The 226,073-nt window shown below is 41.8% G+C and overlaps 2 protein-coding genes, 1 long non-coding RNA gene and 1 other non-coding gene across 10 annotated transcripts; 2 read left to right on the top strand and 2 right to left on the bottom strand.

The window, feature by feature from the left end:
- The first annotated feature begins 17,515 nt into the window (after positions 1-17,515).
- On the top strand, positions 17,516-20,864 carry LOC131481100 (uncharacterized). 2 transcript variants are annotated; one of them, XR_009246038.1, is made up of 5 exons: positions 17,551-17,655; positions 19,035-19,062; positions 19,573-19,706; positions 19,951-20,023; positions 20,673-20,864. It is a non-coding gene; the product is annotated as an uncharacterized LOC131481100 (long non-coding RNA). The 2 variants fall into 2 exon arrangements; XR_009246037.1 differs by lacking the exon at positions 19,035-19,062 and having other exon boundaries at positions 17,516-17,655.
- Positions 19,791-19,875, top strand: LOC118757562 (small nucleolar RNA SNORD87). Its single transcript, XR_004995267.1, has one exon. It is a non-coding gene; the product is annotated as a small nucleolar RNA SNORD87 (small nucleolar RNA).
- Positions 20,865-22,791: 1,927 nt separating the features above from the next.
- Positions 22,792-51,040, bottom strand: MCMDC2 (minichromosome maintenance domain containing 2). Of its 3 annotated transcripts, XM_058668700.1 has the most exons (15): positions 50,929-51,040; positions 50,380-50,570; positions 50,156-50,286; positions 49,722-49,781; positions 48,023-48,218; positions 47,358-47,480; positions 46,478-46,582; positions 45,054-45,179; positions 40,195-40,432; positions 37,543-37,748; positions 32,271-32,437; positions 31,631-31,810; positions 29,727-29,869; positions 25,819-25,928; positions 22,792-23,359 (listed from the first exon to the last, which is right to left on the bottom strand). In XM_058668700.1, the coding sequence occupies exons 2-15, from the start codon at positions 50,471-50,473 to the stop codon at positions 23,193-23,195; spliced, it is 2,046 nt and encodes a 681-aa protein (XP_058524683.1). In that variant the 5' UTR covers positions 50,474-50,570; positions 50,929-51,040; the 3' UTR covers positions 22,792-23,192. The 3 variants fall into 3 exon arrangements, with proteins under 3 accessions (XP_058524683.1, XP_004588085.2, XP_058524684.1); XM_004588028.2 differs by lacking the exon at positions 50,929-51,040 and having other exon boundaries at positions 50,380-50,573; XM_058668701.1 differs by lacking the exons at positions 50,380-50,570; positions 50,929-51,040 and having other exon boundaries at positions 48,023-48,174; positions 50,156-50,178.
- Positions 51,041-57,187: 6,147 nt separating this feature from the next.
- SGK3 (serum/glucocorticoid regulated kinase family member 3) lies at positions 57,188-182,995 on the bottom strand. Of its 4 annotated transcripts, XM_058668697.1 has the most exons (18): positions 182,810-182,995; positions 150,157-150,237; positions 100,305-100,497; positions 96,536-96,619; positions 89,794-89,866; positions 88,078-88,153; positions 80,876-80,963; positions 77,462-77,511; positions 75,398-75,455; positions 72,268-72,351; positions 72,036-72,167; positions 70,864-70,976; positions 70,732-70,768; positions 70,155-70,241; positions 66,752-66,847; positions 65,953-66,108; positions 63,962-64,051; positions 57,188-58,989 (listed from the first exon to the last, which is right to left on the bottom strand). In XM_058668697.1, exons 3-18 carry the CDS (start codon positions 100,398-100,400, stop codon positions 58,819-58,821), a joined length of 1,491 nt encoding a protein of 496 aa, XP_058524680.1. In that variant the 5' UTR covers positions 100,401-100,497; positions 150,157-150,237; positions 182,810-182,995; the 3' UTR covers positions 57,188-58,818. The 4 variants fall into 4 exon arrangements, with proteins under 4 accessions (XP_058524680.1, XP_004588083.1, XP_004588082.1 ...); XM_004588026.3 differs by lacking the exon at positions 150,157-150,237; XM_004588025.2 differs by lacking the exons at positions 150,157-150,237; positions 182,810-182,995 and adding an exon at positions 121,739-121,841.
- Positions 182,996-226,073: the final 43,078 nt, after the last annotated feature.

Here is a 226,073-nt window from a genome sequence, read left to right as displayed (position 1 = left end):
TGGGAAGTAGAGCAGCAGCAACATGAATCAGCAACCACAAGGGATCCTGGCATTTGCAAGGAGAGGATGTAGCCATTGAGCCATTGTGTCAGGTCCAATTTAAATGTTTTTGCTAACATGTCCACTACTATAATGTTACCATTTATTTTACTTCAAAATCTGTGAATTCTGATTCTTTCAGCATTGGCATATTTCATCATAATGTAGTGATAAATGCATGGGTTTTAAAAAGTCATTGGTGGGGGCCCAGCACACTAACGTAGCGGTTAAAGTCCTCGCCTTGAATACACTGGGATCCCATATGGGTGGCGGTTCTAATCCCGGCAGCCCCGCTTCCCATCCAGCTCCCTGCTTGTGGCCTGGGAAAGCAGTCGAGGACAGCCCAAAGACTTGGGACCCTGCACCCACGTGGGAGACCTGGAAGAAGCTCCTGGCTTCGGATTGGCTCAGCTCCGGCTGTTGCAACCACTTGGGGAGTGAACCATTGGATGGAAGATCTTCCTCTCTCTCTTTCTCTCTGTATATCCACCTTTCCAATTAAAATAAATAAATCAATTTTTTAAAAAATTCATTGGTGAAGGATATGTTGTTCCTCTGATGACTTGCTCCTAGTAGCACACTATTGCTCTTTGCAAGGCACATACTTGATTTTTGAGTTGTTTTTGTTACTCTAACTACTATTCAGCTAAGATTCCAGATTTTTAAAAATAAACATATGATTTTTAGTGCAACAGACACATAACACCATATCGTCATTTTTATGTGTCTGTTGTACTGAAAATCAAATGCCCTTCAATTCTGTCGATTTGCTTTCAAAGTGTAGCCTGCAGGTGGCACAGATGGCCCTGCAGCACAGTGGGGAGTGAGGGACATGAATACTCTTAATCAACTCCATAAAACTGGGGAGGATTTCCCTTCTTCTGTTTACACAAGTCTTAGTTTCAAGGCGTAAGAGAAGCCAGCTCAGTGAGAGATACCTCAGTCACTCAAATGTTTTCATTATAAATTATACCATAGCATTTAGCTGTCAGAAGCTTTTAAATTATAAACTAGAGAATAGTCCTAACTAGTAAGCTTAAAGATTATGTCAGTTCTCATTTCCTGGGCATGTGCTTGTGAGTGGGGGAACCCACACATTCCCACCCCACAGGAGCGAGCAGCAAGTCCGCAGGATGAACTTTAGCCTCCCACTTCCATTTTCACGGCTGTCAGAAGCTGAGCAACACTTCAAATGATGTGAGGTTTAATAAAAAATCAATTTTAAACATTTTTTAAAACAAATTCTGAAATCAATTAAAAATGTTTTAAGTGTACTGTTCAAGGTATGTTAGAAATTCTTCATGTGGGTGGTTCTATCATGTTGAACACATTTTTTTCAAAATTAACTTTTGTTGGCTGGAGTGTGGCATAGCAGAAAAAGTTGCTGCCTATTATGCCAGCATCCCATATAGGCACCAGTATGGGTCCTAGATGCTCCACCTCTCATCCAACTCCCTGCTAGTAGCCTAGAAAACACTGGGGCATCTTTCAGTTCAAATGGGAAATCTGGATAAAACTCTTGGCTGCTGGCAACAGCCGGGCCCAGTGCTGGACACTGCAGCCATTGGGGAGTGAACCAGAAAATGAAAGAACTCTCCTTTTGTCCCTCTCTCTCTGTAACTCTTTCAAATAAATATTTTGAAACATTTCAAATTGAATAACATCTTTTTAAAAGCAGGGGACAGTCGGGAAACACTTCAATAGTGGTATGATGGACTTATGACTGACTGTTCATGTGGGACCACCCATTGTAATATTAGAGGGGAAATAAATGGGGGGAGAAAAAAGTTGTGGAGGGGGATGGGAAATCCCAGAACCTATTCAACGGTATCATACAACAATAATAATTTTAAAAAGTAGGGCACAAGGGTATTGTACAGTGGGTTAAACTGATGCCTGTGACGCTGGAATAGCTTGTGAGCACTGGTTCAAGTCCCAGCTGCTCCACCTCTGATTTAGCTCCCTACTAATGCACCTGTGAAGGCAACAGAAGGTGAACTTATTGTCCTTGGCCCCTGTTGCCTACATAGGAGACCTGGATGGAGTTCTAGGCTCCTGACTTTGGCCTGGCCTAGCCTGGCTGTGGTATTTGTTTGGGGAGTGAATCAGTAGATGAAAAATCTCTCCAAAACTCTATGTAACTCTGCCTATAAATAAATCTTTTTTAAGAAACAAAGTTAGGGGCAGACATTTGGGTTAGTGCTTGAAACACTGAGGTTCCATACTGGAGTGACTCTGAGTTGGATTCCTGGCTCTGCCTCCTTGCTAGCTTGTCAGTGCAGAACTCGGAAGGCAGTGGTTGCAACTCAAATAAATGAGTTGCTGACATCCTACACAGAAGACACAAATTGGGTTCCTGCTCCTGGCTTCAGTCCCTACCCAGTCCTGGCCACTGTGAGCATTTAGGGAGTGAAATAGCAGATGGGAGCAAGTTTTCTCTCTGCCTCTCAGTGTTTCAAAGTGGTATGCAATGGTGTAAACAAACAAACAAAAAAAATCAAGAAAAAGAGAAAAAGGTAGGATGTGGGAAGCTGTTTGGGGATTTTTCTTCCAAGAGAGAAAATCAATTCCAACTACTGATGTGATTCTATCATAAGAGATCACAGTCATGGGGATGACTTCAGAACCAGAAGAGAGCACAGATCTAAAGCTGTTAATGCTGGGCTACACCCCGCCTGAGAGATACAGAGGGTAGTGACCCCTGAGATCATGCAGACGACACCCCGGTGGCCCTATCATCCTCTCCTGCCAACAGTCAATGTCTCGGGTGATGGTGGTAGCAGGAATAGCTTAACCCAAGACGGAAAACTTGGAGCTCACTTAGGCAGTGACTGGTCTTCTCTTCCTCTCTCCCAAACAATGTAAACCAGGTTTAGGAAGGGGGAAAAGCAGAAAAAGGGGTGCAACAACAAATCGATGCTAGAAAGAGACCTAGATCCTGCTTCCTCACAGGGGTTGAGCTGGAGAATACCTTTGGGAGTTAATATCCTTAGTACATAAGTAGTAACTTACTAAGCAAGGAGAAGAATCATATGGGTCTTCAAAAAGTGGAAATGTGTATTAACAAAAACTGTGTGAGTCTCACAATTGCTTTTTACTAAAATAAACATATCTTTTAATTTCATTTTTCCATAAATGTACCTTTGTGTGTTTTATGTAATAAGGATTCACTTATTTATTTGGAAGCAGAATTGCAGAGAGAGGCACACACGTGCGTGCCTGCTGTTAGACTGTGTAGACCCCCGACACAGCTGCAATGGCCAGGGCTGAGACAGGCTGGTGGCAGGAGCCAGAAGCTGCATAGAGGTTTCCCACACGCTGGCAGAAGACCAAGCACTTGGGCCATCTTCTGCTGCTTTCCTGTGCACATTAGTACGGAGCTGTGTCTGAAGTAGAGCACCGGAAGCTCAAACTGTGTTTGTATGGGATGTTGGCGTCACCAACGGGAGGCTGCTATGCGATAACACCAATCTTTGTCTGTTCTTATAGCTAAGCCACATGATTTTTCCTCATAACTGAGTCACAGAATGGACAGTTTTATCCCATTTATGTGGTGGAAATAGACTATGTGCATCGACAGTTTGCAACCCAATGGCTCAGGATGGCATTTTGTTAAACTCTATGGCTGAGAGCACACCTAGAGTAGAGATTATACTGAGGACCTCAGAGCCCTTTGCAAATAGATTCCACAACGTCAGTCTGTGAGACCAGCCTGACCAGCCAGTGCATTCAGATCCAATCCTAGACTGGCTGCTTCAAGCCCTTGAGTTTATACCTTCCAGTTTAATTAGAAAGAGTTATGTTTTGTTGCTTTTATTCATCAATCATTAATTGCTCCACAGTGTTTTTAAAATATTATGGTAGGCAGTGTTCACTGCTTACTATATTATCTTAGGAATTGCTTTCAGCTGCTAAGAAAGACCTGGCTATAGTGGTTTGAATAAATTAAGACTATTTGCTCATGTGAAAGAAATCCCTAAGTAAGGCAGCCAAGAGTGGTCAAGTAGCTTCATAGAGTTATTGGGGTCAAAGACTTCCATTCAGTTCACACTGGCCAGAGCTGGATCATCAGTCATTCCCAGATTATCTGATGAGGCAGGCTTATCAGTCTGGATTTAGCTGAGTATCTACATTAGCTTAGCTCAAAAAGAAAAAAAAAAGGCTTATAGGTTATTACTGACTTACAGAATCATGAAATAAATAAAACTACTTTGGGTTGGATTTTTCTAAAAGAAAATTATTTATTCACTTGAAAGGCAGAGTTACAGAGAAAGAGCGAGAGAGGGAAAGACAAAGAAAGATACCTTCCATCCACTGGTTCACTCCCCAAATAGTCACAATGGCCAGGGCGGGGCTGGTCCAAACCCAAAGCCAGGAGCCTCTTCCTGGTCTCCCATACAGGTGTAGGGGCCCAAGTACTTTGGGCTGCTTTCACTGACTTCCCAGGTGCATTAGGAGGGAGCTGGGTCAGAAGTAGTACAGCCAGGACTCCAATGGGCTCCTATATCGGATACTAGTGCCACAGATGGCGGCTTTACATGCTATGCCAGAGTGCAACCTTCTGGATTGGATTTAAAGGAGCACTTGTCAAGGTCATTCCTTGACACTGGGCTGTCAAGACAGCTGATACTTCAACATAATCTGGACTCTGTTGATCAAAGGGTGAACTGCCCCTTTGTGGCTTACTCACGAGGCATACCTCCTTTGCTATAATAGTGATAGTTTATTTTTTGTGTTACAGTAATTGGGCCAAAATATGTCCAGACAGCTGGCTAGCAATTATTTCTGCATTCTATGGACTAAATATTCCCTACCAAATCCACTTGTTGAAATCCTGCAATACTATCATCACCCCCAGAGTGATGGTATTAGGAGGTGGAGGCTGTTACAGGTAATTAGGTATTGAAGCTGAGGCCTTGAAGGGATTAATGTCCTTATAAAAATAACACAGGAGGGCTTGTGCTCAAACATATTCCCCTCCTCCCACTTCCCTTCCTCTTTTCCCTATCTCTTCCACGTGAAGGTATAATGAAAAAAATGTGTAAATCGCAAATCAGGCTCTCATCAGATACCATATCTGCTGGCACCTTGACTTTTCAGGCCTCATGAACTTGAGAAATAAATTTATGTAGTGTATGCCATACAATCTGTTTTTTTGATATAGCAGCCCAAACATGAAGACTAGGTATGGCTGATGGTATTTCCATAACAGATCAGCATTTAAATTAGCGGACCGACTAAGGTTTATGACTCTCCTCAGTGGGAAGACACAATCAATCTATTGTGGACCTAAATAGTGCAAGACAAGGAAGGTTAAATTGACCCTCTGCCTGACCACTTGGAAATCATTCATTTTGTTCTGCCCTTAACACTCAGGTTCTCAGACCTCCAGACCCAGAGAGAGCCTGCCTCATCAGACCTCTGGCAACACCACCAACTTTCCTGGGTCTCTACCTTGCACACACAAGACCATGGGATTTCTTTTTTTATTATTATTATTTTGCATTATGTTACAGTTTCATAGGCTCTGGGAATCCCCCCCACGCCCCTCCCCCCTGGTGGCTTCCTCCACCTTGATGCAGTGACCATGGGATTTCTAAGCCTCTATGATCATTGTGAATTAAAGCCTTACCATAAATGTCCTCTTTTTTATTTATTGGATTTTGTTTCCTGTTGGCTCTGCTTCTCGGGGGAATTTTGACTCATATAATTGGCAAAATGGATGTCTTTAATCAGCTTCTATACCTGCATAACTTGATTTATGATTCAGGTCTTGCATAAGTGCATTTGATAGGCAGGGCCTAATCTGTATCCAGTAGCCTAGCTACAAGAGTCTGGAAATACATAGACTACTTAGCTTCCCAGCTGTGAGGTACACAAAAACCGACTGCAGTTGGCTAGAATACCTGTTGATTTTTTAAAAATTATTTTACTTTTATTAGAAAGATATACAGAAAGGAGGAGAAACAAAGAAGAAGATCTTCTGTCTAATGATTCACTCTCCAAGTGGCTGTAAAAGGCCAGAGCCAAGGCAATCCAAAGCCAGGAACCCGGAGCCTCTTCTGGGTCTCTAGTACCTGTGTAACGTCCCAAAACAGTCCTCAACTGCTTTCCAGGCCACAAGCAGGGAGCTGACTAGGAAGCAGGACTGCCAGGACATGAATCAGCGCCCATATGGGATCCCGGCACTTGCAAGGCAAGGACTTTAACCACTAGGCTACCGTGCTGGGCACTAATACCTATTGATATTAAGTGAGTTCCCAGCATCTGCCAAAGGAGACTTGGGAAGCAGGCAAAGAAACTGAAAAGATGCTTTGGCCGCAGGAGCAGGCACATAGCACAAAGACAGGGTTTGCTTATCATGAAAGCAGGCTGGGGAGGGCTACTGGGTCAGTGTTATGATCTGTATTTTATTTAGCTCCTAAGCACATGCAGATTTATTTAAACATCAAAGTTATAGGTTGATTGAAATAAGAGAGGGGAAACATAATCCAATTATGGTGTCTAGGAGGTGGGACCCAGTGGGAGATCCTTAGGTCACTGGCAGCCTAAGTTGAAAGGTGCTTCTCATGGGAGGATTGTTACAAAAACCTAACTTGGGAACAATTTAGTCTCTTGATTCACTGCATGTGCCATTCCTCTCCACCTTGCTATTCATTGCTGTCACAGAGGCCAAGCAAAGAAGGCTGCCTTATCTTCAACCTGGCCTCTAAAACTGAGAGAAAAGTGAACCTTTTCTCTTGATTTAGTTAGTTGTCTCTGGTATTTCATTATAGTAGCAGAAGGCTATTTAATACAGATAGCAACAGGAATGTCTGCAGAAATGAACTCCAGGAACCCACTCTATCTGTGATGAAGTATGAAACAGATGGACACATAAGAACGCAATTCTAGTGCCTGATGTGATAGCCTAGTAGCTAAAGCCTTCTCCTTGCACGCGCTGGGATCCCATATGGGCAACGGTTCATGTCCCAGGGGCCCCATTTCCCATCTAGCTTCCTGTTTGTGGCCTGGAACAGCTGTTGAGGATGGCCCAAAGCCTTGGGACCCTACACCCACGTGGGAGACCCAGAAGAAGCTCCTGGCTCCTGACTTTGGATTGGCTCGGTTCGAGCAGTTGCAGCCACTTGGGGAGGGAATCAGCGGATGGAAGATCTTTGTCTCTCCTCCTCTCTGTATATCTGACTTTGCAATAAAAATAAGTAAATCTTCTAAAAAAGTGAATGCAATTCTAGAAATAAAAAAGGAAAAATACGGTTTATCAGAAAGGAAAGATGAGGAGCTGGCACAAAGGCTCAATTGGTTAATCCTCCAAATATAAGCACCAGCATCCCATAGGTACTGGTTTTGTGTTCTGGATGCTCCACTTCCCCTCCAGCTCTCTGCTTGTGGCCTGGGAAAGCAGTCAAGGATGCCACAAAGACTGGAGACCCTGCATTCACTTGGGAGACCTGAAAGAGGTTCCTGGCTTCACAGGACAAAGAGAAAGTTCTATTTCGGGACTTACTAGGGAAACTGCTTACCTTCCCCACTCTCTGGAGACTGGCCATACACTCCAGCCACCTGACTTGTACCTGGCCCTGAATCCAGAGCCTGCTTTGATCCCAAGCACCCAGCGGAATTCTTTCCAGTCTCCTTCATTATTAAACTGGCTTTCTTGCTCAGGCTGGTTTCCTAGTGAGGTGAAGAAAAATTTTTCTACAACTACAGGGCAGAGGAGCCCTTGGTCCTTCTATCTTCTCACTGTTCCATGTTAGGAGCCCCAGACTTCTGGGCCTTAGAGTTGGCATGCCTGACAACCTGTTGCATTGCAAAGCCTGCCTTGGGCAAGCAGGGCCACAGCAAGCAGGATATTAGGCCAGAACATCCTGTGTAAAACAAGCGGAATAGAACCTCCACTCTGTTCCTGTTCAGATGATTAGTTCCTTCCCTATTTCAATATAGATGATTAGTTCCTTCCCTGCTTCAATGAAGATAATTACTCCCAGGACACCCCTCCTCTTCCCGTCCTCCCCTAGAGAAGAAGGTACATATATGAGGAGTAAAATAAAGAGCGAGAGGCGCTCTTTTCCACCAAGTACGTGTGTCCGTGTGTTTCTTGGGCCAGCAGCCCGGGGGCTAGCAGCCCGGCATTCCCAGTCCACCCTCAGGGTTTGAGCATCGTGTCCTGCAAGTCGGGACAGTCCAGTTCTGTTTTCCTTGGTACCTGTCCCTGTCAAGAGACCCAGGAAGGCAAAGACGGAGAAGAAACACATATTGGGTATAGGAAAAGGTGCAAGGAAAAAAATGCTGCTTTGGGAGAAAGTTCATCAGGGAGAGCAGGGATACTTCAATTACACTATTTGAATCCTCTCAAAAATTCCAGGGATAAGCATGATGCTATTCTCAACTTTCACATTCAAGGAGGGGGTGCAAGGCACATTAAAGGATTTAGGTTTAAGGGTTGCCAGAAATCCTACAAAACAATGCAGAGGTTGGGCCTGATAGCCCAGTGGCTAAATCCTAGCCTTGCATCCACTGGGATCCCTTATGGGTGCTGGTTCATGTCCCTACTCCACTTCCCATCCAGCTTGCTGTTTATGGCCTGGGAAAGCAGCAGAGGACAGTCCAAAGCCTTGGGACCCTGCACCTAGGTGGGAGATCCAAAAGAAATTTCTGGCTCCTGTTTCCTGGCTTTGGATCAGCTGTTTCTGGTCATTGCGGCCACTTGGGGAGCGAACCAGTGGACAGATTTTTCTCTGTGTATTTCCTTCTCTCTGTATATCTGCCTTCCCAATAAAAAATAAATTTTAAAAATATAGAGCTATTTAGTGTTGGACAGCCACTAGGAAACAAAGGCAGAACACAGATTTCCAAATACATTAAGCTGCATAAATAAATTAGAGCAGGGGAAAGTCATTTGTAATGTCTATAACTATTAACTGGCCAAAGATTTTTGTGTGGTATAAAGAAATTTTATAAATAAAAGGTTTAAAGTTGATTCTTATTTATTTGAAAGGGAGAAAGAGATCTTTCATTCACTGGTTTTCCCAAATGATCTCAACAGGTGGAGCTGGGTCAGGCTGAAGCTAGCAGCCAGGAAATCGAACTGACCCTCCCAGGTGGGTGCCAGGGCCCAACTCTGAAAAATCCTCTGCTGCCTCCCAGGGCACACATACGCAAGAAGCTGGATGGGAAGTGCAAACAGGACTCGAGACGGGATGTGATTGTCCTTGGGTGCTTTAACCCGTTGCACTGCAAAGCCCACTATTTCATTACTTATTTTTTTAAAAAGCTTTATTTATTTTAATGGAAAGTCAAATTTACAGAGAGGAGAGACAGAGAAAGATGGCTCACTTCCCAACTGGCTTCAATGGCCAGAGCTGAGCCCATCTGCAACCAGGAGCCCCCTTTGGATCTTCCACATGGTACAGGGTCCCAAGGCTTTGGGCCATTCTCAACTGCTTTCCCAGGTCACAAGCAGAAAGCTGGATGGGAAGTGGAGCAGCCAGGACATGAACTGGCACCCATTTGGGATCCTGGCACATGCAACGTGAAGGTTTAGCCACTAGGCTACTATGCCGCATCCCCATTAATTATTTTTTTTTAAAATACAGGGTCAGTGCTGTGGTGTAGTAAGGGTAACCTATTACAACACAAGCATGATTATGGGCACCAGTTCAAGCCCTGGCTGCTACACTTACTATCCAGTGCCATGATAATATGCTTGGGAAAGCATTGGAACATGGCACAAGTGTGCTTGGGCCCTGGGAACCAAAATAGGAGATCCAGAGGAAGCTCCTATCTCCTGTCTTCCATTTGGCCATGTGGCCTGTGGCTCAGCCCTGGTCACAGGGGTGATTCTGGGGAGTAAACCAGCAGATGGAAGATTCTCCTTGCCAGTCTCTTCCACTTTCTTGTAACTCTGCCTTTCAAATAACTAAATAAATCTGTAGGAAAAAACAGACATGGCTGGTGCTATGGCATAGCAAGTTAAGTTTCTGTCTGTGGTGCTGGTATTCTATACTGGGTCCTGGTTCCTATCTTGGCTGCTCCACTTCCAATCCAGCTCCTTGCTAATGGCCTGGGAAAGCTGCAGGAGATGGCCTGAGTACTGGGCTACTGCATCCACGTGCAATACCACAAGAAGCTCCTGGCTCCTGGCTTTGACCTGGCCAGCATCCAGCTATTGTGGCCATTTGGGAAGTGAATTCATAGATGAAAGATCTCTCTTCCCCCTCTCTGTAGCTCTGCCTTTATATATATATATATATTTGTAAATAAAATCATTGTACTCAATGCTCTCGTCTCCCTATGTAGTCATTCTTGGATAGACATACTTCTTCAACAGTAAGACAAATACATTATTTACTAACAGGAAGCCCGAGGAGGAGCACTGCCCTGGAGTCAGGTTGCTTGGTTCCCTCTCCTTTCCACTCTGGCATCTCAAGTGAGCTCCCCACATCAGGCCTCCCGGCCGGGCCAGTGCCAGGTGTTCGTTCACAGATGTGACTGGGGAAGGGAAGGCCTCTTCGTCAGAGAAGGGAACTTCCCCCGGAGGCCCATGGGCCAGCCTGAGTCATTGGGAAACATCCCCTCACATGCAGAATTTGCCAGAACAGGACTTAAGTGGTTTGTCTAAAGTTTATTTTTCACAGGAAAAGTTGAAAATTCAAATAGAAACGGAAAGCCCTCATGTCTCCCGTCGACAATTAAAGCCATCACGGCTAACTCATTATTTCAGATCCAGGCAGAAATCGTAATTTAGGTAATTTTCACCAAAATTATAACAGCAGAGTTCATGTACCTTGAGTGTTTCAGAATCAACTTTCATTCAGCTCAGCAGCCTATTTTCTGACAATTTAATGCATTTTTCCACAGATTGGGAACTTTAACCTTGACGAGCTGCATAAATGCTGCGATTATCTCAATGTCAATATTATGTTTAAAAATAATCTTGCCTATCATAAAAGGATCTTACATAGGACAGCCATGCACGTATGACTGGGTCATTTACATTTTTCTGGCATTCACTCTGTTTTGACATACTCACTGCAGAGCAAGTGTGGGGCTGTTATTACAGGCAGCTTCCTACCAGCTCCAACCACATTCTCTGCTACCCACAGCCAGGGGACCTGAGAGGTTCTCCAAACCTGTCACTAATGTGGAAAAGGACACTGGTCCAAAAGTATTGATTTACTAATGAGATTCCCATCTGTTAGTGCAGACTACAGATTCAGACCATGGACAAGAACATGGCATCCTATCTGCCACAGACCGCACACGTGTGTCCATCTAGAACACGAAGCTTTCTGAGGTGACCCTGACTATACTGTCAGAGAATGACCATTTATTTTTACTGGAAAGTCAGATATACAGAGAGGAGAAGAGACAGAGAGGAAGATTTTCTGTCCACTGATTACTCCCTAAGTGACCTCAATGGCAGGAGCTGTGCTGATCCAAAGCCAGGAGCCAGGAGCTTCTTTCAAGTCTCCCACGTGGGTGCAGGGTCCCAAGGCTCTGGGCCGTCCTCGACTGCTTTCCCAGTCCACAAACAGGGAGCTGGACGGGAAGCAGGGCCACCGGGATTAGAACCAGTGTCCATATGGGACCCTGGCACTTTCAAGGCGAGGACTTTAACTGGTAGGCTATCGCACCAGGCCCAAGAATGACTATTTTTTTAAATTCACTTTTTGAGAAGCTGCTATGTCAAGGTTTAAATCCTAAAACTTTTCATTTGAGGCAGTTTGGTTTGGTAGTATAACTCAGTTCAGTGGCATGGAGACCAGTGCATGCCAGGGACTTGTACTTTGCTGGAGAAGGTTGAATCCCTTCCACAGAGCATGTCAGGGTTTGAGGAGTGATAGACTGAAGAGGCAAACTGTAGCAAGATTCTATGCTTGCAGCCCACAGACAAAATTCACTACTTTACTCATTCTTTTCAACTTTTGTGGACCTTGAGGCATGGTAGGTTAAGCTGCCACTTGGGATGCCCACATCTTGCACCAAACATCTAGAATTTTGACTCTCACCTCCACTGCCAAGTAGCTTCCTAATAATAGGCCTGGGAGGCTGCATGGCGGGTTCCTGGGTCCCTGCCATCCACACGGGGATGCCCTGAGGGAGATCCAGGGTCCTACTTTTGGTCTGAGCCAACATCAGTTGCTGCAGACATTTGGAAAGAAATCGGTGGATAGAAGATATTTCTCTCTTTCTCTGTGTCATTAAACTTTTCAAATTAATAAATTAAAACTAAATTTTAGTGCTGGCATTTTGCACAGCAACTTGAGCTGTCTCCTGCATCCATGTGGGTTGCTCTACTTCTAACCCAGCTCCTTGCTAATGTGCCTGGAAAGGCAGTAGAACATGGTCCGAATATTTGTGTTCCTGTACTCACACAGGAGACCTGAAGGAAGCTCCTGGCTCCTAGCTTTAGTCTGGCCCAGCCCAGGCTGTTGCTGTCATTTGGGGAGTGAACCAACAAATACAATACCTCTTTCTGTCTCTCCTTTCTGTAACTCTACCTTTCAAGTTTGTATTTAAAAAAAATCGCAATGAAAAAATCAATGTGACACACAGGAAAACAGAAATGACAAACAGTGATATAAATGAAAAATTATTCTCCTACCTACCCAGTGGTATGCATTATAAAGTCTCATTATAAACTGTTTTATAACATCTCATCTTTTTTTTTAAAGATTTATTTTATTTTAATACAAAGTCAGATATACAGAGAGGAGGAGAGACAGAGAGGAAGATCTTCCATCCGATGATTCACACCCCAAGTGAGCCGCAATGGCCGCTGCGCGCCGATCCGATGCTGGGAACCTGGAACTTCTTCCAGGTCTCCCACATGGGTGCAGGGTCCCAATGCATTGGGCCGTCCTCTCCTGCTTTCCCAGGCCACAAGCAGGGAGCTGGATGGGAAGTGGAGCTGCCGGGATTAGAACCGGCGCCCATATGGGATCCCGGGGCATTCAAGGTGAGGACTTTAGCCACTAGGCCACGCCGCTGGGCCCATAACATCTCATCTTATGTGTATGCTTTTTATTCAGCCAAATGGCATTTTCCCCAGATACCTTCTGCTTCCAGCTTTTAAACTATAAAATGCCTTGACTTTTTCAAGTCAGCACATACATATCTATGAATCATCTACCTGTTCATTCAACAAACACTAAATACTATGATATGGTCTCCACTCTCACGGACTTGCATTGTGAGAGCACACCCAGGACACCCACACCCCACATCAGAGTGCTGCGTTCAATCCTGACCCTGCTGCCAGCCCAGCTTCCTGCTAATGCCTGTCCTGGAAGGCAGCAGTGAGAGCTCCAGCACATGGGTCCCTACGTCCATATGGGAGAACCAGACTGAGTTTGGAGTTCCTTGCTTCATTGCTTCAACCTGACCCAGCCCTGGTTGTTGTGGCCATTTGGGGAGTGAACCACTGGATGGAAGATCTCTCTCTGACTATCTCATTCTCTGAGTATCTCTCAAAAAGTAAATGAATAAACAAACAAAAACAAGAGAATTGCAGGCCAGAGGCCCTGGGATATGAGTATTGCTTGGCATCTTCTAAAAACTAGGAGAAGGCTGCGGTGACTGAAGTATACCAACAGCATGAAAGAGGGTGAAGCAAGCCACATGATGGTATGTGTGGTTTTGCTTTTTAAGTACCTTTTAAAAGTTTGTGGTAAAATACACAACAAAATGTATCATATTAGCCACTTTTAAATGTACAGTTCAATGTGACCACTGTCCCTCTCTCAAGCTCCGAACAACGAGCATCCTACTTTCTGTTTATAAATTTGTCTATTCCAGATACCTCATTCAGATAGTATGTGTCCCTTTCTTTGTAATTTGAATTATTTTAATGTCTTCACTTATCAGAATTTCCTTCATTTTTGAGACTTACAAATAGTGTATTACACCCATACCTCACATCTTTTTTTTTTATTCTTTCTTCCATCTATGGACATTGGGTCATCTACCAAGAACAGTACTGTTACGAACACTGATATACAAGTACTATTTAAGGCCCTGCTATCAATTCCATTGCATCTGTAGTATTCTCAGAAGTAGCATTTCTGGGTCATATGGAAATGACTCATTTTACTTTGTGATGACTCACCATACCGCTTTCCCTGTGGTCATATCAATTTGCATTCTCCTAGCAACTGCACAAGCAATCCAGTTTCTTTTAAACCTATTTGAGAGCCAGAGAGAGTGAGCGACACAGCCTCCCCATTCATCCATTCTTCAAATGCCCACTACAGCTGAGCCAAACTCAGGAGCCAGAAACTGAATCGACGTCTCTCATACAGGTGACAGAGGTCAACTACATGAGCCATCACCTGATACCTCCCATGTAAGCAGAGCAGGACTTGAATCCAGGTATTCTGATAGGCAGCATGGGCATCCTGTCTGCAAGATTAACTAGACCAAATGCTTGTCCCACAAGTGGCTATATTTTAAAAAAATATACTTATTTATTTTTATTTGACAGGGCAGAACAACAGGACAAGAAGGAGACACAAAGATCTTCCATCCATTGATTCACTCCCCAGATAGGTACAATGGCTGGAGCTGCGCCCGTTAAAAACCAGAAACCAGGAGTCAGGAGCTTCTTCCAAGTCTCCCACGCAAGTGCAGAGTCCCAAGGTTTTAGGCTATCTTATTTAAAATGAGTATTTCAATGTTAGGTACACTGAGCTAGGCAAAATGCATTCCAGAGGACGAGTGAGGTAGGCCTGAGGCACACAGGCTCAACCCTCTCAGTGAGTCTCGGCAAGTGTTCTTACATGCACAAATTGTAACCAGAACTCCTGCATTAAGGTGGGTATTGTGGTGCAACAGGACCCTGCTCTTCAGTTTCCCTCCAGTTTTCTGCTCATGCATTCTGGGAGGCAGTGGAAGATGGCTCAGGTACTTGGGCCCCTGTCACCCACATGGAAGGTGTGGATGCAATTCTAGGCTCCTCACCTCAGCATGGCTGGTCCTACTGGCATTTGGGGAGTGAATCAGTACATGGAAAAAAGTCTCCCTCTGCTGATCTGCCGTTCAAATAAATAAGCATATCTTAAAACAAACCAAACCAAACAACCCACTCAAATCCAAAGACAGAAACTTTCAGTTTTCACTGCACAGCGAACATGCATCAGTGAGGCCTAGGAAGGCAGCCCGTCAGGCGATGGGGCAGACGTCTCCCAGCGAGACTGCTGTCTCAAAAGAGACTGCTGAAAAGACTTCACCCCATTTCCAGAAGGACATTTCTGGGAACAGATAAGCAATGGGGACAAATACAACAAAGGATTACACCAGACTGCTCCAGATGGCTAAGTGTGTGTATCACTCAAGTCAAGACCGAGTGGGTAAGATGAACAGCTCTGTTCAGACACCTCTCAGACAGGATCAGGAGCTGTCTCACCTGAATGCTTGGCAGGCTTTGGGGGGCAGTTTGTTCCCAGTGGTATTCAACAAGAGGGACTCTATGGTGGTTTGGTCTGTTGGGGCTTTGTACATAAGCTCAATCCACAACACCATGATCTCCCACCGTTTTAATATAACAGGACACTTTCTTGAAGCTATGAGGAGACAACCAGAAATCTCAGAGAATCCCACCAGATCCTGACAACGCTGCATTGCTGAATTAACCAATCCTAGTACCATTTATCTCCAGATTTCTCGTAATGTGGAACAATGTGAGTACACGCCTCCCTTTCAAGAACCCACTTCAGTTTTACCCTCCGCTGCATTAAGTTGAAAGCAGACATTTACTTAATGAATGGCATTATCCTGTCATAGCTCATTAAAGTCAGTGACCTAAAATGACCATCTTAAACATGACAGTTTCAGACACACCTGAGCTTCAGTCTTGGAACTTAACTGGATCCATTCTGAAGAAAGAACACAGGAAGTCCTTCAGGTGGTAGCTTCCTCTGTATCTATTCACCCAGCCCAGCTGTCTCTGGCAGCAGTTGAGGGGTGTCCTGGTTGCACCCCCAGGTAGCACCTGTGGCAGAGGAAATGGCCAGGCTTATCTCCAGTTCTTCCCGCTTGCCCTGAAGCAGCACCAGCTTGCCTAGGTCCCTACTTGTCACCTGTGGGTCCAACGTCCAAGTTACCCTCCATGCCTTTGGGAAAGCTGCGGGGAAACATTTGTGGGAGGTGCTTGTCTTGGGTGCTAAAAGAGGCTTGTAGAAGCAATGGGAAGGTAGGGATGGGTGTAGAAGGCTGGAACCCATACTACTTCTTGATGGGAATTTCTTGTATGCTGCATACTGAAAGTTTCCAAACCCTTGCACTGAGCAAAAACTTAATCAGAGAGGAATCCTTCAGCAAACATGTATAATCTCAACTTGTTTGCTAGATTTAGATTTCCACATTGTAAGCTGCTTTGAAGCAAATTGGTATTTTGGTACTTGGCCTCAATGTCCTGATTTCTGACTTTGCAAAGGAGAGATGGCCTCTTGCTAGCTCAGTTACTTAGAGATTAGCTTTTGTGGTGTTGTTTCTGGAAACAGGACCACTAATCTCTCTTCTCTAGCCAGTACCGCAAACCAGTTTAGTGCTCGCAGCCTGGACTCCATAGGCACAAGAGAGCTATCAAACACCAACATCCATAGCATACGGCAGGCAACGATTTCACCTTATCAAGGCTTTTGAGTTCTCTCATCAATAAAAGCAGTAATAGTAGGTATGGTGACACTGATTTTCCTCTGAAGGAGCCCTTTCCAGCACCCTTTACTCTTCAACCAGGTTGTCCTGCTTTTTAAAACACTGAAATACGGGAGGGAACAGAAGCAACCGGGTTGCATTAGCAACAGCAGTCCCTTCTTTGAAGCCTTTATGCTGGTTTGAGTGCGTCACGAGAACTTGTCGAGTAAGCGTTTGTGTGGTTAGTAAAACAGCTCACTAGCACACACGGGCCTGACACACCACCACACTCGTACATACACACGGGCCTGACACACCAGCACACCCGTACACACACACTCGGGCCTGACACACCACCACACCCGCACACACACACTCGGGCCTGACACCCAGCACACCCGTACACACACACTTGGGCCTGACACACCACCACACCCGCACACACACACTCGGGCCTGACACCCAGCACACCCGTACACACACACTCGGGCCTGACACCCAGCACACCTGTACACACTCGGGCCTGACACACTCACACACCCGTACACACACTCGGGCCTGACACACCACCACACCCGCACACACACACTCGGGCCTGACACCCAGCACCTGTACACACTCGGGCCTGACACACTCAAACACCCGTACACACACTCGGGCCTGACACACCACCACACCCAGGCCTGACATACCCGCACACCCGTAAACACACTCGGGCCCGACACACCACCTGCGAAAGCCTCCCACGCGGCTTGCCGCCCTGCACAGCCCGCACACGTAGCGCTCCGCGGCCGCGGCAGCCGCAGGGGGCGGGGCCTCGGGCCGGAAGGGGCGGGCCTCGGGGAGCCTGGGTGTTTACGCGGGGCTCGGGGCATCCCCGCTTCCTTTCGTGCGGGGGCGCAGAGGGCAGCGGCCGGTAGCAGCGGGCAGCCATGCGGTCTCCGCGGCGGAGTTGGCAGGCCCTTGGCCGGGCTGTTGGAGGTGAGAACTCTGGCAGTCTCAGTCCCGGCCGCTCTTCGTGCTGGCCTTTCTGTCCCGGGCGCGCCAGCGCGTCGCTTGCACTCGGACGGGCTTGGCCCGGGGGGCGGCCGCGAGGTGTCCCGGCCGGCCAGCTGCGCTCTCCGCCGTGATGGGTGACTGTCTTCGCCTCTTACCGGGTTCTGTGTCGCTGCAGGCGCCAGTTTGGAGAGTTAATAGGAAGCCTGGCTTGAGGCCCCGACCGCGGCTCGGCCTTTTGTGGCCCTGGCGTAGTGAGGCGTGCGGCTTTGGCGGTTTCGCCTCCCTGCGTGGGCTGCTTAGTTTTCTTTAACCACGAGGCGGTTCTGTAAAAGGAATAGGGACCAGCTCTTAGGTGCCAGGACGACTCTTAGCGGTGCTTTGCTGTCAACTTGTCAAGTACTGGAGACCCGCAGACTTAAGTTTCTGAACATCACAGACTCAACCAGGGGACAGCAAAACAAAACAAAACCCTTCAATCAAAACGAAATTATGAGATGAGTAACCCGTCGGTAAAAGGTGACATATTTATTCTCCAAATTTAAAATATATAGCTGGGATAGTGCAGTGGTTAAACAGGACGAATGTGATAGCTTAAAATTCGCTATTTGATATTAACATCATGTCTTGGTTTTGAAGTGTTCAACCTACATCCATTGCTAAGACTTGGGTTTTTTTTTAAAATAGAAAACAATTGTTTTAATTTCAGAAGCTGACAGAAATAGTCATCCACTGGTTTTGTGCGCAAAGGATCGCAGCAGCCATGTGGCGGGGCTGGGACCCTGGCGCCTGAGCCAGGGTGGGTGCCCACTGGGAAGCAGATCCTGAAACATGCAGGACTGGACCCCAGTCACTCCCATGCAGGCTGCGGGTTTCCCAGGCTGTGTGAACTGCTAGGCTAAGTACCTGTCCCATTAATTGGTACCAAAGAACCAAACAAAAGTGTTTTAGTACTAATACTGTAAGATTTTAGTGTGTGTTCTCCCGTTCAAAGACAACATCTGAAATTTGTATCTGTTAGTCTCTTGATTTTTAAATTTCTGCAACTGTGTAAAAATACAATTGTAAATATAGCTACCTTGAGTTAGCTAAGCTGAAAAAAAATCCCCAAGTAATTTGTAATACACAGTTTGTGTTCTGTAGTGCTAATAATACCAAATGAAACATCAAAATAATGATAAATTGTTTTCAGGGTGCAGTGTGATATGTCTTAATAAATCATTTCTGTTAGCTGTCGTGAATTCAAAGATTTATCGGCTTGCAGTTGTGTGAGACAACGGCCATGCCCTTGGCAGTGTCAGCGTGTCGGTGTATGACCTGGTGCTGTGTGCAGTATTGCTAATGTATGATGTCTTTCTCTACAGATTTCCCATTGTGATGCTTTAATTGCAGGTTTGTGTGTTTGTCTTTGTATACCTGGTCTTTCACCTGGCTGGCTCATTGATCATCCTTGTCATGCTCTGAGATAGAAAAGCAATGGTTGTTTACCCATTAGGACCCATAGTACCTTAATGTCAATGCTGTCACTTAACAGAGAAATGATAAATGCTATTCCACCGGCTTGGAAAGAAGCTCATCTAAGACATGATTAGTGCCTAATCAAACTGACCAGCACATATCAGATCACCACAGGGATTTTAAAAGGATTGTTCAGTGCAGTTATTCTGAAGTGGTGCTTTAAAGAAGCAAGTTGGGAGTTGGTTCGCAGGTACACTTGATAAGGAAATTATCAGGGAGGGAAGTGGAAGTGAATATCAGAATGTTCTTAGAATTGTGTATAAATCATATCGGATCTTAAATAGTAATTGAAATTTTTAAGAAATGAGATTCTTACTGGACCATGGCTTCATATCCCTAACAAATGGCAATGCAAATGAGAACTTACAAATATTTATCTTTTAGGTACTGCAAAACTTGTGGGTTTTGAAGATGCGTGAAGGTTCTGACAGAGAGATTCCCAAGTCCATCAAAAATGCCTAGGACTAAACCTGCAGAAGCCACCGGAGTGTGCTGAGGCACCTCAAGTTCATGTCAAGGTGTGTGACTTTGTGCTTCTGGTGTTGCTGCTGAAGGGCAGTACCAGGGTGCTACATAAAATTGCGACTTAGGTCGGTGTATTTGCTGGCACAATGATGACTTGAATTTTTGCCGTTTACCCAGCTGAGGGTTTCTTTGATGAAATTACATCAAAACTGAGATGCCAGTGATCTTTATATTGACTATGTCAATTACTGCATTGTAATGAAAGGTGTTTTTAATGGGTAAAATATTTCTTTTCAGCACACGTGTAGCTGCAGGTGACTGACCGTTCACTCCTTTGGCTGCTGTGTTTGAAAACACTTCAGTGCCTCAAGTAAGTATGAGTTGTCAAGCAGCCACTTCTGTGGATAGTCCACAAGTGTCTGATAAGCTACTGAAGGCACAGAGGGTTTTTTTTTTTTTTAAGATGTATTTATTTAAAAAATGGAGTGGCATGGAAAGATCACCCATTCCCTGGTTTACTCCCCAAATAGCCAGAACAGTGGGAGCTAGGTCAGGCTGAAACTTTAGGGACTGGAACTCTGTCTACGTCTTCCATGTGGTGTAGCAGGATAAGGAAGTTGGATCAGGAGTGGCCAAGACTTGAACCAGAGCTCATATGAGATACCAGTTTCACAAACAGTAGCGTAACCTGCTGCACCACAGTGCCAGCCTTGGCTAGTTCCTTTTGAAGTTGCCTTTGAGTGTCAAGTTCTATTTCCTTTTTACAACATTTGTTTTTGAGGGGTACTTACAAATGTGAACGTTTCCCCCCCCCACACACACCAGAGACAAGAGAACACCCATCTTCACTCCCCTGTTGCTGACATGGGGGTTGCTGTACATGCTCAAGTTGCGAACCAGAAGCTCAGTCCATGTGTCCCATGTTATGTTGGAGGGCGGGACACAAGATTGTCGGTTTGGGTATGGAATAGTTTTCACTACTGCTTTCTGATTGTTGTGTTTTTTTTTCTTTTTGGAAGGTGTGGCATACAGCAGGTTGGAAGCAAAGTGAAGAATTAGACAAAAAAGATGAACGAATGATGAAAATTCACACTTTCATATGATAATTAAATAATTTCATAGTAAATTATTGGAAAATAAATGCCTCTGATTGCTGGGTAATAAAATCCTTGAATGATTGCATTCTAGTCACTCAAGATATTTTAACTTTAGATTTTATTATTAATTTGACATCTATTTTTGTGAACAAAAATCTGAGTCACAGTACAGATAATACAGAATTGTAATATTAGTAAAAATATTTTTGATGAGCAGTGCTTTTCAGTAATGAATAACCTCTCAAGGTCCTGTGGAGAGAAAAGCTGTGTGGTTTAAAAAGCTCCATGGGGCTCGGCGTGGTGGCCTAGTGGCTAAAGTCCTCGCCTTAAATGTGCCGAGATTCCAAGTGGGTGCCAGTTCTAATCCTGGCAGGCCCACTTCCCATCCAGCTCTCTGCTTGTGGCCTGGGAAAGCAGTCAAGGATGGCCCAGAGCCTTGGGAGCCAGCATCCATGTGGGAGACCTGGAGGAAGTTCCTGGATCCTGGCACCGGCCGTTGCGCTCACTTGGGGAGTGAATCATCGGACAGAAGATCTTCCTTTCTGTCTCTCCTCCTTTCTGTATATCTGACTTTGCAATAAAAATAAATAAATCTTTAAAAAAAAAATTCCATGATGTCATGCATTGGAACACTTAGACCATAAAATTTTTGTTTTATAAACTTAAAAAGTAAGAATTAAAAAGCTTGCCAATTTTAAAACCAGTATATGGTACTATCCCAGCTAACAAACTAGCAAGTTTGTGATGGTTTTGTGTAAATAGGATTCATTAGCATTGAAAATTGAGGAATCAACAGGATTTATAATTTTTAAGAGGTAGATATGTTTTGATGGCCCTTTGGAAACTGCTTGTTAAAGCACCAGTTTCCAAATTCACATGGAATCTATAGATTATTGATTGGCTCCTTGAGTCCATGTAGATTATTTTCATTTAACCTGGTTATTGTATAGGGGAAGTTTCCAAGGGCTTTTCTGGCTTCTGTAACCTGTGTACCATATCAGTGCTGGCTAAAGACCTAGCTGGTTTCGGATCCAGCTCCCGGAGAATGTGAAGGCAGCAGATGAAGATGGGGAGAGGACATGGGCCGCTACAATCTGGCTGGGACACCTGCATAGGGTTCTGGGCTGCTGGTTTGGCCTGGCCCACCCTGCATATTGAGGCCATTAGGGGAGTGAACCAGCAGATGGAATGTCTTTGTCTCTCCTCTGTCACTGTCTTATAAATTTTTTTTTTTTTAAGATTTATTTTATTTTTTATTGCAAAGTCAGATATACGGAGAGGAAGATCTTTGTCCGATGATTCACTCCCCAAGCGACTGCAATGGCCAGTGCAGCACCAATCAGGAGCTTCTTGTGTCTCCCACATGGGTGCAGGGTCCCAAGGCTTTGGGTGGTCCTTGACTGCTTTCCCAGGTCACAAGCAGGGAGCTGGATGGGAAGTGGAGCTGCCAGGACTAGAACCGGCACCCATATGGGATCCCAGCGTGTTCAAGGCGAGGACTTTAGCTGCTAGGCGATTGCGCAGGGCCCTTGTTATAAAGTCTTAAAAATTACTTATCAGTTTGGTAAGTTCACAGGTTTAGGAAAAAAAATAGCTTCAAATTTGTAGAAAATGTTATTGCCACCTTGTGACAAGTAGGGTGAACTACATAAGTTATTTTTCACATTGGAACATTTTTGGTTTCACCACTGGTGTATTGAAGTGTCTTAATTTGGGAGGATAGTACGGGGGTGCAGACAGTGCTTCCATGTGCTTGTTTACTCCACAGTTGTCCACACTGTTCAGCAGTGTTCTTTCTTAGGGGTGGAAACTGGTCCTGATCTCATGCAAGGTGGCTGGCCTCCAGTCACTTGAACCTGATTCCTACTGCCAAGTGGTATTATCAGAAGCCAGAGCTTAGTATTAAACCCAGCTACCTTGGATCTGAGATGCAGAGGTGTTAATTCAACTAAGTGCCCCTAGAAACTTTAATGGGCGTCTCTGGCACCTTTGTTACTGAATTGTTCTTCTAACATTTCATGAATTTTGGAGGTTTTCTATTAGCATTTATTTAGCAGTCTGTCTTGAGGGAACTATATATATTTTAAAAGATTTATTTATTTGAAAGGCGAGATTAGAGAAGGAGAAACAAAAGATTTTTCCACTTATTTATTTCCCAAATGGCTGCAATGGCCAGAGCTGAGCTGATCCGAAGCCAGGATCTTCTGGGTCTCCCATGTGAGCAGAGGGGCCGGAAGACCGGTTTGCTATGCCATAAACAGCTGAATTGGAAGTGAAGCAGTTGGGATGCCTGTGCTAGCAGGCAGAACATTAGTGTGCTGTTCCACTGTGCTGGGCCCCATATATTTGGGAATTCTAACGTAAAAGTTAGCTGAAGTGTTACTTAAATGTCAAACAGTGCTTCTTGGGAATGGAAAAATCAAATACATGTCCCCAGATCGCTCATTCATCACTGGATAAAATGGTTGTCCCAGGTCCACATGCGACGATAAACTGCTGGAGCTGTTGCTGGCACTGAGTCAGGTAGCGATCTCTTTGCTCTAAATATTCTTCGTTATACAGATCAAATGGAAATAGTGCATTTGGAGCAACACAAAACATGCTAGCCCCTAAATGAGAAATTAGTGTAAATGAAAATATAATACAAAATATGAAACTATTTTCAACCAAAATACTTGACACTGAGTAGTGTAGGACCACACTGTAACCTTGGAAACAGCTTTCTCAAGCAGTTAACACACCTTTGCTTTCCACCTGTGTTGCTGCTTCCCTTTGTTCCTCCTGTTTAACTTACTCCATTTCTAAATACTGGAGTTAATTTAAAAATTTTCATTTTATTTGAAAGGCAGATGTTTTATATCCATTGGCTCACTCCACAAGTGCCCATGATAGCCAGGGCTTGATCAGGCTTAAGCTAGGAGTTGGGAACTCATTTGGGTCTTCTATAGTGGTAGGGACTGATGTTTTCCTGCATGTTAGGAAATTGAGTCAGAAGCAAAATAGCAGGGACTTACCTGGCACTCTGCTGTGAGCTGCAGGTGTCTAGATCAGCAACTTCACTGCTGTGCCAAAGGCCTGGCTCTGCAGACTGGAATTATTTGGGACCTTCTTGGAAATGAATCTTCTCTCCTTCATCCCTTCCTCTCCCAGCTCCTCCTGCTTTATTTTTTAAGTTTCAATTATTAATTTAAGCCAGGAACTTCTTAGTCTCTCATGTCAGTGCAGGGGTCCAGGGACCTGAGCCATCCTCTGCTGTTTTTCCAAGCCATAAGCAGGGAGCTGGGTCAGGAAGTGGAGCAGCTGGAACTCAAACTGGTGCCCATATGGGATGCTGGTGCTACAGGTGAAGGATTATCATGCTAAGCCACTGCGCTGCCCCGGAGCTCTTTGTAAAGTCAGTGATTCCATTCAGTGCTTGGCTTTGCATGACCTCTCTATGCTGCTGATTCCTAAATTACAATCCTAGGTTAGAACTCTATAGAGTGTTTCATCTATTGATATGGCAGGAGGCCTTCTCAGTTAATCTGAATTTTCTCCCAAACCCTTTCACTCTTCCTAGTCTTAGCAAGTGGCTTCATTACTTGGCTGGGAGTTTTTCCTAACTCCTCCTTGTCCTCTCAATCCCTGCCACTCTTCATGAGCCCAATCTTTAGAGTTTTTGCATCTAAAAGCTTATTTTTTATTCATTCTAATATTTAAGGAGCTGCTAACATTGTTTTGCTTAAAACTTGAAAGTTAGCTTACCTAACATTTATTTTAAAAACCAAAGGTGGAAGAGAACTCACTATTTTATCTCCTTCAAATGCTTTTTTTTTTAATTATTTATTATTTAACTTCATTAATTACATTGTATTATGTGACACAGTTACATAGATACTTGGGTTCTCCCCCCCCCTTCAAATGCTTTTTGAATGCTTCAAGAAAGTCTGACAGAAAGTCAACAAGTAACAATATTCCATCATATTCTACTGTAAGAGTCTTTAATATTGTGATAACCATAGTTTTTCAACTCAAAGACATTTTGTCTTACTGAAATTGGTTTGTGTCTTAGTAATTGATGGCAAATTAATAAGCTTGGCAGCATTTATCCTTTATGATACATTCAATAACGCATGTTAGATTTGATAAAATATGGTTTTAGAGGAGAATGTAAAGAGCAAAATATTGGGAACCAGTGTTTTCCTCTTGGTGTATAAAGCTACTTCAGGAAAATTAACCTTTTCTGAATGTAATCAATCTCTAAGACATAGTTTATAAAGCTTATAATTCATCTCTCTAGGGGAAAAAAAAGATTTAAGGCATGAACGTGTAAGCTCGTGTATCAAGTCATGAGTTCACAACGCAAGGGACTCTGCAGATTCTGGTTTAAGAGTGGTTGGTTGTATTTTTAAAAATTTGAGAGACAGAAAGAGACAGCTTTCATCTATTGTTTGACTCCCAGATACCTGCAAAAGCCAGGGTTGGGCCACACCAAAGCTGGGTACAGAGGACCGAATAGGGGTCTCACGTGAGCGGCAGGGACCCAACTACTTGAGTCATTACATTACTGCACGTTTAAGAAGGAAGATAAAATCATTTCGTATTAAGTACTTTCATCTCTCCTGAGAATTCTTTAAGCAATGCAAACTTTAAATAAACGATACATAATGAGGAAGTATCCAATGGTGACATCATCTAGAAACAGTAAATATTTAAATTCAAATAAGTCTTTATGAATAGAGATTTATTATTCTTTGAAATAATATTTAGGGGCTGGCGTTTGTTCTAGTGGTTTAAGATCCCCATATCGCATAGCGAAGTGACTGGGTTCAGTATTAAGTTTCACTCCTGACTCCAGTTTCTTAGCAATGCCTGACGTGATTGAATTCCTGCTCCCCAAATGGGAGACCTTGCTTGAGGTTCTGGCTCCCTTTACACTGGGTCATTGTGGGCATTTGAAGAATAAACTAGAGGATACCTTCTCTATTTCTTGACTACTCAAAAAAATGTTTAATTATATCTAATATTTTAATTCCATGGATAAAGAATAATTAAACCAGTTAGGACCATTAATAACTGAATACATTACCATATTTCAGGGTGAGAGATGTTTCAAATAATAAGGCTGCAATTAGCACATCTTCTTTGAGCACTTTATTCCTTAAGTTCAGTCGAGCATGGGCTTCAGATAGGGAAACTCTAAAAAGTAAAATTGATGCCAATCAAAATATGTTGATATTACAAATAAATATTCTAGGGGCAAGCTGTGCTATACCAGGTAAAGCTGCTCTGTGCGATAGTGGCATTTCACATGGGGGCCAGTTCAAGTCCCAGCTGTTCAGCTTCAGATCCAGCTACCTGCTGATGGCCTGGGAAAGCAGCAGAAAATGTCCCAAGTCCTTTGGCCCCTGCTCCCACATGGGAGACTCTGAAGAAGCTCCTGGGTTTGGCTGTTGCAGCCATGTGAACCAGTGGATGGAAGACATGTCTCTCTCACTCCCTCTCTCTCTGTAACGTTTTTCAAGTAAATAATAAATACATCTAAAAAGAAAAAAAGTCAAACTTTGGAAAAAAATAAAACCAGAAAGCCAATTATATAATTTGGCAGGAACAATCAATACATAAGTGATCATTACCCACACCTTAAAGATTAGCATTTTCTTGCTTGGAAAAAAAGGTTAGGTTTCAAAGTATGCTTCCTGCCCACTTAAAATTGACCGTTTCAGAACAAGAAAGGACTTGTGATTAATATCAAACAATGGATCTCTGTGGTGGCTTCTCTTATTCATTCCACACCCCAATTGCAAATTCTGTTCCAACTAACTACACAGTCGGTGAAGCTATCCCTTACAGATACAACTTCAATGTTCTGTCCGTCTCCTCAAGTATTTTGAAGTCTTCATAGAATCCTGTGATTTCAGTGTTGGAAAGGATCCTAGAGTTCAAAGTTTAATCTCTCAGAAGAGTTTTAACTGAATTTCCCCAGAATATTTGTTACCCACTCTTCTCTGAACAACTTCTAGTACTCTCTGCTTCATGGAGCATTCTGTTTTGTTTTTTTAATTTTAAACTTTTAAAATAATAATTACCATATTTAATTTGTAGAAAACAACTTCACAAACACCATCTATGTGCACAGCAGGAAGCTCTTTCTTTTTTTTAGAATTTTAAGCATGCCTTTTTCCTCTGCTTGCTTGCTCTCCTTCCTTCCTTCTTCTTCTTCTTCTTTTTTTAATTGGAAAGTAAGATATACAGAGAGGAGAGACAGAAAGATCTTCCATCTGCTGGTTCACTCCTCAACTGGCTTAAATGGCCAGAGCTGAGCAGATTTGAAGCCAGGCGCCAGGAGCTTCCTGGGTCTCCCATGAGAGTGCAGGATCACAACACTTTGGGCCATCCTCAACTGCTTTCCCAGGCCACAAGCAGGGAGCTGGATGGGAAGTGGAGCAGCTGGGACATGAACTGGTGCCAATATAGGATCCTGGCACGTTCAAGGTGAGGCCCTTAACCACTACGCCAGCACTCTGGGCCTACACCTATTTTTTAAAGTTTTAAACGAACTCTGATTACCTTAGGTCTCCCTTCAGCTTTCATTAAACAGATGATGTGATATAGTTAATTGATTGGTAGACATGAGAATCAGGAAACCTAGGTGAGGTATCTAGAATTTACCAGCTGTGCAACTTTGAATAAATCATTTAATATTTGAGATTTTACTGCAACTCAATTATTAAATAGGGTTAATAAGTAAAAGATTTTTTTAAAAAATTTACATCTACTTTACAAAATTTCCATAAATCTAAACCAAAATTAGCTCACTGTAGTTTCCACCCACTGATCTCACGTTCTGTCTTCTGGGACTGCAGAAGAAGCCTACTACCTCCTAGATGTTGACAGCTCTTCACATACCCCAACATAGCTGTTTATCAGTTCCCTATTTTCTGTCCCAGCTAAGTGTTAATTTCTTAATGTCACAAGACATAATTTTTGGTCCCCACTTTCCAGGCTATTCTTGTGGCCACATTTGGTTAATCTTCCCTTTCAGACGGTACTACAGGGTGACTTGATCGTCAGAGTAGAGAGAGATGAGGTGAAATGTTAAGGTGCTCTCAATACTCTGTTAACACTGTGAAAATCTCAGCATTACGAACAGGCCTGCTGAACCCTCACGTATCTGCTCACATAATGCTGCATCTGCATTTCTCTGTCACAATTGGGCTAGGGATTTTGGTGACCTGGCTCAGAGCTTCACCTTTATCTTAGGAACTTTCTTCTTCGATTAAGATCATAATTTTAAGCCTATGAAGTTCTCTACTATGTTACTTAATTACAAATTTTATTATAAAGTCCTTATTAATGACATCTTCCAAGCTCCTTCTAAAAATGCTGGCCAGGACAGAATATGTATAATCTTTCAGGAAGTAAGGAACAATTTATTGTTCAGATTTACTTCCAGAAAGGCAAAGTCAGTGCTATTAGATATCTGTGTGGTGGTTCACATGGAAGATTTTTCTCTCTCTCTTCCTTCAACTGTGCCTTTCAAATAAATAAACAAATCTTTAAAACAATACAAAGATGCCACTTGGGACACCAACATTCTGTCCTAGCTCTGCTTGTGACTCGACCTTCCTGCTAACTCAGGAAGGCAGCACATGATAACTCAAGTAGTGGATTCCTGCCACACATTTAGGAAATCCAAATTGAGATCCTGCCTCCTGACTTTGGTGCAGCCCCAGTTATTGAAGGCATTGTGGAATGAATCAGTGGGTCTCTTAGTTGCTCAACATTTCTGTGTCTCTACACCTTTCAACTAAGAACATATTAAAAAAATTAAAATGTCATAGACATATCTCACATTAATGTTTTAGATATTTGAATTACATATGTGTATATGCTAATATTTGAATGAATAATTATGGAAGAATATATTAAAAATTGTAATTTTTTGAAAAGATTTATTTTTATTGCAAAGTCAGATATACGGAAAGGAGGAGAGACAGAAGAAGATCTTCCATCCAATGATTCACTCCCCAAGTGACTGCTGTGACTGGTGCTGCACCAATCCAGAGCGAGGATCCAGGAACTTCCTTCAGGTCTCCCACACGGGTGCAGGGACCCAAGACCTTGGGCCGTCCTCAACTGCTTTCCCAGGCCACAAGCAGGGAGCTGGATGGGAAGTGGAGCTGCCGGGATTAGAACTGGTGCCCATATGGGATCCTGGCACATTCAAGGCAAGGACTTTAGCCACTAGGCCACGCCGCCAGGCCCAAAATTTAGTAATTGTTAAGAGTGAATATCTCTGAAAGTTGAAGTAGGGAGGAATGACTAGGGTTTAGCAGGATGTTATAATCATCATTTTAGAGTTTTTATAATGTCCATACTTTTATTATAATAATTAGTTATTTTTTAAAATATGTTTTATTTTTTATTTGAAAGGCAGAGTTACATGAAGAGGTCTTCCATCTACTCATTCACTCCCTAAAGGCCACAATGGCCAGGGCTGCCAGGAACCAGGAGCTTCTTCCTAGTCTCCTATGTGGATGCAGGGGCCCAAGCAGTTGAGCTTTCCTCCACTGACTCCACAGGCCAAGAACAGGGAGCTGGATTGGAAGTGGAGCAGCTTAGACACGAACTGGCTCCCATTTGAGATTTGGAGCTAAAGGAACAGTATGCTTAAGAATGTTTTCTAGATTCAATTATAAAATATCTAGAACATAAACAACTACAGTTTTAAAATCAATTCTTTGCATTTGAGATCAGTGCACTTTTTTCAGATGCAACTTGTATGGGAATCCAACAAAAATTTAGTGGAAATTATTGGAAGTGTACATGAAGTAACAATATAGCAATCAGAATTGTTAAGCCACCTTAAATTCCTTTGGAACATGGTAAATTATAAACCAACCAACCAGCAATCAAAGAAAACAGCAATTAAAATTGTTATAAATGAAACTTAAGAATCAATACAGGGTTTACACTTTTGAAATGAATACCTACAGATATCTTAATGCAGATGCTGACAGTTCTGATCCGTGTATAGAATCTGTTCTGATTCTGCGACTTGCTAGATAATAGCCATGAATCATTCTTTCCGCCTCCGAGCTGAATTCTACTTTCATATTCTTTGCAAAAGCCAGTAGCTAAATTAAAAGTGTGAAAAATTTAAGAGATTCAAGATTTATTATAGAGTCTATGTAACAAAAATCCAGTGTATATTGAAATTTTATTTTTAAGAGTCTGTGTATTATACTTACATTAAAATTAAGTGAATATCTGGGGGTCATCCCAAAGGCATGGAACATTTTAAATCATGGTCTCATAGTTGTAAGAAAAATTAATTTTTTAAAAAAATGTATAATCTTGGGGCTTGGTGTCGTGGCCTAGTGGCTAAGGTCCTCCCCTTGATCCCATATGGCTGCTGGTTCTAATCCCAGCAGCTCCACTTCCTCTCTGTCTCTCCTCCTCTCAGTATATCTGACTTTGTAATGAAAATAAAATAAATCTTTAAAAAAAAAATGTATAATCTTCCACTTGGTACACAGATGTTCTTGCAGGCCCACCTCCTTCAGAAGCTCATTTCCTGGTGAATGCCTTTAAGCCTTCATTTCTTTATAACTTTCTATCATGGCCTTCCCTCCCTATTTCCCCTTTGTTCAATGAATGAAACAATCTAAGGGACCCCCTTCCTGCATCTGTCAGCATCGCACAGAGCAGCGGGGCTGTTCTACTCACCTCCTAGTTACATCTGAGGCATGGAAGAGGTATCCATTGAGGATAGTTACTACTCCTAGTCAAAGACTTGTTACTATGAAGGGGGCCGCGGATTCAGTGAGATTTTGGTGCAGAATAATTCTTCAACACAATGATTATCAATTTTCTGAGTTTCGTGCTTTTTCTTTGTCAATTAGTGCTGCCCAGTTCTGAAAAACTTTATTCTATGACATCATTTCAAGATGTTTTAATATTTTAGTTATTTTCTACTTTTTCAACTCTGAACTAAAAGAAAAAATGAACTATATGTTGATATTAGCTATAATATTTATATTTTAGGTATAATTTTTGAGAAGTATGGATTGGATATGTCCTGGCTTCTTTTCACTCCTACACCCCACACTTTCTCCAGGCCCCCAGAACCAGCTATTAATCCTATGTTTCACATTAGTAGTCTTCACTACGTCTTTCTATAGTGACATGATGATGTGGGTATCTTCTCTAGGAAAGGACGTACTGCCTGTGCTGCTGGGAGTGCTGTCAGCAGTGGCTTCTAGCCGCCAGCCCCTTCAGGGAGTGCCTCAGTCGGGCCTGCAGAACCTCTGTTTTTCACTTCTCCTACCCACATGATTTAATGTGAGTCAACTCCTGTTAGTGAATAGGATTTCAGTTGTAAGTACTTGAGTACCTCTGACAGCCTTGAAAAGCACTACATCATCTACTCTTGGGTTCTCTGCACAGACAGACATGATTTCCAAAGGTCAGGACACTGCAATGGGTTAGTAAGGCAGCTAGATAATCCCTAAAGTCACAACTCTGAAGGCATTCTTCAAGGAGAAGACTCTTTGAATGTGTAAATAACTATGTTGCTGCACAGCCTATCATAATATTCTATAAAGATATTCTACTTCTGTTCTCTTTTCATTGAGAGATTCATTAAAGAATAAGCTATGGTTTTCAGAACAGTTGCACAAAGGAAAAAGATCAATATTTTACTGCAACTTTGCTTAGTTTACTTAATTATAATTCCAAAGTATTTCTATTTAGTTGTACCTAAAAGGATTAAAAGCTAGAAGCTAGCTAGAATAAAAGAATTCTCAAGAAAAAAAGTGTGTATTCAAAAGAACTTCTTTTCCAATTGAGAAACACTAGCACAGGCATTCCAGGCAATCATTTTATCTACCTCTTACCTTTTCAAAGTCTTCAGTTGAGAACTGTTTAGAAGCTACATAAAGCAACCCTTCAGGATCAATGGCTTTCTTTAAAGTATGTTGCACAATCGGGAGAAGTGGATGGCAAGAAGATGATTCATTGCAGTTAATTAATAATCCAAACGCCTCCATCAGGTTAGTTGGAATCAAACTGCAATCCTACATCAAACAAAGAGTAGTAGGCACATTGTAAATTTTTACATTTTATTAACTCAGAAATAATTAATTATACATTAATTATTAACTGCATAAATTCATTTACAATTACAGATTAATCACATGTAAATGATCATTGGTAATCATTATTTAAGACAATTTCTGAGCAATCTGGGAACTTTGTGGTGACTGATTTTTTAAAAGCCTCTTTATTGTGTATTTTTGTACTTTATTCATTGAAAATTCTATTACTACCTTTTAAAGTCATTTCTACTGAGTGAGAAACTAATTTGATCACTGAAAATATTAACATTTTTAAACAATTGGGTCATAGTTTATTTGTGGTACCTGATAAAGTATGAAGATGAAGTGATAATAAAAACATAAAGAAGATATATTAAGAACTGTGACAAATTCCTTGGTCAACACTTTCACAATAAATGAATATATATATATTACTTACCATTTGACCAATTAAAGTGTTGGTTTTCTGTGTATTTCTCCTTGAAGATGAATCCGTATTAACAAAAGACCAAAAACTGCACAGAACTGGAAAGGCCATTTGTTGATCATTTTCATCTCCAAACTTCTTTCCCGGGATGTACACTTTAATGCTTCTGCTCTCCAGAACTAAGAGAGAAGACAGTATTCATATATATTTTTTTTCAGTTAATTTTGTTCTTTATATCTGTGCAGTAATTATAAATATTACTGTGTATAATTTTACTGTCTAAATTTTAGATAGTAGAGACACAACTAAATTTGATTATTTTAAGATGCCAAAAAAGAGCAAGGCAAGAAAATTACATAAATATTTACACATATGTCCCATGACTTGATGAAAACCAGCAGCCCGAAGCACACAGCTGGGCTTGTTTTCAGGCATCTGAGTGGAACAGGCAGAGGCCTGGGACATTGGTCATGTAGTGCGTGCTTACAAGGGAGACTGAAATTAAGTAATGTTCTTTTATGCAGAAGAAACTGATAGAAAGTTGGCCATATGTGGGGAAATGAAAAGAGAAGAAGATGAACTGGGCAGGTTGAAATGTATCTCAAATTCAACATGTTCAAAACCAATTCGTGATTCAACTCTTTTCCAATCCATGTCCCTGTATACATTATTCACAATTGGTAGCATCAGAATCCATCCTTAAAACTCAAATGAAAATCTGGAAACATCCTATTCTTTATTCTACCCCTTTCTCATGGGTCATAGGATTAATATATATATTTCATTGGGGGCCCATGTTGTGACAACAGGTGGAGTCACTGCTTACAATGCTGGCCTGCCACGTGGAACGCTATTTCAAGTCCCAGTTACTCTGCTTCTGATACAACATTCTTATGCACCTGGAAAGGCAGAAGATGATGGCTCAAGTACTTGAGCCCCTGTCCCCATGTAGGAGACCACAATGGAGTTACAGGCTCCTGGCTTCAACCTGGCTCAGATCTCTTGCTGAGATCCTCTTTTTCTCTCCTCCCTTGCTTCCTCCCTTAAACAAGGCAATTTTTTTAAAGATAAATGTATATTTAACATTATAATAAAGAAACTTCCAGAGAAGTCTGCAAAATGGCTGTACTATTTTATACTTCCATAAACAATATATAAGTCCTAAATGTTCATCAACACTTCCTTTGTTGTCAGTCTTTAATTTTTGCCATTCTAGTAGCCAGCTACCATTATCTAATTTATGGGGCCTTGTGTACAAGGAAAATATAGACTTTTTGTTTAGAAAGCAAGAAAAATTCCTCTGTCAAAGGAATAATACACAAAGCTTTTTTTTTTTTTTTTACAAATACTATGTATAAAATGCAGTTTTATTTGCAAAATGTAATAGAAGTGATATGGTAAAAATCAGATTCCTCTTGCATTATTGGTGAAAATGTATAACGATGTGGTCACTGTGGAAAACTGGTGATTTCTCAACAAGTTAAACACAGAGTTACCACAAGGCCCAGCAGTTGCACTTGCAGGTATATACCCCCAAAATTGATTGCAGGGTTCAAATGGACACTTTGAAAGTTATATTTATTTATTTATATATTTTTAAAAGGCAATATGATAGAAGAAGAAACAAAGAGAATTTCATCCTCTGTCCATTGGTTCACTCCTGAAATAGCCACAATAGCCAGAAAGCACTCCAATATGAGATACTGGTATTGCAGGTGGCAGCTTACCCCATGCACTACAACGCTGGGGTTTGCTCCAAAATGCAAACATTCTAAGCAGTATGTATCATAATAGAATATTATCCAGCCACAAAAATCAGTTAAATGAATTAACAGAAAAACTACAGAGATAGAAAAATGGAACAGGTTATCAGGAGCTTGAGGAAGAAGCAAAGTAGGGAGTTTCTGTTCTTTGGTACCAAGTTCCTTTTCTGTATGATAAGATAGTTCTAGAGACGGACAGTGTGATGGTTACACAATATTGTGAGGTTTTTAATACCACTGGATTGTAAAATTAAAAATGGTTCAAGTGGCAAACTTTATGTGCATTTTATCTCCCCCTGAAAAAAAAATTAAATACTTGTACATTCTACAACATGGACGAATTTAAAAGCATTATGCTAAGGGAAAGAACCCAATCATGGAAGACCACATATTTCTTTATATGAGATTTATGATTCTATTTATATAAAATAGATTTTATTTATTCATTTGAAATGTCCAGAATGGATAAATCCATACAGACAAAATCAACTAGTGGCTTCCAGGGACTGTAGGTGAGGGTGTGTGCGGAGGGGCCAGGAATGGGAAGTGACTGCTAACGGGATTTCCCATTGGTATGGTAAAGAATGTTATAAAATTATCTAGTAATCTAAGGTTGCACAACTCTGAATATTCTTGAAAGCACTAAACTGCACACTTTAAATAGGTGAACTATGTGATGTATGAATATCAATACAGTTGTTATAAAAAGTTCTAATGGAAATAATTGCCATTCTAGGGGCCAATGTTGTGCAATGGCACGTAAAGCTGCTACTAGCAATGCTGGCATTCCAAAACAGCATCAGTTCAAGTTATGGCTTCTCTGCATTGTATCCAGCTCCCTGCTAATGCACTTGGGAAAGATGCAGAAGACGGCTCAAGCACCCCGGCCCCACCACCGCCAGGGAAGGCAAGGGTGAAGCTCCGACCTCTTAGCTTCAGCCTGGCCCAGCCATGGCTATCTCAGCCATTTGTGAATGGGGGAAGGGAACCAGGAGATGGTGACTGTCAACTACCAATCATCATAATCTCTGTGTCATATTGCTTTTTGAAGAATAAGTCTTAAAAAATAATTGCCACTTTAATGAAAAATTAAAATTTTAAATTATTGGCATGCATACCGTCTTTTATCTTTATATTATGTGGTAGCAGTCTTTAAGGGAATATGTGAATATCTACCCTATTTGTGGAATCACTAGTACTCTGTAGATACACACACAGACACAAGTATATATGTTATTTCCAGACCAGAAGAATTGCTTGCCAAATTTTAATTTTTAAATTAATTTATTTTTTTTATTGGGAAGTCAGATATACAGAGAGGAGAGACAGAGAAGACGATCTTCTGTCTGATGATTCACTCCACAAGTGACTGAAACAGCCAGAGCTGAGCCAATCCGAAGCCAGGAGCCAGGAGTTTCTTCCATATCTCCCACGAGGTTGCAGTGTCCCAAGGCTTTGGTCCATCCTTGATTGCTTTCCTAGGCCATAAGCAGGGAACTGGATGGGAAGCAGGGCTGTTGGGACATGAACTGGTGCCCATACGGGGTCCCAGTACGTACAATGTGAGGACTTTCGCAACCAGGCTACTGTACAGGGCCCACTTTACAAAATCTATTCATGGGTTGATGCACACATATTTCACCAACAGGTTCTACCTGCAGTTTATGGATTAAGAAGAAAGACCTTGCCTGTGAGCTGCCCTATCTTTCCCTGTGCTTTTGTATCATCATTTTCAATGTAAGTGGTTGACTAATAAAGGGATACGACCTAAGTAATAAAGGATGTAACAAGCTCCTGGTTCCTGGCTTCAGACCAGTCCAGCTCTGGCCATTGCAGCCATTTGGGGAGTGAACTAGTGGATGGAAGATCTTTTTCTCCATCTCTCCTTCTCTCTGTAAATCTGACTTTCCAATAAAAATAAATAAATCTTTAAAAAAGAAGAAACAAATACGGCAGCAGGCTATGTAGAAACATGCCTGCACATGCCTCTTCTGATTTATTTTAGTCTCCATTTTTTACTGCACTTTTCTTAAATTAGAAAAATTCAAGGACAAAATTATGGAGTAGGTGTTTGACCTAGTGGTTAAGACAGATTGGGATGTCTGTTTTCAATATCAGGGTCTGGCTCTGCTTCCCATTCCAGCTTTCTGTTAATACAGCCTGGGAAAAAGCAGATGTTGGCTCAATTACTTGGGTCCCTGCCATTCACATGGGAGATCAGAACTGAGTTCCTGGATGCTAGCTTCAGCCTGGCCTGACTCCAGCCATTGCAGTGATGGGCATCTGGAGAGTAACCAGGCAGGTGGGTATGCTATCTGTCTCTCCGCATCTCAAAGATAGAGTGAAACAATATACTATGTGCTACGAGCATTCTTGTACATCTGTACTAGTACATCAAGGAGGCACTGCCTCGGGACTGTGGGGTTCAAGGGCAAATAGGTCCCCAGGTCACAAGATGGCAGCTCCTGGCCTATGGGAGGTGGTTTCCCCAGTCGTGCTGATGACAATTGGCTCCTAGTTCTCTTCCTCTCCTGGAATTCCTGGAGTTTCTGGCCTGAAGCTGTTTGCTGTTCCATTTAAGAGTATGCGTTGCCCAAATAAACCGGAACTGCTCGGACAGGAACTCTTTCCCCGTCTGTTTGTCTCTGGTGTGCACACTGGGAAACTGGATGGCGGGCAGTTGTTCTAGAGGATCGAATCTTTGGGAAGGGAGCCCCACATGGGACCAGCATTGTGGTTACACCACTGCTTGCAACATTAGCATCCCATATAGGAGCCAGTTCATGTTCTGGCTGCTCCACTTGATACTGCTCCCTGGTATTGTGCCTGGGAAAACAATACCAGGGAGCTCCTGCACTCAGGTAGAAGACCTGGAAGAAGTTTCTGGCTCCTGGTTTTAGCCTGGTCCAACTCTAGCTGTTGCAGCCTCTAAAGGAATTAACTACCAGATGGAAGATTCTCCATCTTTCACTCTCTCTGTAACTATGCCTTTCAAATAAATAATCCTTTTTTTGTTTCTTAAAGATTGATTGCTTGTTTCCTAGCCCATAGCTGTCCATATTCTTGTTAGCTACAAATCTGGCCAGCCAGTATTTCAATAATATGCAAATTGCACACAAACACATTACAAGAAAAAAAAAAGCAACTATAAATCAGTATCTTACATAAACATAGAAGCAAAAATCCCCAACAAAATAATAACAAACCAAACCTAACTATATAAAAATGAGCTGTACAGGATTTAGCCCAGGTATTAAAGGCTACTCAAAGACTTAAAAAAATCAATATAATCTACCAGATCAACAGGCTAAAGAAAAGTAACGTGTAAAAACATGTATGATAGCACAATTGAGAACAAGACTGAAATAGTTCATTTGTACTTTAAAGTTCTTGTTTTTATTAATAAAACTGAAATAATAAATAGCAGCCAAATGTATTTTTAATTAAATGTGGACTCCTTGGCATAGACGAGACCATAGTTTAAACAAGTGAAAATTAAGTTGAAAAGCAATGTTGTTTACCTGATTGAAGCTGTTCAAGTTTATCCTTTTTGTGGGAAGCCAAGTCTCCTATAAAGCAAATACCTCCTTTAGCGAGCAAAGCACTGCCAGCTTGGATGCTAACTGCTCCGGTTCCATACTTATTCCTGGACACAGTAGGAAAAATTTCAGCAGAATCCAAATGGCGTATACCACGGGGAACAAGGTTTATGCTAAAATTCAAAAGTCTAGAGACAAATAATGTTGTTTATGGTTATTATGATTTTTTTCAGGAGTGATAATATGTTAGTAACTACATAATAAATAAAACTTTATAAGAAGCAATGATTCCATTTATTCATTATTTATAAATTTATTTAATAGACAAAGAGAGCTACCATTCAAGGGTTTACTCCCATAATGCACTCAAGAGAAGGCCGAGGCCTGGTTGAACCTGTGAGACCTTAGTTCTGGTTTCCTACACATGTGGTGAACCCAGTTGCTTAACTGGTTATTGCTGCCTCCAGGATTTGTGGTAGGAAGCTGGAATCAGGAGCTAGAAGTAACCATGGAACGCATGTACTCTGATGTGGGATGGAGGTGCCCTAATTGGCATCCTTATTGTTATACCAAATGCCCACCCCGAATTACACTGAATTTGAATCAATGTTTATTGAGCACTTGTAATATGCCAGCTACGTGTTAAGGACAAAAACATACTTAGTGACTTCAAAAAGTTTGTGAAAGTGGAATTAAAAGATAACTCTTTTGGTTAAAAAAAAAAAAAAACCCTGAAATCCATGCATGGCTTTATCATGTGCTTTCCATGAACTTTCTGAAGACCTCTCCTAAGTGAAACAGCCTTGAACTTAGAAACCTCACAGACTAGAAAAGGAGACAGAAAAACTCAACCACAATGTGTTAAGTACCACACAATGTCTTCAAAACATCCATGACAGAATATTAATTTTCCTGGGAGTAGGAGAAAATTTCAGAAAGATAACATTTGAACTGGGTCTTTCTCTTTCCATGATTGCTTTCTTTTGCTTTTTCAGAATTTTGGCATTGTGTTTGCTGAAGTCCCATCCTGATCATGCCTGCTGCCTTTGCATCATGGCAACTTTCGATGCATCCTTCTCGTTTCTAACTGCTAACTGTATCTTCATTTCTCAAATTTGAATTCTAAGAAAGGAGTATAAATTTTAGCTTAGCTTTCAATCCTTGGCACAGAAATCGTAGCTTGTTAGTGCAATCAACTATAGTTAGCAGACAGACACATAATGCAAAGAGGGATGAGGTACATTATCTCTGAGCTGTAGTTAGATGCTACAAAATGCATGTAGTGTATGTATCATTCTGAGGAATTTGTTGGTTTGAAGAAAAATGAGACTATAATATATGTAAAAAGAAAATTTTTGCAAGCCTACACAGCAATGGTTCTCAAGCCCAGCCTGCATTAAAATCATCTGGGGATTTTTTAACACATTCCAAGACCAATCCCCACTATCGACCATTTGGTGGAATCTCTAGGGAAATAATCACAAACACAGTTAAAACTTCTGCCAGAGGTTCTGATATGTTGTCTGGCTGAGAATCTAATGATACAGAACAATGGTCCGTAGTAGACTTGGCCATATATTTGAATTAGCTGAGGAATTTTTTTTAACTATGGGTCAATGTCACAGAATACAAAATACAAAAAACAATTGTATTTTGTTACACCCGCAGTAAATTAATGAAAACTAAATTAAGAAAACATGGGGTCAGCATTGTGATACAGCACGTTAAGTTGTTCCTGGTAATGCCAGCATCTCATATCAAAATCTTTAGAAGGATTTTTTTAAAATATGCGTTTAAAGAGAGAAATCTTCTACTTGTTAGTTCATTCCCCTTATGGTTGCCACAGATACAGCTGGGCCAGGGCGAAGAAAGGAGCCTGGAATTCCATCTTAGCTTCCCACATGGCAGGCAGGGGCCCAAGCACTAGACATCTTCCACTGCTTTCACAGGCACATTGGCAGGGAGTTGGATCAGAAGCTAAGCCTTCGGGACTTGAACCAGCACTCCCATACAGGATGCCAGCATTAGCAGTCTAACTTGCTGCACCACAATACTTATCTGAGAAAGAAAACTTATAAACAATCTTCATGCCTTCACATTCCTGCACTGAGTTCTCAGGTACAATCTCAGTGCAAGTCGGCAGCTGCTCCAGGTCTGCACTGTAAGAATAATTTTTTCTTGTTTTCATCATCATAAAGAACAACTATTTGGAGTGCACAACCTATTGAACTACCTCATTTTGCCAAATAGGATTGACTATTTTGCCGTAGTATTCTCTTCAACCCCTTCCTTTAAAATGTTTCATGGGAGACAAAGTGTTAATGTATCTGCCCCATGACTTGACCTCTTCCTCCTGAAAGACTGAAAATTAGTCTATGGTGCCACAAGCTAGAGTCTATAATTCTCACTGTTTAGACAGTGTTAATGGCCTCCTGTGTATGCATAATAGCCACATGTACAATAACCCTTAACATTAAACTAATGGAATTGCTGTAAAGATTTTAAAGTACTAGAGGTGCCTTTAATGTATTTATTAGATTTTGAAAAGGCTAAAATTATTTCATGAGCAAATGTTTAAATTTCATTTAGCATAAAATTAAATCAGAATCTTTTAGGAAAGTAAAACTGACTTACCTGTCTACAAGTACTGTATCACTTGTTACAATTAAAATATCCAGGCAATCTTCCTGTTCTTTGTCATGGTCACTTGTCTGTACTAGGCTCATCAACAAACAGAACTTGAGTAAATTGTAAGTCCCAGGAGGAACAATTTGTGATGCAAAGATATTTGCTAGTATTGCTGTAAACTTCCAGCAAGAGTTAGAAGTCAAGGAGAGGAGACACTTGAAGTTGTCACTAATGCCCAAGGGAACTGAAATTAAATAACACTTGTATTAGAAAGGGTTTTTAAAACAAACAGAAAAAGGGTAAGTTAAATTTTTACTTTAATATTAATTGATTAACTTATTTGAAGAGGCAGAGTGACACAGACAGAGGAAGAGAGAGACAGAGATCTTCCATCCCCAGGTCACTCTCCCAATGGAGGCAACAGTCATGGCCGGACCAGGCTGAATCCAGGAGCCCGGAACTCCATTCGGGTGTCCCACAAGAGTGACATGGATGTAGGGACTTGAGACACCTTCTGAGGCTTTCCCTTGTGCATAAGCAGGAAGCTGGATCAGAAGCTGGGACTCCAAAAGGCACTTTGATCAGGGTGCTGGCCCAACATTGAGCCCAGGGGATTTGTTTCTGTTTTTTAATAAAAAAAATGTTTTTGTAGAAACTGTTTGGGGGCAGTGGTTAAGTTGCTGCTTTGAGAGCCTTCATCCCAAATTAGCGTCCCTGGGTTCAAGTCCTGGTTCTGCTTCCAACCCAACCTTCTGCTATGAAGTACCCCCTGTAGGCAGCACAAGTAGTTTGGGTTCTTATCATGTGGGAGACCCGGAATGGTTCCAGGTTCCTGGTTTTGGCCTGTTCTATCGCCAGTTTTTGTGGTTTCTTTTGAGATTTATTTATTTTTATTGGAAAGTCAGATATACAGAGAAGAGGAGAGACAGAGAGGAAGATTTTCCATACAATGATTCACTCCCCAGGTGGCTACAACGGCCAGAGCTGAGCCAATCCGAAGCCAGGAACTAGGAGCCAGGAGCGTCTTCCATGTCTCCCATGTGGGTGTAGGGTTCCAAGGTTTTGGGCCATCCTTGACTGCTTTCCCAGGCTACAAGCAGGGAGCTGGATGGGAAGCGGGGTCACCAGGGTTAGAGCCGGTGCCCATATGGGATCCTAGTGCATGCAAGGTGAGTAGTAGGCTACCGCACTGGGCCCTATCGCCAGTTCTTATGGGCATTTGTGAAGTGAACAAGTAGATGAAAAGTTCTCTGTCTCTAGATTTTAAATAAATAAATCTTAACATGATTAATTTATAGCTCACCTAATGATACCATACTCAAATCCTTAAAATTATACTAAATTATGATTGCAGACTATGTTGTCACTTCTATCTTTGCGATTATAATAAAAAGAAGCAAGTCATTCAATCAGAATGTCCACACAGCTTGCTAAAAATTGCAGGTATATCTCTTTCATTCTCACAGGTTTTTATTTATTTATTTGTTTTTGTTTTTTAAGATTTATTTGAAAGGCAGAGTTACAGAGAGAGAGGAGAGACAGAGATCTTCCATCTGTCGGTTCACTGTCCAAATGGTTGTAACAGCCAAATCTGAGCTAGAGGGAAGCCAGGAGAAAGGTGTTTAATCTGGGTCTCCCACATGGGTGGTAGAGGCCCATGCCCTTGGGGCCTCTTCCACTATTCTCTCCCCGGTGCATTAGCAGACAACTGGGTGGGAGGTGGAGCAACCAGGTCTCAAACTGGTCCCCATAAGAGATACCAGCCCTGTAGGCGGCCATCCCACCCACTGTACCAAAGGGCCAGTCCCCTCATTCTCTTCTTTTTAAATCCTGTATGAGTAGGTCCTGTGCAATAGCTAGCAGCTTGCCTTGAATGTGCCAGGACTCTATATGGGCACCAGTTCATGTCTCGGCTGCCCCACTTCTCATCCAGCTCCCTGCCTGTGGCCTGGGAAAGCAGCCGAGGATGGCCCAGAGCCTTGGGACCCTGCACCCGCGTGGAAGACCCTGGAAGAGGCTCCTAGCTTCGGATTGTTCAGCTCCGGCTGTTGCGGCCTCCTGGGGAGTGAACCATTGGATGGAAGGTCTTCCTCTGTCTCTCCTTCTCTTTGTATATCCTACTTTCCAATAAAAATAAACAAATCTTTAAAAAAAATCTCATATGAGCAAAGCCAGTTCACAGAGCTTGTATATTGCTGTATTGCTTTGTTTGCTCCTGCACTTCTGTTTGTTACCTTCGATGGGGGTTAATAAGCTCAGTGCACTAGTATTGCACTAGTTCAGAAACACTGTCCTTGGAACCGGCACTGTGGCCCATTAGGCTAATCCCCACCTTCAAGTACCCCCATCCTAGCTGTTATACTTCTCATCCAGCTCCCTGCTTATGGACTGGGAAAGCAACAGAGGATGGCCTAAGTCCTTGGGACCCTGCACCCCTGTGGGAGACCATGGCGAAGCTCCTGGTTCCTGGGCATCCAGATTGGCTCAGCTCTGGCTTTTGCAGCTATTTGGGGAGTGAACCAGCTGATGGAATATACTACTCTCTCTATCTCTCTGTAAATATGCATTTCAAATAAAAATAAAATAAATCTTAAAAAAACACTGTACTTTATTATACTCTGATACCCTAAATCTTCTCCACCCCCTCACTGAAAGGGATGTGATTTTGTCCATTAGGTAGTCAGTCTGGGAGGAACAGCTGGGCTTGTATATTTGGGGAATGAATTAATGAATGGAAGACCTCTCTGTCTTTCCTTCTCTTTCTGTAAAATTTGCCATTCAAACAAAAATAAATAAATCATTTAAAAATATCTGAAAGATCACTAAATTGTGTATGGTTTCAGTATTTTCTTTCACTAGTTGTGGTTTTATATGAAGCTTTTCTGTTCATAAGCAGAAATAACTAGAAAGTATTTGCATTTCAATCCTTTATTATTGCAGATTTCACCTATCAGTTCTAAGATATTCAATCCTATTCATCATTTAAGTTGCCTTTCCTAACCGTTATCTGTGAGCTAAGGTAAAAGAGTAGGTGTGCAATCCACTTTGTTTACTTAGTGCTACATTATGTTGGCATTGTTAAAGTAAGTATGATTATTTCGAAGCTGGCATTGTGGCACAATGGCACAATGGGCTAAGCCACTGCTTGTGATGCTGGCATATCATAGTAGGATGCTTCGCTTTGAGCCAGATTCCTATTAACTTGCCTGGGAAGGCAGTGGATGATGGCCCAAGTGCCTGCACCTTGATACTCAACTAGAAGACCCAGATAGAGTACTTGGCTTCTGGTTTCTGCTTGACCAAGCCCCAGCTTTTGTAGACATTCGGAGACTGAACAAGCTGATGGAAGATTATGTGTGTGTTTCTCTGCTGCTCTGCTTTTGAAAAGTGGTATTTTGGTTCCTAGATGTCTGAATTTATTGTCATATTTCTTTTTTTAAAAAAAAAGATTTATTTTATTCTTATTGGGAAGTCATATATACAAAGAGGAAGCTCTTCTGTCTAATGATTCACTCCCCAAGTGATCACAATGGCCAGAGCTGCATCCATCAAAAGCCAGGAGCCAGGAGTGTCTGCTGTGTCTCCCACACAGGTGCAAGGATCCCAAGCCTTTGGACCATCCTTGACTGCTTTCCTAAGCCACAAGCAGGGAGCTGGATGGGAAGTGGGCAGCTGGGACACAAACAGGTGCCCATATAGGATCCCAGTGCATGCAAAGTGAGGACTTTAGCCACTAGGCTATGGCGCCAGGCCCTGTCATATTTCTTTTAAAAAATATTTCTTTGTTCGTTTGCTTGGAAGGCAGAGAGAGAAAAGGTGAGAGGAAAAGTGAGATCTTCCACTTGCTGATTCACTCTCCAAATGGCTGAAATGGACAGAACTGGGCCAGGCTGATGGAAGGAGCTTCATCTGGGTTTCCCATACAGATGGCAGGAACCTAAGAAGTCGGCCATCTCCAGTGGTCTCCCAGGAACATTAACAGTGAGATGGATTGAAAGCAGAGCAGCTGGGATACAAACTGGTGCTCATATGGGTTGCAGGAGTGATTGCCGAAAGCTTAACATGGTATGCCACAAAGCTCCATAATTCTTCTTGATTGGATCAGAACTGAGATGAGGAAGAGATTTTTAGTTTATGGAGCTTCCTTTTTCAGATCACAAATGTTATTTAGAATTATCTTAGCTAGAAAATAATGGCTTGTTTAGGAAAAAAACCTTTGACTAATCTCTAGTGCTTGGCATCCTGAGCCATTTTGCTCATTATTAATTGTAAAACAGCTAAAACCAAAGTTTGGCATGAGTGTTTGATGAAGTGGTTCAGAGGGGCCTTGACATGCCTGCATCCCACATCAGAATCCTTAGGTTCAAGTTCTAGCTCTGCACTGAATTCCAACTTTCTGCCATCAGCGGAAAGGGAGGCAGCAGATGATGACTCAAGTGCTTGCTACCCGGCCACTGGTCTAGTAGACCTGGACCTGAGTTCCCAGCTCCTGGCTGTGGCCTGGCCCTGCCCTGGCCCTGTCCTGGAGGTTGTGAGCATTTGGACAGTGAACAAGCACATAGAAGATCTCTCTGTTTCTCTGCCTTCTAAACCAAAGAAATAAATACATGTTTTTGTAAAGTTTAGCTCAAAGTTGGCAAGCTCCTACAACATCATCTTGCTTAATTTCTTTCATGGGCACCACTTATCTATACTTGTTTTATTGGCTGGCATAGAAGTTTGCTGACTGTCTGGCAGAGAAGGACCTTTGTCCTGTCCACAAGCATATTCCTTACACTTACAGAGCACCTAGAATTTATGCAAACACTATTTATTTACTGAACAAATATTTAAATATTTGCCTGCAACACTAACATTTTCCTTACCGTTTGGATTGCAAAAAATGATGCTATTTGCTTCTATACAGACAGAAGTTTGTGAGGTTTTTACACAGGTTGGGATTCCAATAATTTTATACTCGGTTCCTATTTTAATTTTGTTCACTAACTCATCTAAAATGATTAAACACAGGAGAAAACATGTATTTATTAAATGAAACTTGTACATGATTACATCATTCAAAGATACAAAGCCAGTAACAATTCAGTAGTTGAGTTAGTAATGAAATACTTGTCTTTGATTAGTATAATGTCCATATATAACAGCACTGTCAATATAAGTTGAGTAGCTTTTACTGCCGATGAATTTTGATACTTACATGAAATAGGAATTAATTTAAAGAAACTTGTGACATATCATGTAGATATCCTACCATAATATTGATTTTTTTACTAGAGTTAAAACAAAAAAACCCTTCCATATATAATAAAACACATTTTCATTAAGTGACAGTGACTTAATAAAAATGACTTACTAAGCAATAGTATTTAGGAAGAAAATAAATCAAAAAGGTACCATTCTCTGTCAACAGTATTTGTCTGGCAAACACACACACACACACACACACACACACACACCCCTCTACAATGCAGTTTTAAAGCGTAAAGCAGATACTCTTATCCACAATTATACATGAAGAAGCCAAGAGGCTAAGTGATTTGCACAGGGCTAAGTAACTGCAAGTGGCAAAACAAATATTTATAACTAGTTCAGCCTGCCTCTAAACTCCCCCTGTCCCTTACTCTCATATAAGCCCAGATGGTAACAAGCAATTTTAATATAGCAATTACTATATTCCCAATACTTTTATATATAGTAACTCATTTAATTACAGCTACTTTCTAGGGTAGGTTCTGATGTTAGAAAAGCCCTTAACTTTATCTCCATTTTCACAGCTCTGAATTCTCAATGAGAACTCACCTCTTCCCTAAGTGACTGATATTGATAACGACTTCCTCTTTCACAGCAGACTCCATCTACTCATTGGTACTTACCCAGGTAGTTCTCAATAGTTAATCATTCATGATTGCTCATTCGTTTATGTGACAAATATTTACTGAATTTCTAGTACGTACAGTAAAAAAACAAAGTCCTTAACCAGCTTACATTCTAAAACAATAACCCCAATATTTCTGTAAGACATACATAACATAGACAATGGGGGCTCATTATTAGGAATCTGATCCGGTTACTTAGCATTATGCTTGGGACAGAGCAGGTGTTAAAATTGTTTTAAGAGAATGTTGTATGCCTGAATTAATAAGTGACACTTTAGCTAAATGACTTTAAAAAAATACTCAAGGATATGAAGACTTGTGAAGACTAAGTTGTAAATGCACCATTTATAATATTTAAGCACAAACAATACAGGTCCATGTTTTATATTAGTCTGAGTTCAAAGTGAACTTACCTCTTAGGAAAATTGTAAGAGATTGATACCTAAATGACTGGCTGTTAGAATATCCTCGAAAAGCATGCAATGCCTTTGTGGTGATTATTTCAACTATCTGCTTATCTTAAGAGAAGGAGTAAAACAGAATTGGATATTAGAATATATATTTAATTTAATTTCCACATTAAAATGTCAGGCACTGGGTAGCTATGTGGGGCAGTGGCTAAGATGTTACTTGAGATACATTGCAGTATGCATTTCTACTCTTGAACAAAAGAAGACCCCCAGTCAAATTGTCAAATATATCTTGACAATAGGATACTGGACTTTTTACCGTTGTCTATAAACACAATGTCAGTACATACTTAAATAGTAGAAGGATGAAATTGTGACTGCTGTCAAAGGACTATACTATTGCAATAACAGAGGAAATCAGTGTGTGAAGGGGAGGGAAAACAGGGAGGAAGGGAAGGAAAATCCCTGAGCCTACACAACTGTATCAGAAAATAAATAAATAAAATTAAGGAATAATCTCTAACAAAAGGAAAATGAAAAATATGCTACATTCCACATGAGAGCATCTGGATTTGAATCCTGGCTCTGCTTCCAATACCAGCTTCCTGCTGGTGCACACCCTGGGAGGCAGCAGGTGATGGCGCAAGTACTTGGATCCAAGTTACCCGTATGGGGTCCCAGACTGAGTCCTAGGTTTCTGGATTTGTCCTGGCCCAGTGTTGGCAGTTGCAGGGACTGGGGCAGGGAGAAAAGGGGAAGTGTTTATAAAGTAAATCAGATGGAAAATTTATGTATTTCTCTGTCTTTCAAATTAATACAAATAAAATTTTAAAATCTGACATGGCTAAAAACTTTTGATTACAAGATGTAATTGCATTTTTACCACCAAGTACTCTAAATTTTCTGTCTTCTTGAAGTGAAGATGCACAGAGATCACACACAAAGTCATTTCTTACTGTCGCAGATTCTGTAGCACCAGGCACATGTACTCTGATATACTGAAATCCTGAATGAAAAAAAAAACAGTGGTGAGCAACATTTCTTTTCAGATTTCACTATTTTCCATCATTTAATATGAGTTTACTTCAAAGTACAGTTAATTTCATTTTGCTTTTGGGTTCAGAGTGGTTCAATTAACAATTATTGTGTGAATTATTAGTGGTTCAATTAACAATTATTGTGGAGGGCCGTCAAACTCCATGAGAGGTGGGAGTAGGTAAACGGAGAAAATATCTTGGAAAAGAACTGAAATGAAGTCAAGTCAGACGATTTGATTGGAATGCAGAGGAAACAGTGTGAGAAGCCATGGAATAATGTGTGAGGAGAATAAGTATTTGGCAATATAGGAGCACCTATATCGTACGTTGTACATTGAAGGTGAGAACAGGGAGAAAGTCACATTTCAAATTTACGTAAAGTAAGCTTATATTAGCAGGTATATAAAATTTTATCCCACCCTTTCTATTCTGTTTCATAAGTAATTGCACACATAATTTTGCAAGTAATAATAGATTTCTTATGTTCTTTATTTTACATTTTAGTATTTACCTTTAGAAAGAGGACATGCTTCATCTGAACAAAGAAATCTAGCACCTTGTGTGTACTTGGTTACTGTTGTCATCGCAATCACAATTCCTTGCATCATATAATATCTCTGAGATGTATAATCAAGTGGAAACTCACAAAGATCAAGGGTGTAACTTGGTAGAGGAGGTAGATGTGTTAGTTTCAACACTATATTAATCTAATGAGAACATAAAAATGGTATTAATAGCAATTGTAGATCCAATCAAACCTTTACTACAATTTTGTTAGTATATTGTAGAACAACCAACTCATTGATAATGTTGTTAGGACTCACAGTTTTAACTATAATTGAAAATAGACTTAAGGGTAAAATTAAAGAAGTAAAACCTTTGAAAGCTAAAACTTTAATTGGAAATAGCATCATGAATTCACTATTTTTTATTAAAAGCACATGCTCATTTCCTGGTCATCTCCACTAAAAACACTCAAAACCCAATGTTTATAATGTTTAATCTTCCTAGCACCCAGATCATGACTCAAAAATATTAACCACCAAAAAGACCAGGGATCCTTGGGGGAAGTTGCTGATTCCAGCTCAGGTCTGGAAAATGTACCACTTGGACCTGGGCAACTTTCTTGTGTCAGATACCAAGGAAGCTATTAAAAATTAATAGCAAAGGAAAAAAGAAAAAAATTATGATATGTGTCAAAAGGACATGGAAGCAAACTTGAAGTGACACCCAATGACCAAAGGTAGCATAATACAAAAAATAAAAAGGAGTAACAGGATTCATTGAAACATATGAGATATATTAAAAAGCTCACAGGTTTCTCATATTTAAGCAAAAGCAAAATAAATAAAAGAGGTCATTCATTGCAAGCTGCTAGATTTCAATTCATTATATTCTGGAAATTTATAGCGAGAATAATTTTCAGAGTTACCAAATAATTGGCGAAAATTTATTTCATAGAATATTCAGACAATAAATTCAGAAAGGATGCCAAGGTGAAGGGGAAATCACAATTTTGCAACTATAATGGAATAATGGATTCTAAGCAATGAGTATCAATGACTGCTAATTCCATGGGAAACCATATAATGGAAATACCAGAAAGCTATTACTTCAATCTATTGACCGATTATGACACTGCTGAAAATCAACAACAATTATAACCTTCACATGTAATGCAGTATGGTCTCATAAAAATGAATTGAATCTGAATCTATTAATAAGTCCTTTAGAATATATGATACAGAGAGGAAATCAACAGAACCATGAGAAAGCAACCAAATTCAGATTATGTAATATAGCAAAATTAACTAGATTCTTCAAAAAGCCAATGATATAAAAAAAAGAAGAGAGGGAGTAGTTCTACAGTGAAAGAGATTAATGAGATACAAGAGTTAATTAAAATGTAGAAATTATTTTGATGCTGACTTGAGCAAACGAGTTGTAAGACATTCTTGAGATAACACTGAATTAGGAGCTTCACAGTGTCATTCTCTTTGGGTTGAGTATACTTGAAATGTGTTAATTAAAAAAATTTAATGTTCTAAGGGGTAACATAGGAAACAAAGATGCATATATAATATATTCTATTGAACTTTGTAAAAGTGTGTTATTTTTAATAAATAGAAAACATGAATATAAGAATACTTATATATGTCATTTAGAATACTTAACCTAAGTATTCTTTATTTTGCTTAACTAAAACTTACTTGAGTTTCAGTTTGTAATTGTCCAATTAATGAGAGAGTCTTAATAGCAATAAAACAGACCTGTAATTTCAAAAAAACAAAAACATCAAAAATTTCATGTGGCACAAATTATTCCTATTTTTAAAATACTTTTTATTTGAAAGCTACAGAGAGAGGGAGAATATGAATGTTGTCCATCTGCTGATTCACTCCCAAGTTGCCTGCAACAGTCCATTATGGGGTGGTCAAAACCAGGAACCAGGAATATCATTCAGGTCTCATGTGTGACAGGGACCCAGGTATCTGGGCTGTCAACTGTTGCCTCCTAGGTGCACTAGGAGGAAGCTAGTAGGGAAGAGTAAGTGTTAGGATTCATACTAGAACTCCAATACCGGATGTACCAAGTGGTGGATTACTTACGAGTGACAAAATGCTTGCCCCTTTCTTTAACTTACGGATTGAAAAACTTGAGCAGCTTTCAAAGGCTGGTGTAAAATGTGATTTCCAAGTTCAGTATCTAATTCAACAGCATCTGAGGGATTTATTAAAATATTAAAGCGATACACAGCATAACTCTGTTTTGAATCTGTAAAAATATATAAATGTAAATTCTGAGATAGTTTTAGGTAGGAATTCTATTTGAAAATTTCTAAAACAAAGTCATCTTTGCTAAACATACCATTGTAATACTTGCAATCATTCATAAACTTCTGGAGACCTCCACTTCTATCAAGATAGACAAGGGCTGCCTCCTTCAATTTTAGACTTGACATTTTCTCCTGTTAATGGTTCTTCCTTTTACTAATAAATTAAACAACAATTTTAGGCAAACAGTGCAGATTGTACAACTCACAGAAGGGATGAGAAAGCCTAAAAGTAAAATAATAAACTTGACTTTTAAAGACCCTCAATACAACTTCACAGACTGCTGAGAGTGAAATAAAATTAGGCAAAGTTATCAAGTTTAGGACATTCATATCCAAAGGGAATCAAAACTTTGTTTCTTTTTGTCAAATAACATTTTTTTATTAACACTTCGTATTAAGATCCACCACAAAATCATGAATTATAAGAACAATAACCTTTACAGAGATGATCCCCCAAAAGATGTTTGTGGTAATGAGCAATGTGGGATGATGAGGTTCCCTTGTTGTACAAATATGAAGGTGGTTAAAAGTTATTTCATCAGTCAGTCTAAGTAGGACTACGCAGTCAAGGGAGTACTGACCTGGCAAATCTGAGGGCTTGGCTCTAGTACCAGGCTCCCATGATTGTTACAGAGAAACCACAGAATGTCTCTTGGGTCACTATCTATGTGAAGGAAATGAAGGAGTTGCATTAGATTAAAGCCCGTTATGGTTTTAAATCCTGTGACAGTGACCAACATGAAACAGTAAACCACAGCTATGAACAGACAGTGTAATTAATAAAAAAATCATTTAAAGACAGTAAATACTAATGGAAACAATATATACCAGTAACTGAATAGATGTGAGGAATAAAATTATTAAGATTAAACCTGCGGGCCCGGCGGCGTGACCTAGTGGCTAAAGTCCTCGCCTTGAAAGCCCCGGGATCCCATATGGGTGCCGGTTCTAATCCTGGCTGCTCCACTTCCCCTCCAGCTCCCTGCTTGTGGCCTGGGAAAGCAGTTGAGGACAGCCCAATGCATTGGGACACTGCACCCGCGTGGGAGACCCGGAAGAGGTTCCAGGTTCCCGGCTTCGGATCGGCGCGCAATCAGCCCGTTGTGGCTCACTTGGGGAGTGAATCATCGGACGGAAGATCTTCCTCTCTGTCTCTCCTCCTCTGTGTATATCTGGCTGTAATAAAATGAATGAATCTTTAAAAAAAGAAGATTAAACCTGCTCTTTAATTAGGCGCCAGAAATAATTACATTTTCATTCATTCATTACTAAAAAATTATTTGTACCTACTATTTACTGTATATCACACTGTTGTAAGTCTGTGGGATACAAAAATGAACAATATGTGGTCCCCATCCTTGAGAAAGAGGATAGTGAGGTGAAATAGCTAAGAGGCAATTATACAATGCAAAGGCTTTCATAGAAATAATGCACTAGGACTTGGAACAGTGGCCTGGTGGCTGGAGTCCTCACTTTGCATGCACCGGGATCCCACGGGGGATCCTGTTCGTGTCCTGGCATTTACACTTCCCATCCAGCTCCCTGCTTGTGGCCTGGAGTGGGAGGTATCGTCAAGGATGGTCCGGGGCCTTGGGACCCTGCACCCATGTGGGAGACACAGAGGAGGCTCCCGGCTCCTGGCTTCAGATTAGCTCAGCTCTGGCCATTGAGGCCCTTGGGGAGTAAACCAGAGGATGGAGGATCTTTCTCACTGTTTCTTCTCTTTTTGTAAGTCTGAATTTATAATAAAAGTAAATATAAAAAATAATACTTAGGTAACATGGAAGCAGCTACAATCATGAAATACTTCTACCAAATGTGGAGTTAGCATTGTGAATGAGTCATCATATCTTCTGTTTTATGATATTTTGATTAAAGACAGTAGGATCATAGAGAAAAGTCAATTTTGTTTTAAAAATAACATTTGGTAGATGATGTCCATTTCATCTAGCTGAAGGAGATGTGAAAAGAGGAAAAAGTTTTCCAGAGATGGGATTAGCTCTTCCGCACATTATCAGCCCTACACTATTGGGTCCATACTTCCCCTACCTGGAGTTCAGGCTTCCTTTTCCTTTTTTCTTTTATTCTCTCTCTGTCTCTCTCTTTTCTTTCTCCTTTCTCTCTCCCTCCCTTCCTTTCCTTCTCTTTAATTGGAAAGTCAATTGACAGAAGGAGAGACAGAGAGAAAGATCTTCTGTCTGCTAGTTCACCACCCAAGTGGCCACAACAGTCAGTGCTGAGCAAATCCAAACCCAGGAACCAGGAGTGTCCTCCAGGTCGGGTCTCCCATGCAGGTGCAGGGGCCCAAGGCTTTGGCCCATCCTCTACTGCTTTGCTAGGCCACAAGCAGGGAGCTGGATGGGACTTGAGCCACTAAGCTACTGCACCCCTTCAGGCTACGTTGTAAAGACAATCGAGACTGCAGCCTTGCTGTTATGCAGGAATAATGTTTCAGTTTATTTACTTGAGGCCACAAACAGAATGTTTTTAATATTTTTAAAGTGTGTATTATCTGCAAGATAACTCCTCTCCACTTCATTAGAACATTGGACTTCTGAGGCTTAATGAAGGCTGTTGATAACAAGATAGCTGGATTAAGCGTTTTTTCTTGTGTGTGTGTTTTTTTAAAAGTGTATCTATTTGAAAGGCAGAATGCCAGGTAAAATGATAGAGAGAGAGAGAGAGAGAGAGAGAGAGAGAGAGAGAGAGAGAAAGTCTTCCATCTGCTGGTTGATTCACAACAGTCAAAATTGAAGCAAGGAGCCCTGAACCCCATTCAGGTCTCCTACCCTGCTAGCAAGGACTCAAGCACCAGAGTCATGACTGTCTACCTACCTCCCAGGCTGCGTTTTAGCGGGGAGCTGGATTGGAAGCTGGTCCAACTCCATCCCAGGCACTCTTAGATGGGATGTGAGCGCCTCAACGAACACTACAATAACCACCACCAGCCCTCGCCCAGTGGAAGATTTTGAAGTTGGTCATGATTACATAGGCAATAGGCAACAATCAGCATTTTGGAAAGTTGAGGGAAATACAGCCAGGTTTTCTACTTTCGAAATCAACGTCTGTCTGCCAGTGTGGGAAAAGGGGAAGAACGGACAGCCAGTTTCCACCTAACGCAGTTTAGAAGACAGACGACCCAATCTCGAGCGTTAGGCATGAAATGGAATGGGGAAAATAGATTTTAGAATTTCAAAGGTTTCACACTAAATCTGTACAGCGGGACAAAGATACAGTCCAAGAGCAAGTGGGGTTGGTTTGCAGTGGGAATGTGAGAGGAAACTGCCTCTCTCGAACTCCGAAATAAGTGAAGGGACGTAAGAAAAGTGTGGGCCATCCCAACGGCCAGGTTCTTGGGACTAGCTAGGAGGCCGTGGTAACTCAGGGCCGCGGCATGGGGTCGCGGGTGCGGGCTGTCGACGGCCTCTGAAGCGCTGGAGTGTGGGTAAAGCGAGACATTTCAAAGGAGAAGAGCCTCGGAAGGCTGTGGGAAGCTTTTGAAAATCGATAGAGAGTAAAATTCGAATCCTCTCAGTCTTCCCACAGCGTCAGGAGCGCCAGCCTAGGCTCAGTCAGCACCGGTCAGATCTGGTGAGGCGACCACGGCCTGGGGAAAACCCTCACAGCCTGAGGGCTGGAAAGCGAATCCGGCCTTCCAGGGCAGGGTCCAACACCTGCCAGCCCCAGGGGCAACCTCCCTTAACGGCAGCCTCCGGTTTGTACCCACCCTGGGCACCCACAGAAGGCTGCGACGTCGCGCCTGCTCTCGTCCCCGCGCGCCCCGCCGACCGTTGGCTGCGCGCAAGGGCTGCTGGGACCGCGCCTACAATCCCTGCCGGCCTCCTGAGGCGCTGACGCTCGTCCCCTCACGGCAGAGGGAAGAGAAAGGGATATCCTTCGTTTTTCCATATCACAGCCTAAAGATATGTTTAAAGAAGAGTAAGACGACGCGGGAAACATTAGAGTACGCCTGGAAGGACTGAATGGATAGTTAACTAAAACACTCCAGCTTGTACAGATGTCCACTTAAGAGGAGCAAAAACACGTGCACACCAAAACTTATAAAGGAACAACAATCCCAACGTGGGAATTTAAATATCAGATAGATTTGGTGTAGCCATACAACGGAATACTGGGCCATCCATGCAGCAGCACAGATGAACTTTAAAACGGAAGAGTTCCATCCATTGCCCTGCCTGTTGTGGGCATTTGGGCTGTGAACTAGTCGCTTAATTTTTTCAAATAAAATCTTTAAAAATTGCTAAGCATTTAAGTTCAAGGACAAATGCAGTTAAAATATTCCCCCACAAAAAAACATGCCAATTGCTGATTTAAAAGAACACAAACAACAAGAAGGCCACATGTATTGTATGATTGTTTATCTGAAACGTCCAAACAGGTAAATCTCTATATTTTCCCAGAGAATTTCCTACAGCTTGGAGAGAAACAGATTGACTGTTAAGGATAAAATATATATTTTACTTTTAAATTGTTGTAAAACACATACACGACATAACTTACCATTTTAACCATTTCTCAGTGGACATTTCAGTGGCATTAAACTACGTGCAAATTGCTATACAACTATCCCCACCTTTTGTGTACCAAACTATCTTCACAAACTCCACCCCCATTACATTTCAACTCCTATTTCTTCCCTCCCTCAGTCCCTGCTCTAGATAATTCATATAAATGTAATCATACGTTATTTGTCCATCTGTGACTTACTTCAGTTTTGCAAAATGTCTTCAAGGTTCATTTGCGTAGGAGGTTGGAAATTCCTTCCTTCTTTTTAAAAGCTGAATAAAATTTCATTGCATGAATATACCATATTTACTCTTAACTTTTTGAGTGATGGGGAAGTGCTTGAAAAATGACTTGAGCGAAAGTTATACAATTGTGAACACACTGAATGCCAGTGAGCTGAACATTCTAAATGATTCAATTGTATAGTATGTGAATTCAGTTTTAATAAAACTTACCAAAAATGCATCTAAATATTGACAATTCACTGTTGACTATCCCACAAAGGTTAGCTAAAATTGAAATGGCTACTAAAGTGAATTGCTGAATATTTACCAGAAAAACTATGAACTGATTAGGTATCTTTGTGCAAAAGAGAACTACAGCATAATGTAAATCACATTTGAATGCAGGATTTGCAAAATCACTAACTGTGCTGGTTTTTCCAACAAAGTTTGCAGAGACATACCTCTTGTTCTAACCTATTCCCTTAATGTTCATGAGGATTCATTGCTTTCTAAGCATGTAAAAATACTTTACACTTGCAGGACCGGATGGCCACTCCACTATTAGATTACTCTTTTTCTTTGTGTGATAGTTTGTTTGTTTGTTTGTTTTAATATTTCTCTACTGTCTTTGCTTTGACTAAATCACAGAGAAACAACCACATTTTCAGGCAACCAATAACTGACTTAACTCTGGAAAATGGGCATGCTATCAAACAGTGAAATGAAAAATATTTCAGTGTAGGGATTCTGTTAGGAATTAAGGAATATGTTTCAAGGGTTACAGACATACAATTATACAATGTTGGTAAAAATGGCAAAACTGTTGTATGAGCTAAATTTCCAGTTAGAATGTTATTAAGCAAGTTAGAAGGCAACTCTTCCTCCATCCAGCCCCCCTCAACTGCTTTTAATGTTAGACGAGTAAAAAAGAAAAGCCCTTATATATACACATACATATATATGTATCTTTTTTTTTCTTTAAAGATTATCTTAAAGGTAGAGTTAGGGAGGAGGGAAAGGAAAATAAGATGTTCATATACTGGTTAAGTAACTACTTCCCTGAGTTTCCCTTGTGAGTTGCAGAGTTCCAAGTATTTGGGCCACCTTCTACTGTTTCTCTCAGAAAGATTAGCAGGAAGCTGGACTGGAGATGGAGCAGTCAGGACTCTAACCAGAATTCGTGTCAGATGCTGGCACTGCAGGTGGTAGCTCCACAGCCGTGACTCCAAGCTGCAACATTTTATCTGTGAATTCTTTTGATGTAGCTATATAGAACTCCCTGCTCCCTCCCCCCACCCAACCATATTTACACAAAAAGCTTGGCATACCATTTTAAGGTATTGAAGCCACCTAAAACTCAGTTGTGTACCCTTCAAATTTTGCATTACTATAGTCTGAATTAATGTGTTCCCCACAGAATTCCTAGGTTGTAACCTACTCCCCAGCTTGACATTTCTGAGACAGAACACTTGGGAGGTGAAGGCAACTAGGGATTTTGGAGGAGACCCCGCACAGAGCTACTTACCTCTTCCACCAGGCAAGGCCAGAGTGGCTAACTCTATACTAGCTGCACATAGCAAATTTTTATAGTCACTAATGCAATGATACAAATGTAGCTCTCACTGCTAATTTTTTTTAATTCAAAAAGTGGTTTGGCATATTAAAATTTGTAGATAGGGGTACCTACTGCCAGCCTCTACATAATTTGACACTTACCTACAAAGTCAGTGAAGCAAATCTAAGTGAGTACCATGATGTACTAAAGGTTGGGATGTCCACACTGTATTATATACAATAAGGGCACATTAAAGACTATCAGAAAGCCTTCCTTTAGACCCTTCTGTATGTTTTACTAATAGCTGTGAAATGTTCAACTCTTCAAATGGTCTACATTTTACTAAAAGACTTGAGAAGAAAATATAAACTTGAAATTTAGAAGAATTTTTGTTTCCTAAATTATACATATCATGATAATCTGGTAATTCACATGTAAATCATACTTTATTTCCTCACACACGTAAATAGCTCATTTTGTAATGATTATGTCAATACCAGCAAGTTTTAACTTCAAATAATGGCAGGCATTAAATGATCATTCATCTTTTCTAATTTTATTATACTGCATATGAATTTATTCTTTTGATCCTAAAACATCAAAATCCTGTTTAATTCTTAAAAAATATACAATATTGCACTTTAATTTTTGGCAGTTCAATAATGGCTAAGTAAAAAAAAACAATAGAAGTTTTATTTTTGAGTTATAACCAAAGAATTTTATGTAAAAGCAAAACTTACAGTAGTGTCAAACAAACCAAATATTTACAGTGTAGATATTAAAGTCTTACCTCTTAAGGAAGATTCAGTGTACTGAATGTAAATATGATCAACCTCCCCTCCCCTCAATTCTGCTGAGCATTTTAGAGCCAAAGGGCATTGGTGAGAAATGCTCTGGTGATTTCTCGGGAGAAGGCTTGGAATGATTGATTGCTGAAACATTTAAACTGGGTCCCTCAACTCTTTCTTAACAATGCTTCCTATTAGGACTTCAAAATCCTTTCCTCTATGACTTGGAATTCCAAGTTGAGCATTTTTAGTTTTTCTGTAGTTATTTTCTCTTAGTTTTTCTTTAGTTAATCTTTACAATTATAAGTGTATAATTTAGCTGGCACATTATGATTTTAAGGTCAGTTTCCTACACTCTAAAATACATAAGATGTTGAATATGCATTGGAATTATTTTTAACCTTTGTTACATTATAGTCAAACCTTATTTATTTACACTGACCCAGACTAAGTAAATATTCTAGAAAGCTCAGTATCATTTTTTTGTTTTTACTTAACTCATTAGGAAGACAGCTTTGAAACAGCTATTTGCAAAAGCAAATACCAAGATTTAGTTACTTAACAGCATATTAAACATTTAAAAGATCAAACAGAACATAAATAGAATATATTTTGTAATATAAATACATGACACAGAGACATTCATTTTTGGCACCACCTAAAAAAAAACCAGTTTTTTATTATCTTTTAGATCTTTGGAAATACCTAAAACTTCTAACCATTAAACTGTTCTTTTCTTCTAAAGGATAAAGAATTCATAAATTTGAGTTGTTATTTCCAAAGCAAATGATTGATTTCATTTTGTTGCATGTTAAATGATCTGTGGAATGAACAGTTATTCAGTGTTAACTAGCAGCCAATGTGATAACTATGCTTTTACATCTTAATCCTGGCAATAGTCAGTTATTTCAAACCATGATTTAGCATGGAAAGATATGGTTTCTTTTGGATAACCATGTACCATTGCATAGTTCTCATAGCATAGCATTATAAAGGTATTAATATATGTTAACTGAACTGAAATAGACTGTTAAAAAGCAGTCCACCTTGGGTAGATGTTAGTGTAAACTCAGGGAGAAAACAGTCAATAGCAAAAAAGTTTTCTTTAAAAATAGGTTAATGCTAAGAATAAAACTTTTTAAAATTTCTGTTCAAAAATAAGCTTAATAAACAAGAATACAAATTTTAATTCTAAATGTAGCTCTTTGAAATGCCCTATTTTCTTGCATACAGCAGAAAATACACTTTTCATAGTTATCAACATTACAGATAAAAATTAGGCACTCGTTATACATATTTGAATATATGCACACAAAAGGAGTTTCAGTCTCATCTGTGGATGTGTAACTGCTCGATGGTTTCTGAATGGCAAGTTGTTCACAAAAACAAGTCTTCTGAAGGAGGTGCATAAGAGAAACCAACAAACGCGTCATCAGCCTCCAACACACTGGCGTTCACTATAGAATAGTCTGAAGACACACACACGGAATATGGGACTGTTTCTTCTGTAAATGCTGTGTCAAAGTTCCTGATATCATCTGGTCCGGCCTAAAACACCAAGAGCACAGTATTATTCATCTTGGCTTTTCTAAATCCTTTAGTAAAATTCCTTTGTGAATAAGTCTTTTTTCCAGTGGGTTTGGAGATGTTCCTGCTTTATTATTTTTTTTTGGAAACATTTTTTGTTTTTCTTCTCCTTTTATTATTTGCGCTTCTCACAGTTAAGGTTCTTGTTGGGTCAGGGAGGGGAGGATTTAGAAGAAGGCCCTCACCTGTGCTAAGTTGAATAAGATGCGCAGGAAACCTAGTCTCTTCCCTTTCTACCCATCACTACCTCTATGGTCAGAAAATGGGTCTAGGTGTCAGCGCTTTCATTTGGGGTTTCTCAAATCTGAGTGAAGCATTTTGGAGAAGCAATGAAGGGTTATAGACAAAATTGTGACAGATAACTCTGCTATGGAGAGGGACATGAAGCATACATCTAGGAAAACATTCGAGCTCTGAAGACTCCAAGGGAACAGATATATGGGAACTCAAGCACAGAAGTCATTTAGGTTTGAAAGAAATGTTTCTACTTTTTTATAAATCTGATGCAAGCTAACAGGACCTTCCTTTCCAATATAGTCACAGATAAAAACTACCATCTAAAATTAGGATTAGGATTACTTTGGGTTAGGATTAGTTTCCACCTAGGAATACCTGGGATTAGGTCTCAGCTCCAGCTCCTGACTGCAGCTTCCGCTAACATAGACCTTGAGAAGCAACAGTCATGGCTCCAAACACCAGGTTCCACGTGTGGATGGCAGCTGAGGTTCCTGGACTATATCCTACGTTCTTGGCTACGATCCTACCATGGCCCTGGTCCCGTGTTGGTTGGTGCAGGTATTTGAAAGGTCAATCAGCACATGGGAGCTTTCTGCTTCCTAAATACTAAAAAGCTAACAAATCTGGGTTATTTGTTCCTTAAATTTTTTTTTTTCATCTACTTGAAAGTTAGGGGTGAGGAGGCGGTGGTTGGGGAAGGTAGAAACTGAGAGACAGACAGATAGCTCCTCTATCTGCTGGGTTCACTCCCCAACTGCCTATAAGTCATGGCTGAGCCAGGCCAACCACAGGAGCCTGGAACTGCTTAGCTCCATCTCCACAGGAGTGGCAAGAATCCAAGTGGATTCACTGGCAGGACATTAGACTGACCTGATACAGAGGCATCCCAAATGTTGGCTTAACTTGCTTTATCACAGCATTGCCCCTTAAAAGTCTATCCTTGATCCTCTATTTATGTATTTCTGCTACACAGGGAAGGGAATTCTTAAAATATCCAAGTTACCAAGTCTTTAACTAAGGTGAACAGATGTGAATTCAGAAGAAGTCAAGGATATTAACCTGTTTACAAATCAGGCAGGAAAACCCAGGTTGCTAGATCTTTCTATGCAAGAAAATCCTCCCACAAAGGACAAAGGATGCTAGCAATTAACTACCTTGTCTTCTCTTCTGTAAAGTAAAAATACAGATTGAGCACTTCTTATCCAAGAATCTCAAATTATCCAAAACATGAAACTCGTTGAGCATGAACCATGCACCACAAATGGAGAATTCCACACCTGCCTTTGCATGATGGGTTGCAGTCAAAATGCAGGTGAACAAAAAATATTGTACATTATTATCATCAGAATGAGTGCATAAGGGATGTGTGAACCAAATGAAATCAGATTTGGGTTCCAGTCTTATATATATAATGTTTTGACATTTTAAAAGCTGAAAGTTTTGGTTCCAAGCATTTAAGATACAGCTAAAACTATCTACCTAGTAAGGTTGCTGTGAGGCTCTAATGAATGAATACATTAAATTGCCAGAATTTCGGGCCCGGTGGCGTGGCCTAGTGGCTAAAGTCCTCGCCTTGAAAGCCCCGGGATCCCATATGGGCTCCGGTTCTAATCCCGGCAGTCCCACTTCCCATCCAGCTCCCTGCCTGTGGCCTGGGAAAGCAGTCGAGGACGGCCCAATGCACTGGGACCCTGCGCCCGCGTGGGAGACCCAGAAGAGGTTCCAGGTTCCTGGCTTCGGATCGGCGCGCATTGGCCCGTTGTGGCTCACTTGGGGAGTGAATCATCGGATGGAAGATCTCTCCTCCTCTGTGTATATCTGGCTGTAATAAAATGAATAAATCTTTTTAAAAAATTGCCAGAATTTCACATGTGAAAAGTGGAAGCTTAGTACAAACAGAAACCCAATTCTGGGCCCGGCATGATGGCTCAATGATTAAATCCTAGCCTTGCATGCACTGGGATCCCATATGGGTGCCTGCTTGTGTCCTGGCTGCTCTACTTCCCATCTTGTTCTCTGTTTATGGTCTGGGAAAGCAGTAGAGCATGGCCCAAGTCCTTTGGCCTCTATACCTACGTGAAAGACCTGGAAGAAGTTCCTGGCTCCTGAATTCGGATCAGTTCATCTCTAGCCATTGCAGCCACTTGGGGAATGAACCAGTGGATGGAAGATCTTTCTGTCTCCTTTCTCTGTAAATCTGCTTTTCCAATAAAAATATATCTTAAAAAAAAACTGTTTCTTTATTTTTCCAGTAACTAGTCCTAATTAGAATATAAAACACCAAGAAGAGGTTTTAGCCTAATGGTTAAGACATATTGGAGAGACCAAACTCGGCTCACTCCGACTTCTGCCTCCAGCTTCTCCTCGGTGCAGACCCTTGGCAGCGGTGGGAATGACTTCAATGAATGAGAGGGCAGAGCTGGATAGCATTTCTAACTCCTGACAGGCCTTGGACATCTGCAGAACTTAGTGGATGGGAGCTCTCTGTCTCCCAAATACAACAACAAATACCAACCAGACTGGAAATCAACTAATTCATTTTCTTCACAGGGAGAGTAAGCATCAAAAGCAATTTCTGTCTGCCACTTTGATGCCACATTTCAATCAGAAATTATTATGAGACTTGTCTTTTCAAACTTCATCTTACATGTTTAATTCAATCATAACAGTGCATGGTTATATAACCCTTTACCTCTTTCTGCATCTGTCTTTAATTAACTATTTTCTTGAAGACAGAGTGCATGTACTACCTGTATTTTCCAGCTGAGTAACTAATAAATATTTAACTCACAAATTTACTGAGATGAAAAGAAATGGAATTAGGTTCTTACTACAGGCTAAACATCTGAAAATCTGAAATGTTCCAATGTTTAAAACTATTTAAGTCCTGACACAACACCACAAGTGTAAAATTCAACACTTGACCTTATGCTACAGGTTGCAGCTAAAACATAGGTACAATGAATCAACTGTGCAAAATGACCTTCAGGTTTTGTGTATAAGGTGGTATGTAAAGTGTATATGAAACATAAAATTGATGTCATATTTAGATGTTAGTCCCATCCTCAAGGTATCTCAACATATGTATTTGAAAATATTCCAAATCCAGAAAAATAATCCAACATTTTGGATAACAGATATTCAACCTGTAGAAATTTGAGCTATTTGGAAAAGATATTGTCCCTAATGGAGGTAAATTCTGAATCTATCACTTCAGGATATATATGGATAAAATCAGTCTATAAATATTAGTACGTCTGACAGGAATAACTGACTTTGGAGTCATGTACATATTTAATCCTGGTTCTGTTACCTTTCATCCAACTATGTGACATTTCTTTTTTTTTTTTTTAAAGATTTATTTTCTTTTTATTACAAAGTCAGATATACTGAGAGGAGGAGAGACAGAGAGGAAGTGGAGCTGCCGGGACTAGAACCAGTGGCCATATGGGATCAAGGCAAGGACCTTAGCCACTAGGCCACGCTGCCGAGCCCACTATGTGACATTTCTGAGTATCCATTTTTTTCATTTGCGAAACATAGATAATAAAAGTAAGTTGGCAGCTTATTTAATGAATAAATTAAACATTGTCAGGCGTAAAAAACATGTCCTAACCTGTCAAAGTAACTAGCACAATATTATTTTTCCAAGATTTATGTATTTACTTATTTGGAAGGTAGAATGACAGACACCTTCCTTCTGCTGGTACACTCATCAAATGGCTGCAACAGCCAGGGTTAGATGAGGCTGAAGTCAAGAACCAAAAATGCCGTTTGGGTTTCCCACGGGTGGTAGATGCCCAAGTACTTGGACCATCATCTACTGCCTTCCCAGGCCCCACAGCAGGAAGCTGGTACAAAGCAGAGCAGGTGGGACTTGAACTGGCACTGTGATATGGGATGCCAGTACCCCAGAGCAGCTTATTAACTTGCTGTACCAGCTCCTCTAGGACAATCACTGGCCTCCTGTCTTTACTGTTGTATATTTATTTCCCAACTTTTTCAACACTGTTAATACCATAAATTATGTCTCTGGAGTACCTTTTGCTTAAAAAGAAAAAAAGCAACTGCATTTAAAATGAACTCTTTGGCCCGGCACCGTGGCCTAGCGGCTAAAAATTCTGGCCTTGAACCCGCCGGGATCCCATATGAGCACTGGTTCTAGTCCCGGCAGCTCCATCCAGCTCCCTGCTTGTGTCCTGGGAAAGCAGTCGAGGATGGCCCAAGGCTTTGGGACTCGGCACTGTGTGGGAGAGCCGGAGGAGGTTCCAGGTTCCCGGCTTGGCGCAGCACCGGCCATTGGGGGTTGAATCACTGGACTGAGGATCTTCCTCTCTGTCTCTCTTCTCTGCATATCTGACTTTGTAATAAAATAAATAAATCTTAAAAAAAAATGAACTCCTAATTGTTTTGCACACTTTTAATTCACTAGGCTCATTCCTTTCTCATGCATATTCCAAAGAAGCACTTCAAAATGACTTTGCTAGATGGTATTTTCATCAACTTCAGCTATCTAATTAGTCATTCTAAACTTACTAATTGGGATCAGACAACCCTGAGTCATGGATGTATTTCACAAATATATAGGCACTGACTCTGTTTCACTCAAATTAGAGTTAAGATTTTCACAATCATGTAAAATAAATTAATTCCATATTTTACTATTTTAATCAAAAAGATTTTAATACATGCTTACCACATTAGGATTGAATGGTGGTGGAATTTTCTTTTGTACCAGGTCAGTCCAGCTGAGTGATTCAAAGAAAGGATGGTTCTGAATTTCAAGCTAGAATATATAAAAATGATTTTTCTTTTACTAATGCTGAAGAATATGTTAAGTAGTCACTAAGAAATTTTATGAAGCCCAAACCATTTGCCATTTAGTACTTCTTTCTAGACATATTTGTGTCATTTACGCGGCAGAATACTGGAAACATTACTAGGACAGTCCTCAGTCACAGCTGCTTAAAACAACTTACTTCAATTTATGTCTTCTCCACAGAGCTTTCTGATAGGTAAAATGGGATTAACATTTCTGCCCTAAGGCTGTTTTAAGAATCAGCATAAAATATAGAAATAAAAATGCTATAAAAAGAACAAGGCACCTCATAAGTACAAAGAACTATTCTTACCTGAGTTGGGGAAGTAAAGAAGTCAGAGAGTTTTAGAAGTGAGGTAGACAAAAAATCAAGGTGCTGAGCTCTACTACCAAGGATAAAACAAAAACAATAAAATCATTCCACACTGGGTTGGTACTATCCAAAGCTGGCACAATACTGATTATAGTGTCCCCCCCAGCAGGGTGTCACTGTAGTGTATACACTGGAATCCATCCTAGTGTTGTAGATTTAAACATCCCTTAAAAAAAGTTATGTCCAACAAATTAGCCTGGAAAAAAATGAGACAATGTTCTAGGCAAATCAAAAAAGGTGCCAAGAGAACCAGGGTCAAAGTGGACAAAAGAACCACAGTCCAACGTGGCTGCAGTGTAGTGAAGGAAGACGTCAGGAAAGGGAATGCTGAGAGGTGAGGAGCCACATGACACTGAAACTGCACTAAGAATCAGATTTTAATCTAGGCTTATAAGACATCATCAAGGAGTTTTAAGCACAGGAACGTCACGACTGGGCTGTCTTGTTTTCTTTAAGATTACCTTTGCTATAGAGTAAAGACCTAATAAAGGAAAAACAGCTATCAGTTTGGCCAAACTACAGATAACAAATGAGGCCAAGGAAAGGTGTGTGGTAACGGGCAAGATTGAGGCCTTTGAATAAGGAAGAGTAAGGAAGAAAAAATGTCAAGAAGGCCGCTCTGCTACGTTCTGACCTGAATAGCCAAATGGAAGTGATGGTCTTCATATGATAGGGAACACAGCAGAAGACAGCAGGATTACATTCCTATGTTAGAGGTACTCTCTAGATAGCCAAGCCCAACAGATGTGTAAATCTAGAGGTCAGGAGGGAGACCCTGAAGTGAAGACAGAGAAGCCAAATCATGGGACCAACCTAGATTGTCCAGGAAGAGGGTTTTGAGAATCACAAGCACGGCTACACTTAACAGGCTGGAGAAGAAGGACTTACAGAGGGGATTATGAAGGAGCAGAAATACAGAAAATAAAATATGACAACAATCTGGGCTCTTACAGAAGCCCAGGAAACAGCAGAGTACTGCAAGTTTCATCCCTGCTCAGCAAGTAAGCTGAGGAATAGAAGGATCCAGTGATCCTAGCGACGCCTTTATGGCTGACTCAGAACTGAAGAGACTGGGAAAAGGGAAGTGAATACAGAAAACTTTGAACCAAGCTGAGTTTTGAAAGGAAGACAGAGGAATACTCTGCCAGAGGGTAGGAGTAAAGATTTTTTGGTTTAGCAATAAAAATTTAAACTTAAAACATTTAGACAGTTTAAAACATATATTACACATTTTTATGAAGGGAGGGGAACAGAAATTAAACAAAATTCAAGTAACTGAATGTGAAAGTTTGATATAAGGAATGAAGGAGATCAAAGTACTACAAAATTTTTAAAAATGCAAGTAAAAGTGTTTTGAACAATGTATGACTCTCTGTAAACACAAGTGACCATAGTGTGGACACATAGGGTACTTTTCAATGCCACAAAAAATGGGGATTTATTTATAAATCTTTAAGTTCAAATAAAGCTGTTACTGGGAAAACATGCTACATACAAAGTCTTCTTTGGCACCAAGTCGATTTTGCCTGTTTTTCTCGAGGAGTTCTTCCAGAATGGACCAGGCTGTGAGGCTCACTCCTGGCCTCAAACTTAGGGGCTTGTGAAGAATATTATCATACATTTCAGCAACATCTCGGCAATAAAAAGGAGGCTGAAAAAAAAAAAAAAAACAGCAGCAAAATGAAGAAACCTGGTAAAATTGAGTTACACCAAAATGGAGTTTAAAACAGTTGAATTTGGCCTTGATTTGCAAAGAAGAGCTGGGTCCAGACAGCAAAGAAGCAACACTGGTCTCTGGTGAGTGGATATTTGTGGTCCAGCCTTCCAACAGGGTTTCTAAAACCCAGAATACTAGACAGTTCAATAAAAGTTTGCTGAACGAATTAGAGTCAGTTTGTTCAAAAGCACCTCACACTGTGTGCAATCTGGGAGGCTGATATTGTGATGCAGTGGGTACTGGAGTGGCAGCGTGGAGTTCTGGCTGAATGGTGATGGACATTTGGTATAGTGGCGCAGATGCCATGGAAATGTCCAAATCCCATATTGATATGACTGAGTCCCAAGTCTTGCCCTGCTCCCAGCTGCAGCTTTCTGAAGATACATATTCTGGGAGGCAGCATTTAGTTTGGGCCAAGCCTTTGCTGTTGCAGGAGCTCGGGAAGTGAACTAGCAAGAGATTTCTCTCTGCTCCTGAGAAAATTGAAATCTAAGTGTCCATAAAATTTTTAGAAGATCAAGAGAACCGAGTCAATGGTAACATATGGAGACAACAATGGAAGAGCTGGAACACGTACCAATCCATACAGCATTTCATAGAGGACGGCACCAAGACACCACCAATCCACGGTGTTGTCGTATGGCTGTTTCCTGATTACTTCAGGTGCAAGGTACTAGGAAGAGAATGAAATATTAGAACAAGTCAAGAAATAACTAAAACTGAGGAGTAATTGAGAAAGTTCACTCACTTTACACATTTCTACCCAGATTATCAATGGATAGGAGTTGTCATTTTATGATAGTAGCTCCCAAGCTGTGTCAAATGGAACACTTTTCAAGGGAGCCATTTACAAGTACTTCCCTTAGAAACTCATGCAGTTTAGATGACAGAGGAAAATGAAAAATGAGACTTCACCGTGAGTATATAATGTATACATCTGGAGAGATCTTCCAAAAGATTATTTTAGAAGCTTCATCTGGTCTTTATTCATAACATTTTTCTCAATGAAAGAACTATTTTTTAAAGTTAATTAATTAATCACTATTTTTAAAATAAAATAAATTAATTAATTAATCTTAAAGGTAGAAAGAAATGTAATTTCCTCCTGCTGGTTCACTCCCCAAGCTCCCACAATTGCTGGGGCTAGCCATGGTAAAGCCAGGAGCCCACAACCTAATCTGGGTCTGCCACCTGGGTATCAGGAACACAAGTACTCAAGGCAATGACCTGGCCCATCACTGCTGCCTCCCCAGGGCACACTAGCAGGCAGCTGGAAGTGAAGTGGAGCTGTGATTGAAACCCAGCTTCTCTGATAGGAAGTCTAGGCATCCCAACAGTATCACAATCACCACACCAAAAATCTGTCCTGACAAAAGAATTCTTGATGTTGCAATTGAAACTTTTCCCCTCTTCTCAATAAAGGAAAAAAAGACTAAATTACATTCATATTTAGAATTAGAACATCAATTCTCTAATATATTCTTTTGAAAACTTGCCAAAAGTTGTTAGATGGTTATTTAATTTTAATTTGTAAAAACGTCAAACTCATTGCAATTTCACACATAAGAATGAATTTGAATTTTAGATTAAACAATATATAACTTCTTCCCACATAAAATAAATAAATGAAAATAATTTTCTAAGCCTTAAAAATGTGATTTGAAGAGAGGGCAATATAAATTAAAAAGGACTTGATGACTTCTAGTCATATGTAGGTTAAGATGATTAAAAATAGTTTCCTCTTAAAACTACAGGGTTTTAGACATTTTATAAACTATGACTCAGATACGCATTCACACACACACACACACACACACACACACACACACACGTTTCTTACAGAGAAACCTAAGAGCTAGTATTTTAGAGAGAAAAAGAAAAAAAATATGAATTTCAAGGAGCTGCTTATGACACTAGTATCCCGTAAGAACTGCAATTTGACTCCCAGCTACTCCACTTTTAATCCTGCTTCCTGCTAATATATGCGGGAGGGCAGGAGAAGATGGCTGAACTACATGGGCCCCTGCTACTCATGTTGGAAAACAGGAGAGAATTCTGGTTTCTGGCTTCAACTTAGCCCAGATCTGGTAGTTGCAGCCGTTTGGGGAAGAAGTCAATAAATAGAAGATAAATAAATCTTTGAAAATATATGGATTTCAAGGTATTTAATTTTGTATTTGTATTTATTATATATTATGTATTTGCATTATACATACTGTTTATGTGTTTCACGGTATCCACAGATTCAATAGATAAAAATATGTGAAAAAACCCTGCATTTACATTAAATATGTACAGACTTTTTTTTTCTTGTTCTTTTTTTCTTGTTCTTCATCCTAAACAATTCATTTCAGTGACTTTGCGAAGTACTGACTAGGCACATGAGAGCATGTGTACCTCAAACATAACATTTCATATAAGGGACTTTGATATTAGGGCTCCTGCAATCAATTCTCACAAATACCACGAGATGACTGCAACTACTTATATTTTTTAATTAATTTCTGATCTTAATTAGAAGGCTCATGTGAACCATTTTATCATATATTTCTAGCACTGTACAAAAGGGCTTCAAAAATCTAATGGAAAAATGGCAATAATGAAATTTTCATGAGTTGATTCAAACTCCCTTATATTTGGAACTACCACAGGATAATGCTGGAATATTACATGGCATATAAGATCATTATAAAAACACTGAAAATGAGGAAAACTTGGAACAATTAAACGCATGTGTGAAGTGAGAAAAGTAAAGCTTTTACATAAATTTTAATGAGTTCCGTCACTGGAAGAAAGATCCCTTCCTAGCTAACTAGATTACAGAGATGGGATGTTCCAGCAATAAATTCTGCTTTGTGATTTCCCCCTCCCACATCCACTGCTATATTTTCTTCTGTTACTCACTGATTTTTTTAATTACTAACTTTTTCAACCCTATCAAAAATATGATAAAAACCAACAAGCTACCATTCAAATGTAGACAATTTTTACATTTGTGCTGAATACTGAGAGCAGAACTTTTACTATGTCTCCTCAGTGCAGCTTCCTGCTAAGGCAAACCCAAAGAGGCAGTGATGACTTAGCTAAGTGTATCCATCCCTTCCACCTGTATGGAAGACCTGGACCCAGGGTACCGCAGGTCAGTGCAAGCATTCAGAGAATGAACCGGCAGATGGTAGCTCTCCCCTGTCTCTCAAATCATAAAATAATGAAAAAATGAAGTACATAGTTGTATAACCACCATTAATAATCAAATTCAACCTTCAATGATTTCGTGATTTCTTAAGGGACTATGTAACTATAACCAAATGCTTAAATTGGAATTATTTTATTGGTAATTATTATTACCCTAAAATTGGGACTTCTAGTAAAAAAATAAAAAAGATCAGTATAATTTATCTTTGTCAGACACTCAAGAGGGTCTTGTAAGTATCTTGTGATCAGTTAAAAGTACTAATTAGGGCCTGGTGTGGTAGCCTAGCTACTAAAGTTCTCACCTTGCACATGCCAGTATCTCACATGGGCACAGGTTCATGCCCCAGCAGCCCTGCTTCCCATCCAGCTCCCTGCTTGTGGCCTGGAAAAGCAGAGGAGGACAGCCTAAAACTTTGGGATCTTGCAGCCACATGGGAGACATGGAAGAAGTTCCTTGCCTCTGGCTTCAGATTAGCTCAGTTCTGGCCATTGCTGCAACTTGGGGAGTGAACCAGTGGATGGAAATCTTTCTCTCTGTCTCTCCTTCTTTCTGTAAATCTGACTTAGCCAGAAAAAAAAAACTTGAAAAAAAAGAGAAAAAAACTAGTTATCCATAAACTCTGAATGTTTAGGATGGTTGCTCCCCAGATATTTCCTTTTGGCAGAAAGCAGAAGTGACAATCTTTATACTACTTTTCTTATTTCAAATTTATATATGTAATTTGTAATTCAAGTTTGTATTTTATAAATGACCATATGAATGGGAAATAAGACACATTTCTTACCTCTGGTGTCCCACAAAATGTTGTGGTGGTATCAGAAATAGCAATTCCTTCTTTACAAAGCCCAAAATCTGTTAAGACAACATGTCCCTGGACAAATACAGGGGCAGCCAAATTAAAATAATGCATGAATAGGAACGGACAATTTTTAATGCTTTTTTTGTTTGTAAATAATTTTAGATCTACAAAAAACTGCAAAAATAGTAGTCTCATCTGTCCATGAACCAACTTTTCTCAATGCTGACAATCCAATATTACCATACTACAGTATGAAACAGAAAACTAACAGTGCTATCACAGTGGGCTGCCAACCTCATATAGCTAAATCACTTTTAAGTTTCCACTATTTCTAAGCATGTATACCACTAAGCAACACAGGTATGTGGATTCACATAAGACAATCAAGACAACTGTGTCACTCCAATTCTCGCCTGTTACTCCTACACCTTTGCACTCTGTCTCCCTGTAACCACTACTTAGCTCTTCCTCCTCTCTGATGTTATATGAATGGAATCTTGCAGTGTGGAACCACAGCAACAACAAAAACAGAAATGGTTGATTTGTGAAAGACAATACTTACTACTGAATCCAAAAGAATATTTTCTGGTTTCAAGTCTCTACCAAATCAAAAGGAGAGAAAAGTGCAAATCAGTATTAACTTAAATAAAATACCAACTTTTTTTTTTTAACAAGTAATATCTAAAAATGTTACCTATATACTATCTTAATGGAGTGCAAGTAACCCAATGCACTGGCAATTTCAGCAGCATAAAACCTTGCTCTGTGTTCTGGAAAGGATCGTTCTCTTTGTAAGTGAAAAAACAGCTGTAAAATAGGGAGAAATAGAAAACACATTACAATCATTCAAACACAGGTTCAAACAAATATAACCTGAAAACACAGGAGCAGGAATAGTTTTTGTGACTTTGAACTTCAGGTACAAATGCAGTACCAACACATAACTGTGATTTCTTGTTCATGTCCTCCACCCAGCAATCATCCTCTCTAACCATGTCTTTACTAATTGCTGCTAACCTCCCAGACTCCTGATTGATCACTATTGCAGGATCCTCATCATTTCAGGCAAATGCTCTGCAAAAAATTTACAATGCTCAGTTTTCTTGATATTATCATGTAATTACTTTACTGAGCCTTTCTTTTTTTAATCAAAAAATATTATTCAAAGATTGAAACTGGCAGCTAGCCAAAGCAATATAATCCATGTACATAATCTGTTTGAGCCAAAAATTTTTTGGAGAAGTCTGAATAAGGGTCTGAAGAATGGGCTTGGTCAGGCTGTCTAGGTGAAACCCAGGGCTTGACACAAGGGATCAAGAAAATCACGTAATCCCTCCAAATTTCAATTTCCCTGCCTAATAATTGGGTATAAGAGTGTTTAATCACAAAGTTATCATGACTAACAGAAACAATACATGTAAAACAATCAGAAAGTATCAGCCCCTCAAATAGCCTCTCACCATATGTTACCTGCATTCCCACTAAACTAAGGTTTTTCTGCTTAAAAAGGGGGGGGCAAGAAAGGAAATGACAGGTTGTAGTAATATTGATGTGCAATTGTTGACACCATTATTATCTACATTACAAATCACATTTTATTCTAATACTTCACATATAGCTTAGTTGACAACTCTATCCATACATTCTATAGCTTTAACCCAAGGATCTTTTATGAATCTTCCAAAGTACTACTTGCTTAAGTTATACTTTTCCACATCTTGCATGGCACTTAGTATCTTGACTAAGGTTCCTACTGAATGCATACAGCAGCTGACAATGCACTGTCCTTCTGAAGCTTATAAGAAATCTCTTACTTCATGCTCTGTCTTCTATTATCAATATTAGAGAATAAATTTTAAAACTTACCTCTCCTCCATTAATAAAATCCAGAACAAAATAAAGCTTTTCAGTTGTTTGGAATGAATAATGTAATCCGACCAAAAATGGATGCTTCACATTTTTTAAGAGCACATTACGTTCAGCCATAATGTGTTTTTGCTAGAGAGAATATAAAAGATTCATTTGTATCATATACTAGAAAACAATTCTGTTAATAGAGAAAATAGGCGAACAAGAAACAGTAAATACTTTGTTTTACCTCTTTCCTGTTGAGAACTATTTTTTTCTGTAATACCTTGACAGCATAAAATTTTCCATCCAGTTTACGTTTTGCAAGAAGAACCTGTTATGGTTAAATTGTGCATATGATTAGAAATGTCAATACTTTAACAAGAGTAATTTCAATAAACCAAATATTCTTAAATTTTTATAAAAAAGAAAAACCAGCAAGTATGTTTTTTTGAAAATTCAGAACCAACGAATTTATTCCTACAATTCTACTTTTCTGCAGGTATTTTAATTTTAGAAAGAATACTATTTCAATAATGTGCTAATTGTTGAGATTTTTGCTTAGTATCTGTTGAAGTCCATGGGGCCTGAGAACTGTGTGTGTACACACATGTGCTCAAGCGCAGACTGCTGAAGAGTGCCCTTAAATACTGAGACTACCACCTTACTGACTGCACAGACATGGTGGACAGATGATCAGACACACTGATGTCTCATACTTTGGTTTCTATCACGGCTTGCAACATCAGGAATGCTCAAAGAAAGAAGCACTGTGTGTTTCTGTAACGGACTTGACTGCAGGAAAATACTCTTTTTTTTAAAATTTCATATTATGACACAGTTTCATAGGCTCTGGGATTCCCCCAACCCCTTCCCTGGCCCTCCCCCTATGTTGGATTCCTCCACATTGTTGCAGTATACAGTTCATATCCAATCATGATTCTTTCTTTGAGAGCATGTACCATGCATAGAGTCCAGCATCTTATTGTCCAGATAAATTAAACAGCTTCCTTGGGAGACCATACCTGGTCTGAAAGTAGAGCTGGCAGAATATCTTCCCGTCCAATGAAAAGCCGCAATATAGCATCAACAACAATTTACAACATCATGGAGTTAACTGACATGGTACTGAGTGACCAATATGTTAGAAAATGCAAGTTCTCAACCTTCTCCTGTGACTACTACATTGACATTTCAATTTTAGCTTATACACAACCGGCTGCTATACACCTTAAAATGGTTATAGGGTACCATTCAGCTGTCTCGTGTCTATTTCCATTTTTATATTTAGCAGCCTATAGTATTGAAGCATGATTTTTTACTGAACTTGGCGAATTTTAGGATAGTCCAAACAGGCTTATAACTCCAACAAGGCATATGGTAACAATTGAGGCACAGAACAGTTTTAGGAGGGGTGTGCAGAGAAATCTTCTATACCTTAGTGAGGAGTAACTAATCTTTGTGTCCTACCTAGTAAGATATATGTGAGCTGACTGTTTGCTCTCTGTTCTAAGCTTTCCTTATTGGTCTCCATCTATCTAATTTTTTTGGAGGGGAGGGCTCCGGAGCGACCCTGATGGTCATTGCAAGAGAGGGTGGGGATCCAAAGTTGGAACTAAGTAAGGACCAGAGAAAGTTCCTCTCCCAACTCCTGAAGGAAGTTTACTGTTCTTCTGTTTCTGAGGACCACTCAGGGTTCCTGGCTGTTGTTCTGATGACATTAGACCCTGTGAGGAAGAATCTGGGCTTCTTCCATTCCGTAAGAACTAGAAGAAACTTACGGGATCTTGCCCCAGAAAAAGGCAGACAAACTCAAAGTTTTGCTAAGTGTTTGCAGTGGATTCAAGACTGCTCACGACGTAAGTTTGCACAACCACTAGATGATGTCTACTAACTCCTTGCCATCTCTGGGTTTAAATAGGGTGTTTGTAAAAGACAATGCTCTTGGGCTCGGCAGCGTGGCCTAGTGGCTAAGGTCCTCGCCTTGATCCCATTTGGCTGCTGGTTCTAATCCCGGCAGCTCCACTTCCTCTCTGTCTCTCCTCCTCTCAGTATATCTGACTTTGTAATAAAAATAAAATAAATCTTTAAAAAAAAAAAAAAAGGCAATGCTCTTGTTCTGATGACAGATACTCCAGCATCCCCACAGCCTGAGCATTTGGATAGCAGGATCCTTTTCCACTTTTCCATTTCTTACAGTAGCACAAAGTCCAGCAAACAGCAGGCAGTCAATAAATATTTGCTGAGTGATATGCTATGGTTACAATTTCTGGTCCCCAAAACTCAGAAAATAGAGAATGCATAATAAAATTTATGAAAGCAGCAAAAATGTAACTGCATACAAGTTCATTTTTATAACAGACTAAAGCACAATAGGAAAAATGCCTAAATTTTTAAAATGATATCATAACTTATTCAATGATGCTTTTCCCTGGTAACCCTGGCCTCAAGTGATTCTCCTTTCTTGGAATGACTCTGTTGTCAGGTTACGTGATTCATGTGACACAGTGACACAGTTGCCAGTCTTCACAGACTTCTTTCATTCTCCAGCTGTTATTCACACTGACATTCATTTTAGTCTTTCCAAGCTCATTGGAAACAGCTCATCTTCACAGAAGATATCTTCCATGAACCCATCTAGAGACTCTTCCTCTCACTATCTGCTGTGCTGTCACATCATCCTATTTTTTCCTTTTCTTCAAAATCACATTACAATTTGTAATTTTTGCTTGGCTATTCACAAAAACATTTTTATTAGCTTATTTTCATTTTTTTTTCTTGAAAAATACAGACAAATGGAAACAAAGACCTCCCATTCCTTCGTTCACCTTCTCAAACACCTTTAAGCATTAGGGTGGGGCCAGAACAAAGCCAGTGGCTTGGAATTCAATCTAGATCTCTCACTTGGGTGGGAGGAACATGAGCACTTGAGCAATGTGTTGTTTCCTAGGTGTGCATTAGCAGGATGGCGGGTAAGAAACAGAGGGTCCAGGACTCAAATGAGGCACTCTGATGCAGAATGTAGGTGTTCTTGAGTAAGCTAACCCTTTAAGCAAACATACATCCTAACTGGACTGTTTTTATGGACTCTTTCCCCAACAAGTATACAAACATCACAAAGGTAATGACCACACCAGCGCTGTTCAACCAGGGTCTGCAAGGGTACCTGGTATACTGTAAATAAATGCTCAACACATATTTGTTAAACAACGAGTTTTGTTTCTGAATTTAAGTAGATACTTAATCTCCTTAATTTTCCTATTCTGATTTTGACAGTGCAGAAAGTATCTTAACTCCATCTCCTGCATATGAAAAAAATACAGTAGTTAACACATACAATAATGCATCCCAGAAGTACTTTTTAATAAAGACATTCTTACCTTGCCAAAGCTGCCTTTCCCAATAACTTTTAAAAAATCAAAGTCAGTTGGTTTAGCACTAAAATAACAAGGACAAGAATCAGTCTCCCAGAAATCAGAAAAATGCTAACTTTTAAACATTACATAGCATTTCATTCTTCAGCAAGTAAAAGTTGGGTACAAAGTATTAAGTATGATGAATCCCAGCTTTCACACTGGTAGAAGTTGACCTTTACTATGTAACAGCAATACCAACAGTCTCAATGAGGTACTTCATAATTATATGCTCCTTAAGATTTTAAGACTTCAGTGATCTCTTTAGACCTAATTCCATAGAGATGTGTCTACATTCTTGTATATACTTTTGATTTTAAAGCAGCATCTAGCTAAACCAATTTTATTAACTGAATTTCATCAGCATTATTATTCAGGAAATTGAGAAATCCGCAATACATCCCTAGAGCTATCTAGCATCTGGTGATTATCCTGGAAGTTACTGGTTGAAACATCAGTAATGATGCTAAGAAAACTTACTGAACAAAGGAAATCATGTCATTAAAGACAGAAGACCGCTTGGCTTATTCTCACTGATGGTGACATAGGTGAGTCAGAAACAGAAAAGCCAGAAGGAAGACCTCTTTTATATTTAGGTAACCTATCAGGTAAAGCAGCTCGGACTGCAAAAGCACCAGAAGGAGGAAGCTGAGCCTACAGAGCTATTACATCCTTCAATACAATCCGAAGTCCTGCACTGCACTAAGCAAAAGGGAAATGACGCCACTTACACTGGAAAGTTCCTTGATTTAATTACAAACAGAACAGTAAATTCAAATGTGACAGCAACATCAGGGTTAGATTAAACAACAAGCTTAATAGATAAACACAATTTAGACATTTTTCTTCTTCAGAAACCTGCTATTTGGACTTTTTTTTTTTTACTTCAAGCTACCATCTCATTTCCCTTGAGTTGTGTAAACTCTGTCTACACCTGTTTACAGTGTTCTCTTGCAAATTGTTTCCTCCACACCTCCAAAACCGCTCATCAAATCCAGTGGTCAATTTTCAATTTTTGTCAACGTGTTACATTTGTGTCAGTAACACTAACAGTTAAACACTCTCAGCTCATCAAGACAGTTTCTTCCTGACACAAGGACATCATATTCTTGGTTTTCTCCTCATCCCCTTGATCATTCTCTCAGCTTCACTAATGGTTCTTTCTTGATCTCCTGACGTTGAAGAGTCTCAAGGCTCAATCCCTGGACCATTATGGCTATCATTTATTCTCCAAATAGAATAAAAGGGCACAGACAGCATGATGTTCTATGATACAACTGCATTTCAGAATTAACCCAACACGCCTGTAAGGGCAAGTAGGATGGCAACACTACGTCCTGTTCCAATCTGTGCCAGCTATTTCTGATCAATCTGAGCACTCCTCAAATTGAGCCACAAAGCAGCCTTTGAACTACCGGTACTACAGGCATTCATTCCCAATGAACTACTGTATTTGACAGTGAGATGAAGCTGACTTTCATCTCCTCACCCCATTATTTTCCAGACTCTCTTCCTCAAAATGTTTCCCTTTTGCCCAAATAAATATGGGAATATGGAAAAAATTTGTATAAATAACGATTCACAACCTTTCATATGTTAATATCCAGCATGACTCCTCTGCAACAAACCAGACAGCAACTAGGGTGCAGCAAAAATTACAAGCAGTGGCAGACTGTGAAGTAACCCTGTGAGGCTGCTTTTGTCTAAGAGTACCTCACAGGACTTATGGTCCCTTGGGAAACACAGCCACCAGATATTCTATATGCATAATTACCAAACCAGAAGAGTCACAGTGCAAAAGAGCACAATCCAATTAACAATATGTGAATTAACAACTGCTCAGGGCTCTACCAAACTAATGAAAAGCCAGCACAGTGAATGAGTCAAAGGATACTATACTCACTCCAACTATGTACGGTTAGATTTCACAGGCCTCCAGCTAGGCTGGTGTAATTATACAAATCTACACATTCTCAAGAGAAATCTTCTGAAAAGTTAGTTTGAGGATTGTGAGAAACAAATTAAACTTACTGAGGATTTCCAGATGGTCCCAAGTTGATGTTTGGTGAGGTAGAGTGTAGCTGTTTGGATGGTGTTAAAAAAAAAAAGACACAACAGAAACATTCTTATCAGAATATCGAAGATTATTGAAGAACATTTTAAAATAAAATATCCATAACTGAACTCAGACATCTGGTGTACTGACACATTACAGAAACCTAAGGTCCTGATTCTTTATAAATGTACAGACTTACGTTAAAAATGTACATAATCAACATAAGCTTAATGACTTACCATATTAACTTTCAAAAGCAATTTTAAGGACAAAGGCAAGCCAGAAATTAAGCTGTCTACTGGCAAATGAATGAAGTAAACGGGACAAAGCTCCTCACAGAAGTGGGTATTAAAACCCTATTTACAAGGAAACTTGGGGTTCTCTCACTTTTGTTTTCCCTTCAAAGCCAGATGTTTTCTGAAACAAAGGCAAGACATTCTTCAAATGGTCTAAAACTGCCAGGCTCTCATGAGAGTAGCAGGCAAAATATGAAAAATTAGTTATATAGATTACATAAGATTCTTAAACTGTTTAACTTCATTTAGTGGTTGCTTATATTTTAAAAACTGACTAATTCACTCTACATATGAGATGTTATATACTGGTTTCATTTCATATATGGCAAAGGTTAAGATTTTCTTTTTAAGGTGTATTCATCCATTTGAAAGTCAGAGTTACAGAGTGGGAAATGCAGAGAGAGAGAGGTCAATCAGTTGATCAATCTTCCATCATTACTCCCCAAACGGCTGTAACAAGCAGGAAGAGGTCAGGAGCATCATTTGGTAAAGTGACCTAAGAACTTAGCTCATCTTCCATTGCTTTTCCCAGGTGCATTAGCAAGGACCTGGACCAGAAGTGGAGCCAGGGTTCATATGGGATGCTGACACTGCAGGTGGCAGGTTAACCCACAGGGCTTGCCCCAAAATTGAAAAAATTATCTTCAGGGACATTCAGTCATTTGGCCTAGTAATTGGGATGCTGGCATCCCATATTGGAACACCTCGGTTTGAATTTTGGTTCTGATCCTGACTCCAGCTTCTCGTTAATACAGACTTTGGAAGGCAGCAGATGGCGATTACATAGCTGGATGTCCATCACTCCCACGGGAGATGTGGACTAGGATAATGGCTTTGGGTTGACCCTGCTCCCGGCTGTTACAGGATTTTGAAAAGTGAACCAGCAGATGGGGTTTTGCGTGTGTACATCTCAAATAGCTTGAAAAACACTTTCAAAAGATAGGAAGTATAGAGAAAAGTATCGAGTAGTAGATAATTAAGTGGATTCTATTTTTTTAAAATTATACACATACCAAGATAATTATTTTTGCTCCTTTAATGTGTAAAGGATTGTTTTGTTTGCCTCCATTCTTAACTAGTGTGGTTTTATTTATTTATTTTTAAAAATTTGTTTTTATTGAAGAGGCAGATTTACAGAGAGAAAGGAGAGACAGCGAGAAAAATCCTCAGTCCCAAGTGGCCGCAGCAGGTGGAGCTGAGCTGAAGCCAGGAGCTTCTTCTGGATCTCCTTCGTAGGTGCAGAGGCCCAAAGCTTTGGGCCATCCTCTACTGTTTTCCCAGGCCACAAGCAGGGAGCTGGATGGGAAGTAGGGCACCTGGGATATGAACTGGTGTTGACATGGGATCCCAGCATGTGTAACGTGAGGATTTAGCCACTGAACCATCATACTGGGCCCCTTATTTTTGATAGTGCTAAACTGCTTCCCAAAAGAGCTGCATACAATTATTACAGCAATGATGCCCAACAGTGCTCACAGTTTTATGGACCTATTATATTTCATTTAAATTTTTATTTATTAATTAGCATTTTCCTGTGAGTTTTTTCACTAGTTTTCTTCATTTCTCTTTTCCTTCTATCTCCAAAAAAACTGTTTTTTAAAAAAATGCATTTCTACAGGTTTTCAGAGACACTATTTTTTCTCATGAATGATTATCAGTGTTTTCCATTTTGCTGTTTTGTTCTAACCAGCAGCAACAAAAGAAGTAAAATAAAAATTTCCGTGTTATGCTGTCCTACAAGCAATGACATTACAGACGTCAAAGTGCAAATTTTTCTCTTATCTGACAATTCTCTAAGGGCACTGAAAAAGGAAGATTACTTTCCAATCATTACAAAATACAAATTGATCTATTTGCCAAATGTACAGTAATGCTGCAACATATTAGCTTTAAAGTCACAAAAACACTACACCAAGTAAAAGATATACAAAGAAAAATGGCCTTCAAACCAGTCTTTTTTCTTGTATATAATAAATAATAGGTCTAATAAATTTTGAATTATAAAGGTATTATATTTACATAATAGTAACAGTAAACTGATCCATTATAATACTCTGAATTAAACTATAATTTGTTTCTGACACAACGTCCTCAGATAAATCCTAGAAATGTCTTCATAATAAGACACAAACTTACTTTCTAGGACAATGAAATTTTAAGATTAAGAATCTCCTAGGGCCCGGCGCTGTGGCCTAGCGGCTAAAGTCCTCGCCTTAAATGCGCCGGGGTCCCACATGAGTGCCAGTTCTGATCCCAGCGGCCCCGCTTCCCATCCAGCTCCCTGCTTGTGGCCTGGGAACGCAGCCTCCCAGAGTCCACAGTAACAGGAATCTGGACTGGAAATAGAGACACGACCCAACCCGAAAAACTCCAAATACAACGCAAGGATCCCAAAGAGCATCTTAACTGTTGTGCCACATATCTGCCTTGCAACTTGTCATTTTTTCTTTAAATATTTATTTATTTTTTTACTAGAAATGCGGATATACAAAGAGGAGGAGAGACAGAGGAAGATCCTTCATTCGATGGTCCACTGGAGCTGAGCCATTCCGAAGCCAAGAGTCAGGAGCTCCTCTGGGTCTCCCATGCAGGTGCAGGGTCCCAAGGCTTCGGGCCATCCTCGACTGCTTTTCCAGGCCACAGGTAGGGAGCTGGATGGGAAGCGGGGCTGCTGGGATCAGAACCGGCACCCATATGGGATCCCAGCGTGTGCAAGGCAAGAACTTTAACTACTACACTATAGCGCTGGGCCCAACTTGTCACTTTTTAATCCCTGAAACATCAGGATTGAAAAGAAAATCCACAAAATATTCAAAATTGCTAGGTCTGAGTGTTGATAATACGGGTAATCTTAACTATGTGCTCTTTTCAAAATTTTAATTTGTATCTTTTTTATTATAAAATATTCTATGAATTCTATATGAAATCATAATTAGTAACAGGTATGCTTATTTTTATTCTATAGGTGAGAAAAAAGCTACTTTGGATGAAATTGTTTCATTTTAAAGAATAACTGTTGTCCTGAATTTGCTACTAACTTAATCTCTGGATAGTAGTATTTTTACTGTTAAAAAAAAATTCCATTCCTTTTACCTTCTGAGTACTTCTTTCGTCCTCATCTTCAGACGGATCCGACTGATGCTTTGGACTGTCCATTAGAAGGAATGCTCTGACATCTGGACTAAAAACAAAATTTAACTTTATTATGACTGAATACATTCCTATAGCATTTCTCCTGTTTGAAATGAAAATCAATGTAGAAATAACCATATTAACACAGTAACAAAGCTAAACAAAATGAGGAAATAAGTTAATTTTTCAGATGTAGGAAACCCAGCAAATAGGCAACACTACTTACAAACAGGCAGTCCCTATCAGGGGAAATTTAAAGAGCAAGCAAATTTGTTAACCTCACTAACAACCAGAAAAATACAACTTACAATGATAAGATTCAACTTTATACCCACTAGCTTAAAAAGTCAGTAAGAATGAAGAGGAAGAGACATGCTTATGTATGGTTGGTAAGAATGTATAATAAGGCAACTTTTCTGAAAAGTAATTTTGCAATACTTGACAAAACTGTTAATGTACAAACACAGACATAACAAATTAAATCTGTGTGTGTATATGTATATACACACATATATACAGAAATTTCAGTTCAAGGGATAACCCATACATGGAAAACAAATCCTGCACAGGTCCGGTAACAGGCATGTTACCAGAATGCCAGTGCAGTATTCTCTACCATAGTAAACTAGAAGCAAAACATGCATCACAAGGGATCTACCACCAGGGAAATGAGGAAATCGCTATAGTAACTGTCCACAGAGTATCAGCTAGCAGCCAGCTAGAAACCAGGAGCTATAGCACAGCATCTTTTATATCTATATACATAAAATATTATAAATCATTAAAAACTCACAGATACTAAGCACAGTCTAAATTCGCAAAAGATAGATATCCAAGGAGACACACATACACACACAGATAGATGATTTACAGTGGGATTCAACAGTGAAGATGAACAAGGAAGTCCAGAGTAGAAAGAGAAAAATGAATAAAAATTAGAGGGGATGTGTATGAACTAATGACAATCCTGAAGAATGATTACATTGCTAAACCTGCCACCTGTACTACCCACTGTTCTTAATAAGTCAATACAAAAGATAAGCATTCATTTTAGGAAATTCAAAAGATGAAAACATATTTTTAGAAAGACAAGGATGAGCCAGCATTGTGGCAACAGTGTGTTAAGTTATTGCCTGCAATGCTGCAGTCTCATAGGGGTACTACTGTCCTGGTTGCTCTGCCTCTGATTGAGCTCCCTGCTAATATGGCCGTAAAAGCACCTGCCACCTCTACTGGGGACCTGAAAAAAGGTCCTGGCTCCTGGCTTTGGACAGGCCCAGTACCAGCCATTGTGGCCAGCTGGAAGGTGAACCAGCATATAGATATCTCTCTGTCTCTTCCTGCTTTGTTTGTAACTCTGCATTTCAAATAAGTATATATTTTTTTATATAATCTATTTTATTGTGTTGTTGTTGACAATCTTTTCATAGTTAATTACAGTTAAAGAAAGAAAAAAAAAAAGGTTCAGGGGGATAGGGAAGTGGGCAATACTATTATGTCCATATTGTTTCCATCTTGTATCTGAGGTAAAGGAGGATATTGAGGGAGAAGCCCCACCCGGTTTCCCGCCCACCCCGAGTCCCGGATGTGGGGCATGCTCTGAGATATGTGCTCGAGTGGTGTTAATAGTTCTCCAGTTATGAATCGCTGCCAGTTTCGCTCGATGAGGTCGTCCACTGATTGATATGGTCCATCATAAAGTCTCCGTTTGCCCCATTTTTCGCTGCTAACATGTAGCTGAGATGAATGATTGATCTGCTCTGTCTTCTGTCTTTTCTTGATTAGAGTTCTGAGTCCAGCAGTTCGATTGGGGAGATCTCCAAAGAAACTTTGAGGTATTCCCAGACTAGTTTCTTGCATGTTCTAGCAAGCACAGGGCCCGGCACAGTCCATCACCCCGATCAGCTGGTGGTTGCATTGCTGGGTTGGTTCTGTTTTCAGTCCCGAGTTGCACTGGAACCAATGGGTGTTGCAGTCCAGTCTGGTTCTGCCCAGCACGTACTCGGCCCTCACACTAACCAGTGGGAGCTGCAGCCTAGTTGGGGCGACCCACGATAACCCTCACCCGGCCCGCCCCTGGTTTGCCAGTATGTGTAGCAGAAGACCAGTCTGTCCCCCATCCCATTAAAAGACAAAGTAAGGGCTGGCAAAAATGTGAAATTGGGCAGGTTGTCTGGAAAACAATCTGGCTATTTCTTGAAAAGATAAAACAAAATTACCATATGACCCAACAATTTTATTCCTAAGTATATACCCAAGATAAATAAGGTGTATGTTCAACTGAATACTCAAGCATGAATATTTATAGCAAAACTATTTTAAGAGGCCCAGAGTAGAGACACTCCAAGTATTTGTCAACTGATAAGTAGATACACAAACTTGAAGCTGTTCTTACCATGGGACATCATTCAGCCATAAAAAGGAATGAAGTACTGACATATGTTACAACTAGATGAACCTAAAAAAAATCTCTTAAATTAACAAAGGCAGGACAAAGGTAACCGAGAGCACTTTATTTAAAATGAAATGTCCAGAACAGATCAATCCAAAAAGAGTTGATTAGTTACCAAGGATTGGAAGAGGAGAAAATTTGGTGATATACTTTCCTTTTCAGGTGGTGATGAAAATATGAGATGAAACAGGGTGATAGAATCAGTGGATAGTGATGACGATTCTACAGCATTTTTAAAGTTCTGTGTTTATGCAAAATATTGAAATCCATCCTTAACTGATTTTATCTCAATAAAAAATTTTAAAGTAGGGGTAGGGAGCTTCAATCTTACCATAAAACCATTATCAACATGTCTTATATTTTATTATATATATGTTTTTTTATTTCAATCTTTTTCTCTGTATAGTTAAGATCATGGTATACTTAGTTTTATCTTCCTGCCTTTTACCTAAAACTTACATCAGAATCATTTTTCCAGTTTGTTACAAACTCTGTAAATGATCACTGTTGACAGAGGTTTAAGTTATATAAATTTTAGTATATTGTACATTGAACAGTTTTCCACTTCAGGACAAATAGATGATTTCCAACTCTATACTACACAATTTCACTACTGTAAGCCATGTTTGTTTTTTATTTCTATTTATTTTTTATATTATTTGTACACCATGTTTCAATCAGCAATCTTTATGCATAAAAATGGAACGTTTATGATACTCTGAACAGATTTTCAAAAACGAAACTATGTGACCTAAAGCATAAATCATTTTAACACTTCAAGTAGTCTGTTAAATTGGTTTCCAGAGCCTCTACCAATGCATTCTCTTAGTGATACACGTACATTTTGAACATTCTCCTAGCTTTTTTTAGTATACAGAAACTGTTGTGTCTTATACTGCCATCTCTGGTGATCTGATATATTATAGACAGTATTATAAAGCAAAAGCAGTTAACTTAATCAGTATTTAGTGGAAGACACACTAAAGCAACACAAGGCATTCCTATCTACCTATCACAATGGAAGTGTCAACTGGTAAAATCACTTTGGAAAACTATTATATACACACATACATACATACATATATGTGTGTGTATATGTATGTATACACACACATATATGTATGTATATACACATATATATTTATCCCTCCTACAACTAAAGAGTTGTACTGAAAGACAAAGAAATCTCTGCATACGAGCACCAAGAGATATAATGAAAACACTCCTCATAATAGCCAAGAAATGGCAACAATTCAAATGTCTGTATTAAGTATAATGGATAAATTGTGGAATATTTATACAATGGAATACTTTACAGGAATGGAAATGAACAAATTGTAGCTAAAACAACAACATATATGTGGCTGAAAACCAGAGAATAAACACTGAGTGATTCCATGAACATATAGTAGAAAAACAAAGCACACTAACCTGGTGGTAAACACTGGAAAAGCAGGAAGGATGGACTGAGAGGAGGTGTACAAGGGGCTTCAGGTTGTTGGTAACACTATTTCTCGGCCTAGGTGTCCTGGTTGGGACAACTCAAGAGTACTCACATTCTCTCAATTCACTGAGCTCTAGTCACAATCTGGGTGCTTTGCTGTACATTATGCTACAATTAAAATCAAGGCGTTTTCCCTTCTATTTCATTTGTTAATCACACAGGAAATGACAACAAGCCATTTGTATCTCCTCTTCTGTACATTATGTGTGTGTTCTGTCCATTTCTCTTCTGATATCTCATTGTGTACTGTTTGCCTGGGACCCAATCCTGCTTCCTATTAATGCACTTGGGAAACAGTAGAGGATGGCTCAAATTCTAGGGTGGGATGGAGTAACTGGCTCTCAGCATCATTCTGGCCCAGGCCCAGCTGTAGGATCTTTCTCTCCAACAAACAAGAAAAGGCACTTAGAGACAGCCACAGTTTCTATGCAACAGTAGACAGGAATTTTGCTTCTGCTTTTTTTTTAAAAAAAAAAAAAGTACTTATTTATTTATTTATTTGAAAGCCATAGTTACAGAGAGAGGAGAATGGAGACAGAGATCCTGCTGGCTTACACCCTAAAAGGCCACAGTGGCCAGGGCAGGACCAGGCCAAAGGCAGGAGCTTCTCATGGGCATCCCATATGGACACAGGAGTCTGAGAATTTGGGCTGTCCTCAGCTGTTTTCCTCTGCTGCTTGCCCAAGCTTATTGGCAGGGAGCTGGACTGGAAGTAGAACAGCCAGAACTCGAACTGGTATCCCCATGGGATGCCTTTTTGTGTTTGTTTTACTCCCCATGGTGAAAGTCAGGGCCAAAGCTAGAGTTGGGCATATAATTCAGGTCCTGGATAAGGGTGGCATGTCATCAATTCTTGAGCCACTACTGCTGCTTTCCAGGGTCTGACTTAGTAGGCAGATGGAGTCAGGAACTGAACCAGGTACTCTGATGTGGGGTGTGGGCATGTTATTTACTAGGTTAAACACATTCCCCTTCAAAGCACAACTATTTTTAAAGTGCATTTCACTCACAATAATGTCAAGGACACTGCAGGTGCTAAAGATACATTTGATGACTGGCACCTTCCTTAAATCCAAACTACTTTTAAAATAGACTGATGATTCACAGAAAGCATGTGAACATTAAGAGAGTTTTAAAAACTAAACAGGTAAGATCCAGAAAATATGAAATGACATATTTTAACTAAGAAAGAAAGTCAATTAAAAATTAAGTATAAGTGTGGATGTTTGGTCTACTGGTTAAAATGCCAGTTAGAATACCCACATTCCAAACATATTGGAATACTTGGGATCCAGTTCTCACTTTTGGCTCTTCACTGCAATTCCCTGTTAACGTAGACCCTGAGTAGTAGCAGTTATGGCTCAAGGGTTTGGGTGGGCGATCTGAATGGAGTTCCCCCTCCTGCCTTCTGTTTCAGTTGTTAATAAGAATTTGGATAGAAATGGTCTCCGCTTCGTTCTTTCTTTGCCTCTCCAATAAATAAAAAATATTTAAAATTTCTGCTTTTAAAAGAAGGGAAGTTTAAAAATCTCTTGGCTATTTATTTTTGAAATGTTGGAATTGTTTCCTATTTTTAATGGAACAGTGATGACACAAATCCACGGAGTTGTATCCCTACAATCATGTACATTACATGTATATATACATTGAAAAAAAACTGAATTGTTTTCATTTGAATTTTAATGTCAAATAGAACATCTTTACATACTAGGTCAAGATCTAGAATGGACAGTTATTAGATAATGTTAGAGTGTTTAACACTTAAAATACCAGGAGAAACATTGGCCACACATTTATTATACACTTGCTTCCATGCCAGGTCCTGTCAAAAGAAGCAATAACACTCAAGCTCTGAATGTATAAATTCTATTTTTACAAAGCCAGTAATGTGTCATTTCAAAAAAAAAATTCTGGTGCTTACAATAAAAATCAGAAATGAGAAAGGAAGCTGAAGTTTTAAAGATAATCACAAAGAGAGCCCACAGCCAGAGCCTCCTAGCTGAGCAATGAACCGGGTGGAGGAGATGAGGTGCCGGGCCCCTTCAGCTTCTCGCCCCGTCACACCTGCTGGACATTCTGAATGGAAACAACACCCTCTTACCACACTGCCTACCCTGCTGTTGCTGCAAGTACAGGAGCGCCCCGAGCTCTGCCTTACCCAAGAGCATCAGCAGAAATCTCTGCCAGGAAGATGCTGTTCCAACAGGCCCAGCGCCAGGACTTCACTCAGTTCAGTAAACTGAATTAAGTAATCAAATGAAAGGCAACTCACAGAATTTGCTCAAAATGATCAAAGCCTTCTCTAGACTTTGTAACAAACTAGACAAATGCTAATTACCACTTCAAAAAAACTACCCAGATACAGTCTTTCAAAATCAGGTGTTTCATGTTCCAAACATTGCCTAGAAGGCAAGCTTCACATTTACAGAGAAACAAGCTGTGGAAAAGTTCCCCAGCTAATTCATGCTATCCTCTGTTTCTTAGACTATTTTATACATACAAAACACTGTAAGTAACATATGCAAAGTACTGATCACAATAAATATAATGAATATGTATGAACCAAACTAGACTGGAAAATGAAAACACAAAACAAGTTTGTGGCTCTACCACACATGCCTACGGAGTTCTGATGGGACCCCCGTTCCTCACTCTCCCGTGCTGCCAGTCTACTAAGGAAGCATGAACTCCCAGGTGCTCCCTGTGCTGCAAATGCTCTCATTTCTTTCTTCAAAGATTCCTTATGACTCAGTTCCCAGGAAGCCATGCCTAATCTCCCTAAGAGTTGGCCATAATTTTTTATATCTGTCGGCATTTCTATCATAAAAATGTTCTAGCCTCAATAATTTGTGCATAAGTCTGCTTTTCCTGCCAGACTAGGAGACCATGCATCTATAGGATAGTTATAATACTTACTTAGCATTATATTCTCAATTCACATAGCAGATACTTTTAAATAGTTTTTTATAAAACACGAATAAATATAATGTCCAATCATTAGAAATTCACTAACTTAATCAAATTGATTTGATAAAGTGAAAAGGAGATGAAGAATACCACGGGAAATGGTATATATATAATACGATATAAAATGAGAAATTTTTAATTTAAAGCACAATTATATTGCACAGGATGGATAAAGCCTGTATGAGGCCTTAGGTCTGTCTGGCTTCTCTGTCCCTGTGGAACATAATGAAAACAACTTACTGATTGTAAAGCTCTGGATGCCTGACTAAGTTCTGAATGAATTCATTCAGTCCTGCTCTTCTTTGTTTAATAAAATCTGTAAAGACAAACAGAGACAATTAGGATTATTTGTATGAAAATAATTAGCATCAAGGCAGTTAATGTAAGAAAATAGTATGTACAAACAGTGAATTCTCATTAAGAAGCTTAGCACATTGCTATTTAGTATGAAATACTTCAGTATATAAAGGAATAAACAATTCAATTATGAGGTCATTTCAAAAAGTTGAGGGAAAATTAAAAAGTAAGTTTATTTTGGTAAATAATCTTGGTAAATAAAACCAAATTTTTGAATGCATGCATTCTCTCTACTCCCTTTCTCTCTCACAAACAGGGGGCTTCAAAATAGTCGTAGAAAATGCATAGTATAAAAAGCTACAAGGAGTTTTAAATTTTTTGTACTAAAATAAATCTGTGCTAACTTGTCATTTCAGATCAAATGAGGAAAAGCCTGCAGCTCAAAGAGAGCTCCTATTAGAGCCAAATAAATCCTGGGGAAACTCCAATGAGCTTAACATCATGGCAACACTGGCATGGTAGAACAGTGCTGTTACAGGTTCAATGAAGATTGGGTTGGGTTTTTTTTTTAAGATTTATTTATTTTTGTTGGAAAGTCAGATATACAGAGAGGAAGATCCTCCATTTGCTGACTGACTCCCCAAGTGACTGCAACGACTGGAGCTGAGTCAATCTGGAGCCAGGAACCAGAAGCCAGGAGCTTCCTCCAGGTCTCCCATGTGGGTGCAGAGTCCCAAGGCTTTGGTCCATCATTTACTGCTTTCTCAGGCCATAAGCAGGGAGTTGATTTGGAAGTGGAGTATCTGGGATAAAAACTGGCGCCCATATGGAATCCTGGTGCGTGCAAGGCGAGGATTTTAGCTGCTAGGCTACCATTCCAGGCCCTGTTGTTTGGTTTTTTAAAATGAGTATGAGAGGCAGAGAAAGCCCAAGAAATGACAGCACCTGAATCTATCTGTTCTGCTCATTCACTCAAAACTGAAACCATAGGCTCGAACTAAACCTCCAAGTCCACGGTTTATACTGATGCATAACACTGGACAAATTCATGTCTAACTGTGCTTCGGTTTTCTTGCTTGTAAACTTGCAATGAAATCAATGTTTTCTGCCTCACAGGATTCTTGCAAAAATCCAATCAATTATAACACATGAAATGTTTAAAATATGCCTCAGACAGCACCTGCTGAAGCATTATTTTCATGGAGCATGAGATAAACTTTTTTAAGGTCCTGTGCCACTATACAATGCAATAAAGACGTGAACTACATTTTCAATTTTTTTTAAGGTTTTTTTTTTTTTTTTAATTGGAAAGTCAGATTTATAAGAAGAAGGAGACAAAAAGATCTTTCATCCACTGGCTTACTCCTCAAGTGGCCGCAATGGCCAGAGCTGAGCTGATCCAAAGCCAGGAGCCAGGAGCTTCTTCCAGGTCTCCCATGTGGGTGCAGGGTCTCAAGGCTTTGGGCAGTCCTCGACTGCATTCCCAGGCCACAAGCGGGGAGCCTGATGGGAGGCAGAGCAGCCGGGATACAAACCAGTACCTATATGTGATCCTGGCGTATGCAAGGCAAGCACTTGAGCCAGTAGGCTACTGCACTGGGCCTACTTTTTCAAATTTTAACCATCATTTAGCAATAAACCTATGAACTTACTACTTACCTGGATCAAAATTATCACCAAATATTCTCTTAGCAGGAATCTTCAGGGCCATAGCAGGAAACTGCTTCTTTAACTAGAATTAAAAAAAGATCATGTATATTAGTAAGTACTGTAAGTCTTCTGGGTATACATGTACCAAGCCCAAATACAATCCTTTTTATAATCTATCACAATTATACTTCTAAATATTTTAAATCAAACAGGATGCTGGACTTTCTACTACTGTCTATACCTACACTATTATGATACATTTAAACAGGAAAATGATAGACTTGTGACTGCTGAAGGACTATATTACTGTAATATAGGGGAAACAGTGTGGGGGAGAGGAACTAGAGAAGGTGGAAGGACAAATCTCTATTTAAATGGAAATGTACCATGAAAAATCATTATTAAAAAAGATATACTTAATTTTTTTTTATTTTTGATGATGTTTACATAGTTGATCAGGGTAAGAAGGATTGAGGGTTAGGGAAAAGTAGGTATGATCACTGTTTCCAAACTATTTCTTCCTATTTCTGGCAGAAGTGGGGAGGTAAGAGGAGAAGCCATTCCCAGCCTCCCAACTGCCCCAGTATCCGGGGATGGGGAATGGCCACATGACACCAACCCAGGGTCCCAACGTGGCTCATGCTCTGAGAGTTCTGCCCAAGTAGTTTCGATAGTTCTGAAATGCTGTTGATCTTGCCAGTCCAAGAATGAGGAAACTCTTCCAATTTCCACTGGCTGACATAGTCCACCTTAGAGTCTCCATTCACCCGGAGTATTGCTGTCATCATTTGGCTGGGGTAGTTGTCCAGTTTGTTCTGTTCTCTTTTCTCTGGCATTGTATCAGATGTCTTCTGCAGGTCCTAATGGGTTGCCACATCCTCCACTTGCATCACGGCCTGCTGTCCACTGCTCCATCTTTTCCACTGAGGAGGACCAGTTCTCACAAGCAGGCCCAAGGACTCGGGCCAAGAAACCTGGGCTCTGCTGGACAACCACCTCCACCCAGCCTGCACCAGGAGCTCATGGAACAAGCACCCACCGTGTCAGTGGGCCCAAGGACCCGAGTCACATGGCACCCTCCCACACAGGACTGGGGCTCATGGAGCAGCACTCAACAAGCAGGCACGTCTAAGGACCCAGGCCTAATGACCCAGGTCCCACTGGATCCCCAATACCCACCCTTTTTTTTTTTTTTAAAGATTTTATTATTTTTGGAAAGCCGGATATACAGAGAGGAGGAGAGACAGAGAGGAAGATCTTCCGTCTGATGATTCACTCCCCAAGTGAGCTGCAACGGGCCGATTGCGCGCCAATCCGATGCCGGGAACCTGGAACCTCTTCCGGGTCTCCCACGCGGGTGCAGGGTCCCAAAGCTTTGGGCCGTCCTCAACTGCTTTCCCAGGCCACAAGCAGGGAGCTGGATGGGAAGTGCGACTGCCGGGATTAGAACCGGCGCCCATATGGGATCCCGGGGCTTTCAAGGCGAGGACTTTAGCCGCTAGGCCACGCCGCTGGGCCCTGGATCCCCAATACTCCTTTTAAAAAAAGTTCTATTTATTTATTTGCTTGTTTTTATTGGAAAGGCAGATATACAGAGAGGAAAGACAGAAAGATTCTCCATCCATTGATCTACTCCTCAAGTGGCTGCAATAACCAGAGCCAGGCTGATCAAAAGCCAGGAGCCAGGAGCCTCCTCTGGGGTCTCCCACATGAATCCAGGGTCCCAAGGGGTGGGGCCATCCTTGACTGCCCTTCCAGGCCATAAGCAGGATGCCAGATGGGAAGTAGAGCAGCTGAGACACAATCAGCACTCATAGGAGGTCCCAACATATACAAGGTGTCAATTTTAGCCACGAGGCTATTGTGCCAGGCAGAAAAAAATATATATTTTTTAAATCAAATGCACATTATTTAATTATACCAATAAAATGCTACAGACTAATCACTCATTTTTGTCCCAATGAAACACTTAGTATCTGAATCTATTACTTAGCATTTCTTTGTTTTGATTCTCTTGTCTATAAAATGTGGATAATTTTAGCAATTATAGTCTAGATTTGGTGGACGGATTAACATAAATCATATATTAAGTGCTAACTAGAATTTGGTGTGTAAGTTCTGAACACACATTATCTATCATTTAATACCATGGAAAAACAAGATGTTTTATCTACATGACACACTGACAATAGTTTAAGATTTATTCATTTTATTGCAATGGCAGGTACACAGAGAGAAGGAGATATAGAGAGAAAGATCTTCCATCCACTGGTTTACTCCCCAAATGGCCACAATGGGCCAAGCTGACCTGAGCTGAGCTGATCTAAAGCCAGGAGCCAAGAGATTCTTCTGAGTCTCCCATGCAGGTGCAGGCCCCAAGGCTTTGGGCCAACTGCTACTGCTTTCCTAGGCCATGAACAGGGAGCTGGATAGGAAGTGGAGTGGCCAGAACTCAATCTGGTGCCCACATGGAATCCCACCATGCATTTGCAAGGTGAGGATTTAGCTCTTGAACTGTTGTGCAGGGACCCCCTCACTTGTTGTTATATAAAGTTCTTTCATCCTTTCCACTCTTCCAAGCCTATAGTATTCAACATTCTAGGTTCATATTATGTATTTTTCTCTGAAATTCCAATACGTTGATAAGATCTGCTTGTCCTTAGAGAAGGTAAAGTTACATAAATTAAAGATAGTAAAGTCAATAAATCTGATATTATCTATGTAAATTTATTTAACTGAAATAGGAGAGAACTATATATTCTTATTAGCAACTATGATGACAAAACTACACATACATTGAAAACTGACAGGAAATACAAAGAACAGAAGAACTGATTCATCACTCTATACCAATAGCACATTGCCTGCAATATCCAGAAAAATGTTTACAGACTGGAAATTTTTACCTTCTGTCTTTTCTTTTGTTCTTAAAGGGCCACAGAGAAAAAATTCACGTTTTAGAACTCAGGGAAATCCAGGTCAAGTTCAACCTGACTTCTATAGTCTTTAAATAACACAATCACTGCCTTTCTCCTGATTTTTTTTCTCTTGCACCATAGAGGCAGAATCAGAAGGAATCATATACAAAGAAATCATATACATTTGAAACAAAGTCTCAAATTTCAATTAAAATTCTTTGTGTAAAATTTTATCTTTTCTAAAAAGTTCATATAAAGTATATGTGCATTTGTGTGTATGTATATGATACAGAAAGAGAAAGGGACTATTATCGTTTTATCTTTACATCATTATAACCTAGGTTATCTGATGGCTATAGTCAGATTCGTACACACCTTCCCACTTGCCAAAAAGCCTGACCATGGAGATAACGGGCATGTAAGACTTACATAGAGCAAGTAGTTCAACCTTTACCTAGCCTCCACTATAAAGCAATTTTCAAAACTCACTAGAAATTCACAGAGTACAGTAGCCAGCGTTACGGTTCAATGGATTAAGGCCCTGCCTGTGGAAAGAGCATCCTATTTGGGCACTTGTTTGAGGTTCAGCTGCTCTACTTCTGACCCAGCTCTCTGCTAATGTGCTTAGGAAAGCAGCGAAGATGGCTCAAGGGCGCCTGCCACCCATCTAGAGAGAACCAGACAGAATTCCAGGCTCCTGGCTTCACCATTTGGGGAGTGAACCAGCAGATGGAAGTTTGTCTCTCCCCCCTCTCTCTCTCTGTACCTCTATTTTCAAACAAATAAACATATAAACCTTTAAAAATTTACCCTTCTTTGTGCTGAGTCCTATAAACACTTTTATTTAGAAAAAAATTACAGAAGACATCCATAGATACTCTAATTGGCTATTATTTAGTTTCAAAAGTAGAGAAAGGACTGCCTCAATGTCCTTTTATGGAGCAACATTTAAAACCATATATCTTGGGTTACCATTCCACCTGGAGAGCATAAAAACCAGGACATGGGCAGAGGTGGCTAGGCAGAAAGACACCCGCCAGTATGTGTGTGGGCTGGACAGTAGGGCTGGTTGGGCTGAACTAGGCTTCAATGCCCATTGACACGTACAAGAGCTAAATGGGATGTGCGACAGACTGAACAACTCTGTAGCACATAGTGGCAAGCATGGGAACCAGAACAGGGGGCAGGTTTGGTCGGGGTTATGGGGAATTGCCCTGACTAGGCTGCAGCTACCCCTGGTTTGTGTGAGGGCCGAGTATGAAGTGGGCAGGATTGGGCTGGGCTCCAACACTCATTGATTCGTGTGGAAGACAAGGCTGGAAACAGAACTGACCCAGCAATTGCAATGACCAGCATGTTCATAAGCTGACTGGGGTGACAGACTACGCCGGACCCTGTACTGGCAAGTACATACAAGAATCAGTTCTGGGATCACCTTAGACGAAGTTTCTTTGGAGATTCCTCCAACTGAACTGCTGATCTCAGAACTCAAACCATGAAGAGACTACGTCAGCCAGTGGATTCTGGATAGATTTCATTGTGCTCGTAACAGCGATATTGGCAGCAATTCAGGAGTGTTGAACTGTCAAAACTGCTTGAGCAGGACCCTCAGAGCATGCCCCACATCGGGGACCCGGGATGGGTGGGAGGCTAGGCGGGGCTTCTCCTTTTATTTCTCCCCTTGCCCCAGATACAGAAAAACAATATTAAAAAAACATACAAAGTTAGTTTGATTGAATATAAAGAGAAGAAAATAATAAAATGGTAATAGTTATCTTTGAATAGAGACATCATTCATTCATTCATTCATTCGTTTAAGAGGCTGAGAGAGACAAACAAGAAAGAGGCTCTTATTCAGTCTCCAAGGTGTCTGGAGCAGCCAGGGCTGGGTCCAGGGCCACAGCTAGGAATGAGGAGCTAAATCCATGTTTCCTGTGTGGGTAACAGGGACTCAGAGACTGATGTCACCACAGGCTGCCTCTCCGTGACTGTGCTGGCAGGAAGCTGGACTCAACCCAGCCACTGTGATACACGATCTGCGTACCACAACTACTAGACTAAATGCCCACATCTGGAAAAATTCTAAATATAGTTTTCCTTGGTTCTATTGTCTAGAAATTTCAGAATAATGAATGCTCTACAAACAAAACTATTAAAAGAGAATAGGCCCATGAAAGATTTTCAGGTGTAGAGTTTACAACTGGATAATTTTTATAGCAATTCATGACTAAGGATAAGTAGAGAGCTGGGCAGAAAATATTTCTAACATTGCATGGCACTAAAACTTATATTAAGCTGTTTGAGGCTAGTGATATGGTGCGGGTGGGTTGAGCTTCTGCTGGTAACACTGGCACCCCATGTGAGCACTGACTCAAGTCCTAGATGTTCCACTTTAGATACAGCTCCCTTTTTTTTTTAAAAAAAAAAATCCATTTATTTTTATAGGAAAGTCAGTTTTATAGAAAGAAGGAGAGACAGATCTTCCTTCTGTTGGTTCACTCCCTAATGGCTGCAACAGCTGGAGATGAGACAATCTGAAGCCAAGAGCCAGGTGCCTCCTTTGGGTCTCCCACACAAGTGCAGGGTCCCAAGGCTTTGGGCCATGCTTTACTGGTTTCCCAGAACGCAAGCATGGAGTTGCAAAGGAAGTGGAGCAGCTGGGATAAGAATTGGTGCCCATGTGGGATCCTAGTATATGCAAAGAAAGGATTTAGCCACTAGGCTACTGCGCCAGGCCCAGATGCAGCTCCCTTTTTATGTGTCTGGGAAAGCAGCAGCAGACAGCCCAAGTGCTGGGGCACTCAGATGGAGTTCAGGTTCCTGGCTCAGCCCTGGTGGTTATGGCCACTGGGGAGTGAAGCAGCAGAATCTCTTTCCCTCTCTTCCTTTCAAGTAAACAAAGAAATCTTAAAAAAACAACCTGTCCTCTTAGTTCTCTCATTTAAACAGTTTCTTTAGAACTGTTAACAGTCTTTTTTCACCTTTTTTGTAAGAATTTCAAAGTTACAATGTTTTAAAGAATCGCCTGCTCTTACCTGCTTGTCTGATCTCTGTCAGCATTAGCTTCATCACTCAAACATGTTTCTTTTTTTTTTAAAGATTTTTTAAAATTTATTTTTGTTTGAAAGATCAAATTTATAGAGACAGAGAAAAAGCTCTGTCACCCACTGGTTCTCTTCCCAAATGGCTGCAACAGTCAGAGCTCAGCTGATCTGAATCCAGGAGCCAGGAGCTTCTGATGAGTCTCCCATATGGATGCAGGGTCCCAAGGCTTTGCTGTCCTTTCATAAGCTCCCTGATCATAAGCAGGGAGCTGGATGGGAAGCAAGGCTGCCAGGACATCAACTGGTGCCCATATGGGATCTTGGGTCTTGCAAGGTGAGGATTTAGCTAGCCATGGAGTTGTCGCCCTGCCCCCCACATTATTTTTTAAGATTCATTTAATTTCTACTATTTGAAAAGGCAGATTTACAGAGAAAATTAGAGAGTGAAAGAGAGCTCTTCCATCTGCCAGTTTACTTCTCAAATGGCTACAATGGCTGAAGCTGAGCTGATTCAAAGTCAAAAGCCAAGAGCTTCAGCCAGGTCTCTAACACAGGTAGAGAGGACCAAGGACCTGGGCCATCCTCCACTGCTTTCCCAGGCATAAACAGAGAGCTGGACGTGAAGTCCAACAGCCAGGACTGGAACAGTGTCCCATACAGGACACTGACAAGTGAAAGAGGAAGATTAGCCTATTAAGCCATGGTCCTCAAATACATTTCTTCATGTAAGAGTTTTTTTCAGGTACTTTGATTTAAATAGAAATTAGAAATTCTGTAACTCTTACTTACAGTGTTGTAAAGTTTATCAAACTCGGCATATCTCCTGAAGACAAACCACTCACTCCTGCCCACGGAGACCAGAACTTTATAAACCTGTGGGACAAAAAAAAAAGAATTAATTATAAAACACTATTAGTTATTTAAATACAGAAAGCCTTCATTTACATTTGTGAACAGGTATTCCTTGTGATTCTAAAAGAACATGAACATACAAACTGAAACACTTCTTTTATCTTCACGAAAGGCTGTACTTTATCTTTAAAATGTTATAAAATGATATTTTTGGAGAATAAGATAGTGAATAACTACCTACTCATTGTTTAGACATACTGAATTCTAACACTGCTATCTTCATATTTTCCCCTAAAACAGATTCTTTTCCCCTAAGAATAGGTTCATTTAATGTCATTTTCCTCTTTTCTTTTTAGCAGTAACTATTACCAGGAAGCCAGGACTTGGACTAGCATGATACAGAATGCCAGTGTCATAAGCAGTGGCTTAAAGTGCAGCACCATAATATGTTGCACAAAACCACCAGGCCCCACAATGCCTGTTTTTGTTCATCAGAATAAAGTAAGCCCTGAGCTGGGGAGGCTGGACAGAGTGTGTTAGGGGGCAGGGAGAGACTATTTGTACTGAATAGAATCAATTAGTGCACACCAACTAACTTGTGAACTTATTATCACTCTTCATTCAACAGAATTCAAACAATAGTTATTGAACATCTGTCATCTCTGCACCAGGGGCTGGTGAAATGCTTGGTTCAAAGCACCCTGCATTCCAGGTAAGGAAGGCAGACATAAATGAACCACAAATACGACAGGTGGTGGGAAATGCTATTAAAAACTTAACTGGGTCCAGCATTGGGTATATCGGGTTAAGCTGCTGCCTACAGTGCTGGCATCTTATACGGGTGCTAGTTTGGGACACAACTGCTCTACTTGGATCTATCTCCATGTTAATGCACCTGGAAGAGCAGTGGTTTGGCCTCTGTATCTGCCTGAGAGACTGACATAGGCTCCTGACTCCTGTCACCTGATGTCAGCTTGGCCCAGCTCTATTTGAGCATTGAGCTAGTGGAAAGAATTAAGTAGGGTAAGCAAAACAAAGACTCAAAAGAAGGGTGTGAAGGTACTATTTTATCTAAGATGGTCATAGAAAGCCTGCCCAATAAGTAATAGTGAAGAATCTGAAGCAGTAAATCAACAAGGTGACTTAGTAGCCCGCTGTTGTAGCATAGTGAGTAAAACTGCCACTTGCAACATTAGCTGCTCTGCTTCTGATGCAGCTTCCTGCTAATGAGTCTGGGAAAGCAGTAGGATACGATGCAAGTGCTTGGACCCCTGCACTCATGGGGGAGACCTTGGTGAAGCTCCTGGCTCCTGACTTTGGCCTGGCCCAACCCTGGCCATTGTGGCCATTTGAGGAGCGAGCCAGCAAAGCATCTCTCTCCGCCTCTTAGTAACCTCAGCTTTTCATATAAAGAAATCTTAACAACAAAACTCAAGATGATTTAGAAAAGGCATTTGAGGACATGACACATCTTGGGGCCAGCTGGATGAGACTGAATTCCAAATCCTTGATCCTTTCATGAAAGATATGGTAACAGTTTTACTCTAAGAAAGTGAAGGACACCTGAGATAACATGCTGTACCTCCATGCGCCATGTATAAATGTTTGTCAAACTTGGCAGGAGATAATGTGCCTGGAGGCCAGAGCAGCTGAAAGGTAAAAATCAGGAGACAAAAAAGAATCCTTCACAAACTCCAGTATGACATCCAAAGTATATTAATCCACCTTTAATGCCATACTGCTAAAAATTTCCTTGTACAAAAATGTTCTACCCGGGGCCCAGTGGTGTGGCCTAGTGGTTAAAGTCCTCACCCTGAATGTGCCAGGATCCCAAGTGGGTGCCGTTTCTAATCCCGGCAGCTCCACTTCCCATCCAGCTTGTGGCCTGGGGAAGCAGTCGAGGATGGCACAAGGCTTTGGGATCCTGTACCCGCATGGGAGACCCAGAAGAGGTTCCAGGTTCCTGGCTCTGGATCGGCACAGCACCGGCCATTGCGCTCACTTGGGGAATGAAACATCGGACGGAAGATCTTCCTCTCTGTCTCTCCTCTCTGTATATCTGACTTTGTAATAAAAAAAATAAATAAATCTTTTAAAAAAATGTTCTACAATTTTACTGTTTAATGCTGTACCATGCACACTGTTTAATGCTATACTTGGGCAGCCAGGGAAGGCCTGAGGGGAGGAAAATGGTCAAACACACCTTGCAATGTCTTGCTGTAGCACATGAAGGGGGGAGGGATGGTGTTTAAGAAGGGAAATCAGAAGGCAGAGGGGCTATTTCCCTGCTCTGCCTGGAACCTGGGGAGAAAGCCACCATTTGGGGGCACCTAGTTCCACTTAGAAGGCAGAGTGGGATATGAAAATCTAGTTCAAGTCATTAGCTTTCCTCAACTCCCACATGTCATGAACCCTAGAGCTGAAGCCACCTGCCATGGGGCTCAAATGGTAAGGGTTAGGTAACTCCCTTATTAGAGGTCAGGATGGACCAATGAGCCTGAACTGTGGGCATATGTGTCAAGACTTCAGAGCTGAGGTACGGAGTCAGCAGTGAGCCACAAGACCATGGCTCAGCCAACAATGACACCAAGTAGGACATCAACTGCAGATGTCAACAATGAATGGATGCCAGCCAAATGCCCAGGGCTGGTGCAGCTCAATCAGTCAGATAACTGCCAGCTAGTTGGAATGGAACCTTCATGACGCTACTATGAGGTCCATCATCAACTCAACCAGTACTGTGAACAGGGATATCCCTCCTCTCAGAAACCGTAGTATGAACCTGCAGGAAAAGACATTAAGACAATCTGGGCAATTTCACCTGAAAGTGTTCAAATCAGTAGACCAAACCATGAGTAAACAGAATTGGTTACATGCGTTTCTCATACTTCTCAGTAGGGAGATATACAGGGCAGACACGATCCATTATAAACAAATGACACATTCACAGACGGAAGAGAGATTCACATGTATTAACTGGACTACTGGAACTAAATGCAGCACCATATTATCTTACTGCACTAATTATAAAAATGATTATTTGCCAGTAATAATCACTGGTAGACCAGTGCAGTAAATATTTATTGTGCTTACTCTTCATAAAACTCTTTAATACTGTAGTGGTAAGTAAAATGAGAAATGGACATTGTCTTCAAGGTGGAAAAAGAAATGAACTACAGAATATTTTTTTTAAATGAGGTACAAACTAATAAATGTTGTAAGACATTTCAGAAATTCTAAGATAGGAACTCTTTTTTACCCCTCCCCGCCAATTCATTTGTATTTGTTACAATATTTTAAAGCAAAATGACTCGGGCACTACATTTCCATCCACACACCTCATCACAAGGGTTCAAGGACTTCAGAAGCCCATTAAACCTCTCAAGGTATACATAAAATTACGAGTGTATACACTGGTCCACACACAGGCATACTGTCTGGAAAGACAATCTTTCACAAGCCTTTACAATATTCTTTGAGGGATAAGGTAAAAAAAGGCAAAAATCTGCACTAAACAAGCAAAAACATCCTCCATTATGTGCAGCCAGGAAGGCTTTGCAGAGGATAGATCATTCAGAAGAAATAAAACCTGAGTATGTGGAGACTGATAGTGTAGAGCTGGTTTTAGGTTACCTAAGGACCAATGCTGAGGCGGGAACAGTACCTAGGTCCATGTTTTCCAAAATGCCTTAAATTACATACTCACAGTGAATCTCTTCTTTTTCTCTCTGTGTTCATCAGAGCTGGGAATGCTTACACTCGGGCAGCTTTCCTTGTAGTCCATGGTATAATCTCTTTGCATTTAATGCCAAAATAGAGTCCGTAGAGTCAGCATGGGACAAACAACTAATCCAAAACATAAAACCTCTTGAGGTAATGTTCAACTTCCATCATGCAACCTTAACCAACAGAAAGAGAAAAAAAAGAGGGGGGAGAGAACTGATTAGCAAAGCCATTTTAAACACTATTACTTGTCATTCCTTATTTATTAAGTTCATTTCATTATTATTCTGGCAGGAATTTCCTTTTGCTCCTAAGTCCTAGTTAGACTAAAGACTCAGTTTCTGTTATTCGTCTATCACTGAGTCACATTCAAACATTAGCATCCTAGTTTCTTCATTCTGGGAGTTGATATCCACAGTTCATTTGGGTTCAGGCGCTCATCATTTAGTTGGATGGACTCAAAGTGTGGTTTTGAAATCCTGTAGTCCGGTTAACTAGTGGAGTTTGCTGAACAATTTCAATTACAATCCTGTACAGTAAGTAACTATCTGTGTTACAAATGAAGCAACTGGGATTTGAATCCAGATTGCCTGGCTCCAGAATCCTGCCTTTTAACCACTACACTGTGTGTGTTGCATTTTAACATCCTAAAGATTCTTACACATTGGACCCTGGTCAGAGATATTACAGATCTTCATACAGAACAAAGGCGGTAGGTTAATATCATTTCACTCACTAAAGGGTTTGAGATGTCATATCAATGTCACCTCTGAAACACTCAAGAGCCCATACTCTCTGCTGACACAAACAGTACTTTGTAAAAGGGCAGACTGCCTGGATATTTTCTTGGATGATTACTTTAAAGAAATCCCTCTGACAAATCTGATCACTGTGAATAAATTATATTCAGGCAGTGATTTCAAATGTAAATCAGCAGAAATCATTATTAAAGTGGAATGAGTTTCGAAGGAGGGTACTTCCTAAGAGATAATTGTTGTATTTGTTCCTGGAAATACAGAAAGGATGTATATGTAGCTGAATCCACTGTTACATGATCTATGGAAGTATAACTGTTTCCTTCTAAATACAGATGGTGACAACTGTATATTATATTATAGAGCCCTGGGGGTCAGGGTAGTGGAGCAGATTAAACTGCTGCTGGCAGTGCAACATCACATATGAGCACCAGTTCAAGTCCTGCTGCTGTACTTCTAATCCAGTTCCCTGTTGATAATGCACCTAGGAAAGCAGCAGCAGATGGCCTGAGGTTTGAGCCCTATGTTGTCATCTAGAGTGAACAAGCAGATGGAAGACTGATCTCTCCCTCTGTAACTCTGCCTTTCAAATAAATAAACTTTTAAAAATAAGTAAGTAAGTTATAGCACCATAAAGGTCTGTAAAAGTCCCCAGTGAATTTAGGGCAACACCTGAGCTGAGTCTGTCCTCCTATCCCAGTGGTCCTCTGCTTAGGGACTAGAGCAAGAAGACCACATGGCCCTTCTAGGGTAGATGAGAATGAGCTCCAGGACCCACTTTAGCCTATCCTTACCCCTGCAGCAGAAATCATGAGAGAGGGAAGATGATCAGCTATAGCTCCCATACTTCGGACTTGAGAATGTGGGACTCAGTATCTGGCAGGTCCTGCTGGCACTTTATTATGCACCACCACGAATTTCTGATCATGTCTGACTGCGCTGTAACCCACAAGAACAGAATTACAGGAAGATATCAGGCCTCAAGTCTTCCCTAAGAGCAGAGGAAAGACAGAGATGGTGGGGAGGACAAGCTCTCTTGTACCCAGTGCATATCTAAGAGTATGGTGACACAACAGGCAGTTACATGTAGAGGCTCTCACTCTAGGTGCACACTTGATCCTGTGCTAGGTAATCTTCCTGTCTTTCTAGATATAATCACTACTCTTTCTGCCCCATGAAGGCTTCTCTCTGTAGACTAAACACGAAAGCTACATATTTTGCCATTAACCGGGCTCAGCTGATGACAGGCAGCAGGTCAGAAGGTAGGGGGAGCAGGATGCTCAAGTGATTTAGGTCCTAATCCCTACTCTCTTTCTGACAGCAGTAGTTTCTCTACAGTTCCTACCAGGCAGCTCTTTTCCCATGGCTGCAATTCCAAGTCTGAGAGTAATACTGTTTCTTAATTTTGTTTGTAAAAAGAGGACTTCACCATGCCTTGCTGGTTCCCTCAGTCCTGCTTTTAGTAAGCACCCATTTTGGTAGACTACCTTCAATTACTTGTGTGTCAAGTGATCGATGTAATTAACTGATATCCAGGCACAAACATGGGATGCACATGTGATAAGTGCCATGATTATCTTCCTGTGCAGGGAGGGGATAGCACACAGTGACATGGCCACTCAAATGATCTCCTGTGATGTTGTTACAGGACTGAACACAGATGGAGGGTAGGATGATGAAGTTGCTGACTTTGGACTTTGGCTGCTTCTACTGTCCTTGAGAACATGCACAGAGCAAGCAATGAGTTTAAAGCTGTGAATTCCCAGAGAGGTTGAAAATCTAAAGCTGTTTTCAAGGAGCCTTTGTCTCTTGTAGCTGCCAAGTTTCCAGCACTAATGACGGGGTCCACAGTTTTAATATAAGGACTATAGTCAGTGAACCATATGATCCTACAAAATTTTTTAAAGATTTATTTATTTTTATTGCAAAGTCAGATATACAGAGAGGAGGAGAGATAGAGAGGATGTTCCCCCATCCTATGGTTCACTCCCCCAAGTGACCACAATGGCCAGTGCTGTGCTGATCTGAAGCCAGGAGCCTGGAGCCAGGAGCCAGGAGCCAGGAGCCAGGAACTTCCTCCAGGTCTCCTACAGGGGTGCAGGAACCCAAGGCCCTGGGCCATCCTTGACTGCCCTCCCAGGCCACAAGCAGGGAGCTGGATGGGAAGTGGGGCTCTTGGGATTAGAACCTGCACCCATATGGGATCCTGGCATGTTCAAGGAGAGGACTTTAGCCACTAGGTCACCACACCGGGCCCTGATCCTACACATTTTCATACACTAACATAAAAGCACTGGTTGGAAACGAGAATGATCCTGACTCATGGATACACGCACTTCGGCAGACACAGATGAGGCTAAGAATGTGGGACTCTGAACTCGCTTGCTCTAAGTGCCAACCTACACCTTTCCCTGAGCAGTCTTCAATGTCCTCAACCCCCAAGCCAGCCCTTTCAAGTTGTTTTACAGAAAGGAGATTCAGATTATCCTATCTACTCCCACCATCCTTCGCTGCCTCATATAACCCAAAGGAGTCAGAAGAGCAAACCCTTAAACCTGTCTTTATTAAAAAAAAAAAAAAAGAAGAATTGCAGCAATTGTTATCAGCAAGTCTAGAAACTGCAAAGGTATAATCAAGGGATGCTGGATCAAGGACCAAATATGACTGTGAGCCTTTCCCTGGCCAAAAGTTGTCTCATCTAGAGCAACTTGCAGCCATTCCCAGGCTGATTTTCCTTTGTGGGAAGTGGAATATATAATTCTTTCAAGGGTTACTGGTTATCAACTCCAAACTACACTAATTCTTAGAGATCAAAAATTGGTCTACCAGTCAGAGTGGGACTTTCAGGGGCAGAGTAAGAGAAAAGTCAGCCTTAGTGTTCCATGGGGAGTCCCATGGGAACACAGGGCTGTCCTATGTTTATGTCTCTATTCCCTGAATTTTACTGGACATGCATACATGCAGCACCTGACCAAATACCTATGTTGGTTCTCTATGCCATGTAATAAGAGATGCTATGGAAAAAGTGCCCAAGAAGACAGCATCAGAACTATCTCCCTCCCTCCAGGAAGAAAGCAACCAAAAACTGTATCACAGAAATCAGTACCCCTGTCAGAGAGTTGACGAATGCAGGGCTGTTGAACCCTACTATCACCCTCATTTTAGCTTGCCCATTTACTTGGACCAAAGTCATAAAACTCTTGAGCCATGACTATGGATTAACACCATTTTAATCAGATAGTGATGCGAGTTTCAGCTTTGATTTTAGATGTGACACTTTGGGAAAGAGAATCAGCCTCACTCCTGATCAGTGATCTGTTGTTTTCTTTTTTCATGACCATCAGGAAGGACAGTGAGGTACAATTAGTCATCAAATGGTAGAAGCACTATCGTTATAACACAGTCTAGAGGAACTGTGATCATGTTGACACAGATGATGACAGCAGTCCACTACATGGATGGCATTTTCTTAACCTAACCTAGTGAGTGGCAAGTATTCCAGATACCTATTAAAAGACACAATCAGAACAGTTTTAGGAGGGGTGTGCAGAGAAATCTTCAATACCTTAGTGAGGAGTAACTAATCTTTGTGTCCTACCTAGTAAGGTATGTGTGAGTCCACGCTGACCGTTTCCTATCTGGTATGTAGCAGCCAGTTCTGTGTAGAAACTAAAATTGAAATGTCAATGAAGTAGTCACAGGATATGGTTAAGAACCTGCATTTTTTAACATATTTGTTACTGAACACCATGTCAATTAATTCCATAATGTTGTAAATTGTGTTGATGTTATGTTGTGGATTTTAATTGATTGGGATGATATTCTGCCAGCTCTGCCTTCAGACCAGAGATGGTCTCCCCAAGAAACCACTGAAATTATCTGGACAATAAGATGCTGGACTCTATGCTTGCAATGAAAGAATCCTGACTGAAATTGAACTGTAATACTGCACCAAGGTGGAGGAATCCACCATAGGGGGAGGGGTTGGGGGAATCCCAGAGCCTATGAAACAGTGTCACATAATGCAATGTAATTAAAAAAATAATAATAAAATTTTAAATCTAATAAAAAAGACACAATGAGAAGATGATAGAAAAGAAGCTATACCAAAAGGGACCTGCTACACTGATGATTTCCAGAGTTCCACTGATCTGAGGCAGAATTATTTTGCACCTTTTTTTATCACTTCCTTGAGTATGACACAGAACACTCGGTGAATGTCATATTTGGAGACGTTTTTATAAATAAAAAGAAAAGTTTTTATTGAAGCCTGTTCCAAGAGGAGGAACACCAATGAAAGCTGTCCTAACCCTTGGGTCTGTCCCGCAGCACACCCAATTGTACCAGAAGGCAGGGATGGGATGGGATACCTCTGATAGGCATCAAGAAAATAAAAGCTGTAGACCCCTAGGGCATGGGTAGGGAACATCCAGCCCATGAAGTCCAATAGTCTGGCCCTGCCAAGGCAAGCACAGGTGGGACTCAAAATTCAATAAACTGACAGCAGGCCAATTTTCAAGTTGGTAACTGCATATGGCCCACAAATGAGGTTACAAATATCAAATAGCCTTACCAGAAAAATTGTTCTGCATTCCTGCCTTGGATTTGCCAACAACTACTGTCCATTTGACATACCGTTTGCTATTAGGCAACGGTAGATTAAAAATATGGCTATGAAAAAACAAGTGACTGTATAACAACAGCTCATTGTGAACACAGTACTTTTTGACTGACTGAATCATACCACTTGGTATGGTTAAAATCAAGATAGGGCCTGAACATGTCTGGAAGGCACAAGTAGGCTGTAGTGACAGGCAGTGTGAGCTCTCCTGAAGCGTGTTCCTTCTTCCCAGTCAGTTCTCTCTCAACCCACACTTGAGACCTCATGAGGAGAAGCCAGTGCCGGTTAGCAGAGGAAGAACGGGCACACATCTGTTTATGTAGGGACATGTCCAGCGTGCTGGCACTAGCTGGACGTGAGAAGGCAGTTCATTCAGGATGGACCTGGAAGAAAACGATGAAAGGCAATCTTGCCAGTGGGCAGAATTCTGAGCACTACACATTCGAGTAGGGTACTAAAAAGACCTATCTTTGATGACTTTTAGACAGTGACTAATGGACAGCTTGCTGTAAGGGGCTTGGAAAAAAAAAGTAGAAAGATTAGTGTCTTTAAAAGGGAGGTCTACAAGAGAAGCATTTGCATGAATCTTTCACTGTCATGTAGAATGTGAACATATCTGAGACCCAGATAAATATCCACTGCAAGTTAACCACAGGAGGGGGGTTCTTAACTGCGTGATCCCCAATGATCTATCTTATAGGTGTCAGTAAGTCTCTTTTCCAGTTTTTCTACTGCTGGCTTGACCCATGACAAAGTGAACAAAGTGGTAGGGTTAGGGATATAGAAGGGCTAAATAACACTCCACAGTGAAACGCAACACAGAGCCCCACCATGAGCCCATCCTACAGGGAAGTAAGCAAAAATCCCATCTTCTCCTGAAAGGCTTCTGCTAGCACCACCACTCCTGGTTACAGCAGGCACTTATCAATGTCACAGAACCCCATTTTAGGGAGCTTCAGGGGCAAAACCAGATAGAGTGCAGCAAGGACACCGCAGTATGAGATCAAATCAAACCACGGAACACACTAATGGCAAGCAAGTGTGGCAACAGGCTCATTGCTGTGTCCAACTTGTCTTGCCTTCCACCTAGGCGCAGCTACCTGACTGAGCAATGAAGCAGCCATGGAAAGATCACCGAGGGCAGCTGCCTGGAAACAACCTCCTATAAAGGGAGCTGTACTCTGAGGACATGCAGCCTACTGGTGTGATTTCTACGTGTTGCTAGTGCGTGTACTGGGGACTGAGAGTGGCACGTCTGAACAGTACTCTGCATGATCCCTGATGGAATTTTTGATTCCCACTGCAATCCTGAGTTTGGTGGAGGAATGTTGCCTCCATGGAACAGTCTTGTTCTACTAAATTACAAAATAAAATTAGTCACTACTCACAGCCAGTCATGTACAAGGTACTTCTAATAGTAAGAAAATAACGACCATCCCAATGAGGCCAGTGATCCTAACTTCCAGAAGGAAAAGTAGGTAGCCACTCTATATCTGGAATCAAAATTCATGGAGTATAGCCAATGAGGAACTGTGGCAACCCAGTGAAGATGAAGCTACAGGAAACTAGATCCTATGGGAATAAATATTTCGGAGATTTCAACAATGAACAAGGTTGACTAGCAGGGAGAGGCCACACACACACACACACACACAGACACACACACCCTTAGAAGGAAAAAAAATGTATATTATGCCAACTTAACCCATAAGACTAAATACAGAAAGACATACAGGACCAGTGTTGTACAGTGGGTTAAGCCACAGCCTGCAATGCTAGCATCCCATGAGTAGGAATTTAAGCCCTGGCTGTTCCACTTCTCATCCAGCTCTTTGCCAACGTACCAGATGGCAGCAGAAGATGGCCCAAGTGCATGGGCCCCTGCCACCTACTTGGGAGACCCAAATGGAGTTCTGCGTTCCTAGCTCCAGCCTAGTCCAATCCAGGACACTGGTACCACTTGGGGGGAGTAAATTAGTAAATAGAAGCTCCCTAACTCCTTCAAATAAATAAATAAATCTTTAAATAAATATAGATACTATAACAGTCTTGTTTTTTTCTGTTACCTTATATGAAGAAACTAACTACTACTGTCTAAATGTTTGTGTCCCTGCCCGTTTTGTGTTGAGACATAATCACCAGCATGTTGTGGGTAGGTGACAGGTCATAAGGAGGAAACCCCCAGAAAAGGACTCGTACCTTTAGAGACCACAGGCCCCAGGAGACTGTTTCACTTCTACCATGTGAATGAAGACATAACTAGAAAGAATCGTCTATGAGTCAGTTAGCAGGCCCTGAGCAGACAATGGTCCTGTCAGCACCTCAATCAGGAGTACCCAGGCTCCAGCTCCCTGCTCTCAGCCTGGGAAAGGCAGCACACAGCTCCGGTGTTTTGGCTGCTGCCATTCACATCAAAGTCCTGGATGAAGGTCCTGATTTCTGACTTCAGCATGGCCCCGTGCTGGTTATTATAGCTATTTAGGGAGTGAACCCACAGAGCAAAGATCTTTGTTTTTCTTCCTTTGTACCATTTTCAAATCAATCTTTAAAATGACAACAAAAAATACGTTGGAGGAGGCACTGTAGTGCAGGGGGTAATCCATCACTAGGGACATCCGCATCCCATACTGGAGTACCTTGGTTAAGTACCAGCTACTACGTATTTCTGAGCTGGCTTCCTGCCGGTGTTTATGATGGTCTAAAGACCGGGGTTCCTGTCACCCACCTACGTGACCCAGACAGAATTCCTGCTTTCTCTGCTTCTGGCTTAGCTTAGTAACCCAGCCATTTGAGGCATTTAGAGAGTGAACCACAGAATGAAATCTCTCCTTCTCTCTCTCACTCTTTCAAACAAACCAACCAATCTCTTGAAAATGTGCTGAGGATGATGTTAGTATATGCATGATATACTAGGAAAGCATAGCCAGTCATGTATAAGGTACGTCAAAAAGTCTGTGAAAAACGTAATTTAATGTTAAGTGTATTTCAGTCTTAGAAAAAAATTGAAATCCCTGTGAAAATTTTTATACTATGTATTTTCCATAAACTTTATGAATACCGCTCATTTACATGAATTTAAAATATTTTTTCCATCAAAATAAACTTCTTTTCTAATTCAATTTCCACAACTCATCCACAGAGCTATGATACAGATTTGAAAAGCTCACATCATCTACTGGCCTAAACTGTGTGCAGAAAAACAAACTCAAAAAATGGGGTGGCAATAAAGACAAGCTCTGAATAAAAACAGAGATTAAATCCTTGTTCAACTTAGTATTCAAAATAATAGGCAACAGAGCTGGGACTCAAAACTCAAATCCGTCCAACTCCAAAAATCTCTACTTACTTATTTGCTTTGCTATATGGACCCTCCCTAACCATATACTTTTTAAAAAAGATTTGTTTATTTTTATTGGAAAGGCAGATTTACAGAGAAAAGGAGGAACAGAGAGATCTCCAGATGGCCACAATGGCCAGAGTAAAGCTGATCCAAAGCCAGGAACATTGAGCTTCTTCTAGGTCTTCCGAGACGGTGCAAGATCCCAAGGTTTTGGGTCATCCTCCACTGCTTTCCCAGGCCACAAGCAGGAAACAGAGAGCACTGAAAGTAGAGCAGCTGGGACACAAACCAGTGCCTATATGAGGTGCTGGCACTTGCAAGCAGAGGATTAACCTGTTGAACCACTGTACCACACCCTCTCCCTAATCATGTTTAGTGGCTAAACTACATATAAACCAGACTGGACTTTACACCTGCTTATTTGGTTGTCCTTACAACAGCCCCAACTAAGAAGAATCTGAGGAGAAACCAAGCATAACAAATAAAGCAGAGGAGAGGTGTGGCAGCTCAGTGGATTAAGCTGCAGCTTGGGATTCCTGGGCTCTAATCCAATCCCTGCTTCTGATCCACATTTCTGCAAACGAGGCAGCCAAGGATGGCAGCTATCACATGGAAGATAAGAATGGTGTTTTCAGTTCTCAGCTTTGGCCCCAGCCCTGCCCTGGCCACTGTGGATGTTTGAAGACTGATTCAGTAGATGGAATCTCTCTCTGTCTGCCTAACTCTGTTTCTAGCAAATACATTTTTAATAAGAAAGTGTCCTTTGCTTGGTCGCTAACTTCAAACACTGATGGGGAAGAGCTGAAACTTAGTAGGATCACAACTTCTAGTATTTAAAGATGCAAAAATTCGCCCAAGGATGGTAGAGTCAGGATTTGAAACAAGGTGGTCTGCCGTCAGGTTCATCCATTATATCCCAACCGCCTCCACAGTGCACACGTGCCCTAGACTTCGCTAGCACCAGGGAAGGAGGTCTATAAATTTATTTGTAAGGGATTAAAAATAAAGTAATAAAGGGCCCGGCGGCGTGGCCTAGCGGCTGAAGTCCTCGCCTTGAACGCCCCGGGATCCCATATGGGCGCCGGTTCTGATCCCAGCAGCTCCACTTCCCATCCAGCTCCCTGCTTGTGGCCTGGGAAAGCAGTCGAGGACGGCCCAATGCATTGGGACACTGCACCCGCGTGGGAGACCCGGAAGAGGTTCCTGGTTCCCGGCTTCGGATCGGCGCACACCGGCCCGTTGCGGCTCACTTGGGGAGTGAATCATCGGACGGAAGATCTTCCTCTCTGTCTCTCCTCCTCTATGTATATCTGACTTTGTAAAAAAATAAGTAAATCTTTAAAAAAAAAATAAATAAAGTAATAAAGAGCAACCCTGCTATTATAATAAATTGTATGCACATTTACTCTGTAAAACCAAAGCAATTAAAATTCTGCAAAATCATTCTCTGGCCAGGCAGCCAAATAAAACAAATGAGAACAGGATTGACATAAAAACGTCACAAGTAAAAAATAAAGAACAGAAAGTGACACTGGTCATGTGGGAATGAAAGCTAGAACTGCTGGGGTGGTGCACAGGTATGTGGGGCTTTTCCAAAGAGGAGTAACAAGTAAGTTTGTCTTCAGTCTCGGGAGGGGCACAAGACACTGCTGAACGGAGGAGGGTTCCCTGGCCCGCTGGCTCGCCTAGGCCAGGGGCACAAGACACTGCTGAACGGAGGAGGGTTCCCTGGCCCGCTGGCTCGCCTAGACCAGGGGCAGGGCAGCAAGGGAGGAAGAGGGCTACAGTGTCATACGACTGCAATGAGATACACCCCAGAACGAAAGAACTAACTGTACTGTCTAGCTCATGAGTCAATTCAGACTCATCCAAAAGATAGAGCAGGCGGGGGGGGGGAAGGTCAGATAAGAGCAGAACTTTCACGGGCCAGCTAGATCTTAAGGAATTTGCAAGAGTACTCTAACAGCAAATACAATATAATGGTTTTCATGTTAGGGCAATTTTTGCTGAGCAGTGTTCTGGAGATATTTTTTGTCATGACTTGGAAGCGAGGAGTTGAGGATGATTCTAAGCATTTACATTGAACAGCATTGCCTTGGTAACAAAAAAATTATCCAGCCCAATATGGCAAGAGTGCCGACACCGAGAAGCTCACATTAACTGAGCAGCTATGCCAACATTCATATCCAATACATCACTGAATCCCCACAGTAACTGCTGAGCCAGCTATCAGCATCCCCATGTTATCTATGAAAACACCTGGACACTCAGGAGTACTTCACACCACAGCTATGGATGCCAGCACTGACAGAACACAGAGCCTGACTCCCACAGCCTGACCTGCAAAGCCTCATGCTGCTGCTGCATGCATCCTCTTCCAAGCATCCATGCAGAGACAGAGCCAAGAGAACAAACCAGCAGGTGCCCACCAAGCAGGCAGGTTACAGGAAGGGTTAGGGTTTGGGCAGCAGTAGGCCATGGGCGGCCCCTGCTGTTCCATTTTCGAAACATGACACGGAAGCATCTAAGCAAGAGCTTGAGACAGAGCAGGCCCAGGGTGCTGGCTGCATCTCAAGGGCAACAGAAGATGAAATTATGAAATACAGAGGACAAAAGAAAAATGCTGTTAAAGATACAGCTTTAGAAAAGGAGGGGGAGCTAATTTTGTGGTTTTGTGGGGGTGGGAAGGAGATTTTCCTCTTCCCAGTTCATAAAAACCACTTATTGATTTAAAATGTTGAGATGATAAAAAGTATCAGTGTGGGTTGCCTGTGAAGCCAGAATCTCATATGAACTCCAGTTCAAGCCCTGGCTGTTCCACTCCTGATGTAGTTTCTGACAATGTGAACCTGGGAAGGCAGCAGAAGATGGCCCAAGCACTTGGGCCTCTGCCGTAGACACAGGAGAGACCTAAGCTCCTAGCTTCAGCCTGCCCCAGTCCTGCCTATTATGGACATTTGGGAGTGAGCCAGCAGATGGAAGATCTCTCTTGTATCTTCTACTCTTTCTTTAACTCTTCCAAATAACTATTTTACAAATTTGAAGAAGAAAACGTTGTTGATACAGATATTGCTTATAACAGATGACTCTAGTTGGGGACCGGGTATGACGGCTCAATGTCTGAACCCTCATCTTGCAAACCCAGGATCCCATATGGGTGCTGGTTCATGTCCTAGCTGCTCCACTTTCCATGCAGCTCCCTGAGAACGTAGTCGAGGACGGCCCAAGGCCTTGGGACCCTACATCCACATGGGAGACCTGGAAGAAGCTCCTGGCTCCTGGCTTTGGGTAGATTCAACTCTGGCCACTGTGAACATTTAAGGAGTGAACCAGCTGGTGGAAGATCTTTCTCTCTGTCGCTCCTTTTCTCCGTAAATCTGATCTACTTTTCCAATAAAAATAAACACTTAAAAAAAAGATGATACTACTTAAGGTTTTTTCCCAAAAAATTTTAAAATTATTTTATTATAACTATTAAAGCCTTTTAAAAAAGATTTATTTTTATTGGAAAGGCAGATTAAAGCCTTTTAAAAGCATAATTTCCCTCCATTGTGCCCATTCTATTGTCTACTGTGTGCTAATTGCTGTCGAAAGCTTGTCCAACTTTGTTTCGGGGTAATCAAAAAGCCTTTTTTTTTTGTAAAAAGGTCAAATTATTTTCCTTTTAACTCTAAAAAATGGAGTATTCCTGAACCCCATTTCCTTTTCACATCAAGCGCACCGACTGACACAGAAGCGTGAGAGACCTGTCAGTATCATTATCCACTCCTGACTAACAGCAAGCAGAGACAGCTCCTGCACACCAGGGCATGCAGGGCAGTATCCACAGGCCTGCCGCAAAAGCAACGAGGGCCAGAAGAGTTACCAGGTTTTTTTTTTTCAACAAGGGCACTGGAGTGTCTGGGAACACCACTACCCACAGGAGAGAGCAGACAGGGCTAGATAAGGAATATCCAAAAGAAAATCCAGGCACGTAAGATGCAAAACCGTAAAACTCCTAAAAGACAACTAGAGAAAAACTCAGATGGCCTGGAGTATGGCAATGGCCTTATAGGTACAAGCAACAGGTCTTTACCAGAGGGAAGAGCCCTGAAAGAATACCAAGCCACAGATGAGAAGAAAATATTTGCAAAACACACAAAACCATAAAAGATTGTTGGCCAAAATATACAAAGAACGTTTCCAGGCCTGGTGCAGTAGCCTAGCAGCTAAAGTCCTTGGTATTGCATGCACTGGGAGCCCATATTGGGTGCCGGTTCTAATCCAAGCAGCCCCACTTCCCATCCTACTTCCTGCTTGTGGCCTGGGAAAGCAGTCGAGGATGGCCCAGGGCCTTGGGGCCCTGTACCCCAAATGAGAGGCCACAGGAAGCTCTTGGCTTCTGGCTTTGGATTGAACTGGCTCAGTTCCGACGGCTGCGACCACCTGGCGAGTGAATCAGCAGATCACTTCTCTGTCTCTTCTCTCTGTATATCTGACTTTGCAATAAAAATAAATAAATCTTCAAAAAAAAAAAAAAGAACCCTTCCAACTAAATGAAAACAACCTGATTTTAAAAATGAGCCAAAGACCTTAACAGACACCCCTCCAAAGAAAGACATAAACAATAAAGCATGTGAAGAGATGCTTCATCGTGGAAATGCAAATTAAAACAACAAAGAGATCCACCACATACCTATCAGAATAGCCCGAATCCAGAACACTGGCAAGACCAAACGCTGGCGAGCAGTGAGCAACAGGAACTCTCACACATTGCAGTTTCTTGCAATACCAAACATACTCTTACCATATGATACAGCAATTATACTCCTTGGTATTTACTCAAGCAATTAAAAACATGTCTCTGCAAAAACCTGCACATGGTTGTTAATAGCAGCTTTACTCATAATTGCTAAAGCCTGGATGCAACTAACATGTATTTTGTAGGTGAAGAGACAATTAAGTTTGGTGCATTCAGATAATGGAATATTTCAGTGCTTAACAGAAATGAGCAATCAAAAAAAAAGACATGGTGGAACTTGAGATGCACTTTATCAAATTCAGCCAATTAGAAAAGGCTACATACTATAATGTAGCTGCAGGACATTGTGGAAAGGCAAAACTACAGAGGCAGTAAAAAGAAAAATCAGGGCCCAGCGGCCTGTCCTAGCGGCTAAAGTCCTCATCTTGAACACCCTGGGATCCCATGTGGGCACCAGTTCTAATCCCGGCAGCTCCACTTCCCATCCAGCTCCCTGCTTGTGGCCTGGGAAAGCAGTCGAGGATGGCCCAAAGATTTGGGACCATGTACCCACGTGGGAGACCCGGAGGAGGTTCCAGGTTCCCGGCATCAGATCGGCGCGCACCGGCCGTTGCACTCACTTGGGGAGTGAATCATCGGATGGAGGATCTTCCTCTCTGTCTCTCCTCTCTGTATATCTGACTTTGTAATAAAAATAAATACATCTTTAAGAAAAAAAGAAAAATCAGTGGCTATTTTACACAGAACTTTGAATTCTTATATCACTTTCTAAAAACCAAGATGTTTCAAATAAGAGACTGAGAAATCTTGTATCTCATGCTTTGTGATTAGAAAGTAAGAGATACGGAAATAGAAAAGATATTAGAAAAATTCATCTGGAAACACAAGAGATCACAAACAGAAAATGAGGGGAAAACCAGAGAAAGGGTGGAGTGGGGACACGGTGAAGGGATGAACGGGCAGAACGCAGCTGACCTTGCAGGCAGTGAAAATATGCTGTAGTGATAAGATAATGGTGGCTAAATGTCATTACACATTTGTTTAAACCCACAGAACACACACCAAGAGAAAGCCCTCAACTACACCACAGACTCTGGACCAGTATCTACTGCAACTAGCGCAGCACTAAAGTCGGGGGGTGGTGTTGATCATGGAGTGGCTGTGTATGGGTGGTGACAGGATATAAATGGGGGAAATTTCTGTGTCTTCCTCTTCACACCTAAAATTATGCTTTAAAATAAAAGGTTTAAAAACAAAGCAACACATGTACATATCCTGGGCATGGTATGGAAACCAAGGGCCCAACCCAGGAGGAAACAGGAAAAGGAGATAGGGATTTATTGTTGAGAAGATGCCAAATGAGTGGATTTCACTTATTTTATATTAAAAAGGCATCTTCCTGAAAAATTCTAACCTCAAACTAACTGGTTAACTTTCCTGGAAGTCCACCGTAACAGTATATAATCTGTATCTGTGTATGCCTCCTCTCAGGATTCCGGCTCCAAATACATCTGAAATGTTTCAGGACAAACACAGCACATCTTTGTCAAATCTGTAAATTGGGTTCACTGCAGATGAGATTAAAGTCTAACAGGATCTGCCAAAGAAGGAAACACAGTAACTGTCCCCTCCCTCATACACATGGCAGGATGAATCAGTTACAAGCTTTCCTGTTTTCCTTCTTTACTAACACATCCTTCCTGATTCCAACTCCACCCTCTTTGGCTTTTCTCCCTCATTTTGTAATCACAAAGCAGTCCCAGGTTTCTCACATCTCTTATTTGAGGCAGCCTGATTTTTCTAAAAAGTGATACAGGAGTTAAAAATTATGTGTAAAACAGCCAATGTTCATCCTAACACAAGAGAATGGACCCAAACATTTTGTGACAAAGGCCCGAGAATCTCAAGCCTATTAATTCCCTGAAACTGTTTCCATTTTACTACATTTAGGAAAGGAGACTGGGTGAGGCAGAAATAAGCACTGACAGCCTCCTGTTTTCCATACTAGAGTTAAAACCACAGGATAAGGAGGAAAGCCTTAAAGTTATCCGAATTGTAAACTGACCTCAGTGGTGTCAGACTTGGTTCAGACTACCTGGGGGTGCAGATGCTAGCAGGTGCTCTGCCCTGCTAGCATCTAACACTCTGCCCCTTCCTTCTCAGCCTCCCAATGTCATTCAAGGTTTAAAATTCCAGGCCCCGGGCCAAGTGGCATGGCCTAGCGGCTGAAGTCCTCGCCTTGAACGTGCCAGGATCCCATATGGGCACCAGTTCTAATCCCGGAAGCTCCACTTCCCATTCAGCTCCCTGCTTGTAGCCTGGGAAAGCAGTTGAGGAAGGCCCAAAGCCTTGGGTTCCTGCACCCAAAGGAAGTTCCTGGCTCCTGGCTTTGGATCGGCACAGCACCCACTGGCCGTGGCAGCTACTTGGGGAGTTAACCATTGGGTGGAAGATCTTCCTGTCTCTCCTCCACTCTGTATATCTGACTTTGCAATAAAAATAAAATCAATCTTTAAAAAAAAAAAATTCCGGGCCCCACACTACCTGCTGTACTTCCAGCTTTCCTGGTTTTCTTATTCAGAGCACACAATCCCAGCACATGGCTGCAGGAGGAATTTGGAGGAGCTGCACACACACACACACACACACACACACTCCAAAACCACAAAGACAACAATCACCAAGGCATCTCACAGACCCTCCCAGGAGAACCTGCTGCTTCTGTTTCTGTTCTACAATATTCTTCCAATTCTTTCTACAGTAGCAAGAGTAATAATTTTTCATCACTGCCAACCTGGTAATTCCACTCTCTGTTTCAACCCTTTCCATGACTTTCCCACTACCTTTTGTATAAAGTCCAAACTGAATTACTGCTGACCACCTACACTCCCCGCAGGACCTACCCTCTGCCTCCCCCCACAAGTACTTTCTTCCATGTCAGTTTCCCAGACTCTTGTACCCCTTCCCTGCCCAGTATCTGGAATGTTCAACTCTTCACATGCAGGTCTTTGCCCAAATATTTTGGTGGTTTTTTCCTTCTTTTTGACACACCATCACAACCACCCTCACTAACGTGCTCCCGCCCCAGTTAATCTTCCATTACTGACTTGTTTTAGTTTAGTATTCTATGTTTTACATTTTGTGTATTTATTGAGAGCTTTTTTCAACAAGGGAATAGGAAATATGACCAATACAATCAGTCATTCTCTCAGTAGACCCTAATGCAATGTTATGTTTTCCCAGTCTCCTAAGTCATCAGTGTTTCCCACTTCCCTGGATCATTCCCACTATTACATATATTCATATACTATAACAGCTTAACAAAGCCAACCCTACAAATAATGACTTAACAGATACTCACACAGTCCTTATCATGTGATGAGGACAGAGCATCAGTCTGTTCCCAGCTCTTATTATCTCTATGAGTGATTCTATCTGATCGCACCCTTGATGAAGGCATTTTTAAGACAAAGAGAACTCATGTTAAACACTGAGGCTTATTCAGTATGATACAGGAAATTCTATTCCAAAGCAAATATTTCCTTTCAAAATTCTTTCGGCCGTAAAACTATACTGGGTAGCATATTAAAACTTCCAAAGCACATGAATTATGACCAATTGTATATTTAAATTATGATACCTACATTCCTGTACTTTCATTTCAAATCTGGACCTGACATGGGCTGTGATTACTAAAGGCAATGGATAGCAATTTATCTTCAAGTTTTTACTATTTCAAAACTTTAGGACCTTTCTGTGTATCTTCCGTAGCAACCTTTCCCATCCACAGACACTGTTGCTTCATCCCAGGAATGGGGGAAAATTTAGATCTGTATTTGTTAAGTACTCAAATCAAGAACAAAGAGAATAAACTAGATTAATCATGCCCTAGAATTGGAAAACTACACTTGCTGTTTGGGAGGCAAAAAGAAAAAAAGTTATTTGAGTCAAGTTTTAATCCAAAAAGCCAAAAAATAAAGCAGAGACTCAATTATAACATATGCAAGGAAATGTCTATACCATAAAGCAAAATGTGTTCAACCAAGCGTTGACAGCAAATTTAATAAAACTGCAAGCTTCAAGAACAGACACGTCCAATCATCAACACTGATCGCCTCTCTCTGAAAAACTAGAAGCTACTGGCACACATCTCCTCTACGCATCAGGGAAATATATTTAAAAGGCTATAGTAATGTATTTTTAGGCTAAATGACGAAAAGATGGTAAATGACCTTGTGCAGACCAGAGAGGAAATCAATGTTCAGTCCTGCCCAACACAGAAAACAAAGCAGAGAAACAGTATGTGTACCCAGATACAAAACAGAGCAGGAATAATATTCCACAAGAAAAACCAAAGCTGCAGATGTTGCTCTGTAAGCTCTGTCTTGTCCTAATGATTTCCTGAGTTTGTGTATTTATTTAAACATCTGCCTGTCAATGTGGGTGCTGGGTACATTGTTCTCATTCCCTTCTGTGAATCCATCTCTCAATGCCTTCATCTGAATCTATTTTTTCAGTACTGAATTTCTCCGACTTATTTGTCTATACTGCAGACATAATTGTTGAAGCGCAATCTTTAATGACTTAGAGGCCCATTAGACAGAACTTTAAGTTCATTCTTATATAAGAAAGCAGGTAAAGGTGTGGTTGAATTAGCAGCTAAGACTTGTCGAGGTATCTGGGTTCCACACCTGCCGCCAGTTTCCCACTAAGTGCTTCCCTGGGAGGGTTTCTGATGGCTCAGGTGGCTGGATCCCTGTCCAATCATGTAGGAGATGTGCTTGGAGTTATCAGCTCCCACTTTAGGCCTTGTGGGAATTTGGGGAGTGATATGAGCTCTTTCTCTGTATCCTGCCTTGCTTTTCAAATAAAATCTTTTAAATTAAAAAGCAGGTAAGTGGGTGCAGGCCTTAGTTTTCCTTTAAAACTGGAACAGCTGAGTGTATGCGTGCTTCTTGCCCTCCAGTAGCTTATACATCGTGAAGAGGAAAGAAAGAAAGGGACCCAACGAAATACAATTCAGAGTAGAATTGAAGAAATTGTCTAAGAAAGTCAAGAGACTTCAGAGGAAAGAAAAATCACTTCCCCAGCCGCTGCCATGTCTCATCAGGTCAAGCTGCCACTTTTGATACCGGCATACCCTCCCAGAGAGCGGCTCTGCTTCTGATTCAACTCCCTACTGATGCGGTTGGAAAAATAATGAAGGATGGTCCCCCCACTTGGCTCCCCATAACTCATGCTGGCACCAAGAAGGAGTACTAGCTCCCTGGCTTCAGCCTGGCCCAGACTCCAGCCATTGTTCAGTCATTTAGGGAATGAACTCAGCAGATGGAAGATCTGTCTCTTCCCTATCTCTATCACTATGCCTTTCAAAATAAACAAATCCTTAAGCAAGCAAGCAAACAGCCATGTCCCATTGAACTTATCTAGGTATTTGGGTGGTGGTATGTTCGGGAAGTTAGAAGGATGAGCATTCAAAACAGGAGGGCAGAAGTCCTCAGTACAAACAAGGAACAGCCATGAGTGCAGCTGGTTTGCTTACACTGGAGGAAAAGGCCACCTCATTAAGCAAAAAGAGAAGCAGTCATGAAGCCAACACTCACCTTGGGACTTATAGGTCATAACCATTTATGTCATACCTGTTTCACACTTACAAACCTAAATTGGAAATCAGTATTTTTTATATAGAGAGTACAGGTGGGCAAGTGCAATTGAGATCACATTGTAGGCAATTCTGAATGTCAGAATTTCCATACATACCCTGCTGATGTGTCTGGAAAAAGCATTTGGCCCAAGTGCTTGGGTCATGCACCCACATGAAGGACCACGATGAAACTCCCAGCTCCTGGCTTTGCCTGGCTCTGCCATGAGGTGTTGTGGTCCTCTGAGGAGCGAACCAGTAGACAGACTGTCTCAGTATCTCCGTCTCTCTGTCAGTCTTTCAAATCAATTAATCAGTCTTAAACAGGGAGAAAGAATGAAATGAACGGCCAGAAACAAAGGCCTTGCAACATAAAGAGGGGCAGGTTTACAAAACTCTGACTGTGAAATACACTGGCAGCTATTCGCACACAAAGTGCAACACAGGATGAGGGATTAACACTGCCCCATTGAATTATTCCCAGGTAACCAGCAGAAAACAGCAAGAAATAAGGGGAGGAGAGAACAGAACAACACACTGTAAGTATGGGGTTGAGTGCAATTCTAAGTAGGAAAGCAGCATCTGAACAAATACCCAGAGGGGAAGCAGTGAGCTATGCCAAGACCCAGGAAAAAGCAACCAGCACATCAGTATCTCAAAATCATTTTACTCCATATCATGCTTGAAGTTAGCAGCAACATTGCAACATACTTCTTCACCATCCAGTGCTGTTTCCCCAGGCCAGCATTCACAGTTCCACTTCCTGACACTATCCCTCTCCATCTAGAAAACTTCCCCAACAACTGAGTGATGACAAGCTGCCAAGTGGGACAATCTGTTTATACTGCCTGTTTACGCGCTCTACGTAGGAGAAAAGGGCTGCACTTTCAAACAACAAAACCAAAGTGCTGTTAGAACATGTTTGTACAACGCTTAGGAAGACAATCAGCTTGTTCTCAAAGCAGTAATTGATGTAGCAACTTTGAGACTTGTGATTTAAATCAAAGGTGCCAGAGAACGATTATGAATCATGCAATTAGGCTAGCGCAAGCAGGATACTGCAGAGAGGAAAAAAAATTCATCGTACCATAAAACTAAAAAATACAAAACGTAACTAGCATCAAAACTAGAAGAAATACCAGCTTTTGATTTTCCAAGCTCTGCCACTTATTGGCTTGGAGTCTCCGACCTCATCCTTCTCTGTAGAGACTAACAGGTCTGACTCTTCAGCTCCCTTTCACGCTGCAATTCCATGTGGCAAGCGGCTGTTCCCGGGTTCTTGTTGACACAGAAGAGAACTTTTAACATGACTGCTTTTAAGCACACCTTAAAATGAGGCTACACTGACTCATCAGCTGTTTGTTACCTTTTTGCATCCTTCCTTCAGCACAGCCTTCAGGATTCTGAGGTTTCTGTAATCATTTGAGTGGAACTGATCTGGAACAAGCCGGTAAAAGGTAACACTATGCCCAGGAGGAGAGAGAAGCAACTACCTCTTCTCTTGCAGCACTCAAGTCTACGAAAACTGTTCCAAAGGAATCCCCAACATTTCCAGCAACAGATACGAGGTGCAGGTTTTCTGAATATGACAACTCTGGCGATTATTACCCACGTGAACAAATAATAAAGCAAGCAGCCAGAGTTGGCTGCAGACTAAATGTCAAGCTCTAGGCAGGAACTCAGTTTTTACATCAACTCTATAAAGTCGCAACCATCACAACCCCTCTGTTCAGCGAGCTGGCCCAGGTTTCACCGTTGGTGAGCACATTAGAATCCAAGCAAAGCCCAGGCGGCTTATCCCCACAGTGGCGTCCTTGTTTAAGTAACCTTCTCGTTCCCAGTCGCGCCCTTCTTGCAAACTCAGTAACGTGAAGTCAAAACAAAGTCGCCTCCCTAGCTCAATACCGACTTTCTCCTCCAGTCCAGACCTACGAACTGGGATTCTTACATTTTTAAAGAATATAAGAACTTCACACTACCTGCGGCATCTCGAGATGTAGAAAAAGGGCAGGTGGAACAACTCAATCGCTTTGGGCCCAGGAGCAGGTGCACCAAAGCGTGCGGCCAAGGAGGAACCCCCGACACCCACCCCACCGCCCTGGCTCCCCACGAGCGAGGGCGCGGGGCTCCCTCCCGCGGTTCCCGCAAGGGGTGCTCCCACCGGCTCCAGCCCGCTCCAGCCCGCTCCTTCCCGCCCCTTCGCCATGCAAGTCGCACCGCGACGCGCCCCCGCAAGCCACTCCTGCCTCGGCCGGTTCCCTCCACTTGGCCGGCGCGACACGGCTCCCCAACCGCGTTCCCCGCGGACCACGCGCTTACCTTCGGAACCCAGCCCCGCCTCGTGGCGGCGGGGAAGCGCGGCCAGCACTGCGCCACACTAGGCCGAGCCCGGCGACTCACCAGCCGCCCCAGCAGCGCCCGCCTAGCTCCCCCGCCCCGAGCCCCGCCCACGGACCCGCCCCACCCACAGGCCACGCCCCCGATGTTCCGCCCACGGGCCAATCCCGAGCCACGCCCCTGACGCCCCGCCCTCGGGTCCGCCCACCACAGACCACGCCCCATGTCTCCACAAGCCACGCCCCGACGCCCACCTGGGGAGGCGGGGTCTCGGCTAGCTGCCTGGAGCTCAGAGCAGTGGAAGCTCTTACAAGGTACCTAGCTAACCCGGGAGGGAAAGAACCGGACACAAGCACGCAGAAGAGGGAAAAGGAAAGCGAGGCTAGGCAGAATGAAAACATTCTTCCCCCCACCCCAGTTTAAAGCTAAGACTCACTCACAGAGATGTTAAAACAACAGTTCATTGATTCAGAGCAATGGCATATTGCCATATGCTGAGGCAGGGTAGGGCTCACCAATCCAATTCACAGGGACAGAAAAAGGGAAGCGATTCCTTTCACACCATACATCTCTGCTTCACGGTACAAAAATATAGAGTATTACTAGGCCATAAAAAGGGTGAAAGCTTTTCGTCTGCAACGTGGATGGAAATGGACGTCACTGTGTTCAGTGAAAGCAGCCAAGCACAGGGAGATGACTAACACATGACCTCAGTGCTACATGGTGTCTACCAAATGGGTGACTTCTAAGCTGAAAGTATCATGGTGGCTGTCACCACGAGCTGGGAGGGGCGTGGGGAAGCAGGGGTGTGCAAGAGGAGGAGACTGTAGTTAGGTTGAAGACGTTCTGGGGTTCTAGAACGTGGGAGGGTGACTGTAGATGATATTGGTGTACTGTACAGTTATCTTTAAAAGAAAAGAAAGAAACTGGACAGGGCTCCTGGGAAACAGCCTCACCCTGGGCTCAAATTACTGTTGATCCTACCCTTTCGCCTCAAACCCACCGACCAGCTCTGGCATTTTTAAATAAAAATGTGTAGGAGGCCATTGTTTTGAACTAAGCTCCTGCACTCTAGCAGACTGGAGTACAAACCAAAAGGTAATCTGTCACCTTTGCTAAAGTTTCCCTTCACCAAACAGAAACTGACCTTCCCAGAAATCAGGAGAATTCGAGGCAGCCCAACTTTCCAAACAGACTAGTCAGCCTGCCCATGACGTTCCCTCTACATCAAATTCTTGTAAAAAGTCATCTGAGACAACCTCTTGTTAACACAGCAAGTGTTTTTATATTGTTCTATCTCCCTGTTCCTACCTTACAAAAAAAGATAATATCTCTGAAATGACCAGTCCACACATTCAATTGTTTGTGCTTCCTTCAGATTTGATCCATAAAACCAGCCAATTTCTCTGCCAGCCTCAGCGGAACGCTAGGTCTACCTGACGTGATGAAAAGTGGCCAATTCTAGAATTGCAAAACAAAGTCAAGACTTAATTTATTTTGACAAACCAAGACTTTCAAGCTATGTTGTCCTGATTTTGCTTTTTAGCGTACTACCACAATGTGTTTGAATGGATGTGTGGATAGAGGAAAATGAGATGACTCAGAAGGGATATTTTATCTATTTTAGTACCTGAAGTTTGAAAAGTAAAAAAACATTTCAGAAATGAAACCCAAAACTGACCTGGCTGATAATATTTGAATTAAGGCAGGAAAGTTCACTTTGCCAACAAGCAGAATGGACACACAATAACCTTTACTACAAGAACTTCAGAAAATATTATCAAGAAGCCAGCCCAGCCAAGTGGCCTTAAATGAGCCTTGAGATCTGAAGCTTATCTGTGAAATGAAGGGATTCCGCCAGGGGAACCTTAAAACTCCTAAATGCTGTCCCACATGTCAGAGCTGCTCCTGCGAGGCCAGCTGCTAGAAAGCAAGCAGCGGAGTGCTGTCCATTTGGAGCCATGTGGAGAATCTGGGGGGTTTTGAAAGAAGCTTCAGGGATCTCTGGTATCAATCACTTCAATCTCTCTTTTTCTCTCTCTTTCTCTCTCTTTCTCCCTCTCTCTCCCTCAGTCTCTTTCAAATAAATACATACCAAAAATAAATAAATAAATAAATAAATAAATAAAGCTCGCCTCGCGTTTCTGACTTTCCTGTTTATAGTGACAGCATCACCTTGCCCTAGACAAGGCCTTCAACTAGACTCTCTGCCCTCTCGATGCTCACATGTGGCCAGCAGGCCTGTGCTTTCTTTAGGAGCTTTTCCCACTTCCCTTGCTATCTCTGTGAAAGCACAAATTCAAAGGTCTCAGGACCTCTGAGCTGACCCTAACCTACTTTTCCTCTGGTGTACACATCTGTCTGAGCTCCCTGTACAGTTCAGATCTTTAGAAAGTGACTCTTCCTTAACTGCAACCTTACCCAAATGGCACAAGTAGAGGCAGAACTAAGCTTGCACAATGACTACCAAATATGAGTGAAAACTGACTTGCAATCTATCAGGGATCCCTTGTGCTTTGAAAATATTTCAAGGAGGCTCCAGGGCTCTGAACTTTGATCCAGACAATCTATAACTCACAACTCAGAGCGAACGATCATAACATTCAGGAGAGTTAAGAAATATGAAATAGGCAGCCTCAGCCAGACTCACATTTCATCTTACACCATGGCTGCTCCAGACCCTAGATTATAGATTCTTGGAACTTTTCTTCTTCCCTAACTGTGAGGTGGCTGTTAGTAGCGCGAAGGGACTTCTAAGCTCAACTAAGGTGCAGTACACAGGGCCTGACTGACCAAAAAAGAGGGGGGAACGGAGCCAGACAAAATATATGAAAAGGCCACTTTCAAAGATGCTTAATATGAGGCACTGAAGGTAAGTGAGTCCCCCAGCCAGGGGCTCATCTCAGCAGGCTGCCTTGAGAGGGCGCAGAAACTGTTGAACTGGGAAGGGAATGCCTGGGAGCCCAGCCCGCCCCCTGGGTCCAGGAGAGGGAGCCTTGGATCATAGCACTGACCAGAGGATGAGAGTTTACCGCACACACAACCTCAGAGTTCACGAGAGAGTCCTCCTGAAGAACTGGACAGTGCTGACCAGTGCATGCCTATGGGGAATCCATAAAAGGTCCAGAAAAGAACAAACCATCTCAAAGCATTAGGTAAAGCACTACTGGACACTCACGGGGGCAGGAATGGTGGCTGGGTCCACAGGCTGTCGAGAAAACCTCTCAGTTCTGTGCTATAGACTAGTCAGAAGGGCCTTCACTGAATTCTATGGAGGAATTAGCCCTAAATGCTGATAGGGTCTTGCCAAAAACATCAGAGAAGGAAAATCTGGGAAAAAAAATCAACGTTTTTCCAAATAATTTAATTCCATCTCAAAGTAACATATTTGTGAAAATACAATCCAGCATCTGTGGCAGGCGTTTGGTGTAGAAGTTAAATCGCCATCAGGGTGAGTGCCTGAGTCCTTAACACGCACATGGAAAAACATGATGGAGCTCTGGACTCAACCTGACCCAACTATGACTGTCACAGGTCCTAGGGGAGTAAACCAACCCATGGACGACCTCTCTATATCTATCTCTTTATTTGTCATTTGAATAAAATGAAATCAGATAAATAAAGAAATTTTTTAAAGGACTAGGCTTAGCCCTTATGGGAAAAAAAATCCAATATCGACCAATGTAAAATTCATACCATCTAGCACTGTGCTATCTGGTGTTCAGGTTTACAAAGCATAGAGAAAAATACAAACATGTCCTATCACAAGAAGAAAAGCCAATCACTAAAACTGACCCACAGTTGACAAATAATTAGTAGATTCGTACATTAAAACAGTGATTGTGGGGCTGGCACTGTGGCATAGTGGGTAAAGCCACCATCTGCAACGCTGGCATCCCATATGGATGCCAGTTTAAGTCTTGCCTGCCCCATTTCTAATCCAGCCCTGCTAATGTACGTAGGAAAGCAGCAGAAGATGGATTAACTGTTTGGACCACCACCCCCATGTGGGAGACCCGGAAAAAGCTCCTGATACATGATTTTGGCCCAACCGAGGCCTGGGTTACTGTGGCCATTTAGGGAGGGAACCAGCAGGTGGAAGACTTCTATCTAGGTTTCTCCTCCTTTCTTTGTAACTGCCTTTAAATAATACAAAAATTTCTTTTTTTCTTCAAAAAATGTTATTCTAATGGTTAATTAGTGATAATGAAGATTGGAAATTTCTAAAGCTGAAAACAATATTACCTAAACTGGAAGAAAAAAAAAAGATGCTATAAACAGAAGAATGACAATCTTCCTAGGTAAACTTCCTAAAATGAACTACAAAGAGCAACAATAACAAACAAACAAAAAGGAAGTCAATGTTGTGGCACAGCATATCAAGCTGCCATATGCAATGCTGGCATCCCACATCAATGTGCTGGTTCAAATCCCAGCTATTTCTATTTTTGATACAGCTTCCTGCTTATGTACTTAGGAAGACAACAGAACATAACTTAAGTATTGAAGTTCCACCATCTATATGGGAGAGCAGGATGGAGTTCCTGGGTCCTGCCTCAGCTAGCCCTAGCTGCTGTCATCACTTGGAGATCAGCCCAGCAGCTGGAAGACACCAATCTACTGTCTGAAATAAATAAATCTTAAGATTAAGAAAAGGAACCAATGGACTACAATTTCTAGCAATGTAAACATTTGTAAGTAAAATCCCTGCAAAAGCATAAGGTGGTGTTGGAGGAGGGGATCAGAAAAGGCCTTTGAAGAATCAATGCCTAGGGCCCGGCGGCGTGGCCTAGTGGCTAAAGTCCTCGCCTTGAAAGCCCCGGGATCCCATATGGGCGCTGGTTCTAATCCCGGCAGCTCCACTTCCCATCCAGCTCCCTGCTTGTGGCCTGGGAAAGCAGTCGAGGACGGCCCAATGCATTGGGACACTGCACCCGTGTGGGAGACCCAGAAGAGGTTCCTGGTTCCCAGCTTCGGATCGGCGCATCGGCCCGTTGCGGCTCACTTGGGGAGTGAATCATTGGACGGAAGATCTTCCTCTCTGTCTCTCCTCCTCTGTGTATATCTGGCTGTAATAAAATGAATTAATCTTTAAAAAAAAAAAAAAGAATCAATGCCTAGCATCTTTCCAGATTTGATGACAACTATAAATTCCCAGGTCCCATAAGTCCAGTGAGTTCACACACCAGGAACACAAAGAGCAATACACCAATCCACATCATAATAAATTTACTAGAAGCCAGTAACAAATAGAAAATCTTCATAGCAGCCAGAAAAAAAAAAGACACAGCTGTGCATGTAAGAACAAAGGTAAAGGTGATATCAGATTTCTCATCAGAGGTAGTACATGCAAGAAGGGAGTAGAGCAGTATCTTCAAAGGACTGAACAAAAACCTGTCAATTTAAATGCTACAACCAAGAACATTATCTTTCAAAATTGAGGGAAATTTGTGATTATTTCACACATGAAAGTTCACCAGTGGTATAGCACACTAATCCTCCACTTTCCATGCCAGCTATCCCATAAGGACACAGTTTGTATTGCAGCTGTTCGACTTTGAATCCAGCTCCCTGCATATGGCCTTGGAAAGCATCAGAGCATGGCCCAAGTCCCTGGGCCCCTGGGCCCCTACACCCCTGGGGGAGACCCAGAAGAAGCTCCTGACTTCTGGCTTTCAATCAGCTCAGCTCCAGCTGTTGTGGCCATTTAGGGAGTGAGACAGCAAACAGAAGACTCTCTCTCTTTCTTTCTCTCTCTCTTTCTCCTTCCTTCTCTCTGTATATCTGCCTGTCAAATAAATAAATCTAAAAAATAAGCACAGTTAAAAAATGTTTGAAAAGCTCAACCAATTAATGACCAGCAGACTTACACCACAAGAAATATTCAAGGAAGTGTTTTAGACAGGAGAAATTTATTCCATATTTCTAGAGGTGTAGATCTACTGAAAATAGTAACAACAGGGGCAAAAGTATGTTGACTTCAATAATTTAAATAAATTAAAGTATTTCTATTTACATACTATTAAATATACTATTTAATATATGCTATTGAAATAGCAATAATTTAGTGTGGATTTTATAGTCCAGTATCTGCGGTAGTATCATAAGGGCTGGCAGCAAATGCATGAAATTAAGGGATTATAAAATGCATCCTGTAATTAAGGAAGAGTAAAAGAGATGGGGTACTAGTCAGTTGATGGTAGGCTGTAGCCAATTAAATAAATATGCAGGGCCCGGCAGCGTGGCCTAGCGGCTAAAGTCCTCACCTTGAACGCCCCGGGATCCCTTATGGGCGCCTGTTCTAATCCCGGCAGCTCCATTTCCCATCCAGCTCCCTGCTTGTGGCCTGGGAAAGCAGTCGAGGACGGCCCAAAGCTTTGGGACACTGCACCCGCGTGGGAGACCCAGAAGAGGTTCCTGGTTCCCGGTTTCAGATCGGCGCGCACCGGCTAGTTGCGGCTCACTTGGGGAGTGAATCATTGGATGGAAGATCTTCCTCTCTGTCTCTCCTCCTCTGTGTATATCTGGCTGTAATAAAATGAATAAATCTTTAAAATAAATAAATAAATAAATAAATATGCATACTTCACAGCTTTAAAACAACAATTAAACTAAACAAGAAAGAGTCATAACTAATAAGCCAACAAAGGAGATAAAAAGGAAGCCTCATTTTCAATCTAAATCAAAGCAGAAAATGAAGAAAAGAAATAGTGCCCAGGACAAAAAGAAAAACCAATAACATGACAGATTACATTTTATCTATAATGTCATGATACACTTAAATAGCAGAACGATGAACTTGAGACTGTAATTTAAGGACTATACTATTGTAACAATATAGGGGAAATCGGTGGGAGAAGGGAGGGAATTGGGGAGGGCGAAAGGGGAAATCTCTAATCCTATGGGAATGCATCATGAGAAACAAAAATTTTAAAAAGTAAAAGAAAACTAAAAAGTAAAAATACATTAAAGTATTTTCTAATAAAAGATCTGCCTTCAAAGAACAAATAAATTTATATCGATGATGACATTAAATTTAATGGTCAAAATACCTGCATATAAAGAATTTGTCACATTGGGGCCCAGCCAATAGCTCAGTGGCTAAATCCTCACTTTGCAAGTGCCAGGATCCCATATGCGAGCCAGTTCTTGTACTGGTTGTTCCATTTCCCACCCAGCTCCCTGCTTGTGGCCTAGGAAAGTAGTAGAGGATGGCCCAAAGTCTTGGGACCCTGCATTTGTATGAAGACCCAGAGGAAGCTCCTGGATCGGCTCAGCTCTGGCCACTGGAGCCACCTGGGGAGTGAACTATCAGATGGAAGATCTTTCTCTCGTCTTTCCTTCTCTCTATAAATCTGCCTTTCCAATAAAAATAAAATAAATTAAAAAATTTGTCACATTGAATTTTTAAAAAGATCCAACTATATACTGCCCTCAAAAAAATTGACCATTATATATGAAGATGAACAAATAGATTAAAATTAAAGGGACAAGAAGGCATACCAAAGCTAATACTAGCCAAAAGAAAACTAAGCTGTTAATATAGTAAGAATATCTCAGGATAGATATATCCAAGGAAAGAGAAGATTATTCTACTAGGTCAAAAAGGCCATTTGTCAAGAGCACATAAAAATTCTAAGCATCTATGTAATGAATAAGAGAACGTCAAAATACCTGAATAGGGAGAATCAAGATGGCAGAATAGGGTAAGGACATGTTTAAACGGACAGAAAAACATTTAATCAGGATGAAGCAGAGAGGACACATTCCAGGAAATAGGAGAGGACAGAACAACAGCAGAGGGGTACCTGGGGACTGACAGACACAGGAAAGCAGCAGACACAATGGTGTGGTGTTGCAGTGACTGATACTCCAGCAGCATTCAGCTAATAGCAATCTGAACTCCACCAGCAGCCGGAACTCCATCAGCAACCAGATGGGAAGGGACTTTCACTGGGAGCTGGGGAGGTGAACCCAGACTAAGAACTGTCTGTCCTGCTGGTATGTTTGATTTGACCAGGAGCAGAGACAGAGCAGCAGGTCCCAGACAGGCTGTGTGGGGACAGGGTAGAGAAACTGGTTTTACAAATACATTTAATGAAATAATAAAGGAAAATTTCCCTAATGTAGAGAAAGAATTGGGAAACAACATCCAGGAGGGGCACAGAACTCCCAACAGGCTCGACCAAAAGAGATCTTCACCAAGACAGATGATCATCAAGCTCTCCTCTATTGAACATAAGGAAAAGATCCTTAAATGTGCACGTGAAAAAAAATCAGTTGACATATAAAGGAATGCCAATTAAACTCACAGGAGATCTCTCACAGGAAACTCTACAGGCAAGAAGAGAATGGAGTGACACATTCCAGATTCTAAAAGAAAAAAATTGTTGGCCTAGGATAACATATCCAGCAAAGCTTTCTTTTGTCTTCGAAAATGAAATAAAATTTTTCCACAGTAAAGAAAAGTTAAAAGAATTTGCCTCTTCCAAATCTGCCCTACAAATGATACTTCAAGATGTTCTCTTGACAGAGAAGAGGAATAGCACCTACCAAAACCAAAGACAAATGCAAAGAACATCCCAGTAAAATGACAACAGAAGACTAAATCAACGAATAACCCGTTCCTAAAGTGACAGGACCAAAGTACCACCCATACATACTAACCCTGAATGTAAATGGCTTAAGTTTAATCAAACGTCACAGATTAGTAGACCAGATGAAAAAACAAAACCCATCTATTTGTTGTCTAGAAGAGACACACTTCACCAACAAAAATCAGTGGAAACTATGTCACATGGATTTTGTTGTTTTCTGTTAGTTTCATCTCTTCAAAACACTTCCTTCTGATTAAATCATGCAATGACTCGTAGATCATGCAGTGGCATCATTTTCTTCAAGAAGTTTCTTGATTTTCATTTCTTCAGCTACACGTTAGTCATTTAGTAGCATGTTATTTAACTTCATGGTGTTGTTAAATTCTTTTTTCTTCCTGATGTTGATTTTGTTTTGTGGCTTTTCATTTAAGGGGATGTACAGTAGTTGTGTAATGGAGACTGTCATATCTAGTAACATGTTATTTAACTTCATGCAGTGTAAATTTCTATTTTTCTTTCTATTGTTGTTTTTGTATTATGACTTTTCATTTGAAGGGATGTGCAGTAGCTGTGAAATGGAGACTAACATCTAGATGTGAGGATACAATGCAGTATGCATTTCTGCTTCCAGACAAAGATGGACTTATAATGAAACTGTTTACTATATCTTGACAATAGGATTCTGGACTCTCTGCCATTGTCCATGCCCGCAATGATGGACATATGACTGTGTATGAAGAACTATACTTTAGTAATGATTATAGAGGAATTAGGTGTGTGTGGGGGGGATTGGGGCTGGGATAAGGGAAATACCAGGAGCCTATGGAACTGTATCATAAAATGATGATAATGATAATAATAGTAACAGTAAATACCTGAATAGAAACTGAAACACTGACAAAGATAAATAGACACATTAACTGTTATAATCAGAGGTTTCAAATGCCCTCTAATAATAATATCACAAGCAAGGGCAGATGTGGCAGGGGGCACATTTAGTTAAGTGGTTGCCTGAGATGCTTGTACCCCATATTGGAGTACCTAGGTTTACATCCAGCATCAGCTTGAAATCCAGCTTCTAGTTAATGTGAACCCTGGGAGGCAGGAGGTGATGGCCCAAGTACTTACCTGAGCCCCTGTCACCCACATAGAAGAACGGGAAGGAGATCCTGAGTGCTGTCTTTGGAAGTCCCCAGTCCCAGCTGTTGAGGGATTTCGGGAGTAAATCTGTAGAAGTAAAATTCTCTCTCTCTTTTACTCTCTCTCTTTTTTCCTCCTCCCTTCCTATTCTTCTCCCTCTCTTTCTGCCTTTGAAACAAATAATTTTTTTTTCAAAAAACAAAGTTTGCTGGGGGGGGGGGGTGTGGAGGCAGCTAACATTACCATACATAAAGTTAAGCTGGCATCTCTTATACTAGTTGGAGTCCTGGCTGCTCTGTTTCTGATCCAACTCCCTGCTAATATGACTAGAGGCTAATCCAAATACTTCCTTGGGCCCCTGCCATCCAGACTGGGAGACCAGATGGAGTTCTGCACTTCAGTCAGTGACCCAAACCGGCTTCAATCATTGCAACCATTTGGAGATCGAAAAAGATGGAAGATTTCTATGTTTCTCTCCCTGTCAAACCTGTACCCATATGGGACACTAGCATTCAGGTAGTAGCCCAATCAGCTATGCCACAATGCTGGCCACAGATCTTTCTAAAACGTAGCATAAATAGAAAGAAAAATATCACACAGAAAACTTGAACTATTACTCCTTTTAACCTAATTGATTTTTACAGAAATCCCTCTAACAGAAAAATATGCACTCTTTTTCAGTTTACACAAGATATTTACCAAGACATACCATATTGTGAACCATATAATAACTTTCAATAGATTTTGAAAAAGATTCAAATTAAACAAGGCATGTTCTTTCAAAACAGTGAAATTAAAGTAGAAATTTTAAAATCTTTGAAATTTCCAAATATTTTAAACCAAATATAAAATCCTAAAACTGCTGGGTCGAAGAAGAAATCAAAAAGAAAATTGGAAAATATTTTGCACCAAACAAAAATGAAAACATAACATATCAAACTTGATGGATGCTATGATGCAATACTTAGAAGGCAATGCCCATACTGGAAAAGAAAAGAAGAGGAAATTGAACCAAAGTGGGAGACAATGTTTGCAAATGATCTGATGAAAGAGCTCTGTATCTAGAATATATAAAGAACCTTTGTAACAACAAAATGCAAACAAGTAAAAGCAACAACCCTAATTTAAAACTGGGCAAAACATTTGAATAGACATTTCTCCCAAAAGATACATAAATTATTTAAAAGTACATGAGAAAGATACTCAACATCATTAGCCATTTGGGAAGCCCAAATCAAAACTACAGATAATATTTTATACCACTAAGATGGCAATCATCAAAAAAAACAAATGTTGTTGAGGAAGTGGTAAAACTGGATCCTTCTACCTAGAAAAAAAATTTTTTAAAAAAAGTTGGATTCTTCTTTACACATTTCTGGTAGGAATGTAAAATGATGTGGCTGCTACTGAAAATCATTTGGAGGGGCCTCAAAAAGTTAAGCATAAAATTACTATATGGGGCCCGGCGGCGTGGTCTAGTGGCTAAAGTCCTCGCCTTGAAAGCCCCGGGATCCCATATGGGCGCCGGTTCTAATCCCGGCAGCTCCACTTCCCATCCAGCTCCCTGCTTGTGGCCTGGGAAAGCAGTTGAGGACGGCCCAATGCTTTGGGACACTGCACCCGCGTGGGAGACCCGGAAGAGGTTCCAGGTTCCCGGCATCGGATCGGCGTGCACCGGCTAGTTGCGGCTCACTTGGGGAGTGAATCATCGGACGGAGGATCTTCCTCTCTGTCTCTCCTCCTCTGTGTATATCTGGCTGTAATAAAATGAATAAATCTTTAAAAAAAAATTACTATATGACTGAGCAGTCTGAAGAAATAAAAACAGGTACAAAGTCACACAAAGGCTCATGCATGTATGATTACAGCAGTACCATGCACAACACCCCAAAGCTGGAAATAACCAAGTGTCCATTAACAGACAACTGGATAAACAAATTCTAGTGTAAACATCCAATAGACTATTACCCAACCATAAAAAAAAATGACATACTGACACATGCTACAACGGGAATGAACCTTGAGAACATCCTGTTAGGCAGGAGAAGCCACACACGAGATGTCACAACTGTATAACTCCATTTACAGGAAAGGAAACTCCTTAGAAACAGAAAGCAGGGACCAGCATAATAGTGTAGTGGTTAAAGTCCTCACTTTGCACACTCCAGGATCCTATATGGGCGCAGGTTCTAATCCCAGCAACCCCCTTCCCATCCAGCTCCCTGTGTGGCCTGGGAAGGCAGTGAAGGATGGCCCAAAGCCTTGGGACCCTGCAACCGCTTGGGAGATCTGGAAGAGCTCCTGCCTCCTGGCTTCGGATCGGCTTGGGGAGTGAACCATCAAATCGAAGATCTTCCTCTCTCACTCCTCCTCTCTGTATATCCACCTCTCCAATAAAAACAAATAAATCTTAAAAAAAAAAAAAAAAAAAGAAAGAAACAGAAAGCAGACTGCTAGTTACCAGCATCTGCGAGAATAGGTAGTGACTGGGTATGAGGTTTTCATTTTTGGATGATGAAATATTTTGGAAATAGAGGTGACAGTTATGAAATATTATGAGTGTACTAAATGTCACCAAATTGTTCACTTTAAAATCACCGCCTGTATGTTACATGAATTTTATCTTAATCCAAAACAAACACCTGTCCACTAAATACTGCAAAAAAAATTTCTGGGCAATTTCTAGGGTTCTCCATATTTTTTTTATCTCTACAAAATCCTACTTCCTTGTACACAGCTCATGCTCTAAACAAAGCAAGCATCTGCCTCTACACTCAACACTATACTTCATTCCTCAGCACATATATGTCCTGCTCATCCTTTGGGTATGCATTTGTGCTCCATCTAGGTTTTTTTGCTTATTCCTTGAGAATTATTCTCCTTTCTGTAAGCTTCGATGAACATTTTATCTGGACCACTTGCTCTCTATCTCATTATTTACTTTACTCACATGTCCTGTTTGCCAACAACTTCCTACAAGACCCATAAGCGATTCATTCTATGATTCCCAGGTCCCCAGCATACGCTTCCACACATAGCACAGGTCTAAATTTACTGATGGAAAAGTATTAATGTAAAGTGAACTCTGCACCTGAATTATCTTAGCTTTCATTGTAAAACTGGAGGTGTTTATCTGGGGAAACATTTGATTGTAACATATTTAGATCTATTTGAAAACTGCATATTGAAAATATTACATTTTCCTGAAGTAGCTATAAAAACATTTCTAGGGCCCGGCGGCGTGGCCTAGCGGCTAAAGTCCTCGCCTTGAAAGCCCCGGGATCCCTTATGGGCGCCGGTTCTAATCCCGGCAGCTCCACTTCCCATCCAGCTCCCTGCTTGTGGCCTGGGAAAGCAGTTGAGGACGGCCCAATGCATTGGGACCCTGCACCCGCGTGGGAGACCCGGAAGAGGTTCCTGGTTCCCGGCATCGGATCGGCGTGCACCGGCTAGTTGCAGCTCACTTGGGGAGTGAATCATTGGATGGAAGATCTTCCTCTCTGTCTCTCCTCCTCTGTGTATATCTGGCTGTAATAAAATGAATAAATCTTTTAAAAAAATGTCTAAATACTAAAACAAAACAACTGGAATTGTATGTTTCCTTGACAAAAATGCTAATCATCTTAACAGTGTTGACCATAACAATAATACTGAATGTTTATGGAGCATTTACGCACCAGCCTCTCCAAGCACTTTATACGTAATGGAATTCACTTGATTCTCATAGAAGCCCTATATACAATATACAATTACCAAAACCAGTACTACAGATGGCTTAGGGAATACCTGAAAAATCAAATAATTTTGATAATAAGTGGGGGCTGGATTTAGAATCCAACTCTAAACTCCATGCTTTCAACCACTATGCCAATTCACCCCACTCTAACAATAACCTAATAAAATGACATTGAAAATGTCAATGATTTCTAACAAAACATTTCCTAACTTCCTAGAACAGTTAATGTGAAACTTTATTGTTCTCTCAGATATCATGTCCTAGAATTATGAGATACCTGACAACTTTCAGAAACAAACTTGATTTTCATGGTGCTGGAGAAATTACACTAAGAAAATGGGCTGAAACCAAAACACAACAAATCCACAATTAAAAATACAGTTAGGAATGAACTAATAATACAATACATCAAAACTTAAATCAATGTTATTGCACTCATTAAAATACAGGCAAAAGAATTTGAAAATTTTCTAAAGACTTATGAAACTTCTCTTCTAATTTTACTTTCATGACCTTTTTGAACTTCCCTTGTGGTCTTCATTATCAGTTAGATTCAGTTAAAAAAAAAAAGGAGGTTCATTTTTGAACAACCTTAATAAAGGCATACAAATTACTAATCTTATTAAATTTTGACTTTGAGTACATTTTATGAAATAGTTTGTAGGGCAAAATGGGAAATCCAGGAGCAGCCATTTGTTACAGTAGTTAAGTTGCTGCTTGTGTTACATGCATGCTGCAATAGAGTGCCTTATTCCAGTCCCAGCTCCTTTACTTCTCATTCAGCTTCCTGCTAAAATGTTCCCTGAGTGGCAGCAGGTGAAGGCTCTAGTACTTGGGTCCCTGTTATCCACAGGCGAAGCTCCACGTTCCGGCTTTGGGAGGACATTTGGTTACAAATCAGTGAATTCAAGATCTCTGTCTCTCTCTCTGCCTTTCAAATAAAATGAAAATAAATACACATTTTTTAAAGGGAGTATAGAGCTCTTCTGCTTTTATGGAAATCTGACCATCATAGGTAAAGCCTTTGTATGACTGAGTTCCAAATGAACCAACTGCTTTTACACAGAACCCCATTTCTCTTGAAAGGCTGAATAAAAAGGTATGGTATTTGCCTAACTTGGGTATTTGGCAGACATTTTCTTAAAAGTGAGCAAAGTAAGCTTGCCACATCAAGAAAAACAACTCACTGTATTTCTTGGCAATGATAAATTCAAAGTTTCAAGAGAAACTTAACATTTTGGAAAAAGTGTTTCTGCTACCATAAACGTGTCTACTGTTGTCTACTAAAAGAATTTTCTGAGTTACTCCTTGATATAAACCAATGTGATGTTTTAAAATGTTAATAAGTGAAATGTGTAAACATTTGGAAAATCAACATAAACCAGTGAATCAATATTTTTCAACTGACTGCTGCATGAAACTACAAAGCAATTTATGCATGAAAAATTCATTCAAAAGGCAGGCATTTGGACCAGCAGTTAAGATACCAGTTAGAACATCAGTATCTCACATTGGAGTGCCTGGGTTCGACTTCTGGCTCCAGCTCCTGCAGGCCTTGGGAGGCAACAGTGACAGCTCAAGTAGAAGGATTCCTGCACTTAGTGGGAGGCATGGATTAAACTTCTAGCTCCTGATTTTTCCCCTCCTCCCCAAGCACTGCAGCCCTTGAGAAGTAAACTGGTAAGTGGGTTCTTCTCTTTCTCCTCTCCAATACGTTTTTAAAGTGTTTTTTTTTTTTTTAAGCCATTGAAACCATTAGTGATTACGCATGGTGGCTCCCTAAAAGGAATTGAAAATAAGATCATCACAGATTATACAGCAAGCCCTAAATCCAACAACTGCCTTTGTAAGGCACAAAACACACAAAAGGCAGACAGAAGAGAAGGCCTGTTGAAAACAGACAACCACCAGAAGCTGGGAGAAGATAAGGAACAGAATGCAGCTCTGGAAACACTTCATTTCAGGCTTGTGATATTCAGACAGTTAAGATAGATAAATTTCTGTTGTTTTAAACCAACCACTTGTGTTTATACATTAAAGCAACTATGGAAACTAATGCAACGATCAATGGATTTTAGTGTAAATGAATACAAAATGTATTGATATGGATTCAGAATCCACATTGTAGCGAATCTCTCAAGAAACATAATTCTTAAAATTTCAGTTGTAAGGGAGACAGACAGAGTGTGAGAGAGAAACAGACTTTCATGCACTGGTTCACTTCCCAAATGCTCACCTACAACAGCTAGGACTGGGGCAGAGCCAAAGCCAAAGGCCAGAAACTCAATGCAGGTGTCCCATATGGGATCCAGTACTTGAGCCATCAATAGTTGTATTACAGACATTACCTAAAGCCAAGACTGATCACAATCTAGACAGAAAATTCTTGACCTGTACCTCAAACATACAACCAACTTTACCCCATTCTGCTGGGATTCTTGTCTGTGGTTGATGGTAGGTTCATCCCAACCCTTAACAGCCAATTCTGCTCAAACTTTGGGAGCCACAACTCGGGCCTCAGATGTTTTCCTCTCATATTGTAACAGATGGCTGTACATCAAACAAAGCTCCAAAGAGTCTCCACAACTCCCTAGGTGCCCAGGGCAATGAGGGCAATTCAGAGCTTATAAGAGCAAATGAAGTCCACAACCACTTTTGATAATCTTGTGGGAGGGTTAGAACTTAAAAAGTGACATTCATGAGATAGCAAATTTGAATTTTAAATACAAGTAAATAGCCAAAATATTTTGTAGGCATAGAGGGGTTTTTTTTCTTTTGCTTTGTTTTTTAATTTTGTAAACTTGGAAAAATATATACATAGCTAAGTCTCAGCAATTTTTGGAGTATCTATTTCTACTTGTTTTCTCCTATGCATCTGCCTAATTGTATCTTGATTACTTATGTGACTTTGCAGGAGATTCTTCCTTGGTTACTGTCTTTTCATCTTGGGCTACTAATACAGTGAGAGGTGACTGAAAGGCACTGAATGTAGAGGTTAAGAGTATGAGTTTCCAATTTTTAGGAAATGTGTAACGTTGGGTAAATTTTAACTTCTTTAAGCTTAGGTTTTCTCACCTCTGAAATGGAAATAATAATGATATTTACCTGTTGTATTGGTTGTAATAACTAAATGTGATAATATTGACAACATACTTAGCACCTAAAACAAGGCAACTTATCAGAAAATGTTGGCTATTTATTCTAATGCTTTGTAATTTTCAGATTTTTTTAACCTAACGTGATCACATTTGATCACCGCAGAAACCTGTGATTTCTCTACTGAAATTCATACCTGCTTTTTCTCCCTCTATCCAAGCCCTAGCCTCCTTAAAAACGGGAACATCATCAGCTTTACTTCCATCATATCCCACTTCCTCAAAGAATTGTGGTATCTGCACCTGGGCTCCCTTCTCCAGGACTCTTTAGCCACTTCCTCTTTCTAGAAAAACAAACACAAAAAACAACTTGGATTTCTCTTAAAAAACAAACAAACAAACAAAAAAACATGCATGGCACGCTTTTCTGCCTGCAATGTTCTGTCCCCCCCATTTCTTTATTCCTTTCTCCGGATTCATTTCAACCTTGTTAGCTTCTCCTTGAAGCCTTCTCTCTGATCATCTGCAATGTAGAGGGTGTTCCAAGACTCACTAAATTTCCTTCTTTCCTAAATCATCATCTTATAATAATTCTCTCTTTGCTTCTCGATTCCCTTACAGCTTCCGAAGCTGCATGAATGCTGGACATGTACTGTAGATGACCCTACAATTGCCCAGTTTGCCCAGGACTGTCTAGTTTGATCAAGAAAAAGCCCTGTGTTCCAGGAAACCCTTGAAGTCCCACACTTCACCTAGGTAAGCTCTAATGAATGAACAGACTATATGTGCTATCTTCTCTTCCTTCTCTACTATTCACGCCTCAATAAAAAATCATCAGCTTCTACTACTGACCTAAACTTACTGGCACACAGCAATAGGTGCTTCTCACAGCCCAATCTAATGCACAGTTGATAGCCTTTGTCATTGACATCTCAGTCAATTATTTAATGGTATACCTGTCCTTTATTTTTTTAAGATTTATTTATTTTTAATGGAAAGTCAGATATACAAAGAGGAGGAGAGACAGAGAGGAAGATCTTTCGTCAGCTGTTTCACTCTCTGAGTGAACACAACAGCCAGAGTTCAGCTGATCTGAAGCTAGGAGCTTCTTCAGGATCTCCCACACAGGTGCAGGGTCCCAAGGCTCTGGGCCATCCTTGACTGCTTTCCCAGGCCACAAGAAGGGAGCTGAGGGGGCCAGGTAGCATGGCCTAGCGGCTAAAGTCCTCGTCTTGAATGCGCCAGGATCCCATATGGGCGCAGGTTCTAATCCCGGCTGCTCCACTTCCCTTCCAGCTCCCTGCTTGTGGCCTGGGAAAGCAGTTGAGGACGGCCCAATGCTATTTGGGACCCTGTGCCCACGTGGGAGACCTGGAACAAGTTCCTGGCTCCTGGCTTTGGATCGGCACAGCACTGGCCGTTGAGCTCACTTGGGGAGTGAATCATCGGATGGAAGATCTTCCTCTCTGTCTCTCCTCCTCTCTGAATATCTCACTTTGTGATAAAAAAAAAATAAATCTTTCGGGCCCGGCGGCGTGGCCTAGCGGCTAAAGTCCTCGCCTTGAAAGCCCCGGGATCCCATATGGGCACCGGTTCTAATTCCGGCAGCTCCACTTCCCATCCAGCTCCCTGCTTGTGGCCTGGGAAAGCAGTCGAGGATGGCCCAATGCATTGGGACACTGCACCTGCGTGGGAGACCCGGAAGAGGTTCCAGGTTCCCAGCTTTGGATCGGCGCGCACCGGCTAGTTGCGGCTCACTTGGGGAGTGAATCATTGGATGGAAGATCTTCCTCTCTGTCTCTCCTCCTCTGTATATCTGACTGTAATAAAATGAATAAATCTTTAAAAAAAAATAAATCTTTAAAAAAAAAATGCTGGGAGCTGGATGGAAGCGAGACTACTGGGATAGAAATCGGTGGCCATGTGGGATCCCAGAGTGTGCAAGGCAAGGACTTTAGCACTAGGCTCCCACGTGGGGCCCATACTTGTTCTTTTTTAAAAAAATATTTATTTTATTTATGTATTTATGTACTTATTGTTTGATAGGCAGAGTGAGAGAGAGAGAGAGAGAAAAAGCGATTTCCCCTGTACTGATTCACTCCTCAAATACCTGCAACAGCCAGGATTGGACCAAGCTAAAGTCAGGATTCAGATTTCCCGCATGGATGGAAGGAGGCCGAGCACTTGGGGCATCTTCCATTGCCTCCCCAGGTGCATCAGCAGGATGCTGCATCAGAAGCAGAGCAGCCAGAATTCCGGGATCTCAGTATGGGAGAGTACGTCAGCATAACAACCTGTGGCTTACCCACTGCACCACAATATCAGCCCCATTTCTATTATAATGAAGTAGGCCAATATTAAATATTCACACTTTTAAAGTGTACATGTCAATTCAAGTCACCATCCATGTGTTGTTTTACATAATTCTAAATGCCATGCCTTAATTTCATTAAAATAATCACAAGATGTGATCAATGATTGCCAAATGTTCTCAGAATAAGAAGTTTCCAAAAGTGATGACATATGAGTATTTCAAAAAATATTCAAAGGACAAAGAAAGCAGTTCTCCTTTCTTGTGAAACTCAAATACAAAAACAGAACAATATTTTAGGAAGATCATAATGAATCATTTTTCCTTTTCTTCTAAATGCTGAAAAAATATGTATAAAAATTACTTATAAAAATGTATATGTAGGGATTTACAATGCCTGAAGTTAAATGACATGTTACTAGATATGACAGTCTCCATTATACAGCTACTATACATCCCCTTAAATGAAAAGCCACAAAACAAAATCAACGTCCGGGAGAAAAAAGAAATTAACAACATTAGGAAGTTAAATAACATGCTACTAAATGACGAATGTGTAGCTGAAGAAATGAAAATCAAGAACCTTCTTGAAGAAAATGATGCCACTGCATGATCTACGAGTCATTGAATGATTTAATCAGAAGGAAGTGTTTTGAAGAGATGAAAACAACAGAAAACAACAAAACCCATGTGACATAGTTTCCGCTGATCTTTGTTGAAGTGTGTCTCCTCCAGCCAATAAGCAGATGGGTTTTGTTTTTTAATCCAGTGTACTAATCTATGATGTTTGATTGAGCTTAAGCCATTTACATTCAGAGTTTAATATACATGGGTGTTACTTTGGTCCTGTCATTTTAGGAATGGGTTGTTCATTGGTTTAGTCTTCTGTTGTCATTTTACTGGGATGTGCTTCCTGTTTGCCTTTGGTTTTGGTAGGTGCTATTCCTCTTTTCTGTCAAGAGAACTTCTTAAAGTATCATTTGTAGGGCAGGTTTGGAAGAAGCAAATTCTTTTAGCTTTTCTTTACTATTTTTCTTTCTATTGTTGATTTTGAATCATGACTTTTCATTTAAGGAGATGTACAGTAGCTGTGAAATGGAGACTAACATCCAGATGTGAGGATGTAGTGTGGTATGCATTTCTACTTCCAGACAAAGATAATTGCCCCCAGTCTTAGTCCTAAAGCTTGGAATTGACTATCTGTAGGTCTCACATCTTCATATTGCTACCTCTCTCTATAAAGATGGTTAAAATATCCAGAAGTCCTGACCTTTCTGAAGAAATCAATTGTCTCCTACTTTCAAAAACAAATTTTCCTAAAAATGCTAAAATTGATACAAACATATCAAATCATTTATTTGAACCTATTATCTTAACCTCAAACCCTCCTTAATAAATAAATTATTTCTTAATTTCAAAACCAAATTAATTTTCCTAGAAATGCTAAAATTGATACCAAAAAAATCACATTTTTATTTCAGGCAATTATCTTACATTGGAAAAAAAAACAAATTTCATTTCATATGAAATTCAGAAATTAGCAATTGGTCTAGTATTCCATTCTCATTCACATTCACCATGGGACATATATCATAAGTTAATATTTATACTAGTAATATCCAAACATCTTTCAGGAGAGAAATGAACAGATCACTGCGTTGTGATAGGAATATAATGGATTACTATACAGAAGTGGAAATAAAAGGGCCACCATGAACACATCAACACATAAAAGCGATTACCATGGAAAAGCGATTACCATGTTAGAATCACTGCCCCTTTCTAAATTTCAGAAAAATTTCACTACTGTACTAGTTAGGGAAAAGTACAAATGTCATAAAAATCAGTTTTACAAAAAACCAAGGAGATAACAAACACAATTTTATTGTATTTTCTCAGAGGATGAAACAAAATGAACTAAACTGGGACAAGTACATGAGAACTATAATATATGGGTTAGACACGGTGTATTTGTTATTATACACATATACTATGAATTTTCTGGCCCTGTTGTGATCATTGGGGAAGTGAACCAGTGGATTGGAGACCTCTCTTACACTCCCTCTTACATTCCCTTTCAGATGAATAACTAACTAACTAAATAAATATTTAAACATTTGTTTATTTTTATTGGAAAGTCAGACGTACAGAGAGGAGGAGACACAGGAAGCTCTTCCATCTGATGATTTCACTCCCCAAGAGACCACAATGGCTGGAGCTGGAGCCGATCTGAAGCCAGGAGCCAGGAGCCTCTTCAGGATCCTAAGGTTTTGGGCCATCCTTGACTATTTTCTCAGACCACAAGCAGGGAACTGGATGGAAGTGGGGCCGCCAGGACAAGAATTGGCACCCACATGGGATCCTGGCGCATTCAAGGCGAGGACTTTAGCCACTAGGCTACTACATTGGGCCCAATAAATACGTATTTTAAAAGTAAGATGTAAGGGCCTGGTACAATGGCTCAATGGCTAATCTTCACCTTACAAGCATCAGGATCCCATATGGAAGCTGTTTCATGCTGTGGCTGCTCCTACTTCCCATCTAGCTCCCTGCTTTCTGGCCTAGAAAAGCACCAGAGAATGGCCCAGAGCCTTGGGACTCTGCACCTGCGTGGAACAGCTGGAAGGAGCTCCTGGCTCCTGGCTTTGGGTTGGCTCAGCTCTAATCATAATGGCTATTTAAGAAGTGCACAAGCAGATGAAAGATCTTTCTTTCTGCCTCTCCTTCTCTCCATAAATCTGATCTGCATTTCCAATAAAAATAAGTAAATATTTTTAAAAAGTAAATAGGTTTCAAAGATACTTTAAATAATTCAAATCTAAATCTATTCTATGTGCCTAGAATATCAGACTTCTTACTTTTAAAAGATGTCTCTATCTATTTGAGCAGCAGAGTGGCAGAGCTCTTCTAACACTGGTTCACTTCCCAAAGCCAGGAACCAGGCTCCAGGAACTCCACCCAAATCGCCCACATTGGCGGCAGGAGCCCAACTCCTTGGGTCATCATTTGTGCCTCCTAGATCCACCTGCAAGAAGCTGCATCCAAAGTGTGGAGTAGCTGGGACTGAAACCAAGTACTCAAATATGAGGTGCACGCAGTACCCCAAGTAGCAGCTTACTGCAGTGTGCCATAAAGCCCACTCCCATTTTACTTTTCCAATAAGAAAAGTTCAAGGTGGCTTTAAACTGAACAAAAAAATTACATAAATAGAGCTACATAGTATTTACCATTAAATTTTATGTCTTCTAAATACAAAAAAGCAGCCAACTTAATTTTCTATCAGAAAAAACAAATCAAATTTTGTCCATTGGATCATAAATTAACCCAAGGCACCTAATTAGTAGAAAAGTATACTAAAGAATGTATAGGATTCACCCCCTTAAACCCTCATATTTTCTTCAATATTCTTTTATGAAAGCATTTATGCCATTTAGAGGAGCTATTGAGAGTTTCATAGGAAGTAATTTAATAGCAAAGTCACAAGTCCCTAATGGCCACCCCTGACATGATGAGTTTCAAATTGATGAGTCTACCATGTTTGTAAAAGTATATCAGACAAATTGATGACAGTAGCATGCAGCCAGCTTTCAAAATTAAAATTGATGAGCCTGTTCCTTCTACTTGTCACAGTTTATTGATCGTAACATCAGTGATGTTAGAGGGGAACACAGGGCCTGAGGGTCCCTCGCCCACAAGTGAGCAGTAAGTCAGGTCTGGGAGAAGGCCAGTAACCGCAGGGTTGACAAGCAGCCTACCCTGTGGGCAGGATAGGCCCAGCACACTGAACAGAGAATTAGCATTAGAAGGAAGAATCCATCAAGGTTTGACATGTGCACAAATTCCCCTGGGAAATACTCTCAGCCTGAGCAGGTTAGCAAACAAATTATTTCAAAAAATGTGGCATTCTTTCCAGCAACTCCTTGCTGTTTTTCATAGACAGGCATCAGTTCTTTAGAAGTTTCTTGGCACAAAAAAATCAAAATGGTATTTCTGTGGTGGCTGTATTTTGTAGGTATGCCAAGATAATCTCCAAATAAATTCCGCTAAGGATTAGAAGAAATGTTTATATTATGCAGCCTCCCCTTGGAAATTTTGACTCAGCGGAGCCTCTTAAATTAGGGAGAAGAAAAGCATTGTGTTCGAGGCTCTGCGTAGCCCACTAGGAAGGAGCTCGCAGGGTGCCAAGAACTCTGTATAACCTGCCGTCATCCTCACAAGGAAAGTCTCATGTGCTCTATTGAACAGAGGTAGAGTGTGAAACACGCAGTTATTTCTTCACGTCCTCTTAGAAAGTGGTGGTGCTGGAAACCACCCTGAGGCCTGCCCAACATTGATCCTGTGTTCTCTCTATTAGCCTGTGCGCAATACACATCTCATTTGCTTTCAGTAGACACAAACCAACAGATTTAAAAATACATGTATAACTAGACTGACAGTATCTAAAAGTTTGAAAAAGTCAGTTTTCAGCATGACCCTAAATGGCACACCAGTCAAGGGATTTTTAAATGCTTTTACATATTATCATTCTTCCAGAACACAGCACCATCTCAGATCTGGTCTCCTCCAGTTTGCCTGAGTCTAGACCCGGGCCTTCTGAAACATCCAATCCAATAGGCTCAAAAAACAATGTGGCTGTTTAAACTATTTGGGCCCAACACAGTAGCCTAGTGGCTAAATCATCATCTAGCATGCTCTGGGATCCCATATGGGTGCCAATTTGTGTCCCAGATGTTCCACTTCCAATCCAGCTCCCTGCTGGTGGCCTGGAAAAGCAGTCAAGGGTAGCACAAAACCTTGGAACCCTGCACCCACGTGAGAGACCTGGAAGAAGCTCCTGGCTCCTGCCTTCAGATCTGCTCAGCTCTGGCCATTGTGGCCACTTGGGGAGTAAAGCAGCAGACAGATCTTCTTCTCTGTCTCCCCTTCTCTCTGTAAACCTGACTTTCCAATAAAAATAAATAAATATATTTTTAAAAAAATAATAAACTACTTGAAGCTATCTTTCATTTCTAAGTAATGACTCCATAAGAAATTTTACATAAGTTCTTAGGTATGGAAAAATAGTGGTCATGTGCAAAAAAAAAGTCAAAATGAGGTTATAGAATAAATAGTTTATTTTGAAAATAAACCTCACACCTACATACCATGAGACCTGAGAATCTTCACAAAGCCACATTTAGCAGGCTCTGAATTATGAATCATGTCCTGAGGTCATCCTCTCAGTATTGCCGTTAGCCATAAGAGACCAATAACCACTGCCTGGCGAAAATCTAAAATTACAAAGGCAAAAACAAACTTTATTATTTTGAAAAGGGAAACCGTAAAAGGTAATCTAAAGTCTATGTAGCAATCTTTCTCTATCTTCTGGCAAACAGAATGCTGCCAAACACTTCCACAAGGGTATAATACCCTTCCTAAGGGTATTAACACAGATTAATTAGGTCCCTACATCCCTCTGTAGAAGAAACATTAGTATATTCCATTTATTTTTCAATAAGGACATAAATGGAACACTTGTCAATTGACAAGTTCAGAAAAAAAATTTTAAATACTATAAATGTTTTAACCTATTACCACAGGGATGTTTTTTACCCTTTCTGTTTCTGATAGATGGCCTCAAAACAAGAGGTGAAATACAGAAGACAGAGGCTACATCATATGAAGACAGCGGATGAAGGAATGAGAACCAGGCAGAGGGGGAAAGTGGTGGAAGTCTACGGGCCTGCAGCACGGATCCCAGACAGGAAATGAGCTGATCTAACCTGTGGAATCAGGAACACGCCCAGGGTTCGCTGCGACAGGCAAGAGGCTGCTTCTCTAGAAAGATGAAGTGGTTCGAGAGAAAACAGCTGATGTTACCTGTGGCCATAATCTGTGACAGCCCCATCAACAAAGCTGCCTCACTTTTTGAAACTTAATAAACCTTTTAACTTTCTTGAGTGTCTAAGGCTACGTTGCACTGGGCATTTTTGTAATTCTTGTTTGACATCAGGCAGATGTCACTGAGCTGATTCTACAGCTGGGTTAGGTGCCCTTGCTGTGGGCTCCTGGGGCAGGCACTTCCTTAGCTAAGAGATTTTCCCCTGGATTGCAAATGCCTGCCTTCACAATTAAATCACATCCCCCATGCTAACAGAAGCTACATGGTTTCTTTCCTTTCTTTTCCTCCTTTCTACCTCCTTCTCTCCCTTCCTTTCTTTCTCCCTTCATCCTTCCTTCCAGAGCCAAAGCAACAGACAGCAAAGAGAGAACAAGTTCCCAAATGTCTACAACAGCAATGGCGGAGCCAGGGCTGCAATGGAGGCTGGGAATTCAAGTCTCCAACATGGGTGGCAGGAACCCAAAGCATTTCAGCCATTAACAACTGTCTCCCAAGGGGTACATTATCTGGAATTAACAGTGGAACATGGGGCGGAAGGGGAAAAGTAAAGGGTGGGGAGGTGAGGTAGCGTATCAAGCAAACCCTCTGCCTGCAGCATCAGTATCCAATACAGATACCAGCGTAGGGATGCTTCATTGCCAATCCACCTCCCTGCTCACAGCCTGGGAAAGCAGCAAAAGATGGCTCAAGTCCCTGGACCCCTGTAACCCACATGGACACCAAGAGGAGGCTCCCAGCTCCTGACTTAGGATCACCTTAACTCTGGCCATTGCTACCATCTGGGGAGTGAACCACTGGATGGAAGTTTTCTCTCCCTGTCTCTCCTTCTCTATAAATCTGCCTTTCAAATAAAAACATTACATCTTTAAAAAAAAAAGTGGAGTTGGGATTCAAATCTAAGTACACCAATAGGAGATACAATGTTTTACCTGCAAGATTAAACTGCTAACTTTGCCCTTAATTTTTAATATTTGCTTATAAACCAAAACACAGTTACAGCATCTATCCTCACTGAACACTCACTAAATATTTGGTGAAATATTAATTGTATGATTTGTTTGTTTGCCTCTGACTTAGGAAAAAAAGATTTGAAACAATAAAGCACAAAAAAAATTCAAGAAAATGAAATTAAATGAGAAACTGACACTGAAGTGAATATGAGTAGGCAGGAAGTCTCAGATATAATGACATCCATGTATTCTTTAGTGGTTTGTTTATTTATAATCAAAGGTACATTTTAAAGGGAGAAAAGGCAAGACATAGAGAGGAAGGATCTTCTATCCACTGATTCACTCCTCAAATGACCACAGCAGCCTGAGCTGAGCTGAGCTGCATCTATGAGTCAGGCGCTTGTCCAGGTCTCCCATGTGTTTTGCAGAGGCCTAAAGACTGGAGGCATCTTTTGCTGTTTTCCCCAGCCATAATCAGGGAGCTGAATCATAAGTCGAACAGCGCCTATACATGATGCTGATGTACGTGGGTGTAGAATTAAGCTGCAGTGCCACAACACTCACCCCAACATTCACTTCAAACATAGGACTTCAGTTGTTCATTTACCCATATATTTATGTTTTACATATTTTAAAATATTTATTTATTTTTATTGAAAAGGCAGATATACAGAGGAGGAGAGACAGAAAGGAAGATCTTCCATCTAATGGTTCGCTCCTCAAGCAGCAGTAATGGTTGGAGCTGAGACAATTCAAAGCCAGGAGCCAGGAGCTTCTTCTAGGTCTCCCTTGTGGGTGCAGGGTCCTAAAACTTTGGGCCATCCCCTACTACTTTCCCAAGCTACAAGCAGGGATCTGGATGGCAAGTGGGGCCACCAGGACTAGAACCAGTGTCCATGTAGTATCCTGGCACTTGTGAGGTGAGGACTTTAGTCACTAGGCTATTGCACTGTACCATACATATTTGGGTTTTTTTTTCTGTAAACTACAGTGTAAATTGTAGTTAAGTAAGGTAAATGACAATAGTTAAATATAAAATAGCTAATTTTTAGTATAAATACTGACATTTTTATGTTTGTAATTAGACATGAAATTTTGACATAATCTAGTAATTGTTCAATATTGATATTTAAGAGTGTGATGCGTGTGGATATTATTTATTGAGATTCCATTAGCATATTTTGTTGCAGAATGTTGCTTTTCAAATAATAAGGTCCTTTACAATATTTCATTTTCAAATGTAAAATAAGTTTTATATATGGAAGCAGTTCTGATGCAATGAACATTTATCAGTGGGAGCCAGGGATATGGTGCTGTAGGTTGATCCAGTCCTAGAGAAGCTTACATCCCGTACTCTGGAGTTGGTTTAAGTTCTAGCTGTAATCTTTCTGTCCCAGCATTCTATTAATGTGGACAAAACAAAGCAGCAGAGAATGTGCTAACTCTTGAGTCCCTGTCAACCACATGGGAGGGGTTGTATATAGTTCCTGGTTTCTGGCTTTAGCTTGGCCAAACACAAGCTTCTGGAGCAATTTGTGGAATGAACCGGGGGTGGAAGTTCTGTCTGTCTCTTTCTCTTTCGCTGTCATTTTGTATGTTCAAATAAACAAATATTTATTTAAAATAAAAAAAATATTTGGTGAATGCAGAGCGACTGCTCAGTGCTCTAATATATGATGTTAAACTCTATATTCTGATACAACAGCCCAGATTTTAAAAAGACAAACATGCTTCCAACAAGAACAACCAAGCCAATTCTCCTGACTTTCAGCCTAAGAAGTAAACTGACCTAATCAGGCAATCTGGTTTTATAGGACTGCCCGAAATTAGGTTGAATAAGTAAGAATTTGAAGGTGAGGAGTCTGGACTTGAACTAATAAAGAGCTATTGTGGGTTAAGAAAGGTAGGCATGTAATTGAAATACAACTTTAAGAAGATTAGTCTCTTCTGGTATGCAAGATACAAACGGGGGAAATATTTTCCTTCTTTTTTTCGCCTGTTCTTTAAGATGTGAGCAGATGACCATACAAACAGAATAAACTATAGATGCTGAATATTAAATTCTGCATGGACAGAATTTAACATTCACTAACTCAGCAATGACTGCTCGAGGTGCACTATATTCTATGAGTTGTACTATACTATAACAAAACTGTGTGAATTATATCCTAAAATGTAAGGATGAATTGTTGAGAGCTACGGCACATGGGTGCATTTGTTTCCTGGTACAGTAAAGGCTATTTTAATCACAAGTGGAGAAGAATCTGTGTGAAATAACAAGTTATATCATTTTCATAGCATCAAACCACACTCTGGTTATTCTTTTGTTACTTTATTAATGTTTCTGTATCAATAAATAATTTTTAAATTTTTTACTTATTTGAGAAGGGGAGGAGAAGAGGGAATGGAAAGGGAGAAGTCTCATTTGCTGGTTCACTCCCCAAATAATCATGACAGCTGGGGCTAGGCTAAGAACAAAGCCTAGAATTCAGTCCAAGACACCCCTGTGAGTGACAGGAACACAATTACTTGAACCATCACCATTGCCTCTTAGGATCTGCTTTAGCAGGAAGCTGGAACAGGATCTGGAGCTAGGGATCAAACCCAGACATTCCAGTCTGAGACACAGGTATCCTAACCTCTAGGCAGATGCCTGTTCAATAAACAATTATGACAGCTATGACTCCTACCTCTGATGATGAGAAGAAGTTCACTGAACATGTCTTAGGGAGCTCAAAAATTCCTTATGCGTTGCAAGAGTATAAAGCCATCTGGAAGAGATAATTCCAATATGATGTGTGTTAGGACTGAAGTACTCAGAAGAAACCCAAGCAGAGGGGCAGTGTTTCAGTTTGGGGAACACTCATTCCTTCTCATCCCTGTATCATGTAGTTAGACCCACAACGGTTACATCTGTGCAAAATATATAGATTTACTTTCTTAGCATTACTCTCTAAATAATATAGCATACTAACAGTTTCTATAATATTCATATTGTATTAACTATGACAAGCAATCTAGAGATAATTTTCAGTACATGGAAGGATGTGTATGGGTCATATGCAAATTCTGTAGGAACTTCAGTATCCACAAATTATATTTGAGGAGGATTCTATAAACAGTGTTTTCATGGGAAGTTAGGGACAACTGTCACTTTTATCAAGTACATGGGAAACTTAACATTTTAAGAGAGCCATAATTCAGATGGATTTTTTCTGCTTCTGTACATATTTACACAACAACCCTAATGACTCATAACCACTATCTATTACTTAAGCTATTATTTCACAACTTGTTTCTCACTTTTCCTCCTTTTAAAACTAAACCATGAGGGTGGACACTGTGGGTTATGCCACATTATGGCAGTGGGTTAGGCCAAAGCTTATGACGCCTACATTCCCCATCAAGTGCTGACTCAAGTCCCAGCTGCACTCTGCTTTCTATCTAGCTTCCTGCTAATGCACGCCCATGGAGGTAACAGGTAATGGCTCAAGTACTTGCGTACCTACCCCACCCCCACCCATGGGAGATCTTGATGGAGTTCAGCCTTCAGTTTTCTCTTTGCCCAGCCTTAGCTGTTGGGAGTATTTAGAGGAGTGAACCAGTAGATGGAATCTCTCCCCGTTCCCGCCTTTTTTTTTAAGTTTCAGAAATTCAGTGACAGTAAAACAAACAACCTTGTGAAGAAATGGGTGAAGGAAATGAACAAACACTTTTGAAAAAAACAAATTCAAATGGCTAATAGACATTTGAAAAAAATGCTCAGGCTCCCTAACTGTCAGGAAAATACAAATGAAAACTACACTGAGGTTCTACCTAACTCCAGTGAGGTTGGTCTATATTCAGAACTCTGCTAACAACACCTGCTGCCTCGATGTGGGGAGAAAGGTACCCTCCCTCACTGTTGGTAGGAGTACAGGCTAGTACAGCCACTATGAAAATTAGCATGGAGAGTGCTAAGAGAACTGAAGACAAACCTGCAGTATGAGCCAGCTATTTCACTGCTGGGAATATAGCCAAAGGAAATGAGATCTGCATATGAGAAAGAGATCTGTAACCCTATATTCACAGCGGCACAATCGACAAAAGCAAGGACATGGAAACAATCTAGATGCCTATCAAAAGAGGAGTGGATAAAGAAACTGTGATATATCCACTGCATGGAATACTACCCAGCCATTAAAAAGAATGAAATTCTACCATTTGCCACCAAATGGTCCCAACTAGAGGCCATTATGTTCAGTGAAATAAGTCAATCCCAAAAAGACAAACATCGTATGTTCTCTCCAATATAAGGCAACCTTCATTATAAGACCAATAGCCCTTTCAATACTGTTTATGTTGCAACTCATGATTTTTTATATTTTTGGTTTTATTTTCACTTCTGCAAAACAGTTTATTTTCTCTTACTAAGTTCTTCAGTGACTCACAGGTCATACAGTAGCATCATTTTCTCCAGGTAGGCTTTTTGTTTTCTTTTTCATTTCTTCACCAATGCATTAGTCATTCAATAGAGAATTATTTAACTTCATGGCATTGTAAATTTTTAAACTTTATTCCTGTTGTTGATTTTGTTATATGGCTTTTCATTTAAGGGAATGTAGTAACTGTGTAATAGAACTATCACTCAAGAAGATTCATTGCAATATGCATCTCTACTCCCAAACCAAAGATGGACTACCAATAAAACTGTTAAATATATCTCAACAATAGGAGGCTGAAATGTCTGCCATTGTCCATAACCACAACGTCAGGATACACTTAGGTAGCAGAATGATGGACTTATGACTGCTTATGAAGGCTTATACTATTGTTAAAATATGGGGGAAATCAGTGAAGAGAGAGGGAGTTTGGGCAGGGGTAAGGGAAATCTCAGAGCCTATGAAATTGTATCATAAAATAAAAAATTAAAAAGAGAGATTAGCTTATTTGAAAGAGTTACAGAAGAGCGAAGGAGATAGGAGAGGGTGGAGAGAGAAAGATTAATTTTTTCATCCACTGGTTCGCTCCCCAGTTTGGCCATAAATGACCAGGGCTGGGTCAGCTCAAGGTCGGGAGCCTGGAACTCCATCCAGGTCTCCCCTGTGGGTGGTAGCAGTGTAAGCACTTATGCCATCTTCCACTGCTTTCCCAGGCACATTAGCGGGTAGCATTTGGGGTTTGAACTGGAGTTCATATGGGATGCAGGCATGGCTTAACCTGTTGCATTACAACACTGGCCCCATCTGCCTTTCAAGCAGATGGAAATAAACATACCTTCAAGAAAATAAGTAGACTGCTTAAATATGACAATTTTATTGAAAAAAAAAACCCTTGAACTATGTACATAAGCAGTACATACAAAATTATGATAAAATAATTATAATAATAAAGTAGAATATTTTCTTTAAAAACCCACCCCACATTTGGATAACTTGTCTGCTTGTTTCCACAGGAGATGTCAAACAAATATATAAAGTATAAGTACATATACAAATATATAAAGTATAATACAGGTGAAAATATTTTAGCTCTCACAATTTTAAGAATTTTTAAATAATACCATTATTTGAAGTCAGGCATTGTCTTTCTTTCAAAATAGAAGTGATGAATTAGGGTGATCCATTCTGCAACTGTACACTGTACATTATTTCAAAATGGTAAAAATGCTCATAAAATTTACATTAGCATTAATTTTTAACTAGAAATCACATGACAAGTACAATAAAAGCCAGTGATATTTCCCTCAACAACCAGGCCTAATTTTTGCTGTATTTCCAAACTTTTCTTCACTGTAATTCCTGCAGCAAATTCCACCAGTACATTTTAGAACTTTTGCAAATTAAGTTAGAAGTAGTTGTTCACCTCAATTCATTCTGGTGAATGACTGTGTGGAACTCTAAACTTAAGTACAACTGCTTTACTGTTCTCTGATTCATGTAGAATAATTCTTGAATTCATGGCAATGCCAAGCTAAATGACACTGCAAAGAAACTCTTTGTTTCCAGATAAATCACTGCTTGGTTTTAGATAATGCAATAAAGAATCTTATTCATGCAGTGTACCCTAGTTAAAATTGTAAAAGTTGAGAACAACAACAAAAACTTCCATCTCCATTGAAAGAATAATCTTTATTTAAACTTATTTTCTTCAATACACATTTAATAAAATTTTAGAAGTGAAAGAAATTTTGAGTAATTTATAATCAAAGAAAGCCTCACTTGCTAAGGGTTGCTTAAGTTAGAAGCAGATCTAATACTAAAACACAGGTCTTCGAAATGCCCTCACCAAAGCCACTAAATAGTATAGACCATGGTAGACACATTGGTCCCAGCTAACATTCGTAAAGTGTTTACTTTGTATCCCTCATTACACAAAGCACTTTCAAATCCATTACCTCGTCCCTAAATCAGTGTATAAGATTGAAAAATACTAAAACAATCACATGTATTCCTTTGAATGTTCAGTGTTGCTAATAGCATGCCACTGAATTGAAGAGATCACTGAATCACTGCAATTAATACACTTGTGAAGCAGATGTGATCCACCAACATATTACACTCCCAGGAACTTCCCTCCCAGGTACAGACATTCAGGGGGCTAGGCTTGTGGCACAACAGGTTAAGCTATAAAGGTGACAGCTGCTCCACTTCCAATCCAGCTCCCTGATAATGTGCCTGGAAAAGCAGCAGAAGATGGTCTAAGTGCTCGGGTCCCTGCATCCAGAAGAAGCTCCAGGTCGTGAGCTTGGGCCTGGGCCAACTCCGGCCATTGCAACTATTTGGGGACTAAGCCAACAGATGAATGATCATGTTCGTGTTTCTCTCTCTCTCTCTCTCTCTCTCTCTCTCTCTCTCTCTTTCTCTCTTTTTGTTCTTGCTGGTTCTCCTGCCTCAGAGTCTGCAATTACTGTTCCTTCTGCCTGGCTGCCCCACTCCAGCTGTCTCTGCAGCCTTCATCTCCTGGGTTCAGATCCCTCACTTTTCAAGGCACCTTGACATCCTATTTATACACAGAGTCTCCTGGCACTTTTCTCTCTTGCACTTACTGCCTTCTTACATCCCCTGCTTTACTCTTGCTGTTTCTCCATAAGGTCAGGGATTCCTCCCTGTTGCATATAATGACAACAGGCTCAGAAAACATTCCATAAACAAATCAAGCAAATGAAAACTATTTCTTGGATTTGTTTTTTTGATGGGTCATTAAAAGGGAAAGTTCAAAAGTTTTAAAATGTTATTCGTAATGCTTATTCACATCCTTCTGTAAATATTAATACTGTGAATTCTTATGACAAGCATATCTATAAAGGGTAGAATTTATAAAATGGATATAAGGGCTAAAAATCCTGCACTGATCCTGTTGTCCTTCTGGGTTTTTTAATGCCTGCCTCATCCTCTCCACCACCAGCAGCACCCCTTTCCTCCAATCCATCCCTTCAATCTGACACATACACATCCTATTGGCATTTCCCTAGTTCAGGCATCCAGTTTCTTGCAAATTAAAAAAATGCTGCAGCAGAAGGAGAAAAAAGAGAAGTCTGTTTTTAGTTTCAACAGCCTGGGTCCTGAGGAAATTCAGAGCACAGATAAATTATGATGCGTGTGGGCCACATTTTTATATCTTCAGACAAGGAAAAAAATTGCCAGGCTTCTGGGCTAGAAACTAGGAGAGCAACAGGAACAAAAGGAGATGAAAGAGGTCAGTGTAGGGCCCGGCGGCGTGGCCTAGCGGCTAAAGTCCTCGCCTTGAAAGCCCCGGGATCCCATATGGGCGCCGGTTCTAATCCCGGCTGCTCCACTTCCCATCCAGCTCCCTGCTTGTGGCCTGGGAAAGCAGTCGAGGACGGCCCAAGGCGTTGGGACCCTGCACCCGAGTGGGAGACCCGGAAGAGGTTCCTGGTTCCCGGCATCGGATCGGCGCGCATATTGGCCCGTTGCGGCTCACTTGGGGAGTGAATCATGGGACGAAAGATCTTCCTCTCTGTCTCTCCTCTCTGTACATCTGACTTTGTAATAAAATAAGTAAATCTTTTTAAAAAAAAAAAGAGGTCAGTGTAGTCCTGCATAAGGGGACCTTTACCCTAAGGAGCTTTCAGTTCAGGATCTAAGGCAGCAGCCTTAGCCAGAGAACCCAAACAGGTTCAGAGACAAGCAGTCCCCTAGATATCCTGCCCACTGACTTCTTGCTACAATACTTTAAGCAGCAACTGACATGTCCAAAAGACACCTTGACAACAGAAACACTCATTATCTCAGGCAAAAACTTAGGCTCAATTTGACAACTTAATGTTGTTCATGACCCAAGTTCTATCTTGTGATCTCAGGGAGTTAAGGGCTGTCTTGGGCTTGTCACCTCATGGGTAGCAAGATGGTTGCCACAGCTCTAACATACTACACCCTCATGTAACTGCATCCACAGACAGGGTGATGGTAGGAGAATTATCAAGCAATTAAGAAAGGTCCCTATGGGAATGAGCGGCCAGGTGTTTGTATAAAACCTGCCATCTGTAGATTAGACAAAAGATATTAGAAAATATACACAGGGAACACAGTGGGTTCCATAGCCACAGGTAACTAACTAGAAGAAGCTGGCACTGATATCAAACCAGAGTACATCATAAAGCAGCATGTCCTCAGTGGTCACATGTCTCAAGTGCTCAGCAAGGTAACATATGCTAACTGGACAGTAACCACGATTCTTACCCGAGAAAAATGGAAAAGACAAAGCACACTCCTGGAAATTGAAACTATGGAGAAGAACTGATCGACTGACATGCACTCCCTACATAAGCTCCTAATACTGAGGGCTTGACAGAATCCTCTCTTGGTACCTCTCCTGGCAAGCAGAAGTCTCAGTTTCTCAATAAAGTCTACTCTTGCTTTGGTCAACTATCCCCCACCCAACAGTCTACCTTACCTGTGTCATGGTTGTTCACTACCCATGAGAAAAAGATCCAGTTGCAAATTCCTGTAACAAATGAGGCAAGAAGAAGAACTAGCCTGTCACATCATCTTCGTGGCAGGGAGGAAAATCTTATCTGGAAGATTATAGCAGACTTCCCATATTTCTTCGTAGTTAGGACAGTGTCACATGCCCTCCTCTCGCTGCAAGGAGACTGGGAAATATCTGGTGTGCTCACTTAGCGTGGTAGGAAGTGGGTTCTACCTTTAAGGATGAAGGGGAGAGCAATACAGATAACTTGATTGAGCAGAAAGTCACCAGCAAATGCCACAATCTTCCTGACCCTGCGATACATTACTCATTCTCCAAGAGTGGCATCTGTCTGTACAAGACTTGCTCCCTCTGACTCCTGTTTTATTATCCCAGAATGCACAGAAAAAATCTTTTTGGGTAGCGCCCTCTACACCTATAAGGTAATAGCATAGGAAAGGGCAACATCTCACTTTGTGCTTGGGCAGGACTCATTGGAAGATTGGTTCAGGGTTCAGCTTGGTACCCCCGCAAGCCAAATCTATGGGCACATTCCCGACATCATTCTATAAACCAACAATTCTTCTGCCTACCAAAGGTTCTCAGTCACTTCAGGACCTGCCATCAAACTGATCAATAGGAAAAGTCTGAGCTCACAACTGAGGGTCTTTCCCCATATCAGTCTAAGTAGAATATTTCAAGGAATAATGTGAATTGCAAACAGAACCTTTTCTTGAGAAACACTGGTGGTAGTAAAAACAAGACTGGGTGTTGCTTTTCTACTGAAGATTCATGTTTCTTAGCTCCAAACAGCCAAAGTATCACTTCTTCAAATAAAAATAGATTTGAATTATATGGTTATCTGTATCTGGTTCCATTTCCTTTTCATTGAAGATGAAAGAGTCCAGCAGTCAGCACTCTGGGTTAAGCTCCCACCCAGTGGGCTAAGCTGCCACCTGCAACACCTCATGCCAACTCAAAGTGCCAGTTGGAGTCCTGGATTCTCAACTTCCAGATCCAGCTCCACACCAAAGTACCTGGGAAAGTAACAGAAGATGGCCAAAGTCATTATGTCTCTACCAGCCCTTTGAGAGACCAGATGGAGTTTCAGGCTCCTAACTTCAGTCTGGCACAACCTAGCACCAATCATTGCAACCAACAATTAGGCAATGAGTGAGAAGATGGAAGATTCTCTCACCCTCTAATTCTGTATTTCAATAAATAAATAAGTCTTTAAAATAAAAAAAGGAAATAACTCATTTATAGTAAAATAAAAGTGGATAATTGAGCACCTAGATAAGAATGCACTAGATAGGGCCCGGCGGCGTGGCCTAGCAGCTAACATCCTCATCTTGAATGCACCGGGATCCCATATTGGCACCGGTTCTAATCCCAGCAGCTCCACTTCCCATCCAGCTCCCTGCTTGTGGCCTGGGAAAGCAGTCGAGGAAGGCCCAAAGATTTGGGACCCTGCACCCACGTGGGAGACCTGGAGGAGGTTCCTGGCTCCTGGCTTCAGATCGGCGCAGCACCGGCCCATTGCGGCTCACTTGGGGAGTGAATCATCGGACGGAAGATCTTCCTCTCTGTCTCTCCTCCTCTCTGTATATCTGACTTTGCAATAAAAATAAATAAATCTTTAAAAAAAAAAGAATGCACTAGATAAAACACCACAAAGGACATAAAAACTCACAACTATATATACATATATATATATATTCACACATGCATATAAATACATAATAGAATATAAAATGATACTTATGTAGGATCAAGGACTATTTAAACTGGTCTCTTTTGTGATACACGGAAACAATAGATAAGTAAACCAATTTGGCTTCAGACACATTGAAGCACGACTCTCCTTTCTCATTCACTGGCTCAGGCTGAGTTGCTGCAGGCCCTAATTAAGTATGCTGTCCTGCAGCTGACGCTCCAGCTCCAACTGGGAACAGAGAGGGTGAGCTGGTGTAATCAAGGAAATAGGAAAAGAGAGGGCAGTTAAGTTTCCACGTTTAATCTATGTCATGTGTATTTAGCTCAGAAATGTCTCCTATTCAACATAGTCTACATAATTAATACAATCTGCTAGGTTCTCATGGGTAAATATATCAATGCAAAACAAAGACAGATTGTAAATGCATCCTACATAACTTCAGAAATTTTTCTTTCCAAATTCCTCCACCTAAATAACATGAGTTCTGCATCCATTATGGACAAATATGAAAACTTCATGATCCCAAATACATCTCTTTGACAGTTTACAATAGAAAATCTAGACTGAAAGACACTCTTCACCAGCCAGGCGGTTCAGTTGCTGGCTTGTTTCCTCACCCAGGCACAAAGGGATGATGCACTCCGGAAGCCAGGCCACGCCTCCGGAATGCCGCTCAAGGCCACACTTGGACAGATTCGCTGCGCACTAATGAGCAGACAAGTTCCTGCATTCACATGGATGACTTCTCTTGGTTCTGCTTTTCAAAGTCAAACTTAATGAGAAAATGGATAGGACGAACAAGAATAAGCCTGTATTGCTCTGTGTGTGTGTGTGTGTGTAGCTTTGAAAGATAATGCACACTGCAAAGACACAAGAAAGTCAGTCTTCTTTAGCTATCCCAAAAAGTCAAGAAGCAACAAGGACAAAGTCTATGATTTTCAAACTTGTGGTCATAACCAACAAGAAATAGATTTCATATCATGAAGTTTCACAAAATATCATTTTCTTTTCTGACTTGTGTAGCACATGAATGTTTCATATTTCATCCTATTCTGTTCTACTCTCTTTTCTTCTCTCTCTCTTCCTCTCTCTCCCTCACTTTCTCATATACTGACTGAAACCCCCCTACACTGATTCTGTAACCCTATAATGGATCTTAGCTGGCAGTTTGAAAAGCATTGGATTAAATGGTAGTTACACATTAACCAGGATGGGCCTACAGCAAAGGCTAAACGGCTTAAATCTTCACCTTGCAAACTCCAGGATCCCGTATGGGTGCCAGTTCATGTCCTGGAACTTCCCATCCAGCTCCCTGTTTATGGTCTGGAAAAGCAGAGCAGGATAGCTCAAAGCCTTGGGTGCACCCATATGGGAGACCTGCAAGAAGCTCCTGGCTCCTGGCTTCGGATTGCCTCAGCTCCGGCCATTGTAGGCACTTAGGGAGTGAACCAGTGGATGGAAGATCTTTCTGTCTCCTCTCCTTAAATCTGATCTGCCTTTCCAATAAAAAAAAAATCAAATAAATCTTTTTTTTAAAAAAATTAAACAAACATAAAACCTAGAAGGATTGCTTTGGCCTCTCTCAGTAGCAGGTCAGGAGACCCTCACATCACAGATGTCTTTCTGTACCCAGAAGAAAGGAACATCCTTATCCTCCCATCTTGAGGGAACAGAAGAAACTGGACAGTTGGACACCACACATGCCCCCCAGCTTTATCACCATTAGTTAACACTCCCTTCATTCAACCATGCTTCTCCACAACTGCTTAAAACATTTCTTTGGGTCCTCATTTACTTATAAAGGTTCCCATGACATGAACAATTTACATTAAATAAATATATATGCTTTTCTCTTCTTCATCTGTTTTCACCATAAACCTGGCAGTTACCAGGAAGCAGGATAACTGCTCAGGGCGGGTAGCTTTGGCATGGTGATGCTCACCTACCAGGTGGAACTCGGAAGCATATGGCTAAGAAACTGCTCCTGCAAAACCACAGCAAGTCTGCCAGCTCATGCAGGTGAAGAGAGGAAGCAGCCATTCTCAAGAGCCTTGCCTCAAAGGACATCATCCTGCTCCTGCAGGTGGGATACATGGGGAACAACACACTCTTGGTGATGGAGCTTGCAAGCAGCAGTCATCTCTGGAACTGTCTGATGTTCAGAGCAGACTGCAGGACACGGCCAAGTCCCTGTTCAGCCAGAGCTTGTTGGCCAAGGACTGTGTGTGAACCAGGTGGTGCATAGGGACCTGACTGAGAAACTTGCTATTGGAGTTCTGCATGAATGACAAGTTAGTCGATTTTGGTCTCAGCTGCTGACTGGCTGAGGGAAAACTGGTGAAGTTATATATAGGATCCTGGAGTATTAAACCCCAGAAGTGTTTTTGCAAACGGGCTATGATGGCTCCAAGGCTGACTTTAAGAGCTTAGGGAAGACCCTGTCCGTTATGGCAGTGTTTCTGCCCTTCCATGGGAGGAAGCTGGAGGAGCTGTGTCTTGAATGGTCTTTTTCTTTTCCTTTTTTTTTTTCAAAGATTTATTTACGTATTTATATTAGAAAGTCAGAATTACAGAGATAAGGAAAGACCGAGAGAAAGACCTTCCAATGGCCAGAGATGAGTTGCCAAAGCTAAGAGCCTGCTCCAGGTCTCCCATGTGGGTACACGGTCCCAAAGTTTGGGGCCGTCCTTGTTGCTTTCCCAGGCTACCAGCAGAAAAACGGAGCAACCAGGATATAAACTGGCACCCGTATGGGATGTCGGCACATACAAGACAAGGATTTTAGCCACTAGGCTATCACACCAGGCCTTCTTGCATGGTTTCTATGAGCAGCCACATCCTATCAGTCCAGTCCTGAAGGACCTCCTGGGATGGCTGCTGACCATGGATGCCTGAGAGTCACAAAAGCACTTATGAGGATTTACTGGTGGTTTAGCCCCTTCCAAGAAGCCAAAAAGAACAAAGTCACACTTGTGCAACTGTTGGATTCCCTCCAGGGCTCAGAAATTCAGAGTACCTAGCGGGTCTTGGCTTGCTGCCAAGCACTGAAGTAGTGACACAATCAGGTACTCACTACCACAGCCTGAAGTCCATACAGCCAGCCCTGAAAGCCCCAGCAGCCTCACAGCAAGAAGAGGGCATTTCTGGCTGCAGCCACATGTCACAGCCTTGCTCTTCAGTGGAGTGCACCTGTTATACCTCAACTGGAGTAAGGTCTAGAGTGAGCCTGTCCTTCCCAGCCCTCAACCCTTGCCACCTCAGAGTCACCAGGAGCCAGAGCCAATGTCCTCTGATGAAGCCCCCATGCTTGACTCTCCCCTACCTAGCCAGCTGCAGGAGGAGAGGAGCCCTCATCTCAGCCCAGCCTCTGAACCAGCCCCCAGGGGCTCCAATTCCATCCCCAGAAGTCCTAGTGCTGGTGACCACAGGGAGCCAGAAGCTGTCCCAGCAGCTGAGTCTGGGAAGGCATTGACCTAACCACTGCGTTGTGAGAGAACCAGGACAGGGAAGGGGTCTGCAGGAACCTTATCAGGATCTTCCTGTGAGCATGTTGCATCCCACCAGTCCCAGCAATTGGCCCTGGCATCTGCTGCAGAAAAGCAGCTCTCCTGCGGTCTAACTTGGGGTAAGTCCTAAGTACAGGCCTGCAAGCTGAGTTGCCTGATAATTTCCATTTTCCTGAGCATTATGAAAATATTTAGGGGTCAAAATCCTAACTGCATGCATTGACTGGATCCTGTGTGATGTTTGGGTCCCTGTGTGCACCTTACTAACAGCTAATCGAGTTGACTGGTATGTGGATCACCACAGAAAGACAAATGTTGTCTGATCGCACTGCTGTGTGGATTCCAGAAAAGCTGACCTCATAGAAGTAGAGAATAGGATGATTGTGCCCAGAGGCTGTAGTGGAAGAGGAGGGAAGATAGAGAGAGGCTCAAAGCCAACACAATTTCACATGTACAGGAGGGACTGGTTCTGAGCTCTCTGGTGCAGCAGGGAGATCCCCGTCTATAGTGAAGGACACTGCAACAGAGCTTAGAGTGACCACATCCAATATTCCCCTCAATTGTCAGTGAAGGACAAGACCCACCTCTGAGGCTCATGGACCCTGACAACATGGTATGTAGGAATAACCAGATATGGACTCAAACAACTGCAGGTGGGAGCCAGGCAGGAGGTCTGTTGTGTGCCTGAGGCCTTGGTTCACCAAAAGACAGAAGAGGCCCAAGTACCTGGAGATTCTCTGTAAGGGTCAACAGGGTATTGGTAGCATCCTGGCCTTCCAAAGCCACCTGCACAAAGCACAAGCGAACCTAAAGAAAGGCTGGAGCCTGCCAGGAGAGGAGAGGACTCCTTGGGCACTACCTGGGGAACCTATCCCCCACGCCTGGTCATCTTCTCTTCCATGTTTCTGAGGGAGAGAAGATGGTTCATAGTGAATGACCCTTTTCTTTCAAATATGACAGTTAAATGGATGCTCCCCCAAGAAGGATCACAGTTCTGCTGTTCTGCATCCTTCTGTACAGAACTGGGGCTCAGCATGCTCCAGTCTGAGCAAGTAGTCATATCATACTTGAAGTTCCTCTGGAAGGTTAAAAGGAAAAGTGACTTGAGAATTATCAAGATTATCCTGAGTGAAAAAGGATTCTGGATGGCACTCCAGGGGTAAGGCTCTGAGCCATGTGCAGGACCAAAATGCAGACATGGAGTATGATCTCTCAACACACGTGTGACCTGGATACCACTGTCAGAAGGTCCAGTGGAAACACTAGATCCTGCCATCCTGCCCCATGGTTCACAATGCATGACCAGATCCCAAGAACTAGACCTCATTACGAATCACACAGGTGGCCTGGATGGGGGTCCTTGGAGGTTCAGGTTGCTTGACTGCGCTGCTCAGTTTCTGGCCTAATCATGCCCAATTCCTTGGGCCTTTCCATAATGACATTTTCTCCTTTTGGGAGCTGTGGCGCAGATCAGTTCTTCTAGGAAGCTTTCAGCTCAGGTCCAAGTCCAGGTGCAGGCCTTCAGCTGGCCTAAATGCTGGTGGTTAGAAGAGAGGTTTGCGGGAGATCGCCACTGGATCTCCGCCTGCCTAGCCCATATGGGAAGCTGATAGCACATTGCACATTGTGTCCTTGGCTGAGGCCCCAACATGGTCTGTTTGCAGGCATGAGACAAGAGTGATGTGCTGCATCCCAGTCTCTGCTCCTTTAAGGAGCTGTGCTAGGAATTCCTCTGTAAACAACTCTGGGAAGGCAAATGTTACATTTTTCCTGCTTTTCAGCAGCTAACTAATTTGGCCTGAGACACAACTTCCTGGTATTCCTGACCTTTAACTTCATTGGAGGGTTCAGAGAGATAGACATATCTGTTAACCAGTCACAATGCAATGTCATTGTTAGCTGGAAGTACTGTTGGGACCACCCTTCTGCCTGCTCCCTTCTCCTGTAAAAGCTTGTGACTTCTCTCAAATAAATGGACATCCTTCACCAGCAGTTTGTCTCCAGTGTTTATGCAGCAGAAGAGTACTGTCACCTCACCCCTTGGTGGTCTCCAGCCTGCTGGACAGAAGACCCCTGAGAGAGGTTGAAATGCTAAATCACATCAGAAAGCAACGGATCCTTTTGTTTTGGAGATGCAGAGACAGAATAAGAGCACTCCCCAAGTACTCACAATGGCTAAGGCTGAGCAAAGGGTAAACTCAGAAGCCAGGAACTCAATCCAGGTCTCTCACACAGAAGGCAAGAAACCAACCACTGGAGCTACCACTTCTGCCTCCCATGGTCTGCAATACTGGGAGGCTGCAGGCACAAGCCAGGAACAGGAGTTAAATCCAGGCTCTCTGATATGGATTATGGCTGCATTAATAACCATGCTAAATGTCCAACCCCCAAAAACACTTTTTAATGTTTAGCAATTCCCAAGATTCCCATCTTTTGCCCCTATAATTAATGTAATATCTTTATGCTTGTCCAAAAGTCTCTATTTTTCCCTTTCAGGTTTTCTTACACATTTTTCTGTTGGGTGCCTTGTGTTCACCATGTCAATTTTCCTCAAACGTGGTGGGAATCCTCGATGCAAGTCATGTTTATACTCAAGAGTCCCTCACCTAAGAACAGACTAACCCTTGCAATGAGTAGAAGAAAAGTGGGCAGGGCTGCTGAACCTTCTTGGGTACCAAACACTGTTTGAATCCCGCCCTGCTCACATCCTGCCTATACCCGCAAACCAACCAGACAAATCTCTTGTGGAGTGGCACAGAATCATCCGTTAAAACATTAAAAAGCAATGGCCTACCACTGAAACAAAATGTATTGTTACCAAGAGGTCCTTTTGTTAAGTTGTAGCAGTTTTCAGGCCTTCACATAAACTCAAGAGACATAAACAAACCTCACCAAGAGTATCAGGTCATTCAACAAAATCTTAGTGAAGACACAGGCTATATGACTATATGATCTGGCCATATAAACCCTGTCATTCCCCTTTACTCACACTGTTTAAACAAAGGCTAATCCAACTTCACTCTGCTAAAGAAAATTTATTACTTCACATAATTTAAAAGACCAGGCGCATATCAGGCTGAAGGCAATTCTGGATCTTGGAGCTCAAACTAAGTCATCAGGAATCTACTGGCTTCCTTTTTTAAGGTCTGCTTTGGTCTTTGCTGGCAGACATTCTTGGCTCTTTTCCACCCTAGTGAAAGAAAGATAGCCGCTTCCCCTATCCCCTCTTGAGCTGCCATCCTATAGTAGAAAGAGAAATGCTTCCTTCTCAGTGGCTCCAACAAAATCTCAGGGGTATATCTTTTTTCTTTTTAAATCTTTTATTTATTTGAACGGCAGAGAGAGAGGAGGCACAGAGGGAGGGGGAGAAGAGATCTTTCATCCTCTGGTTCGCTCCCCAAATGCCCACAACAGCCAGAGCTGAGCCACAGCACACTGAAGCCAGGAACTAGGAACTCAATCCAAGTCCTCCCACATGAGTGGCAGGAACCAAATCACTTAAGCCATCACCTGCTGACTCCAGGAATGTGTCTAATGGCCTGCCGAAATGTCATGTCCCCAACGCTGACCTTTGTGTTGCCTAAGCCTACATCAAGGGTCATCCCTGAGATGGCCAATCTACAATGAAAAGGAGGAATGGTCAAACTCTCCAAGGAAATTCAAGGCACCATCACCCAAAAGAAGAGGCTGTCCACACAACCAAGAACCACCTCACCTGAACCAAGCTGTCTGGAATTGTAGAAACAAAGGATTCTTTAGGGGAAATGACTACAAGAAAATTCAGGCAGGTAATAATGTTCATAGTGATAGTTCAGAAAGTGTAAGAGAAATGAAGGGTGCAGCAGGCAGAATAATGATCCTTCAAATACATCTATGCCACAGTGCCCAGAATCTGTCACTGCTGCCTTACTTGACAAAGGGGGTTTAAAGATTATGGTGATGGAGTTTTAAAAACATTTCTTATTTATTTCACTTATTTGAAAGGCAGAAAGAAACTGACTTGGAGGTAAGACAGAGATTGCTCATCTACTAGTCCATTCCTCAAATGCCTGTGACAGCTGTGGCTGGGCCAGGCCAAGCCAGGCCAGGAGCCAAGAACTCAAGAACTCAATCCAATCTTCCTCATGAGTGGTGAGGACCTAAGTACTAAAGCTATCACTTGCTGCTTCCAAGAGTTGTATTTTCAGCAGGTAGTTGGTATCAGGAAAGGAACTGGGACTCCACTTAAAACCAGTGAGGCTGGGATGCAGGCATCGCAAGTAGTTTCTTTTCATATGAAAGTAATTTAGGGTGTGGCGTGGGGGTGTAGGAAGTTAATCCTCCAGCTGCAACAGCTGGCATCCCATGTGGGAGCTAGGTCTAGTCCTGGCTGCTAGAGCCTGGTGCTTCTACAACCTTGTAGAAGACCTAAAAGAAATTCCTGGCTCACACTTCAGAGTGGCCCATCTCTGGCCAGTGCAGCCATTTAGGGAGTCAATCAACAGTTGGAAGATCTCTCTCTTTCTGTAATTTTTTAAGTAAAATATTAAATCTTTCAAAAATAATAATTTTTAAAAGAAATCTGGCAAAATCACAATCCGAGGAAATAAAGCACCACATTTTCAAGTAACCAACAGATTAAAGAAGAACTCTCTAAAGAAATTATAAGCGCTGGAGCAGTAGCCGAATTAGTAAGCTAATCCTCAACCTGCAGTGTCAGCATCCCATATAGACATGAGTTCATGTCCAGGCTACTCCACTTCTTATTTTTTTTTAAGATTTATTTATTTTTATTGCAAAGTCAGATATGGGAAGTGAAGCTGCTAGGATTAAAACCAGTGCCCATATGGGATCCCGGTGTGTGCAAGGCGAGGACTTTAGCCACCAGGCCACCACGCCGGGCCCAAGCTACTCCACTTCTGATCCAGCTCCCTGCTTATGACCTGGGAAAGCAGCAGCAGATGACTCAAGTCCTTGGACTCCTGTAACCAATCAGATGGGACACCCAGAGGAGGAGCCTGGCTTCAGACCAGCTCAATTCTGTCCAATGCAGCCATTTAGGGAGTGATTCTGCAGATGGAAGATCTTTCTCTCCTGTCTCTCCTTCTTTCTTTAAATTTCCCTTTCAAATAAAACTAAATGCACCTGAAGAACTAAGAATAGAATGTTTGGCATTATGGTATAGTGAGTGAAGCCACTACCTGCAATACCAGCATCCCATAGGGTTGCCAGTTCTAGTCTCAGCTGCTCCATTTCCATTCTAGAACCCTGCTAACATGCCTGAGGAAAGCAAGTGATCGGTCCCCTGCCACCCATATAAGAGACCCAAATGAAGCTCCTGGCTCCTGGCTTCTACTGGCTTTGATCCAGCTCCACACCCAAGCACACCTTCCTGCTCATGCACACCCTTAGAGACAGAAAGTGACAGCTCCAGTAGCTGTGTCCCTGCCACCACGTAGGATTGAGTTATTAGCTCCTGATTTTGGCCTGGTTCAACCCGGGCTTTTGTAGGCATTTGGGAAGTGATCCAACAAATGGAAGATTTCTGTCTCTGCATCACTCTCCTTTTCATTTTCTGCATTTCATGTAAATAAAGTGTATAAAAGAAAAACACAAAAGGAGGTAGGTATTTGGCCTAGTGTTAAGAAGCAGGTAAATGTGCTCACATTCATGGGACTGGTGTTTAGCACAGCAGTTGGGTCACTGGTTTAGGACATCTGCATCCTGTAACAGAGTGCCTGAGTTTGAGTCACAGCTCTGCTTTCTTCTCCTTAGGTTTAATTAATTTTAAAAATTTTAATATTTATTACAAATGTGAAGAGGTCCCAGACCCATGTGGGCCTCTGATTAAGATGGAGAGAATCAGGATGTGGGGGAAGTTGAGTGAGACAGATGTTTCAATTTTCTCTCCTGTGTCCACCAGTGGGAAAAGGAGGGGACAGAATGCTGCTCCTTGCTGCCTTACTACATCAATGTCCCTACTCGGGGACAGAGACAGTCACCTGATGTCACCTTTGAGGCCCCCGATGTGGGGAAGAATGTTCCAAGGGTGTTACTTGAGTGGTCTTGATTTTTCTGAGAAGTTGTTGGCTTCATGACACCAGAAGTGAGAAACTTTGAAGCCTGTAGGCTGTCCTTGTCTTCCTCAGTGTGTCCACAGACCTAAGTGCTTATTATAGAGCCTGGCTTGGAATGCTGTTCATCCTGTCCTTTCTTCCATCTTTTGATGAAGTACCAGAAGTCTTCTTTGGGCTTAGATGACTTGGCTGTCTTGTCTTTTTTGTTCATCTGAGCATGTTTTCCATTCTTGCACAAGGGTCAACAAAGTGGCCCAGTCCTGCAACATGTGTTCCAGTGTCAGACTACATGTTTGTGTGATTTTCCCTGAGGTCAGGGATCAAACACAGTGGTCGAGTTGTGAAGCCCCCTAAGAAATTTCACCTGGGAAATTCTCAGACCTTGCTTTCGATTGTACCAGTTGATGTAGGGTTGAGTTCAGCCACCCCCTATACCAGCCAACACATAAAACAGTGGATGCAGTTCCTGGTCAGTCCTACCCTATGTCCTAGCTGTCACACATGCCAAAGGGTGCTGCAACCTAGACCAATTCAGTCCATTCCCATCACCCATTCTCATGCACATCAGTGTGTGCTATGGCCTCGTCAGAGCAACCCCTCCCTACAAACGCCCTACCATGTTTGTCCTCAGCCTAGATTCTCTCACGTGCATTGGTTGCTATGGCTTAGCCCAGGCTGGCCCATCCCCAATTCCAGCTCTCACATGAGCAGGTGGGTGTTACAGCCTACCAGCTCCACTTTAAATTCCAGCTTCCTGCTAATGCGTATCCTGGAAAGCAGCAGTAATTGCCAAGCAATTGTGGGAGACCTGGATTGAATTCCTAGCTCCTGTATTTAGGCCCAATCCAAACTTGGCTGCTGAGGCAATAAGTGAGCAGATGGGAGCTCTTGCTCCCTCCCTTACATAGGTTAATTTATTTTTAAAAAAAAGAATACCAAGCTAAATTGAAAGAAAACAGAAAGAAGGAAGAAATAATCACTAGAGATTAGATGAATAAAGGAGAAAAGCAACAGAGAAAATAAAACCCACAGCTAACATCAGACAGTAAAAAAAAAAACCTGAATGCTTTCTCCAGAAATTGGAACAAGACAAGCATATTAGTTCTCTTCATTTCTATTCAACATTGTAGTAGAGGCTGTAGTAGAGCAATTAGGCAAGAGAAAAACAAGCAAATAAAATACATCTAAATTGACAAAGAAAAAACCGTTTCTATGAGCAGATAGTAAGATCTTATATACAGAAAATCTTCAGGAATATATCAAAAATTATTCAACTAAAGAAATGAGTTCAGCATGGCTGAAGAATACAAGATCAATATTCAAAATCAATTTTGTTTCCATTAGCAGCAATGAGAAAATTCAAAATATAGTGAGAAAATAATTCCATTTATAATAGCACCACAGCAATGCCTATGAAAATCCAGGTTAAGGGATGGACACTGGGTGCACCAGTTGAGATCGCCACATTTCATGCCAGAATGAGTCCTGGCTTGGCTTCTGGCTGCAGCTTACTGCTATTCACGCCCTGGGAGGCAGCAAGTATTTAGAACTCTTCCACTTGCATGAGAGACCCAGATTGGACTCAGGGCTACTGACTTTGGCTTTGCCCAAACGGAGCTATTTTAAGCATTTGGGATAAAAGATCTCTGTCCCTGTCTTCCCCCGTCTCTCTGCCTGGTCAATAAATAAAGTTCTAAAATTTCAGTTACTTTTTTGCTCAACTTTGACAAGCTTATCCTACAATTCATACGGGTTAAGCAACTGCTGGAAATGCTTACATCCTATCATTATAGGGCTAGTTCAAGTCTCTGCAACTCCACACTTCCAACCTAACTTCCTACCTCTGTACCTGGGAGGTGTAGATATTTGCCCTTGTGTCCTGCCTACCACTGCAGGAGATTCATAGCAAGATCCCTGCTCCTGGCTTCAGCCTGGCCTAATTCTAGCTATTGCAGACATTCATGGAATGAACCAGTGGACAGAATGAATCCCTTTCATTCTGTCTCTCCCATATCTTCTGTCATTCTGACTTTGGAATAAATAAATCTTTAATAAAATTCATATGTAAATACAACAAATCCAAAACAAAGTAATCTTGAAAAAGAACAAAGTTGGACAACTCATACTTCCTGATTTCACACTTACCACAAAGCTATTTTAAGCTGATTAAGACAATGTGACACTGGCAGTTAGCTAGACAAACAGATCAGTGACCTATAATTTAGAGCGTAGAAATCTTTTATATTTCCTGTCAGTGATTTTTCAACATGGATACAAAGACAATTCAATGCAACAAAGCACAGGCAACAACTGACAGCATGATATCCATATGAAAAATAAATGGAGGGCTCGGCAGCGTGGCCTAGTGGCTAAGGTCCTCACCTTGATCCCATATGGACGCTGGTTCTAATCCCGGCAGCTCCACTTCCTCTCTATCTCTCCTCCTCTCAGTATATCTGACTTTGTAATAAAAATAAGATAAATCTTTAAAAAAAAAAAAGAAAGAAAAATAAATGGAGCACCCTTGCTTAAGTGCACATCATAAACAAAACTTAGTTCAAAATAGGTTATGCATCTAAAAGTAGAAGTTCAAATAATAAGACACTTAGAAGAAAATAAAAGCAAATCACTGTAATCTTTGGTTAGATAATGATTTCTTAGATGATTTGACACACCTGAGAAAGAATTTAAAAATTTACTTTAAAAAAGTCATCAAAGGCCTGGCATGATGGCTCAGCAGCTAAATCCTCACCTTACATACTCAGAATCCCATATGGGCGCTGGTTCGTGTCCCAGCTGCTCCGCTTCCCATCCAGCTCCCTGCATATGGCCTGGGAAAGCAGTAAAGAATGGGCCAAAGCCTTGGGACCCTGCACCTGTGTGGAAGACCTAGAAGAAGCACCTGGCTTCAGATTGACTCATCTCTGACCATCGTAGCCATTTGGGGAGTGAACCAGTGGATGGAAGTTCTTTCTTTCCGTCTCTCTTTCTCTCTGTAAATCTGCCTTTCTGATAAAATAAATAAATCTTTTAAAATTTATTAAGAAAAAAATCCCATAAAATGGAAGAAAATATTTGCAAATTATTTAACTGATAATGGGAACCTCTTTAAAATATATTAAGAACTTTTATAGTTGAACAACAAGAAGATAACCCAATTAAAAACTGAGGAAAGGATTCGAGTAGATATTTCTCCAGATAAGATACATAACTGCTAATAAACACATGAGAAGATATTAAACATCAATAGTCACTAGGGAAGGTAAATCAAAACATCATCGAGAAACCACTTCATATCCACTAAAATGAGTAAGCAAAATGCCGACAGTAAGTGATGGTGAGCAGGTGGAGAAGTCTGAATCCTCATACTTTCATGACAGGACTGTACTTTTTGGCAGACAATCTAGAAAACAGTTTGGTGACTCATCAAAAAGATCAACTAAAGTTTTGCATGACTTGCAGATTTGCATAACTCAGCAAATCTGCTCCCAGGGTACTTCTAACAGAGACGACACCATGTGTGCACAAAAAATTACACATAAATATTCATAACATTATCCATAATAACCAAAAATAGAAATAACCTGAACATCTATAGACAGATGAATACACAAAACTAAGGTATATCCACACAATAGAAAATTTTTCATGAACAAAACCGAATGAAATGCCACCTACTATCTGATCCCATTTTTAAAATGGTATGTCCAGAATAAGCACACACACATATATATATAAACAATATTTATTTGTCATTGTAGGGGATGGGATTTGGGAGGGATGACAATAGCTGAAAATGGGTTCAGAGTTTCTTTTTAGGGTACTAAACGGTTTGAAATCAGATAGTGGTAGTTTCTTCACAATTCTGTGACTAAACCATTGGACTACGATTTAATAAGGCGAATTTAACAGTATATAAATTATTTTTTCTTGTTTATTTTTTGCTGTTGTTGTTACAGTAAAGCATGAAACCAAGTGACTTATAGAGAGCACCATGTTAGCTCTGAAGACCAAATGCAAAACCAAGCAGCTGGTCAGGGCTTCCTCGCTGCATCTTCATAGGGTTGGGGCTAGAAAGGACAAATGAAGAAGAGACAAATGCTGTGCAGAGCAGCAGGGGAGAACAACACCATCCCCATAGCCTTTTTAATTTTACTCCATTTTTAAATGTATTTGACAGCAGAGACCAAGAGGAAGAGTCAGATATTTACAGAGAACTTGCTTCTGCTGACTCACTCCACACACATGCCCACATGGTCAGACTTGGGCCAGACCAGAGCTGGGAGCTGAGAACTCAATCCACGTCTCCCGTGTGGGTGGCAGGAACCCAGTGACTTGAGTCTTTACCACTGCCGCCCACAGTCTACATTAGGAGGAGACTGGCTGGCATCAGGAGTTGGAGCTGGGAATCAAACCAGGTACTCCAACATAGGATGTAGCTAAATTAATGTCTAGGCTAAATAATTCCTGTGACCCAATGGTATCTTTTCACAATATTTTTATCCATTCATCAGCAGAAACCTCATCACTTAACCTCCCAGAGGGTCCTACCTCCCAACACAACTGCAGTGAAGATTAAGTTTGCAACACATTAACTTTTGGGGACATCTTCAGACCATAGTACTATCTTGCTCAGAAAATAAAATAGATTTTAATACATAATCATGAGACATGGTAGTATATAAGAATTCAGACCTAAAGGGTTCTGTCATTAGTTGGTTACTAGCAGTTTATCCTATGATCTGGTAAGACATACAATAGACCTACATCAGCTAAACTTAGCAAAAATCAACAAACAAATTTCTCTGTTTCCAAGGACTAATATAAGTGGTACTGGTTACTATCATTAGGGGTTCTATAATATGACAACAATATGTGTTGTTGTTGGCAAAGTTCACTGGACTTTGGCTGCCAACAGAAGGAGTTTGTTAGTTCTGAAAAATAACAACGTAAGACATTCAAATTTCCAATAAGCTTTTAAATTGGGACATTTGAGTCTTTCTGTCAGGCATGGAATACACGGTATTTAAAGCTTTCTTGAAATCAGGTACCCATTTTTTTATTAAAACATTAGTATTACTTTAGAATAATAAAGTAAAACTTAAAAGCAAGTTTTCTAATTCATTAAGCCACTCCGTCCTTAGCATATGGCAGTCTGGATGATGTGGAAATCAAATCTGCCTATTGTTTCTGATGAAACTCTTTCAGAAGTGTCAGCTTTTACCACCTTAACAATAGCACCAGGGAACTTCTAGAAACCTGTTCAGATCAGATCTGCCCTGTGTTGGCCATATACACCACACTCAATTTTGCCATATATAAAATGAAACTCCCCACGTACCCCACAGAGTTATTATGAGTATTTAATAAAATAATGTCTATAAAGCATCCACAAAACAGCAGGCAGTCACTAACTGTTCATTCCCTTCAGGTTGCTCTTGACAAGGTAAAATAGAGATCACAAATGATGTAAACTTTAAAAATCATGATAAAAAAATTTGCCTTCATGTGTATAATTTAAAAGGGTAACATTATCCAAATACTAAAAGTAAATCAACCCTTATTTTCTAAAAGCACCAAACTCATAATCTGAAGTAAGTAAATTACAATCAGGATGATAAGACAGAAGATATTATGGGGAAAAATAAACTGACTCTGCACTAATTACGGGGCATTATCTAATGGTTTTATTAGGAAACAACTGAGAATCCAGTTGGCAAAATACTGTGTATAATTTCAATTAAATCTCTCTCTCTACAAGCCAACAATAACTTCACATTTGGCTGTATTTGCAGCATCAGAATTTTCTAATGGAAGGCTTCATAATGAATCTTAGTCATAGCATTTGAGAGCTGAAGGGGAAAAAGTCATGGCAAGGTGCCAGCAAAATACTTTTAGTCCTTTGAGACTAGACTATGCATGATTCTTACACAAAGATTTAAAACTACTTCACTGCTTAATGCAGAAAAACGGACACCAGATACACATGTAGATCTATGTTTGAAACATCAAGTAACCCAAGGGCATTATTTTAAAAAATTATTTTAACAGTGGATTACATATTCACATGGTTCCAAAAGCCAAAAATAATCTCAAGGACTCAGTAAAAGTATGCCTCCCACAGTGCTCTATCTACCCAGTTCTCCTCCTTCAACTTACGAGAAACCCTGTTAATTTCAGATGTATCTTTCCAGAGTCTATTCACACAGAGAAGCAAAGCAAAAATTCAGTCTTATTTTTTATCTTGTCTTGTTACACAGATGTAGCATTTTGTGTGCAATGTCCTGCATTCCACAGGCAAATTTTTAGACCCAAAATGTCCAATAAAAACAATAAGTAATTTCAATGTGACAGTAAGTTTATTTCTACACTTAAATGGACTTTTAAAAAGATGAGCAGAAATAAATGATGTTAATATTACCTGGGAGGGAGAAGAAATACAGAAATCTAAAGGGAACACAGGGTTCATGCTGTGTGGCACAGCCAGTTAAGACTGTCAGCAATGCCAGCACCCCAGATGCACTGGGTCAAAACTCAGTTGCTCCACTTCTGATCCAGCTCTCTGTTGATGCACCTGGGAAAGCAACGGAGGATGACCCAAGTGCTTCAGCCCCTGTACCCACTTGGGAGAAGCAGATGAAGCTCCTAGATCCTGACCTAGCCCTGCCTGTTGCAGCTGTTTCGTTTAGGGAGTGAACCAGCAGATGGAAGATCTCTCTCTCTGTATCTCTTCCCCTCTCTAATTTTGCCTTTCAAGTAAACAAATAAATCTTCAAAAATAAAAAATAAAGAGGAGACAAAAATGCAATGGGTCAATGAGCATAGCCTTATAAACCTTAAAAACTCCCTCTCTTTAAAACATTGAACTGTCTTATCTTTCATTAATAATAACAATAATGAAATAGAGCAGGTGTTTAGCCTCACAAATAAGGTGTCAGTTAATGTGCAGGAATTTGATAAAGCAGATTTACATCACTGCTTGGGATGCCCACATCCCATAATAGAGGGCCAGGTTCAAGTCCCAGATGCACTGCTTCTGATTAAGCTTCCTAATAACGTGCATTCCAGGAGACAGCAGATGATACTCAGGCAATGAGTCCCCATCACTTCCATGGAAAACCTGGATGGAGCCTCCTGGCTTTAGCCTGGACCAGCCCTGGATATGCAGACATTTGAGAAGTAGTCCACAGAATAAAAATTTCTCTCTCCTCTCCCTCTCTCCTCTCTCTCTCTCTCTCTCTCTCTCTCTCTCTCTCTCTCTCTCTCTTTCTCTCTCTTTCTTCTTTCTCTCTTCTCTCTCTCTCTCTCCTTCCCTATCTCTTTCCTTCCTCCCCTTTCACTCTCTCTCTCCCTGCCTTTCAAGTAAATCAAAGTTTAAAGAAAAAGAACAGGATGCTATTTAACCTGTGTCCCATATTTGAGTATCTGAGTTCAAACTTCAAGCCCTAGCTCCTTATTCAAGCCTCTATCCAACACTGACCCAGGGATGTGGCAGTAATGGTTCAAACAACTGGCTTCCTGACACTCACATGGAAGACCTGGACTGCATTTCCAATTGGTGGGCATCTGGGGAATGAACTAGAAGACAGGAGTGCTCTTCTCCATGTCCCCTACCTTTCTTCCTCTCAAACAAACAAAATATTAGTAAGAAAATCAGAAAGGAGGGAATTGTGCTTGTACCAGAACAGAACTGTCAGCTCTGCACAGCTTTAATTACAAAAAATAAAAACAATTTTGGAGGGGCCAGTGCTCAGTGTTTCATTTAATTAAAAAAAAATAACAGTAAAGTTAATTCTGTTTACAAGCAATGATTCTAGAGCAAATGAATAATGCAGCACTTTTATGTTTAAACCATCATGAATTTTGCAAGCTGTTGAGAGACTGCTCGAAAACATCTTTTTGATACTGTTTCCATGAGTACTTATGAAAAAGTAGACCTTTACTCTCGGTGCAGCTGAAGTAGCTATTCTCTTGGTACAAAGCTCCCTCTAACTGCTGACACACGCACCTTTCCAGGTGAGCCATCTGGCCTGAGTATCAACCTCCCCAGCAGAGGCCTGCCTGCTCTTTACTGCCCAATGGTTCCAGGCAATCCCAGTTCTCACTGTGTACATCTTTACAGGTGAAAGTCTGGAAGGAAAAGGTTTGGAATCTTGACACATTACTTCTCAAAGACTGCTCATCTTTGGCCTAAGACTGTCATCTTAGTCTTTGACTTGATGGAAAACAAAAATGCTGTTTTTAAGACATATTTAGAACACTGGATGGAATTTCCAAAAAGTAAAGTGGTCATAACTGAGAGTTACCTTTGGAGACTGAAACACTCAATTCAACTTACAACATGCTGTCATCTTCAATAGAGGGAAAAAAAAAAGAGGTGTCTTCATGGCTAGGCCAAACACCCACTCCTGTGCCCCATAACTTATATCAGAGTATCTGGGTTCAATACCCAGCTCCAGTCAGGATGCCAGCTTGCTGCCGTGACAGAGCCTGGTACACGGAAACGACACTTCAAGTGACTGGTTCCTACCACCACTTGGGAGGCTTGGATTCAGTTCCCCATTACTGGTTTGATCCCTGGCCCAGCCAGGAACCACCAAAGGCTTCCAGGAAGTAAACTAGTAAATGGGAGTATTATCTTTCTCTTTTTCTTTCTTCCACTCTCTCTCCTTTCCTCTGATTCTCTCTGTCCCCCTTTCTTCTTCCCTTTCAAGTAGACTTAAAAGAACACACACACAAACAATACTGTTGAAATGGGCCAAACAAAAACATTATAAATCATATTAATTTTCAGTTTATGCCAATGCTTACAGCAGAACAGCTTATTTAGAGAAAAGGAGATGGGTGGGGACCTCTGTGAGTATGTCAAGAGGAATTACTGGGTATTCCCAAGGGCTCTGAAGGTTGAGACCAGTAGTTTTTCATAATGTCTACCTTTCCTCCCAAACTAAAAGGCTTCCTTTTCCTTATTAAAGGCCTAGGTTTAAATGTATCTCTATGATTAGGATTTTTTTTTACTTTTTGGCTTAAGACAAAAGGGAAGAGAGGGCAAAAAGAATTTTCCTTGATTCAAGAGCTGGAAACGAAAAAAAAAAGGATTCTTTTTCACTTTTCTTTTTTTAATTGAAATCTCAAAAACAATGGAAGGTAAAAAGGACATGGAAGGCAAGTGTGGGCTGTGCTTTGTACACATGAACCATGGGAGGAGAAAAGGAGATACAGGGGTGTTAGTAGGGGCAGATGTTATTTGGGAAAACTAGTGATATTAACACGTAAAGCGGGACTGTATGCATGAAATTAAAAGTCTTACTAACCCTAAGGAATCCAATAATAGGCTAGTAAACTTTAAGGTTGTCTAGTTCCACCTGCAGGGGCAACAGTTGCTAAACCGATGACTTATCCTTAGATTATTTTTAAATTTTTTTTTTAATTGGAAAGGCAGATATACAGAGAGGAGGAGAGACAGAGGAAGATCTTCCATCCGATGATTCACTCCCCAAGTGGCTGCAACAGCCAGAGCTGAGCCAATCCAAAGCCAGAAGCCTCTTCGGGGGTCCCCCACGAGGGTGCAGGGGCCCAAAGCTTGGGCCATCCTCGACTGCTTTCCCAGGCCACAAGCAGGGAGCTGGATGGAAAGCAGGCATTAGAACCGGCACCCATATGGGATCCTGGCGCATGCAAAGGGAGGACTTTTGCAGCTATGCTACTGTGCCAAGCTCCTTAGAATATTTTTAAAATGTATTTCTCCTTAGATATTTCAAAATATCTCAAATTCAGCTGTTTTTAAATTGTTTTTTCAACTGCTCTAATTTTCAAAAAAAAATTTTTTTAATTTCAAGATGAATTTATTTGAAAGTCAGAGTTACAAAGAGAGAAAGGAGAGACACAGAGAGATCTTCCACCTGCTGGCTCACTCTCCATATGGCTGCATGACATCTTCCTTTGCCTTTCCCAGGGCCACATTAGGGAGTTAGATCAGAAGCAGAGCAGCCAAGACTTGAAATGGCATCCATAAGGGATGCTGGCATCTCAGGGGGCAACTTAACCCACTACACTGCTATGCCACAAAGTCAGTTCCTGCTAATCTAATTTCTTATTTTTTAATAAACTAAAATTTTAAATGTATTATTTTCTTACTATCTTAATTACATGTATTTATAGGATAATGATTCTGCACATATAAGCAAAATATGATAAAATCATGTTGATATTTTCATCCAATTAAAATTGTTTTTTATTTGTCTTCTATTTTATTTTTTTCCTTTTTTTCTCTCTTTTATTTTTAATTTAATGGTATAATTCCTTGGACTCTGGGATTTGCTCTACCCCCTTCCTATATTCCCTCCCCCCAACTTATTTCCCCCATATTATTACAATAATAGCATAGTACTTTATAGGCAGTCATAAGTCCATGATTCTGTTATTTAACTGGGTCCTGACATTGCTGGTACAGACAATGGCAGACAGTCCCTGCTGTTCTAATTTCGAACTAAACTTCAGAGCAGATCCTTTTTCCTTTATTCAAGTACAGTGTTTGTGTTTGTCCTTTAGTGAAAATAATTAATTATATTAAAATATTCTCATTTATTTTTTAAAAAAAATCTTGCATTTTAGATGTATTTAAAACACAAATACTGACTAACTCAGTTATGGGATATGTACTTCACGTTGATCTGGATAGATTTGTCAGTCTATCTGCACACCTTCATCTGGTCCATTTTATGAGTACTATTACAAATTTCCAAGAGGGTTAGCCAGGATTATGGTATGGCTTGTGGCCAGGAAATACAGTAAAATAACTGGTTCACAGGTGCATAGAATTATGACATTGGTTAGCTATATAAGAACTGATTCTTTAGCAAAATAAGCCTGTAGAAGAAAATGTTTTTAATTACAATAAAAATATTGTCCAAATAAAAGTCTAGATAGATATTCTGTAAAATCCTAATACTCATTCTTAATAGGCTTACTGATGATTCTTACTTTCTCCTGTTATTTTTCTATGAAATGACTTATTGTGGTGATTTAATTATACCTAAAAGATACAAAAAAAGGGACCATATAGTAACTGAAACAATAGAAAATAATCAACTAGGTGGCCAGTGCTGTGATATAGCATGCTAAACCTCTACATGATGTGCCGGCATCCCATGTGAGCACCAGTTCATGTCCTGACTGTTCCACTTCTAATCTATCTCCCTGCTGATAGCCTAAGAAAGCAACACTGGATGGCCCAAGTCTTTGGATCCTGCACCAATGTAGGGAACCCAGAGGAAGCTCCTGATATGATTGGCAGATTTTACAGAATGAGAGACAGACATCTTCCATCAACTGGTTTACTCCCCAAGTGGCTATAATGGCCAGAGCTGTGCCAATCCAAGCCAGGAGCTTCTTCCAGGTTTCCCACGTGGGTAAAGAGGCCCAAGGACTTGGGCCATCCTCCCCTGCTTACCTGTGCCACACGCAGGGAGTTGAATGGAAAGTGGAGCAGCCAGGACACAAACTGGCACCCATTTGGGATGCTGGCACGACAGGCAGAGGATCAGCCTGCTATGTCACTCTACCATACTGTCTTCCTTGGCCCCAATTTTGATCTTGCATATTAAAAGAGCTTTGTACAGTGGCAATATTGTAGCCAGGAGGTTTATCTGAGGCCTGACTATTACGAATTGAATATTAAAAGAACAGGGCTACAGAATGGACAAATTTTTAGATTTATGTGAAACAGGAAAGGACCTAAAAAACTGAACAAGGGCACAATTACTGCACCCTGGCCTAATTCCCTTTAAAAGCCATCTGGTTCAGCTTCAGACAGGAGACAGCATGTTACTGGCCAGTGAACTGTGTTGGTCTTCCACATCTGATTTCCACTTTGTCTTCCTCTGTAACAACAATGAAACAGACGCTAGCATTAACTTTAAAAGACTAACAGGAATGACAAAATGTGGAACTGTCTTTTCCCAGATTCACTACTTTCTCTGTGAAAGCGGAGGGAGAAAAGTGAAAGGAGAATAAAGTTTCCACCAAAAGGAATGGAAATGGTAAAGGAAAACAGAGACACCAGGTCGCCTCAAATACTGTGGGAGCCGCTTCAGTCGGGAATAACACGTTATATAATTTGAGTTTCATGAATCAGCAGTTTAGTCAGTAATTTACATGAATTTAAAAAGAGAGAAAAAAAGATGAAGACTGAAAAAGGTGAAGCGGCTTCTGAAACAAGGCAGGTTTGCAAAGTGTTTTCGTCAAATCCCACACAGAAAAACTGTTGGCAGGCAGATTGCCTTCTCTGAGGGCTCCTTACCACCTAACAGCCCTCCGGGGAAAAGCCAGCCCACCTTTCATTCTCCCCAACAGCCCTCCTCAAGTCCTCCCATGAAAGCCATATTTTCTTGTTAAAAGTCTTTAAATGTTTGAAAATCACTCTTTTTTTTTAAGATTTATTTATTTTTATTGGAAAGTCAGATATACAGAGAGGAGGGGAGACAGAGAAGATCTTCCGTTCATTGATTCATGCCCCAAGTGGCCGCAATGGCCAGAACTGAACTGATCTGAAGCCAGGAGCCTCTTCCAGGTCTCCCACATGGGTGCAGGGTCCCAAGGCTTTGGGCCATCCTTGACTGCTTTCCCAGGCCACAGGCAGGGAGTTGGTTGGGAAGCAGGGCCACCAGGATTAGAACTGGCACCCATATGGGATCCTGGCACGTGCAAGGCGAGGACTTCACTTTAGCCATTAGGCTACCATCTGGGCCCAATCATTCTGTTTTTTTAAAGACCCTTCCTAACAAAGAATTTGCAACATTTCCAAAAGACCACATAGTAATGGCAGACATTTAAAAAAATCCAATACCTATAATCATTGCATTTTGATCATAATCCTGAATAACTTCTAGGAAAGCCATCATGACAAACATTAACACCACCATGTGTCCAATCTAAACTCTCTCAAAATCATAGCAAAGGTAAGATCGTCAACAAGGGGGGAAAAAGCTATTTTCTTTATTAAAACTCAGGGAAGATAAATCTTAAAAATACATCCAAAGGACATTCTTGTCTCTCTTGTAGAAAAGGTGTTGTATTAGATGATGTTTGAAATAAGACAGCCTACAAATCTCGTAAGCACGCACCACTTAGGAGGCTAGGTTAACAGGCCTGTTTGGAAAAAGCAAGTTTTCCATTGCACAAATGTCTACGGGAGGTCTGAGCACTCCAGGCACAAGTGACACACCTACAGCCGTCAAGGGCTGCCTCTCACTGGCTGTGCAACCTTGGCTGATGTACTGCAACACTGCTCTGTCTCAGTTCACCTGTAAAAACGGGCATGAATGCCAGCTCTCAGCCTCAGAGAGACTCTGTGAGGAGCAGAGGAGTCTGTTGGGAAGCACCCTGTATCCATGAGAGGGTTAGGTGTCAGCTGCCTGCATAGAACTCCTGAACGCCACTAATACCTGTTGGGCCATAAAACCTAGCAGAGGAAAGCAAAGCTTCCTGGTTCCAGGCACTTCACACCTATTAAATCAGGCGTATGGCCTCATTTCATCACCTCCCAGGTGACTAAGTTTAAATCTCTACATAGCCAGACAGGAAGGGAGAAAGCCAGCATGATGTTGTGATTTGGACCTGCCATTTATAACCATAATGGCAAGCACCAGGTCCACTTCAGGTCTCTATCAATGTGGCTACACTGTCCCTTGGAAGAGGACACTTTTCTCTGCAGAAGTAGTCCCTGCATCTGCAAATCACAAAATGGACATCTGCAAGGCTGATCCCGTAACGCAGTCAGCAACAACAAACAGTAGTAAAATTACAGTACATTCTTATTTGGACGCATTACAAAAATATTCCATTTCGTAGAACATCTTCAGGACCCAAATGGACCTGTAAAAATCTAAAATCTAAATCTAAAAGAGATGTCATAAGACCTGCCCAAGAAATTAGGAACAAAGCTCCTTTCAAAAATGACATGAGGTTCCACACAGCGGCAGCGGAGGAGAAGGCGGAAGTTCAGAGGTAACTGCCGGGTACAACAGCAGACAAGACCATCTTACAGAAGCCAGGAGGGATCCGGCCCCAGACCTGCCTCGAACATGTCACATTTCCAGAACTCCAGACTTCCTTCCCCCAGGGACCGCAGGAGTGGCAGCTTATGGGAGGGGTGGCCAAGGGAGCCAGAAGGCACACCCAGTACTAAAATGTGCCCGAGACTTTCTCTAACGTCCCTGGAGTTCTGGCAATAAATTGTAGGGAACTTAAGTACAGACTGTAGCTGAATAGCCAGAACCGCTATCATTTATTATTTCGAGTTAAGAATTTATTTACAGAGCACTTAGGAAAAGTCCAGTAAGAGCTGAGTATCTGGTAAATAACAAAGACACTTTCCAGATTGGGGAAAAGCTCAACCCAGTGAGAAGGGAGAAAATTAAAACATACGGCAGTCTATTTTTTACCTTGACAACGGTTTTGAAATTGCAGGGCTCTGTATTTAGTCTTGCATGTCAAGTGCACCCTATATAGTCTCTTGGGCAGAATTGAAATCTTACTTGTGGTTCAGAAACCACCGTGCAAATTTAAGTGAAACCGTGTAAGTTTCAATAGGCAAATCTATTTTTTTTTCTTTCCCAGTAACCACCAGTGAAAATAAAATCTCAAAGCGCTTCCCCGTGACACACACTAATCCTAAAGCTGAGAATTTACAGAGCAGGATTCACATGAAATGGTTCAGAGAACTTGAACCAAGGCAGTCAAGTCTCGCCCTGCTGGTCGACTGACAACAGGTTAAGGATCCCTACGCCCGGCATTTCGCGGCCGCAGCTGACCCACACCCACTTCAGATAGGGTCTGCCACCCTTCCGCGTGCCCTGCTCCTCTAGGTCCTGAGACCGTGCGCGCGTTCACACTGTCCATTCACCGACACCCCTCGGTCGTTTAGGACTCGCCATGCAAAAGCTGAATTCACCTGGAGAAAACAAAGACCACAAACTCTCCGGGAGTCGGGAGCTCTGAGGCTTCCTGAGGACGACGCGGGAGAGTCACATTTGCTCCCGAAGGCGGCGGCAGGCGAGGCCCCGCCAGCCCTCGCCCCGCCCCTTTCCCCCTGCCCCGGGGTTCCGACTGCGGCCTCCACGGCGCCGACCCTCCCGCCCGTGCCCGCACCTACCCGGCGCCGCGGTGCTGCCTCCCGGCGCGGCGGGCGCGGAGCCGAGCGCGCCGGGTCTTCCTCCTTCCCCACAGGGCCGCCGGGCGCCGGCGTTTCCTCCCTGACGCGTCACGGCCGTCGGCAGCTCCTCCCGCGGAGTGCGCGGGACGGCTGAGGAGAACCCGGTGGCCAGCAGGGCTCTGAGGAAGGCGGCGGCCCCGCGCCGGGGAGGTGGGGAGTGAGGGAGCGTGAGTGCCCGGGACCCGCGGGCTGGCAGCGGCCCGTACCACGCGAGGGGCTGCCGGCTGCGCGCCCCCAGCTCAGGCCCGCACCCCCGGCCCGGAAACCAGCCCTGGTCTCTCTTCCCTGAATATCCCGCCAAAGGCCTGGCCGCCGTGCGCCGGCTGCCGGGATCACGCGATGAGCAAAGTTCAAGAGGACAAGGGGGGAAGCCTGTCTGGAGGCGCAGACGCCTTGGCTCTCCCCGCTGCTTAGCCCGTGGTGACCGCTGCCCCAGGCCCGAGACCTCCGTGGACCAGAGCGTGATCTACCCTTCCAGGTGCCGTTGGCATTTACAGGGAACCTGACGATGATCCCGAGGGGCATGAGGTTTGGTGTAACCGGGAAAGTCGGAGAAGTGAAACGAGAACCCAAGCAATTTAGGAGAACACCTACACTTCATTTGGTGTTGCTTAAAGTTTAACTACACTTTTTGATCAGCAGAGTTTGGGCCCCTTGTGTTTGTGCGTGGGCGAGAGTTTTCACAAATTGGCAGACACTGTAAACAGAAATTTCCCTTCCACAAATCTAGTTAGAGGTACTGTTACTTTGTGTTTTGTTTGCTTGTTTTGTTTTGTTTCTTATCATTCTCGTTCATCTTGTTTCAGCTACAGGAACGTATAGCTGCTTCTTAGGTTGTTCTTTGACAGAAGCTGCATGTTAGGGCTTTTCCTCTTTTTTTTTTTTTTTTTTTTTTTTTTTTTTTTTTCAGAAAAGAAAAAAAAGTGCAGGAAATAATTGAAAAACTGAGAATTATCTGATTCAGGGCCCTGCGTGGTAGCCTAGCAGCTAAAGTTCTCGCCTTGCACAGGGCACAGGTTCTGATCCCGGAGGCCACGTTTCCCATCCAGCTCCCTGCTTCTGGCCTGAGCAAGCAGTAGAGGACGACCTAAAGCCTTGGGACCCTGCACCTGTGCGGGAGACCTGGAAGAAGCTCCAGGCATCTGGCTTCGGATTGGCTCAGTTCCAGCAAAAGCGCCATTGCAGCCACTTGGGAAGTGAATCAGGGAACCAAAGATCTTCCTTTCTGTCTCTCCTCCTCTGTATATCTGACTTTCCAATAAAAATAAGTAAATCTTAAAAAAAAATTATCAGATTCAGTGGATTTGGCATAAAGATTTCAGAGTGGAATTTTTCTGGTTGTTGTCCTTGTCCCACTATAGGACTGTAATTTTAGGTTTCAGGTGGTATCACTTGAAGGTAGAACGGAAGAGCTAGAGTACTTTATGCATATCATGCTTCAGATTTTCATGCAAAATGTTCTACACTTGAGATCTTGTGATTCCTGAGAATTTGCAGCTAATCTATGAATAAATAAACTGTCAGGGCTAATTGGAGGAAGTGGGATGTATGTGTAATTTCCTTAATTTCAGGGAACATTTCCTTATATTTTAAAACAATATTGAAAGATTTGACCCTCAAATAAAGATAAGAATATTAATTTTAACATCAGTAATCATAATGTGGCCTTTTTGTTGAAAATGGATTGTGAATCCAAATAGTTTTTATCCTACCGAACTTAAGAAACAATGGCTTCATTAGTGTTTGGAAATGGGTATAGCACAGTAGATATAAATCAACACAACGCCCGTGGTCTTTTATATGCATTCACAAAGCAAACCACACAATGAGGCACAGAGAAGCTAGAGAAATTCCTCCATTGTAATCCAATAGAGTGATTAGTGAATCTCTTAATTAAAGCCATATTCACAGTGCTGAAAACCTTCTCAGACAAAAGCATGTTCTGTGTCAATAAACTCCAAGTAGAATGACATCATTCTTACTTTAAGAGACAAATATCTTGCTATCACCACATTTTAATTATTTTTAAGCATGTGGGAACCATTAAAAGATTTCTAGGATAAATTTGTCCTGCTATGTAGAACACACACACACACAAACCATCATTCATATGCATTTTGTGATGGTCAAGGGAAAAACTATATTCAAGAGACAAGAAGTTGGGTAGTTTTCAAGGGGGGGGTGCAGTAATGAAATTGCCTGATTTATTAAAAAAAGAGGTAATAGAAATATTCACAAACTATTAAAGTTTTTTTCACTCAAGATCATTTCATATTGTTTTGATTATCTGGAAGGTGAAGAGGAAGAGACTTTTCATTTGGTGGTTTAATCCCCAAATATCTGCAACACTCAGGGTTGGACCAAACTGAAGCCAGGAATCAGGACTCAAACTGTGGGTCCCCAACACGGGTGTCAGGGACCCAGCGACTAGAACTATCACCCACCGCACATTTTCATGAAGCTGGAGTCCAGGGTAGAGCTACGACTCAAGCCCAGTACTCCAATTTGGGCATCCCAAGTTGTATCTTTGGTTTGGTTTGATTCATTTATTTTTTATTGGAAAGTCAGCTATACAGAGAGGAGGAGAGACAGGAAGATCTTTCATCTGCTGATTTCACTTCCCAAGTTGCAGCAATGGCCAGAGCCTAGCCAATCCGAAACCAGGAGCCAGGAGCTTCTTCCAGGTCTCCCACACATATGAGTGCAGGTTCCCAAGGCTTTGGGCTGTCCTCGACTGCTTTCCCAGGCCACAAGCAGGGAGCTGGATGGGAGGCGAGGCTGCCAGGACAAGAACTGACGCCCATATGGGATCCCGGCGCATGCAAGGCAAGGACTTTTAACCACCAGGATACCATGCCGGGCCCTCCAAGTTGTATCTTAAACGTACCACCAAACATACACTGCAGCTAAAATCAACTTTTTAAAGCTATCACATTGATCACATCAACTTATTTGTGCAGATAGGAAATTTAGATTATATCCCCGATTTTCCATTGTGTTTCCAATTTTTTAGGTTTATGTTGCAAAAGAAAAGTTGTTGAATGTTCAACTAAATGACTAGCTGATGTTTATGCCTTTGTAAAATTTTCTTGGGGCCCTGCGCAGTGGCCTTCCATCTGAACTTTTAGTCACTAGTTTACCATGCCGGGTCCAATTTTTAAGAAATTTTTCATTTTATTTGAAAGACAAAAAGAGACTGAGAAAAGCAGAGACAGAGCTTCCATCTGCTGCATCACTCCCCAAATGCCCTTGGTACACACAGGGTTGGGTCAGGCTGAAGCTACAAGCCCAGAACTCCAGCTCTCTCAGGTGAATAGTCTCAAGTACTTGGACCATCTGCTGCCTTTAACAGGAAGCTGAATCAGCACCAGGGTACCCAGGACTCAAAAGAAACACCCTGGTATGGGAGCAGGCCTTCCAGCAACTTCCTAAAACTACCTAAGACCATTGTACAAAGCAAATGCCCCTAAAGAAATTTTCTGTCAGACTCTAGGTCCCACTAGCTTGTTTGAGAATCTGATTCTGCTTATTCATATGCAGCAAATACTTTGTTCATCTGTTGTGTCTATAGTTCAGAAACTGTGAGTACAAGCTCTGGATCAGAGCCAGCCAGGCTTAACACCTGGCTTTGCCACTTTCTGCTTTGGGCAAATTATTTCACCTCTCTGTGCATTGGTTGCATCAAGAATGTAAGTATGGTAACAGTCTTCCTCAGTAAAAGAGATAATGTGCTTATCTAGCGAAATTGCTTTGAGAGGGGCAGGACTGACAGCACGGAAAGTTGTCACCACTTCAGACACCTGCATTCCATGTGGGAGTGCCTATGATCAATTAGCACCTCAGCTTCCAGTCCATCTCCCAGATATCTGCACCTGTTACACAGCAGATAACAGCCCGAATAATTGGGTTCCAGCCACCCACCGGGGAGACCTGGATAGAGTTCCTGGCTCCTGGAGCTGGTTTGGCCCCAGCCCGGGCCGTTTTGGATTTTGGAGAATGCACAAGTAGATGAACAATCTCTATCTTTCTCACTCTCCATCTCTCTCTCCCTCGTCCTGTCTCTCTGCCTTTAAATAAAACTTCAAATAAAAATCACTGTGAAGATCAAAAGATGAGGATCAAAAGAACTTTATAGTGTGCCTGGAACATAGTAACAAATGACTGCTGTTATCATTGTCAAAGTTTGAATTTGTTTTCCAAAATTCGTGTGCTGGTGATTTGATTAAAACCCATTGTAGCAGTGTGAGATTGGGACTTATAAGTGATGATTTGGTGTGAGATCTTTGCACACAAAAATGGATTACTGTGTTATTAAGGGAGTGGGTCAGCAACTGGGAGGGTGGACCTGTTATTTGACTCAATTTTGCCCTAACACTCTCACCCTCCTTGATTAGTTCTGTTTTATGTCACATAAAAACATGCCAGGAAGGCCCTCAACAGAGAGCAGTTCCTTGATCTTGTATTTCTGAGCATCCAGAACTATGGGCCAAGTAGATAAAAGTTCAGCATAAATTACCAGATCTGTGATATTCATCATCATTATTAGCTCTAAAATAGATATTTATAATAATATAAAATTATCAAATGTTAGAGGTTTCTAAAATGTAAGTTCTAAAAGTAACTGCAAAATCATATAAAGGAGATACAAAGATATGGTTACTTTCACAATTTTGAAAAGTTGGACTGAAAATACTAAATAACATTTTTTAAAATGTGGGGCATGGGCTGCTGTAGTGGGTTACAGGCTAATCCTTCAACTGTAGTACTGGCATCCATGTCGATGCTGGTTCACGGCTGCTCTGCTTCCAACCTCGCTTCCTGCTTGTGGCCTGGGAAAGCAGCAGAGGACAGCCAGACCTTGGGACCCTGCTCCCATGCACCTATGTGGGAGACTCAGAAGAGGCTCCTGGTTTTAGACTGGCTTAGCTCTGGCCATTGCCACCATTGCAGGAGTAAACCAGTGAATAGAAGATCTCTCTCTCGCCCTCTCTCTTTCCCTCTCTGTAAATCTACCTCTCAGATAGAAAATAAGTAAGTCTGTCTGTTTTTTTTTATGTGGGGCTAGCATTTAGTATAGTAAAATGCTGTTTGGGGACCACATCCCGTATCAGAGTACCTGGGTCTAAGTCCTAGCTTTGCTCCCAGATTCCACTTCTTGCTAGTACACATCATGCAGATAACAGGTGATGGCTCAAATAAATTCGTTTCTGCTACCCATGTGACAGATCTGGATTGAGTCCTTTACTCCTGACTTTGGTGCTACTCTGGGGCCATTGAAGGTTTAGGGAATAAACCAGTAGGTGAGTTAATTGTTTCTCTCTCTTCCCCCCCACATCTCTTTCTCTCTCCCTCTCAAATAAAATAAAATAAGAATTTTAAATACCAAATCAGGTAACACAAGGAGGTTTTTTTTTTTTTTTTGGATAATATATTCCAAAGAAAAAAGCATTTGATTTTCTTCCTCTGCTACTCAAAATGGAATACCTTTTCTCTAAAATGAGACATGATATAGAAGCAGCATTACTTTTAATGATGATGATAAATCCCTCTGTCATTTCTAGTTTTTTATTGTAACCTCAGAAGAGTTAAGGGGCATTACAATACCAGAAAAACAGTTCCAGTTTTGGAGAAAAGTTGATAAAATGGTAGTCCTGGGATCTAAGCAATTTCATAATGATGATCAGATTTTATTAGTATCTTTACTTTATAGCAGATAAAATGTCAAGAATACAGAGATAAAAATAAAGCCACCATCAACTTGTTTATAAAAGCAAAGATGTTTTTGAGTCTTGTTCTCTGAACTGGGTTTAGACCATGTTGGCCCTCTTCCTGCTACCAACCTACCCACTTGAGTGGGTCAGACATCATGAATCGTTGCTGTAAGCTCCAGTTAAGTTTAATTCATTGATAAACCTGTCACAGCATTGCACAACTTTGCAAAGCTGAAGACATAATAATACCATGATTGGCTAAGAATTTAAGTCTATAGTAAAAATGGGTAAGGATACAAGCAAAAAAAAGCTATTGCTTTACTGATTTTTTTAAAAAAAGATTTGCTTATGAATTTATTTGACAGCCAGAAAGAGGGCTGAGAAAGATCTGTTTGCTGGTTCACTCTCCAAATGATCACAATGGCAGGGGGTGAGCCAGATGGAAGCCAGGAAACTGAATCCAAGAAGCTGGGTTGAAAGTGGAGAAGCCAGGCTTCAAACTGGCATTGGATGAAGGAAGCAAACATTGCAATCTTTCAGAGCAAATCATTCAATAAAACACAAAGCAATCCAAGGCAAATTTAGGAAAATTCAGATGCTTGTGGGAATTGAAATTGAGACCAATTAAAACTTCTTTACTACGGAGCCGATGGGCTTGTTTCTTTGTTTTGGAAAATGATTCAAAGGATTCTCCTTTTGAGGGGTCAGGGAAACAGGCTCAAACTCAGTATCATTTCTTGGACCAGAGTAACTAACTTCACACTCAAAACTGAAACGTCTGAAGTTTGAGTGTGTGTTTTACTTTGAAATGGAGAGAACGCTTCAGCTTCCCAGAGCTGGGCCAGGCCAAATCTAGGATCTTACAACTGAAACCAGGTCTCCCATATGGATGGTAGAGACCCAAGAGCTTAAGCCGTTATCTGCTGCCTCACAGGGTGTGCTTGGGCAGGAAGCCTTTTTAGGAGAATTCAGAACTCCAACTCAGGCATTCAAATATGCATTGTAGGTGTCTCAAGCACAAATTTACCGTTATCCCAAACCTTCACCCTTATTGTGTTTGCTAATAAGAAGAGAACTACTCTAAAGCAAGAATACCATGATCAAACCAGGTTTTTCAAGTCACAAAATTTTCTCACATTCTATATTAGACTCATTAGCAAAACCAAAGTGTTAATAGACCAGTACTATTAAACTGTTATTATCAGCTTTTTAATGAACAGTAGCTGGGAATTATTTTAAATTTTAAGATCTTTGGTTATCGAAAGTGAAACTACTCTAAATCTCATTTTTTTTTAATTTAATTATTCTGAATATCAAGAATAAAATTTGGGGCCACTGAGGTGGCATAGTAGGTAAAGCCATCATCTGCAGAACCAGCATTCCACGCGGATGCCTGTTTGAGTCCCAGCTTCCCCCACTTCCGATCCAGTTCCCTGTTAATGTACCTAGGAAAGTAGCAGAGGATGGTTGAGGGTCTTGAGCCCCTGCCCCCACCTGAAAGACCTGAAGGTAGCTCCTGGCCCCTGAATTTGGACTGGCCCAGCCCATAATTACAGGCATTTGGGTAGTAATCTTCCAGCAAATGGAAGATCTCTCTCTCTCTTTTTCCCTTCTTCCCTCTGTTACCTTTCAAAAAAAAAAAAAAAGTAACCAAATTAATCTTTTAAAAGGAAATAAGATAAAAATCACTGCTTTTTCTTTTTTCTGTTATCTTGTTAGAATACTCAATTATGTACATAAACCATGTCTATTAATAACTGGCCATATCTTATTCCCATAAATCTTGTCAGCAGTTTTTATGTTCAGAGAATGTTATTAGGTCTTTGAGCTCAAACCTGCTAGGTGTACTTTCAAGGTAAGTACTATTTTAGTTGCTTATCGGTAGAGAATAATAGTTTTTCTTAAATGCTGTTCATTTGGTGACTCAGTCAATTTACTGTCAATTATGCACAATTAATGATTGAACCCATTTCAAAAGCAAGGGCTTAATAGCCTGTGGCTTAAAGAGATGTGTTTTTATTTCTTCAGACTATTCCGTAAGAAATGCGATGACCGAAATAGCACAGCCTGAACCTGTTTGTTTTGTTTTGTTTTAAAGATTTACTTATTTTTATTGGAAAGGCAGATCAGATTTACAGGGAGGACAGAGAGATACCTTCCATCTGCTGGTTCACTCCCCAAATGGCCACAACAGCCAGAGCATAGGCAATCCGAAGCAAGGAGCCAGGAGCAGTCTTCCAGGTCTTTCACATGGGTGCAAGGTACCAAGGCTTTGGGCTATCCTTGACTGCTTTCCCAGGTCACAAACACAGAGTTGGATGGGAAGTGGAGCACCCGGGACAAACCAGCACCCATATGGGATCCCGGCACTTATAAGGTGAGGATTTAGCACTGAGCCATTGCACTGAACCCTGAACCAGGGTTTGGAGAGGGGGTGATACATCATGAGAAAGCAAAGAAACAAACACAAGAAGACTGGAAAACTGCAAGCTACCGCACTCCTCTTACCGAGAGGTGGGGGAACAACTCAATGCCTATCTTGGCAGCTTTTATTCGTCTGGGGGAACCATATTTCATATCAGCTTAATTCACTTGTGCATCTTTTGTTAACTGACTAATCACTATCCCAGGCAGGAGATCCTCAGGTGGATCATCCCATGCCCAGAGAGAGAAGAGCAGGACACGTGACCAATTGCCTTAGGAATATGTGCTGCCTGTGGCTCTGGCCTCGGCAACCAGACCTTGTCAACACGGGTGTTACTCTCTTACAGCTTCCATTCTCAGACACCTGGTCTGTCTCAGTCCTCCTCCGACTACTGATGACTTTTCCACGTGACCTCCAACATATATTATGAACCACACCTGCTTCTGAGGGCTGCTACTTTTGGCCAACTGCTGCCTTGCATGCGGAAGGACTTAGCAGAGTTTATTCTCAAAACAGTTTTTGCCTGCAGCAAGAAATCTGCGTCTGGCTCAACCAGATGTGTCAAAGACTTGGGTGGACCTAAAGAGGTTATAACTCTTCACAGACGGAGAGACTTTCAATTTCCTTAAAATTTCCAGTATAAACAATCCCAGTTCCTTTAGCTTTTTCCTTGCATCTTTTTGCTTCATGATTCATATGATCTTTTGGTCAGATTCTCTACATTCTTTTTTAGCTTTAGGATGAGGTCCCGAGTATGAGGCATGGAACTCTTCTATAAATGATCAGCTAATGCTAGTAGAGTAAGCACATTCTCCTGCTGCTCTCCAAGAGACACTGTTACACTGCAACCTAGTATTAGCCTGGCATTTAAAACTACATTTCAGTGGCAGACATTGGGTCTAGCCATTAAGGCACTGGTTAAGAAACCAGTATCTTAGTCATCTCAGGATGACTAAGATTGAGTCCTCACTCCACTCGATTACAGGTTCCTGCTAATGCACACCCTGGAAGGCAGCAAGAAATGGCTCATTACTGGTGCACAAAATATATGCATTTGCTAACACAGTGGTTTTGGATTTCTATATTACTTCAGTGGATTTTTCTGAGTGTAAAGTGAGTTCCCACATACAAGGATATTCCTGGAGGGAGCAGGCAGTAGCCTAGTTTTTAAAATGTCTGTGTACCACATTGGAGTGTATAGGTTGGGTCCTAGCCCCAGACTCCAGCATCCTGCCAGCACAGAACCTGGGAGGCAGGAGTGATGACTCAAGTAACTGGAATTCCTGTCAGCCACAGGAGAGATCTGGATGGCATTCCTGTGTCCCAGCTTCCGCCCTGATTATTGTAGACTTTTAGGTTGGGAGTGGACCAGCAGACAGGAGTTTATTCTCTTTCTACTTCTCTCTTGCCTCTTGATATGTTTATTTTTTCTTGTACATTTTTAGAAAATGGAAACTAAAAGACAAGCTTATATCGATGTAAAAATTTTGAAAACCAAGCTTTATTTATCCCACCAGCCCTCTAGGTTTGCAATTCCACATCCATGGAATCAAGCAATTGCAGGTCAAATATAAATGTTTAAATGTTTGTTTATTTGCGAGAGAACACACAAGAGAGTTCTCATCTGCTGGTTTATTCCCTTACATGCCCACAGTAGCCAGCGCTGGGCTGGGCCAAAGCCAGGAGCAGACAACTCAGGCCACATCTCCCTTGTGGGTGGAAGGGATCCAGTCACCTGACACATCACTGCTGCCTCCCAAGGCCGGTATTGTCACGAGGCTGAAATCTGAAGCCTGAGTCAGGTCTTGAACTCAGGAACTCTAATGCAGGACACAGCCACCCTTGCCAGATTGTCACTAGTACGCTAAACACCTGCCCCAGGTCAAAAATACTTTGAAAGAATAATTGTGTCTACATGGAACATTTTTACCTGTTTATTCCCTAAGTAATACAGTAAAACAACTATTTAAGTAACATTTACATTGTATTACAATGCCCTGGGGAGTGCGGTAGGGCTTGGGTTGCCTGGCCCAGATCCTGGGGCCTGCCTGTGAGGTGAGTGTCTGGGTTCATGAGCCCCAGGGGCAGGGGATTGGCAGGGGCTCAGGTCACCTGGCCCAGCCCCTGGGACCTGTCTGCCAGGTGGGTGCTGGGTTTTTGATCCCCAGAGGTGGGAGATCCAGCCAGGTTTGGGTCACCTATCCTGGGTCCTTGGACTCGCCTGCAAGAACATGTCCTACTTAATGAAAAAGGCAGAGCAGTGAATACAGGCCCTGTTGTAAACGCAGAATATGGCAGCTCATTTGGTGCTGTAACAGAAGAACAGAACTAACTGAACAACTACCCCAAACAATGACAGCAAAATATCTCGGTGAATGGAGCCAATGGACATTGGGAGGGTGACATCATTCTTGGATCAGTGAAATCGGCAGCATTTCAGAACCATCCAAACCACTTGGACAGAACCCTCGGAATACATACACATTGACACTCTGGGTTGATACGAGGTGGCGGTTCCTCATCCCTGGGTACTGGGACGTGTGGAAAGTCATGAGTGGTTTCCCCCTTTGCCTCTCCCCTTTCCCCAGAATCAACAAGAAGAAACAGCAAATTTGGAAGCAATGAGTACACCCAATTTTCCCTAAACCTCATTCCTTCCCACCTTGATCCACCATGTAATCGTTATAAAAAATAAAATTTATTTTTAAAAAATGCATTACAATGACTATAAGTAATCTAGAGATGATTGAAAGCATAAGGGGAAATATGCATAGGTTTTAGACAAATTCTTCAGCATTTTATATAAGGGAATTTATGGAAAGGGGATACTGGAACCAGTCCCCATCAGACACCGAGGGACAACCACATATAAATCTCTGTTACATAGCTACCTCCAAAATAAACATATTAGCACTCATTCATACTTACGAGAGTAGTTGATATCAAGATGAATTGTGCATTTTTTCTTGGACAATTCTTTTTTTATTTATTATTACTTTGCCTTGGGCAGTTCTTGTGATAATGCCTCGGTTGTATGTTATCTAGTAAATATTACACACAGACACTATTTTTAAGGTAAAGTTTTAACAATTGGCAGAAGAGAAATTCTCCCAACCTTCCACCCTCCCCTCACCTTTAAGTGTAAATGTATTTTGAAATAAATATGTTAGAGAGAGGATTTTTGAAAATAATTGGAGACATTTCCAATGGGTGATGCAGTTGGAGAAAAGTGTGTGTGATGTGTATGTGTGTCTACGTGGTGTCTATGTGTGTGTCATATTAAAATCTTGTATTTTGGAAGAGCTTACGCTGTGGCCTAGTGGGTGAGGCTGCCAACTGTGGTGCTAGAATTCTATATGGGCACCTATTTGAATCCCAGCTGTTCCACCTCTGTCCCAGTTCCCCAGTAATGTCGTAGGAAAGCAGTGGAACATAGCACAAGTGCTCTGTCCCTGCACCAACATGGATAACCCAGAAGAAGCTCTTGGCTCCTGGCCTTGTACAGCCACTGCGGCCATCTGGGAAATGAACCAGCAGATAGAAGATCTTTCTCTCCTTTTCTTCCTCTGTAACTCTGATTTTCAAGTAAATACATAAATTTTTTAAAAAAAAACTTTTTATTTTGGATGCACAATTTTTCTATTTGCTTAAAGTTTTCCAGGAGCTGGCGCTGTGTCTCAGTGAGCTAATCCTCTGCTTCTAGGCACCAGCATCTCTTATGGGCACCAATTATGGTGCCAGCTGTTCCACTTCCCATCCAGCTCCCTGTTTGTGGCCTGGGAAGCAATAGAGGACGGCCCAGGTCCTTGGGCTTCTGCAGCCATGATGAGGCTCCTTGCCCCTGTTTCAAATCAGCTCAGCTCCTGTCATTGCAGCCATTTGAGGAGTCTGTTAAAAAAAAGATTTTCAGGATAATTAATTTAACTGTATCTTAAACTTATCTTCTAAAAAAGGTAAATTCTGGTCTGGGACAATGGCTCAATAAGCTAATCCTCCAATCTGTGGCTCAAGTATCTCATGCGGACCGTGGTTCAAGTCCTGGCTGCTCTACTTCCAATTCAGCTTCCTGCTAATGTGCGTGGGAAAGTAGCAGAAACTTTATGTAGGAGTCCCAGATGGAGATCCAACTCCTGGCTTCCACCTGGCCAAGCTTCAGCCATCGCAGCCGTTTGGGAAATGAATCAGTATGGAAGACGTCTCTCTCTTTCTCTTTCTCTGTATATTACTCTGCCTTACAAATAATAAATTAAAAAAAACTAAACCTAATATTAGATCTTTAAATCACTATCAAAAGCGTTAGACCAGAATTTAAAAAAAAATAATAAAGTGCCAAGTAATAATCAGCATTAAAATATTTTAAATATTTTATATTTAAAATTTGAAGGTCTACATTTTACAGTGTATACAACATATTAGTATACCAGATCACAAATGCAATGTTTATTATAATGAAGAAGATTCCCATTCACTTTTTCACTCCACAAAGGAAGCAAGGTCTGGGTCTCTACTAGGACAGAGCAGGAGCTGGGAGCTCAATCTGGTGTCCCACATCAATGTCAGGTCCCTAGGTACATGGACCATCACCTGCTGCCTCCCAGAGTCTGCACTAGCAGCTAGCTGCAGTGGGAATGCAGAGCAAGGCAAGGACCCCAGGTAGAGTAATGTGGGATGCAGGCATCTGAACCAGTGACTTCACTGCTAGACTAAGTGCCCAGCCTGAAACATTTTAAGGTGGTAATGCAGTGTTTTCTTTTAGACAATTTTAATAGCATAAAGAGAACAGATTTTGTGCATTCCTTAGCTACAGCTCCAAGAAGACAACCATACTTTCCCCACATCCCTGCTCCTCCTCATATCCCTCCCTCCTTCTCTCTCTTCATCGGTTTTTGCAAACACATGATTTTAATTCACAGGCATAATTCTACCAATATGCTTTTGCAAAAAGCCTTCTACATCTCCATTTCTTGGCTTGATGACAACTGAGAATGTAATGTCTTTTGTTCTCTTCCTTCTTCATCAATAACTATAGCTGAATACCTAGTGTAGGCTAGGTACTGTGCTAGTCTCAAAACGGTAGAAATTAAAAATATAACCACCACCTTCAAACTCTGTGTCATTTATGAGACATGTAATGAAAAGCTGTTTTTAGAACCAAACTCCACAGAATCACCTGTTTCTCAGCTCTTCCCCGGGCTGCATTCCCAGGCTTTAATTAGCTAAGAATCAACAGTGGATTGGGATTTTTTCATTTAAACCAGTCATTTGAACATCCTCTTAGTCTCTATGTGGTTTGACTTTTTATTTATTTTGTCCATTTGGAGGGCAGACTGAGAAAGGTAGAGAGACAGATAAAGATCTTCTAACTGCTGGTTTACTTTGTAGATACTGGCAACAGCAGGACTGGGCCAGACGGAAGTGAGGAACTAAAACTCAATCCGGGTCTCCCACGTGAGTGGCAGGGGCTTAACTAGTAGAGCATCCCAGGGTGGGGTTATGACTGGAGCTGGGCTTGAAATTAGTTACCCTGAAATGGAATGCAGGCTTCCAAAGCAGCATCCTCACCGTTATACCAAATACCAGCCCCTCTCTATATTTAAGTGAATCATTTATGACTTACATTTCCTGCTAAGTTTCTGAGAGTTGCCCTTATGACGATCATGTGAATGTAAATACTAGTGATATAACAAGCATTTCCTCTGTAAAGACAGCAGGAATGTCCAAGGTACTGTGCCTTCAAGGGTTTTTACGTACTCGCTGTAATACAAAAAATGAAAAAGCAAGACAAACACCTTCTTTTCCCCTCATGCAGTGAGGATTTCTTCCATTCTCGCATGTCATTCTCCGTTCAACGCATCTAACCATCATTCCACTCCTATTCTGTGTTGGAGACCTTACGGTTTGAAAGTTTTATGGACATTTTATCTGGCTGTAACTGTCTCTTCAAGATTGTGTCTCATTGTCATTTCAAAGACTGACATGTATTATATTTCACTGCTGCTTATTTTTGCTGAAAAGCAATCATTTGAAAAAAATAGGAAGAAGAAAAAATAACTGTTGGAAGCCAAAATCATAGAAACAAAAAATGCAGGCCCGGCGCAACGGCTCAACGGCTAACTCCTTGCCTTGCTTGCGTTAAGATCCCATATGGGCGCCAGTTCATTTCCTGGCAGCTCCATTCCCACCCAGCTCCCTGCTTGTGGCCTGAGAAAGCAGTGAAGGATGATCCAAAGCCTTGCGACCCTGCACCCTCATAAGAGACCCAGAAGAAGCTTCTGGCTCCTGGCTTTGGATGAGCTCAGTTCCAGCTGTTGCAGTCACCTGGGGAGTGAACCAGCAAATGAAAGATATTTCTGTCTCTCCTCTCTGTAAACCTGCCTTTCCAGTAAAAATAGTAAATCTTTTTTTAAAAAAAAATGAACAATGTTCTGTATGTCTAAAATGGAATTGTATGCTTCTCCCTAAACAGCAATGAAGAAGTAATGAGTTGAGATATTCAAGGCAAGAGACTGCACTGCATGACTTCCTAGGGTCTCATTTGCCTTGAACTCTGCAAATAAGTGAAGTTAAAGCTCACAGTCTTAGGAAGAACTTGGATCAGTTTGATCTTTTGAAAGTAAGTAGTATCAGGAATGGTGTTATGACATGGCAGGTTAGGCTGCCACCTGCAATGCCAGTATCCCATCTGTGCACCAGTTTCAGTTCCAGCTGTTCCTCTTCTGATATAGCTTCCTACTAATGCCCCTGGGAAAGTAGCAGAGGAAGGTTCATGTGCTGTGTGGGGGCCCCTGCTACATTTATGGGAGACCTGGTTGGAGTTCCTTGACCCAGCCAGCCATTGCCGCCATTTGGGGACATAACAAATAAATCTTTTTTAAGAAATTAAAAAGGAAAGCAAATAACAGTGAGCAGTACTGACAGTTCAGAAACTCTACAGAGTATAAAAGCACTAGTTATTACCAAATTTAGGTGTTCAATGGCACCGTAGGGGAATTAAACTAACGATAAAACATCTCTGGCTTTGACAGTGAAAAAAGAGGGCGTGGTCAAGGAATGGGGGTGACTTCTAGAAGCTGGAAATGGAAATGATGTACTTCCAGAGCTTCCAGAAAAGAAGCACAGCCTTGCCAGCAGCTTGATTTTACCCTCGTGATGCCTGCCGGATTTCTAACCTCTAGAGCTAGAAGATTATTAAGTTTAGGTTGCTTGAAGCCTCTAAGCTTGTGATAATTTCTTAGAGCAGATAGGAAATAACTTAGACACACAAATATACAGCTGGATAAGTCAGAAGCCATTTGAAAGGTGTGAGTGTAGGCAAGATGAAAAAAAATTTTAAACCTTTTTTTTTTTAAACTGTTTTTGGAAACCATGCTACAAACCTTTTTTATTATAATTTTACTTAGCAAATACTTAGGGTTTTTTTTTTTTATTCTTGTTTCCAGGCTCCGAGAGAATCATACTGATTAGATAGGAGTTGTTGATGCCTGAGACCAGCAGGCGTGGCCCTGTCACCTCTCAGGAAAGGTGAGCACAGGGCCCAGCACGGTAGCCTTGCACGTGCTGGGATCCCATATGGGTGCCGGTTTGTGTCCCAGCAGCTCCGCTTTCCACCCAGCTCCTTTCTTGTGGCCTGGGAAAGCAGTCAAGGATGGCCCAAAGCCTTGGGACCCTGCACCCGCATGGGAGACCTGGAGGAAGGTCCTGGTTCCCAGCTTTGGATCGGCTGGGTTCTGGCCTTTGTGGCCACTTGGGGAGTGAATCAGCAGACAGAAGATCTTTCTCTGTCTCTCTGCCTCTCTGTTTATCTGACTTTCCAATAAAAAAATAAATAAATCGTTTTTTTTTAAGGTGCACACAAGGCTTATCAGAGGAGACAGACCACAGGCACCAGGTACTTCCTGACGCTAAAGGGTATCATTGCCTTTAATCTTCTGAACCGTGCCCATCATTATCCTCATTTTACAGATAAAAACTACTACAAGTTCAAAGAGCTGAAACAACCTTACCTGGGTCACGAACACACAAAGGGAAGTGGTAGAGCTGAGTCCATATGATCTGAAGTCCAGCCTCCACATCAGTGGGTGGTGCTGGATGAAAGGCCTCAGGAGCAGGTGCAGGAGTTACAAACTCAAATGCCAAAGGACCTGGGCGGCACCCCTAGAGGCTGAGTGTCAGAAGTGGAGAAAGTGGGATGATAAATGGCAACTGACGTTCAGCCCTTGTGAATGGCAGTGGAGTGTGGTAGGCACTGTGGGAAAACAAAGTTTATACCTTCTTCAAAGGGAACAGCAGGTCATCTACAGAGATTGCTAGAGTAGCTGCATTTCCAGAACACCCAACTGCATGTGGTTGCACAAATTTTCAGGGAGGAAGAGAAAAATAGCGGGTGTTGGGTGGACCGGGAGGACAGAGTTCAGAAGCGCCCCTCGCTGTCAGCTGTGCGCAGCTAGTGGCCTGCGTGAGCCACAGCTCCACTACTTCCTCAATCATCTCTGGCCACAGGTCACGAAAGAGGAAGAAGCACATAGTGCAGCCAGATGAGCCAGAGGCATTGCCTGGTTTCGAATCCCATGGACCCACACTGACCCTGAGTCCAAGCAGGTATTCAGAGACAGGGAAAGATTCAGTTGGTTCGTTGTGTGGGAGGAACGTGTTCCTCTCTCCCATGCTCCCCACAGTGGTGAGCAGTCACCCCAAACCAACAGCAAGAAGTCAGCCAGCTTCTGTGACAGCAGTCACAGCGGATACCTGATTTTGCGAAGACAGAAACAATTATGGGGTTTTGTCGGAAAGGATAAATCGGGACCCCTCATTGACTGAGTGGAGTCAGGAAGCTCAGCCAGGAGACATGTACACACACACACACACACACACACACACCATTCAACAAGCCCTGAGGGGAGGCACACCTGTGCTAGGTCCACTGGAGCAGCTGGAGCAGACTCTTGCAGTTAAGGGGAGCTTCTGTATCCTGTGACTGTGGGGAGTCAGCAAGGGTGCGACAGTGGGTGGTGTCCAGCTGTCTCTGGGCACACAGAGAGCTGCACTCATCTTTTGTGTGGCTCATGTGTGGGTGTGGAAGGGGGCTGTAACCACCTTGAGCTAACCTCCGGCGTCCATCACCTGGAAACAGAGGAGGTGAGGCTGTGATTTTCCTAACAGTCATGATCATTGCCTTCCCCGTGCTGACAAAGGAGATCAGACACACCCAACCTGGGTGTCACTCACACCTGGGCACAGACCACAGTATGCCACCTACACCTAGTACACACCTCCAGATACCCACTGAGTGAGCAGTCATTCCACCAAGCCATATAGGCATGGTTCAAAGATAAAAATGATCAGAGGAATAAAATTGGTTCTGGTAGAAATGACTAAAAATAAACAGAGAAACGTGAGCAAGGAAGACAATATGATTCCATCAAAGCAACACAAATAATTCAATATTAAAATGTGAAAATGAAAAGATTGATGAAATCCCTGAAAATGAATTTTAAAAATCAGATTACTTAAACACAATGAGAAGCAGATGCAAGAATTAATAAAATCCACATTTCATATGAATGAAAAGTTCTCCCAAGAGATTAAAATTTAGAACAGAGATCAAACGGAAATATTAGAAATGAAGAATTCAAAATTCCAAGTTTTAAGAACTGTGAAAAGCCTTAACAACAGATTTGGTGAGGCAGAAGCAAGAATCTTTGAGCTAGAAAATAACTCTTGGGAAAAATCTCAGCCAAACAAAAATGGAGAAGAGAGAAAAAGGAAGCGGTGTAGTTCAAGAATTATGTAATATTACCAGACTACCCAACATGCATGTCTTGGGAGTTCTTGAAAGTGCAGACAGAGAGATGGGATTAGAAGGCATGTTGAATGAGATAATAACAGAAAACTCTCCTAATATGCAGAAAGAAGTGAATATCCATATAGGAAGAACAGAGAACTGGCATGACCAGAAAAAATCTTCACTGTGATACATTATAATCAAACTTCTCACAGTTAAATGAGAAGAAAAAATTCTAAAATGCACACATCAGAAATTACTGTAAGCACCGCCTAGGCTGCCTTGTACCTAGGCAAGTGTTACACTATGGGAGGAAAAGCAGCCAAGGCTGTTGGGCATTCTGCATCTGGTTAATGCCAGTCATTGCAGCCGTTTGTGAAGGCAGATTTACAGAAAGAAGGATCTTCCATCCACTGGTTCACTTCTCAAATGGCTGCAATGTCTAGAGATGAGCCAATCTGAAGCCAGGAGCCTCTTCTAGATCTCCCACGTGGGTGCAGGGTTCCAAGGCCTTGGGCCATTCTCTACTGCCTTCCCAGGCCACAAACATGTAACTGGTTGGGAAGTGGAGCACCCATATATATGCCATCACTTATTGGTGGATTAGCCAATGACACCAGGCCTAACCTGAGCTAGAAGCCACCAGCAGAACTGCATGTAGATTTCTGACCCAAAGGAACTAGCAGAAAATTAATGTTCAACTTTCTATGTTTGGGTTTTTATGTATCTACTGACTGAGGGTAGTTTACTTATTTGAAAGGCAAAGTGACACACACAAAAAATTCTTTCCTCTGCTAATCCACTCTCTAAATTGCTGCAATTGCCAGGGTCAAAACCAGGAACCTGGAACTCCATCTGGGTGTTTTATGTGGGTTGCAGGTTCCCAAATACTTGGGTCATCCTCTAATACCTTTGCAGGAGCATTAGCAGGAAACTGCATGGGAAGTGGTCAGTACTTGATCTGATACCTTGATATAGGATGTTGGTGTCATTAGTAGGGACTTACACCATGGTGCTACATCACCAGCCTGAGGGGTTTTTGCAGTCTTGACAAGCAGGGACAGAGGGAAACAGATAACCATCTCCCAAGGACAAAGTAAATGCACAACCCTAGGAACTAGCAATGCCCTCTTCTCAAAAGACGCAGACAGGTTCAGTGCCCACCATCTATGAAAGAGGCAGACAATGAACCTGTAAACTAACACTCAGTTTGGAATTAGCCTGACCAAACTTGGAGCTACTTTCTGAAGACTTTAGCTTGCTCTCATGAGTACTCTGGGGAATGAGTGGAACACCTGAGCCACAATATTAAAGGGGAAACAGTGCCCCCTAGAGGCCATAGAGGCCACAGTGCCCATGCCCAGAGATCTAAAAAGGCAGAAGTTAAGCTATGCAAAGGGAGATGGCAGGGTCTCTCTACATGCTAAGAAAAAATTCAGAAATAAAAATTGGGAACATTTTAAGCCATTGCAGGTCCGGACTGTTGTTGTCCTATATCAGAACTGCAAACAAAATGAAGCAATGTCTGAAAAAAACATTTTGAAAGTCTCTATTTCAGTCTATAACAAACTGATATAAAAGGTTTTCTTTCTTAATATGATGCTTTCACTTTGTTTCCTCAAGGAGAGAGTCAACTTCATTCTCAGTGGAGGAACAGTCAGTAATAACAGTCAGCAATAGCACAGACTTTGGAACTTGACAATTCTTCCTTTTGTTAACTGTAGGTTCTTGGGCAAGTTGATAAACTTGTCTGAGCCTATTTATCTTTTTTGTTTGTTTGTTTGTTTTTTAAATATATATTTTATTATATTATTTATATATCTGAGGTGAAGGGGAATATTGAGGGAGAATCCCCACCCAGTCTCCCACCCGCCCAAGGTCCCAGATGTGGGGCATGCTGAGATACTTGCTCAAGTGGTCTTTATAGTCTTCCAGTTATGGATCGCTGCCAGTCATATCCCTCCCAGCTCGATTAGGTCATTGAAGAAGCCACTGATTGTCACAGTCCATCATGGAGTCTTCGTTTGCCCAGTATTTCGCTGCCCAACGTTTAGCTGAGGTGGTTGATTGACCTGTTCCGTCCTCCGTCCTCTCCTAGCCAGGGCTCTGAGTCCAGCAGTTCGATTGGGGAGATCACCAAAGAGACTTAGAGGTATTCCCAGATCAGATTCCCGCATGTTCCAGCTAGCACCGGTTCCAGCACAGTCCATCGCCACAATCAGTTGGTGGTTGCAATCGCTGGGCTGGCTCCGTTCTCAGTCCCGGCTTGCACTGGAACCAAGGGTGTTGCAGTCCAGCCTGGTTCTGCCCAGCATGCACTCTACTCTTTCATCAACCAGTGGGGTCTGTAGCCCAGTCGGGGTGACCCACAATAACCCCCACCAGGCCCACCTCTCACCCTGGTCTGCAAGTATACATAGCAGACTAGTCCAGTCTGTCCCACTTCCCATATGGCTCCAGTACCTGTCAATGGGCATTGAAGCTTGGTTCCCTCCAACCAACCAACTCTCCAGCCCTCACGGATATTGCTGAGTGCCTCTCCTTCTAGCCACCCCAGCCCCTGTCCCAGTTTTCATGCCCTCTCGTGGGAGTAGTGACCCAAGAGGGGGAACCCCACCACTTCCCTCTTGGGTCTCTCTCAGCCCCAGTTTATGATCTCTTTGGGTGGTTCTGTGGTTTGACTCGACAGAATTTGCTCCCAGTGCCAGCTTCTGCCAGCTGTCTGCGGTTAAGCCCAAACAACGTTCACCCACTCCAATTTATGCTAGAACCGGCAGGAATAATCAGCCCAAGCTGGCTTTTCCCTGTTCTAGTCCACGTGCGGCGCTCAGGTGTTGCAGCCCTGCCCAGTCTGGTCTGTCCCCATCCCATCCCACACTATCCAATGACAGTAGCTGTCCAGCGAGGGGACCAGCCCCTCCATCCCCCCGCTGCTCTACCCTCTCCCTTCCTGGTTCTCACGCGTGTTGGTTGGGTGCTGCATTCTAATCCAGTACAGGTAATCTCTCCCAGGAATTCCGTATCATGCACTAGTTTTAGTCGCGACCGAACTTGGCCCGACCCACACTCTGCGAGCCTATTTATCTTTCAAATGAGGATTTATCACTAAATTATACTGAGAACTAAGTGAGATTATCTATATAATGTCTTTGACACTTTTGACACGTACTTGGTATTTGAGAATTACTATTATTATTATTATTACATTAATGAGACAAGGGTTTTCCATTAAACCACTATTGCTTAATATTACACATATTAGTAATTGAATTTTCAGATAAAAATAAGTTACAGATGACACAATTTAGTTGGGTTGGCACTATGTGTAGCAAGCTAATCCTTTGCCTGTGGTGCCAGGATCCCATATAGTTGCCAGTTCTAGTCCCGGTTACTTCACTTCCCATCCAGCTCTCTACTTACAGCTTGAGAAAGCAGTACAAGATGGACCAAAACCTTGGGACCCTGCACCAGCAGGGGAGACATGCAGAAGCTCCTGGCTTGGGACTGGCTCAGCTCTGGCCATTGCAGCCATCTGGGGAGTGACCAGCAGATGCATGCTCCCTTTCTCTTCTCTACTGTAAATCCGATCTGTCTTTCCAATAGAAGTTAATAATAAATCTTTTTTAAAAAACTACTTCTCAAAAGAAAATTTTAAAAATGAAACAAAAGATGTAAATAATAATTTTTTAAGAACCTAAAATAATGAGAGCTATTCGTAAGTAATATAGGAATTATCTTTACAGACTTGCAGTAGGAAAGAATTATCTTAACCTAAAGGCCGGAAGCCATGAAATAAATGATGGGTTGGCTAGATTACAGAAAGATGTAACACCTTGCATAGATCCCTGCCTCACCTTATCTTCCTCCTTCTTGCCCAGGAATGCTGTGGTTGACAGCAGGCCACAGTGGCAGGGCTGGGGGCTCGGCTGGGGGGCCTGGGAGGGGAGTCCCTCCTACTGGGTGCTAGGCTTCACTTTGATCCTGGGCACTGCTTCATGCTCAGATAAGCACAGAGAACTTGCCACTTTTGATAGATAGGATCCTAGTTCCTAGTATTTTTAAAGTTAAATTGAAAAGAAATATACACTCATTTGGACCTTCGCCTCCAAACACCAGTATAACTGCCATTGGGCAAAAGATCATTGAAATTAAAAGATGAAGGATAGGGCCCGGCGGCGTGGCCTAGCGGCTAAAGTCCTTGCCTTGAACGCCCCAGGATCCCATATGGGCGCCGGTTCTATTCCCAGCAGCTCCACTTCCCATCCAGCTCCCTGCTTGTGGCCTGGGAAAGCAGTCGAGGACGGCCCAAAGCCTTGGGACCCTGCACCCACGTGGGAGACCTGGAGGAGGTTCCAGGTTCCTGGCTTCGGATCGGCGCTCACCGGCCGTTGTGGTCACTTGGGGAGTGAATCATCGGACGGAAGATCTTCCTCTCTGTCTCTCCTCTCTGTATATCTGACTTTCCAATAAAAATAAATAAATCTTTTAAAAAAAAAAAAGGATTGGCAACATCTCCAGTTAGCGTGTGCCCATGGTCTCATTCATTATCCTGAAACACCTATAAATAAATAGGAATATCCATTTTCTATTAAAAAAAGGATCAGAAAAGTTCAATAACTTCTCTAGTGTCATACAATTGGTGTATGAGGGAGAGCCACAGTGAACTCCAGAGTATGAGAGTATAAATTCCTAGAAGATAAATACAGTGTTCTATAGGTATTATTCACAATGATTAACATTAGATGGCTGCTTTCAAATCCTCTAACAGTGCTGTAATCCTCATACACTACAATTTTCTGAGTTAAAAAAAAAGCCAAGTAAAAAAAAAAAAGAAAGGAACACTAATGACCTAATTTTAGGTACTACAGGTAATGAAGTACTGCTCTGCTGACAACCGAGTCTAATTATAGCAAAGACATCAGGTGTTCCTCTGGGGCAAGACTGACTCTGCAGGGAGGAACAAAAAGCTCATGCATTGCCTGGTCGTGGCTTTTCCTGCACATGCTTCAAGGGGAAACAAATGTGCTTTTTACAGATGCTCCAAGTCCAACTATTTGTAATTTTCTAATTTTGTAAGTGAAGAAGGTTAAAGTTAGAAAGCATCCTCCTAATTTTTTTTTTTAATGTTTTAGCAACCCTGGGCTATTTTCAGATTCTTTTCACTTGACAACCGTCGTTATGTCACAGTGGCTAAGCAGGTCAGGAACCTGCGTGACTTGGAGGATAACATGAGACCATTCGGCATGAGTGTTCTCGGTGCTCAGCACGCATGTGCGTGCGGAGGGCGGGGCTTCCTTCTGCTTCATTGGATCCCAGGCACTTCAAACAACATTGCAAAGAGATGGTCTGACTTACTGAAAGCTTATAGGAAAGCCTCAAAAATGCCAGATTTTGTTCTTTTTCCTAAAATCTTATGAGTTTTTAATTCTGAAATGTTACAACATTATATAGGACAATTAATTCAATTGCTATGAGTCAGTGATGTATTTTTTTTCTACAGATACAGAAAAAGGAAAAAAAAAAGCAGTGTCCTGGATTAAAAAAGAAAAGATCTACAAAGTGTCTGACTTAAACCCTGCTTCCAGCAAAACAACTTAATTCTTTTTTGAAGATTTATTTTATCTTTTATTGGAAAGACAGATCTACAGAGAGGAGATACAGAAAGAAAGATCTTCCATCCACCAGTTCACTTCTCAAATGACTACAATACTCAGAGCTGAGACAATCTGAAGCCAGGAATTAGGCACCTCCTCCAGATATCCATGTATGTACAGGGCCCCAAGCCAGCCTCTGAACCTCTGAACAAAACAACTTTAAAAAGACATTTCCCAGACAACTGAGGACATTTGGTTTTAGAATTAGTATTAGATATTACCAACATATTGCTAACTTTGTGAATATGGTTTTATGGTGGGTAAGAAAATGTGTCTTCAAGATGGGTCCTTAATAAGTGAAGGGACAAGATTGCGTGATGTTTGGAAGCTGGTTTTAAGTATCTCAGCACAGGAAGAAATAAGAGATGAAGCAAACATCGGCAAGCTTCATCATTGTTGAATTAAGGTAATGGAGTTTGTTATACTCTTCAAAATAAAAATTTTTAAATTACTTACAAAATTTTAATGCGTATGTGTTGTAACTCTGAATCTTGCAGTCCAGGATGGTCATTCTGAACTGAGGCAGTAAAGCCTTTGTTGGTTGGAGCAGTTGAAATAAACTCATCAACAGGAGGGAAACACCCTGAGCTTCCTCGAGTTGACCTTTCTCCACTCTTAACCTTTTCAGCCTGTTATGATTAAACCCATTTACTCAGCTTTCCCATTCTCTTTAAAACCCTCCTGTGGACTCCAGTTCCTGGAATACAATCCAAGGCTCCCATGAGGCTCCAGCCAGGCCCTGTCTCTAGTCCCAGCTGTTCCCCTTCAGATCCAGCTCTCTGCTCATGTGCCTGGGACAGCGAAGGATGACCCACATACTTATACCTCCAGCTCCCGTCTTGCTTGCTTCTTTCAGATCTTCGGTGAGCAAGGTCTTTGCTGAATCAAGACTTTCCTCAAGCTAGTCAGGAAGTTCTTGCAATATCCTTCTCTACCCATGGTTTCCTCCCTTCTGGGATCCAGCTCTTTTCTCTGTTTGCAAGTTTTAACGTTGAGGTTTTACGTTTGTTTTCCCACTTTTTGGAAGTCTCCCTGTGTGTTTTGGCTACTACAGAACAGCCAGCAATAGTCAGTCTTTATAGTCTCATTTAATAGTTTCCTCCAAGTTTCTACTCCCTTCAGTATCACCTAAATTTGTAAATTCAGGGGTTTTTTTTAAAGATTTATTTTATTACAAAGTCAGATATACTGAGAGGAGGAGAGATAGAGAGGAAGTGGAGCTGCCGGGATTAGAACCAGTGGCCACATGGGATCAAGGCGAGGACATTAGCCACTAGGCCACGCTGCCGAGCCCTGTAAATTCAGTTTTAAAATATTAGAAGGAATGGGGGAAGAATTATCCCCCAAAAGTTGGCTCATGTGCCAGAGGAATTTGGAATCAGGGAATGGAAGAAGCATTTGAAAGTGTCAGAGGGGGCCTGGCACAATGGCCTAGTGGCTAAATTCTTGCCTTCTATGGTTCTAGCTCTCTATCTTTCCTATCGGTTCTATTCTTTCCATCTCTCCTTCTCTCTGTGAGACTGCCTTTAAAATAAATTAAGAAGTGTCACAGGGTGGCAAATGATGATCAGGCTGCAGAGCCAAACCTTACGAAGTGGAGACAGCATCTTGGGGCTTCTGAATTCACTGTGCACCACCTCCCCTGCCGTTCCTTCTGCTCAGGCAGCACCCCGGCTGCTGTCTTCCTGCTCTGCTCTGCAGTATAGCCTCGCTGATGGAATGGATCAGGGACAGAATCCAGACATCAGGCCAAGATCTCTCACTCCCAGGTTAGGGAGCCAAAGTTGGCAGACATTCAAATACTGTCTCGGGGGAATTTGTAACACACTTTTCTACCAGTTGAAGGTTGAAAAATACGAAATTTGAAAAGTTACTTACAACTATCTTTGAGTTGTTGTGTTTACATATATCTTTCGTTTCATACTGCTTTTAAAACTTATGACTCCATGGGGCCGATTCGGGAGTGTAACAGGCTAATCCTCTGCCTGTGGCGCCGGCATCCCATATGGGCACTAGTTTGAGTTCCAGCTACTCTACTTCTGATCCAGCTCTCTGCTTATGGCCTGAGAGGGCAGTGCAGGATGGTCCAAGATCTCTCCTGGCAGACCCAGAAGAAGCTGCAGGCTCCCAAGTTTGGACCACCCGGCTCTGGCCATTGTAGCCACTTACACAGTGAATCAGCAGATGCAAGATCTTTTTTCTCTTTCTCTCTCTCCCTCTCCCTCTCTATAACTCCGGCTTTCCAAGTCATATATAAATAATAAGAAAATAATGATTTTTAAAAACCTCTTACTGCTTCACGGTGCTTATGATGCAACAGGCACTGCATGTAAGTGCTTTAAATGACATTAGTTCACTTAAAGAATTGAAGAGTATACATTTTCAGTTTATGTGAAGCATTTATAAAATGATTACTATTGGGTCACAAAGCAAGTCTCAACAAATGCCAAAGACTCAATATCTATAACTCCAGCTGTATGTAGAAAAAGAATAAAAGCATTTAAAAATTTTTCATTGGGCCCAGCATGGTGACCTAGTGGCTAAAGTCCTCGCCTTGAACGCACTGGGATCCCATATGGGCACCAATTCTAATCCCAGCAGCCCCGCTTCTCATCCAGCTCCCTGCTTGTGACCTGGGAAAGCAGTGGAGAACAGCCCAGAGCCTTGGGACCCTGCACTGGCGTGGGAGACCTGGAAGAAGCTCCTGGCTCCTGGCTTCAGATCAGCGCAGCTCTGGCCATTGTGGTCACTTGGGGAGTGAATCATTGAACGGAAGATCTTCCACTCTGTCTCTCCTCCTCTCTGTATATCTGACTTTCCAATTAAAAATCTTAAAAGAAAAGGTGAGGCAGGGAGGGAAAGACAGGGATGAGCAATGAAATCAAGTTCTACTTCTGTGGAAACACTCAGCAAGAGGCGAGCAGAGTGTGGAGCTGATGCTTGGGAAGGCTGCATCCCCACCCCCCATGACTGGGATTGAGTCCTGCTGCTGCTCCAGTCCAGAGGCCTCACTTCCACATGCTCAGTGAGGTGGCACACAGTGACTCAAGAAGTATGTGGAATCTGGAAGTGCGCTTCCTGGATTCCGCCTAGACTTCTGTTGGGGGCAGCTGGGGGAGTGAAAGCAATGGGTGGGAGATCCTTCTCTGTGTGGCTCTTTCCAATAAGTAAATAGATACACTTAAGAAACAACAACAACAACAACAAAAAGAACAAGAAGAAGGAAGGAAGGAAGGAAGGAAGGAAGGAAGGAAGGAAGGAAGGAAGGAAGGGAGGGAACTGAGAGGGAAGATGTTGGGAGACAGGGAGTAGGAGGGAGGAAAAGAATAAAAATTTCCAACTGAGGGCCATTCTACAAAAGTAACTCTGTATTCTTGGAAAGTTGTCCATGTCATGAAATACAAAGCCAGAGTGGGAAACTGTTCAGAAATAAAGGACATCAAGGAGAAACAGTGACAGAAGGAGACACGTGTCCCAGAACTCTTACTATGATGTACATTATTGAGACCATTGGAGATATCTGGTGCTCCCACTCCAAAGTGCCCCCAGACTCCCTTCCCTGGGCATTGTGCAGTCTTCTTGCCTTGAGACCAAGGTGGTGTGTCCAGGCCTGGTGTTCAATACCTTTCCACATGTCTTCAACAAACAAAACAAACAAAAAAGAATTGGAGCATAAATTTATAAATTTGGCATTAACCAAGCCCAAATGCCTGCCATCTATTGGCTGCTTTTTCCCAGCAGTGAAACACTTGTCTAAGTACAAGGTAACATAGGCCAACCTAGGTAGTTAGTTATAGCTGGGGTTCATGAACTTTTGGAAAGCGTTAGTATGCAGGGATTTCAATTTTTTTTTACATCAAAATAAACCTTTTATTGTCGTTTTCCTTTCACTTTTTTTAAGGTTTAATTTTATTGGAAAGGCAGATATGCAGAGAGAAAGAGATCGAGAAAGATCTTCCATCTGCTGGTTCACTCCTTAAGTGGCAGCAATGACCGGTGCTGTGCCTATCTGAAACGAGGAGCCAGGAGCTTCTTCCAGATCTCCCAGTGGTACAGGGTCCCAAGGCTGTAGCAAACACCCACTCCAACTTCACATTTTTAAAAGAAAAAGGAGGATTAGGTGTTTATTGAGTGATTGGGATTGTTGTACATTAGAGTACCTAGGTTCACTTCCTGGCCTTGATCTCTGACTCCAACGTCCTGCCAAGGCAGACCCTGGGAGGCAATGGTGATGGTGTGCTGCCGCCACTTGCATGGGAAGACTTGGATTTTCTGCCCAGCTTCCAGCTCTGGCCCTGGCCCTGCACCAGCCAAGGCAGGTTTCTGGTGAGTAAACCAGTGGACGGACACTCTCTGTCATCTGTCTCCCTGCCATCCAAATGTAATATTTTTTGTAAGGAAAAAAAAATCAAGTGAGCACACAGTGTATAAAGAGAATGTCCACCTGTAATCTTTTACTTCACATAGCTGTTTCTGAAGACACTGAAGCAAAATGCCCGGAGGTGGTGGCTCTCCACAACAGGACATCACATCAAGGAGAGGTGGTGAGTGTTTAGCTCTCACTCTACCCTGGAGCCTGGTGGTCTGTGCGGGGGAAAAAGCCAGTGAACTCTTCAGCTCAATAACCTATATTCTTCATTTAAAAGTGACAGTTTCCCTCTATAACAGAGTAAATGGGTTAACATTAAAACATGTGGTGTGTGGGCCCAGCATGGTGCTTACTGACTAAAGCCTTGCTTTGCAAATACTGACATCCTACGTGGGCACTGGTTTGTGACTTGGCTGCTCCACCTCCCTTCCACCTTCCTGCCTGTGGCCTGGGAAAGCAGAGGACAGCCCAAAGCCTTGAGACCCTGCCTGCCCCCATTTGGGAGACCCGGAAACAGTTCCTGGCTCCTGGCTTCAGATAGCTCAGATCCAACCCTTGTGGCCACTTAAGAAGTGAACCAGCAGACAGAAGATCTTTCACTCCCTACATCTCTTATTTCCAATAAAAACAAAATAAATCTTAAAGAAAAAAAGAAGTAGTGTGTGTGTGGTGCCACAGCAAGCTGATCCTCAGCCTGCACGGCCAGCATCCCATATGGGTGCCAGTTTAAGTCCTGACTGCTCTACTTCTAAATCTAGCTCCTTCCTGATGTGCCTGGGAAGGCAGCAGAAGATGGCCCAAGTCCTTGGACCCACTGCACCTGTATGGGAGATCCTGAACAAGATCCTGGTCCCTGGGTTGGATTGACTCAGCTCCAGTCATTGTGACCATTTGGGGAATGAGCCAGTGGTTGGAAGATATCTCTCTTTCTCTCTAAAAATCTGCCTTTCCAATAACAATAAATAAATGTCTAACATCTGGAATTTGTCCACTCAGTTTTCACGTGTGACAGTGCTGCTCAGCTAGGATGCTCCCTTAAGGCAAAGCCTTGCAGTAGATACAGAAATGCAAAAAATCTTTGCCCTAGATCCAGGCTCACAGAGTCAGGAAGGGCCCCCGCCTGCCCATGTGTGCCAGAGGCCAGCCAGACCGCCTGCTTTCATTTTTATTGTCTAAATTCATTTTCATATCAATTCTGGAAAGGAGATTCCATTTATTCTCATTTTAAAAACAAGGAAGCAACTTGCCCCATATCACATTTATTCTCATTTTAAAAACAAGGAAGCAACTTGCCCCATATCACACGACTAGCAAGTGATGATGCTTTTAGGTCTCACTCCAGAGTCCAAATTCCCTCCCAGATCACATTTCATAAATCACAAAAATATGCATGTTGCAGATTTCACTTGCTCAAGGCTCTTGAGGATGAGTCATGCTGATGAATGAGTCAAAGGCCACCTTCTAGAAAACTGTTCAAAACTCTTCAAGGTTCCAGTGAAGGCAGTTCTGGAAGCTTCTGGAAAGTCTTTGGTCCTCAGTTTCTTCTCTCTTGGGTCACTGGGATTTGAAACCCAACCCACTTAGCCTCCAGATGACCTGTACACCTGAATGCTTCAGGAAAGGATGCCCAAAGACTCCTCCTCAAGTCCCAAGCTGGCAATTCAGGAATAATTTTAACAGTTATTCTCAGGCTGCAGTTCATGCAGGTATCCAGGGCACTTCAAAACCCTGTCCTTGGTCCAGGTGCCCACCAACCATACCCCAAGGCAAGAGGTTGAGGTGCAGCCTGGAAAACCCAGGACGCTCACCCCATACAACCACAAGACACTGCCACCAATGTGGAGGAGTATTTTGGAGGGCTGTGCCAACTCTGCTTCCTGTGTGTGAGAAACTTCCAGATTGTGAGAGAAAGCAGTCTGGTAACTGAAATCAACCTCTGTGCCCTCCACAAAGACCCCACATTGAAAAAGCAAGGTCTGAAAGACTTTGCTGATGAGTTAACCAAACCTCAGGACAGTGGATGGGCAGAGGTTGGAAGACTAAAAGCCAAAGTTGTTGGGCCTTTGAAAGCTTAGGGAATCACCGCTCAAAACAACATTCACAGCAAGGAATGGAGGCGCTAAGCTGTTGGAAAGAACACATCAGCAAGACCCACTGCACAGGCAGAAATCGAACAGAGAACCATAGCTGTGCTACTGAACAGCTCCTTATCTGCAGGACAGTACTGACAACTTGGAGAAGTAGAGAATAAGCGACACAAAGACTATTCTCAAGATTGATCACATGGAATGTCCTTTCGTGGCAGCTTTAGAGGTCTCCACTGCTGCCCACCAAAATATATAAAAAATTGAGGAGGTTGAGATTTGGAGGTTTTCTGAAAGTTTCTGTATCCACCAGATTATTTATGCCATTTAGATACTGTAAAAGTAAATTCAGAGTTGCATCTTTCATGTTGACTGTCAGTTAAATATGTATCTTGAATAGGCCAGGAATCCACCCTAAGACTAAGAAAGGACCAATATGCAGATGACCATGATGAATTTTTAAAAAGATTTATTTATTTTCATTAGAAAGACAGTTATGTAAATGTTGATACTTTATAACTGTTTACATTTCTCATGGTTATTTTGAATTTTCAGCTTGTTGTATGATGTGGAAACTTGTTCTTATTCGTTGTGTAACCAGTTGTTACTTTAATTTCAAGTTGTATTAAAATGATCTGACTTCCAATTAAAAAAATAAAAAGAAAGAAAGAGTTAATAGAGAGGAGAGACAGATAGACCTATCAACTGCTTTACTCACCAAATGGCCGTCTTGGTTGGTGCTGAGCCTGTCTGAAGCCAGGAGTTTCCTCTGGGTTTCCCACATGGTGCAGAGTCCCAAAGACTTGGGCCATCTTCTGTCACTTTCCTAGGGCATAAGCAGGGAGCTGGATTGGAAGTGGGCCAGCCAGCAGGATACATGGGATGCTGGTGCTGCAGGCTGAGGATTAGCCTGTTAAGCCACTGTGCTGGCTCCCAAAATTAATTTTCCTAACATTCATCTTCAAGGACTTGAAATCCACAAGACTACTAAATTGTAAAATTCTATACTCATTTAACACATTAAGCCTCAATTTGGAATTCTATTAAAAATGTAAAAAATTTGAAGGTGTTTATGCTGCCAGAAATGAAAATTTTTAAAATTATTGACTACAGTAATTTCATCTTATCAAATGGCATGAGATCTTTTTGTATAAGTGAGATTTTTTAAAGAAATTATTTGAAAGTATCTCATATTAATATGCTAAACTTAGTTGCAGTTATGACAAAAACCAAAAAACTGAATTGTTAAAACTTCATGTTTTTGGATCCTGCATGATGGCTCAATAGCTAAATCCTTACCTTGCCAGCACTGGGATTCCAAACAGTACCTGTTGGTGTCCAAGCTGTTTTTCTTCCTGTCCAGCTCCCTGCTTGTGTCGTGTAAAACTAGTCAAGGATGGCCCAGAGCCTTGGACCCTGCACCCACGTGGGAGACCCAGAAGCTCCTGGTTCCAGGCTTCCGATTGGCTCAGCTCTGGGCATTGTGGCCACTTGGGGAGTGAGTCAGCAAACAAAAGATCTTTTTCTCTTTTTTAAAACGACTGTACAAATGTGTCCTCTCATACTTATGGAACAAGGTTGGGTTACTTGATAATCTGCTGTACTATTTAAATTCTTAGGGTAAGCATGGAACACCCCCCAGGTCAATAAAAATTAAATGTAAAGGTAGATATTTAGGGAAAAAAAAGCAGTAATTACAGAATGGAAGGAGGGAGCTTTTGCTGTTTATTTTAATGTCAGTTAAACTGCATTCAGGCAACTTAGCGGTAAATTGTATTTTTCATCATTAGAACATTGGTTAAGAATGCAGACAGGCACTGAATTCCAGCAGAATTTCTTTACTGTGTGACCTTACCTCACTTCTTTGAGTACCTTCCTGTCTACAAATGGGAATAAGACCTGTCATACAGGGTATGGTTAGGATAAACTAAGAAAGTCTAATTAAGGTGCCAAACTTCAAGTAGTCATTATTTTTATTCATTTTTTTAAAGATTTATTAATTTTTATTAGAAAGGTATATTTACAGAGAGGAAATATAGAGGAAAAAGATCTTCCATCCATTGCTTCATTCCCCAAGTGGCTGCAACAGCCAGACCTGAGTCAATCCAAAGCCAGGAGCTAGAGCTTTTTCTAGGTCTCCCACATGGGTGAAGGGTCTCATGGCTTTGGGCCGTCCTCAACTGCTTTCCCAGGCCACAGGCAGAGAACTGAATGAGAAGTGGAGCAGCTGGGACATGAACTAGAATCCATATGGGATTCTGACATGCACAAGGCAAACATTTAGCCACTGAGCCATTGCACCGGGCCCATTATTTTTCTTTCTACAACATTGCTTTAATGGCTGAAGAGTACTCTAGGATCATTTTTTAAAAAAGATTTATTCATTTTCCTTGCAAAGTCAGATATATATAGAGGAGCAGAGACAGACAGGAAGATCTTCCGTCCAATCACTCACTCCACAAGTGGCCGCGATGCCCTGAGCTGAGCCAATCCAAAGCTAGGAGCCAGGAGCCTCTTTCAGGTCTCCCACATGGGTGCAGGGTCCCAAGGCTTTGGCCTGTCCTTGATTGCTCTCCCATGTTGCAAGCAGGGAGCTGGATGGGAAGCAGGGCTGCTGGGATCAGAACCAGCGCCCATATGGGATCCTGGCGCGTTCAAGGTGAGGACTTTAGCCACTAGGCTACAGTGCCAGGCCCAGATCATTTTCAACACTATCAATAATATAAGTCACATTAAAATTTTTCTTGTGTATTCCTATTTATTTCTTGAGGGATAAATCCTATAAGTGATCTCCTGGAGCAAAGGATAAGAACATTGTAGGGCCCGGCGGCGTGGCCTAGTGGCTAAAGTCCTCGTCTTGAACGCCCCGGGATCCCATATGGGCGCCGGTTCTATTCCCGGCAGCTCCACTTCCCATCCAGCTCCCTGCTTGTGGCCTGGGAAAGCAGTCGAGGACGGCCCAAAGCTTTGGGACCCTGCACCCGTGTGGGAGACCTGGAAGAGGTTCCTGGTTCCAGGCATCGGATCGGCGCGCACCAGCCTGTTGCGGTCACTTGGGGAGTGAATCATCGGACGGAAGATCTTCCTCTCTGTCTCTCCTCCTCTCTGTATATCTGACTTTGTAATAAAGTGAATAAATCTTTAAAAAAAAAAAAAAAAGAACATTGTAAACTTTTGATGCTCATTATCAGATTATATATGAATTTAATAGCATTATTGAGTTAAGGACATATAGTCAACTCTTGTCTAGATTAGACATTACCCTAGCCATAAGCAACTGCCTAGGTTTCCTAAGATTAGGTAAGTGTTACATCGCTAGAAGAAAAGCAGCCAACAGATGCCAAGCATTCTGGGCCTTGTTAACATCAGTATGCCAGCATAGTTGCTTATGATTTTTTTTCTTTTTTATGATAAATGTGAAAGGCAGAGAGTTTTGGCTGAGACATGCCATCCCAGTCCCCAGGGAGTTGGGGGAGGCTGCAGATTCCCAGACCTCAGGGAAGAGGTCTGGGAATGTATTGACATGGGAGCAGCTGAGAGCATATCTGAAGGAGGAGGAATGAGTTCTTGGGTCTTCCACAGACCAGACCAGTGTACTGGCATATAAATGAGAGGGCTGAGATGGTGTGATTGGAGGAGGAAACCAGGTCAGGTCAAGGCACCATCCCACATGGTGCTGGGCTAAATGAAACCTGGGCTGGGGCTAAATAGCATCACCTGCTCGCGCTCACAAAACTTGGGGCTTGTGGGCATGCCTGACTGGGCTAGGTCAGAGCAGGGGGTGGGCATGCCAGGTTGGGTCAAAGCACCCACTAGCATGCACAAGACCCAGGGCTGGAACCGGGCCTGGTAGGGGAACTCTGGGCATTCCCCTGCTAGGCTTCAGCTACCTCTGGAGATTGTGAGAACCAGGGCTGTGGGTGGACCAGGCTTGGCAAGCCTACAGCACCGCCTGGTACTTGTGAGAGCAAGAATGAGTATGGGGTGGGCTGGGCCACAACACCTATTGGGTCACATGGGAGCTGGCTCTGAGGGTGGAGTAGTCTGGAGCAAGCACTGGTGAGAGCCAGATCGGCTGTGAGCGTTAGGCCACGGTACCCACTGGTGAGTGCCAGGACTGGCTCTGGCCATGTCAGTCTGGACAGTAACACAGGACAGCATAACTGAGATCCATTGCTGGGTGCAGGCCTGGCAGGAGAACCTGGGGAACTCCTCTGCTAGGCACAGCTGCCACTGGGGAGTGTGAAAGTCAGAGCTCGGAGCACACTACAGCAGGCTGGGTTGCAGCATCTGTTGGCACATGTGTGAGCTGGGTGTGGGGGTGGGCTAGGCAATGGCAGTCCACAGCATACACACTGGCATCAGTGAGAATCAGGAAAGAGTGCAAGCTGGTCCAGGTTGAACAGCAACACCTGCCGCCAGGGGTGGGCCAGGTTGTGCTGGGTTGTGCTATGCTGCTGCACCCACTGATAAATGCTGAGAGTGGGGTCAGGCCAGGCTAAGCCAGGCTATAGCACCTGCTGGCAAATGCCAGGACTGGGGGCAGGGCATTTCAGACTGGGCTACATACTTGCTGGTTTTGCCAAGACCCAGGGCTGACAGTGAGCCTAGTAGAACTTCAGGGACCCCCTTGCCGGGCTGCTTCCACAACAGCATGAGATGGGATTGTGGTGAGATGGTTTGGGGGTGGGTCAGGCTGGGCTAAGCTACTGTATCCGCTGGTGTGCATGTGAGTCAGAATGGGTGCAGGCCTGCCAAGCTAGGCCACCAAATCAGGACAGGATGCCAAGTCACGTCAGACTGGACTGGAGCATCCCCTGGCAGGCATGAAGATCTGGGGCTTGGAACATGCCTGGCAGAAATGTGGGCACTCCCCTTCTAGGATGTACCTATCCCTAGTGAGCACAAGAACCAGAGCTGGAGGTGGGTCAGGCAGAGGCACCTGTTGGCAATGTGGCCTGGACCTAGGGGTGAGGCAGGCTGAGCTCAGCTGCAGTGCCTGTGGGTGTGCAAAAGAACTGGATGGGATATTGCCTGGGCTGGGTTAGGCTGCAGCAGAGGCTGGCATGTGCAAAATCCAGGGCTGGGGGCCAGCCTGGTGGGAAGTCTCGGAGGTCACCCTGATTAGGGATGGCACCCACCGGTATGTGTGAGAACTGGGTCTGTGGCTAGCTGGCTGGGTTGGGCCACAGCACCCATCTGTTTGTGTGAGACAGAACTGACCAAGCTACATCCCCCTGGTATGTGTGTTGGCTGGTGCAGGTGACAGACTTCACCTGATCTTGCACTGGCTGGTAGACGTTAAGAGTTAAGTCTGAGGTCACCCCAGGCAAGGCTCTCGGGGCACTTTCTGATTAGACCACTTATCTCAGACTCTGGCTACAGGGAAAATCATAGGATGTGTGGGCTGATCTTGGAGTGCATTTATTAGGACTGGGCCTCCTAAGTTGCTAAGGCCTGTGTAGTAGATCATGCAGCATGGCCAGATGCACATGGGGGACATGACAGCCAACTCATCTATGTCAGTAAGGGAAGACTTACCTTGTCATTGGATGGAATGCAGAACAGGTTAGACAATATTCCTAGCCAAGTTTTGCCACATGTTCCTTGGTGTGTGGATGCACTAAGGTGGACTTTGTCAACCAAGAGACGTTGGAAACATTTTCTCAACCCTGGTACAATGAAGCTGACAACTGTTCAAGTAACAATAACCTCAGAACATTCTTCCCCACATCAGGATCTCTAAGGCGTCATCAAATGACTGTCCCCCCATCCACCGGTGCTGATACAGTTTGACAGTAAGGAGCAGTCCCCTCTCATTTCCTCCTGCAGACATAGGAGAAAAACAAAACAAAAACCCTGAAACATTTGTTTCACTCACCTTCCTCAATTACCCAACCTTCCCCACCCTAACTGGAGGCCCATTCGAGCATGCATCCCTCTCAATTATGTAAACAATAGCAAAAATAAAATTTAAAAAAGAATCTAAGAAAATAAAAGACTAGACATTAGTTTAACAATCTGCTAAATTTACAGGTCAAAGGGGGAAAAACTCATGATGTTATTTTTTTTACACATTAAGACTTTTGAATTTCTTCTTTCGTTTTATATAAAGCTCTTTCTCAGGCTTCTTGAGGTTGACACAAAAATTAAAAAACCAAATTGGAATAGGTAAAGTTTTTTTTTTTAAATGTAGCATACTGCAGAGGCAGCATTTCAAATAATTCATGAGAGGAGGAATTTTCCTGTGGAGCTGCCAATGGGCATCCCGGTGGGAAGGGGACCGCAGGTGCCAGCCAATGGCATCCCGGTGGGAAGGGGACCGCAGGTGCCAGCCAATGGCATCCCGGTGGGAAGGGGACTGCAGGTGCCAGCTGCTTAGGATAACTCTCATTCTTCCACATTTCAACTGCATTTATCTGTCGTACATACTGAATTTACTGATGAGCTTTGATCTGAAGGATTCTGTACCTGAAAACAAAACAGAAACACTTTTAATGCAAAGCTTTGGAATAACTGGCAGATTGTAATACATAGAATAAAATAAAATAAGTTGAAATCAATCCTTTACAACATAGGCAAAAATACATTTCATTTAGTATAAAACATTAAATGGAGAAATACAAATAAATTTTAAGAAAATACGGACGAACATTAACTCATGTTGGGGATGAGGACTGGTTTGTTTGTTTTTTTTTTTTTTTTTGCGGGGGGAGGGGGAAGAGCAGAAAGATTCCATCAGGATTCCATTGCCTCACTCACTCCCCAAATACCCACAGCAGTCAAGCCTGGGCTGGCACGAAAGCTGGGGTGTCCCATGTAAGTGGCAGGAGTCACTCTTGTGAACCACCTCCAGAGCCTCCCAGGGTCCACATTAGTGGGAAGCTGGAGTAAAGAGCTGGAGCAGGGATCAAACCCAGGCATTCCACTGGGAGATGCAGGCATATTCAGTAGCCATTTCTTCATTAGGTTGAATGTCACCCAAGGCGAGGACCTTTCCAAGCAAACTGATGAAGGCAGAAGCCATAATAAAAGGCACTATTTGTATTGGTTTTTCAAGAAGTGTGTGTCTTTGATTCAGGTTCAAAAGTGCTCATTGCCAAAGCGGTACAGGAGTGTTGTGTCTTAGGGCAGAAGGTGGCTCAAGGCACTGAGAGTCCCATATCAGCATCCTCACATCACCAAAATGCACATTCAAATAAAGTGCAAGATAAGCACACGTAACAGAAGACATATCCAAGTGGCCTGTGTTCCAAGCAGACTCTTGGCCTAAGCCCTTCCTCTCTTAGACATCCTGGAACCTTAAATGCTGCTTTCTGGAAAGTCACAATGTCATTAGCACAGAAAGGCTCTGAAAAGTTCTACAATACAAAATGAATAAAACAACCTTAGGGCACATGTGACTGCAGCACTCTTCCCTCTGTTACCCTCAGATTTTTTGGCACAGGGCCCAGCATGGCGGCCTAGTGGCTAAAAGTTCTTACCTTGAATGCACCAGGATCCTATATGGGCACCAGTTCTAATCCCAGCAGCCCTGCTTCCCATCCAGCTCCCTGCTTGTGGCCTGGGAAAGCAGTCAAGGACAGCCCAAAGCCTTGGGACCCTGCATCCATGTGGGAGGCCAGGAAGAGGTTCCAGGCTCCTGGCTTCAGATTGGCTCAGCTCTGGCAGTTGCAGTCTCTTGGGGAATGAACCAGCAGTTGGAAGATCTTTCTTTCTGTCTGTCCTTCTCTCTGTATATCTGACTTTCCAATAAAAACAAAATAAATCTTCACATAAATAAAAAGAAAAAAAAAACAAATTGAAAAAGTTCTTTTGGCACACATTGTGCTAAATGCCAGGCTCTGTGGAATCGGTGCTTGCACAGGGAAAGGTAGTATGGGAGGAGTCTGGGGAGGAGTCACTGCTGTCCACTTGCCTTCTGCTTTGCCAGTGCTCACTCAGAGCCACTCTCCTGAGCGGCCTGTGACACTAGCACTGAAGCTTTCACAACGTCCACACTGAACTGCTGCCCTCTGAAACAGAAACCTCCAGCTTACAGATGGCCTTGGATTAAAGTCTGACTTATCACCATCACGATGTGCTTTTATCTTAAAATATGAAATGACTTACATATCTTCTCTCATCTGTCATAACATGTCTTCTGCAAGTATGCATACAGAAACCCCACCAGGCACTTGTTGTTTACATTTCATGTTGCAGGCAGGAAAGGAACCGAATCAGTTCCTTTTAGGGGACAGAGACAGAGATTCTTGAGAGGTCTCAGACTCTCCACAAACATTTAATTGTTGCTAAAAGGAAGATACCACAGTTTCATTCAAGAAGATAATTAAATTTTGCTTTACCCTAACACCACCCTTCAGTTTCAGAACATAGGGAAAAGGAAAAGAAGAAAAAGAGGAAAAGGTAATACCGATGCCGTGACAAGCATTCCCCTGCTGAGGTAACAACGGTGATTTAGTCTCACCATTTAAAAATTAATCTTAAAACTGGAAAACAGGGCCCGGCAGCGTGGCCTAGCGGCTAAAAATTCTCGCCTTGAACACGCCCCAGGATCCCATATGGGTGCCGGTTCTAATCCCAGCAGCTCCACTTCCCATCCAGCTCCTGCTTGTGGCCTGGGAAAGCAGTCGAGGACAGCCCAAAGCCTTGGGACCCTGCACCTGCGTGGGACACCCAGAAGAGGTTCCTGGTTCCTGGCTTCGGATTGGCGCGCACGAGCCGTTGCGCTCACTTGGGGAGTGAATCATCGGACAGAAAGATCTTCCTTTCTATCTCTCCTCCTCTCTGTATATCTGACTTTGTAATAAAAATAAATAAATCTTAAAAACAAAAAAACACACAAAAAACCTGGAAAACATTTCGTTTACAAGCATTAAGATTCAACGTTTGATCTAGTGCTATACTAAGTGTCTGTTTAAATGTCAATGTAAATAATATCTGATTATTCCAGGTAATCAGATGTTCATATTTGATTTTTTTATTAAACATATATTTATTTGAATGGCAGAGATGCAGAGTTTCCATTTGCTGGTTCATTCTCCAGAGGCCCACAACGCCAGGACCGGGCCAGGCCAAAGACTGCAGTGGAGAGCTCCAGCTCAGCATCCAATGAGCCACCACCTGCTGCCTCCCAGCATGAGCACAAGCAGCAAGCAGGGCCAGAACTCCAACTCGGGACGTGGGTGCCATCTGCATCACCCTGGCAAATGCCTACCCCAAATATTATATTTTAATGAAAGTTTTTGTGTTCCAAAATCCAGAAACGCTAATTTTATTTGAGTACCACTTAAGAACTCCATAAAGCTATATTAATCATTTTTAAAAGACAGTTAATATTTTTGTTTATTTGATATCTGAATTTAATATAGTGGCTAATTACTGTTGGGAACCAAAATATAGTTCTTCGCTGTATATTTATTATTACACTTACAGTACAAAGGCTTTGTAAACCTAAATATACAGATAGATATATGGGTACATCTGCAGTATTGACAGGTCACAGTTATCCCTGTGAAGGACACACTGTAGGTGGCATGCTAGGACTTAACTCTGGCACTTCTCTCTATAAAACAGCCAGGAAACTCTGCCCCATACACTGTCACAATGTCCTTTGGCCTTCAACTGATACAAACATGATGTTAAACTCAAGCAAACTCAAGCACTCAAAGCATCATCTTTCATGATGCCTATCTGGAAAAGTCATAAATATTACTTATTTTTAAAAAAAACACAAAAAAATTTTTATACTCTGGTAGCAGAGAATTGGTGGGTTCTGCTGGGACATTTGCTTGGCTCCTGGGCTGAGACACACTGCCACGGGTGGCAGTCAACATTCATTCAACATCATTTATTGAGCCTGCTATGTGCCTGGCACAGGGGACCCAAAAACCAGCACACCGCCTGCCCTTTGGAACAGCCTTACTCACAGTCTAGTCGGAAAATAGGACAATAGACAAGTAAATTGTATAATTTCAAATAATGGCTGGGGTTGTAATGAAAATGAGTGGTATAGGGAAGGTAGAAAGGTATTCAAGTGGCTTTTTTGGAAACACATTTGGAGCTGAAATTTGAGCAGACACACCTTGAATTCTATCCCGGAAGAGTTCTGCAAGCAGATTAGGTTCAAAGGTTCTGAGACAGGAATGTACTTTGAGTATCTGAAGACCCAGAAGCAGGCCAGGATGGCTAGAGTACACAAAGCAGAAAATGAGACCCATGCTGCCAGGGGCCAAACACACAGGGTCCTGTATACTGACTTGGTCGGCCCTCAGAAAAGAAATCATTGTTTCAAGAGATATGCTTCAGACACAATGGAGATCGGACTCTAAACTCTGGAACTTTAAAATTTTACTTTTTTTTTTTAAAGATTTATTTATTTTTATTGGAAAGTCAGATATACAGAGAGGAGGAGAGTCAGAGAGGAAGATCTTCCATCTGATGATTCACTCCCCAAGTGACCGCAACAGCCAGGTCTCCCATGTGGGTGCAGGGTCCCAAGGCTTTGGGCCATCCTCCACTGCTTTCCCAGGCCACAAGCAGGGAGCTGGATCAGAAGCAGGGCTGCTGGGATTAGAAATGGTGCCCATTAGGGGGCGGGCCTGGTGGGGGTTATTGTGGGTCGCCCCGACTAGGCTGCAGCTCCCACTGGTTGATGTAAGGGCTGAGTATGTGCTGGGTAGAACCAGACTGGACTGCAACACCCATTGGTTCCAGTGCAACTCGGGACTGAAAACAGAAATAACCCAGCAATTGAAACCACCATCTGATCGGGGTGATGGACTGTGCCGGGCCCTGTGCTTGCTAGAACATACAAGAATCTAGTCTGGGAATACCTCAAAGTTTCTTTGGAGATCTCCCCAATTGAACTGCTGGACTCAGAACTCTAACCAAGAAAAGACAAGACAGAACAGGTTAATCATTCATATCAGCTATATGTTGGCAGCGAAATATGGGGCAAACGGAGACTTTATGATGGACCATATCAATCAGTGGATGACCTCATCGAGCGAAACTGGCAGCGATTGATAACTGGAGAACTATTAAAACCACTTGAGCAAATATCTCAGAGCATGCCCCACATCTGGGACTTGGGGTGGGCGGGAAACCGGGTGGGGCTTCTCCCTCAATATCCCCCTTTACCTCAGATACATGATGGAAACAATATGGACATAATAGTATTACCCACTTCCCTATACTCCCGAACCTTTTTTTGTTAACCATAATTAACTATGCAAAGATTGTCAACAACTATACAATAAAATAAAATAAAAAGAACTGGTGCCCATATTGGATCCTGGCATATGCAAGGCGAGGACCTTAACCACTTTGCTATTGCTCCGGGCCCTAAATTTTACTTTAAAAAAAAAAATCAACTTTGTGGGCCTGGCACAGTAGCCTAACAGCTAAAGTCCTCGCCTTGAAAGCCCCGGGATCCCATATGGGCGCCAGTTCTAATCCCAGCAGCTCCACTTCCCATCCAGCTCCCTGCTTGTGGCCTGGGAAAGCAGAGGAGGATGGCCCAAGTCCTTAGGACCCTGCACCCATGTGGGAGATCCAGATGAAGCTCTTGGCTCCTGGTTTTGGATTAGTTCAGCTTCAGCTACTGTGGCCTTTTGGAAAGTGAACCAGTGAATAGAAGATCTTTCTCTGTCTCTCCTCTCTGTAAATCAGCCTTGTCAATATAAATAAATGAATGAATGAATCTTTAAAAACACCAATGTGGTTAGAATATAATTTATATACAGCACACCTGGGAATGGTTTTGTGGTGTGATAGTTACAGCTATGTCCTGCAACACTCTCATCCCAGACACACCAACTCAAGCCCTGGTTGTTCCACTTCCAATTCAGCTCCTTGCTTATGTGCTTGGAAAGGCAGAAATGGCCCTAGTACTTGGGCTCCTGCTACTAATGCGGGAGACTTGAATGCGGTTCCAGGCTTTCAGCTTTAGCTTAGTATAGCCTTGGTTGCTGTCGCCACTTGGAAAATGAACCAGTGGATAGAATCAATCAATCTCTCTCTCTCTCTCTGTCCCTCCCCCTCTGTAATTCTGCCTTTCAAACAAATAAATCTCTTTTTTTTAAGATTTATTTATTTTTATTACAAAGTCAGATATATATATACAGAGGAGGAGAGACAGAGAGGAAGATCTTCTGTCCAAACATTCATTCCTGAAGTGACCACAATGCCCACAGCTGAGTCAATCCAAAGCCAGGAACCAGGAGCTCTTCCAGGTCTTTCATGTGGGTACAGGGTTCCAAAGCTTTGGGCCGTCCTCCACTGCTTTCCCAGGCCACAAGCAGGGTGCTGGATTTGAAGCATGGCTGCTGCAATTAGAACTGGTGCCCATATGGTATCCTGGCGCTTTCAAGGCGAGGACTTTAGCTGCTAGGCTACAGCACTGGGCACTAAAACAAATAAATCTTAAAAAACAAACAAAGAAAAACAACAGCTTCAGGAGTTTGGGCAAATGTAAAAATCCACGTCACTGTCATCATAGGAGGGTAAAAAGAACTTCCATCATCCCACAAAATTACCTTTGCCCTTTGGCAGCCAGTGCCCGTCCCCCCAATCACACCAGAGCTAGGGACTCAACTGGGATTTTGAGAGACACTAACTAACAAACAAAACAAAAACAAAAAAACCCACCACATTTTATTTATTTATTTGAAAGGCAGAGTGACAGAGAGGGGGTGAGACAAAGTGATAAAGAGGTCTTCTGTCCACTATTTCACTATTCAAATGGCTGCAATAGTGGGACTGAGTCAGGATGGAGTCAGGAGCCAGAGCTCCATTTGGGTCACCTGTGTGGGTGGAAGGGGCCAGAGCACCTGGGTTATCTTTTGCTGCCTTCCTAGGCACACTAGCAGGTAGTGAGATCAGAAATGGAGCAGCCTACCTTCAGACCAGAGATGGTCTCACCAAGAAACCATTGAACTTACCAGGACAATAAGATGCTGGACTTTATGCTTGGTAAATACCTCCAATGAAAGAATGTCAACTGAATTTGAACTATGGAAATGCAACAAGGTGGAGCAATCCACCATGGGGGGTGGATTTTGGGAGGGGCGGGGGGAATCCCAGTGCATAAAAAAATGTATCACATAATGCAATGTAATTAGTTTTTAAAAAAAGGAAATGCAATAAAAATATGTTAAAAAAAAAAAAAAAAAGAAAT

The sequence above is a fragment of the Ochotona princeps genome, chromosome 9 (genome assembly GCF_030435755.1).
Source record: "Ochotona princeps isolate mOchPri1 chromosome 9, mOchPri1.hap1, whole genome shotgun sequence".
Taxonomy (NCBI): Eukaryota; Metazoa; Chordata; class Mammalia; order Lagomorpha; family Ochotonidae; genus Ochotona; species Ochotona princeps.
The sequence above is the reverse complement of the archived record's forward strand: the minus strand, read 5'-3'. Positions and strand labels throughout refer to the sequence as shown.

What these genes read in the sequence shown, in the direction of transcription:
- MCMDC2 (XM_058668700.1), bottom strand. Translation starts at nt 50,473, where the DNA reads ATGTCAAGTCTAAAATTGAAGGAGGCAGCCCTTGTCTATCTTGATAGA. An exon ending in AGCATGTCCTCTTTCTAAAG is followed by an intron (nt 47,481 to 48,022) that starts GTAAATACTAAA and finishes TTTTTCATTCAG; the next exon opens with GATTTCAGTATATCAGAGTA. An exon ending in CATTTTTTGCAATCCAAACG is followed by an intron (nt 40,433 to 45,053) that starts GTAAGGAAAATG and finishes ATTTAATTTCAG; the next exon opens with TTCCCTTGGGCATTAGTGAC.
- SGK3 (XM_058668697.1), bottom strand. Translation starts at nt 100,400, where the DNA reads ATGCAAAGAGATTATACCATGGACTACAAGGAAAGCTGCCCGAGTGTA. An exon ending in GGACCATCTGGAAATCCTCA is followed by an intron (nt 75,456 to 77,461) that starts GTAAGTTTAATT and finishes TTGTTATTTTAG; the next exon opens with TGCTAAACCAACTGACTTTG. An exon ending in GGAAAGGCAGCTTTGGCAAG is followed by an intron (nt 72,352 to 75,397) that starts GTAAGAATGTCT and finishes TAACCATAACAG; the next exon opens with GTTCTTCTTGCAAAACGTAA.